Here is a 288,358-nt window from a genome sequence, read left to right as displayed (position 1 = left end):
CCCAGGGTCTTCAGACTTTCAGTAAATTCCGAGCATAGCCACTTGGTTTTGTCCACACCCATGGATCCTATGCTTGAAAACTGCCCAATCACTGGCCACATTTCTTGGTCTGGCCCTGCAGATGTGTTTTCTCTTAATAGCTATGACAGAAATAGTTACATAGTTAAATCAGGTTGAAAAAAATACCAAAGTCTATCAAGTTTAACCCCATCAAATGAAACCCAACATCCATAAATACACACACCAACACTGACCACTCCATACCCTCACATAAATTATATATACCCATATCTATACTTACAATAGATTTTAGTTCCACAGTAGCCTATGATATTATGCTTGTCCAAAAAATTATCCAAACCATCCTTAAAAGCATTAATCGAATCAGCCATCACAACAGCAACCTGAAGGGCATTCCACAACCTCACTGCCCTTGCTGAGAAGAAACACTGCTTTAAATGATAGTTCTTTTCCTCTAGTTTGAAGAGGTGGCCTCTGGTTCAGTGATCCACAAATAGGAAATATACAATTGCCACCAGCAAGAGCACATCATTTATGGCCAGTACTCAAAAGGGTACCAACCTCCCCAAAAAAAAAAAAATATATATATATTTTGCATAATCAAAGCAATTTGAATTGCAAGAAAGATTCCACTACACATTAAAAAATTACAGTGCAAAAAGCATTGCACACTTCTATTAATCAAAGATGCAAAGCATTGCGGGAGTCTTGCTTGAAGGGGAGCAGACTACTGATACATTGTTTCAATTGTAATCATAGTCAGAACCCACAGTAAAGCAAAAGCAAAGGTCAGAATTAAAAGATCACTACATATTTGTTTATAATGCAAGCTGTTTCTGTATATTTAAGTGCATTGCCAATTTAATTATGGATGCAAAACAGTGCAGAGTTAAAACCCAAAAAAACAAAATTAACACCATTGCACCAGTACCTTTCTTAAACGGAAATGACCCCATTTATCTTTGTCCTTTCCTTGGAATCTTCCTGGTGTTGATCCAATAAGGTACACCCTGCAATTGTAAGGTATGTTAGTTTTTAGTAATCAACTAAAAGTGTTAAAAAGATGCACAAATAAGATATACAGGTATGGAACATGTTATCCAGAATGCTTGGGATTTGGGGTTTTCTGTATAACGGATTGTTCTGTAATTTGGATCTTCATACCTTAAGTCTACTAGAAAATAAATCCAACAGGCTGGTTTTGCTTCCAATAAGGATTAATTATATTTTAGTTGGGATCAGGGACAAAGTACTGTTTTATTAATAGAGAGAAAAAGGAAATAATTTTTAAAAAATCAAATGGAGGTTATGGGAGACAACCTTTCGGTAATTCGGAGCTTTCAATATATCGGGTTTCCGGATAACAAATCCCATACCTGTTCTACCTCTATTACTTTAAGTACTTATATACCTATATTGCATTCACTCATAAATACACGTTCCCTGCACTTAATCTTTTTGGGTTTTTTTACAGTCAGAGTAGCACTACCTTCTCTATAGGCATAGATATGTCTGAAATTATCCTTTTGTGCTGGCAACAAAAAAATGCTCTACCTATTCATAATAAATGTTCAAATGCAAAGAATGACGCAGAAATAGTGCTTTGATAACTTGAAAATCATTTTATTGTACAGATACATCTTTCATATCTGCCTATAGAAAGAACAGGATAAAGCCATCACCCAACTTACTATTTTTTTTTTCTACAGCTTTTCTGCCACATTTTGTCCTTTGGCCTCTTACAAGACACACATATAAAATACAGGCAAGTTATGACTAATACTTGAAAATGTGTGCACTCAAGGACTTGTGCAGCAGTGTTTATAATGATTTATTATATAGCATGCAACCCACATCTAAGACTTGCACAAACCTGAACTGTTATCAAATAATATATTAGTCAACAAGTTGATGTATGATGATATTGTTGATCTATGCATGGTAGTGTATGGCATGCATAATCAATGTCAGCAGCCAGTTGAACAAAGTGAGAAAATTGATATTGGTTAGTTTCTGCCCACTACATCACTATCTTACATAGAATTTAAACAGTGATTACTACCTGCTTTATCACAAATTAAAGCCATTTAAAAACAACTCCTAGCAGCTAATAGTTGCAACTAATACAGCTGGCCAAAGACGCAAAGTTCCGAACGTACGGATGACCGTACGATCGGACTTCCCCATCTCCCGACCTGCCACTAAACATTCCAATCAAATAAAGTACAAAAGAACAGATCAGCCGATGTTCTGCCCCTGACAGCAATCGTACGAAAGTTACGTCCGACAAAAGCTAGTGACAGTCTATCACTGGATATCGTACGATCGGCAATACATGCAGAGATATTATTGGAGGCAGAGAGAAATCTTTTAACCTGTCCGATCAACCAAACGACCGATCTCCGCCGGACGAAAAATATCGGGACTCTCCACAAACGGCCTGAAAATCGTACGAATCCTGGATTTGTACGATCAGATCTTTGTGTCTATGGCCAGCTTAAGTCCGACTATCCAAATTCTAGGCTGGAAGTAAAATGGAGAAGGTCATAGCATATAACCCACCATCATTTTATGGATATTGTAAAGTGCTCGCTAATACACAAATAGTTACAATATGTAGAAGGGACAGGCAACATGCTGTACAAATGTATTTGTTAGGATACCGATAATTGCCATAAAAATATGACCTGGAGGGCCACAGCAACTCAGGTAAACATGAAAAGACACAAATACGTATAGTGTTTGTTAATACATGTTCCTCTAAAAGTGTTCCATTTACAGATACATGAGGTCAACCTGCCCTCCATTATTTAGAGATCACTTCTATTCAGCTAGTACACTGGTAAGTCGGGCAAAGAGGATATCTGAATAATTTGGGGGCTGTAATACCAAACAGTCAATAGGCACAGGTTTACCAGGTGAGTATGCCAGGCACAGAAGTGCTGATGTACTGTAATTTACATACCCTAAAGAGAAGGATGATAGTAAACAGTCTGAAGAAAGCAAATATGGGAAATCATGTTTACAAGCTGGTTATATACAGTAGATGAAAGTGTATCTTGAAATAAACTATTAGGGAAAGTCCCATATGTTTTAGAAAAAAAACTATATATTTTAAATACAGATAGGGAAGGTGTTGCACTTGGCTTTTCTACTTAGAGCACTTTCTTGCCTTATCAGATTAAAGCCAATGGACTTGAAGTAAGGCATGCAAATATGCAATATATTGCACAGTGTATCAAGTCTGCTAAGATCTTGCATGCTTTGAAAGCAATTATATGTTTGTAAAATAAACTCTGTTTCCATTGTCTTAGACCAGTGATCCCCAACCAGTAGCTCGTGAGCAACATGTTGCTCTCCAACCCCTTGGATGTTGCTCCCAGTGGCCTCAAAGCAGGAGATTATTTTTGAATTTGAGGCTTGGAGGCAAGTTTTGGTTGTATAAAAACCAGGTGCACTGCCAAACAAAGCCTAAATGTAGGTTTACAATCCACATGGGGCTACAAATGGCCGATCACAGCACTTATTTGGCACCCCAGGAATAGTTTTCATGATAGTGTTGCTCCTCAACTCCTTTAACTTCTCAATGTTGCTCACGGGTACAAAAGGTTGGGGATCCCTGTCTTAGACCAATTTTTCCTCTGGCATTCCACAAAATCAAGTCTACACCAATTAGTGACTGGTTTCAATGTACAAACCTTGTTTCTGAGAGATCGTGCTGCTTAATGATATCCATCCACTCTCTCAAGCTCGGAGAGTTGTAAGAGGCTAAATATGCTATAAGGTCAGAGCGAAAATTTGTAGAAGATTCACCTGCAGAAACCGAAGCTCCCTCAGGAAGTCGAGGATACAGAGGACTTAGCCAAATTCTTAAACAAAACAAAACAGCATTTTTAAAATAACTGTGCCACGTTTTAGTGTTTTTAAATGAGATACTGATATCAGAAAATAAACTTTTTTTATGTCTATCATAACATTATCCTTGAATGCTATGTATAATGTTGCCAAAAAAGTATTTGCCTAATGCATTTACACTACCTTTCTTACCCCCATGTTCCTCTATGAGGTGGGCTGCCATATTTGTGCAGCAGTAGTCCGTTAGCATTAGAAACTCTGACAGGTTGAGAAACAGTCAGGTTTAGGAACTTCAAGTAACACTTACAAAAGCAGGACAACCAGCAAAAAATTATCAAAATGACCTATAGGTAACTTTTAATGTATATTAATATTTTGAAAATAAAATTTTGTGTCATTATCACTTTAATTTAAAGTGTATAGTTTTTAACCATAAATAACTTATTTAGTAAAATTTAATTATTGGGCAGTCCTAACTAACTGCAATAACCATCATTCTAAGGCATACTAAATAAAGTGGAAACTCTTCTTATGTCACTTTACTTATATTACTTTTTCCTGGACTTTAATAATCATTGCTTTTTATTTGAGTTTTGTCCCAGCTGTCTGACCAGTCAGCAAAACGGACCAGAAGGTGGTGCAGTTGTTTTATATTAGCAATGTAAAAATTGCTAATATCTTGAAATCTAGAAGAAACAAATTATGTAAATTGCAAAAGTGCCTAGAAGAGCACTCTGAGCAATTTTACATTAATTTGTTTTGAGGGTTTCCTTTAAATATCAGAAACCATTCAGTGTGACAAATATGCAATAATAGGGAAAATCATCACTGTATATTAGGCAGTAAAAGATCATGTATCACGCAAAACTGCTGTATCATTCAACTATTTGCTACATATACACGAGTATCCCCACTTGCCAACTTTAGCAGTTGGACACAGTTTAAAAAAAAAATAGTACATACCCTTGTGTTTTCTGGTACCAGTCTTCACGAATAAGATTACTGGTGTGAATCACAACTCGTAGACCCTCTGTGTACAACAGCAACATCATTTTCCTTTACAAAAAAACAGCATTACAATGCAATTAAAAATAATGTTTTAAATAGCAAAGTTATGAGTCCCCTATATGTAGTTGGCTTTGGTTTACAGGAAGCCGCATCTTTTCCTTAAAGGGGATCTAAGCCAAAAGATGTATTGATTGTAAACTTACTTAAGAGCACTTTTAAAATTTAAGTTACTTTTCTATTTTAGTGTTTTTTTTGAGATATTTGATTTGTAGACTGCTAATAACAGGATTTTAGCTTGTCTGATTGTCAGGTCTCCAAGTATATAGACAATACCTAGAAAGTGTACAGACAGAGTTGCTGACACTCTGGGCCTTCAAAAATAGGTGTTGAACCAAACCTGGTATTAGCAGCCTAAATCTGACTAAAACTGCAATGATCTCTAAAAACACTAAGAATAGAAAATAAATTGGTGCTCAGGGGGCCACTCTGAGTAACCGGCTCATCTTTTTGTGATATGTCCATACAAACCCAATATAAACTCAATAAATTTTCAGCTATTTACATTAAAGTGTGAATTGTACCTGCAGTTACGCATTTATCTTGCCACTTGTAGGTAAACTCAAAAGCAGATTTAATTAAAGTAAAAATATTTGGTTGTATTTTGCAGATTTGCCTATTTCAACCTTATTAAAAAAAATAAAAACATATTACAACATTCACTATAACTGACTACATCCACTGATTTATTTCCTGTTTGCACTTTGTTTAAATTTCACCATCTCAGATGTAGCAAAAACTATTATATACGAAAATAACATACAAATTAAAAAATTTAAAAAATTTAATTAAAAATGTTTTCGTCCAGTGGAGATCGGTCATTTGGTTGATCGGACAGGTTAAAAGATTTCTGTCTGCCTCCAATAAAATTCATTCAAATTAATGGACTATAAAAATGACACAGCTGAACAAAAACACAGACAATAATTAATGTAGATCTTCATGTTAAATGTTATGCTGTTAATATTTTGTTCTATGTATAATTTTGGTTCTACCCAATTTCTCAAATTATGCTATTTTGTCCTGGTTGCAGCCTACTCCCTTCCAGATAGGGTATGGTTTCAGGTAAGGGACTTTTAAGAAATTTAAATGACAGTTAATTACTGTGATAACAGAAGTTACGATTATTCAGTTAAAACCTATTAAAGTGGTCATAAATGATCCAGAGAAATATCCATTGCAGTATCAAAGAGCAAGCAGGATGATCAATTTGGATGTCTGCACAGCTTAGTTTGTTTTGAAAATTGTTAGGAGGTTTATTCATGGAAGCCTGCTCCCATTAGAGAACCAACACTGCCAGCTTTCTTTCTAGTTATTATTGAACCTATAATCTCACTGTCGTTGTTTGTAGCTCCTTTTAGTGGTGTTCAGGTCGAGAAATTCTCAACCCGCACCGACCCTAACCCGCAACCTCCCAACCACATCCGGCCCGCTGTTCCCCCTCTATTTTATAGACCTGCGCCCCCCTGCAACGATGTCACAAAATGGGCAGGCGCGAGAAGCCGGCAGTGCTAAACCCGCGGGTCCTGGGCCAGCCCAGACATCACTAGCTCCTTGCCTAAATTGTTCCCTCCATGTCTTATGACACCTTCAGCATAGACTTACTATTAAATTCTAGCCTGATGTGTCCCCTTCTTTTCACCAGTTAGGGTGGTGGCAGATGGGGAGATTAGTCGCCCAGCAACAACTCTTCTTTACTTCAGACGACAACTCTCCCCAAATGCCTTCGCGCCAGCAAGAATATGAATCACCGGCGGCATGGCATAGGAATAGCTTCGGAGGAAACTTCAAGTGAATTCAGAAAACCGAATGGATTCATATGCCATTCTGACGGCGATTCATATTCTTGCCGGGTGGAAGCCATTTGGGGAGATTAGTCGCCCGCAGTAGAGAAGATTTGTCGCCGGGCCACTAATCTCCCCGTCTGCCACCACTCTTAGGGCAGAGACACAAGAGCAGATTCGGGGAGATTAGTCGCCCAGCTACAAATCTGCTCTTCTTCAGGGCGACTAATCTCCCCGAACTGCCTTTCCCTTGGCTAGAATGAAAAATCGGCAGCGGGATGGCACTCGCAGCAGTTCGTTTTCCGAAGTCGCCCGAAGTTGTCTCACAAGGAAACTTCGGGCGACTTCGGAAAACAAAGCGCTCCGAGTTCCATCCTGTCGACGATTTATATTCTAGCTGGCGGGAAGGCAGTTCGCGGAGATTAGTCGTCCGAAGAAGAGGAGATTTGTCACCGGGCGACTAATCTCCCAGAATCTGCCCATGTCTCTATGCCCTTAGGGCAATGGCACACAAGGAGATTAATAAACTTTGCTTCTACGGGTGACTAATCTCCTGAAGTCTCCAGTAAAAGCTTTCCTATAGACAATAACGTGAAAAGCTGGTGGTAAAACCCATGTGTCGCTTCAGTCTCCCAAAAACACATGAAGTTGCTACAAGAGGAAACTTTTGGGAGACAGAAGCGACAGATGGGTTTTAACACAAGTGATTCACATTTATTGCCTATGGGCAAGCTTTTACAGGAGATTAGTCGCCTGCAGAAGCAGAGATTTATCGTTAGCGATTAATCTTCTGGTGTGCCATTAGCCTTATCTAAAGAAGTGCACATGAGTCTGTGAAAGAACTAAACAAGTTAGCCAGCTTGTAAACAGAACAGTAATATGTATATATATATATATATGTGGCCCTGTCAGTGAACTCATGCACTCTCTGTAGCAGGTGAGTCACTTAGCAAGACATCTCTAAGCATGGATACACCAGGCTGGAATGTGATAATATCTGTGATCAAAGTAAATAAAAACCAGAGAGAGAGTGTTCCACTAAACAGAATTTGAGGTCTAGAGAACAAAAAAACTTCTTATTGTGCAAAGTGACATCTAGTAATAGGATAGGAAGACTGCGCTAAGCCTCTGCTATTCCTGAACGGCTGACAAGAAAGAGAAGGGAATTGCAAACATAAGCAGAATCTTAAGAAAAGTATAGATATATATTACATATACTGTATCTATAATATATATAACAAATTAATTTTAAACTGGTATAGGATTAAATATGAAATTTCAGTAATAGACCAGCTGGGATGCCAAAACAATGCAGTATAGGGGTGCAGTACTAAACAAGCAATGGTTAAGTGAGGTCTTAGTTCTTCCTTAAACACCCCCCCCCCCCCCGAAACATGCCTGGGCAGTTTGATGAACTCGGCAATAGTATTGTTCACTTTAACATACAAAGGCAGGAGACAAAAAAAGTTGAATTGTTCTTGGCAAGACAGAACTACAGAACAAAGGAATATAATTATCTAATATAGATGGAGAGTTACTCATACTGTATACACTCTGCATGCTAACAAATGGACTTCATCCATAAATGAAATATTTTTTTCAAGTCATAATACAATTCAGCTGATCCAACTGCACACAACTGCTAAGGCCAAAAGAAGTTTCACTATGCTTCAAACATCACAGCCTTGGGTAATAAGAATAACATTGCAACTCTATGTTGCTGCACAGTAATTGTTATAGTTGTAATATTAACTCCTAAATAAGTGTAAAGACAGAGTTTTTAAAGTGTCCCCTGGAAAATGATGATTACAACTAGTGATGGGCGAATTTATTCGGCAGGCAAGAATTTGCGGCAAATAGGCACGTTTCCCCGTCTGCGAATAAATTAGCAAAATTGACACGACAATTCACCAGTGAAAATTCGCCAATGTCAAAGGTTTTTTGAAGCCAGAGTTGGAAATTGTCAAGTGTGTCAATTTTGATGCCCACAAATTGACGCCGGTGTCAAAATTCATGCTTCGCTAATTTTGCGCCCGTTTCACTAATTTCAAGAATTTCATGATTCATTCAGCACATTCTGCATCACAGTACAGCGTTAATCAAAATGTAGCATCTTGCAAAATACTGTACTTAGCAGAACATAAATGTTCCCAGGACTGAATTATGTGGAACAAGAAATGCCAGAAATGACTGTGATAATTCAAAAACCAGAAACAGAATTACTTTATCAGAGTATACGCACAGATTGTAACAAGATGTTCCTCTTTTTTGTGTGGTTGCCAGGAAACAAGCTCTTGAAACTCAAACGAGGTAAAAGGGAAAACACATAGATCCATTCAGAAGCATACAGACTAGAGACCTGCTTGCATCACATGGGACTGCTAGCACTAATTTATACAAACACACACAGTGATGGGGTTAGAATTATTTAAAAGGGGGCAGCCGTTAATGCTACTCAAACAAGGGGTGTATCCTGTATAACTGCTAGTATAATTGTTGTTAACTTGCTAGTGTGCCACAGGTTGTGTTGCTGTTCTATTCCAACTTCCAGCACCTTGCCATGGATACAGAAATGAATGGGAGCTTCTATCAGCAGCGAAATTATGACTGAACTTTTTGGTTAAAGTTAAAATAAAAAACACAAAAAAAATAAAAGCAGTTTATGACACATTTATTTCATGTAAGCGTGCAGTCCTTAATTCACAGTAAAGCACTGCATGCTTTATATAAATAAAATAAATTATTTATATATAAATAAATGATGATGATGACACGGCTCTTGTTATTGATTTTCTGTAGTGCCTAGCCTGCTCTATTGTTTGGACAGATACACATAATAAATTCTTCAATGATTTCCAGATTTAGGCTGATGTGGAACTGGGCAGGTTTTACTGCATATTAACGGCTTTTACTTAAAGTGTGACCAGGAGAAAGGGCAAGTAAATTTTCTGCAATGTCACGCCATCCATCACAATATAGAGCATTTTAATCTCTCTGTTAATTGTAACTATGTGATCACAAGCTCTGAATTCACAAAGCAACGACAATGGCATCATATTTATCTTAAGGTAAATGTCTGCTTATCCTTTCCAAAGCAAAAGGACTGTTGTGCTTTCTGGTAATTTATTTTGGATTGTACAGTGGCAACTACATCAAGTACAGTGTCATCCAGCTCAAGTACAAAGAAAGGTGGTTTAAATTTTTCCCTTGTATTTTTTCACAGTTAAAAAAAACTTACGTGTGGTGGGTTCCATAGGCGATATCCAACTTGGCCTGGAGGAAGCAAAAGTATTATTAATCTGGAATACCAAGCTATGCAGCATCAGAGTCTGCCCTCTAGGGGAAATAAAATAAATCACAGCAACCCAATAGATGATACTTCATGTCCAATTCAATTCAACATTTAACATTTCTCTCTGATTAATCTGTAAGGAAGCAGAAGTGTATACTTTAGCTTTTTGCTTTAGATTTTTTAAAATGTGAGAGTTTAGCACAGAAAAAATCATCTGCTTTCTATTCATTCCTGTAAAAGTATATTTATTAATATGGTTCTAAACATCCCATAGGATTGAATAAAACGTGGGTGAGTTTTTCTGTGGTGAACTCTAATCTCTAAAAAGTGATCTTTTGTATAACTATATTTTACACATACTTTAATAACAGGTCTGTGGTATATAGCCTTTTTTATTCAATGAAGAAAAGTAAAAAAGAAAGACTGCAAATGAAAGCAGCAACAATGGGAAGTACCTATTGCTCCCTTTCCATATACCTATTTCTGCGTGCCCAACTGCTCCTAAGGACAGAAGGACAGTATACATGAAATTCCGCAAGAGGAACAAAGTACAATATTATTAGCTACCTGAGGAGCTGTAAGTTTCATACAACATATTATACCATGTATGTTTTTATTGTCTTGTGGCTTTTTTCTATTTACATTTTTGTCATTTACATTTTTCATCTTTGTTAACTTTGAGGAGGAAGCCCAAATAAAGTTTGTGACAAAGTTTTAATACATGTCAATGGCCAAATGACAGCGATCTAACAGACTAGCATAAGGCCAACATATTTCCATGGGGCACATCATGACTCCATACATATCCTATTGTGCTTTTCTGGTTGGAGCCAAACGGCATACAATATATTAGATATAAAAAATTCTTGTAAGTCATAAAATGCTAATGTTTAGCAGAGTGGGTAGACATAAGATTCTAGCATAGGTTAAAGCCAGTATATATATCTATTTTCCAAGTTTGATCATGTGCTTTGAGAGGGTTGAATCATTGGAGCTATATTGTGTCAATTCCCTCTGCATAATAAACATAATGAATGGAATTAAATTGTGGACTCTTTTTTATATATTTTTGATATCTTTGATATATTTCTGATACGTAGTTATTGTATATATCTGACACTGTACACACCTGAGACGGTCACTTTAAAAGGGTGAATGGGTGAGGTTCTTGGTTCTGTATGAAGGTATTTAATCCCATAAGGCTTTGCACTTTGTACACTTGAGAAAGGGCTTGGCCGGAAACATGTAGTGAACCACACTGCTTAGAAAATAACACTTGGGGGCACATTTACTATTGGTCGAATATCGAGGGTTAATTAACCCTCAATATTCGGCTGTTGAAGTAAAATCCTTCGACTTTGAATATCGAAGTCGAAGGATTTACCGCAATTCGTTTGTTCGAGCGATCGTAGGAAAATACTTTGAAACGAATGATTCAAAGGATTTTAATCCATCGATCGAACGATTTTCCTTCGATCCCAAATTGCCTAGAAAGCCTAACATTGGTGCTCAGTATGTTTTAGGTGGCGAAGTAGGTGGTCGAAATTTTTTTTAAAGAGACAGTACTTCGACTATCGAATGGTCGAATATTCAATCGATTTTTTGTTCGAATCGAAGTCGTAGTCGAAGGTTTAAGTAGCCAATTCGATGGTAGAAGTAGCCAAAAAAAAACTTCGAAATTTTAACTTTTTTTTATTCTAATCATTCACTCGAGCTTAGTAAATGTGCCCCTTGCAGTTTGTTAATACTGCTTTTCAGCCATTTCATTCTTCTATCTTGGAATTGTGTCTATATAAATTAAAATTAAATTAAAATGAAATACAAGATGAAGTCTGCCACTTGTGTAGAAGCTTTGGGACAAGAACATACCAAATCAACTATAAAACTTGAGCATATATCAAAAACAACCCCTTGCACAAATATTTGCTGTTTTGTTTGACTGTACATAATCCTGGTTATTAAAGTTGTGATTTCAGTAAAAGAAAATAAAAAAAAATACAAAACTTCTTTCAAAAATACCTGACACAGTCGGATGTGTTCGTAAGGATGAGCATCTTCATGTAGTTTGGTTTTTGATTCTCTCTTCTCGCCATGAACAATAAGCAGTGGCTTGTTTCTTTTCGCAAATAAAGAGCAATGATTTGTATTAGTAATTTACATCAACAAGGTCACAGCAAATGGCATCTGTATTATCAGCCAATAATTGTTAATGAGTAATATGCAGCCATGATAAAAAAATAAAAGTCCAGAGTTGGTAAGAAAACGACTCATCAAAATAATGACATATACTGTCAGACTAATATCAAGTCTTGTAACAACATAAGCAAAATGAAAGATAATGCATTAGACTGTCCACAATAATTGGGTGTTTTGCATAGCTACAACAGATGTCTAATAAAACAGCCAGAATCCAACTTCCTGCTTTTCAGCTCTATAACTCTGAGTTAGTCAGCGACTTGAAGGGGGGCCACATGGTACATTTCTGTTCAGTGAGTTTGCAATTGATACTCAGCATTCAGCTCAGATTCAAAAGCAACAGATATGACCCATGTAGCCCCCCCTCAAGTCTCTGATTGGTTACTGCCTGGTAACCAGGGTAACCAGTCAGTGTAAACCAAGAGAGCTGAAAAGCAGGAAGTAATGTTCTGGCTATTATGTTACACTTCCAGTCACTCCAGCCTTTATACATTACATTTTTGGCTAACTATATTAGAAACATTTTTTATTTTGCACAGCCTATTTACCCAGTTTTTATTTATACACTGAACAATTCCTTTAAGGCATTGGGCATATCTGCATGCAACCAATCAGATCCAATTTCAACTCCCTTATAAAATCTTTTAGACTAGTAATTTCTTTTAAATTGAGGCATGTGACTCATAAGGCTGTCCAAGCAACTTTTTTGCCACCACCTTGCCCAAGGGGGTAGCAGAGTCTGCAACTACCACAAATATGGCAAATTGTATAATGAGCATACTGCACCAAAAATCTGAAAAAAACATGCAAATTTGTTTTTTGTTATGCTGCAACAATCAGATCTTTCAAGTAACATATAAAATAAGTGTAATTTGAACATACGTTCAACCTGAAACAGATTACAATCCACCAAAAACATGCTGTACACAGAGCCTATAACATTATAAGAAATCACATTTTCACACAATCAAAAAAACTGCAGTAGATTAGAAATATTTAAAATAATGGATAGACCACAAAGATGAGGATTATATGGCCATATAAACATTTTAGGCTTATTGAAGATACAGTACAAACAGGGAAAGAGAAACCAAATAAACTCACCTAAATTCTTCAGGATATTGTTTCACCAACCACTCAATATCAAAACAATAGTTGAACTATTTCGAACAGAGAACAAAGAGACAAAGTCATGCACCTTAGTTAACTGTTCTGATAACATTTAACTAATATTAAAGTTAGCCAAAAGAAAGCTAAATTGTAGGTTTATAACACTGGCTTAATAAGAACAAGTTTTACCTTTATGTAAAAATTGCCACAAAGCTCCCTAAAATGCAACTCAATCACACACTCTGAGTTATCACTGTCATCTAATTCTCTGTATATCAGCACCTGAAATGCAATGCTTCCTTGTCAGTAGAGAATGCATGCCCCTTGTACTTTTCAGAAAAGGGCTCATCCTGACAAGCGGTGTTTCCCTTTGATGCCAGCTGTTAGAATGGTACTCACTGGGCATTCATACAAGTTTTACTGCACGTTTCTGTTCATTCCAAATGGATAGATACACAGATGATAATGCCAGAGATGGTTGAAATATGGCTATATGGTGAAGGACATTATTATAAGCAGTTTTTAAATAAAGGTTTAAATTTCCTTTTTGAGTTGACCAAAGCCACATGCAAAAAATATCAATGAATGGTGGTTTTCTAATTACAAGAGGCAATTTTTACACAGATCATTTAGCCTAGAAGAAACCCTGGGGACACAGAGCAAATTCATTAGCCAAGGATTATCTAAAAACTGCATGCACATTATTGTGCCACAACATATCAATCTAAAAAATTACTAGTTTAAAGGGTTGCCCCAGTGTTTGGCCAAATGAAGTCAGTGAAGTTATCTTGTTAGGGTCTACCACTTCATATGATACACTGCTGAGAGAAGTGAGAGAACCCAAACTGTGCTATATTCAAATGCACACTTGTTTGTAAAAAAACATTGTTTTAAAAATGTTAGAAGTAACCAAATGGGTAGTCAAAGCATTTAGTTTGTAGCTGCTATGATCTTCTGTTAAAATGTTTACAGTGTACCCTTTGGTCACATCTCCAAACTACACGAAGATCAGTATAATTTGGGAATCACTGTCTGCATCATTCCTGATTATTCTCTAATAGACTAATTACAATTATTTTTAAACAATTTTGATTGGTTTAAACAAAATTGTGTAGTTACAAATAAAAGTTAAATTATGCATGTCTTATTTATGATTTAATCCTGGTTCTGGCAGAAAAAAAACAATAAAGAAGAGGACAGAAGTTAGCAGAAGGAAACTCTCCAAAATCAACCCTATGTAGAACAGGAAAATTAGGACAACCGATGGGAGAAGAAAAGTTATTTCTAGTGAGTTATCCATGTGAAAAAATAAACCTTTCATATGATGAAAAAGCATTTTACAGATAGTAAAAAAGCCACTCACCTGTGCTGAGGATACAAGTGTCCCGAAAAGGGGAGATAAAATATCTGTAGGAACCAAAAATCATTGTTACAAAGGCAATAACAGAATTTAAAGATACTGGATTAACAAAATATATTAATGCAATTTCTAAAGATACACAGTTTTAGCTAGTGCTCTTTTCTAATCTGATTCAAGCAGGGTCAAGCACCCGATTTATTAAAATACGCAATGACCTGTTTTAACCATACAATAAACAATGCACTAATATTGTAATACAATCAAACACCATTTTACTTTTTCATAATACTGGAAAAAATGTGAAAGTGAAAAAGTAAACATTTTTTTTTTTACTCAAAGATTTTTACTTTTAAAAACAAAATCAAGAAAAATGCTGTTGCATTCACATCTGACCATTGATACATCTTCTTCTGTTAAGTAATATAACATTCACAAATGTTATGAAAAAGTAAACATTTAAAAAAGAATAGCATATGCTAGTTACAATGATGAACAAAAGATTTCAAAAGCCAACAACATGGACACAATTTTAATTTTACTATTAGACAACTATTATTAGACAACAGTGTTGGACTAAGATGCCATGGACCCACCTAACAACTTTACTTTAACTCCTCACCTCACTCAATCCCTTTATTGTCAAAGTCTCTTTTCTTTACATACTATAATATATCCTTCCATCCATTTCTCGTCTTTGTTCCCATACAGATAGAGGAAACGACCATGAAAGGAATAGGAGGGCCCACTGACAAGTTTTCCTGGCATCCTGGTGGGTCCAGTCTGGCATGGCCTTTACATCAAATACACTGATGTCTACCATTAAAGGGGTTGTTCATCTGCCAACACTTTTTTCAGCTCAGTTCAGTTGCTTTCAGAGAGCTCACCAGAAATAAAGACTTTTCCCAATTACTTTCTATTTTTTATATGACCGTTTTTCTAATACTAAAGTTTAAAGTTTAATTTTTCTAACTTGATACATTTAGTTGATACATTTCTTATATTTAGCTGTGCAGAACAGAATCCCTGAATTTCATTATAGGCAGCTGTTAGAATTGATACAATAGCTACTAATACTCCAGAGATGCTGCTAAGAAATGTTTTAACTAAATGTTGCAAAACTGTAACAGTTAAGAGTCTGCGCATGAATTAATGAGCTGACAGAATCAAACACCAGAGACACGAACAGAAAACTTTAAACTTAGATTTTGAAAAAAATTTAAATAAATTGAAAAAAAGTCTTTATTTCTGGGGAACAATCTGAAAACAATTGAACTAAAAAAAAGTGTTTGGAGGGTGAACAAACCCTTTAAATAAACTTATGGACAGTGGACAGTGTCGGACTGGGACACCAGGGGCCCACCCAAAAAACAGACCAGGGGCCCACTTTCAGTACTAATATTCTTCATCGCCTCACTCAACCTCTATTCTCCTAGTCTGTTTTCTTTATACTATAATCAATTATTCCATCTATTTAGCCTCTTTGTTCTCATAGAAATAGGGAATGGCCATGAAATAGGCCAAAAGTTTAGCAGCACGAGGGCCCACTGACACCTAGGCCCACCGGGAGTTTTCCTGGTATCCCGGTGGGCCAGTCTGACACTGCTTATGGATGACCACACAGTTATATACCAAATCTCACTATCAACACAACCAGTCAGAAACTGCCAGTGAAATGTGGTAAACAAGTATATAGGAAGTTTATTTAAATGAATGCCATGACATAACTTCCTTTATTTAAATAATGTTTTTTCATTTTCTAGCTTTCCTATCTCTGCTTCTCCTACTGTGCACTTTAAGGCTCAAATTGAATCTATGGATCTGAGATCGCAACAGGTGGTACTTTTTTTGTGAGTACTTACCTTTTATGTGAAGTGCCCCTGAGTTATATTTAGGTTTTATTCCAGTGACTTTAGTAAGGTAGAATCGGAAAGGCTCACCAGCCTGGAGCAGATCCCATATGTCCTGAGAATCACTTGGTGTCTTGTATTTTACTTGTGTTACCTCTGTGTGTCCTTGTATGTTTTGGGCTCTCACTGGTGCATCTATTGTGTCGGTTTTAATTTTCTTCTTTTGTTCAGACTGGGTAGGTTTTGACTCCTCATCACTACTCGATAAGCACCATCCTGAAACTTCACTTTCAGTTTTGATTTTCTTAGCAGGAATTGATTCCTGTTTAGACATCTCTTCAAATTTAACTGGGTTCACCTTTCTTTTGTGAGATGCTTTTCTGGCATCAGAGCAAGTGTAATGAGGGACAGAATCAAGACTCTGTCTACTACTTGATGGAGTAGATGGTATTGTGCTATCCTCTGCTTCATCCTCACTGCTAGATAAGGTCCATTTGCCATAATTACTCTGTTGGGAAGCTGAGGTTCTACCAGACACAAAGGAGAAAGGAAAGGTTTGTTAGACATTGAATTGCAAAGTATATTCCTGTTATGCCCCTTGGTTTTTATACTACCTATGTAAATACTGTAGTCTAACCAGATGTAATTACCTAAGGGCGATTTCATTTAATTTATTTCTAAAGGTATATTTGATGTCAGGAACTCTATAGAGAGGCCAATGATACGTGATGATAATGGGAGAATTTATAGAGAGGGCATAAAAGTGACAGCTGCAGTTTTGGTGAAGACAGATGCAGAGGGTGATATATTCAGAAAGAAAGGTAAAGAGAAGGCTGGAATATTCCCACAGTGGCCTATGTCAATTAACAAAGTGGCAAGCAATGTAAATGACGACATCCAAGCACTGGATTGTGGGTAAAAAACATTGACTTTACACACAGCACTTGTGCTTGCAAATGAGCCCTTATGTATGCCAATGCTACGAGGCAATGATAAGTGTTGTAAACAAATGCTGGAGTAATTTTAAGCCTAACTAGAGTAAAATCATTGAATTAAGCATGTTACATTTGTGTTCACAATTTCCAGGGTTTATGCATTCACCTAAAGAAACAGTAACACTTTTTGCTCAGTAAGAGACCTTAGTAAAACCGAAAATACTCCAAGCAGGTGACTGTTTTTTAGGTTTAGGGTTTTGTACTTTTTAATTCCATACAGGAAAATGCAAACAAAATAAATATTGTTTGTTGAAATCAAGGACAGAGCAGTCCAACGTCAGTAGGAGATTCCAATGTATTTGGTAACAAATTACCTTTGTCCAATACCATTCACTGTTGCAGCACCCTGTGCATGCCTGGATTTGTGGAAAGACCATCAAAGCCCGGGCCTAGGGTGGAAGGATTTTAGGGGGTGGCATGCTGTCCAACCACACCCACATTGGGATATGCAGCAGATATGATAGATTTTTAAATTTGATAGATTTTTAAATTTCCCATGTGCCAATCCTCATTGCTCTGGTCCAGATTATGAAAATTTGCACAAATAAAGGGGAGGGGACAGGGGCAATGAATGGCAGTTGGCCTAGGGAGCCCCTTATGTAAATCCAGCCCTGACCCTGTGTCTCAATCACTCACGGCTCATTCATCAACTTTGGGCAAATCTGAACCTGGGTAGCAACCCACATCAACCAATTTTTGCTTTGAAATGTTCTACCTGCAGCTGGCTGGGTTAGTGCAGAGACGTCCACCCCACCTGTTATGCTCTCGGCAGTGTCGGACTGGGATGCCAGGGGCCCACCAGAAAACTTTAGGCTGTGAGCCCAACATAAAACCTTAGACCATGGGGCCACTTTCCAAACTGTTATTCCTCCCCTCCCCACTCAACCTCTTTATTATCCTAGACTTTTATATTTATATACCTCCATTATTAGGTATTTTTTCCCATAAAGAAATAGGAAAAGACCATAAAATATGCTAAATGTTTAGAAGCAAGAGTGCCCTCTGACACCTGGGCCCACATGGTATCCTGGTGGGCCAGTACGACACTGGCTCTCAGTCACACCGAAATATACATAAGGTGCTATCCAATTTGTCATTGAATGCACACAGTGCTCCAAAACCTTTTCTTTTTTTAACACAAACTGTGCAGCAGCCAGAACCCCGTCATGCGATGCCATAATTATGTAATGTATAGTCGGTCTGCTGAACACTTCTGCACACTGCTTCTCAAAAACACGCAATACATCAGAGCCTCTTATTGCCTCGCATACCTTATTAAACCTCAAGCTACTTGTAGCAACCACGACACCTTAACCCGAACATAGACATATACTAAACCTTTCCCTCTGCCTGTGGCTGTGGCTGTGGCTGCCCATATAATACTGACTGGCATCTCAGCTACTCGGCACACACTGAGAAACCATTGCTTCAGATGCAACATACACACACTACAGAAACTTATCACCTGTCCATTCCGCGGCTCACTTGCACATGTGTAAAGGGAACGTGACGTCATTGACCCGCGCTGCTTCTGTTCGTCTTTCTAATTGGACGAGTGAAAATATGCGTCGTGATAAAAGCGCCTAAAGAGTTATAGCAACAAACATCTTTCACTTACTCGTCTCCGGCTGGGGAGCGCGATTAATTGGATTTTTCCAAATGTGAGAGTCAGGCCGCAGCACATAAAGCAGCAATGAGCTTTCGCCTTTCTGTTATAACAAACTACAATTATGAGCACAGCATACGGTGTAGCGATAGACTGGACATAAATGTTGTCTGGTTTAATCTTTAATTTGGGTTGAAAAATAACATTCCATTGCTTTACCATGGAATGCTAGAATTAAGCTCCCCATAGACGGCGATTCTTCTTGCCGAACGACCGATTTTAGGGAAGCACGACCAATCCTTAGAAATCATCGTGCGGTTAGTGGGATTCGAACGATCGTACTTCTTACGATTTTTTGATCTGTCAGGAAATTGATCGGCCAGGTCAAAAAATCTTTGTCGGTCCCAGTGCAATCTATCTATGTTTGCAGGGCCAAGCAGGCAGCTCCCCTTTGTTTTCCTGGCAAATTGGTCTTTTTAGTTGATGGTAAATTCGTACGATCGTTCTGAGAAGATCGTGGTCTCACGATTAGGATCTGATCTTTTAAAAATCTCAACATCTATGGCCAGCTTTAGGAAAACTTTCTAGGAAGACCTTAGAAAGTAACATACTAATTTCTTACCCAATGATTTAAATGTTTTGATCTGGCTTTTGTGGCAAGCAGCTTGTAGGCATTTGTTTGAAATACATTTAGGAAGGAAACTGACGTTGTGTTGTGTTGATCAAATACCTTGACGTTGATACCTCAACGAAACTGACGTTGCGTTGTGTTGATCAAATACCTTCCAACCCTTAAATCATCAAATGAGGAACAATCTAGATTATGGGTAGCGGCTAGTTCCTATCATAGGAAAGGACCTGACGTCACAGTCATGTGATCCTACCATGTGACTGCTCCACTGCGGCTTACCTATTCGTGAGCGGCAAATTCAAACATGGGAAAGTGGTAATGGGTTCTAGCGGGTGGCTGCCGACTCTTGAGAGGACCTGCAACTTAATCCCCGGGCCTCATCTAGAATATGCCGTACAGTTTTGGTCTCCAGCACACAAACAGGACATTATTGCATTAGAGAGGGTACAGAGAAGGTCAACTAAGCTGGTAAAAGGTATGGGAAATCTTAGCTATGAGGTAAGACTGGCCAAGTTGGGGATGTTCACACTGGAGAAGAGGCACTTAAATCGATACTGACACAATCCTTTCAAAATCATAGGTACGTGTCAGTATCAGGTGCTGCACCCGCAATAGTTCCTCTCAAAGCCACTGTGAACCTGCGTTGACCCGACTTTGACACTGCTAAAAGATCTTCTGTGATGTTTCAGTGACACTGGTCTGGGGGCGGCACAATCCTTCCATAGGCTAATTACAAATGAAAACAGAACTTCAGCCTATGGAAGGATCGCTCCGCCCCCAGCACAGCATCACAGAAGCAAGGCAGAAGATCCATTAGTAGTGTCAGAGGGTCGTCTGCTTTGAGGGGAACTATTCTGGGTGCAGTAACTACTTGATACTGACACGTTCCTATGATTTTTATAGGAACTTGTCAGTATCGCTTTAAGGGTGATATGATACTATTAAGTATAAAGATGGGCTGCAGCTCACCGTTTAGTTGCTTGGTTTGGTTATCCTGCGGGGTATCCTGTGTCAATCCCCCAATAGAGTCAATCAAAAGAAATCCAAGTGCAGGACAAATCCACAGCAGTTTTCTTTGACTGCAAACTCTTTTATTGGGAATTATTTGCACATTCCCAATAAAAGATTTTGCAGTCAAAGAAAACTGCTGTGGATTTGTCCTGCACTTGGATTTCTTTTGATTGATATGATACTATGTACTGTATAAATATATAAGGGTATCATATAATAGTCTCTGTAATGCTTTATTTACAAGTAGGTCTTTCCAGCTGACAGAAGAATGAGGTTCCGGCTAAATATTCAGAAGGGTTTTTTTACAATGAGAGCTATGAAGATGTGGAATTCTCTCCCTGAATCAGTTATACAGGCTGATAGATATAGCTTTAAGAAGGGGTTGGATGGCTTTTTATCAAGTGAGGGAATACAGGGTTATGGAAGATAGCTCATAGTACAAGTTGATCCAGGAACTAGTCCGATTGCCATTTTGGAGTCAGGAAGGAATTTTTTTCCCCTCTGAGGCAAATTGAAAGGCTTCGATCAAAAGGGTTTTTCGCCTTCCTCTGGATCAACTGGCAGTTAGGCAGGTTATATATAGACTTAAAAGGTTGAACTTGATGGACGTGTGTCTTTTTTCAGCCTAACTTACTATAGTATATTATACCATGCTACTGTATCAAAGATTTGTTGTCTGATCCTGCTACATGTTTATTTTTCAATGAAATTATAAATAAAATTACCTTTTTCAGTTAATTTTTAGAAGTTTAAAGGTAACTTTACCTACTTGGCTTGAAATAGACCCTGCACAATGTTACACTTGTCAAAGTCAGCCTTAGTTGATAGTACAGGTATGGGACCTGATATCCAGAATGCCTGGGACCTGCGATTTTCCAGATCATGGATCTTTTTTGTAATTTGGATCTTCATACCTTAAGTCTACTAGAAAATCATGTAAAAATTAAATAGCCAGACTAATGGCTTCCACTGATCACCTTTGTCCAGGCAAGGTACAGGGAAAACAGGCCATACCTACTTGCAAATTCAGGGATAGCAATATAAGTGAACCAGTACCATAGCTATCTAGTCATTTAGAGTAGCGTTTAAGGAAACAACATAAAAACACCAGATCATAGGCGGGATGTTATGTTACCCCCAAAGGGCTGCCTCTCTACCCTATGGATGGTGTCTTGGAGCAGCTTACAGAAATGTGAATCACAGTATTCATCCATTGGCAGCTCTAAAAAAACCTTGACAGACTTAGAATTTCAAGGATTTTGTATGGACCAATAAACTTAGGTCATAACTGGGCAGAGGGAACCTGGAATTGGATATTTTTAGTAGACTGCTAAACCCTTGTACCTAGGAGCAGTCCTATGGTGTATGTCAATGGCTCTGTTAGAGAAGGTCCTTAGACAGGATAGGAATTACCTAGAATTACCCTAGTTTCTATGACTTTACTGGACCTGTCAGGTATTTGCCTAATACAGATGTTTTCTGTACTGTTAGAGAAGGTCCTTAGACAGGATAGGAATTAACTTGTTCTTATATGAACTGACTACTTTGTATCACTTTACTGGACCTGTCGGGTAATTGCCTAATACAGATTGTTCTTGTACTGTTATAGAAGGTCCTTAGACAGGATAGGAATTAGCTTGTTCTTATATGAACTGACTAGTTTCTATCCCTTTACTGGACCTGTCAGGTATTTGCCTATTACAGATGGTTCCTGTACTGTTAGTGAATGTCCTTAGATAGGATAGGAATTAGCTTGTTCTTATATGAACTGACTAGTTTCTACCTGTCAGGTATTTGCCTAATACAGATGGTCCTTGTACTGTTAGAGAAGGTCCTTAGATAGGATATAAATTAGTTTTTTCTTATGTGAACTGACTAGTTTCTATCCCTTTACTGGACCTGTCAGGTAATTGCCTAATACAGATGGTTCCTGTACTGTTAGAAAAGGTCCTTAGACAGTATAGGAATTAGCTTGTTCTTATATGAACTGACTAGTTTCTATCCCTTTACTGGACCTGTCAGGCATTTGCCTAATACAGATGGTTCCTGTACTGTTAGAGAAGGTCATTAGACAGGATAGGAATTAGCTTGTTCTTATATTAACTGTCTAGTTTCCAATGGCTTAAGTACTGGGGGAGCAGGGGGTGTAATTGCACCAGGGTCCGCTCCCCCCTCGGGCCCACCGGAGATCACGCTGCAGTGCGGTAGTCCCGCCAAAAATCACGGTGGTAAGTAATCCGCAAATCTAGAGGGGTGGGGGAGGGGCCCGGGTGCACATCCTGCGCCCGGAAGACTCTAGCTACATTACTGCTAGTTTCTATCCCTTTACAGGACCTGTCAGGTTTTTGCCTAATTAAGATGGTCCCTGTACTGTTAGAGAAGGTCCTCAGACAGGATGGGAATTAGCTTGTTCTTATATGAACTAGTTTCTACCTGCCAGGTGTTTGCCTAATACAGATGGTCCCTGTACTGTTATAGAAGGTCCATAGACAGGATGAGAATTAGCTTGTATGAACTGAGTTTCTATCCCTTTACTGGACCTAATATGAAATAGCAGTAAAACAGTCTAACACAGATGATGGATTTCACACATATTATATATGAATAACTAAGTAATATCTCTAAAAATGGCAGAAATATGTCCTTTAATGAGTTTCAAATAGTTTTCTATTTATTTAACATACCATAAGGTTAATATATAGTGAGGGCCTTTATAGGGATGAGAAATAGCCAGCTCTATTTGAACAGACTAAAATCTATCCTTATTTGGGACCTTACTTTGAAGGTCCTTGTACTGGATGGCATTTAGCTTTGTCATTATAGACTGGATTAATTCCTATACTTTCCTGGTACCTCACCACTAGAGGCATTAGGTCCTTTCTAGCGATAGAAACTAGCTCACTGCCATATGAATCATCTATTTCCTATCCACTAGAGCAGTGATCCCCAACCAGTAGCTCGTGAGCAACATGTTGCTCTCCACCCCCTTGGATGCTGCTCTCAGGGTCCTCAAAGCAGATGCTTATCTTTGAATTCCAAGCTTGAAAGCAAGTTTTAATTGCATAAAAACTAAGTATAGTGGCAAGTAGGGATTGGCTGGCCACATAGGAGCTACCAAATATCCAATCACAGCCCTTATTTGACACCCCAAGGGACCTTTTCATGCTTGTGTTGCTCCCCAACTCTTTTTACATTTGAATGTGGCTCACAGTTAAAAAAGGTTGGGGACCCCGGCACTAGAAGGACAGTCCTTTCCAGGGAGAACTAGTCGCTACCCTTAGATTATGCACTTATGACTGGACACGTGCCTGATCCGCCCAGTTTTTTATAAAGCCCCACTCCTTTTTGGGACCTGGGAGGTCTGGATGTTTCAAATCAGGAGACTCTATACAGGGTTATTGTGAATGCATGCCTCTAGATAGCTCCTGAAACAACAAACTGGAGAACTGCTGAACAAAAAGCTGAGTAAATATTTTAAAAAAAACCAATTGCAAGTTGTCTCCGATTATTAATAGCTACTTAATACTAAAAGTGAATTTAAAGGTGCACCACCTTATTTCACTGATTGAGAATAGAGCTAACAACTAAACAGGTGCTAAGGGTTTTTTGCTTTTACAACAGGTGACAAACCACACTGCTTGATTTACCATATATAGTATGCATGCTTGAATATGCAATCAATGATGTATCCATAGTCAATAATCATGTATAAAGCTCTTCCTCAGGAGTGAGCCAGGTGACTTCTGTCTGGACTTGAAAGTGCCTGTATTTGCTGTTGAGCTATTGTGGGGAGTCCAGGGCTGTCATTAGAAATCACAGGCCCCTGTACAACAAAAGATCCCACCCACACCACAGTTAAAATACCACAAAGACATCAGCGCTAAGAACAGTAACCCCCCCCCCACACACAAGTTAGAAAAAGCTATTGATGGTCAGGGCCCCCTTATAAGTGTAAAAAAAAGGTTGTTTTAAAAAAAAATTGGGGGTCAGAGCCCCCCTACAAATTAAAAAAAAGAATTGGTGACCAGGGCCCCCTTATAGGTTAAAAAAACCATTGGTGCCAGGGTCTCCAATAAAAAATTTAAAAAAAAAAACTTTGGCATCAAAGTTTTTAAAGTAAAAATTGGTGCCAGGGCCATGCTTATATGTTAAAAAAATTGGGGCCCCAGAGAATATTTTTAAAAAAGACATTGGCGGCAGGTGGCCAGTGGTTTTAATTTTTTAAAAAACACATTGGTGTTCAGTAGAACTGAACTTGTGGACTTTAACTTCGGCTCCTTTCGTGACTTCGGGTCTTTTCGCTGCCGCTTCAGGACTTCAGTTTCGGCTCCTTTTGTGACTTCAGGTATTTTCACTGCTTCAAGATTTCAACTTCAACTCACTTTGTGACTTCGGGTCTTTTCGTACTTCAACTTCGTCTGCTTTCACAACTTTGGGTCTTTTCGTGGCTTCAGGACTTAACCTTCGGCACGGGTCTTTTCGCGGCTTCGGGACTTCGGCTGTTCGGCACTTTGGGTTTTCGGCTCGTCGGGACTTCAGGAGAGGCAGCACAGACAGGCCCCCTTTATGGCCTGGTACAGCAGTACCCTGTGTGCCCTGATGGCGACCCTGGGGGAGCCCCTCAGCTTTGTGCTAACTGCTAAGTATCAATAAATCACTTTTCTGTCACAACTCAGAAGGAGCAAGTTACTGGGCTTTTTACTGTAGTGTGTAGGATCCAAAACAGGGTGGCTTCCAACAGACAATAAGTAGAATACTAGTGCTTGAAGCTTATCCCAATGTGATGGCTTTCCAGTGATACTAATTAAAACAATGGTTTGCATAGAATTTAAAATACTCAAAAGTATATCGTACCTATCACAAATCTATATTGTGTTTCAATACTTGCACACGCTCAATTTAGAGCTGCAGTGATATAGTTAACGTCTGAAAATCTTCATGAAATAATATATACAGTCCTTTACAATTTACTGTATATCATGAGTGAGTTGCTGTTAGGGTTGCCATCTATTCTGGGGGGAAAATACTGGCTTTTCTATATTTTTATATTTCCTATCAGTAACACTGGCGTTAAGCATCGTTTTTATCCTCTGAACATACCAGTAACCAGTGCTTTAAAGGATGTTTAAGTTGCAAATGCATTTTAAAGTTAATCAGAAGGTTATGTCTGCACTATACTACTGAGTATTAAATATATTACACTAAATACCTATTTTTGAAAATGATTTGTATAACTTGAAATCTATCACCTGGGGTAAATGCTTATCTGGTATTATATGGAGGATTGCTACTACTCCACACACTTTATATAGACTTTATAACAGGATATTCACAGTAAATGTTCGCAACGTTTAACTTTTCCCATTAGTGGTTCTCTCTTTCGTGTGTGACTCTTGGCATGAATAAATCCGGGCCCAGCTTCTGTATAATTTACAGCAAGCGTTCGATTGTTCACTAAGCTTCACCGCCCGCAATTGTTTACTTGGGTTATTCGTGGTCACTTCCTGACCATCTAGCCAATAGTAATTCTCCCGCCCCTTAAGGTTACCAGGTATCCAATCAGAATTCTCTATCGTTTTCCGCGGATAGTTTAGATCTCCTGGTCGCCATGGCAGCGCTGTGAGAGAGTGCGCCGCGTCTAAATCTTAGGGAGCTGGCGCATGTGATAGGAGGTGCGATGTTTGCCACTGGAAGCCACCATCTCCGTTCCGAGCTGCAAGTCAACGATAATGACAGGAAAACATTTCTAAGAGTGAGTAATTGTGCCGAGGGAACCTGGTGTGAGTTCTCTTCCTTGGTGTCCCCAAACCAGGACCCCAGTGTGAGCACGTCGCTAATACCTACCCCCCCCCCACACACACTTCATTCCCTCGTATTCTTCAAAACCTCCTTGTAGGATGTAGCATTTCATACCCTTCACTATGCAGAACTTTAAATCTGCTGTGAAAGGTCTAATTATGTTTATACGCTGGGCCCTCGTGTATAGAGCTGTCATGTGACACATGGAGGAAAGTGGTCGCAAATTTCTTCTGTGTGCGTCTGATCTCCTCCAAACGCTTTCTCACGGGCGATAAAGTGAGTTGCCAGTAGTAAACCAAGGCCGGCCAAGGTAGTTAGGCACCCTAGACAAGGGCTTCAATCAGCCCCCCCATCATGCATTACCATTTCCCACCTTACCATTCCGTTTTTTAAATTAAGCTTACAACATATTAAATCACATTTTAACATATCTACAACAAGCCATGAATATTGTGCCAAAGCCGCCATCTGTACCTGTGCCAGCAGCCATTAGCCATCAATCTTGCCACAAGCCACCCATCCGTACTTGTGCCAGCTGCCATTGCCCATTAGCCATAAATATTGCTCCGAAGGGGGCCAAACCCCCCATCTGTACCTGTGCCAGCAGCTATTGCCCATTAGCCATCAACAACATTGCCCCCAAGGTCCAAGCGCCCCATCTGTACCTTTGCCAGCAGCCATTGCCCCTTAGCCATAAATATTACCCCCAAGACTGCCCCCATGATCTGTACATTTGCCAGCAGCCATTGCCTATTTATCCAGTATCAATATTGCCCCCAACCAAAGCCCCCCATCTGTACCTGTGCAAGTAGCCAGCAGCAAGGAAGCATCAAGAATCACAGTATTAAAAAGCCCAGCAGGTCTCCTGTGTCTTCAGCGCGAGCCGCAAATGATTCCAGCGCACAGGCTCTCTCTGCTGCCCATATGATGTCCAACGTATATGGAAGCGCTGGATCTACAGCGCTTGTGCGGCAGAGCATTATGGAAGACTCCAAGTGCACGTTAAGGGTGGGGAGTGCCTTCAATTTTGTTAACAGGCCAAAACAAAAGTGAGAGCAGGTAGTGGCAGGCGGTTTTCTGAAGGATACCGATGTTATTAAGGGATTACACATACCCATCGCTAAAAATAAAAATAACATTTCCCCTGAAAAGTCCCCCCCCAATGATTGCGCCCTAGTCAGCTGCCTACTCTGCCTACCCCTTGTTACGGCCCTGAGTAAAACATATACATCACTTCTTTTTTGTGGTGGATGTTCCATGTAGTTTGCACATCAGATTTATCTATCAGTCCCATTATATTTTAACCCATGTGACTTCATTCAACTTGTAAGATGTGTTTTGTCCGTCCTAAATCTACTTTGGAGTTTAGCCATTACTTCTGATTGTTTGTGCTTTTGGCATGATTGATTGAAACAATAGGAAGGTGGCAAAAATGCATGCTTTTATGTTCTCCTTTATTTTGGTTAGTGTGGTGGCACATGGGGAGATTAGACGCAAACGATAAATCTTCGCTACTGCAGACAACTAATCTCCCCAAAATGCCTTCCCGCTGGCAAAAATGCGAATCACCGGCAGGATGGAATAGGTGTTGCTTTGGTTTTCGAAGTCGCCCGAAGTAACCAAAGCGATATAAATGCTATCCCGCTGGTGATTAGTCGCCCACAATAATATTTATCGCTTGACGACTAATCTCTCACCACTCTTAGAGAGCACAGGAGATTGGCCCATGTATGGTTGTCAGTGGTGTTATAGAGGAAGCAGACCCCATGGTTCCACATAGCATTAAATTCCCCCCTCCCCACCACTCTATCGCTCCATATGTAATAAAAGTCACTAAGTTTGCTCGGTAGCTGTAACCCATAGCAACCAATGAGACATATTGCTTTTAAACAGGTGGTGACAAGTAAGTGCTACCTGCTGATTGGTTGCAATGGGTTACCGCTCCTGGGCAAACTTAGCACCTTTTATTACATAACCCTATCTCTATAAATTTTATGGCATGGGTAGCAGTTGTGGCAGGCCAGAGCAGTTATGCGCAACGGGCCCCCCAAATATTTTTTTGGCCGGGGGCCCAGCTTGCTCTTGGTATGGCTCTGATGGCCGTCTTAAGTATTTATAAGGAAACAAGATTGTTCTCCGAAATGTTTTTAGGCTTGGGCCCAATACAGAATGTGCTGTGGGCCAGAGTTGCACAACTCCATTGATCCAATATGTAATGTGTGCTGTCAACGCATACTGTCCTTGGAACCTCCTACTTCATTTTGTAGATTTGCTCCTTCTCTAACAAATCGTATATCCGTTTTCACTGATATGCTAATAATATTCAATATTTGTTATAAAAGGTTATGGATATCAAATATCATCATTATGGATTTGCATTTTTGATTGATACATGTTTGTAATCTAAAGGGATTCATTAACTAAACTTACATCTTTATATTTAATAACATTCTACTTTTTAGAATTAAAGTTGTTATTGATTTATATGGATTAAATTCAAGGTATCTTTGTTCACTGGCTAAATTGTAAGCTATTCTGTGTCTAATTCTCCCTTTGCAGGTGTTTCAGTTATGTGATGAAGGCGATAAGGGTTACCTTAGCAGAGAAGATCTTAAGGTGGCTGTGGTCATGTTGTTTGGTTATAAACCTTCCAAGGTAAACCTTTGTAATTCTTTAACTACTAATTTACATTCTTATTTAATTGTTTATGAACAAGGAGTTTCAGCACACATTGGCTTTAAAGTGTTCCAAGCTCCACTTTTATGAATTTGGAGTTACAGTAAGGGGGGGGGGGTCACCTTTAAGTTAACTTTTAGGGGCAGATTTACTAAGGCTCGAAGTGAATTTTCGAAGTTAAAAACTTTGAATTTCAAACTATTTTTTGGGTACTTCGACCATCAAATAGGCCTAAATTTGACTTTGATTCGAAGTGAAATGCTTTGACTATTCGACCATTCGATAAAGTACTGTCTCTTTAAAAAACTTCGACTTCGTCACCTTAAACCTGCCGAATTGCTATGTTAGCCAATGGGGACCTCCTAGAACATATCGCCAACATTTGGCTAAGTTTTTAGAAGTCGAATCGTACGATCATACGATTAAATCGTTAGAATTGATCGATTCGAAGTACAATTGGAGTACGATCAAAGTATGATCGTACGATGTTAAAAATTCTTCGACTTCGAATGTCGAAGAAACCTATTCCATGGTCGAATTCCGATGTTTTTTGCACTTCGAAATTCGACCCTTGATAAATCTGCCCCCTAGTGTATTATAGAATAGCCGGTTCTTAGCAACATTTCAACTGGTCTTCATTTCTTTTTATACTTTTTATTGTTTGCCTTTTTCTTTGAGGCTATAACTTTGTTTTTGTTTCTTCTTATTACATTGCTTGACAGGTTCTCCCCTACTCATATCCTGAAATTCTAAACTGGTGAACCACTGAAAAAACAGCACAGTCCATAATACACTAAAAAAACAAAAAAAACAAAAAGCAGGTATTTTTGCAGTGACCGTATCCCTTTAATTTAGGGATGCACCGAATCCAGGATTCAGTTCGGGATTTGGCCAGGATTCGGCCTTATTCAGCCTTGCGGAACCCGAATCTGAATCCTAATTAGCATATGCAAATTAGGGACGGGAGGGAAATCGTGTGACTTTTTGTCACAAAACAAGGAAGTAAAAAATGTTTTTCCCCTTCCCACCCCTAATTTGCATATGCAAATTAGGATTCGGTTTGGTATTCGGCCTTTCACGAAGGATTCAGGGTTTTGGCCGAATCCAAAATAGTGAATTAGGTGCATCCCTACTTTAATTATCTGAAGGGAAATCTTCAGTGTTTTTTCATCCTTTGTACCAGCAGATGTTGCTAAAGAGCTCTAATAATTTGCTAAGCAGCAAATGCATTCTGCTCATAAAGGAGTACAGCTGTGGAATCTATTATCATGTATGCTTGGCACCCGGGTTTTCTGAATGATAGGTTTTTCTGTATTGTAGTGACCCAAGTTTAAAGGCTACTGAAATATATAAACATTGCAAAAAGCTTGTTTTTGTCCTTTGAGGCTAAGTATTAGTATCCAGAGAGGAGACTCCATAGCTATATTTGTTTCATTTTCATTGCTTTTGATTTGCATCATAAAGGGGATGTTCTTACATCAACTTTTAGTTTCTCATAGAAGAACCCAGTGTATACGACCAGTGTATTGGTCTACTCTACATTTATGGATTTTGAATTATCAATCTTCCTATTGTGCCTCTGTACAGCCAGCATCTGAAAATGCTGTCTGGTTGTTGGTGACACAGGCAACAGAAAACAATTTACTCTGTTGCTATTTTTAGTTTTTTATTGCTGATTTTTCACTTTCTAATTTTGATTTCAATTTTCTTGTGATTTATAATATACAGTAAGTTCAACTCCTCCAAATGAAAACCCAGCATCCATACACACCCCCCTCCATGCTTCAGTTTTCTTGCTATTCTTATTTTTATTGCTGATTTCTTTTGAAATCTTTCATTTTGATTCCAAAACCACACTGCTTGCTAGGGTAATTTAACCCATAACAACCAGATAGTTTCAATTCCAACTTCAATTAGAGTTGCAGTACACAAATAGAATTATTAAAAAAAAAAAAACACTCAAAATTGGAATTTGCCTAAAAAGTGAATATACATTTTAAAATAAGTCAGTTCCGGTGTATTTTGTTGTATGAAGTTGAATAACACTATATTACTCACTATTACAACTTTGTTTTGTAGGTATCCTTAATCTTTTCTTTTTTTAATTTTAGCTAGAAGTTGATTCCATGTTGTCATCTTTCATGATAAACTCTCCAGGTAAATAAACAGTTTGAATTAAAATCTATTTTTGTACCATAAGGGTGATAGTGTACAGGGCTAGTTGTATCCCACAGAGCTGAGCCCTTCAAGTAAAAAAGGCAATTTCCCACTATTCAGTTGAATGCTGCTAATAACGTAATTTACTTGAGGCAATTCTAAGGTTAGCAAAGGGGATGGTATTTTCAAGATAACTCCCTGTGTGCCATTGCCCTTACATCTTTTCTTTGATTAGTAAATTGTCATCATTTCAGTCAGGTAAAGTGAATGCACATTTTCTAGCATGAACAGCTGATGTACAAGCTTAGGTTCTAAATAGCATAAATACAGTTGCCAGTATAAACCAATCAATGATAGGTTTTGAATAGTATACTACAGGGATCCCCAACTGTTTTTACTCGTGAGCCACAAGCAAATGTAAAAAAAAGTTGGAGAGCGACATAAGCATGCAAAAAGTTCCTGGGGGTGCCATGTTGCTTATGAGCCAATGGTGGGGATCAGTGGTCTACTACAAGTTAGAAAATAAAAGCAAAGATCAGAGTGGATGTTATGCAAGAACACTTATGCAAGTCCTATGACCTTTATGCTCTGTTATGATTTTTAAAAATTGTTATCATGGTTGGAGTAGTTTCCAGCATCTTTCTGGAGAAAGTAACAAGGGTTAACTTACCAAAGTTAACAGCCGTCCGGGTGCTCATGCCGCAGACCTTGAGCTTAGGCGAGGTAATGAACTTTTCTTGTATTCTCATACGAATTGGCACAAACCAGACATCACGTGGAAGTTGATGCAGTTAAAAAATTGTTTATTCAAGCAAAAAACATCTCAATATGTAGCCTTACGCATTTCATTTCTTGTGGGCACTTAGTCATAGGCTGCATCAGTTTCCATGTGATGCCCAGTTTGTGCCAGTCCGTATGAGAAGATAAGAAAGTTTTTAAACATTGTGTCAATTTTGATGATAGATTCCTTTTTTTTCCCTTCATCTTTTAAATCAGAAGGCATAACATCGGATTCCTTTTTGAAAATGATGGCTTTAAAGAAAGCAGCACAACTCAGCTTTGGCAACCAAAGGGAGATCTTTTCAGTGTTTGATGTTCATTGTAAGTGTTTATATTAATTTCTCAAATTCAGTTATTTTTAATATTTTAAAACAATAATAGTATATGTAAGATTTCATTTTATAACCCTCTGGCCAATCAATTTAGAATAGCTAATTTACATGTGGAAAACCCCTGTTCTTTTCCTGCTTGAGTGCTATTCTCATGTCTACCACTAGGTGGTAGCCACTAGTGGTAGACCTATGTCGTGGTATAATACATTGGGAACTTAGCTGTCTCAAAGCTGTTCCATCCTGAAGTGCTGGCTCCTTCTCAAAGCTCAGAATCAGGAACAAAGCACTGAGATGGCTGCCTCCACACCAATACAAAAAAATACATTTGTTGGTTCAAGAATAACATTTTAAATAGTTGAGTGAATTATTTGTAAACAGTGTAATTAAAAAATCATGACCAAATTCCTTTAATATTACACTATGGAAAGTCTTTTTCAGGAGATTTGTTGCTCGCAATAGCACAGATTTATTTTTCAGGTGACAATTCGTTACATGTGCCATAGCCCTTAAAGTGCCTGAGTTAGCCCCATGCTATCCTGAACGTATAAATATACATTACAGGAAGCCTTAACTATTGTGTTATGGCTATTTGCTTGTTAGATTTTATTTTCTGCCTTGGAATTTTAACAGGTCGTGGATTTCTAACTTTAGAAGATTTCAAAAGGGCTTTCAGACAAGTGGCCCCGCACTTATCAGAACGCACTGTTGTTGAAGCTTTTAGGTAAGGTTTTAAGACAATGGAAGTTGTTTTGTCACAGCAGATTCTTACATACTGAATAGGGGAAGTGTACAGTCATTTTGAGTTAGGATGGTTAAAATTAATACAATATTAGTCAGATTTGTTCCCTTAGCGAATAATTTTTTTTAGTCTTCTTTTGATTTTTTTTTATATCATATGGTCTGTTAAGCAAATCCTCTGCTATGGCTATTTATTGTGCCCCGGATTCAGTATGTCTACTAATGCTGCCTGGGAAATCTACAAGTAAATCTTTCCACTGTTCCTATAAAATGCCTAATATATACCTGTGCAGCCTTGCATGACTTTTATCTATATGGAATAATGGTAGCCATAATGAAAAAACCCATCATGAAAACAGAAGAAAAAAATAGCCATACAACATGATTCTTAATTCTTAAAGGAAAACTAAACTGAATATATAAATGAATATGAAATGAAATGAATATGGATAAAAATGCCATATTTTATACACTGAACTAGATTCAGCTTCTCAATAGCAGCAATGATCCAGGAGTTCAAACTTGTCACAGGGGGCCACCATCTTGGAATGTGTCTGCGACACTCTCAGCCCACTCGTGGGCTCCGAGCAGCTGTTGAGAAGCTAAGCTTAGGGTTCATTGCAAATCTTCAAGCAGAGGATGAGGTTGGTCTGTAATATAAGCTGATGCTACAGGGCTGATTATTAAATTCAGATTCTAGTAGTGCTGCCATGTAGTAATTATCTGCGTTAATTACTAATCAGTCTTATATTGTGACATTTATATTCTATGTGTCTATATTTTGAGTGGCCCCTAAGCTCAGTAAATGACAGCAACACAGAGCATGTGCAGGGAATCAGCAGAAAAGATGGGGGATAGTGGGGCACCTTCAGAGGCACAGATAAAGGGCTGTGGTTGTCTTGGGTTAGTGCAGAGGCCCAAAACATAATGTACAACATTTCTAGCCTACTTCTTTGGTTAAGCTTCAGTTCTCCTTTAAAGGAAAACTATACCCCCAAAATGAATACTTAAGCAACAGATAGATTATATCAAATTGAATGACATATTAAAGAATCTTACCAAACTGGAATATATATTTACATAAATATTGCCCTTTTACATCTCTTACCTTGAACCACCATTTCGTGACTCTATCTGTGCTGCCTCAGAGATCACCTGACCAGAAATACTACAACACTAACTGTAACAGGAAGAAGTGAGGAAGCAAAAGGCAGAACTCTGTCTGTTAATTGGCTCATGTGACCTTACATGTGGTTTGTATGTGTGCACAGTGAATCTTACGATCTCAGGGGGCGGCCCTTATTTTTTAAAATGGCAATTTTCTATTTATGATTACCCAATGGCACATACTACTAGAAAAGTATATTATTATGATAATGGTTCATTTACATGAAGCAGGGTTTTACACATGAGCTGTTTTACTCAGTTTCTTTTAATAGAGACCTACATTGTTTGGGGGGTATAGTTTTCCTTTAAGATGTGAGATCTGCACGGCAAAGATACAACAAAAGTCTCCTCACATATGGGATGGGTCAATTGTTCATTCAAATGATAGTTAAGACCATAAGATCATTCAGAGTGCCTATTGAATCTCTTATCTTAGAGGTTAGCTACTGACTTGGACCATCCTGTAAAACAGCACCACTTGTTCTTAGAAGAATTAATAATGTATTATTAAGTAATAATTAATTACAGGGATATTTTGGCCCAAACATGGCCCTTTTTCAAGAGAAACTAACAATCCGTAACCCACAATTTAATCCCTAATGCGCCACCTAGTGGACTATTCAAAAACAGCGATACAAAGTAGTGTATCCAATTACATAATCACCTGTGAAAACCCAAAAATTGGTCTCCTCATTTGACTGCATTTGACTCTCATTGAAGAGAATCTGGCACGTTTTATGGTAATCAATATGTACAATATAGACTTACATTTCCTATACCCAAGGAGAAAATTTGCCTTGTCTTACTTCTGATCTCTTGACAATATTATAAATAGTAGTGGCTTTATTTATTTAGATTGGGCGAGTTCTGTTTTGTATATATGTAATTCCTTTGTCCCGTCAGCCCAAATGATTTGGCAGTATAGAAGAGCTTTGGATTCCTTCCTTGTTTGTCAATTCACCATACATTGGCAAGATATGGTACCTTAGTACATCGCATTTTCAAACCTGCCTGATTCACAAACTGACAGGTATCCATAGTAAATATATTCTGGTTGAGATAGTTGGGCTGTTGTACATACAACATGCATACATATGATTTTAATGGTATGTGTATGGCCATCTTTACTTGTATTTACATAAAAGCTCAAAACAGATACTATTATAATTTTTAATAGCGACTTCATTGATTAAAGATTAGAGGAATACTGGACTTGATCACCATAATACAATAAATGGAACACTGTGTATTTAAAACCTTAGGAGGTACCATTTCTGTGGTTTATTATCATACGATTATTTTGGTGTATTATATCTTCGCAGCCCATCCTACTGACTTCTGCACCATGTTAGATAAACAGAAGGTCAAATGGCAGGTGTGCTTCCAATTATTTGAGTTCATTGTGCACTAATAATGACCTCATTGTTTTGTGCTTCTCTGCCATAATTAGAACCAGAAGCAAATTATCTGTGGGTACAGTAGTACAGCCAAGATATTGTGCTCTCTCTGCAAGTTAGATTTATGAACCTGTACTGCGGAGCAGAATGAATATAAAGCATTCATCTTCCCAGCGTTAGTTGCCATGGAAATCTCATACACAGTGCACTGTCATTTCACCTCTGCAGTAGATTTTTCTTCTCTTTCTTTGTTGTTTCTGGTTCTTAAGCAGCTGTCTTGCAATCTTTCATCACTAGACAATTAATCATTTGCACATTCATCTTTCTTATAACACATGTATAAATGTCTCCACATCTGCAAAAATGGGAAGTACTATGTGGCATTGAAGGTGCCCGAGCTGACCTTTTGCAATGTAGGGGTTAAAAAGCCAACAATTTGCCTAAATGCAGCTGTTTTTAGTAACCATTCCCATCATCCTTAGCCAGCAGAAAGGTCATCCTTTTACATGAAAACAATGACTTGGCAACAAGATTTGCAGTCAATGATCCTTTTCAAGATTGTATTTTATTTTCTGTCATTTATAGATATTGAAACTACTTATGTTAAACATTTGTAAATTCAGAGCTTATTTAGCAAGAATAAAAAGCCACAGTCCACCAGAGTGAGATTTTCCAACGTAATTTCTATGGGATTGTTGAGGTGTATGTATCGTATGGTGAGATAAATATGCCCTTAAAAATCCCATAAAAAGTTAAATAAAAGTGGCAGTTATATAAAATGGCAGAATTTCTGGTATGGTGAGTTATGGTAAACTTTAGTTTTACTCTTTCATAATTATGTCTCTTCATGGTAGCATAAATGTTGAGTAACTTATTATTAGACAGTCAAAAGCAAATTAAAAATTTTCATTTAAAGTGGACGTTACCCCTTTGGTTAGGAAACTATTTAGTGTGTACTGGGTAATATTAAATCTCATTAAAGTGATTGTGTCATGATTTTTTTATAGTATAGGTTTTATGACTATATTTCATTGTGAACATGGCAAATAATTAATTTAACCATTTAAAATGTACTTTTTTTTAGTTGTATTATCGATGTGTAGGCAGCCTTCTCAGGTTATTGTGCCTGGTCATGTGCTTTCAGAAAGAGCCAGCAGTTCACAAAAGAACTGCTTTTAGATATGTTTTTTCTCATACTCAGTGTAACTGGAGTCGTGGTGAGGTTTGGCTGTTTTACTATTGAGTGTTATTTTCATATCTATCATTAGGTGGGGCATGGGAAATTTGTTTAATTTTTTTAAAATTTTATTTAAGCAAAGAGGCTACCCCCTCCTTTGGGAGGCTGCTGGGGAATGGAGGGAGGTGATATCACTCCAGTTTGCAGTGCAGCAGTAAAGAGTGACTGACGTTGATCAGAGCACAAGTCACATGGCTGAGGACACCTGGGAAACTAAGTACATATTTAACCCCATGTCACATTTACAAAGTAAATATAATTAAATATAATAATAGATATTAATGCAATTTATGAAAAAAAAACAATAGCCTATCACATCCCTTATTTGGCACCTCAAGGAATGCATTCTTGCTTGTGTTGTCTCCAATAGTTTTCATATTTGGTTGTGGAAGAGTCCTGCAGCGAGTCGGGTACCCACAGGTTACCCGCAAAAACCTGCAGTACCCTGCGGGTAGAAGTTCCGAGTGCAGGAATAGACACTGTTCGGAGGGTTTGCGAGTCGGCCCGCGGGTCTTCTCAATAACCGTTTTTACTCCCTTTTTCTGACCACACCTACTTCCGATGATGTCACGTCCGGTTTACAATGACAGAACTTCCTGTTTTGCTCCTTTTTTTTCTGAGCACGCCTACTTCAGATGATGTTACTTCCGGTCTACAATGACAGCACTTCCTGATTCTTGATGGTCCCGGGCCCAGGTAGCTGATAAGGTACTTACGGGTCGGGTAGCAGGTCCAATCGAGTAAGAATGCAGGTCCTGGTTGCGGATTGCAGGTTGCGGATATGGGTCGGGTACGAGTTCCAAAAAATGGACCCGCGCAGGACTCTAGAGCAGGCATGTACAAAGTGCAGCGGGCCAAATGCGGCCTGTCTTCAAATTTACACTGGCACTCATCCTCCATCTTGAAATTTATAATAATGCGGCCCGCCAGCACAGTGCTATCAGGAATTACCTAGTCGTAATATTTCGGCACATTAGTGAAATGATCTGCCACTTGGTCTATACTGCTGCCTGTGTGCTGAAGGTGTTAGCAATAGACACATACAGGCATGTAGTGACGCACCGCTCTCACATACTTCTTTAGGGCTGAAGGTGTAATAGACATACTGAAGTGCCAGTAGAGTAAACTACATGCCAGTACGTGTCTATTGCTAACACCTTCAGCACACAGGCAGCAGTATAGACCAAGTGGCAGATCATTTCACTAATGTGCCCAAATATTACTGCTATGGCTAGGCGATTCCTTGTTTAAATTCATTTAATGATGTTAATGGTTCAAAGGATGTCAGGCTGAATGGTCAGTCCCCACACATTTTCACCTCACCAAATCTGGCCCTCGTTGCAAAAAGTTTGGACACCCCTGCTCTAGAGTGTGACTCACAGGGAAAAACATTGGTGACAGGCAGTTTTTTACACTGAAAACTCAAGAGTGCTAAAAAACACCCTTCACATGAATTGACAGGGTTTTCCATGCATGTGAATGACAGAAAGAGGTAAGAATTGTTTCTCTGACTACTGAAAGGAGAATGTTGGAAGAGATAGGCAGATCATTGGAAACATTTGGGGCAAATTTGTGACGTCATTTCGTTACTTCGCCAGTTTACCAACGGGTGCTGGCGTAAATTCACTAGCGAAGTGGACCTACTCTAGCCCTACTTTGCACCCTTACTCCAGGCGAAGATGCGCTTTGGCGAAGGGACGTAACTACGCTAATTCACTAACTTGCAACATTTTATCACTGTGTTACACTATTGGTTGCCTTTTTGTATCTTTTGTCTCCCTTGAGGACTTCATCTAAGACTAATATGTAACATCGCAAACAAAAGAAAAAGTTAGAGAAAGAAAATAAAAAGGACAGTGCGCGGGATTTATAATGTTTTATCATTATCCAGAAAACTCAGAATTACGGAATGGTTGTCTCCCATAGACTCCATTTTATCCAAATGATCAAAATTTTAAAAAAAATATTTAATTTTTCTCTATAATATTGAAACAGTACATTGTACTGTTTAAAGTATGAAGATCCAAATTAAAGAAAGATCCGTTATATGGAAAACCTCAGGTCCCGAGCATTCTGGATAATAGGTCCCTTTCCTGTATTGCCTTATACTGTAGTACTATTGTACATATAGCCCATACTTACGACAGCTTCAATTATTCACAATAAGAATTTATTGATTGGACAATCCCTTTCATTTTGCTGTTCTGAGAAAGTCAAGGCTATAAAGTACAGCAAGATTTCCTGGTGTGGTATTAGCCCAGCCAATTTGAATTGTTTTTAGACCCATTGAAGAGGAAAGACTTGTGTGCTTTATATTGAACATCATGGGGTAACATCCAAAGGGCTCCTAATTGTTGAGTAAGTGGGTTCAGAAAATTATACAGAAAGTATACTCAGGTTAGCTGTTCTGTCTTGTTATGTAACCTCAAACTATAACCAGTTGGCAGATCGTAAAAAGATTTTGAGTATTTTATACAGCAAGAATATTTGTTTATTTGTTTGCTTCTTTAGCCATTTGTTCTGTGTGAATTTTGCCTTGCACTGTCCCTTGTGTCATTTCCTTTAAGCACTTCATCTGAAGTAAAAAGTACCCGTTAGGGATCATAGAATCATCCGCTGATAATGTGTGAAGCAATAAACAGCAACACTTCATTTTCTCAGCTTTCTGACAAGTTAACAAAATATGATTTGGGGAGGAAAAAATCTCTGCCATATGGCATGAAAAATGTGTCAGCGGATGGACTGTGTATGAATCCTTCCTGGCAAAATCTTGGACGTGCTGTGTTTCTGCACCATGGAAAATTTACATCTTGACATTTTCTAAAGAGCCACTGATTTAATGAAAATAGTGTTTGCCTTAAATAACTCTAATGCTACTAATTATGTATTGGTATAACACTAGAATTAAATATGAAAATGCTCATTTAAATAATAAGAAAATCAATGTTCTCATTTAGTTATATAGCAACAGCAAGTCATGCAGTGCTTACCATTAATTTATTGCAAAGATGGATTGTACAGCAATGTTACAAACAGAGGTTACCAAATTACCAAATAAAAAATATTTGAGAGCCCTTCTCACAAGGGCTTACAATCAAGTATAACTTTATGTTATAGTTAGACACTGTCAGTTACTCTGGCTCTTTGCTGGATTTCAGACTATGTAGACCTTTGCCAGGTGCCTAGGTGTTCTACATGATTAAAAACAATTTTCCCTCATGATTTATAATTGGTCCCTGGGAGTGCAGTCAATTACTTAATGTGTACCCTTCTTCGAAAAGATGTATTGTAGAGCATTCTTATCCATAAGAGATATGGGTCTTCTTTTATTCAGTACACAGAAACAAACAAAATGAGAGCTGTAATTAATCTGACTTGCTGAACACTCAAAACAATGAACTAAAGTAGAAAGATAACTGCCAGAAGCTTCCCAGAGGAGATGCCTGAAGCACACACAAGTTCTGAATGGGAGAACAGCATTCTAGCATTCAGACCATGCTACTATTATTCACTGCTATTCAAGTAACATATTGGATGATCCACTGTCATTTTTCTGACATTCAAGGTACCTTGACAGTTCTTTGTATTGTATTGATACACGTGTACTGACACCTAGTTTTTACAAAATATTTCTTCCCTAAAAGAAAATTTGGTCCTGCCCTGAAAGGTAAACACACAAACACATTTTTACAACTTGTCATATGGAAAATGTCAGTTTGTGTTCACTGGCTTGTGTAAAGGCTTGTTTGTGAACACTGGTTCACTAGTGCAGTTGCCATTGACAACCAATCAGATCAGATCTTTTGTTTCATCAACTAGTAATAGACTGTTCAAAACCAAATGCTGATTGGCTGCTGTTAGCAGCAGAATTTAGTACCTATGCTTGTAGATCAGCCCCATAGTATTTATCTAGGAGAACCCTTCCCCCCCCCACAACATTCTTACACCTAGTGGCGTAACTAGATGTTACTGGGCCCCACAGCAAGTTTCGTTTAGGGCCCCAAACTTTACCCCCAAAATTAATACTTAAGCAACAGATGGTTTATATCATATTAAAGAATCTTACCAAACGGGAATATATATCTAACCCTTTAAAGGAGAACCAAACCCTTTTTATTAAAATCCCCTACATAGACCCACCTCCCTGCTTCCCCCAAGCCTAGGTGTTACCCTGGGTAAATGCCTCTAACTCTTTACTTACCCCTTGTTGCAGATTGAGGGCATCAGAGTTCACAGACGCCATCTTCTCTTCGGTAATCTTCAGGAAGAGAGCTGCGTGTTGGTGCAATCTGCCTGTCCCAAACAACTGCGCATGCCCCGAAAGCCGCCGAAGCGCTAGAAGAAGACGGCGCCTGTGAACTCTGATGCCCTGAATCTGCAACAAGGGGTAAATAAAGAGTTAAGGGCATTTACCCAGGATAACACCTAGGCTGGGGGGGTGCAGGGAGGGGGTCTTTGTTGGGTTGGGGGGTAGGAGATTTTAATAAAAAGGGTTTGGTTCTCCTTTAACTGTCAAGCACATAGGTACTATGTGCTGGCAGGAAAATGCTCTGACTGCCAAGCACATGGTACCTACGTGCAGGGCTCCCATTCTGCACTAGCGGCATTTGCAAGTGAGTCTGATGTGCCCCTCCAACCCCCTAGGCAACGAGCTGCCACCTTGGCCCTGTGACGAGATTGTCGCAGGGCCTGACTTACCTCCTCCTCGCAGGATGCGACCTCTAGTTTCCCCAGCGCTTCCCACTCACTTCATACTGCGCAGGCCCTGCAATCCATGACCCTCCAACGCTGCCAAGGACCCCCAGATCAGGTGCTCCTTTTTAGGTATAAAACTGCATTGGGAAAAGCACAGAGATGCACATCCATTCTACTTTCTTTTACCCATCACTCTACAGTGCAGGTCCAAGACAAGGACGCCTAGGAATAAGTTAAGATGGGCACACAGTGCTGCATGCATGAGCCAGTTCAGTTTTTTCCTGAAACAAGCACCAGCCAGTTAGTTCAGTAAGGTTTGCTTAACATTTTTAAATCCCTCAGAAAACTCTTTTTTGTGAAGTCATAAATGCCTTGTGAACTAAAGGCTGATGGTACCCTGCCTGAAACAGAGTTATCTTAAGTGAGATTAAACAGGTCGAGTTTAAGGAAAGCAGTAATGCATTTGTATAGAAGTATAAAAAGATTATATGTGGTTATGTTATACTGCAGCTACATATTTTAGTGTATATCTGAGAACATAACATCATAAAAAAAGAAAAAGTTGGGTGAAATGAATCAAATAGCTTAGTGAACATATTAAAGAACAAAATTATTCCAGAATATATAGTACTTATGGTACTAGCAGCACTATACAGATTTCATTGCAGTCTAAGTATCCGCTTTATTACCTTGGTGCCAGTTCATATTCATCTTTGCAGTTTCATTAAAGAAGCTAGAGAGAGAGGTCATTGAAATATTCTCAGCATTACAGGTGGAAAAAAAGTAAAATTTTAGTCATCTAAAGCTGGAATAGGTATACTGTATATGTTAATGGTTCGTTAAATGATACACCAATATGTATTTTGTCCTAGCTGATGATAATTACATTAAATTTTACATGGAACACTAGTAATATCTTAATGGCAACTGAGCAGGTAGATCGTGATGGAATGTAGAGGTAGCTGTAACCTTGATAACATTTTGCTCAATATAAACATGCATCTGCTATAACAAACCATATATACAAAGAGTACTGTATATACAGAGTCAAATGAAATGCAGTCACTTTATGCATTTTTAGAAAGTATCTAGATATCACCCATTTTGTTTGCTTTTAGCTTTTTTCTGAAAGACGCTATTCTCTAATCACATTTTATATATTGTATATACCTAAGAGAGGGAAAATGGTTTCTATAATTCTTTGTATAATTTACACTTAATCATAGTTATAAGTCTAAAGCACCTGGACTTGCTGAGTAATCTTGAAAATGTTTTCACCAGTTGTCAAAGAGGCTTCTTTAGTTTATCTTAATGATAGGGATTTCCCCAGCATTTTTAAGGTTGTGATTCCACTGAACTATTTTTGTAGGTGTTAGGTAAAAACTGTTTGCATTACCAAGACAGGATACTTTTTCATTCCAAACATGATTTTGAAATCTGATAGGGCTTAAGCTGTCCTTGGTATGCCAAATACACACGTGTTTTCTTGTGTTTCTTTACTTTGTGAACATTCAAGACCAGCTGTGCCTTACGCAACCACTCCATCCCTTTTATATCTCTGCTTGAGAACTTGCTTTCTTCTTTATGCCAACAAGGTTCCTTTATAAACCAAGTGTTAAATCTGTCGCTCAGTTGTAGTGTGGTCTTACCCCTTAACTACCAGGTACAAACGCTTAATTTGTTTTGGTCTCAAGGATACATTTGTTGCCCTGCTATTATCATTTTGAGTGTTCCAGTGCTGTCTTTCACAGAGATATCTAGTATGGGTAAATCTAAAAACAACTGTACTTGCTGAGTAATCATTTTCAATAATTACTCAGCAAGTCCAGTTGTTTTAGATTTACACATACTAGATATACTATGACCTGGATGAATGAAAATCTTCATAGTCATTTTCCCAGAGATATGAATCTATGAAATGTCTTTATTTTGACCACAGTATTACATAATCTTAAGACCCTATTCTGACTTCACCCACAGGAAATTGACCACAGTCTTCTATACGTTTTTGGAGTTGATATATCGAGAGTACCAAATCTTCCCTTTCAGCTCACTGTGGTGTTTTTTCAACATCTGTTTATGCTATTATATATGGGGACAGATGATTAGGCTTAGATGAAGTTAAAAAATTCAAATCAGAATTTCATGTTAAATATAAAAATGTGTAAATTATTTTTGATTTTGTATCTCTTATGGGGAGAGATACTGTAGGGTTGCAAGCAGCTTGCTTCATTAGATAATATAAGGAAATGAAGGCAGTAAGAGGACTGGTATTAGACCCAATAAGGCAAAGGCGACCATACAAGGAGTGAAGTTATATCATTTAACTGGGGAAAAATTTTTCAGGATATAAGGCAAAAGGCAAGTTGGTTGGAGCGGTATATTATAGTCAATTTTTTGTTGAGTACAAGTAACGGAACACATAGGTGACAGTAACAATAATGCAGTCTCATATTTTAGGCAATATATATGTTTTACGGTACACTTTAAGGGGGTTACTTATTAAGGATCGAGTTAAGGTTAAAAAAATGTTATTTTCAAAAAACTTGAATTTTTCAAGATTTATTATAAACCGGCCCTGGAAATAGCTCAAATCCAAAAATACACTGTATAAAATCTGTACAGGTCATGTAGGAGTCCCTTGACCCATCTAAAGATGTTAAAAAGCCTTGATGATGTTCAAGGTTTTTTTCGAGCATTTCGAGTTTTCCCCCGCCTAAAACTAGTCAAATAGTGTTTTCGTGTTCTTGCTGATTTGAGTTTTTTTGCATTCGAGTTTTTTCTTAAATTAGAAACCATTCGAGTTGTGAGTTCATTCAAGGTATATAAAACTCTAAAAATCGACCTTTTGATAAATAACCCCCTAAATGTCAATAAAGATATTGATGGAAAAAAGAATCAAGGCATAGTCTAGTAATCATTTTTGAAAAAACTTTTTTTGACCATGCCCATTTTACAAAAACACATCTTTTACCATTATTGGAATGGAGGCAAAGCAGGTTTAAAAAGAGATCTATTATCCCTGAAGCTGAAAATAGCTTCAATCCGAAAATACCTGTTGAGGTCATGTAGAAGTCAATGGCAGAGGTCCCTTGAACCATTTGAAGATGTTAATAGCCTTCATGATATTCAAGCTTTTTCCGGGGCTGAAGAAGCTGTTTTAGACAGCAAAACGCTTAGGGCAGCATAGGTGGACGGTGGGGGTCTAGCTCCGACTTGTTCCCCACGTAGACAGGTAGAATTACACACACGGGAGTGGGGGCGGCATGAGGAATTAGGTACTTACCTGGCAACAGCATCAATATTTTATTCTAGTGATACTGTATAGATCACTAGACTTCTCAGTCTCATGAATTTTTGAGTCTGTTAACCCTCCACCCACCACCTCTGGCGTTACCATTTTTAATTGGTGTTTTTAAAGGCCACAGTCCTGCACTGCATATACTCTTGAATTGCAGTGAGTTCGTCTGTATACTTTTTTAATTGTGGTGGGCATGGCCCAGTGGGTTTTCTTGTTTGCTTTTTTAACTTGATGTATTGAAGGTTAAGTTTTATGTGTAACTTCCTTAGTTTAACTGTGTTGGCCCAAGAGGGGCCTGCCTGAACTGGTTGGCAAGAAGGTGGAAGGTAGGGGGGACCTACTGTTACGTCCCTATCTTTCCATACTTCATTTTTCTTGTGTTTAGTATGCATTCAAATTAGTAAAATTACAAGGGTACCCACATTTATGCACAGCCAGTTATTTTGCATTTGATTTAATTTCATACAACTGAATACTGCTTCACTAAAGTACTCATGTGTTCATGGGAAATGAAAGACATACCATTGTTATCTTTTTTATTGAAAGTGAAGAGGGTTCCCAAACTTTTTCATATGACTATATGCGGAAATACAAGAAACAAGCTGTTCAATAAAGCTAAATAAGGGCAAATACAAGGCAGTCAAATGCAAAATAAACTCCCCCCATTACTTTGATACTGGAAAAGCAACACTTTAAAGATTGCAAAATTAAAGGTGCTCAAATATAATACCATCTTTAATGTGTCAGGTTATGGAAACTTTGAACACATTCCTCTGGGTTTTAGGGTCATGTTTTTTGATAATGAGAGTGAAAATCCCCTATAGAGGGGTTGTTCACCTTTGAGATAACTTTTAATATGATGTAGAGACTAGTGAGACAATTTGCAATTGGTTTAATTTTTTTTGAGTTATTTAGCTTTTTATTCAGCAGCTCTTTGTAATGATCACCGCTGGGAACCAGGGTGATCGAGGAGAGCCACTCCCTGGGGAGCGGATATGGGGGAAGCCCTGGGGTGTAGCCAAAGATGGTAGGAGGCATGGGCAGGGTTGAAACGATGATTTAATAGCAACAAAAGGGTAAACAAAGGCAAGAAGGGCAAGGTGAAGATAGGGTCAGGCCAAAGTCAAAACAGGGGTTCCACGGGATACGAGGTAATGGGGTACTCACACAGGAAACAAGGATTTCAGGAACAAGGTAATCAAAGTCCAAAGCGTTTAGGGCACAGGATCCAGGATACAACAGCACAGAAACATTTATGACTCAGCCCTGAGCAAAGCTCAGGGCGGGGTTAATAAAGGGCAGGTAATTGGGAATGGGGAACACATGAGGGTAAACGAGGTGGGTGGAGAATAGGGAGGAACAGAAGAACAAACTGTGAACAGGCAGATAGCATAAGTAACAACAAGAGTTCATGATGAGCCCCAAGAGCCCCTGGTGGCTCATCTGGCAAGGTGCCGTGTCCAGAACCCAGGAAACCAGGGATCGATCCTGGGCTTATCCTGACACTCTTAAATTTGCAATTTATGCAATCTGGCGTTTTCTTTATAGAAGGGGTGAGCGACGCCCATTTGAATGGTGCAAAGAGTCAGAAGAAGAAGAAGGCAAATAACAAAAAAAAAAAAAAATAATGAAAACCAATTGAAAAGTTGCTTAGATTTGGCCATTCTATAACATACTAAAAGTTGCTTTAAAGGTGAACCACCCCATTAAGTGTATTAGTTACAATTGTATCGAAGTGCAAGTATTGTATATTCTGGGCTCTGACCAAATATCTCTTTCTACTCATTAAGTTCATGAATCATTGCAACTTGTTCTGGTGGTTGGGGCTGAAAGATCAATGCAGGACATTTGAATAAAGATCCAGGACAGTAGGCTGAGCTGTCCAAAGCAAGACTGTCTGGGGGGTATGGTTAACTGAATGTGCATTGATAGGGAAGAGACATATAGGGGCAGATTTATCAAAACGTAAGATTAGAGTTTATGGCAAAAAACTTACATACCTATTTATTTCTAAAGTATACTGTATTTATCACTTTATATATTGGCTCTAATCTCACATTTTGATAAATCTGCCCCTTAGTCGCTGACACTCAAAAAGAGTGGCCTTCAAGAAGAGCTGTTCAGCTGAAACCTGTCTAGCAGTATAAAAATTGATGCTTAAAAGAAAATTTTTACCCCCAAAAGGAATACTTAAGCAACAGATAGTTTATATCAAATTACGTGACATATTAAAGAATCTTACCAAGCTGGAATATATATTTAAGTAAATCTTGCCCTTTTACATCTCTTGCCTTGATCCACCATTTTGTGATGGTCTGTGTGCTGCCTCAGAGATCACCTGACCAGAAATACTTCAACTCTAACTGTAACAGGAAGAAGTGTGGAAGCAAAAGACAAAACTCGGTCTGGTAATTGGCTTGTGACCTAACAAGTATGTTTTGTTTAGTTTGTTTGTGTGCACCGTGAATCCTACTATCCCAGGGGGCGGCCCTTATTTTTTAAAATGGCACATACTACTAAAAAAAAATATTATTATGAAGATGGTTTATTTACATAAAGCCGGGTTTTACAACTGAGCTGTTTTATGTAATATCTTTTTTATAAAGACCATTTTTATAGAAAACATTGTTCAGGGGGTAGAGTTTTCCTTTAAAGAGACAGTTTGTATAAAAAAAGACAAGAATGTGCCAGTATATTATACTCTTTTAAATATAGAAGGAACATGCTTTAAAAAGTCTGGATGATTTATTGAATATAAACCTCCTTTCCCAGGCTGTGCAGGGGAGCTGACAGGACTCCGCACACTGCTCTGTAGGATAGAAACCAATCAGTAGCTAGGCTGACCTGATAGGGAACTGAAGCCTGGCTTTGCTTGTTTGACTGCTTGGCTGTCCCCCCCTACTGTGCTTCTGACAGGGACCATTAGGACAAACCCACCCATCATGTGAAACATGGACAGGAACCTTTACAGATTTGTAGGGAGCTCCAAGAAAGGGGGCATTTTTGAAGATGATATTCATTTTTAGCCCCAAATAAACAAACTTTGTTTCAAGAGAAAGAAAAATGTCATTGAATCCTTAGGCATCACAGAGGCACAGTACTATACCTGCCAGGGTCTACTTGACCCTGAGCTGATAAAGCTCCATCTATTGAAACATATTCATTTTCTTTTTAAACTATAATTGTCAGATTTGTAATCTCAGTCCTACAATTTACAGGATTTTTTGGTGAAATGAATAAAAAGATGTTTGCTTGATACAGTATTTGCTTCCAGATCGTTTTAGTTTTACTTTGTATTTTTGTGTTAAGCTTCTTGAGATCAGATCTTAACAATCACTGTTCTTAAAGGATTAAATGATTAGCCTCTCTGCCCTATTATCTTCATCTATATAATCAAGTTTAAAATGTATGAGATACTTATCTGCTGAAGTGGTTTGGAATTACTTGATCCTCACTTATATCTTAGTATGTAAGGCAGCCTCAGTTCTGTGACACTTGGACACCTGTTCCATTTGTTCGCTTGCAACAGTATCCATTTGTTTAAATGTGAATGATACTTCAGAAGAGCTGAAATTTTCTCTGCAGTGAATTAAGCAGGCTTACAAATAAACCAGTTAAATATGGTACTTAATCACTGCACTGCCCTGTGAAACTATTTGGTTAATCCCTCAAGAAGTAATTAACACAGAGCAAGGTTTGGTAACAAACATTTATGTCAAGTTGTATGGGACTCCTTAAAAAAATTATTTAATAGTGATACAGTTTTGTGTTTATGGAAATGTATTTAGTGGAGCATTTTAGTGAGAAATTAATACCCCTCCCATCCCTCTGTGCTGTGACAGTTTTTGTTAGCCAGAGACCATTATTCAGAGGGATTATTTGTGCACTGATAATTTTATTATCCACCTTGCATGGGCCAAACATGGAGTAGCTTAAGTTTACAAGTTTTGCTTAACATAACTAAAAACATGGATTTTTCATGATTAAAACAATTAGCAAAAACTATGTTCAGTACAAGCCCTATTAATTGAGCTCATGTTGAACAATAGGGTACACTGCCCCTTTAAAAGTGACTGTTAACGCCAATCTGTGGTTTTAGAATAACCGCTCCTTAAGCAGTGAACGAGAAAATTGCCATTTAATCCACCTGCTGCTCAAACAGGAAAGGATTAACCTTCTGATAGGGGAATTTGTGAATTTATACAATTCATCTTTGCTATTGGATATATTAGAATACTTTGAAAATTAAATTAATTAACCCTTTGTGTTACAGTTGCAGATGTTTTGGGATCTGCTTAATCCTCCAATCTGAAAATATGTATTTGTTATTTTCCTCTTATAGTAATAGTAAAATATTTAGAACAATGACTGATTTTTTTTAACAACCTGAGCTTTCTAACTCACAATAATGTTTGCAAATACAGCTCGCATTCATTTCATGAATAAAAATGCATTCGGTAAAGTAGATGAATCATGGAAATAACCGTATTATTGTTACTTAATCTGTTATGAAAAATGGTGAATTCTGTCTTTCGATACTGTCTGGGAAAAGAGATTAATAGTTAATCCTTCTCAAGAGACGCTAAATACTGTATATTTCATTGATAGATTTTGCACTTAAATCAATGCAAACCATATTGAGTGTACTAATTATAAAATATTAAAAAAAAAATCAATATCTGCAAATTGAATCTTATTTTCTTTGGATCTATTTATTTAACTTTTTTTTTTAAAACTGTTGGCATAGCAGTTGACTCTTAGCCAATGTGTATATATTATTTGAATTAAAATTGAGAATGTCATGTGTTTTCTTACTTTATACATGTACCTCTTTATTAGGAATTACCATTGCACAGATGACTCTCTCTGTGCAACAATTTAGCTTGGGCCATATACTGTATTAGACTAGTGATGTGAGGTCTGACAAAAAAGTCAACCTTATCCCACCCAATCTGCCCTCCACCAACCTGGCAAGCCATCATTCTTTGCATACCTGCATCTGTCATCTCTGATGTCACTGAAGGGGACAGGGCAAAACAGATGGGGGGAAAGGGGAATAGGAGAACAATCACTGCAGGAGCCAAAAAAAAAAACCATTTTTTGCCATCCAGCACATCACTACAATGGATCCATCTGAGATACCCTATAAATTCACAGGAAGTCTTTTTGAAAGCCCCATATATATGACTTGAGAATATGGATGCACAGTTTTCTCATTAAAGATCAAATATTTAACTACATATAAGCTGTTCTTTGCTACAAAGTAATTATGCAGTTCTCTAAACACTCTTGCAAGTGAAATGAATATATGTATTTGAATCTAAATGGTTAGAGTGCTTAAAAGAATCTCATATAGAGTAGGCAAACCATATCAGTGAGAAAAATGCCTGATTAATCTCAAAAGAACCTAGACCTCTGCAGAGTAGGGATGCACCGAATCCAGGATTTGGTTTGGGATACGGCCTTTTTCAGTAGGATTCGACCGGCAGAACCCGAATCCTAATTTGATTTTTTGTCACAAAACAAGGAAGTAAAAAAAAAATATTCCTTGTTTTGGTTCAGTATTCAGCCGAATCTTTCATGAAGGATTCGGGAATTCGGCTGAATCCAAAATAGTGGATTCGGTGCATCCCTACTGCAGAGCCTAATATAATATATATTCAGTTAATTTCTGCCATTTCTTCCTTTAATCATACCTCTCATACTCTCTGGGCATCAGCTATGAATACTCATTCCGTAGCAATTGCACATGGGAATACGCTCTGCACCTTGTGATTGAGTAGAGCACCATAGGGTAGGCAGTACAGGGCTCCTTTTCATCCTGCACCCATCAAGGCTCTCTAACATGCACGTCTGAATAACTTTTGCCAGTGCACACATAATAGCACAGAGGGATTGGAGGAGGTTGTATACTGGTAATCTATCTACCTTGCAAGGACCAAACATGAAGTAGCTCCAATTTCCCTGGTTGCCCTGTTTAGTTAAAAAAATAACGAAAAACACAGTTTTTAATTTCATTTTAAATATGAAAAAAACCCATTACATTTGTGTAAACGTGTATTTACTGATCAGTTTCTTCTTGCCTCCAGAGAAGTGGATCAAGACTCTGATGGCTTGGTGTCTTACAAAGATTTTGAATTTGTCCTGAATTATGGTGAAGATGGCGAATAAATATATTCCAAGGATCCTTATCTCTGTCTTCTGTTTGGTAATCACTGCAGCAGTATTATAATTTTTATATATCATTATTATAAAATATCACTTTAAATATTACCATATTTACATAGACTGAAGACTGAAGCAAATATGTGATCTAATCTAATATAAACTTTTTGCAGATAGTGTTCTGGCTGGTATTGAATCCAGGATCCCCATCAGGAACCAATAAAATTCAGAATGCAATTCAGTAATGCTTAGACCTGAGTCACCATGCTTCCCACAAGATGTTTGTGTGCACTGTCTGAAAAAGGCAAATTTAAGTGACTACTAGCCTTTAAAAGGTTAAAAAAACCATAACATAATTAGCAGCTGGTTGCTAGGGTGATGTATACCCTAGCAACCAGTCAGTAGTAAAAGAGAGATATAAATAGGAGAGGGCCTGAATAAAAATATATATGTAAGTAAACAAAATGTAATATCACTAACATTGCAGTTTCAGACATCAACCAGTTATTGGCTGTCAGAGTCAGTGACCTGACCAACAACAACAGCATTTAAAATTGCAAATAGGTAGAAGAAGAAATTAAATATTTTAAAAATTTGTATTTGAGAAATTGAATTAAAGCAGGAGATTTGGTTTCAATTTCTGTGTTTTTCCACAATATGCAGCATCCCACTATTCTTCTACTACTGCCTGATATCCTGACCATTAGTGGACCATTTTAGTTTAAATTGTTAATGACCAATACAGCACACCTCTTTACAGCTTACAAAGTGATTATTGTAATACAATGTCAATTACTTGTTTCCATTCAAATCTATTTACCCACTTCTAACTATATTTTTTGTAAACATTCTGCTTTCTGCCACTAGGTTGACCTCTTCGAAAATCCTTGGAAAAGTACAATTCTGAAGGCAGTCATCTCAGCATTTTGGTATCTCTGCTTTTTAGAAAAATTACAATGCCCAGCCACATATTGCAGCCACAGATTGCCTCCATAGACATCATCTAGGGCTAGGCTATCACACAAGACAATTAGCAGCTTCCACTATGTGGAATAATTTTCTCTGGGGCAGTGAATCAATTATGCCCCTATAAGAAACCGTGTAACCCCTATGTGCCACAGACCTAAAGGGGCAGTGTACCCTACTACTCCATATTTTCTCCTTGTGCGGTAGATAATTTGTTTACCAGGGCACAATTATCCCCCTGCATAATTGACTTCTGCTAACAAAACAGTCACAACATAGGGGAAAGGGAGGAGGTTGTATAATGGTAATCTAATTCTGAACCTTGCAAGGACGAAACATGGATTAGCTTCAGTTTCCCTGTTTGCCCTGTTTAACTCAAAAGATAGCAAACCATTCTTAGTGATGAAAACATTAGGCAAAAGGTCCAGCACATGCCCTGTTCATTGCAATCATGATGAACCAATGGTTGTACTGCCCCTATAAATACACATTTTCAGGCCAAAAACCACCCCTTGTACAGTGACAGGCCAGTGTAATTAATGTCTAACTGCAGACACAGGCTGAATACGTTTGAGGTTTTTTTTTTTCTGTCGTGGAGTAAATAGCCAAAATTAGTCAGAATTAAACCACAAAGACATGAAATTGCTACATGCAGAGGCACATCCTCATTCATATGCATCCGCATGCTCATATTTAGTGTGACCTGCTGTCGAGGCACAAGCTGATTATACCATGGGCCCCAACATGACTGCCTATACTGGGAGTTGGCACCAGATGACAGCATCAGGCAAACCCTGTAGGATGGTGCCCCCAACAGTAAATAGTATTGTTTCTCTCAACCAGAGTGGCATGTAAAAGTCACAGCTCCAATGATGTTAACTATCAACATTAAATTGGCAAATAAATTAAATTTGCATGCAAAAACTGTTTTAATTTGTAAGAAGCTTTTGTTTTTTTGGAGAAAGCATTGCCTCCAGATATGGTTCACCTGTGAGCATTATTGCCTGTACTACTACTACAAATAGAATCCATTAGCATTAACACTAGTCTGGATAGAAATAAAGATTTAATATAATTGTGCATAACATGAGCCAATTAAATAGTATTTTATTAAAAAACATCACCCGTGTGTTCTATTTATGTTATAAAAATATATAAAAGATTTTTTTTTTACTCCTTACTTTATCAGGTCACAGCCAGCAAGGCCAGACCATTAAGGGGCAGATTTATCAAGGGTCGAATTTCGAAGTACAAAAAACGTCGAAATTCGACCATCGAATTAAAAAACTTCAAATTCGAATATCGAATTCAAAGTTTTTTCAGCAAATTTGGCAATCCTGCTGTCGAATAAAAATCGTTTGATCGAACGATTACATCCTTCGATCCGAAGGATTTCAGCGATCGAGCAAACGTTTTTTATTCGATGTGTAAAGACTTAGAAAATGGTTGTAGAAGGTCCCCATAGGCTAACATAGCACTTCGACAGGTTTAACTTGGCGAAGGATTGAAGTCGAAGTTTTTTTAAAGATGCAGTACTTTGATTATCGAATATTCGAACAATTTTTACTTTGAAGTAAATTCGAGGTCGTAGTATCCTATTCGATGGTCGAAGTATCCAAAAAATGACTTTGAATTTCGAATTTTTTTACTACGAAAATTCCCTCAAGTGATTACCACTAAGTTATTTTCTTCCATTACCAGGGTCAATTGGGAATAGCCTGGAGGCTCATAGTCTGTATCTCAAAGTATAATAGTGCAGCCCAGCAGCTGTCTTTTTTTTTTTATCTAGACTGGCTAGATAGACTAGACTAGCATTGAATACAATTACAAAGTGCCAAAAAATACTTCGACATTTGGCACCTTGGATTTGGTAAAATAAAACTGAGCTGAAAAAAATAGAATTCAGGAAATCCAAGCCAGCTTTGTTTATAGATCAGCAGTGCATCATATGCAAAAATTAAACTGCTGACCTCACTACTGTAACAAGGTGAAATGTGAAACCCCAGGAGCATTTAGAAAAAAAAAACACAAGAATAAAGCAGGTTTATAAACTGCAGCCTAGGCCTTCAGAGGTGAGATGTTGGGATTGGACCAGTACATGGCTTGCATTAATGGTATATGAAGTTCCATTAAAAGTACTATATTTTTTTATTTTTACTTTATTGGTTACTGTTAATTTCATCACCAATTCAAACAAAAATTATAGTACAGAGTTTATTCTGCACAGTGAATTCTCCGATCTCTTGAACATATTTTTTTTAGTATTTTATTTAAAGGAAAACGATACCCCCAAAATAAATACTTAAGCAACAGATAGTTTATATCAAATTAAGTGCCATATAAAAGAATCTTCCCAAACTGGTATATATATTTAAATAAATATTGCCCTTTTACATCTCTTGCCTTGAACCACCATTTCCTGTTGGTCTGTGTGCTGCCTCAGAGATCACCTGACCAGAAATACTACAACTGAAATGGGCAGATTTATTAAGGTTCAAGTTATTTTTCCACAAAATTCAAGTTTTAGAGTTGTATTTTTTTATATCAAAACTCACGTTTTCGGGTTAAATAAACAACTTCAAATCAATCAAGTTTTCTTAAAAGAAACTTGAATATTCAAGATTTATTATACTGCTCAAATCCAAAAATACACTACCTAAAACCTGTCGAGGTGCTGTAGAAGGTAATGGCAGAGGTCCCTTTAACCCAGGGGTAGGCAACCCGCAGCTCTGGAGCCTCATGTGGCTCTTCATCCTGCTTGCTGCGGCTCAGTCTTGCGGCTTTGCCTGTCACATTGTCTATACAGCCCTCGCAACTGCTGGCGACATCTTGAGTATATGACTGCGGTAAGCTAACAGTTAGCTTACCGCGGTCGCACACTCAGGAAGCCGCCAGCAAGTGCGAGGGCTGTATAGACAATGTGACAGGCAAAGCCGCAAGACCGAGCCACAGCAAGATGATTCATCATGGTCCTTACCGTGGTCACACACTCAAGAGAGGGAAGATCAGCATGGAGCTTCAGCAACAGAAGTCACATTAAACAGTGGGGAACACTATCATTTAATAGGGCTATTCAGTGTTTAATTTATTTCAAAGTAGGCCAACACATACACACTGCACTTCTGTTTGTTGTTTTCTGTTGTTGTAAAAAGTTTAAAAGCTGTGTTATGTTTTGCGGCTCCAGATTATTTTCCTTTAGTGGAAGAGGGGCAAAATGGCTCTTTTGATAGTAAACGTGGCTGACCCCTGCTTTAACCATTTGAAGAGGTTAACAGCCTGCTTGATGTTTGAGGTTTTTTTTCAGAGGGTTTTGGCCAAAAACTCAAAGGGGCAAATTTACTAAAGGGCGAAGTGGCTAACGCTAGCGAAAATTCGCCAGCATGACGTCATTTTACTAATGGGTGCTGGCGTAAATTCACTAGTGAAGTGGACCTACTCTAGCGCTACTTTGCACCCTTGCGCCAGGCGAAGTTGCGCTGTTGGCGAAGGGACCTAACTACGCTTATTCACTAAGTTGCGGATTTTCGTGAACGTTACCTCTTGCGCCAGACTTTACTTCGCCACCTCAGACCAGGAGAAGTGCAATAGAGTAGATAGGGATTGCTCCAAAAAAAGTTGACATTTTTTCTTTGCCACCTCAGACCAGGAGAAGTGCAATAGAGTAGATAGGGATTGCTCCAAAAAAAGTTGACATTTTTTCTAAGTGCCAAAAAACGCTGGCGTCTTTTACTTTTTTTAGGGTGATAGGCTAAGCGAATGTTTTTTTAGGGTACCCTCCTTCCCCCCTACATTTGATAACATGGCACCTAAACTATACTGTGGGCACATGTGTAGGGCATTAGAATACATTTATTAAGGTTCCCTGGCCTTGTGTAGTGTAATGTGTTTTCTGCTGCCATTGTACTTTAACTGCACTCTGTATGCAAATTTCCGATCGCTAGCGTAACTTCGAACCACTGATCGTAACACCGCTAGCGCAACTTCGCAAACGATCTGTAACTTGTGCGCAACTTCGGATCTTCGTGAATTTGCATAGCCCTGGCGAATCTACGCCTGGCGAAGGCAACACTGGCGCAAATTGGGAGGCAAGTAAATTTGCCCCAAATGATTAGAGTTTTTTCATAAGTAAGATACCATTCGAGTTTCAAGTTCATTCGAGGTAAAAAAACTGTAAAAGGAAAAAGACAGATATTGGTTTCTAGCTGTAGAGAAAGATCATGTCAAATGAGTTTGTTACTAATTTAACTATTGCCAAATGGAGCCTTATGGGAAATCAGCCATTACTTTCCAAATCTTGCCACTTTGTGACCACAACCCCACATTCAAAACCTTTCCTCCCCTTGTTTTATTGTGAATTGATGGATTCTGTTACTTGAAGTCCCTTTGCTTTCCTTAGTGGATGGCAGTCTTTCTGGAAAGTTTTTGCTAAGCCTCTATTGAGCTAATTTACTTTTCCCCCAGGACACAAGTGTTAGAGCACTAAGTGGAGGAAGAGCACACCTCTTAGTGCTTCTCTATTACACTCTGTACAAGATTTTGGATTAAAAATCTGGCGCAAAGAGCATCAAAAGACAAACCATGTCCTTGGCAGGCGGCAAGAATACTACTGGAATTTGCATGTAAAGGTCTGTGATTTCTATTCAGCTTTGTTACAATGCGTCAAACCAAGCAGATTCTTTAAAGGAGACATGTTGTATGAAAACCAAGAATGTGCCAATGAGATACTCCTTTTTCTTATTTAAGATTGAAATGTGCTTTAAAAAGTAGTGTTTTGGGTAAAGAAAAAATCTAAAACTCGGACGAATTTTACTGACACGAAAACTCGAATCGAATTTGACCAAATTCGCTTCGTGTTTTTTCTCTGAAAAAAATTGAATGTTAGGAAGGCTGCAAACATCTCCAAATTGGTCACTGGACCTCTCCCAATGACTTATATATGACCGAGTCGGCAGCATATTGGCCCGTGTGTGGAGCCCTCCCCCGACATTCTTCCCCGATCGATATCTGGCTGAGAAGTCAGCTAGATGTCGATCGGGCAGGGGTAAAAATACCATCAGATCGCGGGCCGCATCTGTTCATTGATGCAGTCCCGCAATCTGACCACACATATTGCCTAGGGCCAAATGATCGGAACAGCCTGATATCGCCCACCTCAAGGTCTCTATGTGTATGGCCACCTTAAGCTTAGGGATCATCATAAATTATCAAAACAGCACAAGTCAAATAATTTCTGCCATAGAAGCCGATACAGTAAGACTGATTAATAATCATAATATGCAGGCTGTGCTGGGTCTGCGGATACAAATCTCTACACGGTCGTGGCTGCTCTACAGGGAAACAAACAAAGCTGCCACAGTTCTGGGAAGTAAGGGTGGGGGGCCTCCCCCTGCCGTTTGAAAGTATGATCCTTTCCCTGCAGCAGTCAAAAGCAAGTAAAACAAAGGGGGAATTGCACTGCAAATGGTCAGGTTTCTTATAAAAAGTTTTTATTTAAAGTACACATTTTTTATTTAAAGTATATCGGGGATAGATTTCTATTTCATTAAAGGAAAACTATACCCCCAAAATGAATACTTAAGCAACAGATAGTTTATATCAAATTGAATGACATATTAAAGAATCTTACCAAACTGGAATATATATTTACATAAATATTGCCCTTTTACATCTCTTGCCTTGAACCACCATTTCGTGACTCTATCTGTGCTGCCTCAGAGATCACCTGACCAGAAATACTACAACACTAACTGTAACAGGAAGAAGTGTTGAAGCAAAAGGCAGAACTCTGTCTGTTAATTGGCTCATGTGACCTTACATGTGGTTTGTATGTGTGTACAGTGAATCATAGGATCCCAGGGGGCGGCCCTTATTTTTTAAAATGGCAATTTTCTATTTATGATTACCCAATGGCACATACTACTAAAAAAGTATATTATTATGATAATGATTCATTTACATGAAGCAGGGTTTTACACATGAGCTGTTTTACTCAGTATCTTTTAATAGAGACCTACATTGTTTGGGGGGTATAGTTTTCCTTTAAAGAAAGCAAAAATGGGGGTTTATCTGCCCCATAGTGTATTTACTGGGTCTTGAATCTCAGATCTTTGACAGCACTCAAGAAATTTTGAAAGCTGTCCTGGGCTGTAGGGAAGCAACTCCTTACCTCAGTACTATAAGTAGGAAGCAATGTGGCCTTAGATTGGAGATGCTGCCCAGAAACTTAATTAAGCCTAAAACAACACTTAGCAGTATAAAACTGCTAATATATTTTAAATGGCAAAAATCATGAATTTAATTGCAAACGTTTTGAGAAGACTAATCACAATTATTTGAACAAAGAAACTAAAATGAATAGCATATATAAAATATAGTGTAGTATGTCCAATAAAGATCTGTCACCTCAAGGATCTATGTGTGCCATAATGATACTCCAATGCAATGCTTAATAAAGTGCACAGTGCAAAAGGATTGTGAATAACCCCCAATGGTAACAAGATGAATAAAGGTTTCACCATTATTTTTTTTAAATCCCATTTAAAACATAGACATGTGAACAATAGGTGCAAAGGAATTTTGCTAAAGCCACATATTTCAACTTGATTGTTAACAAATATAAGATTGCTTTTTCACTTGACTTTATTTTACTGTCCTAGTGAAACCTGTTTATGAGAAATGCAATATAATAACATTCTGATACGTATAGATACGAATATCCATCAACCCAGCTCATGAAAATTTTCATCCAAAATGTGATGTACCTTAATGGAAATGGGGAGTGTGACCGCTCCAAATAAGCACATATGTCTGTAAAGAGAAGCTGGCAGCTTGTAGATAGCTGGGTGCTGGAGTCCTTCGGCGTCCCAGGCCGTACAAATTTGAAGGCAGAAAAAAGATGGTTCCGCACACCAGTAAATTTAAAACTCTAAAGTTTTATTCATCCATATGTAAAACAGGCATGTTACAGAACGTAGCTTGACGTGTTTCGGGTGTGTGCGCCCTTAATCGTAAGCGCTGGGGGAATGACATAATTTATAGACACTTTACAGCGACCTTTGTTGGTTGATTCTTGAATTACAGCTACCTTGCTCAAAAAGCAAAGCTACACCATATGCCTTTAACCCCAATGGGCAAAAACATGTTTAAAAAGTTATTAATAAGAACCTGTATACATAAAGAAAAAACTACAACAAAACAGAAAGAGAATAGGCGGATAACAGATTCAGTAATATTAAACAAAATAAGAGATGTCAAATCTTGTGTTGAGACCATGGAGACTACGTGTATTCAAAGTTAAAGGGATACGGTCATGGGAAAAAAATTTCTTTCAAAATAAATCGGTTAATAGTGCTGCTCCAGCAGAATTCTGCACTGAAATCCATTTCTCAAAAGAGCAAACAGATTTTTTTATATTCAATTTTGAAATCTGACATGGGGCTACACATATTGTCAATTTCCCAGCTGCCCCAAGTCATGTGAATTGTGCTCTGATAAACTTCAATCACTCTTTACTGCTGTACTGCGAGTTAGAGTGATATCACCCCCCTCCCTTTTTCCCCGCAGCAGCCAAACAAAAGAACAATGGGATGGTAACCAGATAGCAGCTCCCTAAAACAAGATAACAGCTGCCTGGTAGATCTAAGAACAACACTCAATAGTAAAAACCCATGTCCCACTGAGACACATTCAGTTACATTGAGAAGGAAAAACAGCAGCCTGCCAGAAAGCATTTCTCTCCTAAAGTGCAGGCACAAGTCACATGACATGGGGCAGCTCGGAAATTGACAAAATGTCTAGCCCCATGTTAGATTTCAAAATTGAATATAAAAAAATCTGTGTGCTCTTTTGAGAAATTGATTTCAGTGCAGAATTCTGCTGGAGTAGCACTATTAACTGATGCGTTTTGAAAAAAACATGTTTTCCAATGACAGGATCCCTTTAATATCCATTATGCTTCACGGGTATTTAATTTACTTAGCACACACCCCCCTTTCAGAGGGACATGTACCCTTTCAATAATTTTAACCCCTAGGTCTAAAGGACCCCTTGTGCTACAAGTACTACAGTGTCTGCCAATGGGGGATCTACTATTTCCCTTCTCTATGGCATTCAAGTGTTCCCTAATTCTCTCTTTGAGGGAGCGGACAGTTCCGACATATTGTTTTAGACATAAATTACATTCCAGTAAGTACACCACATGGTTACTACAGCAATTGTTATATATCTGGTACCTTAATGGAACACTCTGTTTCTGGAAGTAACTTTAGCACAACCACTATTTAACAGGATCTTGAGTTTTTTTAGGCAGAAATGTTAAAGGTTATTAACATTGCAGCAGTATTTTTAGGCATGCTTCTCCAACTAGGCGAATGCTACTACCTGCCTGAATGGGCAGTGCTGACTGTGGTGTGATGGAGGAGCAGTAATGGACCCAGGCTGTGTTTGATGCTAGGACATCCTGGACAATTCAGTGCTTTCTACATTGTTGCAACATCTTGGGGAAGGCTCTTCTGTTTTCAATAATGCCCCAGGCACAAAGGGAGGTTAATAGATAGATTTGTTGTGGGAAGAATTTGAAATGCTGACTGCAACCTGGCCCAAATTGCCCAAAACCAGTGCCCAACCTGACCCATTATTTTATGGCTAAATGGAAGCAAATTTATTAGCAATATTCCAACCCCGAGTAAAAGCCAGTCTGGAATTAGCCTTCGTTTTTGGTAGATTTTGCTATAGTAATATTTTTACTAAAAATATTTTTTACTAAAAATATTTTTTACTAAAATATACTAAATATATTTTACTTACTAAGCTCCGAATACCCGAATTACCCCGAAATCCGAAAAATTTGTGAATTTTTGTGTTATAAAAACCAAGAATTTTTCTGAATTTATTAAACCCAGAGGGCTAAAAAGCCCAAATATAAAAACACAGCATCTCAAACCTGTTGAGGTTGCATAAAAGTCAATGGGAATAGTCCCATTGATTTTTGGTTGTGTCGGGGGTTTTGGGAAATTTCACTATGTTTTCGGAGCTTTCGGGTGAAAACTCAGAAAAATTCTGAGCTTTCAGGGAAAATTCACAGAAAAATCGTGAAAATCTGAGCTTTTCCCGCAATGGTAATTTTCAGTAAAATGTAATAATAAATAAGTGTTAAAAACCCGAGCGGGTTAGATCGGAGTTTGTAGCAGCCGATATTGAGATAAATTCGGACCTTGATAAATAACCCCCTTAGACTTGGAATTTCAACTCTGGTTGCTATGGCTTCTTTAACCTAGCAACAAGGCAGCAATTTGGACATGGAAAATACACATGAGGACATGAAAAGAAAAAGAATTTAAACCAGAATAGCAAGAAAATATATTTGAAGTTAGATTATTTCTACAATTTTCATTATTTATTTTTCTTTTGTTAAAAGAACTGGAGCTGAATAACATTGTACTTACTATGAAAAAGAATTAGGGAATAGATTGACTCGGGGTATGTGATTTTTAGCAGCAACACATTCAATTTAGTCTCCTAAATCTGAAAGAAAATGTTTCTAACCACAGGGCCAATGAGAGGGAAATGTAATTACAGGCAGACAGTGCATCAGTTTCTGTTCTGATCATAACTTGTAATGTGGCAGGAAAGAGCTACAGAAGTGACAGCAGCCAAAAGGGTAATCACAGGGACAGTAATACAATTTATACTGAAGGATGCATGTGTTGGTGCAATCTGATATGTCTGTATCACTCAGTGGAAGTTGCTCTTTTATGATCTTTGGTCAGAAATTATTGTGCCTGGTAGTCCTCTTGGGATTGATAAAACACAAATATATCTGACATTGGCACTGTTGCAAGGTGCCTTTAAAATGTGTCTTAAGCAATTATTATTATTATTAAATGCTATAAAGTCAATTTTGACTGGTCCTGGTGACCATGTAGTGATATAGATAAATAATGTCGGAGCCTGTATTTGACTATTACCAATCTTATCTTTGTAGATAACAAGTTGTCTAATTCCTGGCAGTGTCATTCTCTGGCTACTAAAGTAACTAAAGTACTGTCTTGCATAAAAAAGGGCAGGGATGAAAACATAATTCGTCTTCTTTATAGGACCCTGGTAGGCCTCACCATGAGTATGCAGTGCAGTTTTGGCCGTCCAGTCCTTAAAGAAATTGAACCTTTTTTTACATCGACCATAAAATTGACTGCATGCTTCTTCTTTTTTTAATTTTGCCATAAAGTATTTGCCCAATGGTTTACATTACCTATCTGACTCCCTGTGATGACCTATGAGGGGGCTGCCATATTTGTGCAGCAGGAGTCCGTTAGCATTAGAAACTTTAACTGACAGGCTGAGATGGGACAGGTTGGCAAAACAGTCAGGTTTAGGAACTTCAAGTAACAATTACTTACAAAAACAAACCTCTCAGCAAAAAACTATCAGCATGACCTATAGGTAACTTTTTAACTTTTAATGCACATTCATATTTTAAAAAGTAGTTTTTTAGTGTCAGTATCACTTTAAGAGTGTCTTGGATGATTTCTTGGAGAAGCATAAGATCACAGGTTATTTTGATACTAAAATCTACAATGAGTATATATATTTGTATATGTAATTTATGTGAGTGTGTGTGTGTGTGTATGTATATGTATATATATATATATATATATATATATATATATATATATATATATGTGTGTGTGTGTGCACTGGATTTCATGTGGAGGGGTTGAACTTAAAGGACAAGGAAAGTCTAAAATAGAATAAGGCTAGAAATGCTGTATTTTGTATATTAAACATAAGCATGAACTTACTGCACCACAAGCCTAATCAAACAAATGATTTATGTTTTCAAAGCCACAGGGGGCTGTCATCTTGTAACTTTGTTAAAAATCTTTGCAAGACAAGACTACGCACATGCTCAGTGTGGTCTGGGCTGCTTAGGGGTCGTCATAAATGATCAAAACAGCACAAGTCAAATAAATATTTGCCAGAAGCCGATACAGCAAGACTGATTAATAATCAGAATATACAGACTGCACTGGGTCCTGTGTTATCATGTAATATAATGTGGATTTTATAGTTTTTGTATTGTTTAAAGGACATTAAACTCCCCCATAAAAATGTAATCAGTGAACGGCCTCTTTGAAATCTTTAGATAACTTCCACGCTGGTTGTTAAAAGGTTAATAGTAAGCATGTATGAACCTACCCACTCATGCATAATCCTGCTCACTCTTGCATAATCCTGCTCACTCTTGCATAATCCTGCTCACTCATGCATAATCCCGCTCACTCATGCATAATCCTGCTCACTCATGCATAATCCTGCTCACTCATGCATAATCCTGCTCACTCATGCATAATCCTGCTCACTCATGCATAATCCCGCTCACTCATGCATAATTCTGATCACTCATGCATAATCCCACTCACTCATGCATAATCCTGCTCACTCAAATACATAATACCACTCATACATTTAATCCCACTCACTCACATGCATAATTCCACTCACTCACATGCATAATTCTACTCACTCACATGCATAATCCCACTCATACATGTAGGAGTGAGTGGGATTACATGTATGAGTGGGATTATGCATATGAGTGAGTGGGATTGTGAGTATGAGTGGGATTATGCATATGAGTGAGTGGGGTTATGCATATAATTATGCATCCTTATGAATATGAGTGGGATTATGCATATGAGTGAGTGGAATTACAGGCTAATAGTGGGATACAGATACTACCTGACCCATTACAGAGACAATGATGCATTTTGTTTGGGGAATATGTGCCCAACCTAAAGACACGGTAAAGGTTTATAGGGTCCTTTAATATAAACTTTCTCCAACTCTCCATAACCAGTGGCTGCAGCAAAGTATCCTCCAAATGGAATCCCAGTTTATCTGTTTAAATCTGGCTCTATTATCTTTGCCCTTGCAGCTGGAGTTGGAAACAATAAAGGGGATGTAAAGGCAAAAATAAAATCCAATACAAATCTCTACACAGTCGTCGACTGCTCTACAGGGAAACAAACAAAGCTGTTTGAGTTCTGCATGGTTGAGTAGTAAGGTGGGGCTCCCCCTGCTGTTCATATGTAGGATTGTTTCCCTGCAGAGCAGTTAGGGACCGTTTGACAATTCCAATCCACGGCAGTAAATGAAGGAGGAATTTCATTGCATACAGTCAAGTTTCTTATAAAAACGTTACATTTTTTAATTAAAGTATATTGGAGATAGGCTTCTTTTTCATTAAAGAAAGTAAAAATGGGATTTTATTTTTTTGCCTTTCCTTGTCCTTTAATGAACTTTGTAACTATGTAATTTATGAGTAGGAATTTGTTGCACCTGTGCTGAGATGAAGCTCCCAGCATTCTTTCTGCCTATTGAAAACTGTGATTATCTATCTATTCTATTTTATCTAATCTATTTTAACTTGAGATGACAACCTTGACAAAAGCCTGCCATGATTTTGTAAATTTTGGATGTCTGTTCATTTTTCAATGGTAGGGTACATTCCTTTCCCTTGCTCTGTAATTGTTTGCTGTGTTGAAGGAGGTAATAGTGGACAGGGTGGCATTCTTAATCAAAGGTTGTGTAAATGACTTATTGTGTGTGTACATGCTCACATGATTACCCTGCTACATAGTTGCTGGTGTTCTTGTTTGTTATGTTTGGGTCAGGGGATTCACTATATGTGTGTGATTGACTGCATGCATCCTCCAGTGGTCAAAAAAAAGGAAAACAGGAGTTAATACACAATCAATACAAGCAAACAATGCCCAATAAATTGCCCTGTATTGTACGTTGCTATGGTAACTAAACGCTCTGCATTCAGGAGGAAAAGACAATGCAGCAGAAAAGCAAACTGCAATACATATATCTCGTGGGAGGATATTCCTCTATAAAGTGAAATAATACAACTATACTCTGAGCTTGTTTTCACATCAACTGGATGATTACAGAGCTACAATGCTATAGAATAAGTAATGTGTATATCTAAACTAATCTAGTAATTTGAGGTATGAACAGTTGTATACTGTTAACTCATGAAACTACTTTCAACATAAGAAGGTTTATTTACAAAGGCATTGCCCAATGTTTGACTACAGTGCATATTGCCCTGTCGTCTTCTCACCCAGCCCTGTCAAGTGCAGCTGTTTGTGCCTTTGGTATGGAGCACAAAGATTTGCACCAGACTGCTGCTGGCCATAGGAAAGGGGGCACAAGTCAGCAGGATACGTTTCCCCTTACACACCCCTTAATTACATGTTATGCATTCAATGCAAGGATTTTACATGCAACTTTTTCTAAACTTCACACTACACACTGGAGTCTATGGGTGTGTATTTGTGCCGAAAAATCTTGTCCATCAATATACTCTCTGTAGCTCCCTTTAGCCCCCCAGGGTGTAAAAACTATGCACACTGTAAAACTGGACGACCCTCACATTGCTTCAAGAGTGGAATCCCTAATCCTTCAAAACAGAAAACTCTGTAGACCTATAACTCCAAAGTATATTGGCAAGCATATGTAGATACTAGTTAAATATTCGTAGTGACGAATAAAGCGAGCAGATTGATGAATGTTGTTCAAATGCTTCTGTTAAATTAACATGGCATCCCAGTGTATAAGTATATTCTCTTCCTTATCTTGTCCTATTTATGTACATAGCATGATTGTGATAACCTGCCTGGAGTTGAACCAGGGACCTGGTGTCTCTGTTGTCTGCATTACCACTGCTCTATGTGAGCAGACAGCTAAGGCTCTGGTTCACTCTTATGGCTATGCTTGGTAATTGCTAGTAGCATGGTTTGTTTCATCTGTTGACAATCTGGCCACAGGTGATTTGTGTAATCACTTGACTGGTTATAAAAACCCCCTACTCTGCTCTAACCCATTGCCCAGTATAGGTCTATGTTCCATAGTTCCCGGGTGTTCGTCTTAGTTCCAGTATTCGTTTTTGATCTTTGCCTGTTCCTGACTTTGCATTCCTGCTGCCTGAACTGACCCCTGCCTGTGTTTGACTATTCTTTGGATCCTGATTTGGTGCTGCGCGTCAGATCTGTGTTTGACCTTGGCCTGTGACATTGACTACAATTCAGCTTCCTGATTTGGTACCGCATTGTCTGTTTACCGGCCTGTCCCTTGACCACGCTCCTTGTTCCCTGTCCTTCCTGTATACATTACGGTTCCCTTGCCTGCCCAGAGCTTCCACCTTGGTCCTCTTGCATTATGTCCTGGCGGCATCTGAATAGCAGAGGGCTCCTCCAAAAGCCAAAGGCACCAGCTATAGGCAAAAGTGTGAGCTGAGACCGCGACCTTGGGTTTGCTTTGGATTTTGGGATACTATACGTTGCAATGATTATATTTCTGTGTGCCATTCTATTTACCTATATGTGCAGGAATGACATGTAAATTCTTTTCAAGCTGCAGGAGGATTGCAATCATTCATTTATACAGTGCCACTTGAATGCACTCCACTTTGCTATAATATCATAGCCAAATTACTGCAGGAGGGACCCAGAAGCACTGTGTAATAGATGTTCCTGTGCACTCTCTACGTCTGTGTGAGCACTGCTTCCTTTAGGCAGACAATAGTTCTGCAGCTCTATAGGCAGAGCAGCAGCTATCAAGATCATGTCTGACCTGTAAGAGCAATGACAAATGCTGCAATGTGAATGTTTCAGCAGAGGTGATTCTCCGTATCCCTGTGGCAAGGTATTTTCTGACGTTTTGTAGCCGCAACAAAACCAGACGACAAAATGCATCATGTTTGATTGCTCCTCTTTTGGATAATAATAAAATTTCAGTAGTAGGGGCGTAACTACATAGGAAGCAGACCCGCGGCTGCATGGGCGCCCAGGAGGTATAGGGGGCCCTATGAGGCCCCAATTAAATAGCAATTTCAAGATATATTGGTAAAACAGGACAACCTCTGACCCCACAGCAAAAATGTATTTGCTGGGCCCACTAACATCTAGTTTCACCACTGTTCAGTAGTAGTGCCTAACACACATGAGGTTGGTACGGTAGCTACAGGGTAAGTGAAGAGCATTTCTCTGTCTGAGCAGTTGCGGAACTACCAGGGGAGCAGGGGGTGCGAACAGGCCAGGGCCCGCACCCCCTCAGGGCCCCCCGGCAGCTCACGGGCCACTGACAAATGTGGCCGTATGGAGGGGGCAGGGCCCGGCTGCGCGTCAGGCACCAGGGCCTGCCCCCCTCTGTGTCTGAGCATTGGTCTGTGTATCGCTTGTCCATGGAAATAATCTTTTTTGTGGGTTAATTCGATCATTAATATTGTGTCTTTTATTTGTAATGGTTTTTGCCTGCTGCATTAGTATTCATCCCTGTGTAATATTTGGGGGAAAAAAATCTTCACATGTATATTATTAACCAAGAGCTGCTGGTGCCAATAGACTCTCTCAATATGCTGTGTTATTTCTCTCACTTTATGGCACCTGTTACTGACATAACTTTGATTGGAAAAACTACAGTCATAATACCAACAGCATACTACGTCACTGGCTGTTATGAAGGGAAAATCCAAATATTGCCTGTCCCAACTCCCCCCCCCCATTTCTGCAATAAATATTTTTCTATCTGTAGCAGACTGATAGAAAATGATGGGATTTATAGTGCTGCAAGGATGGAAGTACACATAATTCTGCAATGCTCATTGCTTAGTTGAGAAATACTCACTTGGTTTTCACCCTGTTTTGAAGGTTAAAAATTTACAGTAATGTTCCCTTTTCTTTTTTGTATGTGATGTGTACAAAGAATGTGCATTTTATTCAACTGCAGATAGATGATAAACTGTACCCAAGAGCATCATTTTTCAATGCTGTTTTTTTCCACATTTTTATATACTGTATTATGCATTGTGCATTCAGTATATTATGTTGACTCAGCAATTTCATGTGAGTGCAGCTTAATGGCAATATTCAGGCTAAGCATCTTTAGACAGCCTTAGTTGTTGAGGGATGCAGGTATTTATAGATCTTCAACAACAACAAAACTCCACTCCTTATCATTTAGATGCATGATCACTGCCCATCTACTGTTAAAAGCACAGTATGGCCGCAAGTGCAGTTTTGCTTGTAGTTGCATTGAATAATGGTGCTTGAGTACAAAGCCGCTTCTTAAACTTCCACATAGTTTTGTTTGGTGCCATTGTACCCATCCTACCTCCTGTTGTGAATTGTGTATAAGTGTGCCTATTGACACAGGAGAACCCTGGAGCTCAGTGGTCTTCATTAACAGATGCAGTTAATTTGCACCTAAAGAATCAAACGCAGGCAAAAAACCTGGCAAGCTTTTCATTTTTGCCACAAAACCAGCTAGTGGGTAAAAAACACAGGATTTGTAAAACCAGATTAGTGTAAAAACAAGAGCAATTAGATTCAGAAAAGTGAGAAAAAAATAGGGATCTATTTATCATACTGTGTAAAAAGTGGAGTGAAGCATTGCCGGTGAAGTTACCCAGTGCAACCAATCAGCAATTAGATTTCAACATTTAGAAAACAAAAGTAAAGATCTGATTGGTTGCTATGAGCAACATCACCTATAATATCTTAAAAAAAAAATACCAGTCTATTAGCATTTAGCAAACAGTCATGATCTTCTGGTGTTAATTGTTCAGAATGAACAAATTGCAGCTTCCTTAAATCCTCCCATCTGTGTAGGAATTGGAAATTCAGAACAGAAGTAGTAACACTACAAGGAAGCCCATATAAAGCTTATGGTGTAGTAAATTAATCAAAAGAGTGCATACATCCAAAAAGTGCCAAATAGAAGGTAATGAAGGAACAATGTGATAAAACAACGTAGTTGTGTGTTTTTGTGGGAAACCCAGATGCAATAGAAAATTCAGTGGTTACTTTTCTCCGCCATCTGATTCAGTGAGCCAACCTACTCACCGGATTTCAGCAAAGAACAAGACAATAAAATGGCGTTGAGTGTAGAATCTGCTTCACTGCCTTCTCTCACCTAAACTTGTAGGATTATTCAGATGCTCATCCATGCCATCATAAATAAGATATATAAAGCCAAATATAGTGAAGTACTTTTTAACTACTATTTAATTTAACAATAAAAAGGCCACAATGGCTAGTCATAAGTGTCCAGTTGAATATAGCATATAAAAAGTAACAGCTTGTAGGGCTTGAAAATTCAACGCCTTTCGCATTGTTGAGTGCCACTCTTCCTCAGGGACCAAAAAAGTTAGTGCCCTCTCCGACCCAAATTCATCTTTAAAGGGCATTTTAGCAACCTTTGCTGGTTGTGTGCGCAACCTTTGCACTTCATCCGAAAGACAGAACTGCGCTCCCAGCACATGCACATTGGCAGAAAGAATGAATCAATGCTCTTTGCCATCTTATTGGCCAAAACATTTATCAGTACTGTTTGTCATCTCATTGGCCAAAACTATTATTTGTCATGACATGGGGGGCTGATTTATCAAGGGTCGAATTTCGAGGGTTAGTAAACCCTCAAATTCGACCCTCGAAGTTAAATCCTTTGACATCGAATTCAAAGGATTTAGCGTAAATCCCTCGATCGATCGATCGAAGTAAAAATCGGTCGTTCGAACGATAAAATCCTTCGAATCTAACGATTCGAATGATTTTAAGCGATCGATCGAAGGATTTTTCTTTGTTAAAAAAAACTTAGAAAAGTGCTGGGGAAGGTCCCCATAGGCTAACATTGCACCTCGGTAGGTTTAAACTGCCGAAGTATGTAGTCAAAGTATTTTTTAAAGAGACAGTACTTTGACTATCGAATGGTCGAATAGTCGAACGATTTTTAGTTCGAATCTAAGTCGAAGGTCGTAGTAGCCTATTCGATGGTCGAAGTACCCAAAAAAATACTTCGAAATTCGAATCCTTCACTCGAGCTTAGTAAATGTGCCCCATGAGGTATAATAAGTTACAAACCTGTAAAATCCATGGGTAAAAATATAAATACATATAAATAAAACATGAAATAGATGAGGCTGAATGCTGAAAAACTAAAAAGCTGCCAAGTCTAAATCAATATTGAGACCTACAGGTGTTAAGATGTTGAGTTTGAATAATCCAGAAGGTATCACTCTGTCTTAACTTTGTGAACTGCTCACCACCCTTTAACTTGGAAGCAATTTGTTCTAATCCCATGTAGAATAAACCCTTGGGATTACTATTGTGGCAATCATTGAAGTGTTGCGGTACTCTATGATTGGACTTTTTTGCGTGTTCTGATGCCCTCATGGTTCTACCCACATAAAACAAACCACAGTGGCAGATAAACAACATGTATGGAATGGCAGTTGAAGGAGTTTGTCACTGGTAGATTGTCAATTTTATTTTGTTTGGGTAACACAAACTGGCAGACACATATTTTATTACCACGCTTATATGTGCCATTTAAGCCTAGGTGTCCATCAGTCTTGTGACCCCTCCCTCATATTTTGAGGGGGGCCAAAAGGTTCTTTAAGGTTCTACCTCTTTTAAAAGAAACAAGGTTTTTTTTCTGTTATACTATCTAGCACTGGGTCTGCTCCTAAAACACAAATCTGTGTCCCTTGTGCAGTTTCTCTTTGCCCTTAAAAATGGCCCGTGGGGATATTTTTAATGCAATTTTAATGATGCCCACTGGAGGCATGAAGAAGTCCACTCCTATCGGTGGGTTTGCAAAACAATTTGCTTGACACTTTGCATTTTCATTAATCTCGACCATGAAGTTCATGTTGTGATCATTCTGATTAATTTTCAAAGCAATGGAACCCCGGTCACCATACCATGAAATGCATATTGTCTATATACCTGAGATAGGTGCCTAATTGGTCACTACGAAAATAACTTGAACCCCAAATGAACTGATCCTCCCATGTTGCCATATAGGGGTTATCGTACGATGGGGCAAATTACTACCCATCATCGTACCCCTCTTTTGCAGAAATGACCATCAAATATAAAATAATTATGATCTCAAATAAAATCAATACCAGGTATTGAAAACTTTTGTAGTTCTTCAGAAAATCACTTTCCTCACTTAATAAATGCTTAACTACCTCTGTCCTTATTGTGTGGAATGCATGTATATAAGGAGGATACTTCACAAGTACAAGTAAGTGTTGGTTACAATAAATTTCCTTCCATTCAATACCCGTAATCTCAGGAGTTGATTCTCTCACTAGCAATTTATCTGAATGTTGATTTTTACTTGCAAGGACTAGTATAGAAACAAAGGTCATATCTTTGTGAATGATGGATGTGTTAAATAAGGTAGATAGGATTGAACGTGAGACGTTCTGGGTTTTTAAACTCAACAGCTTAACACCTGTAGACCATACTGATTTGGAAATGGCAGCTTTGTTTTCAGCAATCAGCCGCATGTATTTTATGATCTGATTGTAGTTTTTAAGATTATATTTTTTTCATATATATTTATATTTTTTACCCATACAGGTTTCTAACTTATTATACCTTATAAGGCATGATTGGTAATAGTTTTGGCCAATGAGATGACAAATTACTGATAAATGTTTTGGCCAATGAGATGGCAAACGGCATTGATAAATTCTTTCCGCCAGTGGGCAATCACATTGGCAACCACGAAAGGTAGTGGAAATGCCATTTAAAGATGGATTCGGATAGGAAAGGGCACTAACTTTATTGGTTCCTGAGTTAGCATGGCGATTAACCATGCAAAACATGTTTAACTGAATCCTAATCCTAATTTGCATATGTAAATTAAGGGTGGGAAGGGAAATCACGTGACTTTTCATCACTAAACAAGGAAGTAAAACATTTTTCCCCACTTATTCCTTTCCCAGACCCAATTTGCATATGCAAATTATGATTTGGTTCAGTATTCGGCCAAATCATTTACAAAGGATTCTGGCATTCGCCCGAATGCCAAATAATGAATTTGGTGCATCCCTTAAATAAATCATTACTTGTATATTAGTAACTAAGAAATGCTAGTGCCCATAGAATTGTATTTGTTGCAGAGAGAAATGTATCCATGTGTTATTTATCTCACTTTATGGCTAGTTACTGACATAAATCCAACTGGAGGAGCTACTTACAAGGAGTTAAATTGTACAGCCATTAGCACCCCAAGCACTTGCTTAAATTTGTCACCAGTAGTCTGATGCTCTGCCTTCACACCAACGCTTTCGGCCTTGGGTTCACTCTGTTCATGTAAAAGCTCTTTGTCATTCTGTTACTAGATGTTAAATGATGACTGTCATTATTGCACTTGATGATGAGTGGTATCTCACTGTCATTGTGGCACTTTATAATGATCGAGAGCTCTGTCATTTTGCTACCTCATGGTAAATGAGAGCCATCAGCCATCCTGGCAATGGATTGTAAGAACACTTTTGTCATTCTGTTTGGCAACCACTCTCTATATAAAATTATTCCCTGGTTATACAGCAGTATATGTGGCATACCATCCAAAAAGAATATTAAAAAAAAAATCAATATCTCAAAAGTACTATTCACAAGAGATTGCATGACTGTGTTTATTATTATCTGAGCCAAAAGGGTTTTTCTTGTAATACAACTAAATTAATATATATCTATGAATGATAAATGAGATATATAAAATATTTTTTTTGGTCCTGTTTGTCAGGGCACACGGCTCCCTTTGACAGCTTTCATTAAAATGCAAGGGAAAAAATAAACTGAAAAATATTTAATGGTAGATGCTTATCTTTGGTGTTGAGAAGTTGTTTGCAATTTGCTCAATGAGTTATTGTCAAGGCCATTGGCAGTCTGGATAGGCTATGGCAGGAAGCAGGAATCAGGCCACAGGAAGGACAGTTAATTTAGAATACAAGCTTAACCATTTTTTATGACACACACTGGATGGACAAGGCAATATCAGTAGTATTTACAAGCTAGCAGGTGTCACATTCGGTATCCGAGAACCCAGAACAGACCCCAAGGTTCCGATCATGGCTCACACTTTGCTATACAAATGCCAGAACTTAAAGTGAGTGAAACAAGGAGAGAGTTCTGGGCAGGCATGGGAACAGAAACGTGTGCCAGGAGAAAGGGGGTTAGAGCAAAGCACAGTACAGAATCAGGATCCGGACAAGTAGTCGGTAAACAGGCAATGGTCGGTTCATGCAGCAGACGGGAATGGCCAAGGACAGGCAAGGGTCAAGGAACAATAAATCAAACCAGAATTGCACCAGGAACTATGTAACAATAGACCTGCATTGGGCAATGAAAAAAATCGGCAAGGCTTCATTAAACATTTGAATTTCACACCAAGCACGATGACGTCAGATGAGGAACATAGAACAAAGCACGTACGAACATGCCCACCGACTAAACAGAAGAATGCGGGTATCTCCAGAGGAGAGCAACTGGTGTCCTTACCGCCCCACTAGACCACCAGGTATCATTACAGCAACTCCTGCACAATCAAATAAACTTTTAGTGGGGTGCCTTAAATACTTGTAATTTTTTCTTATAATAATTTTGTGTCACTCACAGTGTAGTTATGGCACCCAATCTAGTACAAGCAAGCTTCATGATCCTTGAAGCACCAGGTTTGAAGTAAAAAACTAACTTGTGTTAAACTCGCTCTTAAAGGAAAACTATACCCCCAAAATGAACACTTAAGCAACAGATAGTTCATATCATATTAAGTGGCATATTAAAAAATCTTACCAAACTGGAATATATATTTAAGTATATATTGCCCTTTTACATCTCTAGCCTTGAGCCACCATTTCGTGATGGTCTGTGTTCTGTCTCAAAGATCCCCTGACCAGAAATACTTCAACTCTAACTGTAACAGGAAGAAGTGTGGAAGCAAAAGACACAACTCTGTCTGTTAATTGGCTCATGTGACCTAACATGTATGGTTTGTTGGTATGTTTGTGAGTACAGTGAATCCTACGATCCCAGGGGGTGGCCCTTATTTTTTAAAATGGCAATTTTCTATTTATGATTACCCAATGGCACATACTACTAGAAAAGTATATTATTATGAAAATGGTTTATTTACATGAAGCAGAGTTTTACATATGAGCTGTTTTATGCAATATCTTTTTATAGAGACCTACATTGTTTGGGGGGTATAGTTTTCCTTGAATAATAAACTTTTACTAGCTTTTTCTTCAGTAAGATGTCAGAGCAATAATGACTCACTATCAGTTATTATCTATCTGATTCTTCATGTTTATTAATGTCATAGGAAGTTACGGTATGTTATTGGGAAGATATATCATTTAAAAGATAAATTATTACAATAGTGAAATACTTTATCTCTATTAGAGTGCTTGCTTGGAGAAGTGTTTGTGGCATTGCTTTGTTTCCAGAAAATGGAATAAGGTGCTGGTCAATGAGCAGCTTAAACAGCATGCATATGACAGTAAACATATTTACTACAGTCAGCAGGTGCCTAGTTCCAGCCTTAGTTAGTTCTTCATGCTCCTGAGTATGTTTTAGTACAGGAAGCACCCTTTTTCTTGTGCAGAACAAGACAGGTAAAATCAATATGTGTTTTTCTTGATGGAGTTGCCCCAATAATGACCATAACCCTGGTATTAAAATTACTTTTAATTGGATTCCTGATTATGTGCCCACATATAGTATGTTATACAGCAAAAGGGTTAATGCAATCTTTCCTTCTAAAACACTTTCTAGAGCATCTAGTGGAAGTGCTTCCCTTTCCTGCACTTGCTTTCATTTTATTACACTGGTCTGACCTAAGTAGGTAAGTATTGATCCAATATAGAGGCAAATCTTTTTATCGTTAGCATTAAATTATAGATTGGATTTTCCAGCAGTATATTAGCCATCTTATAACATTTTCCACATAATGCTTTTTAATATAAGCTGCTTCTTGTTTCCTCAATTCTTTGAAACTACAGACAATTGGAGAAGAGACTGATTTACTATGAAAAGGCAGAAAATTGAATGACAATTCATAATCTTTTGTAGGATTAAATAGTAATTTATGTAGAGATGACCAATTTCAATTTTAGGGAAATATCCAAAGCAGAACAGAACAAGACACGCATCAATAATACTCTAAAAAGAATGCTCCATTTAGGGTAATGGCACATGGATAATTTAAACAGTCACTTTAATGACATTAATGAGTTGTGACGATCCTGTAATTACCAACTTATAAAACATGCTACCCATTTACTGTTATAATTTCCTTTGTGGACCAACCTGAAGTGATTTCCATTGATACCAGTGTAAATTACCTATGGCAGGTAAAGGATGCTTCAGTCATTTTTACATCAATCCTGTTGAATTAAGGGATCCATGGATGTGCACAATATTAGGGCTCCAACACTTTGCTTGTTGGGTTGTTAAATGGGCCCCTGTGTCAGCCTGCAGCTTTAAAGGGAAAAGCATTTAGGGGGTTAAAGGTGCCCTAGGAAGGGGCTCTGGTCATGTATCTCTTCTGCTTGACTACCCCTAGGTATTAAATATGCAATCCATTCATACCATAAAATATAAACACTCCAAAACTACAGCTACCTCAACTGTGTGTGATCTTCACCCCTGAAAGGTAGATATAAAGGTTGTTAGATATATTTCAACTTGTTTATTAATGACCTGGAGGTGGGCATTGAAAGTACTGTTTCTATTTTTGCAGATGATACTAAATTGTGCAGAACTATAGGTTCCATGCAGGATGCTGCCACTTTGCAGAGTGATTTGTCTAAGTTGGAAAACTGGGCAGCAAACTGGAAAATGAGGTTCAATGTTGATAAATGCAAGGTTATGCAATTTGGCAAAAATAATATAAATGCAAGTTATATACTAAATGGCAGTGTGTTGGGAGTTTCCTTAAATGAGAAGGATCTAGGGGTTTTTGTAGATAACAAGTTGTCTAATTCTGGGCAGTGTCATTCTGTGGCTACTAAAGCAAATAAAGTTCTGTCTTGCATTAAAAAGGGCATTAAATCAAGGGATGAAAACATAATTATGCCTCTTTATAGGTCCCTGGTAAGGCCTCATCTGGAGTAAGCAGTGCAGTTTTGGACTCCAGTCCTTAAGAGGGATATAAATGAGCTGGAGAGAGTGCAGAGACGTGCAACTAAACTGGTTAGGGGGATGGAAGACTTAAATTATGAGGGGAGACTGTCACGGTTGGGGTTGTTTTCTCTGGAAAAAAGGCACTTGCGAGGGGACATGATTACACTTTACAAGTACATTAGAGGACATTATAGACAAATAGCAGGGGACTTTTTTACCCATAAAGTGGATCACCGTACCAGAGGCCACCCCTTTACACTAGAAGAAAATAAATTTAATTTGAAGCAACGTAGGGGGTTCTTCACAGTCAGGACAGTGAGGTTGTGGAATGCACTGCCGGGTGATGTTGTGATGGCTGATTCAGTTAATGCCTTTAAGAATGGCTTGGATGATTTTTTGACAGACATAATATCAAAGGCTATTGTGATACTAAACTCTATACTTAGTATAGATATGGGTATATATAGTTTATGTGAAAGTAGGGAGGGGTGTGTGTATGGATGCTGGGTTTTCATTTGGAGGGGTTGAACTTGATGGACTTAGTCTTTTTTCAACCCAATTTAACTATGTAACTATGAAGATCTCAGATAATTTGGAATTGTGCAATTTCATAAAATGGGCAGGCCTGTGATTTTGGAATAAAGTAATTGCAAATTAAATCTTTGAAAACCAGTTGGCACATGTTTGCTGCATATGGTTTTACCATGTGGTAAATGTTTGTTGTTTTCAACTCTGATGAAAGGACAGTCCCTAAAACTTTTTCTAGAATTTTTCATAGAAGTTTGGTAACCTGAGATAACATTGCAGGTGGGGAACAAAGACACACAGGGTCATTGCAAAGCCTGATGTTTTCTCACAAAAAGTAGTAGTTGACCTCTTTCTGGATAATAGGATTAAATGCATTTTGTCATATTGTGTCTCAACCCATAAAGAATAAAGCTATAATCAAACAAATGGACAAACCTTCATGTTTTATGTACATATATATTATATATGTCTGGTATAACTGCTATATCTACCATTTTTCTATTTAATGGTTAACATTCAAGTATTACAATCCTCAAGCAGTGATATGTTATATGATCCTAATCCCAGAGACCTGCATTTTATAATGCTACAATTCATCTGACATTTGGTTGTACATAAATTAATATATGCAGCAGAAACTTGATTTATGGTAATTAGTTGTACTGTATAATGTTGTATAGTAACAAATAGTAAGAATCTGCTTTCAGTTAAATATTATTTAATTTTATATATACCCATCATTCTTGCCACAATTAATAAAGATGGCAGTTATCTACATAACAATTGCCCTTTAGTCAAATACAGAGGAAACCATATATAGGCAATTCCAATGATTGTTAGCACTAGCACATCAATGAGTGACATGTCAGAAAGTGTGCTATAAATGATAATGATGTTCTATATTTAGTCAAATGCATGTGCACAATAAATTACTACGAATACTAATAATTTGATTGAAGGTTCACTGCAAACCTCAAGGCTTAAACTAGCCACAGAGCTTGATGCATTATGGCTTCTGATAGGGACTCAAAGGGAGAATATATGACTTTAATGGATGGGACTGCTTACTATAGCTGAAAATCCAATCATTGCTCAAGACCTTGTGTAGACGCCAGTGATCATAATCAGCTCCCTCTTCTGAAAGAAGATGCATTCTGTTACCATTTTTGTTTTATAGAAAAATGCCATACAAAGACAGAACACTGCTATCTTACAGCCATAAACTACACAATGCAAGGTCTTAAATGATGAGTAAGACCAAAAAAATAAAAGTGCTTTTCTATGCATTTGAATATGATGTACTCACACACTTCAATGCTAGAAACTGTGTGTTTCCTTCCGAGGCTTGAATATACAGTAGTTTATATAAATAAATGACTGCATAGCCATTAGGAAAGCCATTAAGGTTTAAATAGGACTATAAGGCACACATTTACATAGGGATTAAGGGACATATTTATCAAGGGTCGAATTTCGAATTGAAAAAACTTCGAGATTCGAATTCAACAAGACCAATTGGGTCAAATAGGTCTGTTTTCGATCGAATGCGACCGAATTTGAATCCAATTAATCACGCATTCAATCAAATTCCACCAATTGACTCCAAATAGGTTCTGAGAGGCCCCTCATAGGCTAAAACAGCAATTCAGCAGGTTTTAGATGGCATTTTTTTCAAATTCAAATAGAATTTGGACTATTCTGTGTCGAAGTACACAAAAAATAGCTTGAAACTTTAATTTTTTTCATTCGAAAATTCACCTTGGCCTTTGATAAATCTGGCCCTAACTATATATATATATATATATATATATATATATATATATATGTATATATATATATATATATATATATATATATATATATATATATATATATATATATATATATATATATATATATATATATATATATATATATATATATATATATAAATATATAAAGTAGAATAAAGGCTGTTGCACAACAGGGTCTTGCAAAAAAAATGATTATTTATTTATTTCACGAATCGACGTTTCAACCCTCACTGGGGCCTTTGTCAAGATACTAAAAATTACAAACAATGAGCTTTAAATAGGCAAACTCACCCAGCCACGCCCAGACACCAACCCCCACCAAGTGAAAAAAAAGTCCAACAGATCAGGCATAGCCTTCCCAGCATGCTCGTTTGTCCCAAGTCAGAATCTAAAAAGTGAAAAAAACATATATATTTGTAGATAAAAAGCCATAAGTTACATTCCAATGAACGGGATAAGAACCATAAATATGTATCAAACATTAAAAATACTCCATTAGCGGCTATTTAAGAATGATACAAAAGAGCAATATTCGTTAAGGCCCCTTGGGGAAACTGTATTCAAAGTCTGTATCCAGAAAGTTTCTCTTTGTAACAATAATTTACTCCAATCTCCTCCTCTTCTAGGTTTAGTTACAATGTCAATGCCCATGAAGGGAAAAGTGGGAGGGCCACGTCCCTTTTCAAGATAATGATAATGTTTATACAAGGCAATGTCACTTCTGCCTGAGTGTGGATGCTGGAAGTCCGAACCAGTGATCATATTTCGGCATGTGGTACAACCTGAACATTTGTAGCAACCATTTTTTAAGGGGGCAAAAAGAGAGGGCTTCTTTTCATAGCAGCGTTGGGGGTCAGAGGGCATCAAAATTTCCCGGTATAATTTGTAACCTAATGAAGAACCACATTTAAAGACTTCCACATCCAAAAATTGGACTTGATCGCCCCCTTTGTTCAAAGTAAATTTTACAGGGGTTGGCAGTAAATTGAGTGTGTGTACCATATTCTCCAACGAGACTTCATCGCCATGCCATATTATAAATATATCGTCAATGTAGCGATAGTATACAATAAGATTACTCGTATATTGTGGTATAATGTGTGAGTTCTCATAAACGGAAATGAAGCAGTTGGCATAGGCCGGAGCCATTGCTGCACCCATAGCTGTGCCCTCCTTCTGCAGGTAGTACGTGTTCTCGAATTTGAAAAAGTTTAATTTCAATGTTAGTTCCAATAGGTTGCATATAAACGTAATTGGTGGACCATCATAATGTGAGGAGTTTTCTAAAAGGTCACAAACGGCTTTGATACCCTCGTCATGGGGAATTATGGTATATAAACTACTCACATCAAGACTTGCCAAAATCACTTCACCTTGGGGTAATGTTATTGTGGATATCAATTCCAAAAAGTTAGGGGTATCCCGCAGGTAGTATGGCAAAGCTTTTACTGAGTCCTGTAAAAGAAAATCTAAATATCGTCCAGAGGGGTAAAATAAGCTGTTAGTAGAAGATACGATGGGGCGTCCAGGAGGGTTGGTTAAATCTTTGTGTATTTTGGGTAAACAATATAATACAGGACAAATAGGGTATTCAGGTAACAAAAATTTATATAGATCATGATTGATCCAATTGGCCTCTAGGGCTTGTTGTAATGTTGCTCTTAATTGTAATTTAAAATTATCTGTAGGATCCCCTTTTAGTTTTAAATCAATCCATCAATTGTCGCAGTAGTTCAGATCTATAATCTATATAATTCATTACAACAATCCCCCCTCCTTTGTCGGCAGGGCGGATAATAATAGAGGGGGCTTTTTTTAGGGTTCCAATTGCTTGTCTTTCCTCTGCTGTTAAGTTAGGATGAGTTCTAATTATTTCTGGTGACAGCACCAGGGCAATAACCCAGATAAGTGAGTGCAGGAGGCATCCTACGATTTATTTATATATATATATATATATATATATATATATATATATATATATATATATATATATATATATATATATATATATATATATATATATATATATATATATATATATATATATATATACTAGTGCTGGAAGAATTTGAGCCAGAGAAGCATGGTAGAAATGTGTGATGGGGGTCACTCCTGCAGGTTTATCAGCAGGTTTTGGGCTGGCTCCAGTACACTAATCAGAATACATGTAAACATGTCTGCACATGAGCTGAAAGTAGTACTGGAAGGCTGAACCAGTACTACTTTTACAACCAGTGTCCCATCTTCTCCAAAACAAATGACATGTTGCAAAGAAAGATGGTGAACAGATAAGCCGAGTACAGTGAACAGAGCAATGGCTGGAAGTAGGTAGAAAAGTCAAGAATATAGGCCAAGGACTGCACCAACTGTAACCAATAACCAAAAGCAAGACTAAAGCTGGCCATAGATGTTGAGTTTTTTAAAAGATCCAATCCTCATCGCGAGACCACGATTATCTTGGAAGGCAGCCTTTAATTCAGAAGAGTTCTTAATATTTTTTTAAAGGATTGCAACTTCATTACATTATCCAAGTGGCATATAGGGATTTTCTTGAGCCCTGACACCTTCTTGCTCATGTCTCAAAAAATGTATATAACAGCCTACATATAGAGTTATTATATTATTGTATTATGTGTTGTCTTGGTTGCAATGTGAGGAACTGGTGAGGTATCAGGTGGGGTCTAATAAACTAGTAATGGATGGTAAGTAGAAAGATCTTTTACATGGCCCCTAGAAATGGATTAGATTGGGATCTAATCCTTCTTGTGATTGTCCTTAACTCTTAAATATTTTTTGTGTAAACAGGAAGCATTATTTTTTGCATTTCATTTTCCTAGTACAGGAATAGGATCCGTTATCCGGAAACCCGTTATCCAAAAAGCTCAAAATTACAGAAGGCCGTCTCCCATAGACTCCATTTTATCCAAATAATCCAATTTTTAAAAAAATATTTCCTTTTTTCTCTGTAGTAATAAAACAGTACCTTGTATATGACCCAATCTAAGATGTAATCCTTATTAGAAGCAAAACCAGCCTGTTGGGGGTATTTAATGTAGACTTAATGTATGGAAATCCAAATTACGGAAAGATCCGTTATCCGGAAAGCCCAGGTCCTGAGCATTCGGGATAACAGGTCCCATACCTGTACCTGGTTGCAAATTCATGCATTGGCATAAAATTACATATTTTTAATGTTAATCTTAAAAATATGTCTATAAATGATTGATTAGCTTACAAGTCTATTAGCCAGTGCATATATTTCATGTTGCCTGCTTAATCTAATTCATTGCATTAGCAATTTTCATTTATTTACATAAATAAACTAAAAAATCATATTGAGATAAGGAAGAATGACAGCAAACTGACCACTCTGGTTTGGGAATCACTTTTAATATGAAATTGATAAAATATGTAGCCAACTCAGCATTTGTCAACTTTAGATAAAAATCAATCAATGCTACCCATAACTTTACAACAGGCATTTGTCACATACCCATCTCACAAAGACTTCACTTCTCCAACACACAACAAATTAGAGGGAAATCACAGAGTGCAAAGTGAACTTCTGAAATGAATGCACATTTCCGTAGAGTCAGATTGTTTTTATCTATAAAACAGCACTTCGAGTAACATGTCTATGTTTTTGTTTCACAATTTGAAATATTATATATGTCCTTCTTTCAGCAAACGGGGGGGGGGGGTGTACAAGTTATTACTGCACCACTAGCTGTCTGAAAAATGTCTGCCCTGTTGCCGTTATATAGGAACATGTTAGGTACAGTGTAAACATGTCTTTTTACATAGCTGCAATATTGTAATTGACTTTTAAAGGGCTATGTCATGGTAGATATAGGGGCAGATTCATTAAGGGTCGAATTTCGAAGTTAAAAATACTTCGAAATTCGACCCTCGAATTGAAATCCTTCGACTTCGAATATCGAAGTCGAAGGATTTAGCGCTAATCCTGCGATCGATCGATCGAAGGATTTTTCGTTCGATCGAACGATTAAATCCTTCGAATCGAACGATTCGAACGATTTTAATCCAACGATCGAAGGAAAATCCTTCGATCAAAAAAAGGTTAGCAAACCTATGGGGACCTTCCCCATAGGCTAACATTGACTTCGGTAGGTTTTATCTGCCGAAGTAGGGGGTCGAAGTTTTTTTTAAAGGGAAAGTACTTAGACTATCGAATGGTCGAATAGTCGAACGATTTTTACTTCGATTCGTTCGATTTCGTTCGAATTCGAACGAATTTAACCAATTCGATGGTCGAAGTACCCAAAAAATACTTCGAAATTCGAATTTTTTTCATTCGAATCCTTCACTCGAAGTTAGTGAATCTGCCCCATAGTGTACATGTCAAAACATGTCACAACTCCCTGCATTCAGGTGGTACAGGTTTTCAGGTATCATATGTAGGGAAATGTACTGCACTTCCCATTCTTCTTTTGGCGATTTTACAATACTGTGCATGCTCCTAGATTTAATCAGTGCTGGGGATACTTAGGAAGAAGATAAAAACATGATGGAGCAGTACTCTAGAAGAAAGTTCCCAGGACTTGTGCGATTTTTATAAAGCAGCATCCTAGCCCAGATCAGAAATTTAGCAATTTGCCTCTTTGATGGAGTTTCCATCCATTCAGACTCAAGGAGGGCTCTCAAAGTCATGACCGCAGTGGGCACCAGAAGCCCTAGTCTGACCTTGATCAAGTTCATAATTATAGCCAAATAGATGGACCTGAGGATGATATTGCTAATGCCATACAGTGGTACTTGAGAATATGTGAACCCTTTTAAATTCTCAATATTTCTACACACAGATATGTAACTTTTGATCATTTGCCTCAATAAATAAATCATTTGTCTAATAAATTAAGAAGCATTATTTTCTTCACTCAGTTGCGTTTCTATTATTTTGTTTAAGACTTGCATTGCATGCAGATCATATGTTCAAAAATATTAAAAATTCAAAGAGTTCACAAGCATTTCAGCACCACTGTATGCTTATACCCCCTGTCGACTTTCCACCAATCCCTTTATTATAAAATTATAGTTGTCTTATTATTAAGGGTTATTCATGTTATGCCTCTTACTGAGCATCTGTATAGTTTATACTACATGTGCAGGCCTAGGCTACAAGGAGTTAATGTCAATTTATAATGTGGTTGCTTAGGCAGAAACCTGTAATACTGAAAGTGCCATAGTTGCATTAGTTCCTATTTTATGTATAATTTTATTTTACTGTCTTCGTGTCTGTTCCGAGAAGTATCTGCTTCACTCTAAAGCTTGTTTCAGGACACAGATGCATATTTTATTAAACACAATTTATAATATCTGATCAAACATAACTATATTCCTAGTATGCTGCTAGGAAAAAAAGCTCAATGTGTCTCAGACCATTTGCATAACTTCACCCTTTAGCTCTTTCATTCTCCTACTTTTGCCTTGAGGATACTTCTGGTTTACGGAATGTATAACCCTGAAATGCACGGACATAATGTTTGGAATAAACTGTCGTGCTATATCTCTAGCTCCCAATGAGTAGGGTCTACCTTAAAGGGGAACTATCGCGAAAATGTAATATTAGCTTCAGCATACTGAAATAAGAACATTTCTGAATACAATCAATTAGAAATTCTGCATTGTTTCTGAAATAATCAAGATTATCTTCACTATTGCTTTCACAGCATTCAGACGAATGATCCAATATATCGTATAGGGGGCTCCAGCAGGGCAGGATGAATTACTAGGACACTACAATAATCAGGCAGAACATTTCAAATTATAGTTAAATAAAAAATCAGTACAGGTGGCATCAGTTATCTAGAAACCCATTATCCAGAAAACTCCATTTTATCCAAATAATCCAAATTTTAATTAATAAAAATGCAATACTTTGTACTTAATTCTAACTAAGATATAATTAATCCTTATTGGAAGCAAAACCAGCCTATAGAGTTTATTTAATGTTTAAATGATTATCTAGTAGACTTAAGGAAGGATCCATTATACAAAAAACCCAAGGTCCCGAGCATTCTGGATAATAGGTCCCATACCTGTAGTTTCTCTCAGATTCCAAGATGGTGATTTTGTTTGTTCCTGGATCAATTTATTTCAGAGAATATACCATTATGCAGTTTAAAAGGAACATGAGTGTAGTTTTAGGATTTTAACATTTCCCCCATCTTTTCTATTTTCTTGGAAATGTGGGTTTTTGTCTTTCATGGTAGAATAGCTTGTTTGCAGAACTAGTATCTTGCCTTCTTTAGGTTCAGCAGTTTCTTCGCACTGTCCTAACACATACTGGTAGTTTAATTTGCTCCTACTGAAAATGACCCTAGTGTTTGTGAGCATGTGATAAGGGAATTATACTGTATGCTTCACTGGGGGTAGGACTGATTTTTTATTTGCTATACAGCCATGGATGTTGTTGGAGAAATCTTGAGCAGCTAATACATTTCCCATGGGTCTATTTATAATGCTGTGTAAAAAGTGAAGTGAAGCATTACTGATGATGTTGCTCATAACAACCAATCAGATTGTTGCTTTTGTTTTCTAACTGTTGAAATCTAATTGCTGATTGGTTGTTCTAGGCAACATCACTGTAATGCTTCTCTCCAAGCATGTGAATGTAGACATAATTTTCTCTTTAATTTATTACAAAAGTGTCAACTATTTACACAGGAAGGTCTTGGCAACAAGTAAGGTTTATGCGTTGAAGACCATTGTAATATCCAGGGAATAAGCAGAGTGTGTTTACAGTGCTAAGATAGACATAACTGCATGTGATGATTTCACATGGGAATTCAGTTTGTAGCTCCGCAATTCAAACACTCATAATCTCAGTGTTTGAATCAGGGTAACTATTGTACTACATTGATCTCTGTGCATGTTTCTGAAATTACTACTGGAGCACACAAGTTACACAAGACAGTATAATAGAGACATTTGAGTAAAATATAAACATAGTATCACAATTATATATCATGCACATAAATAAATGATTTATTGAGAATACAAAAAGACACCTAAAATGCAAGATAAAACTCAATTATTATTAACATATCGGTGTAATTGTTGTCACCATTATAACCCCTGTCAAGTGTGGGTTATAATGAGATGCTTACAATGAGATGCATAAGTGGAGTACACAAAATTTGAAGCAATTCCTGCATGGATTAATGCTATTTATTAAAGATACTCCAAGCAAGCTCATTATATTATTCATGCTTCTTGCACTTCTGCATAGTTGTAGAGTGCTAATATGACTGCCCAGCCTCCTCTGATGAATAGTGCTCAAGCACGCCTATTGATGATAGAGAACCTAAAATAACTGCTACCATTTATGTATAGATAATTCTAGGCTTCCCACAGCTTGTTGCATTAATAGCCACCACAGATTTGTGGCAAATGTATATACGGTACTGCCATTATGTGTGCAACATGCACCCAATTACAAAAACACACATGTGAATTACCACATCATCTGCAATAACAAGAAATCTGCAGCTGCTGCAATTCTAAGGTAAATGCTGAATTGTGTGTAACGAAATGCATCTTGTCCTGGTATGCTTTATTTATGGCATAGATTCTAGTTATACATACAAGTTTAGAGCCTGTATATCACAAAACAAAGCAGGATGTATTACTAGTGATGGACGAATTTGCGCTGTTTCGCTTCGGCAAAAAATCGGCGAATTTCGCAAAACGGCGATAAATTCGCGAAACGGCGAATTTTCGCGGGCATTTCGTGAATTTATTCGCTGGTGGCGAATCGCGCAAATTCGCTGCGAATTCGCGCCTGGCGAATAAATTCGCCCATCACTATGTATTACTTTACACCTAAACAACCCATTAAAGGGCAACTATCATGAAGATTGAATATAAGCTTCAGCATACTGAAATAAGAAACTTTCTAAATACAATCAATTAAAAATTCTGTACTGTTTCTGAAATAATCAAGTTTATCTGCAGTATCCCTCTCTCAGCATCTGTTTCTCTTCATTCTGTCTTCATGCAGCATTTGGGTGTCAGATATTCATTGACAGTTAGAGCCAATATATCTCACAGGGGGGCTCCCTTTCCTAGCAGATGTATTAGAGCTCATTGAAATAACTGATTCCAGTACAAACAAAATCTAACAAAATAACTGCATTTTGCACAAATTCTGCACGTAGAGAGACATGATGTCTGGTGATTTTAATACATCTCTCAGATGTATTACCGCACAGGAGTAGACACACTGAATTATTTTCATTGTGGCTGTACTCAAACTGACGCATGTAACCGCCGAACGCAGGTAAAACGCAACATGCTGCATCCCAACCTGCGTTCGGTGCTTAGATGCGTCTGTGTGAGTATATCCACATTGAAAAGAATTCAGTGCGTCTACTCCTGCGCTCTGAACTCATGAAACCGGAATGCAGGGGAGCGCAGCTAAAAACGCTCGTCTGTAAGAGCCCTTAATGTGCAAAATATAAACATATATACAATCTGAACCTTTAATGTGACAGAATAGAATACAGTACTAAAGCTTGTGTAAGATATAAAATTATAATAAAAAATAATAAATATGTGATGACCGTATCCCTATAAATCAGTTAGATCAGTTAACTACAAATGCATTCTTAAAAGCCATTATCCATAAAGCACCACATTAGGGATGGGTCATCTTCCCATAGACTCCATTTTGATGTAATTAATAATTTTTAAAAATAATTTCCCTTTTCTCTGTAACAGCGCCTTGCACTTGATCCCATCTAAGATATAATTCATGCTTACTGGAGGCAAAACAATTCTGTTTGGTTTAATTACTGTTCAAATTATTTTTTGTTAAGGAGCGGTGATCCAAATTAAGGACATATCTGTTATCTCAGCATTCTGGATAACAGGTCCCATACCTGTACTCGTATGTACATTCCATTGTAGGGTTATTGAAAAATCAGGAGAACTTGTAGAAAATCCAGGTACTTTGGCAGCAGTGATTGCTTTTCATTTAAATGCAATAATTGTAGTTACTTCTGAAATTAGTAACCTACCACAGATTTTTTTTAATGATCTGGTAACATTTTGTCCACTGGGATATCTGTAATCCTTACCTAGTCCTGGGGGGGGGGGCATTAATTTGTGTGCATATGTTTTGTAACACTTCTAATCTCTAAAGAGAGTTCACTAAGCAGTAGAGCTGATTTGGTGACTCCAGTGTATTATGCTCAGGTGTTGGCAGCAACAGAATTGTTCCAATTGATTCCTTAGCTTCTTAATTAATTCCCTTAATTGATGAGAGCTGGGTAATGTAGCAGCAAAAACAGCATCAGATTTCATAGACTCACGACTCTAATCATCTCCTGTTCTTTTTTGCATTGCCAACTGTTCAGTTGTAACATTGGAGATACTGTAGATTTACTGAAATTACTTGCATTTATAGCAATTGTCTGTGCAGGTCTTTCAAAAACAGGACCACATCATTGGCCCTTGGCTGATAGGATTTTTAAGACACATAAATGAAAAAGCGGATAAGCGCCTATGGCAAAAGAGAAGCCAAAAACAAAATATGGTGTTGTACGTTCAGGTTCCTCAGATAGCACCCTGTGTTAGGAAAAACACTCTATTGTGCAAGTTCCCCTATAATGAAACCTTTCGCTTCTCCAAACAGTGCACAAATGCTTATTCCGGAAACCTTCACCAATTTTGGCCAAAATGCCTACTTACAGGACGGTAGTTTTAGATATTGCGTGTAGTATTCAATCTCCCTTGCTTCACAGAATTTACCAGAACTAATCTCCCCAACTGCCTCCCTCCGGCTAGAATGTAAATCGCCAGCGGGATGGCACTCGGAGCGCTTCGTTTTCCGAGATTAGTCGCCTCGAAGAAGAGGGGATTTGTCGTCGGACAACTAATCTCCCCGAATCTGAGCGTGTGCCCTGACCCTTAGGCTTCAACAGAAGGATACAAAAATTCCCATAGCATAATACCGTTTATTTTTAAGAATAATACAACTTTCAAAACATTGCACATTTGGTTCCATGAGGTTAGTCACCTAAATATGTAAGTCTTTAGCAAGTTTCCAAATAGGATCCAGAAAGGGCAATTTTGCCGGTGTTTGTTTCTCCCTTGTGGCTCTTCCTGAAGCTCATTGTGACGTGTTTCGCTGAGCCAATTAGCTTCCTCAGAGGCATGGATCATGCTTAGTGTAGTTCCCTTATAAAGCCGATCACGTTTGTTTGCCATGTCAACTGTTCCGGCTTCGGTTACTTTACATTCCACTGATCTACTGGATAGCATATACTTCTTCCGGGTTGCTTCTACTTCAGACGAACGGGTTTTCATGGCTGATCTGTTTTTTCATTTGCCTTCTCTATTGCCATAGGTGCTGATCTGCTTTTTCATTTGTGTGACAGCCCGATATAAAACCGTCCAATCCTTGTGTAGATATCAGTCGGGAAGCTATTATTGTGACCGTTGACCCCATACTTAGACCAATAAACTGCTGAGTCTGATGGGGCTGAGTTAGCAGGCAATGATGGCCCATAGCAGGCTTTAATCTGCTCCTGGGTGAGAGGTGACTTACACCGAAACTGCAGAGCAGTTGTGACATCTCCTGCCTACCCAGTCCCCACTACAAAATACCACAAAAGGTCCTGGAGATGCAGAGCCCTTGGGGAAGCAGGTTGGCAGGGGGGCCTTGGGGTGATGCATCTTAAAATCCAGCCCTGCTGATTTCAACTGTATTTTTAACCCTAATTGGCAGACCATCTGTCACACTGTGCCTGCCTAGTAAATAATTGATATTATCACAGTATGGTAAGCTAACCAATGGCAGTACACATTATATTTGTTTGCCAATCCACTCACATTTCTCATTTTATCAGTGCAGTACCAAGAGTTATATCCGTAAATATAGGTATGTGCACTGCAAGTCTCAGTGATGTGGATGGCACTGGGGGCCTCTGCACTGGCTCTTAATATTAAAAAATGGTAGAGAGATTTTACTTAGGTATTTTCACTCATAACTCTGTTACTGTCCCATTTTTTAAAGGGGACCATCATGCTAAGAAATGATTACAAATTCTTTCCTATTGGGTTTGAGAAACAAACTAAACTTTACGTACACTGTACAAATTATTTAAGCAGGCATCATCTGAAAATCTTATGAATGTGCCAGAATGGGGGACCTGATGCCCGTGCACTGGCTACATGATTCAATGGTGAGGAGGGAGGGTGAATGAGAGGAGTACAGTGCAGAATGGAGTAGAGGTGAGGAAGGCAATATATGATTGACAGTTGAGATTTTAAAATACCCTTATTACAGGTATGGATGTTTTAATTTAAAAAAAGTTTAATGTTTAATGTAAAATCCTCATGTTTTACTCATATTTTAGGATGGCAATAAGCTAGTATTTATATATGAATGGTACAAGATGCAATTTTGAGTCATAAAAACAGTCAAGTTTGGTTTATTCATTGTTTTACTTGTTTATAAATAAAATGCTAGCAAGACTTTTTACATCTATTGTTATTTTAGGTATATGCAGAAACTGGGGAGGATTTAGCCTTTAGACTGAAACCAAGGTTCAGCAGACTTTTACTTCAATCAATTCTACTATGCAGAGAGGCACTAGATCCTTTATACTATGATCACAGGTAACAAGTTAGGGACCGGCATATGGGGTTTACCTTGACGTGGTATGGTGGCTTATCAACTTTATGATCATAACTTTGTAAGAAAAAAACCCTGTTTCGTAAACATATGCACTTGCATTTATACTGAACTATTTGTGAAACAGGGGACCAGGGAAGTGCATTGAAAAATAGCACTTCCCTTATACTTAAATATAAATCATACTGTCAGGGTACCTGTGCGGCGGGGTCGTCCACTGGCGAGGACGCCCGCCACACGTCCTCCTCTCTAAGCCGCGCCAGCGTGTCTTCGCCGGCTCCTCTCTAGGGCGCGCGCGGCGCGCCTCCTGGAGATTTAAATGACGTCAGGGCGCAAAGGCGCGAAATTCAAATAGTATTTAAAGCCCAGTTTGGCTGCTTGTAATTTGCCCGTGATAGGATTGTATTCCTGGTGCTCCTGAGCCTTGTGCTATTGTCTGATTCCGTCTGAATCTGTCTGATTCCTGTTTTGACCCCTGCCTGGCTATTTTGACTATTCTGAATTCTGAATCCTGACCTTGCCTGCTTACGACTACTCTACAGTTTAACCCTTCGATTGATCACCCGGTTTTGACCCTTTTGCCTGTTTGACGTTTCTTGTTATCTGCCTGCCTCGACCCAGCCTGTCTGACGATTCTCTTGCCTGCTCCATTTGTACCGTGACCTTCGGCCCAAAAGACTCTGCTACCTGCCGTGCCCCTCTGCTAGCCAGAACATCTCGCCTTGTACCCCTCGTTAAGTCCAGGTGGCACCCAAGTAAGCTGAGGGCTCCTCCCGAAGCCCAACGGTGGTCACACTACTGGTGAAGCCGAGCCGAGACCAGGGTATTTGGCACCTGTTCTGGTATTGGGTGCCGGCCATGACATTATCACTGGCCATGGAGGACGAAAGTCACGATGAAGCTGCTGCTGCTCCTCCAACTACCACCGAAGTGCTTCTTACTACACTGTTACAGCGCTTGGAAGATCATGAACAGAAGCAAAATTACCTCCTACAGGGTTTTCACAATCTAACCCGACAGCTGGAGGGTACGCAAGCTTCGCAGCAGCAATCTGTTCCTGTTCCAACACCTTCTGTGGGTTCCTCTGCCAATTGGGGTAACTCATCAAAACCCCATGAACCAAAAATTGTGTTCCCCGAAAGGTTCAGTGGGGATCGCACTAAATTTTTTGTTTTCAAAGAGGCATGTAAACTGTACCTTAGTTTCTTTCCTCATTCTTTCCAATCTGATGAGGAGAAAGTAAGGTTCATAATTACCCTGCTTTTGGGTGACCCCCAAATTTGGGCCCTCAGACTGCCTTCCTCAGACACTGCTCGTTATTCCCTAGACACTTTCTTTAACAGCATGGCCATTCTCTACGATGACCCGGATCGTGCATCGTCTGCCGATACCGCGATTCGTAAGTTGCGCTAAGGGAAAAGGAATGCGGAGGTGTATTGCACCGAGTTCCGCCGGTGGGCAGTGGAAACTGGGTGGAATGATTTGGCTCTAAGGAGTCAATTCCGTTTGGGGTTATCTGATTCTGTAAAAGATAGTTTGGTTAATTTTCCCCTACCTTCTAATCTGGACGACCTCATGTCCTTCGCCATTCAGGTAGATATAAGGCAAAGGGAGAGAAGGGGTGAGAGGAGTACAAGCTTCTCGGGGGTTACTAATTTAAGATCTAATGTGGTGACCCATGTAAAATCTCCTAACCCCTCTGTGCTTCTACCTCAGGAGGAGCCTATGCAATTAGGCATATTCCATCTAACTCCTGAGGAAAAGGCACGCAGGCGTACCCTGGGTCATTGCATGTACTATGGTGAAAAAGGGCATTTTCTGAACCAATGTTCTAAGAGGCCGGGAAACTCCGAAGCCTTAATGGAGAAGGGGAGCTTCATTTGGGTGCAGGAGTTTCCTCTCCCCAGTCAGCCTCCAAGGTTTTGTTACCGGTTAAACTAACCTGGCCTACAAGCTCTGTCAGGGTGTCTGCATTTGTGGACTCTGGGGCAGAGGGTAATTTTCTGGATACTGCTTTTGCAGCAAAATTCTGTATCCCTGTAGTTTCCCTAAGTGCCCCCATGAGAATAATGGCAGTGGACAGAAGACCCTTAGGGTCAGGTGTAATTTCCAGGGAGACGGTGATTCTTTCCATGTGTATTAATAATTTGCATTGTGAGGAGATAGCTTTTTACCTCATAGAAGGTGCTTCCTCTCCTCTTATTTTGGGGTTACCGTGGCTCCAGAGGCATAACCCTCTGATTGACTGGGTCTCAAGGGAAGTGGTTCAGTGGGGTACTATGTGTGATGGAGTATGTGTTCCCTCTGTAGTAGCAACTACATCGCTTGAAGGGTTACCTGCTGAATATGCAGAATTCGCTGATGTCTTCTCTAAAAAGGCAGCAGAAACCTTACCCCCACACCTGCAGTATGACTGCCCAATTGATCTGGTTCCTGGATCAACTCCTCCTCGTGGTAGAACCTATCCTCTTTCATTGCCCGAAGCCCAGGCAATGAAAGAGTATATAAAGGAAAATCTAGAAAGGGGTTTCATCAGACCTTCTAGTTCCCCTGCGGGGGCGGGCTTCTTTTTTGTTGGGAAAAAAGATGGTGGTCTTCGCCCCTGTATTGATTATAGGGGGATCAATAAGATCACCATAAAAAAACGCTACCCTCTCCCTTTAATTTCTGAACTCTTTGATCAGGTCAAAGATGCTAAAATCTTTTCCAAGCTTGATCTTAGGGGGGCTTATAACCTGATCCGTATTAGGGAGGGTGATGAGTGGAAGACTGAATTTAGCACCAGGGATGGCCACTACGAGTATCTCGTTATGCCTTTCGGCCTCTGTAATGCCCCCGCAGTGTTTCAGGAGTTTGTTAATGACATCTTCCGGGACCTGCTGGGGATCTTCGTAGTGGTCTACCTAGACGATATTCTGATTTTTTCCTCTAACATGAAGGAACATCAAAATCATATTCGTGAAGTCTTACGAAGGCTAAGGGGAAATAATCTTTATGCGAAACTAGAGAAATGTACTTTTGGGGTTTCTTCTGTTCAGTTTTTGAGGTTTAACATTTCCAGCAAGGGTCTAGAAATGGATCCAGGCAAGGTGAGAGCAGTTCTGGATTGGACCCAACCCCTTTCGTTACGTGCAACCCAAAGATTTCTTGGTTTTGCTAATTATTACCGTCAATTTATCAAAAATGTTTCCCTCATTGTGGCCCCCATCACTAATCTAACTAAAAAGGGCGCTGACCCCAGCATGTGGCCCCCTGAGACCGTTCAAGCGTTTGAATTCCTCAAAAAGGAATTCAGTTCTGCCCCAATCCTTCGTCACCCTGACACTGCGCTTCCTTTTATTGTGGAGGTTGACGCCTCTGAGGTGGGAGCTAGGGCAGTCCTTTCTCAAAGGCACCCGACTACCAACAAGTTACATCCCTGTGCTTTCTTCTCCAGGAAGTTTTCACCCGCAGAGGTGAATTATGATATAGGTAACAGGGAATTGTTGGCAGTCAAATGGGCCTTTGAGGAATGGCGGCATCTCCTGGAGGGTGCAAAACATCTGGTGACGGTCTATACTGACCACAAAAATCTATTGTATATAGAGTCTGCTAAACGCCTTAATCCAAGGCAGGCTAGGTGGGCTCTATTTTTCACAAGGTTTAATTTTTCTTTGACTTTCAGGCCTGGGACTAAAAACACCAAGGCGGATGCACTCTCTAGGAGTTTTGAATCCATCTCTTCTGACTCTAGTGAGTGTACTCCCATTATTCCCAGAGAAATGATCATAGCAACCCTTGAATCTGACCTTTCTTCTTTGTTGCTCCCTCTTCAGACATCTGCTCCTGCAGATACCCCTTCGGGGAGATGGTTTGTACCACAGGAGTTAAGGGAGCAAGTATTAAGGGAGGTGCATGATTCTAAAATGGCAGGGCATCCGGGCATTTTTAAGACTGTGTCCCTGTTATCCCGTCATGTTTGGTGGCCATCATTCAAACTGGATGCTAAAGCCTACGTTAATTCCTGCCCAGTCTGCCAAAGATCAAAGTCTTCTCGAAATTCTTCCCAGGGTCTGTTAATCCCCTTACCCATTCCAGTAAAACCTTGGTCCCATTTGTCAATGGACTTCATTGTTGATTTACCCCCTTCTCAGGGGAAAACGGTGATTTGGGTGGTGGTGGATAGGTTTAGCAAGATGAGCCATTTTGTTCCCCTTCCACACCTCCCTTCTGCTAAGACTTTGGCTGACCTATTTGTTACCCACATTTTTAAGTTTCATGGTTTTCCTGAAAATATTGTTTCCGACAGGGGGGTTCAATTAGTCTCTAAGTTTTGGCGTGCATTCTGTTCATTGGTTGAGATTGAGTTATCCTTTTCCTCTGCTTATCACCCCCAAACCAACGGTCAAACTGAGAGGGTAAACCAGTCCCTAGAACAGTACCTCAGGTGTTATGTGTCTGACAACCAGTCCGCATGGGCGGAACTGTTACCTTGGGCAGAATTTGCATACAATAATGCTACCCATTCTTCCTCTGGGGAATCTCCTTTCTTTTTTGTAAATGGGTTACATCCCAAAGCTTTTTCCTTTTCTGGGTCTGGTTCCCCTGTACCTTCTGCCAATTCTTCTATCGAACAATTCTCTAAGGTTTGGTCACAAGTACATGAATCCCTGTCAGCAGCTACTTCCGCTCAAAAAAAGGCTGCTGACAGATCACGTAGAGAGGCACCCCAGTATAAAGTGGGGGATCAGGTCTGGTTGTCTACAAAAAATATCAAGTTAAAGGTTCCCTCTCTCAAACTGGGACCCAGGTTTATCGGTCCCTATCCTATTTCTGAAATCATTAACCCATCTTCTGTCCGCCTGCAATTACCTGTTAATTTTAAGATTTCCAATTCATTTCATGTATCCCTCCTGAAACCTGCTCCTGTTATTCGTTCTTTGTCTGTACCTCCCCCAGTGTTGGTCGAAGGTCAGCCTGAGTTTGAGATCCAAGAGTTCCTCGATTCCCGCCTCGTACGAGGTAAGCTACAATACCTTATTAAGTGGAAGGGCTATGGCCCTGAGGAGAACTCTTGGGTCTCAGTAGGGGACATCAAGGCTGACAAACTTAGGAAGCAATTCCATCAAAAGTTTCCTGGGAAGCCTGGGGGTCCGGTGGCCCCCCTGGAGAGGGGGGTAATGTCAGGGTACCTGTGCGGCGGGGTCGTCCACCGGCGAGGACGCCCGCCACACGTCCTCCTCTCTAAGCCGCGCCAGCGTGTCTTCGCCAGCTCCTCTCTAGGGCACGCGCGACGCGCCTCCTGGAGATTTAAAGGCGCCTCCTGGAGATTTAAAGGCGCGAAATTCAAATAGTATTTAAAGCCCAGGGTGTCTGCTTGTAATTTGCCCATGATAGGATTGTATTCCTGGTGCTCCTGAGCCTTGTGCTATTGTCTGATTCCGTCTGAACCTGTCTGATTCCTGTTTTGACCCCTGCCTGGCTATTTTGACTATTCTGAATTCTGAATCCTGACCTTGCCTGCTTACGACTACTCTACAGTTTAACCCTTGATTGATCACCCGGTTTTGACCCTTTTGCCTGTTTGACGTTTCTTGTTATCTGCCTGCCTCGACCCAGCCTGTCTGCTAGCCAGAACATCTCGCCTTGTACCCCTCGTTAAGTCCAGGTGGCACCCAAGTAAGCTGAGGGCTCCTCCCGAAGCCCAACGGTGGTCACACTACTGGTGAAGCCGAGCCGAGACCAGGGTACTTGGCACCTGTTCTGGTATTGGGTGCCGGCTGTGACACATACTTTAACGTAGCCTTTTGAGTGCTTCCACAACCCCATATTATTGTATAGGCAGAAACTGGGACTTGTACCCCATAATTTGCTGAAACTGCACCTGGAAGAGTTGTGAAATGAAGATTGGATGAAACAATGCAAAAAAGGTTGGAATTGAACCATGACAGGAGAAAGTTACAGTGAATTTTATAACTTTGAAAATGACATTTCGTTTTGTACAAAACGTCGTTTATGCAGGTGTGATTCAGCCCCCTCTGTCGCCTGAGTGGCTTGCTGCTGCCAAACCCCCCCCCAACACCCTGCGCACTCACCTTTTTGCACTGAAGGGGGTCCAGGGCAGTCCAGGATGCTAGTGCAGAGCAGAGTTTGAAAACTGGAAATTCAGCTCTTTTATTCATTAGGAATTTTGCAGCCCCTGGTAACCAGAGGGGCACTGCCGTCTGAGGCAAGTTTCTCAATTTGCCCCATTGGAGCAGCACCCCTGCATTTATGCACCATTTATTTTTGTTATACAGGGCCTCCATCGGGGAGGGGTGATAGGGGGGAGCTGTTGTGATGGGCTCAGCGAATTTGCGAAAGTTATGCAAATTGAATACAAAGTTACAAAAAAACTGCCCTGACTTGCCAAAAAACTTAAAGGAGTGCATTTTGCACTTGGGGGTGCCAAATGTTAGGCACCCCCAAGTGATTGTATTGACTTTCCTGAAACCCTGGGCCTGTGCTCCTATGAGCAGAAAACTGCACCGGCCCGGGGTTATTCCAGTGAGCACCACGGAGAGATCTTCTTCCTGCTTCCTCTTTCTTCGCGTGGCTGCGTATGTGCAGTAGAACGAAAAGCCGAACTTTAACTAAAAAGTTGGCTATTTCGTTCGGAAATTTGAAGAAAGATGAAGCTGGAAGAGGATCGCTCTGTGGTGCTCGCTGGAATAAACCCAGGTCGGTGCAGTTTTCTGCTGATAGGAGCACCGGCCCAGGGTTTCAGGTACACAAAGACTTTCTTTCTCCTTTAAGTTTTTTGGCAAGTCAGGGCAGTTTTAGTGTAACTTTGTATTCAATTTGCATAACTTTCGCAAATTCACTGAGCCCATCACAACAACAACGTGGGGGTGCCTAACATTTGGCACTGCCAAGTGCAGGATGATTTTCCTTCTCCTTTAATGTAACCTACATAGAAGCTTGCATATCAAGCAATGGTAATGCAGATATACAAAGGCCCCCTAGACTTAATGAAATATATGCAATTTATACAAAAATGTATGTTGCTTTCAAAGAAACGTAGGTAACGTATGTATCAAGCAATGACAACATTGAGTAGAGAGACGGGCAGGCAGGTAGGTAGGTTTAACTGAGGACAAACTGTGCTGACCAGTAATAAATTAAAAAACAAGCTATTTGATTCCATTATATTCTGTCTGATTGTACTTATAATTTTCGTTTTACTCCATTTGCATTTTATTGCATTTGTTTAGATGCAGCATGTTGTATTTTTTTCTTGCCCATAGCAAGAGCATTGGGCCGTTAAACTTTGGGAACAGTGAGTTTGTATCATAGTAGCTGTGGTTGAAAGAAAATACATCCAATATGTTCAACCTTTATTTGTTCAAGCAAAATTTACCAGTACCTGTCAGTTGTTCATTTGTGTAGCACTCACAAGGTGCTTGGCCATGGTCATAGGGGTCCATATAAATAACGTATGGGGCCCCTAAAGTTTCTGATGCTTCCCTGTTATTACATGGAGATGTTCCCTGTTGTTATGGGGTAGCCTCACCATACAGGACAGCGTTCTTGTGCACATGCCCCAAACCATCAGCTCAAGGGAGTTCATAATATTGTTTCTTTAATAACAGCAGACTGACGCATACTAGTCCATCACAACATAAATGGGGGAGTTTCAAAACAATTTCATTTAAAGTAAAGTAATTTTTGAATGGTGGAATTGATGTTGCAGTGGTCTGGTTCACGGGTTAATGCTCTTTTTGTTAAAAAAAAAAAAAAAAAAAAAAAATATATATATATATATATATATATATATATATATATATATATATATATATATATAAATATACACACAAACCACAGGCTAAAGTAAAGTATATCTTCACAGATACACATATTTTGTTTCTGTGTTGAACATTGCCTTTGGTGAACTCAGGGCCGAATTTACATAGTGGGCACCCCTAGGCCCACTGCCGTTCATCACCCTGTCCCCTCCCCTTTATTCGTGCAAATTTTTATCATCTCGACTGGAGCAATGGGGATTTGTGCAAGGGAAATTTAAAAAATGATTGTTTCTCCAGTGCATCCCCAGTGTTTCTGAACCAATGTGGGTGTGGTTGGGCAGCATGCCGCCCCCTAAAAAACTTGCCACCCTAGGCCCGGGCCTAGGTGGCCTTTCCACAAATCCAGGCCTGGGTGAACTTGTGAATGTTGGCAAAGCGAGAGGATGAGCTCTCTGTTATACTTTCAGCTCTGCTGTTACACAGGGAGCACTAGGACCCAGGAGGTAGTGGAGTCGTTTGGCAGTGAGAGTGTGTGAGTTGCTACGCAGAGGCTGTTATGGCTGCACAGACTCGGCACAGGTCATGAACAGCAGGGAGCTGTAGGATGGCATGAATAACCGTGAGGATATAGGCAGCAGCTAATGCCCGAGAGAGGGCGGCACGGAAAGAAACAGAAGGTAAGTGTGTACGGGTGTCATTGGACAGGATTGCTAGGAAGGCGCAGCTGTGGGGAGTGGAGCTGGAAAACACATTGTAAACAAACCTTCAGTGACCTCAAGCGTGCAGCTAATCAGCCCAGCGACCAGTGTGTAGTAGGGACACACAGGGCACTAGAATGTCCGCTCTTTGGATTAGGACCTCCCCCTCAGATACTTTAGCATCTATTTGTGTCTTTCTCAACACGATTGTAAAGCACTTCCTGTGCACTTCATGCTCTTTCTGTAAACTAAAATCTATTTGTGGATGATAGTCATGCAGTAACAGCACAGCACCAAGTCTTAAAATGCTTTACATAGCACAGTAACAGCACAACAGCAAGGCTTACAGTACATAGAGCACAGTAACAGCACAACAGCTAGGCTCACCGGGTTCAGGTTCATCGAGCAGAGTAACAGTGCAGATTCTGCTCACAGGGTTGAAGTACATGAAAATTCGCCAGCATGACATCATTTCGTTACTTCACTGATTTACTAACGGGCGCCAGCGTAACTTCGCTACCGAAGGAGATAGACTCTAGCGGTAATTCACTCCCTTTCGCCTGGCAAAGTTGCGCTCTGGCGAATGGACGTAACTATGCAAATTCACTTAAAGGTATTGTTCAGTATAAAAATAAAAAACTGGGTAAATAGAAAGGCTGTGCAAAATAAAAAATTTTCTAATATAGTTAGTTAGCCAAAAATGTAATGTATAAAGGCTGGAGTGACTGGATGTCTAACATAATAGCCAGAACACTACTTCCTGCTTTGCAGCTCTCTTGGTTTCCTCTGATTTGTTACCAGGCAGTAACCAATCATTGACTTGAGGGGGGCACATGGATCATAACTGTTGCTTTTGAATCTGAGCTGCATTGTAAGGATCAATTGCAAACTCACTGAACATTTATGTCCCATGTGGCCCCCATACAAGTCGCTGACTTGACTAACTCAGAGTTAGAAAGCTGAAAAGTAGGAAGTTTTGTTCTGTTATGTTAGACATGCGCTCCCTCCAGTATTTATACATTACATTTTTGTCTAACTATATTAGAAACATTTTTTATTTATTTTATCTATTTACCCAGTTATTATTTTTACACTGAACTGTTCCTTTAAAGGCTTTTAGAATATACAATATGAAACACATAAACTTGGAATTAAACACAGTAGGGTTCAGTAGTTTAGGATGCACATAATTAACATTGCAACGTTGCAACCATTTTTTCCACCATACTGTAGTTTAGCCTTATCTGGGTGACACTTGTGTGTGGCTTATGTGATATTTTGCAACTGAGCACAAATGTCTATTATGTATGTGGATCTGGGAATACAAATAGAGTTTTATATAGTTTTATATAGTAGTGATATAGATAAACTGCATGCTTATGTTACACTGAACATCAATCATGACCCCTCTCCGATCTCTCTAGACTTCTGGGTCACCTTAATATTACCTTATTATTATATCACCTTATAATATCTTGTAAATGATATCCTTATAAACGGTGAGTTATGATGTCATCAGTTATAAACGGTGAGTTCTGATGTCATTTCTGTCACATGACTCACTGAAATTTGTGTATTGTAATAAATAAAGTACCCCCTGTTGCAAAATATGAGGATATTAGAAGTTACATGACAGTTCCATGACCCGTATATTTTATTTTTATATGGTCATGAAACTCCTCGGTAACTTATAATATCCTTATAATTTACAAGAGGGGGTACTTTATTCACTATATATTAATACAGTATTGGCCAAAGTCCATTGCAACACAGCCTATTTTGCCTGGCCCAAACACAGGGTCAAAACATCATTCTCCTGTGAGAATAAACTGAAAGTTTGAGCACTTGTGCTGTTCAGGCACTTATTGGCTGAAAACTTACTTGCATTGTATGTTTGGGAAATTTAAAAACATTTTAGGCATCACGCCCACCTGTATCTTAATGCCCAACTGATATAACATATAAATTGGAACACACGTCTGTAATACATTGTCTGGGGCAGGTGCTAGGTAGAGACTTTATCAGCATGTGCATTCCAGCCACACAGTATAAGCATGCCACTGCAAAAAGAGCTGCCAGACGTGTACAGGAAAAAAGTAAAATTATGCTGCAGTGTAGCACAATTACAGCTGTATTATAACATTATAAGACTACAAGGAGCAAAGCGGCTGGCATGTATTGTTCTACTTTATATATTATTGTACCCTCTTTTTATTGCAAAATATGTTGCCATTTGATATAATATGTTATACTATATCAGAAAATATGGTCAGATCAGATGTGAAAAAAAACACACTGTGACTCATTTAACAACACACTACAGTAACAGTCAAGGCGATTGTTCTGTGCACAGTTAACAAGACAAACATTCTGGTGGAATGATTTAATTCTATAATAGGAAGCAATTACTGTCCCATTTTGGACTTGATAAATATGGCCAGTAAGGAGTCGTATTTGGAGTGTGTCCACATTGAAAATTCACATAATAATTATGGGTTGGTCTACAAGACCTTTGAGCTGCTCTAAAATCCTTAAGGGTTAAACTGCAAATCCACCACACAGTTGAAATTGCAGTTGAAATGGTGACTATAAAACATAATTAGAATTTATTGAATTAACCATTGGCAAAAAACACATAAAGGTGTGTACCTTTATGTGTTTTTTGCCAATGGTTAATTCAATAAATTCTAATTATGTTTTATAGTCACCATTTCAACTGCAAGCTTGCAAAGCAGCAGCTCGTAAGGGGTTTCAAACAAGTTTCCTGTGTGTACAGAGCAAATGCACATCGATATTAGCTGCTGCAGCACTAAATTGCTTGTTTTCTGTTTACTGCTGAGCCTGTACATTATGATTTGAAACAGACACATGCTTTTTTTTAGTCTTGTTTGGGTCTGCTCGCAATAGCTGATCTATTAATCGTTATTCCTGATGTACATTAGAAAGAAATGCTTTCAAGCTAATCTATCAATGGGTTGATTAGCAAAGGATTGTATAAATGATATGTATACTTGTGTAAAGGAGTACATTCATAGGTTATACATAAAACAGTCTTGAACATAGAATATGCATTTACTGCATAAAGTTGCTAATATGTATTTAATATATAGTCAATATTTTTCTTAGTTGTTTGTGGTATATGTAGAACCAAACAAGCATCACAGGATCAGCTGAGGGGAACAGTTTAAGTAACATCTAATCTAAAAATGGCTGATGTGAGCGTGCACAGAAATGTAATTTAATAACAGTTACTTTTCGTAGGGGCAGATTTACTAAGCTCGAGTGAAGAATTCGAATGTAAAAAAATTGGAATTTCAAAAGTATTTTTTTGGGTACTTCGACCATCGAATGGGTTAAATTCGATCGAATTCTATTGAATCGAATGATTCAAACGATTCCAAGTAAAAATCGTTCGACCATTCGAAGTCGAAGTACTGTCTAATTAAAAAAAACTTCGACTTCATACTTCGCACTTTAATCCTACCCAGCTGCAATGTTAGCCTATGGGGACCTTCCCCAGCTTTTTTTGATCGTATAAATCGATCGATCGCTTAAAATCGGTCAAATAGTTCAATTTGAAGGATTTTATCTTTTGGTCGAACGATTTTTATTCGATCAAATGATCTAAGCATTTGCGCTAAATCCTTCGAATTCGAAGGATTTTACTTTGAGGGTCGAATTCGAGGGTTTATTAACCCACAGCACAGCTGACATCACAGCTTTGTGTTTTTTTCTAGTCTGAGTATGTTTCCTTCTGGTACACCAACTGTCATTTTGGTTGTTTTTAAATCTAAGCATTATTTAGAAATACTGATTAAAGGGGTCCCCCCTTTATACATTTTCCAGAGGTTTTATACATATTTGTAAATGTTAAGGCAACTGAAAGTATCTTTTTGACTGTTTATAGTCTCTACACTTCTGGCTCTGACTCCTGAAACAATGTTTCAAGCTAGCTGATTTTACAGATATGGATGAGACCTAACTACTCACAGTTTTTAAGAGTCAGACCTGGAGAACACTAATGGATAAATAGACTGTTTTGAAGCAATAACATGTACACAGCGCCGGATTTCAATGTGGGGCGCCCCTAGGCCGCGCGGTCCGACCAGGCGGCCGCGTGGTCCTAGCGCCCACCTCACCTCCCCTTCCCAGCGCGCCGGCGAAAAAACGCCGGCGCAGCTGCTGTAATTGAATGCGGCCGCACGCGTCCCCATAGTCTGGCTGGGCGGCATGCCGCCCCTATTTTTTTGCCGCCCTAGGCCCGGGCCTATGCGGACTTGCCGCAAATCCAGGCCTGCATGTACACTATTAAATATATTTTGGAAAGTTGCTTAGCATTACATCTTTCATTTGCACATATTTCAGCAAAAAACTTGGTGTTTGCTGCAAACAGTGTCAAAGCACAAATGCAAAAATTAATTAAGATGCTTCTTGGAGATTATCTGCATGGGCAGAATGAGTAGTGAAAACTTTTAATGTTCCATTTTCAATTATTAGAGGGTCCCAAATTATGGGACAAAGCCTAGTGAGATTTAGGGTAAATGCATATTTGCTGCCCTAGGTTTTCCTAGAATTATAGCAAGATGATGGATGACAATATTTTTATATGTTCTGTTGAGAAAGAATAGGCCTTCTTAACCTAATCTCTATGACACAGTTTGGGCAAGTTAGGCGAGATGGGTGGTGTTTTTTTCTTTAAATATTCAAGCTACTTTCACTGTTTTCAGGCTATTCATTAGTTTCCCTGAATGACATCAGTAAAGCTAAACTAGAAATGACTGTAAAAGAAAGGCCAACTGTAGACTGTTCAGGTTAGCTGTGCCTCTCACAATGAATTCTGGTCAGTCTTTGAACTCTAACAACAAACATCTTGAGTAACTGGACCAGTCGTTTGTCTGAATAACCGCATTGAACAATAACCGTCCAATCTAGGTGCCTTTCAGTAGAGCAAAATAGCCGTCTCTAAAGTCCGACTCTAAACTTAAACTTCAATTCCTATATATGTGAATGATTTGTGCTCCAAAATATACAGAAAGGTGTTTATGCAGCTATGTTACCAATATTTTATCTTTATTGCTAAATTCATCATTTATTTGTTTGTAGTCTAGGCATCAACACTGTAAAATCTTTCTTCTACTACTTGGAATATGTACATGCAAGGCATTTATATTTGTCTGTAAAATGTTTTCCATGCATGGGGGTTTTAAGCACTGTGAATGTGTGCAAAAGCAGGGCCTATACTTATAATGGGAATGGAGGTCAAGAGCATCGCAGGTGCAGGTAAAATACTGAATATATGTTCAAAGTATACAGAGGCAGCAATTTATTGTACATCCTTCAGAGCAGGGATACTGAATTGACAGGCTTTTTGGCTTTGTGAATGAGGGGAGAGCTTCCAGTATCAGCTGTTTGGGAGTCCTGAGAGTTCATGAAGCACAAGACTGTGACAACCCTGATGTCGATTTCTTATACTCTCCAGGGATACAAAGTGCTGATCACACATGTTATTTGAACTGAGTCATAAATTACGTAGTTTGCTTTGCGAAACATTTGTCAGTATAGTTATAGATAATCAATGGGATCACTTCTTTATCTTCTCTACTGAAGTAGAGGTCTACCCCTGGATTATAGTACAATCACAAGAAGCAATAGTAAGTCTTCTAGTGTCTTGTATTAAAGGGAACTCTCATCCCAAAATGTATCTTTTTAAAATATTTCTGTTTTGATTTCTATGTACAGTTATTAAAGCTATCCATATATAGTGTACAAACAATTTAAAATGTTTAAAGCTGTCATTGGAGATCATCATTTACTTGACCAGGCTTTCTCAATAAATTAATAATTGTTTATAATGTCTGTTAAATCTCTAAGTGGCTTCCCATTGACATTTCCATTGGAAGTTGCACAGATTCCCCCAGACCTGCAATTGTAAAAAAAAACACAGGTGATTGCTGCAGCTTGTTGGCATGATGAGAAAACCTAATGGCTTATTTATAGGTTCAGTGTGAAAAGTGCACAATGTATCACTTTCGCCCATAAAACCAGCATCATTGTGACCTTAAAGGGGAGGTTCATATGATGCATCTTGAGTTTTCGGTTGTTGCCATCAGTTGCTGTTAAAATGATTGTACCTGATTCTTTAGACCCAAGTTTGCAATGTCAATTTACACAGGCCACTGTGGGAACCCAAGGAGCTACTACCACCTTCAAAGGTTGGTTTAAACTTCAGGGTCTCCCTACATCAATAGGTGCATTGTGTGCATTTTGCAAGAGGAGGTGGCAAGTATGTAGCGGACTGTGCACAATCATGCAAAAGTACAAGAAGCAGCTTTAAACATAAGTACTTTTAAATAATTTCATTTTTCACACAACCACTGTGCTTAAAGGGGACCTGTCACATTAAAAAAATTCCAAATCCTATTTTATCACGTTAGTCAAGCAAAGTGAACTTTAATTACAATGTATAAATTATTTGAATCTTGTTTTCTTTGGTCTGGGACTTCATAATTATAGCAAGCAGGCTGGAGCCATTTTGTGGACACAGTTATTAAGGCAATCCTTGCATCATCTTATAATCTTGTTTGTGCACCAGAATGGGGGGACCTGATGTCCATCCTCATGCACTGGCTACACAATTAAATGGTAATGAGAGGGAAGTGCTGAATGGAAAGTGAAAGCCTTAGGCATAGAGGAGGGGCAGACAATATTTGATTGACAGCTGAGATTTTTAAATTAGTTTACAATAGCTATGAATGCTTTAATAAAAAATAAAGTTTGGATTTCATGTTTAATTTGAAAAGGACTTTTATTATACAGCTTTTTATGTCTGTGTGACAGGTCCCCTTTAAAGTTGCATGACCAGAACTGTCCTTTGCAGTCGTAAATGACCCTTTTGTATACCAGAATATAAATAAACCTTACACACTTGTTTAGGCAGAAGTATAAACTGACCTTTTTATATTTTGCCTACATAAGTAATTAGGTTTCCACTAAAGAAACTTTTAATAATGTTTTTCACACCAGTGACTGTATTACTGTGGTTAACCACATGCGGGTGTGGTAGTCTCAAGGCTCATAGGACAATGACCCATTTCAGCATTTGACACTGTGTCAACTTTTAATAGTTGTCTGTACTTCCTAGGCTTCTACCGCAGAAATTGCAACTGCCCTGACACTAATACTTGCAAGATAGATGTTCTTGCTGTGGGCTGGAAGTATTTATTAGATCACAAGTAATTCTGTGAGGGGCATGACTTGCATTTTGTTCCTGGTGCATCCAGCATATTCAACATCAACAGCTCTTGGCCAGTGACCTTTTGAGTAGGGATGCACCGAATCCACTTTTTTGGATTCGGCCGAACCCCCGAATCCTTCACGAAGGATTCGGCCGAATACCAAACCGAATCCGAACACTAATTTGCATATGCAATTAGGGGTGGGAAGGGGAAAACATTTTTTACTTCCTTGTTTTCTGACAAAAAGTCACGCAATTTCCCTCCCCGCCCCTAATTTGCATATGCAATTAGGGGTGGGAAGGGGAAAACATTTTTTACTTCCTTGTTTTCTGACAAAAAGTCACGCAATTTCCCTCCCCGCCCCTAATTTGCATATGCAAATTAGGATTCGGATTCGGTTCGGCCGGACAGAAGGATTCGGCTGAATCCGAATCCTGCTGAAAAAAGCCGAATCCCGAACCGAATCCTGGATTCGGTGCATCCCTACTATTGAGGATTGGTAAAGTAGATGTAAAGGAACAACTATAAAGGCTATTTCTTCATGCTGCAATTTATAAAACACCAAACCATCAAGACTAATATTGCAACTAGACCACAGAATCACTTCTCCAAGACTGAGATGAATGTGGCAATCTAACTGGCAATCTGTAGCTCTATGTTTTTAATGTATCAATATATAAATGCAAATCAATATAAAAACATGTATTTCAGTGTTAAGTTTTTTTAGTACCCTACTTGCAACAATAAGGACCTGCATCAGATGCGTAGCAGATACCTAATATATGTCACATAAATTGCCATTACAGAGGTTTGTAGCATTTAAAGAAATGTTAGAAGGTGAAAGTAATCTGTAACATGTTAAAGATCTTCCTGTTAGAATTAATGTTAAGGGATGGTTTACCTTTAAGTTAATTTTTAGTATACTATAAAATGGCCAATTCTAAACAACTTTTGAATTGGTCTTCATTATTTATTTTTTTATAGTTTTTGAATTATTTGCCTTCTTCTTCTGACTCTTTCCAGCTTTCAAATGGGGGTCACTGAACCCATCCATAAAAAATGCTCTACAAGGCTACACATTTATTGTTATTGCTACTTTTTATTACTCATCTTTCTACACAGACCCTCCCCTATTCATTTACCAGTCTCTTATTTAAATCAGTGCATGGTTACTAGGGTAATTTGGGCCCTAGCAACCTGATGGCTGAAACTGCAAACTGGAGAGCTGCTGAATAAAAAGCTAATTAAATAAAAAAAAATATAAAAAAAATGAAAACCAATTGCAAATTCTCTCAGAATATCACCCTTTACATCATACTAAAAGGTAATTTAAAGGTGAACAACCCCCTTAAAGGAGAAGGAAAGCTACGGAGGCATTTTATTGCCAATAGATTAGCTGCAATAGTACAAGCTAGAATGCTTTATTTATTCTGTAGAATGTTTTACCATACCTGAGTAAAAAGCTCTAGAAACTCTCTGTTTGGTTAGGATAGGAGCTGCAGCATTAACATGGTGTGACATCACTTCCTGCCTGAGTCTCTCCCTGCTCTGGGCTCAGATTACAGCAGAGAAGGGAGGGGGTGGGGGAAGAGGAGCAAACTGAGCATGCTCTTGCCCAGGGCAATGAGGTTTAAGCTGAAGGCAGGAAGTCTGATACAGAAGCCCATGTGTACACAATAGAAGGAAAGAAATGCTGTGTTTCTTTTGACAGAGGACTCAGAGCAACATTACTTTGGGGGTTTACTGGTATATTTAGATAGACCTTTCTGATAAGGCTTACTTAGTTTTAACCTTTCCTTCTCCTTTAAGCAGAATGAACAAGCCTTTATTAAAGGATATACCTGAGTCCTGTTTACTTAAAGGAGAACTAAAACTGTAAGGGGTTGTTGACCTTTCTGTCAACTTTTATAATGTTATAGAATGGCCAATCTAAGCAATTTGCCAATTGGTCTTCATTATTTATTTATTTATTTATTTTAATAATTTGCCTTCTTCTTCTGACTCTTTCCAGCTTTTCAAATGGGGGTCAATGACTCCATCTAAAAACAAATGGTATCTAAGGTTACAAATATTATTATTGCTACATTTTATTACTCGGTTTTTTATTAAGGCCAATCATATTCATATTCCAGTCTCGTATTCAAACCAATGCATAGTTGCTATGGTCATTTGCACCCTAGCAACCAGGTTGCTGAAACAGCAAACTGGAGAGCTGCTGAATATAAAGCTAAATAACTCAAAAACCACAAAAATTAAAACCAACTGTAAATTGTCTCAGAATATCACTCTACATCATACTAAAAGTTAACTCAAAGGTGAACAACTCCTTTAAAAAAGAAGTTTTGTAGAAATGTTGAACATTATGTGTTGGGGTTCTGTACCGAGCCAAGATAACCATAGACCTTTATCAGTAAATATCTTTGCATTCCAATATACCCCAATGTGTTCTTATAGGGATAGACTTACAAAATACTGTATATAAATGATAATTAATTAAATTAATTCAAATTCACATTACATGACAGCTCAGAAACCAGCGCAATTTGTACCAGAATGTAATAATCATCCCTGTAGTATCAGCTTATATGACAGGCGAATGTCAGTTTCTGCTTGATGATTTGCAACAATCACTAAGCCTAGCTTCTCAACATCTGCTCAGAGCACACTACATGTGAGTGTCATTGACACTCCTAAAAACATTCAAAGTTGTGACCCCCTCTGCACAACTTTGATTGCCTGGATCATTACTGCTATAGAGCAGTAAAAAATACAGCATTTCTAGCCATATTCATTTTTAGGGTTTATTTCTCCCTCTTTGTCTGAAAGATAGGGTCCGCATTCTGGAAGGGGGAAGCAATAGTCCTTTTTTACAGAAAAGCTCCCTTCTGTATTTTTTGGGATTTTTTTTATGGTTCAAACCACATTAGCTCAAAAAAAAAAAAAGATTACTAATCTGAAAACATTGCTGTATGAGACAATCAGACACGGGCCATATTTTTAAAGGGTGAAAACGGAGCTTGCCACATCTCAACATTTCTATGGGATATTTAGAGGTGTGTTTATAAAAGGAAGAATTTTCACTTTAACCATTGAAGTGTATGCCCCGAAAAATCCCATAGGAATGAATAGACAGTGGCATATCATCCCTCTGACAAACTGTGTTTCACTGTTGGAAAATTTGAGCCATAGTTCCATGAATATCTAGGATCCCCTAGTTCAGATAATACTAATACTGTAGTTTACATTTCATCAGTATGAAACAGTTTGTTGTTTTATAGGTAAGTGAAGAGATTGTGGCTATGAGTAAATTCTCTTTTGTGCTTGGTATTCTGCAGACATATACAGAAAGCCTTTTGTTTATATGTGTAAGCTTTTGTTTGATTTCAAAGTCAGTGAGCAGACTACTGAGCTAAAGTTGCTTTTTCATTGTTATTTGTAAGAAATACACCCTTGTTTTGCTTTTCATAGTTTTCATAGTTGTTTGTAAAAGAACAGGTGAAAATAGGTGTTTTCTAAGGAAATGTAAAATCGAATAGAAATATAAATGCCCTTGACTTGCTATTGATGTTGTTGCAAGCCTACATGTAGATATCAATAATCAATGTTAATTGGCTGCAAAATTTAGATACAGGAAGTGGCTGAGACTTAAAGACTTGTTTCCATGGGAACTAGGAGTCAACTATTAATGTAGATTGTGTACACATTTTGCACCTTACACGCTGCACTTGCTTCATAGATGAGGCTTGGTGTGTCAGTATGGTGATTGGATACATCTAGTTTGCCTTGCCTTATAGATGACTATTTTGGTGTTAAAGCCAATTTTACATCACCATACCTCAGCATTTAAAAAATAGCAAGAGAGACAAAAATAGGTGAAATTTTTTATGGCCACACCCATAAATACAATATCCATTTTACAAAATTTGGCAGGTAATGGAATGTGTAAACACATTTCTGGGGGGGTTTAGAGTCAGGTTTTAAGTGTTAGTACAGTTTTGCTAATGAAGGTGAATTGCCCTTTAAGCTGCAAGTCACAGTTTCTCCAAGAGACCTGCTTATCTTAAATTGTTACAATTGTGTATTTGCTTATCTTAAATAGTTACAAATGTATTTGTAAGTGCACATGCACGGTCATCTGGACTCTGCTAAAAGCTGCTTATTTAATTATATTTTAGAAACATCTTTTTCTGGCTGTTCAGTGAAGGAGATCAAAGGGAAACTCGGGACATTTCAATAACAATCCAGAACTACGGCTGAGCTGTTAAATCGGAACTGTCCTGCGAAAAACTGGACAGTAGGGAGGTATTCATCACATGATCTTGCATATGATAGTCCATATAGAGCATCTTTACAGTAGCCCTTTCCAATAGCTGTCACCTGAATTAGTATTATCATTATTATTATTATTGATATTATTATTACTACTATTAGTGTAATGAAAATACATGTATTATGAGACCACTGAGCGAGTGGGGGTGGGTTTGGGTGATCCAATTTTTTTTACCTTAGCAACAGTGTTACTATAAAATTTAAGTAACATTAGTCAGCCCATGGTGTAACAGGGTTAAAGCTAAGCCTGCATTTGAAACTGTTATGGTGAATCCAGGTTTTGCTTTGCATTCCTGTGCAGGAGGCACATCTGTATTGTAAGATAACTTACATATGTATACTAAATTGCATTTATTTATATAAAACATGTATAAATGTTAAATAACTACAGTTGCTAATGTATATTGTATAAACCAATTAAAATATGTGCTATCAGCACCAACCTGCAGAGATTTTAAAAACTGTGTTTCGCATAGTTTCCTTTATATGACACAAGATGTACACCATTCGCCATTAGGCTCACTCACATGTTTTTCTGTATTCATTTTTACAGCCTGGATGAGACTTTGTCATATTCAAGTGTTACACCTTCAGCAATGTGCACTGTGACCAAATATTCTCTATTTCCCATATTCATTTAGTAAGGAGAGCATTGACCATGCAGCTGGTTTTAATTTCTTTTCTGGTCTGAGAACAAGGGCAGAATAAACTAAGTGTGGATATATCTTTGTTTATACAGTGTTATTAATATACAGGAGTATTGTAAGTAACAAGTATTCTTGTGACTTTAAAGGGGTCACTTTTGAGTTACTTTTAGTATGATGTAAAGTGTGATAGTCTGAGACAAATTGCATTTGGTTTTTATTTGTGGTTTTTGAGTTATTTGGCTTTTTATTCAGTGGCTCTCCAGTTCGCAATTTCAGCAATCTAGTTGCTAGAGTCTAAATTACCCTAGCAACTATGTATTAATATGAATAAGAGACTGGAATATGAATACGAGAGGGCTTGAATAGAAATATGTGTAATAATAAATGTGTAGCTTTACAGAGCATTTGTTTATTGAATGAGGTCAGTGACCCCCATTTGAAAGCTGAAAAGAGTCAGAAGAAGAAGCAAAAACAATTAAAAAAATATAAATAATGATGGTCAGTTGAAAGGTTGTTTAGAATTCTCCATACTGTAACATACTAAAAGTTAACTGAAAGGTGAAACACCCCTTTAAATAATGCTCAATATTACATCCTGACTTCACATAGCAGGGCACAAATGCAGATTTATTCTGTATGGCAAACAGGGTCAGACTGGGCCGGCGGGACACTGGGGAAAAACCCAGTTGGCCCTGAGTCTCATGGGTCCCTCACCGTTCCAAATGCGCTCCCCCAATTGGCTGGCCCTAAAAGAAAAATATGTGAGGTATGGAGTGCTGGCGTGCGGCATATGTGCAGGGGGCCCCGAAGTTTGGAACCGGTGGGCCCCCAATGAGCCAGTCGACCCTGATGGCAAACAATCACATATTTACTTTAGTATAGGTTATACCAGGCTGGTCAAAGTGAAAGGTCCTTGATTTCTGTGGGTTACTGCACTTGTGCTTTTGGAAACACATGACTCAGCTTTGTGCCTGTATACCATAAAGATCAATATTAATATGATCCACTCTAAATTTAGTAAATATCCACAAGTACAAACTGAAGAAAGAAGAAGTTCATGAACTATTTTTGTTCTGATTTTGCAGTTGACATGTTGCTGGGCTAATTTGCCAATTTTGTCTGCACATGTAAAGCACTTACTCAATCCATCTGATTGCACTTTAGGGCAGGCATGTCCAAAGAGCGGCCCGTTTTCAAATTTACACTGGCCCTCAGCCTCCATCATGAAATTAATAATAATGAGCCCCCCCCCCCCAGCACAGTGCAATCTGGAATCCCATAGTAGTAATATTAAGGCACATTAGTGAAATGATCTGCCATGTAGAGACGCTCTGTTTTCGAACACTTCTTTAGGGCTGAAGGTGTCAATAGACGTACTGACGTGCCAATACAGTAAACTACGTTCCAGTATGTGTCTATTGCTGACACCTTCAACACACAGGCAGCAATATAGACCAAGTGGCAGATCATTTCACTAATGTGCCCAAATATTACTACTACGATTATTCGATTCCTGTAATTAAATGTTAATGGTTCAAAGAATGTCGGGCTGAATGGTCACATTTTCACCTAACCAAATCTGCCCCTCATTGCAAAAAGTTGAGGCACCCCTGCTTTAGGGTGTTATTAGCGCCCCAGTAGTGCCAGTCCAGCAGTTACCTTAATGGCATTACTAGTAACATGAAAAGACCCAGTCTTTTGCATTTATTATAAAATCTTAGTTAAAGGGATACTGTCATGGGAAAAAAAAAAATTTCAAAATGAATCAGTTAATAGTGCTGCTCCAGCAGAATTCTGCACTGAAATCCATTTCTCAAAAGAGCAAACAGATTTTTTTATATTCAATTTTAAAATCTGACTTGGGGCTAGACATTTTGTCAATTTTCCAGCTGCCCCTGGTCATGTGACTTGTGCCTGCTTTTCAGGAAAGTAATGCTTTCTGGTAGGCTGCTGTTTTTCCTTCTCAATGTAACTGAATGTGTCTCAGTGGGACATGCGTTTTTACTATTGAGTGTTGTTCTTAGATCTACCAGGCAGCTGTTATCTTGTGTTAGGGAGCTGCTATCTGGTTACCTTCCCATTGTTCTTTTGTTTGGCTGCTGGGGAGAAAAGGGAGGGGGTGATATCACTCCAACTTGCAGTACAGCAGTAAAGAGTGATTGAAGTTTATCAGAGCACAAGTCACATGACTGGGGGCAGCTGGGAAATTGACACTATGTCTAGCCACATGTCAAAATTGAATGTACAAAAATCTGTTTGCTGTTTTGAGAAATGGATTCCAGTGCAGAATTCTGCTGGAGCAGCACTATTAACTGATTCATTTTGAAAAAAACATTTTTTTCCCATGACAGTATCCCTTTAAGTCAATCTAGGAGATCGGTGTGTTAGCACTGCATATTCTGCTGTGTGTGGCATAAACTGTGAATGTCAATGCAGTACTTTAGTGTATCAGCACTCCTGAAAGCAGTGTCGTACGCAGAACAGGATCTGAGACAAAATTCTCCACTACTTCAGGATTTCCTGTTGTTGGGGTTTTTTTTCTGTAATCAAAAGGCCTGACGGGAAGGAAACAGTCAGTTGCTTGTTTTTATTACTAAAGGAAGTTAAAGGATTAGGCTTAGTTTTCACATGTTTTGCACTTGCATAATATTTCCTTACTGTGGCTTTGTTTGTTAACAAATTCTCACAGCAGTAAGAATGTAAGCATGGAGGAGCACACCCTAAACTTGTTTAGCAACTTGCCCGGGTGCTGGTAAATAAAGTGACATAGTACCACACTCAATTGGAATACTTGTGAAAAAATCAAGATTTATTAAAAAAAATCCAACTTTCGAACACCAATTGTGTTCTTTCTCAAGGATAACATAGATATATAGTGAATAAAGTACACCCTCTACTAAATTATAAGGATATTACAAGTTACAGAGGAGTTCCATGACTACATTCGGCCTTGTGCTTTTATACAGGTCATGGAACTCCGAGGTATCTTATAATATCCTCATATTTGCAACAGGGGATACTTTATTTATTATAATACACAAGTTTCATTGAGTCGTGACAGAAATGACACCACTACTCACCGTTTATAACTGATGACAACAGTACTCACCGTTTATAAGGATATAATTTACAAGATAGTCATGGCTTTTGTGTATTATATATATATATATATTAGGGATGCACCGAATCCAGGATTCGGTTCGGGATTCGGCCTTTTTCAGCAGGATTCGGATTCGGATGCACAAAGATACCGGCACTCTCGACAGCAGCGTTAAAGATGCCTGGGTGCAGAATCAGAGAAATCCAAATAGAGAACAAAAGATGAGCCGCACTCACAAAAATTGATTTATTGGTCATATATATTTTTAAATAATTCAATTTTTTATTTTTTAAGTTCTGTGAGTGCGGCTCATCTTTTGTTCTCTCTCTCTCTCTCTCTCTCTCTCTCTCTCTCTCTCTCTCTCTCTCTCTATATATATATTAGTGCTCGGTTATCTGATTTGTGCTGCTTTAGAGGAAACACTATGGTAGAGATGTGGGGCTTATGGTACTCCAATAAAACTATAGTTTATGCCATAGCATGCTTGAGTTGTACAACATGCTAATTTTCCAGCACAAATATTAGGTTAAATTATTTGTATTAGTCACTTCTCCTTTACACATGCTAAAAGATCATGTTTTAGTGGTTTGTGAGATTTTTTATACCTAAAATGAACTCACAACTCGAATATTTTCCGATTTAAGAAAAAAAACTTGAATGGAAAAGCCCAGTGAACAACCTGAAAACTCGAATTAAAGTGGTCCTGTCACCCGGACATAAAAAGCTGTATAATAAAAGTAGTTTTCAACTTAAACATGAAATCCAAATTCTTTTTTTATATTAGCATTCATAACCGGTGTAAACGCATTTTAAAAATCTGTCAATCAAATATTGCCTGCCCCTCCTCTATACCTTAGGCATAGAGGCGGGGCAGGCAATTACTTTCAGTTTCCATTCAGCACTTCCTAGATGTCACTGCTCTCCACACATTCCCCCTTTTCTCTCTACCATTTAATTGTGTAGCCAGGGCATGGGGATGGACATCAGGTCACCCATTCTGGTGCACAAACAAGATTTTGAGCTGATGCAAGACTTGTCTTAATAACAGTGTCCACACAGGAAACAAGATTTATATAAGTCACATAGTGTAATTGAAGTTTATTTAACATGATAAGCAAGGATTTGGAATTATTTTTTTTAGGTGACAGGTCCCCCGAATTGCTCTAAGCAATTTAGTTTTTTAGCAAAACTTACTGAAAAAAACTCGGACATCACATCTTCAAATGTTCAAGGGACCTCTGCCATTGACTTCTACCTGACCTCGACAGGTTTTAGTTGGAGTATTTTCAGATTCAAGCTATTTCTATCTTTAGGGTATAATAAATCTTGAAAATTATTATTTTTTTTGTAACCCTGAAAAATATCGAGATTTTGTTTATTTTTAACCCGAAAATTTTTTGAGTTTTGACTGAGAAAAGGTACTGGGTTACAATGTAGAAAAGAAGAATAATTAATAAGTACAATTATTAATAAGAATATACATACATTAAGTTTGTATGGTAAGAGGCACAGTAGGAAGGAGGTCCTCCCCCATAAAGCTTACAGTCTAATGTTCCACAAAGCATGTATGTGACAAAGTGCATAGTTATTACTAAACTGTAATTTATAAAGTAAGAATATGCACCAAAAACTGAGCCTATGAGAGCTGAAATTCTTATGTGCCGTTTAAGTATTAAAACCAAGGGCATTTACAATTATAAGGAATGAAAACCAGGAACAATCTCTAAACATTAGGTTTCCAGCCACTTGAACTTCATTTCTGATAAGTAACCCCCTTGGTGTTTTTCAGCAGAACATTTATGCCAGACACAAAACCAAAGTACCAATGGATTGGCTCAAGAACACAATGGTGGATGCCCTACAATCATAGCCCTACTGAAAATCTATTGCACTGCTTGAAGATTGAGGTGCACACACTAATCCCAGTTCTCGCCAAAATGTTGTGCAAACTGGTTATTTCACCCAAAACACTTTAAATAGTACACAGTAAAGGCTGGCTCACCAAAATATTGATGGGGATTAACTGCTTATGCAAACAGGGTTTTGTTTTTGCTTTTCCAAATATGTAATAAAGAATAGGCTTAATAAAAAGCTGCCCACAGAAATTGCAGAATGACTCATGTTTGTGCCTCTGCTGATCCCACCAACCAGATAAAACACTCTAGATGTAAAATTAGTGAGAACACCTATCAAATAAACTAATAACAACAGCAAATGTCTCTGCATTTAAAAAAAAATACTTTAAATTAATTCTACAAACGTCCCCTTTTAAGTAAGCATTTACATTTGCACGTCCAAGACTAATATGTCAAGGTATGTGAAAATTCAGTCAAGAACCCTTTAGTAAGGCATGCATTGTTAGTCAAGAAGCATGACTACTAAGGACAGAGACACACGTGGAGATTAGGGGAGATTAATCGCCTGGCGACAAATCGCCTCTTCTTTGGGCGATTAATCTCCCCGAACTGCCTTTCAGCCACCTAGAGTCTAAATCGCTGGCGGATTGGCACTCGGAGTGCTTCAATTTCCGAAGCCGTCCGAAGTTTCCTTGTGAGGCAACTTCGGAAAACGAAGCGCTCCGAGTGCCATCCTGCCGGCGATTCAGACTCTAGCCAACGGGGAGGCAGTTCGGGGAGAAGAAAAGGCGATTTATTAACGGGCGACTAAATCTCCCCAAATCTTCTTAAGGCAAGGACAAATTAAAGAGCCACTTTAACAATATGTGTAGGAATTAAATACAGGTATGGGACCTGTTATCCAGAATGCTTGAGTCCTGGGGATTTCCGGATAACAGATCTTTCCGTAGTTTGAATCTTCATACCTTAAGTCTACTAGAAAATCCTGTAAACATTAAATAAACCCAATAGGCTGGTTTTGCTTCCAATAAAGATTAATTATATCTTAGTTTGGATCAAGTACAGGGAACTGTGTTATTATTACATAGATTTTTTGGATAAAATGGGGTCTATGGAGCAAATTCACTAAAGGGCAAATTTTCACTAGCGACCAATTTGCCACACTCCGCACCACTTCGTCAGGCGCAAATTCGTTATCACTACACCAATTCACTAAAATGCAAAGTTGCATCTCAGCAGCTGAACGCTGGCAAATTTTCCTAGTGTTACTTCGGCTGGGGGAGCATTTCATAGGAATTTTCTCTAGCGTTTATTTCTGCCTAGCGAATCTTCGTTAGCAATAGGGCGGGTACCTAAAAGCCGTATAGACGTCTTTATTAATCATGTTGGTGCAAATGCTTGATGTTGCCACTTTTTCAAACACATGTCCAATGAGCCATAATAAAGACAGAAGAGATCCTCTAATGCACTAGACATAATATCACCCTTAAACAAATGTGGCAACCCCTCAAGTTAGTTAAAAAAAAAATCACACATAAATCTTTAATAGTTCGGACCAAGGCAATCCCACTTTAAAAAAAGAAAAGTCGCCAGCTTTTCTTACAACTTTAATGCATTTCCGGCATACAGGACATGATGTCACTGACATAAGATTGAGGAAAATGTAGCTTCGTTTTATCAGTTCGCCCTGGTCTGAGGTGGCGAAATAAATTCTGGCGAAAGAGGTAACGTTCCGTAAAATTCACACCTTATTTAATTTGCGGATAATGACTTGTTTGCCAGAGTGAAAAGTCGTCTGGCGATAGGGTGTGAACAAACGCTAGCGATGGTCTTGTTCGCTAGCAAATTGTCTTTTACGCCTGTTATTGAATTGACGATGTCCCTGCTGAGGAGATTACTGGCGAATTGTCGCAAGCGACGGCCACTTCTCCCTTTAGTGAACCTGCCCCTATGGGAGAACGGCATTCCGTAATTCGGAACTTTCTGGATAACGGATTTCCCGATAACCGGTTTCTAGATAACGAATCCCATACCTGTATATATATATAGTGATGCACCAAATCCAGAATTCAGTTTGGGATTCGGCTTTTTTTCAGAAGGGTTTGGAAGTGCCTGGCTGAACTAAATCCGAATCCTTAAAGGAACAGTAATACCAAAAAATGAAAGTATCTTAAAGCAATGATAATGTAATGTACTTTTGCGCTGCACTGGTAAAACGTGTGTATTTGTTTCCGAAACACAACTATAGTTTATATAAACAAGCTGCTGTGTAGCTATGGGGGCAGCCATTCAAGCACATGATACACAGTAGATAACAGATAAGTTCTGAATAATCTCATTGTACTCAACATATCTTATCTGTTATCTGCTGTGTAACCTGTGCCTTTTTTCCTTTTTCCAGCTTTGAATTGCTGTCCCTATGGCTATACAGCAGCTTGTTTATATAAACTATAGTAGTGTTTCTGAAGCAAATATACCAGTTGTACCAGCACAGCACAACAATACATTATAATTCCAGTACTTTAACGGAACAGTTCAGTGTAAAAATAAAATCTGGCTAAATAGATAGGCTGTGCAAAATAAAAAATGTTTCTATATAGTTAGTTAGCCAAAAATGTAATCTATAAAGGCTGGAGTGACTGAGTGTCTAACATAATAGCTTGAATCCAACTTCCTGCTTTTCAGCTCTCTAACTCTGAGTTAGTCAGTGACTTGAAGGGGGGCCACATGGTACATTTCTGTTCAGTGAGTTTGCAATTGATCCTCAGCATTCAGCTCAGATTCAAAAGCAACAGATATGACCCATGTGGCCCCCCCTCAAGTCACTGATTTGCTACTGCATGTTAACCAAGAGAGCTGAAAAGCAGGAAGTAGTGTTCTGGCTATTATGTTAGACATCCAGTCACTCCAGCCTTTATACATTACATTTTTGGCTAACTAAATTGTTACATTTTTTTTTTATTTTGTACAGCTATATTTACTCAGTTTTTATTTTTATACAATTTTATACAATTCCTTTAAAACACTTTAATGTTTTGGTGTTACTGTTCCTGTTTAAAACCAGAGAACGTGTCTTCGCACAGGAAATTGACATTTATTTTTTGTAACCCTTCCAGTTTTTACTCTGCTCAGGATTTGACAGAATCCTTCACGAAAGTGGATTTGGTGCATCCCTGGTATTTAAGTGAGTGCTGCACAAGAATAGCATTGTCTTGAATAAGTCAATAATAATTATTATTTTACTGACTTCTCTCACCACAAAAGAACATTTATTCCAGCTGTTGCAAAACTGTTGCCGGACTACAACTCCAAAAGTAGGATTGCCTATTCCTAGGATATGACTGCAAAAATATGGTTACATATTACTCACTGCTGGCTGTATTTCACTAAAATTCTTTGTTGCTCTTAGTCTTCTAAATATTGTAATTATACTTTTCGACAAAAAATGACGACAAAAATTGTTCAGCAGGAAGGAACAGTTAACAGGCATTTCATTGCACAAAATAGTGTTAGCTACTTAATTCATAATATTTTCTTAATGTAAAATGTGTACTTTAGCTGCCAAAATATAATTTTTCTGGAAAAATCAAAAGCCACAACCGAAAGAGCAGACAATTGGGCTCCCTAAGGGCATGCATTTGCAGGCATATGAAATTTCTGAAAGTGTTTGTACTGAACACGTTATCTGAAGAAGCTAAAATTATACATTATTACTTAATGTGCTTAGAATGCATTTAGCATGCACTTGATGAACACTGTGCTGAATTCCTGTGCATATACAGTATGAATGCATTGCCATGTATGATCAGAAATGTGTATGGAAAGTGCTTATTGGGAACAATGGCTGTATGAGCTGTAAAGCAAAAATATAGCTGACTATTTTCTCTATAGAACTCAGCACCAACTGAAGCAAGCAGTTATCTGTTAAACACATCGTTCCACAGCAAAAACAACCATTTGAGATATTGACCTATTATTTGGGCCTCGTTTATAACAGCAAACAAATGCTAAACAAAAATGGAAATCGTGCAGTGTTTTCCCCATCTTTGACCACCATAAGAAAAGGTAAACAATGCAAGCCATGCTAAAATGCTGGGGCAAAGCATGCACTTACTTGTAATAGCTCACATTATTATTATGGCCCAAAAGCTTTGCAAAGCTGTCACTTTATGTTAATCTATGCTGCCAAAACAATGCAATCCAGGGGAAAGAAGCTGTGCAATTTTTTTCCATATCTTTGGTCATTGTATATGATGCTGTAAATGTATTGTATTCACTATGAAGAACACTTTCTAACTAATATTTCCTTTCCAAGGGTATACCTAGGAGTGCTTGATGCCATTCTTCAAGTTCTAAAATTAGACCCAACCTGCAAGCTTAAAGGTGAGAGACAACTCTTGGTGGATACCAGATGCAGACTGCATATACAAGGGCCATGGCATACACACAGTGACATTGTTACGCCACTACCGGTAAGTGTGCATCAGACTCTAGTTTATTTGGTAGCCAAACTGCAAATCAGCTGTACCGTTTTAATCCCATACCACCTTTTGTTAAAGAATGAATTATTGCTCTCAGTCAATAGTAAAAATGTATCATTAGTATACTTTCTTAGAATAACTAATACTTAACAGTTGTATTTCAGGCAATTCCTTCAACTGTAAACCCATAGAATTATCTTCTATTATCATATTTAAGGGACCTCGCGGGAGTCACTCTAGAGCATGCAACGCTCAATACAAATGTTTCATAATACATGATATGCAATCAAAGTTACTTTTGGTTTGTTTCCTTGCTCTTTCTTTAATCGGTCAGTCCACTGGATTGAGACAGGACCGGCTCCATCTCTACTCTTTTCTCTCTGTCTCTTCATTCCGTTTTTTTTAAGTAAATACTTGATGTTATTACATAACTGTTATAACTACTTATTTTTCTTAAAATGTTAAAACTCAATAAAAAAACTATTGAAAGAAAAATGTATCATTAGTATCATAATAAAAAATCTTATTCATCCCATATCTTTTATTGACTTGTTACAGAGCTCATTGCTGCTTATAAAGGGGAACTATCAGGAAAATTAAAATTGAATATAAGCTTCATCAAGAAATAAGAAACTTTCTAAATATGATCAATTAAAAATTCAGTATTGTTTCTGAAATAATCAAGTCTATCTTCACTGCCCCTCTCTCAGCATCTGTTTCTCTTCATTCTGTCTTCATGCAGAAGTTGGGTGTGATCCAATATAACTTATAGAGGGGACTCTCTTTCCTAGCAGATATATTAGAGCTCACTCAAATAACTGATTCCAGTACAAACAAAATCTAACAAAATAACTGCCTTTTGCACAAATTCTGCATGTAGAGAGACATGATGTCTGGTGATTTTAATAGAGTGAGCTCTAATACATCTTCCTGGCAAAAGGAGCCCCTATAAGATATATTGGATCTAATTGTCATTGAATATCTGACATCCAACTGCTGCATGAAGAGAGAATGAAGAGAAACAGATACTGAGAGAGGGATAGTGAAGATAAACTTGATTATTTCAGAAACACTACAGAATTTTTAATTGTTTGTATTTAGAAAGTTTCTTATTTCAGTATGAGGAAGCTTATAATAATAAAAGTCACTGTAAGGGTTACAATCGCAGATTGGGTTGTGCATAAGGTGGTGTGGTGTTGGGTCGGTAGTGGGTCCAAGCAGGTAAAAATGCGGGACCAGGTCATGAGTCTGGATCAGGTCCGGGTTTCAAAAATTGGACCCATGCAGGACTTAACTTCGTACATGAACACATGCACATGTCGCGGGAGTCCAGCAGTTTTATGAGTGAGTGGGGAGGGAGGAAACTTATTTGTGGAACCAGGACCCATAAAGTCATTCCACTGCATTTATATTTGTTTTTTGGAAGTTGAGAAAGTGTTTATTCACTTTTTTTAGACATAATTGCAACTGATGAATGTGTATGTATAAAATGTATGAAGTGTATGTATAAAGGAGGGGGAATATTGTTACCCTACTAATTAGTAGATAGTTAGAAAACATAAAGCAATGAACAATCGAGCCAGCTTAATGAAAAATGTCCCATTGTTTGAATAGCAGTTACAGTATTGTGCATAGATAATATTGCTTGCCAAGCTTCTGCCGTGTTAGCAGTCCTTATGTAAGAAGAGAGCTGATGATGCTAGTTCAATGCCAGTTGAACTACAATAGTAAGTATTTGCAAAGCTTGTTATTGTTTTATTGTCATATTTAACTAGTGGGTGGGTCACTGATAGACCTTACAACTGCTTACATATGAATCTCTTGAGCTGGTGAAAGACCTATTATGATCACTGCCATTATTCTGGTTGGAAGGGAAACTAGTAGAAATATAAACTATGTAATTCAGTGCACTAATGAGGCTAATATATACAATACTTTGGCATGTGTTAGATATTCACATATACTGTGTGCTGTAAGTAATATAGCACATAGATACATGTTGCACTGTGTTGCTTTTCTTGTGGAGTGTAGAATGCAGTTTAGCTTTATGGCATAATCAAGGGTATTAACCACCTACCACCATCATTGGAGCCAGATCGGTCAAAAATGCATCTAAACATGTTCGCAGCTTGCTTCCATTTTGCTGCAAATAGTCAGATGTGGCTACATTGTGATGTACCATTAGATTCTAGTCTCTAGCCTCAGTAAAAGGACCTATAAAGAAACCAGAAAGGCCAGCGGCACAAGGGAGAGCAGTGGGATATCTCTGGAGGGAGTGGCCTATTTATCAAAATAGGGCTATATAAGAAGCTGTTCAAAGCAGAAACAACTTTTTTAGGGGTTTTAGGAAATATTGTCAAAAAGATTTCCTAACACATATAAGCACTTTTTAGTTTGATTGTTATACTTTAAAAATGTGCCTAGTGCAGGCCAAGAGAGCATACTTATTAATTTGCTGTATTTGCAACAAAACCATTCTAGTATATGAAATGTTCAGGTTTTCTAGTGATTGGGAATGCATACATATTTCATAATATTCTGAGAACCCTTTTACTTTTCAGTACTTTATAAAAGAGCAGGTACTAGCAGTTTTTATTTAATTTACTATTTGTGAGTTCTGCAAGCATTTTTTTTTATTTTGGAATACAGTAAATCCACCTAAAGATACCTGTTTTCTGCTAGTTCTGAAAATGATATTTATCAAAGTCTCCTAAAGTAACCCAATTGTATGTGTGCTTGGGGGTAAACAATTTCCTTTGTGGCTCTTTTTCTCAAGTCTGCACATTTACAGGAGTCCTAGATCATCTCATTAGCTTCACCAAATTGTGATCTGGTAAGCATCTAAACATCAGCTTGCTAAGCAGGTAGCCTGTGTTCCGTCTTTATTGCATGTTCCTTAGCAACCGGCAAATAACACATATTCATTATAAGAATTTTATTTCAGTGGGTGCGTAGTATATAATATAGGTTGCTAATTGCGAGAGATTACTCCATTACTATTTTTGCATTGCATTTAGCAAGTTGTGTGTATGCGTACATACATGTGCTGGGGGTGGTTGTAGGGAATGGTTGGGTCTGATTTTTCAAGCCAGTTGTCATGTTTGCTATCTCCCAACCCTGGCTTTTCTCCTTTTTGAATTGCTATGTAGATGCTTTAAAACTGGAAACAGAAACCATAGCAAAAATAACTGAAAGTATGGTAGTTACATACTGTAATTGTAACAGTCCTTCAAATAAGTCAGCTGGCCTTCAAGTTCATCTTCTTACTAATTAAAGGGATCCTGTCAATCGGAAAACATGTTTTTTTCAAAACGCATCAGTTAATAGTGCTACTCCAGCAGAATTCTGCACTGAAATCCATTTCTCAAAAGAGCAAACAGATTTTTTATATTCAATTTTGAAATCTGATATGGGGCTAGACATTTTGTCAATTTCCCAGCTGCCCCTGGTCATGTGACTTGTACCTGCACTTTAGGAAAGAAATGCTTTCTGGCAGGCTGCTGTTTTTCCTTCTCAATGTAACTGAATGTGTCTCAGTGAGACATGGGTTTTTACTATTGAGTGTTGTTCTTAGATCTACCAGGCAGCTGTTATCTTGTGTTAGGGAGCTGTTATCTGGTTACCATCCCATTGGACTAGTAGCAGGTTTTAAATACTTTCTTTTATTCCAGTTTACATCAGACATTGTGTATGTCATTCAAGTCTGTAGGAAAAATCAATGTAAAAAAAAAAATTTAACAGCATTTTTCACCAGACTGCTTCTTATTACATTGACATAGCTGACTATACCTGAAATCTATACACAGTTTAGAAATATCTGGCATTCAGTATCAATGTGTAGTGTTTTTGCTCAGTTATCTTACACATATTTATGGCTGTAAAAGTTGAGTTTAAGATGAAGGTCACCTTTACCTGCAGATTGACTGCTGAAACAGTACCAGGTTTTGTGATAGTTCTTGTGTTTTTCCTAGCAAGTTTAGACTTTTGCACTGCTTTATGATGAAAGTCTAATGCAACCACATAACTTGCATGATACTTAACGGGACACTTTTTAGGTGCTTAACATTGCCTTAACCACATGTCAAAATCATAATACAATACCAGTAGTGAAGTGAAAGGCTACTTTGTTGTTCACAAAGAAAGGGGGGAACCAGCCGTCCCTCAAGATGTTTATGAATTGCAAATCTCGGCATCCCATAATCAGCCAAAGACCACCTACTGCCCCTGCCTTGAAGGTATTATTAAAACCTTATGCAGGTACCTATTTTATGATACCAGGCTAGAAGGAGCTAAATGGCCCTTCTCAATAAAAAAATATTCAGTGAAAGCCTTCTTAAACATAATTCTGCCTTAAGACCAAACAAGTCTTTAGGCTGATTCCACATGGGGCTGATTCTTGGCCTGTGGTAAAAAACAGAGGCCGAGAATCAGCCCCTTTGCTGGCATCTGCCTTCTTCCTTGCCTGTACCCATAAGTACTACATTTTCCCGGTTCACATTCAGTGCTGAAATCTGCCGTCTGATCCTGAACCCTGATCCTGGCCAACACTGGGGTTCCTGTGCAGGCAAAGAAGAAGACTGATGCCAATGTAGGGACTGAATCAGCCTTGTGTGGCATTAACCTTACATATCTGCACATGTGTTGTTAGCAGATTAGTTTGTTTATCTTTATTTAAGCCAGAGTTGAGATTAGTTACTTTAATTGACCTGTCGGCTGAAAACCAATTTGGCTTTGTTTCTCTGCAGCCCAATGCCAGTAATTTCTCCTACATGGGAAATCTGGCATTTTACCAGAATATATCTGGTCTAACTAGCAACCACCTCCCCCATGATAGTGTGACTTTAATTACTCTGGATAGAATTGGAAAGTGTTTCCCCACCAGGGACTAGTGAAATAAACTGAGCAGCTGCTGCAGAAACTCCTTAAAATTAAAGCTGTCAGCCGTCATTTTAGCAACCAAACAGGGACATTAGCTCTGTTCCTTGTACCTGCAGTAGTGCTAGTTTCCAGCCCCATTATTTCTCCTCGCTATCTATTTTAAAGTTTAGTTTTAAAACTGGATCTAGTGCAAATGTGGGGGATCGTAGACAAATGAAGTGGAGAGGATTAAACAAGTGGGAGCAGCAATGCAAATGTGCAGAGCATTGCATAACCTCTCTCCTTCGTAACAAGGGGTAGGTAGCTTAGGTACATGCCTAGCGCCCCTTGGGACATGCCTCTTCTGCCTACCCCTAGTTCCAGCCCTGTCCAAAGGAGTGGATTTAATAGACACTAAGGAGGAGCTGTGACCCTTCTTAGTTACTGCCCAACAATAAATTGGCAGGGAGAATTTTTCATTTAGACAGATTTGGGAGAATGTAATGTTTTGTTAGCAGAAAAAAAAGTTTGCAAAGACCATTGCGAATGTTAGTGACCAAGATTGTCATTGCCTCCGTTTGACCGATTGCAGACCTCAACAACTTCCTCGCAAAGTTTGTGAACAGATGGCTTTTGCTAACATGCGCGTGTAATAAAATATCGCAATTGCTTTTTTTTTTGTGCCAATATATTTAACAAACCTCCAGAGCAGGTTTTAATGCTAACCTTTGTTTAACGATAATGAGCAATGTAATATTCACAAGCTAATGATTTTACATTGTGAGAAGCGTTGAACAGTCGCAAAAATGTGATTTAAATGGTTTGCGATTTTAATAACATTTCCCCTATTGACTGTTATACGATTAATCTGAGTATTAAAGGATGGCATGTCTGAATGGCAATTAAGGTGATTATTGGGTGGTATGTAGCAAGCCCAAACAGTCCTATTTCTAAAATGTTGAGCTGCACTTAGCATTTGATTGATGCATTTTAATTGTAAGCTTTAACATTAGCCTGCTATGCTTATCTGTTCTGTTAACTCATTAGCTGCCTGGAACTAATTCTTATTAAAGGGAAACTATTCCAAAAAGGCAAATTTAATATAGGCTTTTTATGGAAAAAAAATAACCCTTCGAAATACTGTATAATCAATTAAATTTTTTGCCCAATTTCTGGAATAAAAAGGCTAGACTCCATGGCAAAATAATGTATACTAACAGGCTGAATGCTAGTCTATCATGTCTTACCATACAAACCTAATACAAAGCTCCAATGCTAGACATGTTAGTCAATTGACACTTACCTGTAGGCACCAAAAGCTGGGTGGACATGGAACAAACCATATAGAAACAACACACTTATCCCCCTACCAGCATCACTGTGGATACAAAGGAAACTGTCACCTCCTAATGCATCACAATTCTCCCTGCTGGTCAGAACTGTCTTACAAATCTGGAGTTCTGTAAAACAGAAAACAAACTTTACCAACCTACCATTAACCATTGCTCCCCTCCAATACCTGGCAAAACATATACCTGAGCTATCCCTTGAAAATTGGATCAGAGCTGGTAGTCAAACAATTGGAGGCCTTATCCACAATGGTGAACTAAAGAGATTCACACCCTTTACAGCATACCCAACACTCAGTTTGATGCCACTTCCTGTTTACTAACAATTCTCTACAACCAACACATCCAACCAAATTTGAAACTAAATGTCTCAGAAACACACCTGCAAAAAAATGCATTACTTTGGCATACAATATATTCCTCTAAAACTTCCTAATACCACAACCCTCCATATTATCTACCTGCCAACAAGACCTGCAACTTACATTAGATCCGGAACTATGGAACAAACTCTATTTGCAAATTTTTAAATATTCTAAATGTCTCAAACACCAAGAACTGGCAATCAAACTACTATACAGATGGTTCTGGATCCAAACTGGATCCCGCTACCTACCCAAATGTCACAGATTGATTCTGGAGGAACTGCTGAGGAAAGACACCCTTTTTAAGCTATGGGACCTGTTATACTTGGGGTTTTCTGGGTAATGGATATTTCCGTATTTTGTATCTTCATACCTTTAGTCTATTAAAAAATCATGTAAATGTTAAATAAACCCAATAGGCTGGTTTTGCTTACAATAAGGATTAATATCATCATCTGAATAACGTACAAGGTACAGTTTTATTATTACAGATGAAAATAAAACACTTTTGAAAATTTGGACTATTAGGATAAAATGGAGTCTATGGGAGGCGGCCTTCCCGTTATTCAGAACTTTCTGGTTAACGGGTTTCCGGATAACAGATCCCATACCTGTACACACACGGCTAACATGCCTCTTGGCGCCACATCTTTGGACAACTATTACTTAGCTCATCAACCAGGTAAATATAAAAACACAGATTCTAACACCAGCAATAGCTCTTCTGGGTCTACTACCACTCACCCTAACTAAAAAAGACAGACACTTAAGTTTTTCTTACTGTAAAATGTTCAAACCATTAAAATGAAAATTTTAAAAATTGCCCCATTTCTAAAATTCTCAGGTTACTCTTCATTACTCCCCTCTCAGCAATCTGTCTCTCTTAATTCTGTCATGCAGAAGTCAGGGTCAGCTTTTGATTGGCAGGTAGGTCTAACAAAATTCAACAAAATAACTGACTTCAGTACTAGTTTTGCATATAGAGATAGTAAGTGAGCTAAAATACATCTTCTAGGCAAAGGGAACCCCCAAAGCATGTATTAGACCTAACCATCAAAATCTGACTCCTATTCTTGCATGAAGAGAGAACGAAGAGAGACAGATGCTGAGGGGAGATAGTGAAGAGTAACTTCACTATCAGTACAGAGTATTTAATTAATTCTATTTAAAAAGTTTCTTGTATGAGTGAGATGAAGCTTTTACATTTTCATTTTCGTACTAGTTCCCCTTTAAGCAAACCAAGTTAGAAAATGAAAACAAGTCAGCATTTACTGCTGGCAGGAATATGCTGGCTGAACATTATAAGCCACAGCAGAACTAATTAGAGCACTTTCTTTCTAAAATAAATTCTATTTTGTGCTTAATTTAATTATAGCAGTTTGCAGCCAATGTATATAGCTTGTGTTTATTCTCTCTGATATCTTGCCCTGTTACTCAACAGAAGTAGCAGCAATAATAGAAAGGGTAATGCAGTATAAGGACTGGTAATTGGTGCTACGCAGGAGGTCATACAGAGCCATTCACTGTGAACTTCGCTGGCCCTGGATTTATCTCTGGGACTATGTAGTGAGTGAAGATGCTTTGTAATGGCAAGCTCTTTATCATCTGTCTGTTAAATTTGTTATTTGCTTCTGCATTGAGCATACAGTGGATGATTCCAGGCTGCCTCCCTGTCTATTTATCCTGCAATCACTCAAGCCTCCTTTTTCAGTTTGTTGTTTTAAAGGCTTCCAAATGGTTTGATCAATTCTATCACACAGAGGAGCTTGCATGTCTGTTAGCATTTTTGGCTTCCTGGCACACAGCCCTACATAAAAACACTTGTGTTGCTAAGAATGGAAAGATACTTTCAGGCACAGCACTTTTTTATCTGTCAGGCATGTGGAAATGACACCCTTTAAGTTCTAAACTACCCTGTAGCTGCAATAATACTATATATTGTTTTTACCAAACCTGATGATTAATGACCCTTCCTGTCCATCTGCCTTCAGTTTTCATAAATATACTTTGAATGTAATTGGACTATGATCTAGAATGCAGCAACAGACAATCTATAGGTGCTATGAGATAATATACTGTATCTAATGTTGCATAAAGTTTGTTAATATATAAATAAGAGAGTAGCTTATTATGTGTATAGAGCATTCCTCATCCATTTAAGTGAGGATAACAAATGACACACCTACATCAAGTTTAACTTTGTCTAAATTAAACTTGGCCGAAGTTGATCAAGATGAAAGTAAAGAAACCCCATCTGAAGCCATTTATAATTTGCCTCAGGGAGAAAAAAATTCCTTGACTCCAAGATGGCAATAGGATCAGTCCCTACAGAGCCGCATTAACACTAAATGAGGCCCTAGGCAAGGTAGTGCTTTTGGGGCCATTCCACTGGGCCTGCATCAAAAGAAACAGAAAGAGAGAAATAATAATGTGCCTTATACAAATGTTTTGACCACGCTCACTACAAAAACATACCCTATCCCATGTTTGCAACGGCAACATTGTGTGCTCCAGAAGACAAACACAATGCTCCCCATTATTTCATGATATAGTGGCCCAAAGCATTCCACAACACACTGTAGCACCTGTTTTTCATGCCGGTAAGATCACTACAGAAATGGCCAATGAGCACTCCATTAACCCCAGTAAGATCATTATTTTGCAGTCAGATGAGATGACTAGAGTAGTAGACACTCAGCTCTGCTGTAGCCTTGGTTTTGCAGCCTGGCTGCCCTCACTCCCTCCAAAGCCCAGTCAGACAGTACCAGGCCCTTGACAATTATTTTGAAGCCAGATGAGAAAATCTTTTTTTTTTTGTTCAGCTCACCTGTAGTAATCTAGCAACATTAGACAGGCAGCCTTGGGGGAACAGACAGTGGCATTGTGGCAACAGGAAACTTGGACGGTTGGAGCACACTGCCATACCTGTCAACTGTTTAGTTTTTCGCTGGGGAGTCCCGATTTTGATAGCTCAGCCCGCAGTCCCAGATCCGTTACTGAAAGTTCCCCAGTTTCACTTTGATTTGCACTGACGCCAGAAAAATATACTTAAAAAAACTTAATTAAACAAGAAGCATTTTGGCAAAGAGCCCTGAATACTCAGCACCTGCACTTAGATACATTGTTACAATTTAAGATAAGCAAACATACATTTTATACAATTTAAGATAAGCAGGTCTCTTGGGAGAACTGAGACTTGCAACTTAAAGGGTAATACACTTTTATTAGCAAAACTGTAATAACACAGTAGTGGGTAACCTGGCCCTGAGTCCCTAGATCTACTTTTAATTTCAGTAACCCTGTGTTTTCTCTGGTGATAAACAGGAATCCAAGACATTTTTTAAGCTAATTGCTCCAGATCATTGTAAGATCATAATTCCTCAGTATTTGAGCCTCAGGAAATACAGGTATAGTATCTGTTATCAGTGGCATTTCTAGGGCAGGAGCCGCCTGAGCAGGGTCAGACTGGTGGGACACTGGAAAAAAACCTGATGGGCCCCGGTACTTTTGAGCCCCGCCGGCCCAGACCCACTTCTGCCCCCCCTCTAATCTCCCTTCCTGACGATGGTTGCGCTGCTGTGCTGAAAAAATGCACACGCGGGGGAGGGGGTGTTGTCGGCACAGAGTTTGCTGCTGGGGGGCCAAGAGGGATGGTGTGGCGGGCCCTTGAGGCTGCAGGCCTGGAACGCCATCTCCCATAGACTCCATTATAAGCAAATAACTCAAAACTTTAAAAATGTTTTTCTTTTTCTCTGTAGTAATAATACAGTACCTTGTATTTGACCCCAATCAACATGTACTGTAATTAATCCTTAATGGAGGCAAAACAATGCTATTGTGTTTATTTAATGTTTAATCTATTTTAAGGTATGGAGCTCCAAATTATGAAAATATCTCTTATCCAGAAAAACCTAGGTCCCTGCAATCCATTCTGGATAGCAGGTCCCATACCTGTACTACTTTGCAGGTTTTTACGTGCAAGCTAGGGTTATCAAAGTATAGCACATTCTTAACTGCCACCATTTCTTGGACTAAATAGCCTGCCAGTATTGTGCAAGATATGAGCAGTCATGTCATTCATGCCACTGATTCAGTACTGCTCCTGCCATGTGCAAGGTGCAAAAAGCCACTTAATTTTTAAGGCCTCAAGGAGTCCGTAGCCTACTTGTTTATGATACTGCAATTTTATTGCAGGACTGGAGACCACTTCTAACAAGGAATTAAAGGTACCTGGCAAACCATAATCCCACACACTAACCACTTTCCTACAAACTCCACTTGCCAGTTAATTCTTCAACTACAGAGTTATATTTGAATCATCATGGGGTAGAAAACATTGCATTAAAACTGCAAAAAATATACACAGCCATACTGCCTTATATCGAATCATAGACTCTACACTTCTGCATGACTGTATGAACCATCTCCCCCATGTCTGGTGTTTGGCACAACTTTCACCCAGCTCTGCCTGCTTTACTAACTTTGGCTATGCAAATGTTAATTGTGAAGAAAGGAAACTTGCACATATGTTTACTGAACTCCTGCAGTTCAGACCAGCAAGAGAGTATACATATATTGAACCATCAACCATCACAGAAGAGACCTTCTCAGCTTTGCAACCCAGCATGCAGAAGGCCACATAGGAGATTTTCACAGAAGATGTGTGTGGAGTTTGCTCTTTACTTTGCTGGCAAGGTGACTTCCATCTGGGCTGAAATTAAAACTGAGAACACTGCAGCCCTCCCAGCAGTGTTGATGTCAAATTATTGTTACATGGGAAAACATGTTTTTTTTTTCAAAATGCATCAGACTATAGTGCTGCTCCAGCAGACTGAAATCCTTTTTCAAAAGAGGCCACGCCGACACCTCCATATACTCACATGAGCTGTATATACCAATAACTATACTAATTGTAGATTTTAGTATCACAATATCCTATGATATTATGCTTGTTCAATAAAACAGAATCATCAACTTAACCTGGCAGGGCATTCCACAAGCTCACTGTACTCACTGTGAAGAACAACCTACGCTGCTGTGAAAGTTCTGTTCCCCAGACACATTCATAACATTCAGTAGTACTAATGCACAGAAAATAGTAAAAATAATCAAAGGATTCCCCCCATCCACTTGTGACCTTGTCCCAACCCAACAGTTCCACTGCTAGCAAATATGGACCACATAAAATAACATTCCACATAACAGCAACCCATAAAATAGATCAGTATTTTTTCCAGAAAAAGGTAAGGAAGCCATAATTAGACCTGAAAATTGTAATTGGCCAGACAATTTGGCAAACTACAGACCAATCTTAAGTCTTCCATTTCTAGAAACGGTTATAGAAAAGGGTGTCACCAACAGATTAAAGGCCAGGCTCTCAAAAAAAAAAAAAAAATTATAACGCATTCCAGTCTGGGTTCAAAAGGAAACAGAGTACAGAAACTGCAATGGTTCTTAATCTCTCTGCTGCATTTGATACTGTGTAGACCATAAGATCTTTAAGGGGTTGTTCACCTTTAAATTTACTTTTAGTATAATGTAGAGAGTGATATTCTGAGACAATTTGCAGCTGGTTTTAATCTTTAATCTTTTATTGTTTGTGGTTTTTGACTTATTTAGTGTTTTATTCAACAGCTCTTGAAGTTTTTTTGCTAGGGTCCAAATTACCCTAGCAACCATGCATTGATTTGAATAGGAGACTGGAATATGAGAGGGCCTGAATAGAAAGATGAGCAAGAAAATTAGCAATAACTATACATTTGTAGCCATACAGAGTATTTATTTTAAGATGGGGGTCAGTGACCGCCCATTTGAAACCTGGACAGAATCAGTAGAAAAAGGCAAATAATTCAAAAAAAATATATTAAAAAAAAATGTTTTAAAGTGTCTAAAAGGTATAGTACTCAACTAATTAAAAGGTCTAAAAGGTATTGTACTCAACTAATTGGAATCCTTTTTTTGCCAAGCAGTCACAACTCAAATTTGTTCTCATTACCTTATGGCAGGCATGTCCAAAGTCAGGCCCGGGGGCCAAATGCGGCCCGTTTTCAAATTTACACCGGGTCTCAGCCTCCATCATGAAATTAATAATACTGTGGCCCACCAGCACAGTGCAATCAGGTATTGCCTAGCAGTAGCAGTAATATTTGGGCACATTAGTCAAATGATCTGCCACTTGGTCTATACTGCTGCCTGAGTGCTGAAGGTGTTAGCAATAAACACATACTGGCACGTAGAGACACACCACTCTCGCACACTTCTTTAGGGCTGAAGGTGTCAATAGACGTACTGAAGTGCCAGTACAGTAAACTAAAGAAGTATGCGAGAGCAGCGCGTCACTATGTGCCAGTATGTGTCTGTTTAATGGTTCAAAGAAAGTCAGGCTGAATGGTCGGCCCCCACACATTTTCACCTCACCAAATCTGGCCCTTGTTGCAAAAAGTTTGGACACCCCTGCCTTATGGGGTTCAACAGGGCTCCGTCTTATCGTCAAAAAACAGTAGATGCTTAGCTGATCTGCAAGTATAGTAAAGGAGTGATTTTCGAGGGTATTTTAATAGTCAAAATTCAAATTTTTGGGTTAAAAAAAACTTGAATTTTTCAGGTTTGAAACTTGTCAAGGTGACGTAGAAGTCAATGGCAGAGGTCCCCTGTACCATTTGAAGATATTAATGACCTTCATGATGTTTGGATTTTTTGGTGGGTTTCCCTCGAAAACTCAATTAATTCAAGTGATTCTAGTTTTTTTCTGGGGAAAACTCAATTAATGAGAGTTTTCAGGTTGTTAACCCTGAATTCACTAAGTTGTTAGGTCATTCGAGATATAAAGAACCTCACAAAGCACTAAAATTTGACTTTTGATAAATAACCCCCTAATTGTGAGCATGAAATGGCAGAAATTGAACCCAGACAAGACAGATATACATGTGATTGAAGGGCAGAGATTAATAAGAGGGTGTCAGGAAGCACATCCAGCGTATTTAAAACTCGGGAGTATAAGTCTAGATTTCTCAACCAGACTCCGAGCCTGGTGTGATTCTAGATATTGATCTCTCCTTCAAACATAAGGTGTCATATACCATCAGATCAGCATTCTTCCATCTTAGGAACATTGCAAGAATAAAACATCTAGTTCCAGGGAAGGGTAGTTTAAATTGAACCAATATTTTTGTATCCTTAAAACTGGATTACAGTATTCCTGTATTATGGTCTTCCAGAAAAAGAACAGTGCCAACTACAGTTGGTATACTGTATAATTACTTACAGAGCAATGTTTCTAATGCCATAACACCAATTCTACAAGAGACACTAAAATTCTTTGGATCTCTCATGCAGCACCCACAATATGGAGATCTCTGCCAGCTATAGTCCAAGAGGCATCTTTATTATTAAAAGCTAAGTCGACACATATCTGTTCTGCTTTGAGTACAATAAGAAGCATCTCATCCAACAGTAATGTGTTAAGTAGCAAAAATGTTATTTATGCATGCCATATGCTAGCATAGTAAATATATAAATAAATGATAGTAATAGTAATATATGCCTTTATTATGTTTCTTTTTCCTGTTTTCAAACAATATGTATATATGTATAAAAATAATAGTAATGTTTAACTTAGATACATTAACATGGGTCTGGATGGAAGGTTGTTCCATTATTTGCTCTAAAATATATTAAACATATCTATACCTCATATCTAGAATATATATTTTCTGGTTTCTCTTTCAATAGAAAATTAATGTGAATTATAATGGATGACTTGAAGATATTAATTCCCATGAGAGAGTAAGCTGAATTTTCTCTCCCTCACCTTACTCTATTGAATGGTTTGGAACAGAGCTCGATTACAGAGAGTGCCAGCTAAGGATACTGTGGAGGTCATTTGCAAATGAGAAATTTACTGGAGCTGTAGGGTCACACAAGCTCACTAAGAAAAGCTAAGGTGTAATCATTCATTCTACGTCAATCTTCTTTCTGGTTTTGCTTAAGAAGAGCCCCTTTAAAAAGTTAAATTGTAATACAGGTATGGATACGTTATCTGGACACCCGTTATCCAGAAAGCTCAGAATTACGGAAAGGCTATCTCCCATAGACCATGTTATCCGTATAATCCAAATTTTTAAAAACTATTTCCTTTTTCTCTGTAATAATAAAACAGTACCTTGTACTTGATCCAAACAAAGATATAATTAATCCTTATTGGAAGCAAAACCAGCCTATTGGGTCTACATGATTTTCTAATAGACTTAAGCTATGAAGAACCGAATTACAGAAAGATCCGTTATCCGGAAAAAAAAGAAGTCCCGCACATTCTGGATAACAGGTCTCATACCTGTAGTATCATAATTTTATTTATATTACCCACTGAAAATATTCACAACTCTAGCTTATTCAGGATGAAACATATAACCTCATAGACAATAGTCTGTGATAGAGACCTGCATACAGCTCAGACCCAGATAAATATATCTGTTCCTTGTGACCTTAAAATACAAGAAAGTGGCTGACAGCCTATGAAAGGTAGTGCAGCACAGAGTAGGTGGTGGTCTGAATTTTGAAATGTTTCTTTTATACAGAGTTCTGAATATAAAAGGAAACTACTATTTCTGTATACTATAACTGTTGTAGACATTGATATCACGCTTTTTTTCCATATACGGATACATAAGGGGTGATTTAACTTTTAGCCAAATAGCCCCTTAGTGTATGATGCAACCCTGTGTAAAAAGAAAACAAACTATGGAAGTTTGCTCCATTTTTTGCAATTAGCACCCTGTCCTGTACTTGACGGGACTCATGTAGTCTCACTTCTGTGGCAGTAACATAGGGATTTCTAATTTTTCCAGTGCAGCGCAACAGTACATTATAATTTAATTACTTTAAAACATTTTCATTTTTTTGGTGTGAATATTCCTTAAACTGCAAAAACGCTACAATTTGTAGATGCAGGTGTGGGATCTATTATACAAAATCATGGGACTTGGGGGTTTCCAGATAAGTTTTTTTCCTCATCATTTTGTTCACCATACCGGATGTCTTCAGTTTCTGGATAAGAGATGCCATACCTGTATCTTCTTTTTACATAGCACTTTAAACACCAGGATCAGTTTTAGGGCTTCCTGCCGGCGTTTATTTTTAAGTGGTTCCAAAACTTCTACTCGCAGGGGCAAGGTAACCGAAGAAGAAATGGTTCAATAGAAAAATCCAACCTTCTAGTTAACACAAAATAAATGCTTTGCTTTCATTCTCACTGAGCAATCCAGCAGTCTTTCTCTCACACACAACACTGCTGCTCAGCATCAGGTGTACTAAATAGGCATAGGGCCTCTTGAAAAACCTGGCCCACGGATTTGGGAATCTGTCCCACCCTACTCTTGCAGATTCCCAGTAAGACCTGTCCCAGATCATCAATTACCAAAAACCTTGCAGAGAGACAAAGGGGCAAATTCACTAAGATGCGAAGTTGCACCAGGCGCAACTTCGCCGCACTTCGCCAGGCGTAGTTTCGCCAGCGGTTCGCAAATTCACTAAAATCCGAAGTTGCGCACAGGGGTAGCGTAAGGTTGCGGAGTTGCGCTAGCGTTGTTTCGCTATATAAAGCGAAGTTGCGCTAGCGAAGGCTAATTTGCATACGGCGCGAAATTCAAATTTCAATGGAGGAACACGTATCTGCACTACAAATGCCTAGAAAACCTTCAAATCTGGAAATAAAAATTTTATTTTACCCTACACATGTGCCCACTGTCTAGGTAAGTTGCCATGAGTCAGGAAATGTAGGGGGGAGGAAGGGGAGCCCCAAAACTTTTTTGATCTTTTTCAGCCTATCAGCCATCATGTAGAAAACACGCCAGCGTTTTTTGGGACTTTTTTATAAACAATCCCTATCTACTCTATTGCGCTTCGCCAGGTCTGAGGTGGCGAAGGAAGTCTAGCGTAAAAGGTAGCGTTCACTACACTGCGCAAGTTAGTGAATTTGCGTAGTCTCGTCGCTAGCGAAGATTCGCCTGGCGTAAGGTTGCGAAGTAACACTAGCGAAACTACGCCAGCGTTCGTTAGTGAATTTGCGCAGTAGCGAAAATGCCAAACGCTAGCGAATTAACGCTAGCGTTCGGCGCTTCGCGCCTTAGTGAATTTGCCCCAATGTGTTTCTCTGCTAACAGTACTACTGGTCTCACCCAGGGCCGCCATTAGAAATCACGGGGCCCCGTACAACAAATTTTCTGCCCACCCTCACGCCACACCCCATATCCCGCCCACATCACAGTTAAAAGACCACACAGACATCAGCTCCTAAAAAATTAACCCCCTCCCCACACACAAGTTATTAAAAGCTATTGATGGTCAGGGCCCCCTTATAAATTAAAAAAAATTGGGGCCCCAAAAAATTTTTTTTTAATTTTTTTTTTTAAAAAAACATTGGTGGCAGGGGCCCCCTTACAAGTTAAAAAAAAATTGGGGCCCCAAAATTTTTTTTTTTCAAAAAAACATTGGTGGCAGGGGCCTATAGAATATTAAAATAATACATTGGTGGCCAGGGGATTAAAAAAAAAAAAAAAACACAAACTGGTGTTCAGTAGAATTGAACTCAAGGCTTCAGGACTTCAACGTCTTTTCGCCGCTTCAGGACTTTAATTTCGGCTCCTTTTGTGACTTTGGGTCTTTTCGCCGCTTCAGGACTTCAATTTTGGCTGTTTTCGTGACTTCGGGTCTTTTTGCCGCTTCGGGACTTCGGCCTGATGGCGGCCCAGGTCTCACCTCAATAACAATGTCTGAGAATCCGTGGCCCAATATACATTCCATCGATCACTTTTCACCTTGTGTTTATCATTGCAAACATTTCAAGTAGGGATGCACCGAATTCACTCCGAACCCCCGAATCCTTCGCAAAAGATTCGGCTGAATACCGAATCCTAATTTGCGTATGCAAAATAGGGTTGGGAAGGGGAACATTTTTTACTTCCTTGTTTTGTGACAAAAAGTCATGCGATTTCCCTCCCCACCAGTAATTTGCAAATGCAAATTAGGATTTGGTTTGGCCGGGCAAAAGGATTTGGCCTAATCCAAATCCTGCTGAAAAAGGCCGAATCCTGAACAAAATCCTAGATTTGGTGCATTTCTAATTTTAAGATATTAAAATAAATTGTATGAAGTTACAAAGATGATGTGCCACATGGTAAGATGCACAGGCAAAAATAGATAGAGTTTAAGGTCTTCAGCTAATCATACACAGCCCCTCCACTCCCTCCAGTATAGGGCCCATTTATGGGCCTGCCAGTCTGAATTTGGTGACCTCTAAAGGCAGATGTGGAGAAATAGCTGATGTACTTCCGTCCTCTTCTCTGGTGTAAATTCACTTATAGGCATGGCATCAGCCCCTATGCACACACACAAAGTGGATTCCGGTTTGAAAAATATTAATATGTTAATATAATTTGACTAATATGATTATAGAAGGAAAAAGTAAAAAAATTACCTGCAGACAGTTGGCTGATATGTGAACATTTTAAAACAAACAACGTTTCCTGTTAACTTGCGGTGTCTCTGGAGTTTAATTTATATGTTTGTTTTTTTTTTTTACAACAAAACAGACTTTTAAAGAAAGCATTTTAAAAAAAATGTGCTTTAAATTGGAAGGAGGGAGAGACTGCAGAACAGTTCAGATCATATTAGGCTTTATTTATTAATCTTATAGATGCTAGATGCAAATAAAATGAGTCTTAAGTCCACAGAGAACTTGTTTGGGATTTGTGTAAGGTGCAAGGAGTTGTGGGTACAACACAGCCTTCTATTTAATGCCTTTAAGTCCAGTCCTCTTTAAATATGGGGGAGGGTACAAATTATAAAGAATATGGATTTTGTTCACTATGTAAATAAAAAAAGGATTGAGTATATTATAAAATATGACTGGAATAAAAATGTTCTTTTTCATGGTATGAGTCAATCCTAAAACTCATGGATTGGCCTTTTATAGATACTGACTGCTGTTTCTAACTAGGGATTGTCATGATTTTTATTGTGTAGTTTTTATTACTAAATTATACTGTGTGCAGTGCAAATAATTAATTCTAACATTGTTTATTCTTGAACCAATAAATGTATTTTTTAGTTGTAATGTTGGTGTGTAGGCAACCATCTCAGGTCATTATGCTTTATTATGTGCTTTCAGAAAGACCACGCTGGGCAGGCGCCCTAGGCAGGCCTGGCAGTCGCGACGCCTGTGTAATGTGCGTGCGTGCGCATGCGAGCGCAAATTCGTGCATGCACGAATTTACGCTCGCATGCGCATGCCCACAAAGCGCAAAAAAGACATTAAGTCAGGCAGAGAAGGGAACCGGACTTGGGGTAGGCAACAGAGGAGGTACATGCCTCCCAGCTTTGCGCCATAGGCACATGCCTACTCTGCCTACCCCTAGTTCCGGCCCTGGACTCAGCACTCCGCAATGGAACTGCTTTCAGATATGGAAAATCAATCTAACGGAAGGAGGCATGGCTTGGATATTTTTACTATTGAGTGCTTTTCTCATATGTACCACTAGGTGGGGTATGGAAGCATGTTTAGCAATGCATGTGTCAGGAAACTGTTAATTTGTTACCTTCCCATTGCACTGTTGATAGGCTGCTGGGGGGAAATGGAGGTGGGTGATACCACTCCAACTTACAGGGGAGCAGTAACGAGTGACTGACGTTTATCAGAGCACAAGTCACATGGCTGAGGACACCTGGAAACTAAGAATTTGTCTAGGCCCACATCAAGTTTCAAAATTAAATATTCAAAAAAGCTTTTAAATAAGAAATTTCAGTGCAGGGAGCACTGCTGAAGGATTGTTATTAACTGACGCAATAAAAAGAACAACATGTTTTCACTTGACAGAATCCCTTTAAAGAGCTGCTATACTGTCAATATTTTTATTTTGTATCTGTATTTGTCTAATGAAAATATTTACAGATGACTGTAAAATTGTATTGTATATGCCCTATAGTACTCTTTCTAGAAGCGTGTGATCTTGCAACCGAAAAGTGTTGAAAAAAGAACTTTCCACAGGAGGCATATCTCTCAAGGTTTTTTTATAGATACTAGTTACTAAATTAGTAACACTGTGCTAAATTGCAATAGGGCAGCTACCCATGGCAACCAATCAGATATTTGGTTTTAGTTTCATGTCTCTGCTCTGGTTCTAAGTATATGTAAAAATCCCTGCATAGAGAGGATTCCCAGATACAAGCACAAACGCTGACTAATCATTTCTTTTAGTAGTAATGCAAATTGTGTTCTTCCCAAAGTATACACATTTTTTTCAAATATAAGTGAAATTTTTTTTTGTTGTAACAACCATATTTTTAAATGTATTTGTTTGTAAATTAAAATCTGCTCATTTTCACAATTGCAAATTTAGATAAACGCGTGACCTGCAATTATGTTTCATTTGTTGTAGCTAGTGTGCTGTTGTACTCTGCTCTGAAGCAGACCTTCAATCATTGCTCATGCATACATAAAATATAGGACACAAATAATTAGGTCTTGTGGGTACCCAATGGAAGATAAAAGATTTCAGATGGATTGACTGTTGTGCTTAGATTAATGCTTGTTACATAATGGTAAAATGCAGCAGAGGTAGAACATCTATAGCGTTAAGCACTGTGTTAACGCACACATAATTTAATCAGTAGATGAACCCCAAAACCCATAATTAATGTCTACCTTCTCCCACAAATTTCCTATGAAATCAATACTTCCAGTCCCCGAAATCTACCTTGCTACAACATTGATGTGGGTGCACTAGGTGTGACACTATTTCCATTCATATTTCACTATTTCCATTCCATATTTCAATCCTTTTCTCTGTGCTTCAACAGAATGTTGCACTGAGATGTGTTTTTCAAAAGAGCAAACAGATTTTTTATATTTAATTTTAAAATCTGACATGGGGCTAGACATGTTTTTAGTTTCCCAGGTGCCCTCAGTCATGTGACTTGTGCTCTGCTAAACCTCAATCACTCTTTACTGCAATGCTGCATGTTGGAATGATATCACCCCCTCCAACGTAACCATAAAACAGCATCCTGAGACAAGACAGCTTCCTTAAAGATATCAAAATAGCACTTAAAGAGCACCTGTCATCCAGATATAAAAAGCTGTATAATAAAAGTCCTTTTCAAACATGAAACCAAAATTATTTTTATTAAAGCATCCATACTGTATCTGTTGTAAACATGTTTAAAAGTCTTGGTTGACAATCATGTTTTGCCTGCCCCTCCTCTATGTCTTAGGCATAGAGGCAGGGCAGGCAATTACTTCACTTTTTTACTGTCCATTTTAAAAGTGAGAATTTTTTTTTAAAATTCATTGCAAATCTTAAATCGTATTGCAATCTTATTGCAACATCTAATGAATCAGTGCCTACCAGTGGTGAAATATCAGTGAGAATGGGGGAAGACTGGCAAGCATAGGAAAAGAATATGCTGCTAAGAATTCCCCATTTTATAGGGAGTGATCAGTTCCTCACTAAAGCGTATTTTAAAACCCCTGAATCTTGTAAACATACATGTGGCTGCAGCCTTGCTACAGGGCTAGACAAATGATAGTAGGTTCCCCGGAATGCACTGCGTCTTTGTTTATTTTAGTAGTTTCCTTATGTTCTGCCAAGCTGCCAATGTCAGATATGAATGTTCCAGAAAGATAATGGCAAATAATATGTACTTTTTTCATTGGTTTTTCCCTTAAAGGACTATGGGAACTGCTGGTATATAGAACCATGGCCTTGAATTATATGCTGTTGTAGACTAATCAGAGACATATTTTGGGTTTAACCGTTTTTTGAATAAAAAAACGTATTGATACACTAACCTTTACTCAATAGCTTGTTAAAAGTTACATTCAGAACTTTAGTAAAACATGGAAGACATTTGGTTCTAATTTATGTGTGTAAGAACAACTCTATTCACAATAATTTCTTGGACCCTAGGGGAAAAAAAGATCACAGTGTAAAGGGTAAAGTCACAGTTGGACATGCAGTGGTTGAAGGATATCCTTCAGTAAACAAGCCTGGATTTAAGAAACGGTATTGATTGGCATTGTAGAATGAGGGTAGCTGGTGGAGTGTAAGCCCTAGGGCAGGAAGGTTTCTTTCCATGCCACTGCCTTTGCCCTTACATATGGGAACTGGTATAGGACTAACCATAAACACAAGTAAGAAAAATATAGTGGCAATACACTGTTATACCAAAGTAGCATGTGTGCAACAAACCTTGCAGTATATGGGAAATATTAATCCACATTAACATACAGGTATTTCTTTCCTGCAGTAATATTTCATGAGATTATAATAGATGAACACGGCAACTGCAGTGATCATGCAAGTAATTCATTATTAAAATCTTCATACATTTCATCTTCTTTAAAGACGCAGCTACCCTCAAAGGGACTTCCACCACTTGCTTCACCTTTTAGTTCTATTGAACTGTAATTTGCACAGTTAGTTTTATACAGGGATATAAATTAATCTTCTAGCAATTTTTCGAGTTGCGGTAAGCCTGGCATAAATTTCGCAAATCAAATACAATTGTCTGAGTCTGTGTCTAAGCATTTGTTGAATTTGCATGTATTTATATATATTCCAGTCAAATGATAAGCGTTTTTTTTTATCATTGCCTTGCCTCTTTTCATGTATAAATGTAAAGATGCACAGAAGGAATTTGCTAAGCACAGTAAATTATCCTCCTACGTTTGCAGTAGAAGTAAAAATAAAAGCAAGATTAACACTACTTAAAAGGCTTCACTTTCCTTTTCTATGAAATAAACAGAGGTGGAGATACTTTTGGGAATATCATGTGGACCAGAGCTAATATGGCTCTGTAGAAAGTGATTTCCAGTAAGCTGAGCAGCTGTCCCTTAAACTCTTCCCACCAGGCTTTCCTTAAATGTAATAGAAATGGAAATCTGTATTCTCATTTCATTCTACAAACCACACATTCCCAAAGCACCGTAATATAGACACCGTTATATTGCATTAGCCTCTATCCAGCATATCACCTGTTGGGTGAGATATGACAGAAACAGTTTGAATTAGCATATCATATTATCTTTATGGGATCAGAAATGACAGGTGTAGAGATCACCTAGATCTCTTAAAAAAGATGACTAATATTTAATTTATACTGAGGTGAAAAGCAAAGATCTGCTGATTTTAGAATCCATGCCATAATTTCTTCACAGCCGCCATACAGACTTATTATAACCAGTAGCTATGGGCATAATGATAGCCAGTTTTTTTTAAAGTTTTATTATCAACTATTTTGACTTGAGACTGTACAGGCTGTTTCAAATCCCATGGGAGCTTCTTATAACCTTGGGCTAGTCTCGTTCTGTCTGTGAAAACCTTGGGCAGTCAGTGAGCAGATAATAATAGATCTGAATGAGATGTATGAAGTTATGTAAATATCCAGATAAACGTTTTAGAGGACACACCACTACATAGTTAATTTTATAGAAGGATGACCTAGCCCTGCTATTTGGCAGCTAACGATAGTACCTTTTATTTTGGCAAATAATGATCAATGCTTTCATGAAATTGTACACATTGCTTGCTGCAGGGTAGCTTACAATATGTAGCTGTTTTGTGACTGTTTGAAGATTTGAGTTTTGCCAAAGACCTTGAAGTTGCTTGAAGAAACTCCATGCATGTTAAGTTTCTCTTAAGGATTTTAAAAGGGCTGCGACAAAACTACATAGGAAAACATAAAATATGCTAAAACTAGCATATCCCATACACAGATGCTAAAGGATTCAAAATATCATACAGGGTTTGATTGTAAGCGCTTGCAAGTAGGGCCCTCTGAGCCTAGTTTTACTTGGTGCATTGTTGTAAAAAATACAAATGTTTGTGATTAGTTAATGTATAGTGCTTAGTAACTTGCTATGCTTACCTAAATAAATGATGATTGGTTTGTGTATGCACAAAATGTTGTTTACATCCCTGGTCCTGTTGTTTACATTTTTGTTACATCAGAGATACAGGTCTCGGAAGTATGTGCAACTGATATTTGATTATTTAATTGCAGTAGAGCATTCAGAGCTAATCTCTGACTCAATGTTATTATATTATGCTACTAGTGCATGGCAACAAAGGAAAATATAATGTTTTACTTGTAGGGTTTACTTTCTATTATTTATCTTTAAGCACTTCAACGGACCATCTTATTTTACTCTGTACAGTGAGCTAATTTTATCTTTCTTTTGGTGTTTTAACATAAGTAAGTGCCATAGTGATTGGTTCTTAAATTTTGATTTCAATTTGAACCAATTGGACAACATGCAAAGACAGTAAAACTCTAGTAGACCTAGAGAGTTCAGTGCAAATTTTGACCCTAGGGGGGTTATTTATCAATGTCCGATTTTTTTCTCAACATTTTCTGCTACAATCTGCTTGGGTTTTTTTACACTTATTTATTATTACATTCTCCAGAAAATTTGCTTTGAAGGGAAAAAATAAATAAATCCGATTTTCACAATTTTTTCAGATTTTTCACCTGAAAACTCAGATATCATATGCTTTTTGCCCAAAAAACCCAAAAACTTCGGGTTATTGCACAAAACTCAGCGCACATCAAAAAATCATTGGGACTTCTCCCATTAACTTATATGCAACCTTGACAGGTCTGAGATGCTGGATCTTCTTATTCGGACTTTTTCATCCACAGGGTTTAATAAATTCTGAAACATTCAATTTTTTTTAAACGTCAGGTTTTATTAAAAAAAATCACAAATTTTTCAGGATTTTTGTATTTGTAGTTTAGTAAATAACCCCCTAGGTGTCCCCCTTTTTCTTTTCTACAACTCTCATCATTTTCAATTATTATTGCCTTGCTTCTGGACTCCCTAATCATACCTTAGTTTTGTAGTACTGACAACTGACTGGCTGACTTGATCATTTCTGCATGCTGCTCTGCACAGCATTAATGGGGTGCAATGTACTGTAGTGAGTTGTTGGCAAGGGAAATAAATATAAGAAAACTAAGTTGGAGTTGGAATCCACTGGCAAGGCAATAATAAATAAAAGCACTGAATTTTTTAGTTGAGTGTGCCTGAACATTGATAAAGGGTCCAGTTGGGCCCGAAAGGTTGCCCTATTGTGTATATGTATGGGCTAATAAAACACTGAAGATTTTTTCAATACTACCGGTGTGCTACTGGATTTCTTCCATTGGATGTGAAACTTGACCCAGCTTGCAGGCAAAGGTCCTCCAGTTTAGCACCTGGACCTACACAGGTGAATATAAGAGGGTAGAGCACTCCTAAATACTTGCTGTTGAACATTATATTTATGACTGTGGCCTTGTCCCCTACAGTCCCCCTGCCCATTTGAAACCATGTAGCCCAAAGCTTATGCCACCAGTTATATATCATCTCACTTTAAAAATCAGAACCAAATGTTAATGCTGGAAAGACTGACAAAACAAATAGTAGACTTATAAGATGAATGATTGCGCTCATATATGCTCTTAAACTCATATTGTATTTTTCCTAAAAACGTGGGTCCAAGTGACAAAAGTTGCCTCTTTGTGGCAATGTTTAGACTTGAGTCATACTGACTTGGTAAAATATCCCTTTATTGATCACATTGACTACAGCAGACATTGGGTCAGATTCAATCCAGTGAGAAAAATGTTTACAGTGAAAAGTCATGGACGAGATTCAAAAGTCAGTGGAGCAGGCCGAGGTCAAACCAGGAAATCCGACAATGAGCAAGGACACAGGATGCAGGTACAAGACTGAAGCAGGTACAGGATGGAAGCAAGAATAAGGCTGGCGTGGGAACAAGGGGGGCAAGATCACTAAACTAAACTTAAGGATCCAGCAATATTATGCAGGAAGGGACTAACTTAAATAAGCCTTTAATGATGAGAGGCTTTAAATAGGCCTTTAATTATGATGAGACTGGAGGAGGGCACAACAGTGATATGTCATCCACAAATATGAAATTTGTATGTATTTACCCCTTGTATTTATTATTTTTTATAAATGATCCCTTAAGCTGCCCTGGTCTTTGTGTCAGTCAAGTGATATTCATAATTTAGCTAGACCATTTTATGTGATTGTGCATGATGACAATAGTCTTTGTGAAACAAGCTTGCCTTGCCTACATTAATTCAGAGCCAGCATGCTTTCTGATGCATTACTCCTAATTCATTGCCCATGGAGATACTTTTGAAAGACTTTTCCCAGTACAGCGTTATGATCACTTCTTCCCTACACATTATCTAAGGAGGATTTCGTACTGCGTCCTTCCATACGCTTCTATTAACCTCATCTCTGAAAGGCTTAGAACTAAACAAACCACTAAGAATTCTGCTCCCCCCTAAGGCTAATATGCAAGTCTTTACCCACAGCTTGAACATTGTCATGTACTATTCATTCTGCACGGTTGTAAAACTGGTTAAAGTTCCAATTACATTTCTTTAGGGCATTGAGGCTTTTTAAAACAGGGTATTCAAATACAAAAGGGCATGTTATTAATAAGATTTTAAATCCTAAATCTAGGTCTGTAATTATCTGTGAGTGACCCAGAAGGAGAATGAATGCAGCAGAGGTGAATGAATTACAGCACAGTTGAATGACTTACAAAGAAATTATAGTATTAAGCTATTTTGCAGTGTTAGATAGATATAAAGTATCCTCACTGCCTATAGATTTCAGAAAGAAGAACCCCGTTATTTATTTACATTTCAATATGAGCCAATGTGGATGCTCGGAGGCTTATCTGAAATTGGTATGAGAACAAAAAGAGATCATGTAGAATTTTGAGCAATGTATTTTCTTCACTGATAGACATAGTATATTTCTGTGTTTGTTATGGGTAGTACTCATTGTCTTGTCTACATTATCTTGGCTTTCATGGGTAATATGTAGTACATTAGCTGTCACTCTACTGTATACTTATTTATCTTGGGCATTGCATCTTGATTGGGCTATTATGGACAGCATTTATTGTATTGGCCAGTGTGTATTACATTCGTTTTGACAGTTGAGGCTCATTTATAACAACTGGGCAAATTTGCACATGGGCAGTAACCCATGGCAACCAATAAAATGTTTGTTTCACTGATTGGTTGATATGGGTTACTGCCCTTGTGAAAATTTGCCAGTGTTTATAAAAGAACCCCAGTGTGTATTGTCTTGGCTGTTATGGGCAACGTTTAGGGGCAAATTTATTATGTGGTAAAAAAAAGTTGGAATAGTTCATCAGGCATCGCCTTGTAAAAAATGGTGTAAAAATTGCATCATTTTTTATCCGCATTTTCTTTGAGCAACTAAATTAAAGTACACCTTGATAAAGCCATTTATTTTACACAGATTTTTACACAGAATAATAAACAGGCCCCTTAATGTCTTTGCTCTCTTGTTTCTCTTGCAATCCTCTCAAAAATTGTTCAGGAAAAAGCATATAAAATAGTGTAGCTATTAAAGGGCCCACAGTTGCATTAATATGCGGAATAATCCTAACGTTCCTATAACTGGATGTAGGAGCTTTAAACTATTTTCCTAGCAACAAACAAATATGTAATGTATCCCATGTTTGACATCAGGGTAATATAATAAAGCCAAATTGACACAATAGTCAGAGCAAGACTAGTTCTGGTAATCAGCATTCTTATTGGCCAGGCATCGTGCAAGTTTTTGTTTTCTATGGGTTATCAAGTTTTTTATCAACTTCTTGTCACGTAAAGCAAATCCAAATCCTATGTGAGTAACTGGATTATGTTCAAGGCGCGTGATCTTCTACCTATAACAGAAACTTCCACAGGACAAAGCAAGAGAGCCAAATGTAAACTGCAGAGAAGGAGCCAATAATGATAGAACTGGACATAGTCGGACGGGCCGGATCAGAACCAGATAAACCACCAAATAATCGAGAGACAAACTTGTAATCAGAAATTGGCTGGGTCAGGAAAAACAGGAAGTCACAATGTACCAGAACAGGGCAGGAATCAGGTAATGACAGGAATCAAACACCAATGGACAAGCTGACTTGACCTACAATGAGCATTGAGTAAGCCCAGATCTTGGTATTATGGAGCACCTGTGGAACTCAGAAAACCTGAGAACTCACTCAGAACGCACTCAGAACACCTGTGGCCAGATTACCAATAGCTGAGAAGACCATGCCTAATTGGTGAGTAAAAACCATAACCAGAAGTCCATAACCAGGAGTCTATCTGTCTGCCATAACAAAGCAGAGGGATTGCAAAACGAAATGGCAAATTACAGGTTACTAGTTCAAATATAGGCAGGATGTTACACTCCTATAAAAAATTTGGGGGCAAAGGGTTGGCACAGCCAAATGTTGAACCCTAAAAGGTCAGACTATTTTTAATACATTGATTTGCCATGTTATGTTGCCAAGAGAAGATACAGACATTATTTTCATCTCTTCACACATCTTGGTGTGTTTAATGGGCACACCTGCTGCACCATCTCACTGCCACCAGCATCAGATTTGCTGCATGTTAAATGCACTTAAGGTGTCAAAAATTGTGAAGATGAATTGCTTGAGTATCTGTCACTTTTGTATTGAGCTTCTGTAAACATTTTCTGTGTATATCCATAACTAACAGTCTGTTTTGGCATTTATAGTTCAGATTTATATGAAAGGCATTTTATTTCTCATCACTTGTAAGATTTAAATTCTCTCTGCACATTCAATTATGTGTGTTTGTTTTGGAGTCCAGCTGTTCATGTACATTGTGATACATGGCATTTTCACTTTTATGGATAATTATATAAATTGGATTTGTATTGGCAATATTCCCCTTTGTTCAAGGTGAAGAACCAGAGAGGTTAGAGTGTGGTGGGATAAAAGTCTACCACTGTGCCTTAGATAGAGTAAAAGCATTCCAGAAACAGAAGTCACATAGGGGTATATTTATCAAAGAGTGAAGTTAGAGATCACCACAGTCCTCTAGAGTGAAATTCCGCCACTCTCCGTTCAAGTATTTATCAATGGGTGAAAGTGAAATTTCATCCTTTGATAAAAACGCCTTTAAAAATCCCATAGAAATGAATGGAGAGTGGTGGAATTCCACTCTAATGGACTGGTCAGGTTGGTCTTTTGTTGAGGACAGGGCCAATTCGGTTGTAAAAGTATATTGGTGATTGCTAGGAAGGACTGGCATTTGTACAGTTATGAATTTTTCAGAATATTGGACGAAACCCATTGCAGACCACAATATCTTTAAATTGTTAAAGGAACATCTGCCATTGACTTCTACCTAACCTGGCAGGTTTGAGATAGCGGATCTTCGCATTTAGACTTGTAGCTGCTTCATTATTTTCATTTTTTATATGTTTTTTGCGCAAAAAAACGTGGTTTAGTAAATAACTTCCTTAATGTTTTGAATGAGGCATCTTAGTTAGAAGTAATCTGACATTTGCTTTTTTTCAGTAAAAAAAATTATTTCCTTGTATGTGTATCAGGGGTATGCAGAAGGAAGTCAAAATAATGAGTTTTATTTGTTTTGTTTTATTGCTACCTTCTATTTGATAAAAATATAGTGTATTAAAAGGAAACATAAAGACTAACTGTAACTATACAGGCTGAACGTGTGCAGCAATTCATAAATAATGCATCTGAATCTGTGCACATACAAATCCACACATTATTTAAATTTCTGTAAATTGAGTGATTATTTTCAAATTACATCACATTTATATCAATTCTTATTTAAAGGAAGTAAAATAAACACGTTCATATGAAAACAAGTTTACTGGAGTACAGCTGCTGCGCTGTGAAAATAATGTTGTACCTTTAGGATATTCTTTGTAATTGTGTTATTTTTGCATGTTGTACCTTTCATATAAAACACTTATTTGGGAAAGTGATCATAGGGATATGATTACTGAAATAATTAGAAAAATTCTCAAATTTAATAATTTGCTGTCACTCTTAAGAATTGTGAGTGTTTGCAGCTGTGTTGTACAAATAAGTGAGCGAAACTTTGGAAAGGCAAAGCCAGTGCAACACTTGCATCTGGTACATAAGGGCCCTGCAAGGCCTTATCTATGCATAGTCAATATGCAATGGTCTATTTACCCTTAAAGCTCAATTCTGGTATCATACACCACTTGCTTTCATCCAGAGCATTCAATCCGTAAATCCATGTGTGGGTATAGATACCTTGAGGCGCAGAAATTCTGATGTTCAAAAAGTGCCTTTATTCACAAACACGACATGTTTCAAGCTTCACAGCTCTTTATCAAGTTCTCTTCTTAGCACTGCTCCTTTAAAAAAGCATGTTTATTAGAAAAAAATTAAAAACAAATAGGCTGTTTTTGATTTTGTAAAGGAGTAGTGCTGTGCACCATATGAACTTTATTGTAGTAGGGCTTGCAGAAAACGCCTTAGAACAGGGCTGTCCAATTTATGGCCCAAGACCCCCCCCTTTTGTGGCCCACCACTAACCTGCTGTGTTTGCTTACCATATGTAAATTTTAAATGGTATCACTTGAGACTAACTGGCTCGTGCATTGTTTAAATCTCAAATTCAGACTGTAATCCCCTGTATTGTTCACACCTGTGATCCCCTTGCATTGTTCACACTTGTGACACCTGTTCACATCTTAAAGCCCTGTACTGTTCACACCTGCAACTGCCCACATTGTTCACACTTTATACAAAATGTTAATGGAGCACCAGCACTGTGTCACTGTATGTAGTACATCTTATAGTGGTCCTGATGGGTTTCCCTGTCTCCTGCTCTGTTCTGCTTTCCCTATGCTCCCTGTGCGTGCCATACTCTGTCTGCCATATGCTCCTTGTGTGTGCCCCACTCTGCCTGTGTGTGACATACACTACCTGTGTGTGCCCTGCTCTGCCTGTGTGTGCCCTGCTCTGCCTGTGTGTGCCCCACTCTAAAACTTTAAAAACAGGGAGTGGTGAACACTGGCTTCCATTATCGGCCCTCCACCATGTAGGCCAGAAAAATTTCAGCCCTCAATAGCACAGAAATTGGACAGCTTCGCCTTAGAACATGCACCTCATTACAAAAATTACTATTCTGATTAGTGATGTGTGGGCTGGGCTGATACCCACGGGACCCGCGAGTTTACCCACAGGTTGGGTTCGGGCCGACCTCGCACTCCCATTTGCAGGCAGTGGGCCCGGCCGCCACCCGCAAATGGGGGTGCGAGGATGGCCTGAACCCGACGGACCCGTGGGTAAACCCGCGGGTCCACCTTACACTGCCGACTTCCGCTTTTATAGCTGTGCACCTGGGTCTATAAAAGTAACCCAGAAGGCGGGTGAAGGGAGGGCGGTTGCGGGTCGGGTGTGGGTTTTACACAACCCACATATAACTAATTCAGATGTGCTAGCAAATTATGTTGTTCAACACTTGTTGGGGGGGGTGTTACCACTTCCTTTCAAGATTGGCAAATGAGCAGTATTCAGATTATACTTTGCCAGTTGTTAAAGAGGGGGTGTGGCCAGTGCAAAGGTCTGCACCAAATGAGAATACAGCCCTGGGGCCCCTGAAGCTTCAATTACATTACATTTTACTGGTAAAGTTATTACCATATTACAAAAATGGACATATAAAATGGCAAATCAGTATTGCTTTGTGAAATGCAAATGTTCTTTCTTCAAGGGGAACTGACTTAGGTACAAATCCTGCATGTAGGGTGGGAATATTTCTGGTAATTTAATTTTAAAACAGTTTGCTCTAATACAGTACATCTTTTATGCAAAATGAGCCCCCCAAAGGCAGCATTGGACCTAACTGTCATTCAAAATCAGACTCCCAACTCCTGCATGAAGAGGGAATATAGGAATAGGAAGAGCTAAGATTAACTTGAAACAGGTCAGAATTGGTAATTGATTATATTTAGAAAATGTCTTATTTTAGTATGATGAAGCTTATCTTAAATTTAAATTTTTGCAATAGTTCCCTTTTAAATGTATCCTGCTTATAACTTTTACATATATTTAAATATAAACATAGTTTGTACTAAAAAAAAAAGTCCATCCTGCTGTAGCACTGACTAACATTTGGGGAAAAAAATTGCCAACTTTGTACCTCTCTCTCTAGCTCAATATATACACAAATGTGTATGCACACAGCCAGCAGTGTAGAGTGCAAATCATGCTCCTTAGTTCTTGCCTTAGTGCCTGCTAAAACTATAATATCTAGAATGATTACAAACAGGACCAGCCTAAAGTTACCCCCAGCTGCCTCCAGCCCAGAATTACCCGAAGAGCCGAAAAAAAAAGATAGAAATGTTTCTTTCCGCCACAAAGGCTGGAGGCAGTGCAATCCTTTCTTAGGCTGTGAACAGTACTCTAAGAATGGTGCCTCCTCCAGCCTAGGATGGGTAATGCGATGGATCCTGTACCCACTATGCCTCAGCATCTAAGCCATGACAGTGTGTCACTATAATAATTATGGGCTGAGCTGGGGTGGTTTGGGGGTACTTTTACAAGAAAGAAGTCTTGATCATTCTTACCTTTCAATTTTAGGAATGTGTTAATTCCATTGAATACTAATCTGTTTGTCTTTTTGTCCATGTTGGTATCTTCTGGAAAGCTATTAAAAACATCTCCAGTTTGCTTCATAACATGGAAAGATTCCTTTCTGATTATAAAGTTAACTTTTTTTTCTATTTATAGTCATCAAACTTTTCTTCAACTGCACATGTCTCACCGTATAAAAACTTTTTTGGACCTTCCTTTCCTTTTTTTGTAAACCTTAATTTCTTCTGTTCTCAAGGGCTGGTGAATAAAGCATCATGCATTTTATACATAGTTCTTTAGCACATCATCTCCAGGTGTAAACAGTTCCAATTGAGCCAGACTTTCTTTCATAAATGAGACTTTCCATATGCTTTATTGTTTTAATTGCTCTTCTCTTCACTTTCTCAACTGTAATGCCTTTTTTGAGTACAGAAGAGAAAAAACAGTGCTTTTTAAATAGAGAATGACCATCTTTCCCCTGTGACTCTATAGTTATTTTTAATACAAGAGATAATACCTTGCTTGCTCCTCCTACTGCTTACTAACATGGCTTTTTACAGTTCTATTTATTATCCACAATAACCCTAGGGTTTTTCATCAAAGAGTTGCTTAACTTAGTCATATTGAGAGTATTAGTAGCTTGCATGTTTGTAAACCTTACATTTATCAAAATGGAATCTCATATACCACTTCATGGCACAGTTTGTTAATATGCCACCTACCAGATAAACTGTCCTGCCCAGTTTTGTGTCATCAGCAAATACATTGCTATCAATGCTCTCCTCCAAGTGGACCCAATATAGAACTATGAGATATACCACTTAGAACAATAGTTCAATGTAGGGTTGCCACCTGTCTGGTTTTGATCCGGACAGCCCGTTTTTTTTTGAAGGGCTGCCCTGCAGTTATGTGCGGGCTGGCTCGATACCCACAGGTCGAGCGGGTTTGGGCTGACCTCACACTCCTCTTCACGGGTGGCGGACAGGTGCGGGTTTGAGCTCTTCTGAAATCTTTGAGCTCTGACTGGAGTCTTAGTCCAACATGGGCTCACTAGAGTGATTTCATGCCAAGCAAAGATGACACTGAGCTGCATTTCAATTTGTGCTCCAAAGAAATTAAAGAAGCCATTAGTAATTATGTGGATTAGTCTGATGTCAATTACGTAAAGAAAAATGCACACAAACACACCAGCAGAATTAACAACTGACCTGCAGAGTTTAAGGAGCCATTTGCTCCGCAGCACTGCGGCCAATTGCAAGTTCTAACTGATATTTTGTGTGGGTTCAATACAGCTGTTGTATTCTGTGGCTGTTACAACACAGAAATTTAGAAATCTATATTTATTAAGCAGCCCCCTTGTTCTTTAGAAGTGTTGATACCAACTGGGGTGACCTCCTCTGACTAAGGAACCAAAAGAACTCTAGCACACAGGTGGAATGCTTAACCGAGATGTCCACTGTGTTTAATTGTGCTCAGTTGTTTGGTATGGCACAATTAAACACAGGGGAAATCCCAGTTAAGCATTCAACCCACGCAAAAATTATTTAGAACTTCATTTTCCCCTGCAATTAACACCAGGATAAGCTTGTATACAACTAGATGAAATATTCTGATTTTAAAATGTAAAAAAAATGAAAACAGTGTTTTCTAGATGTTATTAAGCAAACATGAGTAACATGAACATAAATTGAGTACAAAAATGAATGAACTGGTTCAGCCAATTGGAAAAAAAAAAACAAAGTGATTTCTGTTGGAGTTCCCCAAGGCTCTGTCCTGGGACCATTACTATTCTCCCTCTATACTTCCTCCCTCGGCAAATTAATAAATTCTTATGGTTTCCACTACCACCTCTATGCTGACGATACTCAGATCTATCTCTCATCTCCTGATCTCAACCCAGAACTCCTAACTCGCGTCTCCTCCTGCCTGTCCGCTATCTCTACCTGGATGTCGCAACGCTACCTTAAATTAAACCTCTCTAAAACTGAAATGGTTCTCTTTCCTCCAACTAACACCAGCAGCATCCCCGAAGTATCCATCATAGTTAACAATTCCACTATCACCCCCTCTCCCCAGGCCCGGTGCCTTGGGGTTATCCTAGATTCTGCCCTGTCATTCACTCCTCATATCCAGTCACTTACTAAATCTTGTCACTTCCACCTAAGGAACATATCCAAAATACGATCATTTATCACCCAAGACGCTGCCAAAATTCTTATTCACTCTCTCATCATATCGCGTCTAGACTACTGTAACTCTCTTTTAATTGGCCTCCCCCTCCAGAGACTGTCACCTCTCCAGTCCATAATGAACACTGCTGCGAGGCTCATACACCTCCGCAACCGCTCCTCCTCTGCCTCGCCATTCTGTCAATCCCTGCACTGGCTTCCGTTACCTTTCAGAATCAAATTCAAATTAATGACACTGACTTTCAAAGCACTTCATAACTCTGCCCCACCCTACATCTCTGAACTCATCTCTATATACTCACCCACTCGCTTACTACGCTCCTCTACCGACCTACTACTCAACTCTTCTCTCATTACCTCCTCACATGCTCGCATTCAAGACTTTGCAAGGGCTGCACCCCTCCTCTGGAACGCTCTCCCACGGTCTGTCCGACTTTCTCCCAACCTTTCTGCTTTCAAGAAATCTCTGAAAACGCACTTCTTTCGAGAAGCCTACCCTCACTCTGCTTAACTACCAAACGCAACACCACATACAATACCACATTTCTCACCCACTTAATTCGATCTTGCCCACTCCCACACCTTGTGTATTACTCCCTTCCCTTTAGAATGTATGCCTATGCATAGGGCCTTCCTCACCTTTTTGTACCTGTATTGATTGTGATGTTTGTTACTCCATATATTCTATGTATGTAATTCATGTGATGTAGTTGTATAATCACATTTACTTTACAGTGCTACGCAATATGTTGGCGCTATATAAATACATGTTAATAATAATAATAATAATATTGTGATGAGTTGGGAAAATATATCTCCTAGTTCATTCCCAATTTTCTGTGCATGTCAGACACAGTAACCCTGTATATGCCCTTATATATTTAATTTTCTTACGTCACTTCTGGCAATTGCAATCCTGAAAAATGAGTTTGAAGCACAATAAGCCATATTTATCAAAATGAGATTGAAGTGAAGTGATTGCTTCTGATTTATCACTGGAAAATGCTCCAGGTGTTAAGGTAACATTGCTGGTATGTATGAAGTGATCAATCTTGACTTGGTAAATATGGCCCTATATGTCTAATAACTGAATCATATGTTATTCTGAGTATATGCTATATATGTTTGCCAAAGGTGCTGTTCAGAAATCTAGGCTAGAACTTAATTATAATAACTCATCTCAGAGACCTCCTTCTTTTAATAAGGTCTTTTTTCCCAATTTAAGTTCAGGGTCTTTAAAAAGCCAAACGTGATACAGGACAATTTTAACTCTAGTTTAATAACCCCTAAAAGTATTTGCATTCAGTTTGATTCAACTGTAAACAAGCCCTCACATTGATTAGAGCGGGTATTTTATATGGTTTTAGTGTTCCTTTCATTTATACAACTTTATTTGGAAAACTACTTCATACATCTACCACTGTGATGTTATATATACTTTTTGTCTGTGTGCCCCCTTTGTATTTTACAATACTGTAACCTGTTCTTTATACATAAACTATGACCACATTACACAATGGATTCCTCAGTGTCTGACGCACACTAGATTCACAGTATGATGTCTTCATGCTGCTCCACTCCCTGTCTGAGAATATGCTTCCCTCTGCTGTTTTCTGATTTTCTTATTATAGGTAAAACAGTCTATTCTGCCTTTTCATATTCCCCTTTGTCCTTCTATGTTGTCATATTTACTCACAGGGCTCTCATTCTGTATCATATCAGATAATGCTGTACACTCATTATATTCTTGTTATAATATGTTAATGTGCTTAAGAAATGTACCATACAAAGCTGGTGTACACAGATTCTCCATCGGTGTATATTCTATGAAGTTCAATACACTTAAAGGAACATTCTTACCTGTATTTTTATTTATTTTGTGTTTTAGACACAAAATAAAGTATCTCATCATATGTAGAATATGACATTAATGTAATATGACATGCTTTTGGATTTGGGTTTGGAGTATTGATGCACCGAATCCAGGATTCAGTTCGGGATTCGGACAGGATTCAGTCTTTTTCAACAGGATTTGGATTCGGACAAATCCTTGTGCCTGGCCGAACCCGAATCTGTATCCTAATTTGCATATTTAACATTAATGTGTGAAGGATTCAAATGTAGCTCCAAATACAGTTACAAACAAAAGTATAGTAAACACTATTTTTAGGTTTGACTATCTATTTTCTACAAATGTGTTAATGCTAAATAAAAAAAGATTAAAGGTGAACTCCACAAAAACATAACTTAAGCTTTTTGAAATGTAAACATAATTTCAAGCAACTTTGCAATATACGTAAATTAAAAAATATGTATACTTTTCATGATTTTTAGTGGTTTCTGACAGTTCCCTAAGCCTAGCCCCTGCTCTTCTGCTGATCTGTCTGACTACTATGCTGAGCTGGCTGACTACTGTTACTTTGAATCAACAGCCATCTGTCCCAGCCTGCATCCTCCAAACCCCACAATTCCCTGCACATGGGATTTCAATAAGGAACATCAAAGTGCAATGCATTGTGGGTCATGTAGTTCCTGCATGCTGTCTGTAAGCTGTGGAGAAGTTGTTACAATTTGTAACATCAGTATTTTAGTCCCTCCTTCCCTGCTCGATAGTGAGGTGTGGGCCGGCCCGATATCCAGGGGTTTTTTGAGTCGCGGGTGGGTGCTGGTTGAGCTCTTCTCTCCACTGCTTCGACCTTACAAATGCCGGCTTCTGACTTCCGGGTTGAACTGTTATAGACACGTGCCTGCTAGCCCCGCTCCTTTTGCAACATCATCGGCGGGTCAGCGCTGGCCTATAAAAGGAACCGGAAGTCGGGCTCAGGTGGAGGGAGGGAGGGCGGGTGCGGGTTGGGGAAAAACCCAAACCGCTCATCACTACTGCTAGGATTTCAAATGATGCAAAAGAAGCGAAGAACTGTTAACCAGCTGGATTGCAGCATAGAAAATGGCATTTATTTATACTTTATTCAAACAGGTAACTGTGATGGGTAAATTAGGGGTTTCTGTGTTATATGGGCCTCTTCCCCTTTAAGTAGTGTTAAAACATATCTAGATAATTATGTTCATGGCACAATTGACAGCACTTTTATTCCAGGTATGGGATCTGTTATCCAGATATTCAGGACCTGGGGTTTTCCTGATAACGGATCTTTTGGTAATTTGGATCTTTATATGCAATTCTATCATTAAGTCTACTAGAAAATCATGTAAACATTAAATAAACCCAATAGACTGAGGTTGCTTCCAATAAGAATTAATTATATCTTAGTTTGGATCAAGTACAATCTACTATTTTATTATTACAGAAAAAAACTGGAATGATTTTTAAAAATGTGCATAAAATGGAGTCTATGGGAGACAGCCTTTCCATAATTTGGAACTTTCTAGATAATGGGTTTCAGGATAACAGATCTCATAACTGTAGTACACACTACAGTGCAGATTTATTTATGGTTGAATTGAAAATTCAAATTCAAATTTTCGATTTTTTTTTTATATAGTCAAATTTGACTAGAGAATTATCCAAACTCAATCAAAGTTTTTTTTTAAATTCTAATTTGATTTTTGGGATTTATCATACTCTGGCCCTAAAAATTCAAAGTTGACTATTTGCCCCCTAAAGCTTGTCTGTTAAGTTATTGTTAGACCCCTGTTTGCTATAAATTATTGTAAAACTCTGTGTAACTTGTTATATAGTAAATTATGTTTGAGAGTAATATTGGGAAGTGAAAGCAATGTTAAAAAAGGACTGATCTCGCGCTGCAAAGAAGGATTGTCATTGGTGTGTATTTTTTGCACCTGTAATTAAGAAGATACATTAAAAGGGATAGAAGTGCATGGGACAACTATAAATGGTATTTTATGCCATGCCACAGGTTCTCTTTAAACCTCTGTATTCAGTTAGTGTGTGGCATTTAAGCTGCTATATGGTTGCTAAAATAACTGATTTTAACATCCAGCTTGTGCCTTGCATGATAGACTGCATTAATATTAAAATGTAAAATTCCGGCTTCCCAGTCTGTTGGCAGTTAGCTAGATTTCCCTGGGATAAAATCAACTATAATATTGTGGCATGTCATAATTCCACCAAGCATCAGAATTTCTGTATACACTTAAATAAATCCCCCTTTTATTAATGTGCAATAAATTTATTATTTTCACACAACTTCATATAAACCTGCCATACTGGTAAATGCAGCTTTTTATCAGGGCAACGTTATTCAGCAAAAGTGATTGCGCAGCAAATGTGCTCTTCTCACAGTTACTTAGGGACACCTCCATATTGTTCACAGCACCACCTCTGCCAGCTTGAGAACAGTGCAGTTTACAATCTTTCTGCCACTAGAAAGGGTTAATTATCCCGCAGACACTGGGTGCCCTGCGGTGCAGTTAATTCCTCTTGCGACGTCACCTAAAGTTGGCCAGCCAAGGAACAAGGAGGAGATTCCGGGGTGCATTTACCTGCACACACGCCACCAATCTGTTCTAGATGGGTTGGTTCAACATCCATATTTAGTACATCCACTGGTAATGTGAGAATTATTAAAGCAGCAATAGACAAAAAAAGAGGATAGATATGAATGTTGGTGTTCCCCTGGGGTTCATGGGTGATGGAATTAACACTCTATCCTCGCTGTGTTTGTTTCCATGGCAACAGCTACGTACAAGATCCAGAGAACTAGACTATCTTCACGACACAGTTGCAGAAACAGTAGCTTGCAGGTTTCTGATATCGCACCACTGGACAGGCAGCACCCACTGTACTGAGTAAGTGTAAAATTATTTCTCCTCTAGTTTGGGAAAATTCTCTGAATTGGAGTCATTGTGGGCACTGTAGGTTGTTTGCTTGCCTTTGTGATATGCAATTTGGCAGTGGCAGTCTAGAAGTTGCAGGTTTGGCGAGACTGCTGTGTGCTAAATATATCATTACATGCTGTGTTTAGCTCTCAACTCATGTGATAACAGCCTGGGAAAATGAACCCCTTGATTTCCATGCTACTGACAATGTTCTGGCACTCAAACAGAATCCCTAACCAGTCTGCTGAATAGGAGTTTAGTGGTAGCACGGTGCCAGGGAGGCTGGGAAGTGGGTGTTTTTTTTTAGGGTAAATAAACACTGTTCTTATCTTCTGTAAGAGAGGTTTTTGTATGAACAATGCGTGTTGTTGAAACTGAGAATATCTAGTGATACATGTGGATGTGATCTATGACTTTATCATATGCAGTATCATTGCATTGACATCTTCATGTCCTCTGATCCTCATAAACTACTGTATTACTGAGAATGCTCCTCTCCTGACATGCAAGTGCTGCACTTCCAGGCTCCACGTTAAACCTGTTGGTTGTATTTTGCATCTCTGCTGAAATCTTTCCTTGTCTCTGGAATGTCTGAGGATAACTGATATTATTTGTGGGGCAGCTGTGATGTAGGGAGGATATTAAGCTGGAATTCTAGTCCAGTCAACGTCAAGATCGGCTGATTCCCCTGTGTAAAATAATATGTGACCAGCTGTTCCCCTGCAAAGCGGGGAAATCCTCACACACAGGATTCTTCTGCCAGACAAGATTTGTATGTTATGGGAATACATTTGGCGCCTGGGTGGTGTGCCTCCCATTTATAGACTCATTGAAACCAATTCATAGAGGCAATCATCTAGGATCTATTCAATGAAAAATGTTTTAAGCCACACAAAACATCTGCATAGTGGGCTTTTCTCTCTGTAACATTTTTTTGGTATTCATCATGGAAGATCACTCCTTTTGTTCAGAGCCTAAACAGCATTTAACTCCTTTGCTGCGAAATTGCTGATTGCAGTCATCCTGTAGCCAAGTGGTTAAGCACCAGTTGCTGACTTGACTCCACTTAGCTTTGTGGCCATTGGATATCTACGATCAATGAACTATGAGGGTTTTCTTGATGGAGGTACATTGGCCAAACCATTGTAGAAACTATAACAGATTCCATGATGCTAATGGCACTGTCATTGTATAAACACTTTTAACAGTTCCAGTAGCTGGGATAAATAATAACAACTGAAGTGCTGGTATGATGCTCTAATGTGCAGGAATATAAAAAAAACTGCATTAAACAGGACTTGAAGAGTGATGAAGTATATTAAAATAAAGCACTATAAGATTTATTCCACATGCTTTTATTTGTCTGCTAATTTTGTTATTTTTCTGTGATAGAAGATTTGGTTCAAGTGCAATCGATTCCCCTATAACCTATAGTAGTCTGACTAACCCCTATCCTAGATATGTAAATAGATATGCAATACATACAACCTGACAGTGGTCTAACAAAACTGGAATTACGTGGCACAGAGGTACTTGGCAGCTATTGATGTACAATTTGCTATTTCTAGGGGGTTACTTTGTGGCTTGTGTTTATATTGTACTTGTACATGGGAGATCCTGGATACTGTGCAGCCTCACTTGGGCATCTCTTTTTGCAAGTTAGCTGTAGAATCCCATAGAAGACTCATCCCTGTTCTGCACAGGGAAATGCATCCCAACCTGCAAATCATTCCCCCTTTCTAAACAAAGAAACTGGCTTATCATGCCCCTTTTTTACTACAGGCAACTGGAAAAATAATTCATGTTGAGTGAAATTGCTTCTGTTAGACTACTAACAAATTATTTCTTGCAGATTATTTGCAAGTCTAATAAAGGTCCAATATTTGGTGTAAATGCTGACCCCCATTAGCTTGCAAATATTTGAACATTTCAAAATAAATATTGTTTTTTTATCTCACTATAATTCTTATCTCCCATAAAGTGTTTTGATTGGTTCTGGGATTGCGAACCTACAGTTTGAGAACATTTTGCAGTGGCTAGGTAAGCCCAGCTTGCAATACGGGAACCGCAAACCCATGAATGATTGGAAGTTAGGGCAACATTCATAAAGATTACTTATTTGCCGTCCTAAGTGCTGTGCAAGTTTAACATAATAATGGTTACAACAAGCTATTCTTGTATCTATAATATTCATTGCTTTCTATACATAGACCAATGCAACAACATATTCCATGGAGAATGGTTTTGCAGTGAGAAGTAGTACGGGATATTCCATTCATAAGTATAAATCCAAGTCATAAGAGAGAGAATATTTAGTACTCATAATAAGCTATGATGACCTCATACTTACTGTCTAGAAAAATATTTACCCATAAATTGTGACTCTTTTGTAATTGCAGTGTTATACCAGGGTCTTTATACAAGGCTGACATCGATTCTGCTTTTAAAATACAGAGTTTAAAAGTTTACATCTCATCAATCTATTCTGCCTCCATGTTTTAAAAAGCACTCTCAGCTTGTGTGTATATCGTGTATGCCTATATTGTTCCAACATCACTGACAGATGGGCCACATTATGGGATTAATAAGCACGGTACCCTATTAATTTCTTTAGGCATTATATAAATAAGAGTGATATCTAATTCAGGGGGTCAGTGCATCAGATAAGACCTTAGCAGTAAGAACAGGAATTCTTTCCAGAAGAAGGTTTATGAGAGCAAGATAGCTATCAAACAGGGATATCCAATTTGTATCCCTTTGCCTCACTGGCTGACAAGGTGTGCTGGGCGTTGTAGTGCAGCAAATACTGGAAGGCCACTGGTTATTTCCCCTACTATATAAACAGTGTTTACTCAGTGGAATGCTTGTATTTGACTGCCTCAGCTCATTGCTCTCAAGTTGAAGTGTATGGTTAAGCTATAAGGATCATTTTTGCACACTGGCTCCTACTACCTAACTGGGAATAAGAAAGGACAAAGAGAAATGTGGATTTTGTGAGTTTGATTAATTATCTTGCATGTACATATGGAAATAAATGAACAATGGGACATCAGGGAATAACCCTACTGCAGGAATGATAAATGAGCCCTTTTTGGAGATGACTATGTTCAGAAAAAGCATTGGTGTAAAAATGACTTTATGTTTATATGTGAAAAAAACCCACAATCATAATAACAATTAGTGCCCCATTATTCAGAAACGTACTGTATATGCACAGCACAGTCTAATGTGATGCCATTTTTTGAATTAGGTACAATGATTCCTATTGTTCTGGAGATCAGATGGAAGACACAAGCACAGAGAATTTCTCTTTTCCGCTGATTTAATCTCCAGCTTTCTTCAGAGTGGGTGATTTAATTTAAATGGAAATACTAAACTGTAATGTACTGCAAGTGGTGTAGAATGAGTGTCCTCTAAATGGGCCTTCAAGACTTTTCTCGAAAAATGTTGCAGTGTCTGTGTACCAGAAATGCAGTTTGTACTGCTGCTGTTTTAATTGGGGATTTGCTTTTTGGCCATATGCTCCATGGGCACAGAAAAACACAGACCAATGAGACCCTAATGGCCATTGTTGTTTTATATTAGGGGTCATTTTTTCTATTTCAGGAGCACAAATCCCAGAGCACTAAAGGGTGAAGGGCAGGCCCCTTAGTACTCAGTCATCAAGCAGTTGTGCCCTCGAGGATTATTGCACTCTGCAGCTAACAGCTAAAGAGGTTGTTCACGTTTAAGTGAACTTTTAGTAAAATGTAGAGAACGATATTCTGAGACAATTTCCAATTGGTCTTTTGAATTATTCACTTTTGCAGCTCTCTAGTTTGGAAATTCAGCAGCTATCTGATTGCTAGGGTCCAAATGACCTTAGCAATCAAAGTGGTTTGACTGGTACATGAATCAGAGAGGGCCTAAATAGAAAGATATGTAATAAAAAATTATTTTAATTTAAAAAAAATAATTAATAAAAAAATAATTGTAGCCTCGCAGAAAAATACTTTTTTTGGCTGCCGGGGTCAGTGACTCCCATTTGAAAGCTGAAGAGAGTTATAAGAAGAAAGCAAAAAATTAAAACAAAACTATAAGAAATAAAAAAATGAATGAATGAATAAAACAACTGAAAAATTGCTTAGAATTGGCCATTCTATAAGATACTATATCTGGTTGCTAGGGTTCAAATGACCTTAGCAATCAGGGAGTGGTTTGAATAGAACATGAATAGAAGAGGGCCTGAATAGAAAGATATGTAATAATAAATAACAATAAAATTGTAGCCTCACAGAAAAATACTTTTTTTAAAAGCTGAAAAGAGTTAGAGGAAGAAAGCAAATAATTAAAAAAAACTATAAGAAATAAAAGATGAAATCCAACTGAAAAATTGCTTAGAATTTGCCATACTATAACATACCAAAAAAAAACACCCCTTTAAGGGGAAACAGGCCAGCCCTGTCCATACCACCTGCTATAGGGAAGCGCCTGTGTGTCAGATTGTGTGTGTCAGATTGTGTGTGTCAGTGCAAAGTTCATTTCAGAGAGAGGCCGTGTAAAACTCAAAATGCAAAGTCACATGGAATACTTTTGTCTGCCGACAATTGTATCACCGTGAGGGCTTGCGCAGTACTACATCTATAGCCTGATTTGGCTCTTGCCTGGTGGGATTATTTAGCAAGATGGTTGAACCCTGAACAAATATGATTCTAGGAGACTGTCCACAGGGTCAGTAAGTTGCCAGCTCAGTTAAGAGCAGCCAAGTCGGCATGTATTACTGACCAGTGTGTAGTCCACTTCAGCTGCATAGACTGAAACAGTTATGTTTAGAAACTTGTTGATTCATCAAGTTTTTCTAGTACTGCCATAGTTAAAGGCTAGAAGTTAGTGATATTTTTCAGTTTGCATATTTAGATGGAGTGTTTGTGGAATACTGCCAAACAAAGCTGATAGTTATGCAAGATTTTCTTGCAGAAAGTGACTGGATTTCACAGTATAAATGCCATTTGATAGGTTTATTATGCACAGGGAATTCCATATGTGAGTAGATAAATGCAGTTCGCTCTTACATCCATATACATAATCCATTCATACATTCATCCATTATATAGCTCTAGGAACTGATAAGGGAACTTTCCGGGAAGTTCCTTTTCATACTAAGTCATCATCTTAATTTGCTGTAGTAGAACAGTTTTTAGAACGGACGAAAGACATTTCTTATGTAAAACCACATCCTGGTTTTTCCTAGGTTAGTCTAGACAGCTGTGAGTTACTTGCTAAATACACACAACTTAAAAATGGTTGAAGTGAAAAACTTGTTTTGGTCATAATCAGATGCACTGTGAATGTTTTAAAATAGCAAAAGGATTGTAAACCCAGGATCATAACAAAACACAGCAGACCCAGTGGCTGCAAGTAGGGCCAGCATTATGGGGGGCTGGTGGGAAGGTCAGATTGAGTTGAAAATTCAGTATGCCACATAAGCACAACATTTATTATCTTCCCAAGAGGTTGTAGGGATTGCAAAAAGATTTGTTATAGGACCCTGTAAGGTATAGTTATACCACAGGGCACATTTACTTAGGGTCGAATATCGAGGGTTAATTAACCCTCTATATTTGACCGTCAAAGTAAAATCCTTCGACTTCGAATATCGAAGTTGAAGGATTTACCGAATTTCTTTCGTTCGTACGATCGAAGGAAAAATCGTTTGATCGAACAATTAAATCCTTTGAACAAACGATTTCAAGGATTTTAATCCATTGATCGAACGATTTTCCTTCGATCAAAAAAAGCTAGGAAAGCCTGTGGGGACCTTCCCCATAGGCTAACATTGATGCTCAGTGGGTTTTAGGTGGCAAAGCAGGTGGTCTAAGTTTTTTTTAAAGAGACAGTACTTCGACTATCGAATGGTCGAATAGTCGAACGGTTTTTAGTTCGAATCAATCGATTCAAAGTCATAGTCGAAGGTCGAAGTAGCCAAAAAATACTTCAAAATTCAATGTATTTTTTTATTCTATTCCTTCACTCAAGCTAAGTAAATGTGCCCCCACTCGTATCCCATTTTGAATATGTGTTTTCTGGCCAAGAGATAAAGAATGTGATCATCTAACTGAATTAGCATCAGTACTCAGTATAAATTTGCAATTCATTTTATGTATTTTGTTTTGTATTATGGATTTTGTCTGTGCAAACAGTGATTGTCTATGTATTACTTACTGCTTTGTAGTTTAAACAGGCAATGTTTCTATTTACATTCCTGTTTGTACTGCTTTTCTAATGAACTTCTGGCATGTAAATGGCTATTACAAACTGTTCATGGAGGAAACATGTTCATGGAATCAAGAGGCTGTAAACAATTTGCCTTTTTTGTGCTGGTGCCCAATTGGCACATTCATCATAGTTTCTGTAGCAAAATCTGCCTTTATATGGAGGTTTCTTATAGTCAGCAGTGTGGGATATGCCTTAAAGGCAACTATCAGGACACCAAATCTGTTACTCCATCTATTAGAAGTGTATATGCCTTGCATTACCAGTTAAGGGGACTATAAATGGGAATTGCTTAGAACGTTCATTACCTGCTTATTTGCATTAATTCATATAATAAACGGGATAGTTCACCTCTAAGTTAACTTTTAGTATGTTATTGTATGATCAATTCTTTTTATTTTTTTCTTTTGTATAGTTTTGGAATGATTTGCTTTCCTGTTCTGACTCATTCCAGCTTTCAAAGGGGGTTCGCTGTCCCTGAATTTCATGGTTATTGTGATTTTATCATTCATCCTTTTTTCAGGCTGTCTCCTATTCATATTCCAGTCTCTGATTCACACCACTGCCTGGTTGCTAGGGTAATTTGGACCCTAGCAACCAGATAGCTGCTGAAATTCCAAACTGGAGAGCTGCTGAGCAAAATGGTAAATAATGCAAAAACCACAAATAGTACGAAATGAAGATCAATTGCAAATTGTCTCAGAATAGCACTCTCTACATGATAATAAAAGTAAATTAAAGGGGTTGTACACCTTTGAGTTAATTTTAAGTCTGATGTAGAGATTGATATTCCTAGACAATTTGCAATTGTTTTTCATTTTACTTGTGGTTTTTGAGTTATTTAGCTTTTTATTCAGCAGCTCTCCAGTTCGCAGTTTAAGCTAAATAGTTGCTAGGGTCTAAATTACCCTAGCCACCATACATAAATTTGAATAAAAGACTGGAACATGAAACGGTCAAGGCTTGACTACGAGTATTAAAAAGTAGCAATAACAATAAATGTGTATCCTTACAGAGCATTTAAAAGCTGGAAAGAGGAAGAAGGCAAATCATTTAAAAAACGTAAAAAAAATAATAATGACAATGCAGTCAGCAGTGGAGGTACAAAGAGAGAGTCGGCGACCCCCTTTGTTGATCGCTGCTCCGTCAACTACAATATCAGTTGTGTGGCGATTTCATAGATGCAAGCAAGTTACTTTTATTAGAAAAAAAGTATACAAATGTAAAGCACTATGCAACTTAAAGAAAGATGAACATGCCTATTAAGACATACTGTGCAGAGTGCAGTGCTCTAAGGTCAAGGGTCCTCTCCCTTTCCCTAGTTTGCTATAAACTGTTATGTGCCATAGAAAACATAGACATTCTTTATTATATAAACATACCTGCTCTGTCTCCAATAATCCCTTACTTAACAGAGAGTGAGTCTGCATGGGAATATAAAAGCTTATTAGCATGCACAGGGTACTTGTCTGACATTCTTGATGACTTCCTGGAGGGGCTATGAACACTTGTTGAGTAGACTGAGAATTCACGGTTCTCTTGATGAATGAGAATCCTCTGCCTGGATGTATTCTTCCAAGTCTGCACTAGTGTATCAAAGCATTTGTCATGATCTTTCCTACTAAAATGGTTTCATGTGCCTAATCTTACTTAGGGAATATCCCCAAGGTGTGCAAGAGTTGTAGAGATTTTATTTAGCTGTATCAATCAAATCGTGTTCAACGGATCAGCCACCCAAGGGTTTTGAAGTAGAAATGATTACATCAGGAAAATAGCAGTCTGAATGACCATAAAACTTTGCACACAGTATCAAGCACAATGATAAGATTTCCCAAAGAGTAATTTGTTTTCAGACAACGTAATCAGAAATATTTTTGGAGCAAAAATGTTTTTCAAACCAAACAGCCCTCCTTATAAACCACATGTTAGATAAATGGTACCTACATGAGTATTCTGATGATGGGCCACAAAGTCTATTAACTTGATTCTGTTCCCTGTTCATGGACCTTAATGGAGGCACAAGTGCAATTTTGCAGCAGTGTAGTCAGTCACCCATCGCAATCAGTCACAATTAGCTTTGATCAATCTGATGCATTTAGACTAATACATTTGCACAAATACTAATAATTTTCTGTACATTGTTGCGTGCATACAAAGTGCTAAATAAATAGAAATATATACAGTATACATATAATAAACAAGCTAAATAGTCTGCTAAATCAGTATTACATTTAGTGTAAGCAGCTGCACCCAAAATCATTAAAAGGTCAACTGTTGATTTTATCACAAAATTCTGTCCCATTTTCTTAGTATTTCTTAGTGTACATCAGCCATATGAAAGTAAAGAATGATGCTTTTGAAGTTATTCCCTGTAGCTCGGTGCTTTCTGATCTTGGCTGGCCCACTTACGGATATTAGGAGCACTGTGCATGCTCATTATTTTGTGGGCCACTGTAGGTGCTAATAGTAGATACCTGGAAATTTGACTCTACGAGATATGGCAACATAACTAACTTGTCCAGTCACAGAAGCTATCAATACGCATGGTATGATGATATCTGATGATAAATTATGTGCTAGGAAATGTTTAACCATGTGGCTCTTCATCAATCAGTGAAAAGGGGAATGGGCAGGATCATTAATAACTCTCAAGGGTTGCATTACTTATCTGATAAACAGGAAGTCTAGAATCCGTGAACTTGTTCTAAATTTGAAAGTGAAAAGTTAATCGATTTCCATTTTTACTAGAAGGGTGGTGGTTGTATCGATGAGGTTGGTATACTGTACTCCATTTGATAATGCTAAGGGAATGCAAAAATCTAAAGTTTAAAGCTACTAAGCAAATGTAAAGCTTTGATGAGTTTGCCATATGGAGTTCCTTGAGCTGTAAAAAGCCTCGCCTGTGCCATTATTTCAGATACAGTGTAACATAGAAATTATCTGTTTGATCTCCTTACTCATCACTTTTCCTCTAACCTGTGACTAAGCAGAACAGCCCTCTGGTCTGCCCTGTACTAAAAACCAAGGATGAGCTGAAGAATTCAATCTGGTATTTTACAAGGATCTGGATACTTCTGCTTACATATGTTTATACAGGACTGAAAGTTTGGGGTAAAGATGGAGACATCCACCACAGAACACCAAATTGAGAGTTATAAATTAAAATCAGATTTTGCCACTCCCATGAGATTTTGGTTTGTCATGTATTGGGGTGACAAGGGGGAGGGGAAGTAAATGACTGTTTTATGTACCCTTGTTTGTTATCTAAAGTTTTTTGCATATGATGCTGCATTTCAGTTGGTTACTTTTAGCACCTGGGTCATTTTCAGAGAAACAAATTTCCTTGGAAAGTTAATAAAAATTAGGGTTTGTCTACAAATAAGAGACCGTTTGCACCGTATGCTGCTAATATCTGCAATAAATTCCCTTGATTACATTTTCGAGATGATGCCAAATGCAAGGTAGATGTTTTGATGGCAGCTCCATACATATGTAAAACTGCAAATACAGTGTTGGACTGGGACACCAGAGGCCCACCCAAAACCCTTAGACCAGGGGCCCACCCAAAAACCTTTAGACCAGGGGCCTACTCTAAGTATTATTTTCTTCCTCTCCTGAATCAACCTCTATTCTCCTATTCTCTTTTCTTTACATACTATAATATGTTATTCCATCCATTTAGCCTCTTTATTCTCATAGAAATAGGGAATGACCATGAAATAGGCCAAATGTTTAGAAGCAGGAGGGCCCACTGACACCTGGGCCCACTGGGAGTTTTCCTGGTATCCCGGTGGGCCAGTCTGACACTGTGCAAATATGCAGAGGCTCTGTGCACACGAGAACCTATGCTCTTCTTTTCACTGACAGTTTAAAGGGAGAATATATAGGGGATGTTTATGAAGGGCTAGGCAGGAGTGCAGGAACTTAGATCTTTTGGCTCTTCACTCTGTGGCTTACATTGAATTAAAAGGGAATTAAAAGGTATTTGGTGCTTTGCTGACAGGTGTCAGGGGCCCTGCAGTTTACATGTTCAGTAAGCAGCTTGTAAGTACCTTGTATCCCCAGGTGCTCCTGGCCTGCACGTTCTGAATCATGTAGACTCTAAGGCCATGCCAGTGGACAAACACCATCCACCCTTCTATGTGCAGTGCTCCATAAAGAGAGAGACATACGTCTTTAGGCACTAAACACAGATTCCATAGGTGCAAAGAACAAATTACTTTTTTTAAACAGTTAACTTTTTATAAATGAGGTTAAGTAATTATCTGTTTTTGATTTTAAAGGAGATGCATTTATTAATATGAACATCGAAAAAAATATGTTTCTGTGCTCTCCCAGCTAAGCAGAACAAAGGCTTTCCTATTTTTATGGGATATTTCTTTACAACATTACTGTAGCTGAAACCCACTTTTTGCCTGTTTTGGCAGGCAAGAAATCTTGGATATCTGCAGCAAAAGAACAGTGCCATCATCTCTAATTGTTTGCTGCCAGAAAAACAACCAAAGTCTGAAGTGTAATCATTTCTGAATGCAATATTCCAAAGAAGTGACAGCCCCTTACTTTATTCACATAGATCATAAGGTATAGGGATCACTGAACATTCAACAGGAAAATAAAACAGAGGCATTGCACTAAGATCTAGGTTGGTAGGAGAGGATGTCATGTGATATATGAACTATTTTAGCTGTTCGTCAGTTTTTATTTATATTTTATCTCTATATTTTGCTCAGCTTTTGAGTGGACTGCAATTACAAAGTTGAGCCCTATGAATCTATTACAGGCTGCCTGGCATGGGCTGTTTGTTTTGTGTGCTGCTGGTATTTCCAGGTCTTGACAAAGCAGGAGGGACCAGCATATTTATTCACATCCATTGCTTTACAATGAAGGGGGAAACAAGTATGTTTAAGAGGATAATAGCTCTCCAAATAATTCATTGTACTTGACTGTGCATGGAGAAGAGCGGCTTTGAAATGATGAGCTTTTTCCTCTAAAGACCTAATCACTTGCACTCAGTGCTGTGAATCTGCTTCAATTGCTTTGCCCAGCTCACATAGAAGATGTTATAGCATGTATTGTTTTTATTATTACAATCACACCAATTACTTCTGAGTGTTTGTTTAACCTGTTAAGAGCTTGAATGCCCTCTGAGAGCATTTTTGCGAGTAGAAAGCTATTTGGAAACCAAAACAAAAAGTTTAATGGGTTTTGAAATATGTGTTATACTGAAATGGTAAATACAAGGTGTTAGTATTTTCTGTCAGTTTATTAAATAACAAATTCCTACAATGAAATGCTGTTCTCTATGTTATTGCTGTTTTAAAGGAGAAGGAAAGCTATCAGTGGGGTTGTCCAATGATTATAATTGCTTACCTGATCAGATCCACCATCAGAAATCCCTATATGATAAAATTTTCTGGACACAAGTAAAAAAACAATTGCAAGCCAAGGCCCCCTTCTCAAGTAAAAAACCCATTGGTGGCCAGCACCGCCCCTCAAGTTAAAAAAAACCCATTGGCTGCCAGGCAACCCCACAAGTAAAAAAATAGTTGCAAGCAAGGGCCCCCTACACAAGTAAAAACCCCATTGGTGGCCAGTCCCCCCCAAGTTAAAAAAAAAACCCATTGGCTGCCAGGCACCCCCACAAGTAAAAAAAACCAAATATTGGTGACAAGGGCTCCTCACACGGTAAAAAAAAAAAAAACATTGGTGGCCCGGACAATTGGTAAATATTGAGGGGCCAGGGATCCCATAAATCCCATATCCCAAGAAAATGTAGGACACTGGCTTGTTTGTTCTTGAACTACTCCTGTGTTACTATGGCCTTGTATTTGCAAGCATTGGACAATTCTACCTCAGGCTGGTGTGTCAGCTTGGGGAGCAGGAAGGAAACTAGAATCACTGGGCACCACAAGTCATTTTACCTTTTACTTTTCCTTAAATGGTGAAGTTCCTCAAAACTTCAGTAATTTAGCAAATGAGTTATCTTATGATATTTCCTGTATCATGCACCATCCATTCTTCCTTCTAACAGAACACCAAGATGCCCATTAGCTGCTAATGAAAAGCAGCAACACAGCATGATACTACTTCCGCCATACTGATTAATGATAATGATTTTAAAAATCACAGTAACGTTGGAGTGGCTTACAAACAGAAAGTTGGACCATAAAATTTAGGTGCCTAGAATAATTATTCATTATAATTTGACTTCCAAATGGTATTATAGCCCCATAAAATTGAACAGCTTGTTCTTAAATACTCTGTTGGAGATCTTCCAACAGAGGATCATTTAGCCATATTTGGTTCACCTACAGCAAAATAATAGTTTTTTGAAGATAATTAGTAAACATATATTTTCTATAATTTTATTCAACAAAAGCAACAACTGAATACAAAACAAAATCAGTCTGCTGCGTCTATACCTGTTCCTCCTTTTTACCTTCTTTCATTGTCTGTTTTGTTCTATAAACCTCCATAGATATAGAATTTGATTGCTTATAAAAATGATGTTCTAAATGTTCATTATACTCTTACAGCAAACTTTTATGCTTCTATCTATCTATAGGTAATAATGTTCAAGGTGGACAAGTCTTCCTGTGTTGGATGAGGCTTGTCCATCCAAAACTTTATTTCCTTTTGATTACACTCTATGGCCTAATAAATAGGTAAAGTACATTTCTGAATGCAAACTTTGCGTGTGCAGCTACTATCTTCCTTTCTTGCACTGGAGTTGCCAGTTATCTAGGGAGCTCTAGCACCACTACAAATCTGTTGACAACCATGAGTGCAGGAGCAACTTAATTTATATATTCTGACTTGACCTAAAAACAAGTCACGTTTGTTGAAACCTGTTGATCTTGGGTGAAACTTAATTCTAAAACATATCATTGCCATTAGCTCTTGATGTTTCTGTTTGCTGCAGGTATGAAGACTGACCCTTGGTACTAATAGAGTTAATGCCTGATGCCCTCTAACAGCTTTGGATCAACAGCGGACCTGCATCTTTTCTTTCTTTGGCCTGATTACAGGCACCAGGATCTTTCTCTTGTGATCTTAGCGACTAACTCCTATTGATCTCTGTAATGTTACTCCATGGCTTTTAGGTCATGTAAGAGATTGCTCGTTAGCTATTATGCTAAGCGTGTTTCTGAATCTCTTCTTCCTGCTACTGCCTTTGTTATTTTATCCATTCCTATTAATATGACATTGGGTATGCAAACTCATGCGATAAAGTGATTACAATAGGAGACTTTGCTTTTATTGTGCAAAATCGAGATTTATGAACTTAAAGACACAAAGATAAAGGTTCATACGATTGTCTGACCACGTATAGATTGTCCTTACATTTTTAGTACCATGGCGATCAGTCGTTTAGTCGTTCTGGCAGGTTAGAAAATTTCTGTCGGCTAGCAATAATATCTCTGCGTGTATTGCCTATTTTTGGGTGTCTGTCACTACTGTTTATCAGACATAACTTCTGTATGATTGCTGTCTGTGAATTCATGACCAGAACATTGTCTACTTTGCCCTTTTTACTATTTATTTAATCTGAATGGTTAGTTGCAGGTCAGAAGATTGCAACATTCAATCGTTTGATTCAACATGATGATGAAATCTGCATGAATATGGCCAGTTTAAAGCTTGCCTCACTTACGTATGCATAACGCCACAAAAACTGCCCTGAGTTGCCTAGAAACTTGTGTAACTTCTGAAAAACAGAACATACATATCAAGCCAAGACATTGCAGAGAAGTGTGACAGGGGGAAATTCCAATGGCCATGAACTTTTCAGCAGGGGAATGACTGGTTAGTGAGTCCCATAGCAACAACATTGGGTCCCTAAATTTTTCAGTCCCACGGTGCCCCCTGTAGTTTCTTCAGTTGAAGTTCCCTTTTAGTTACACCACTTCTTTTCAGTAAAATGATTGGTGAGTTTGGTGAGATTGGTGATTGTAGCACACACACATGGGGCATTGCCAAAAATATTGGTATATGCTTGTGTTCATGGGGCCTCATATAAATAACTTGTACAAGCCCCAAAGTTTCTGATGGACACCCTGTGTTCACATATGTCCTTATTAAAGTAGAGGGGATAGTAGGAGCAGATTGTGGTCTTCTTTTATCACCTATTTAGAGATGTTGCATTCCACTGTGGAATGCACAACCATCTTGGATTTTTTTTTTTGTAACAGGAGCCAGGCAGAGAGAGAGAGAGAGCCAAGCAGCAAGAAAGAAGAAAACTTTGCTTTTGGTTTTCTGATTTTCTGGTGTATCTGGAATTAATGAGGCCCTAATTGGCCATTTTTCATTGGCGTGTCTGGGGTTAGTGGCCTGTTATTTTCAATGTAGCTTTACAATATAAAAGTACTACTATTAAAATACTACTTATACACAAAAATATCATGTTTTCTAAAGTTATTTTAAAAAGTGAACAATATACTGTGTTTTTTTATTTTTGGATGTTATAAGGTTGTGGACAAAGTATCCCTTAAAATTTTCCTGCTGGTTGATCCCTTGGGTGCTCCTCTGTAGCTATTTTAGAAAGACATCTCATGGCCAGTTTCAGCTTCACTAATCAGTGTAATGTTTCTATGGCAATCCAAGGAATATTTATATAATTGGCGTGATCTGAAGATTTTTATCAGGAGCCTGCCTTTATGAAATCACAAAGGTATTGGAGAAATTCCATACATCATAGTGGCTGCATAATGGTTGATGTATCATTTCATTATGAGCAGATCTTTTTTTATTTTTTTTCTCCTCATTTGTTATAGAAGCAGTTCATTAATCGTTGATACATGCAAATATTTTTATAAGTGCATTTTCCTTTTTTACTGCCATGTAATAATAATTACATTTGTTTCACTACAACTCATAAAATACTGAATTAATATGATTTTGAGAATGTTTAATCATCCTAATCTACCCAAACATAAGATTGCAGAGAAAATGTACATACAGTATGCTTTGCCAGTGAATTGCATTGCACTAATTGAAAGATGTCCCAAATGAAATCCGCAAGCAATGTTTACGGAAGAGCTGCATCTTTTAAATAGGTTGATGTATATTAAAAACAGGTTGCTTTTTTATTACAGCATATTGTTTGGCATTAAAAGTTTGTTTATCTATTGTGTGTAAAACAGTTTAAGGTCAAAATACCTCTGTCCCCCATCACTGCTGGCTTCACATAAACATATACTATGGTAGATCTGACAATGGCAGGCTGTGGGTCACTGCTAGGTCTGCCGTAGGACGGGTATTTCCCATACATCTATGTGGGCAGCAGCAACAGGTGGGTAGTTTTTTTCACTGTTGCAGTTTCAGCTTCAGTGCAGCAGTAATTAAACTGCATCATGTGCCATTTCAGTACAGAAGAAATGGAATCTTAATTTCGTTCTTTTTTTAGATTTAAGACATTTTGAGTTGCTCTGTGTTTTAATATTCTGTGGTCTATGACTGATTTAACGTTTTTGTACCCAACTTATTCAGTTTGGCTTACTTATAACCAGGCTGAACACAAAATTGATCAGAAATGTGTTCAAGTCAAGAAATAGTTTTTAACGAAAACCTGTACAGAATTGTAGTAACTATTGCCAGTTTACATACCGGTAAATATGTTTTTTTTGTGTGTTTGTAAACGATCCTTTGTCTGTTGTCTTACAGCAGAGCAAGCAGGCATTATTTAGGGTGCCTTTGTGAAAAGCAAGATTAGGGTGTGTAGCAGCCGAGAGTAGGAAGTAAGTCCCACAGTTCTGCTTGCCAGACTGGTTATTGTGGCAGGACATGTGTCAGTGGTTCAAGGCTCACACCCTGTAGCTAGGAGAGAGCCAGGAGGAAAGTGTTGGAGCTGCCAGAACTTGCTGCTGTCTCTCTGGTCTGACAATGTTGATACTAGCTCACAAACAATATAGGATACGTTCAGAATGGACCTTAGGACTGTAGGGAAATGTCTGTTAGTGTATATATATATATATATATATATATATATATATATACAGTGGTGTGAAAAACTATTTGCCCCCTTCCTGATTTCTTATTCTTTTGCATGTTTGTCACACTTAAATGTTTCTGCTCATCAAAAACCATTAACTATTAGTCAAAGATAACATAATTGAACACAAAATGCAGTTTTTAAATGAAGGTTTACGTTATTAAGGGAGAAAAAAACCTCCAAATCTACATGGGCCTGTGTGAAAAAGTGATTGCCCCCCTTGTTAAAAAATAACTTAACTGTGGTTTATCACACCTGAGTTCAATTTCAAAGGTTATAAAGCCATTTCTAAAGCTTTGGGACTCCAGCGAACCACAGTGAGAGCCATTATCCACAAATGGCAAAAACATGGAACAGTGGTGAACCTTCCCAGGAGTGGCCGGCCGACCAAAATTACCCCAAGAGCGCAGAGACAACTCATCCGAGAGGCCACAAAAGACCCCAGGACAACATCTAAAGAACTGCAGGCCTCACTTGCCTCAATTAAGGTCAGTGTTCACGACTCCACCATAAGAAAGAGACTGGGCAAAAACAGCCTGCATGGCACATTTCCAAGGCGCAAACCACTTTTAAGCAAAAAGAACATTAAGGCTCGTCTCAATTTTGCTAAAAAACATCTCAATGATTGCCAAGACTTTTGGGAAAATACCTTGTGGACCGACGAGACAAAAGTTGAACTTTTTGGAAGGTGCGCGTCCCTTACATCTGGCGTAAAAGTAACACAGCATTTCAGAAAAAGAACATCATACCAACAGTAAAATATGGTGGTGGTAGTGTGATGGTCTGGGGTTGTTTTGCTGCTTCAGGACCTGGAAGACTTGCTGTGATAGATGGAACCATGAATTCTACTGTCTACCAAAAAATCCTGAAGGAGAATGTCCGGCCATCTGTTCGTCAACTCAAGCTGAAGCGATCTTGGGTGCTGCAGCAGGACAATGACCCAAAACACACCAGCAAATCCACCTCTGAATGGCTGAAGAAAAACAAAATGAAGACTTTGGAGTGGCCTAGTCAAAGTCCTGACCTGAATCCTATTGATATGTTGTGGCATGACCTTAAAAGGCGCTTCATGCTAGAAAACCCTCAAATAAAGCTGAATTACAACAATTCTGCAAAGATGAGTGGGCCAAAATTCCTCCAGAGCGCTGTAAAAGACTCGTTGCAAGTTATCGCAAACGCTTGATTGCAGTTATTGCTGCTAAGGGTGGCCCAACCAGTTATTAGGTTCAGGGGGCAATTACTTTTTCACACAGGTTTGGATTTCTTTTCTCACTAAATAATAAAAACCCTCATTTAAAAACTGCATTTTGTGTTTACTTGTGTTATCTTTGACTAATAGTTAAATGTGTTTGATGATCAGAAACATTTTGTGTGACAAACAAGCAAAAGAATAAGAAATCAGGAAGGGGGCAAATAGTTTTTCACACCACTGTGTATATATATATATATATATATATATATATATATATATATATATATATATATATATATATACTATAGAAAAAGAGGCTGCATTGTAGAATCAGTGGATTTAGTACTAGTTCAAATGTTATTCTTGGATCTCTACACACCTTTAGGGTGAAAACATAGTGCTGAAATTATGAAGTTTGTTGGAAAGAAATATTTTGCTTATGCTGGACAATGAGAAATAAGAGGTATGGGATCCGTTATCTGGAAACCTGTAATCCAGAAAGCCCCGAATTTCGGGAAGTCCATCTCCCATAGACTCCATTTTATCCACATAATCCACATTTTTAAAAATGATTTCCTTTTCTCAGTAATAATAAAACAGTACCTTGTCCTTGATCCCAACTAAGATACAATTAATCCTCATTGGAAGCAAATCCAGCCTATTGGGTTTATCTAATGTTTACATGATTTTCTAGTAGGCTTAAGGCATGGAGATCCAAATTACGGAAAGATCCGCTATCCAGAAAAGCCCAGGTCCCGAGCATTCTGGATAACAGGTCCCATACTTATAATGTATTTTCACTTTGTGGTGTTACTGACCCTTTATGCTGGCCACACATACAGATTTCCAGCCAATTCTGCAGCATACTTGACCAACCAAAACATAAGATGTCAAACTTTGGCAGTACTTCCGCCTAGTGGTCTGATCTATTAGCTTGTGTGCAGTATGTCAAATGCTGCAGTTTGCATTGCTACTTTGATTTTATGCACATTTTTAACACTGACTTGGAAATATTTTCAGTGATAGTATGCTCAATTGTGCTGTGTTAGGGATGAGCAATGTTACTGTCCTGTGTTGGCTAACAGTACAAACTGCCTGCTGGGAATTTCGCAGGTGCATAAAAGAGCCAGAGAAACGATGTGGTGACATCACAACAGAGTGAGCACGCGGGTCAAAGTCTGCACATGCGTCAAAGTGTTTTAGCAGCCATATTTGTGAAGTAGTCAGATTGAATATGGCAGTTGAAATCATCCTGATGGCATTGTACAAGCAAAACACTGGCAAAAAAAGTGTTTTACACAAAATTATTTACTTTAATTATGTTAGACAACACTAATATTATTAACACAACAGTCCTTCTGTCTAACTTTTTGTGTAAACGATCCAGTGTAAACTTTTTAAGAGAGCAGTGCAGTGTAGCATCTGGACTTGCTGCCAGGATAAGGCATGTAAACCCCCTGGCACAGTTGCTGTGTGTAAAACTGCTATTATCGTAAAAGCAAGAAGACAGAAAATAATTGTAAATTGCAAAAGTACTCCAAAGAACATTCTTAGCAATTTAATGGTGGTGGTTAGATCTTTTTTAACTTATATACATTGCTTCTGTAGGATAAGTAATTCCCAGAGCACTTGCTGTGTAGCTCAGATAAGAAAACATCTAAGATAAGCCAATGATCTTCACATTGTCATTAAGCAGGAAAGAAAGCTGCCTCCTTCTGTAGTCCTAAAGTGAAACAGACTGCACATTTGGAGATATTAAGCCACCACAGTATAATGTTCATGAGTAAAACTAGTAGCTGTGAAAGTGTAAAGTTTTTGCTCACTTTTACTTTATTCAGTCCCCATAATGGTTAATCCAGCCAAGGGATGAGTTTGTTTCAGACTTGGAAGGGGGCTGCTTACTTTTCCAGTTTCCCTGGAGGTTCTCTATTTGTTCAGGGTTATCAGGTGCCCCTTTCTTTAAAAGGGGGAGTCATCATGTGCTCTGTCTCTTTGGACCCCACTTGCTGTAGGTGGAGGCAGTGCTGGGGAGTTGGAGGTAGTCCTCATTAGATGGTATGGTAGTGGTGACATTGAGGGGGTTACTTATTAAACTCCGGTTGGTTGACTTTTGGGCCAAAACTCAAGTTTTTTTTTTTTTAACTTAAATTTTTCAAGATCTATTAAAGCCCGATGCAGCAAAAAGCCCAAATCCGAAAACCTGCCATCTCAGACCTGCCGAGGTTCTGTATAAGCCAATGGTAGAGGTCTCTATCCTAATTTGAAGTTTCTGTAGTCTGCGCTGGAATTAGCCTGAGAATCCCACCATTTTGTACTTTTTGGGCAAACATTAAAAAAAGTAGGCTTTTTCCCAAAAAAACAAGTGATTCAGTAAAAAATTAAAAACAATTCATACAATTTGGGTTTTCGGTTTTAATAAATAAGGTAAAATCGGGTATGGGAAATGAATAAGGTAAAATCGGGTATGGGAGTTTGGACGTGGTTTTTTAATTTACATAATGAGATAAATTCAGATTTTAGTAAATAACCCCTTGAAAGTGAAGTTTCTGTAATAGCTTACTCTAGGAGAGTTAGGAGTAGAGCTAGGAGAGTTAAGCTTAAGGTAGGTGGTAGAGCAGCCTGGGCTCCATCAAAGAAATGAGAAGGATTAGTAGCCCACATTGTTACCCATAGTGCTTATGCACGTCTACTTATGCAGTAATATTTATTTCTGGAATAAGGCACCACTGTAAACATCCTTCTAGTGCTGGGGACTAGTTCACCTATAAGTGAGTACTACTTCAGAATTGTAACTAATACTCTGATACTCTAATGCCTGTGCCCAATACCATCTGGGGAAGTACTACTAAAATACTGAAGTTTGATGGATTATGTGAAGTAAGATTCAAGAGAATTGTTTGAACCAGCAATACAGACTTTGGGGCCCCGCACATGTTTACATGAGGCCCCCATGAACACAAACAGCAGTTTCTACATTTTGGCCACACCTCTTGTGTTTGCTACTCAAACAATTACTTAGCAGGTAGGTAGGTTTTGCTTGGACAAAAGGTTGAACTATGATCGAAATCATTTTACTGAAAAGCAGATGGAAGCAGGGGTGCAACTATATAGCAGACAGAGCCTGCAACTGCTGGGGGCCCAGGAATTATAGCTGGCCCTGTGGAACTACAATATATGTTCATTGAAAATGATTTGCTCTGAGAATTTAGGGGCTAAATAACCATTCATTCCACTGCTGAAAAGTTAATGTAGGAGATGCTCATATCATTCAGTAAATAGATTCCAATATATACAGTTTGATGTGTGTAATTCAGTGTGGATAACCATTTTTCCGCCAATATAGTGAGGAGCCATCTAAGGGCTCTTACACACAGTCATTTTCCTCCTGTGCTCCCCTGCATTGTGCTTTCTTCCGTTCAACCGCAGGGGAGCACAGGAGTAGACGCACTCAATTATTGTGAAGGGGGCTGTATGCACCGAACGCAGGTAAAATAAGTTTGGCGCTTACATGCGTCTGTGTGAGTATAGCCCCCTTCACAATAATTGAGTGCGTCTACTCATGTGCTCTCCTGCGGCTGAACAGAAGAAAGTGCAAGGCAGGGGAGCGCAGGAGAAAACGGCCACGTGTAAGAGCCCTTAGAGAGCCCCATGTAATGCATGCTCGGGAGTTGCAGCTGCTCAAATCCAAGTTGGGTAAGAACGGTCAAAGGTCCTAGTTACCATGAAGCTCATCCTCATTCAAAATACGGGGGGAAACAGTTACAGGTGTAACATGTGTTTGTTTTCCAATGTTCTTACCCTCTCTTATAAATTTATTTTTGTTCAGATATTGCTGTTCCAATGATTATGTCACGATGTCTAAGTTTGGGTGAGTGGAAATCTCTGACTTGGCTGTAACCTTTCAGTTTGGAAAGCAGTCAGAAGTCAGACCCAGAGTTACTCACTACAGTTGCCCTATGATTCAGGCCAGCCAGAGGAAAGCCTAATCTGACAGTAAATACCACTGATCTGCTATTTGTGACAGTTTTTCTAATATTGAAGTATAAAGTTTCATTTCTTCTTTTGTCTTTCTGAAGCAACTCTGGGAGGGGGGGGGGCGCAGACTCTGTAAACTGTTTATAGAACATTACTTCATACATTTGTTATCATTGGCCCGCTGAGCAGAATCCCTGAGTTTAATTAAAGACAACTGTTATAATTGACACAATATTTTCTAATATCCCACAGATGCTGGGAAATGTATCAATTAAAAGTAGCAAAGTGTAACAATTCAGTATCAGCACCTGAATTACTGAGCTGCCAGACTGAAACACCACAGACAGTACCATTAAACTTTAAACTTCAATTTTGGGAAAATGGTAAAAAAAAGAGCATCGAAAGTAACTGAAAAAAGTCTTTATTTCTGGTGAACAACCTGAAAATGACTGAACTTTAAAAAGTGTTTGTCTACGAGGCACCAACCCCCTGGTTCTAGCCACAACGACCTCAACCTGACAATGAGACTGGCTACCTCCCAGAGTCTACCAAATAGGTAGTAATGGATATCCCCAACATCCATAGTAAGGGCAATCAACTGGTTTATCTTATTGTTTTTGTTGTTATTGTTTTCAGTTAAAAGAAATCTGTCCCGCACAACCACCTTATTCACGTTTAGCAGTGAACTTGGAAGTGTGAATACCGCTACCCCACTCTAAATGGTCCTAGATTGCACTTATCCCTAATCTTGTCGTATTTGTTTACACACCATACATTTTGGAAAATACACACACAATATCTTTTGTAATAGTAAAAAAGCTTTTATTGGCTTCTTATCCTTGCATATCTTGTAACATGTTTTGTCTTTGCTGATCCTTGCTGGAATGGCTATATGTAAGAGACTTCAATACGAACCTGTTCAGTGCAGGTATCAACCCTAGAGCTAGCTTAGTTTTAACCAGCAAATATACATTTTTTTTTAGTATCTATGTCTGACCTGGCTTACTTTTATAACATCTTTATATTAGCAAAGAGCTGTTCCTATAAAAACATATTTTTAACTTGCATTATCAGTTGAATGAGCCCAAAATGTGCAGGCATTCTATAACTATTCACAGTGTACAGTAAGTAGTCTGATAGCAGCCTGAAGTACGATTTTGTAACTAAATGCTAATTCCTGGTTGTACTATTAAAATCTGGCAGATTCTCTGATCTCCTGGGTCTTGTACTCTGCATATCCCTTAGAGAAGAATCACAAATGTTCTGTATTCTGCTCTTTTTTCTTCACCTCAATTCATTTGTTTTCATGATTTGCTTGATACACCTGGATAATTTCTAATATAATTTGGCTGCAGGCCAAATGTGCAATTATATCTCAGTTTTAATAGTCAAGAATGACATGGAATCAGCAGCTGTTGTTTTGTGTGATGTGTTTAACTTACTTTCCAAGGTTTCTCTACGATGAAATGAGGGCATCAGGGTATATAACTGAAGCTGAATTCTGACATATCTGCTGATTTGTGAGGGTATATAGGGAAGTATGGCACATTTTTTTTTACATTTTTGCTGGTGGCAATGCACTCAACTTAAAAAGCAGCACTTGCCAAATGAGCAAGAATGTTAGTCTGAGTGGAAGTCTAACCCTGATTTTTTTATGGGCTGGGTCTGTCTGATTTTAATAATGTAATAGTTCTCTGTATCATTGTGTTATATAACTAAACACTTGATCAATTCTTTCTATCTTGGTAACAATTATTAGAGAGAAGGTATACTGGGCCAGATTTAGGGTAAAGGCGCATGGGGAAATGAAGTGCTTCTTCCATCTGCAATAAAGTAAATCGCCAATGGGAAAACATACACGGCTCTTTGTTTTCTGAAGTCAGATTAGTCGATTAGGGTCGACCAAACAGTGTTTTAAATGTAAGACCAGAAGATGAGTATGAGAGGGCCTGAATAGAAAGATAAATATCAAATAGAACTGTAACCTCACAGAGCAATTGCTTGTTGCTGGCAGGGTTAGTGATCCTCATTTTCAAAGCTGGAAAGAGACAGAAGAATGCAAATATTGAAAAAGACTAAAAGGGTGTTGGTAGTATAAAGGGTTATTCTTAGGGTTAGGGTTATATCAAACACTCTACTAGAAGTCTTCTGCTGCAGTCCCCAATTCTACAGAACAGGCAACCCAAACAAAGTTGATGAAGCTCGATTGAAAATCCTTAGTACCAGTGTGCATTGTTGGCTTGCCAGTATTAACCTGTAGTATATATACGAGACCAGTTGCTGTTTATATGTTACAAAACAAATGTGTCTTGGGCCCTGTCACATGAGGGGCTGCATTGCCCAGTGGGAAGTCTCCTCTCCGGTGAGCAATGAATCCAACAATACCTGCCTTTTCACATTGCTTGGAATTAGTGCATGTAAAAACACATTACATGTTTGATCCTGGGTCATTGGCCGAAAATGTGGAAGGAAGCATTTTAAAGCTCGGATGACCACATTTAATGTGTTTTACATGCAACAATTCCAACTAATGGGAAGGGGCAGGTATTGTCAGACATGTCAGTGCTTGCTGGGAAGGAGATTTCCCAGCGGATGATGAAGTGCCCAATATCTTAGCACCCTAAGGCATCATGTGATCAAAGAACATAGAAGCCTGCTAAACACCTGGAATGTGATTCTCACTGAAATATCTCAGGTCAATAGTCTCAATGGCTATGGAGAGATAAAAAACTACAAAAATAAGTAGAACAATAAGGATAACAAAAGTTATGAGTGGTATTGCTCAAAGATTAAACCATGATGTTGCTCCTCAGTTATCTTAACCCTTAATATGTTTAATTATGCCAGGATTTGTATTCCAGCAACATTTGAGTATTGTTGAGGAGCAGGCTTTTCACCCCCTGTCCTAGATATGTTCTCTGGTCCTCCCACTGCAAGGAAAGCTAAACTCATACCTTCCAACTGTCTTGTTTTTCACGGGACAGTCCCAATTTTGACAGCTCAGAACGCAGTCTAATCTCCTGCACTGAAAAGCCAGAAAAATATACAAAATTTCTGAAATGTAATTAGACAAGATGCTTTTGGCAGAGAACCCAGAATACTCAGCACCTGCACTTAGATACATTTGTAACAATGTAAGATAAGCAAAGGTACAATTGTAACTATTTAAGATAAGAAGGTCTCTCGAGGAAACGGTCACTTGCAGCTTAAAGGGCAATTCACCATCAGTAGCAAAACTGTAATAACACAGCCATGATTTTGTAAAATGGATGTTGTATTTGGGGGTATGGTGATAAAATGGACAAGGTCAAAACATTTTTCACCACGCTACTCAGGGCAGGCCTTTTTGTTCCCATTTTTTAAATGTTGGGAGGTATGCTTAGTCGACTCTCAGAAACCAAAGGCAAGGCTCAGCTAAGCCCTAAATCCCACATGAGAGCACATAAACCAACAGTCAGAGGAGCAGCGGAGTAAGTACAGAGGAAGCAGACCCTGTGGCTGCAGGGGGCACAGGAGGTATAAGGGCCCCTAGAAGGCCCTAATGAATATATAATTTCAATAAATATTGGTAAAACAAGTCAACCTCTAGACATTTTGCAAATTTGCTGTGGGGCTAGTGATATATAGTTACTCCAAGGTCTGGACTTAGAATCAAAATAGGTCTTGGCATTTCAGGTACACAGAGGCCCAATCAGCCCACTAAATACTTTCTATGGCACATTATAGCAGCCCCTCTGGCATTTGCCAGAACCCACAGATTGTCAGTCCGGGCCTGGTTACGCCACTGTAGGGGAGCAAGAAGGAGGAAACATGGCTGTGCATTAGAGATGGTACATGCCCCTCATTGCCATGCAGTATGGATAAAACAATGGGCAGCGTATATTTAGTTTTACCAGCGTCTCAAAATGATGGCAAGACACACAAACAAGGAGAAACTGCTGGAGCATAAATGCTGCGATTCAGACTGGGCGCACAACACAGGGCTGTGCTAATGATAGTTATAGTGATTTATAGGCAACACACAGGCAATAGGAGCGTTCGCTGAACATGAGCCAGAGGCGACCTCCTCCTTCCGCCATGTCCAGTCATGAGGTAGAAGCTTTCAGTAACTGTCTACAAAAAGATTTTGTCCAAATCCTACTGTTATGCTAGTGCTCTGTGGGCGCCCATAGTGATGCAAGTGGCCCTGCCCCCAACGTGCACATCCCACAGCAGCTCGTATATCTATTCTGGACTGGGTGTGAATATGGGAGGATCCTGTGTGGGCTGCTGACTTGAGTAAAGTCTCCAAACAAAATGGCCATGAGATAAGGAAAGTGCCCTGCGTAGGACTGGGGTCAATGTTGTAGCAATGGACGGGCTTCTTTTTCCTCTCTGCCTTCTCGTCCAGCTCGGATCTGCGCGCTTGGACCTGGCCTTTTCCCAAGGGATCAGCGGAAGGACTTAGAGTCTCAGTGGAACGTTTGGAATCAGTGCTGAAGGGAGTTGTGCCACATAGGGATATACCTGTCCCTGGAGGAGTCTCAGGAGTTGCCCGCCACTTCCGGGATACTTGGCTTAGCGCTAATACCAGTGAGTAGCGTCTTCCTTGGCGACACTGTGGGGTTCATTATACTTAAGGGGGTATCGTCTATATATTGCGGCGGCCTGTCTGTGGCCACATTGCTACCATTGCCGTAAGCACAGACTGCGCCTGTTTAGACGTACTGTAGAATCAGGGCACAATTCCACCAATGTTGCGCTGACAATGGCAGGGGATGGATGGCAATGCCGAGCTAGTGCAGCTGCAGGGTAACCGCTCGTTGGCAGTGTTGTGAGTAGGCACGTGTATACTGACACTGTGGCACACGTGTATAATAAGCTTCACACTGGCACACACTAGCCGGGGCTCTTATGCACTGTTGGTACCTGGCAGCTCTGGAGGTGGAGCGTACTGGAACTGCTTTGTGCCTTTCACATTGTCAGAGACTGCAGCTCCTGTATAACGTTGCGCATCTGTAACAGCAGCGCTAATGCCCCTCATTGAGTCAGTGATACGCGTTATTGGTAAGCAGGGTATGAGGTACAGCGGCACTCCTCTATACGGTGTGTCATACACGACTGGCACTCCTCTATACGGTGTACATTGGCACTACTGTACCCTGAGAGGGGTGAGATACGACTGACATTCCTGTATAGGCTGCTCTCTGACCTTGTTGCTACTGTGCCGGGACACCCCAGTACTGACTCGTTTCCCTACGACTGAGACATAGCCACTAGCAGCACACACAGCAGCACATATATGTCAGCACACACAGCAGCATATAACTCAGCACACATATCTCTGCACATATATCTCTGCACATATATCTCTGCACTGTGCGGAGCCTGAAGCAAATGTGCTGGCGATGCTATTGGTAGTGGAGTGAGTGCGCAAGAGTTAGTAGCAAAGGCTGTGCTGGGAGTCGTGTGGCACATACGTTTCATAATAGAGCATTGAGTGGGGTCACAGCTGGCACATTGAGAGCATATTAGTGGCACGCTGTGTGCGCAGGCTTTCACTTTAGTATAGTCCGGTATGTAATGGTTTGTCTTTCCATCTATATGGGTTGTTTTGCAGTCAGAGAGAAGTCCTGGCTAATTAACCCGTTCAGTGCGTCTATTTGGGTTGTTTTGCCGTCAGAGAGAAGTCCTGGCTAATTAACCCGTTCAGTGCCGGGGCAGCATTGTCGCTCCCGCCCCTTCACCTTGGTTGCCTTCTCCCCCTGCGTGCGTGCGCCCCTCTCCTCCCCCAGTGTCTCTCCTCCCCTCGGATGACGCCCTGCCCACGTTTCTCCCCTCTGGGCATTTGTGGCTTTTTGTTTGCAGTGGAAACAATTTCTCGCTCTTTAGCTTCCCAGTCTGCCCCTCCTCCCTCTCCCCTCCCTACTGCTCCGGACTGGCACAAGACCACGTGTCCGGTGCCCGCGGACTGGCAAACTTTGTCGGATCATGACGGCGGCGAAGGGGTGAACTTTCCGATCCAGGTACGTTAATGTTGGTTTGCTGATCCTACGGGCAGGAAGTCATGTGGCCCAGCGGGGGGTCGCGTTTGGGAAGGGTTAATAATGGGCAAGTGATGGCTGACACGCTGGCTCTGTATCACGGTGTCACTCCCTGGCTATGGCAAGTGCCGAGCTGCTGCACAACATGCTGAGCTGAGTTGTCAATCACCGGTGCGCTTCCTCATGTTACAACTAAATATGGAAAGTTGTTTCATAAAGTCGCTACTGTATTCTGTCCTGCTCCCTGATGTGACAGCTGAGCTTTAATAGGGTGCAGCTCCCCCAACACAACACTCACTCTGTACTGAGGCGACGCTGGCTTTACAACTATCACGCTGAATATAAACAAGCCGAATGTATTCACTTTTGCACTGTGTACTCGACTTAAGAGTTGCCCAGCCTTCTGCACTAAAGCTGTCCAGGAAACTTATAGTTAACTGCATGGGATGTGGCATTTATGTAGTGAAACAACACCAGGAAGGCCACAAGTTGTCCATGCCTAATTTTAACTTGTAAGAAAAGTCTTGTTTCTCTTGGAGAAGTGGTGTAGAAAGATCTGGTTTGTTGTCTCCTAGCAACAAGGATTGACTTCACTCCCAGCCAATCCCAACAGCTGAGTCCCAGCGCTTCCTACAGTCAAACAGCATGTCGCAATATGAAGTTCATAGTGCAGCCCCCCCTGCTCCCTCTCAACTTGCCCTGCCCCAGCACACAGCCGCTTGCTAAACTGCCTGCCTTTAAAGCCTCTTTATTTACTGCTGATGAAGTGCTATGTTTGCACAAACTCCACCACTTTTTATCCTCCATAAAACAAGCTGAATAGGAGGGATGGCTCCCCCTGACTCGCTCTTTGTGTTTGGAAACCTGTAAACAGAGAGAACAGAGGAGGGGGAGGAGGACGTTTTGAGATGGCAGGGCAGCTGCTAATGTGACTGGGGCTCCTTAAACATTTACTCATCTGCTTTGAGCTAGTAATAACCCTGCAAGTGCTGAGGGGGATTTGCAGCCCTTCACAGGGTAGCTAAGGTGTTAATAAGATCAGTCATGCCATTTCCCCTTTGTTTTCAGTTCCTGCCTGTGAAATCAAATTATTACAGTTATACGGATACTTTTCATGATGATACTTTAGTACGTTCATTTTATTCTTTATTTTTTATGTATTGTTTTATTAAAACGGTCCGTATTTATTGTTTAACTTTAAAGCTAATTTAGTTGTGTAGGTTTATGGGCCAGTCTCAGGTTAATCTGCCTTTCTGCTGAAGTTAAACTATATCACCCGCCATCACTTAACATTCAGAAGTTGTCCTATATGCCAGACTCGGTAGTTCACCACACCTGGAGGGCTGTGGATTTGTCACACATGTCCTACATTCTTGCTACACAATCTGTTTCACAAGGCAATGCAAGAAACAAGCCTTCTTTATAGTTTAAAGTTGTGACTATTTAGGCATTGTTAATTCTTTTGTGTGTGATGTTTCTCAATGAAGAAAACAGTTAGATAGAACTTGCTACATAAGCTCAGCATATCGTTAAAGGGATACTGTCAAAAAATTTTTCAAAATGCATCGAGGGTAAGGCCACACGAGGAGATTCGGGGAGAACTTCAATGAGTCAACTTCGGGCGACTATAGAAAACGCATCGCCGCGCATTAGCAACTTTTCATTGTAGCCTATGGGAAAACACGCTGAGGCAGTTCGGGGAGATTATCGCTTAGAAGACGAGGCGATTAGTCGCCAGGCGACAAAATGTCCCCGAATCTCCTTGTGTGTACTAACCCTAATAGTGGTGCTCCAGCAGAATTCTGCACTGAAATCCGTTTCTCAAAAGAGCAAACAGATTTTTTTTTTCATATTTAATTTTGAAATCTGACATGGGGCTAAACATAGTCAGTTTCTCAGCTGCCCCCCAGTCATGTGACTTGTGTTCTGATAATCTTCAGTCACTCTTCACTGCTGTACTGCAAGTTGGAGTTATCTCATCCCCCCCCCCCCAGCAGCCTAACAACAGAACAATGGGAAGGTAACCAGATATCGGCTCCCTAACACAAGGTAACAGCTGCCCGGTCTATCTAAGAACAGCACTCAATTGTAAAATCCAGGTCCCACTGTGACACATTCAATTCAATTGAGTAGGAGAAACAACAGCCTGCCAGAAAGCAGTTCCATCCTAAAGTGCTGGCTCTTTCTGAAAGCACATGACCAGGCAAAATGACCTGAGATGGCTGCCTACACACCAATATTACAACTAAAATAAAATACACTTGCTGGTTCGGGGATGAAATTTCATATTGTATAGTGAATTATTTGCAGTGTAAACACTGTAATTTAGAAATAAAAACTACATCATAAAATCATGACAGAATCCCTTTAAGGTTGTTCTGGCTGCAGAGAGTGCCAATGTGAAAGTAAGTATGCATTTTCATTTTCATGTGGTGGTGAACTGTAGTTCTCACACTTTCCAGCCAGCTTTGAAGTATATATGTGTGTGTGTGTGTATATATATATATATATATATATATATATATATATATCTATATATATATATATATATATCTATATCTATATATCTATATATCACAGCAGCATACAGTAGTATTCAAGTATTGCATTACTCTGAGTAGTGTGTATACGCTGAATAAACAACTGAGTCTTGGCAAGCTTTGAGAACTGATGACTGTTGTGAACAGGAAACGTTAGAGAGGACACAATCTTTTTCCTGTGCTTAATTGTTTTCCAAATTATGATTTCCTTGCATAGCATTTGGAGAGAAGGGCAAGGTGATCTAAGAGGACAAATTTGTTGGTTACCTCTGTTGGAATGAAAATAAAAAGAAGGTGGTATAACAATGAGTGTTTGGCAGTCTCTTGCGGAGGTTACTGGCACATAAGCAAATTACAAATAGAATAGAGAGAATCATGTTGTTATAGCAACAGTGCAATTAAATTACTGTACTGTCAACCATAATAACATTTTACTGTTTAGAGGCTCCTGGGAACGAGAACTTCCGCTTGCAGACCAAGCAGTGTTCGATGGACGTACCAGCAGAGTAATGTGTCCCCTGTGCTACGGGCAGTACTTGTGCACATATCAAATCATCTATGGGAGTCCCAGGACAGATGGGTTCTCTGTGCAGTCTGATCATGATACTCCATAAAAACAAATATATGTGCCCCTGTGTGTCTTTGTGTGTGTATACAGGTAAAGTTGCTGTACCGTGTTAGCCAGTAAAAATGTTACAGAGCAACCCTTTTGAAAAAAGGAAAAAAAAATTATATTCCTTTTTCTTGGTCATTTGTCCTATGAGCTGAATGTTGTATATATAACAGAGAACACCACAGCTTCATTGTGATCAGCTTGAAAAAGGAACTAAAATGTTCTGAAAGCTTGGTATGATTATATTAGTTAGCCAATAAAGCATCGCCTTTATACCACTTTTGTTATTTTTTATTTCAAAAGGGTTGCCCTGTAATGTGTGAATATATACAGAGAGTAATAGCAATAATACCACAAAATGTTATATTTATTAGTTGTCAGAACCATAACACACTGCTTTCCTTAGTTCAGGATTTCTATTTAAAAAATCATGAAGAAAGGTATTTTCATTTGCACTATATAGTTGAGGTGCAAGTTAGGTGTATATGAGAAATTGTGTCCAAAAAAATAAATTAGTAGTCCTTGAGTTGCACATATTATAACATTTTAATGATTAATTTTTAGTCCTATGGCGCAAGGGTTTCTGGCGAGCGGTGTAACTACAGAACCTATGGTCACTGAGGTTCCCTGACTGTCGCCTGGTCTGCATTACCCCAGCCCCTTCTGCCACTTAATTTTTGCACCCATTGCAAGTGGGAGGGGAGAAATTGTGCATACACCTGGAGTGCAAGCCATTGTTCCAGCCACCCTGATTGGGGTGGGCATTAAAGTTACACTACTGGTTCTAATCTCTGCTGCTCTTCAACAAAGAACAGTGGTGGTTAGAGTGCCACTGCTGATATTGTTACTTATTTAGAACTGCTGTGTGTAGCAGATGAACAACTGATAGGCAGAACTCCACCATTCCTGCTGTATGTCATTCTATGTGCACATTGTCCTTAGAATTAGGCATTGATTTACATATATGGAATATCAGAAAAGCCAAATGCCACATTTCTGAGCAATAATTGCCTAACCACCTGCAGGGTCCAGGAGTTTACCATACAAGTCAAAGCTGGAGCACTTCCCACTGCTGCTGCATGCCTTCCGAGCTATAAGTATCCCCTTGTGCCACCTAATCTGCTGCTTTAAGTATTCATTTTTCATACTTCTTCTCAACCTCTAAGGGTCTGGCCACATGAGCAGATTCGGGGAGATTAGTTTCCCCAGCGACAAATAAATCTCCTCTTCTTCAGGGCGACAATCTCCCCGAACTTCCTACCCTCCACCGGCTAAAATTAAAATCGCCTGGGGGAAGGCACATGTGACGCTTCATTTTCCGAAGTTGCCTCACTAGGAAACTTTGGGCGTCTTCGGAAACTATAAGGATAAGTAAATTTTTTTTCTTATTAGATATGTGAGAAGATAAAGCTACCTTGCATTGCATTGTGTTGTTTATAGTAAAGGTGGCCATAGATGCACCAATAATATCGTACAAAACAAATTGTTGAACGATATTCGGTCCATGTATGGCAGGAAACAAGCTGATCGATCTCTGCAAAAGACTTGGATAAAGGTCGGCTCGTCGATGGGGCACCTTTTAAGCACCCGAACACCGGCCACTGTTAGTGCTGAATCTTCAGTTACAGGTAGAATTCTATTGTTTCTACATGTATATCTGATAATTCAGCTCTAACCTGTCTGTATTGAAAACAAATGATTGGTCACAGAAAAGATATGGCCACCTTAACACTAAATATCAAAAGGACAATATTTAAAATAAAGTCACTATTTAAATAAAACCAGGTACTTTGTGGTAGACTCACCAAAAGTAAATGGGGGAGGGGGGTCCAGGTGCACATGCCTCAGACCAGCAGCTTGTATTAGGTAGATCATAAAATATTTGAAGAACAGCAGGCTGGCACAAACTGGGCCATCAAGTTTTTTATTACATCGCATTCCTTTCAATTGGTAGCTAACAAAATTCATGGCCATTCTCTTGGAGAAGGATGGCATCTCAACATTAAGAGCCAGATTTATTAATAATAGACTTTGATTTTCTAAAGTTTTTTCTGATTAGAGAATATTTTTTAAAAAAAATCTCTTTGTGCGCTAATTTAAAAATAACCTAAAAACTCACAAACGTTGTGTAAATATACACAAATATATCGGACGAGATAAACAACCCAACATACATGTTCCAAAAATCATACAAATTTTAATAGCCAGCTTTAGTCTCTTAGTCACTTTAATGTTCAAACTGCATTAACAGTGGGGTAACTAGAAGTTAATAGGTCTCTCAGCAAAATCTTTTAGGGCCACCCCATTCACATAATGTTTTGCATACATGCCATTGGTCAGCTTCTTATAACTGATAGATCTTCTGCAGGCTCTAGATCTGTTGTATTTGCATGTACTGTGGCAAAAATGATCAGAACAATTGCCAGCCTTCTCGTGTATCTGTCAGTTTCAGACATCATAACATGCAATGTCTGGAGGTTACATTTAACCCCATTATGCCAGCGTGGCCTCCATCAGTTTGAAGTGGTCTGTTTATACTCGGCTGACAAATGAATAACTTCTCTGATATGCTATTTAGGTTATCATAGTGCATTTTTGTATGTTGGCTGTTCAGTCTGCCAGAAACCAAACATTACATTTTGAGATTTGAACCATTGTGGGAATATTTTCTCCTACAACATGGATTGCTTTCATCATTAAACAAACATTAAAGAAGTTGAACGAACAACTGCTGTAATGTAAACACTGCTAATAGAAACAATGTTTGCATGCATATTAACAAACTATTGTCCTTTATTTTTGTAACACTGGAATATTTCCAGTGTTTGCAGAGACTGTTGAACAGTCACATCAGTCATGTTGTACAAGGTCCAGTTTCCTCAAGAGCCATGTAACTTGCTTTTTTGGACTATGGGAGGAAACTGTAGTACCTGCAGGAAAACAATGCAAGTACATGGTGAGATAAATGGCAATAGTTATTATTATTCTTAAAAATCAGGCATGGTCTCTAGGCTGCTTGTGGTATCTGCTTCTATTGGCTTTCTTTAGCTACCATGGCACCATTTTGAGTGATGTCAGATTCCTATTGAGTGTGCTTCCATTAAAAAGTGCATAAGCATAGGTAGATTTTTCCTGCAAGATGCAGTACTGATAAACTAATGTTATCTTGGATGGTCTTAGAGAACACACTGTAATAACATTGTACATAAGCAGCCCTATATAAATAAAACTGTTCATACATCACTGGGCAGCTTACCCCAGTGCAGTATCCAATAGGAAACAATCCGCCGTCCACCAATCTGTCTGCTTAATTTAGAATAATGAAGGCAAATATCTGCCCAGTTTTAGAAAATGAGCCCTTCTGACTGTCTTTTTTTGCACTTATAATTTTTCGCTACCCGTTCTGGTTTTTCATAAAGCTATAAGTGTGCTCTTACATGCTTCTTATTTCCCCTTTATAATTGGATATTTACTGTCCATTGGATTCTCACAGTCAGATCAGTGATTTTTGGCAATATACTGGGGTTAAATTTGTATTCTTGTTCTATTGGCTTTCTTATTTAGTTTGGAAAGTGAACACATATGCCTTTTTGTCTTCCCATATTCATTACAGGGTAAGTATGTGTTCATGTTCTGTTGAATTATTTAATGGGAGGTAAGTGAGCTCTCGTGAGTTGTTGGCTTCCCATATTTATATTGATATGTGTGTGTCCATGCTCTTTTGGAATTTTGTACAGTAACTGTGTACTGGAGTACTTATGTTTCTTTGTTTTTATATGTATTTCTGAATGCATGAAAGTGTTTATTACCTATGTGTTCATTTTTGATTTTTTTTAAATGGTTTTAATAAAGCTAATTTTACATATATTTATTGTCTTACAGGAGTCTTTGCCTAAATGGGTCCAGTCATGCCTCCTAGTAAGAAGCCCGAGGGCACAGGAATAAGTGTTTCTAGCCAGTGTTACAGGAGTAACACATTATCCAACCCACTCCATGATGATGATGATGACTTGGACTTTCCACCACCTGCTGTGAAAATCAATAAAGAGAAAGGGGGAATGGAAGACGAGGAGCTTACAAATTTAAACTGGTTGCATGAGAGCAAGAACTTGCTTAAAAGTTTTGGGGACACTGTCTTACGAAGTGTCAGTCCTGTTCAGGACATTGATGATGACACCCCACCTTCACCTGCTCACTCAGACATGCCCTATGATGCTAAGCAGAACCCCAATTGCAAACCCCCATACTCTTTCAGTTGTCTCATATTTATGGCCGTTGAGGACTCTCCCACCAAGAGACTGCCAGTAAAGGATATATACAACTGGATCCTAGAACACTTTCCTTACTTTGCCAATGCTCCAACAGGCTGGAAGAACTCTGTCAGACATAATCTATCATTAAATAAATGTTTTAAGAAAGTGGATAAAGACAGAAGTCAGGTAAGCTGCTTTATACTGCTACTGTAATTGTACAATATAGAGAAAATGTCCAAGTTTAACTTACAGTACTTTCTTTAAGGAACCATTTTGAAGGTGTTGTTCACCAATCAAACACTTTTTTCAGTTCATTTATTTTCAGATTGTTCATCATACTTTTTTTAATTGCTTTTCATGTTTTTATTTTTTAACCATTTTTCCAAAATCTAAGTTTAAAGTATAATGGTACTGTCTGTGGTGTTGCAGTCTGTCAGCTCAGTAATTCAGGTGCAGAATCTAAACTGTTGAAATGTTGCAACATTTAATTGATACATTTCTCAGCAGCATCTCTGAAATATTAGCAACTATTGTATCAATTCCAACAGCTGCCTTTTAAGGGCAAGTCAACCCCCCAAACTAAAAATGTGCCAAATAAAAGATAGCATAATTCTAGGGAATTTGCAATATACATTCATGACACATTTTTTATTGCTATTAAAATCACTGTTTGTCCCTTTCTATTCTCTGCCCTGGTGGCTCAGACTGCTGATACAATGTAAGACAAGGCAGCTGATTAACAGACCTGTCTTTTCTGGGGAACGAAGACTTTTGCAACATTGTTTAAATAGTAATAGGTAACTTTTTATTTTGGGGTTGACTTGTCTTATTTGTCTTAATGAAACCTAGGGATTCTGTTCAGCAGGGCCAAAGATAAGAAATGTAACTATTAACTGTATCAATTCAGAACAGTTTACAGAGTCTGCGAACCCCTTCCAGAGCTGCTTTAGAAGGTGAAAAATTAAACTTTACACTTTAGTATTAGAAAAACGTTCACTCAGAAAATAGAAAGTAATTGGAAAATGTTTTTATTTCTGGTGAATTATCTGAAACCAACCTAACTGAAAAAAAGTGTTGGGTTTTTTCCCAGTGTCCTGTCAGCCCATCCAACCCTATACAACACCTTATTGTCACCTAAAACATCACACTCTCCTTCCGACAAATTATATAGCACGAATAATATCCTACTGGCATATACTATATGTTCAAATCTATGTCACATCACATTTAGGATCATACAGTTCCATAATACTTGTTTTATTGGCACACTGATTAATCTGGGGCCAGATGGGGTGTACAGGGCTTTTCAGGGAAATCACTATGAGGATCAAAATGCATTTTTTTTTTCTCTTGAAGCTGCTTGCCATTCTGCAGAGTAACATTAAAAGAAATGGCATACAATGTTGTCATGAAGTGATTATTGCTTGGGAACACTAACTTCCTCTTTAACAAATACACTACCATGGACAATTCCCTTTTATAATAGTGGGAAACATTGCTGGTGAGCAAAATGATTATTTGTTTATTAAGGTTTCTGATCCAAATGCCTTGTGTGCTAAATAACTAATAGTATACAAATGGTACACAAGGGATATTGATGCATTGGCTAGGCTTTTGTACCTTTGGCTCATTATCTATTTAGTTTATGACAAACAAAGGTTAAAGTTCCTTGACAGAGAGTGAATATTTCAGTATATACAAATAAAACCCTGGGCTAAGCAGTAAACAGCCTAGTTTATGCAGGTTCATAAGGAAGTATACACATCAGGTATTTGACCTAGTTTGTGCTTGTTATCTCGTGCTTAGGAAGGAATTTCCTTTCCATTCTTAAATTTTCCAGCAATCCCAAATCCCAAAGGCAGATAAACAACGGTGAAAGAAATGTTGCACTGAATCAGTTTTTCCACATATTGGTTATTCTTACACTGCAGATCTTTACAATATTTTTACCATACTGAGTCACATATGGACAGAAATGAACATGGAAAAATAAAACAGATTAAACTAAAATTGTCCAAATTGTCCACTTCACATCTCTGCTCAGTAAAATGCTGCATTTTGTCCTGGATATATTTAAAAGTGTAATGTTGTGTGCTGAGGAATAAGGGTAGATGGCAGGGTTGCCTATAGGTGAGTATGAAGTGACTTCATTTGTTTGTTGTGCGAGTCAGTTATTCTCCCTGCTAACCGCCTGTTTGTCCCTTTTGCCCATGAATTTTCAGGTCCGCTGCCATCTGGTCCTCGGCTGCAGAGAGAGAGGAATTTTTTTTGTATATGTGTTCCCATGGAAACATGCTCACAGTTGATATGGAAAGTAACCAGTTGCCATAGGAACAGAGTTAGTGATGTGGCAGTTGGTGCGTGCGTTCAGCTGCGAGTCGGTAACCCTTGTTGCAGTGCTGTTTATGGAATTGCAATAATGTTGTGCAATTCGCAGACCGACTAACGATAGCAAGAGGATTTTGGGAATGATTTAGACATGGAGATAAATATCTTAGTTTTGGCTGTTCCTGTTTTTGGGGGCTGGGCCAGAGAAATACTATTCCCATGCTAAGACAGCTGTTTTTTTAGTGCTGCTTGCTGAAAGTTTGCTTTAAGGTATTTCAGCTACATGGCTGACCGCTTTAAAGATTAATTTTGTGCTATAAAACCTTCAGTTCTTTCTGCATGCAGAATGTTGATTCCTGTTTGCTTGCCTGTGTGTTACTGCCTCATCCATAAAGGGATTTTACCTATTCCTTGGTTCTTTTTCACTTTATATTGACTTCTGGCAAATGTTGTTTCTTTTTGAAGATATACCCCCATTTTTTTGTGTAATCATTTGCACGCCTAAAGGGATTTACACTTATATATTGTATTTACTGCACAAGCAAGAACAGCTAACCCAAATATTTAGTGACATGGTTACACTATCTGGGTTTCTCTTGGTTAAACTTTTAGTTGCCTGTGGGTGCTAAAAGTAATCCCTTAAGATAGTTTGTTTGCCTTACATGAAAAATGTGTTGTCTTATACAGTGGTTAAAGTGTTCATTTTTTTATTTCTTCATATAAATTAAATGACTGGTAATGTATCTGTTAGATTAAGTTACATTGCGAGGGGCATATAGCCTGTATAGCTGTGCAAATACACATGGGCCTTTGTTCATGGAGCCATTTCGGATATTTATAATGAGGCATTCATATACCAGGAAGAAGTGTTTTAGTCCCATATTATGTTTACTCCTAATTTTTTAGTGCATTCACTGGACATTGTGGAGTGTCAGCTCCCATGCACAGATGGCAGTTTTAGGAAGCGCATGAATGACCAGGGACCTTTGAATTGTTTTTTTTTTTTTTTTTTTTACTTTTTTACATGAGTGCTGATTGTGTCTGCCCCTGTGCTTGGTTTATTTTGTGTCTTCCATCCCTATAACTGTATTGTGCAAGTGTGAAAATAAGCATATCTCCGAAGAAGCTCTAGAAGGGTTCATTGACTAACACTACTGCAATTCTGGTTATCAAATATGTGCCTTGAAGTTGTTTATATTTGTATTGAAGCCACCCTGAGGGTTGTAATAATTCCAGGGTTGCCTCTATTTCAGCAGTGTCAAATGACCCAATATCCATCCTGAGCATAATTCCATTTGATTTCTAAAAATGCAAAAGACAACTGCATCGAGCACAAATCTTCAAGCGACATAATGATTCTGAAATTGTGGGAAAAATCACTGTATGGGTAAAAAACACAGCGACTGCTGGTTGCATTTTATCAGTAGTTTATGAGAGCATGTTATTACTTGTATGCATGACTAAACATGCTCAGTGCATTCAGCTCCTTATTTTTTTGGCACGCATAAATACAGTGTTGAGAAATCAATTGTTTTCTATGGCATAAAAACATGTTCTGCTTCCATTGTTCTTTTTATTAAGGACATGCACCATTTTCAGCAGATGGTACTGAACAATTACACATCATCATTTATTTAGAAATCTTTTTGTCCAAGAGATGCACCAAGAGATAATGTTATTTTCTTTTTCTTTAGGGAATATATAAAGGGGGTAGGCTTTTTGTTTTAGTAATATTTGTTACTTTCTTAGCTTGACCTTTCTCCGTTTTAATACTCCTTCCAGTATTGCCATGCATTTGCAGTGTATTTGTAATGCTTTCTGGTTTTTATCATTTGCTCCTAGAGCATTTAGTACACAATCGGGGGAATGTAATAAAAGTCGGTAACGGAAAAACTCTTCGCAATGCGAAAAGTTATTCCTTTGTGCGAACAAATTTTGCTTTGCGTGTATTTGCGCGTAGAAAACAAACCATGGGGACTCTCTTGTTGATGATTAAACTTTACTTAATATTATCAGGTTTGATAACTGCCCAGTACGACATTTCCCTTATTATGTTGTTTCTTAGCTTCACCACACAAAATTAATTTAAGCTTGAATGTTTGGCCATGTGATGAAGCATATGTCTCCACCAGAATTAAGCAGTATACTGTTGGAAATGTGACCCTTAGGCTAGGGCCAGACAATAGCGCATTTCAGCCTGCATTTCTCTGCAGTCCGAGAATCGGCTCTTCCACTCCTGCTCTGCCTACACCCGGAAGCATTGTTTCTGCTGGGGTACAGGCAGATGCGGCAGATTTTGACAGAAAACACAGCATTTTGCATATTGAACCGAAATGCAACCGCAGTTATATAGACAAGGGGAGCAGCAGGGCAGAATCCTCATCCATAAGGATAGTCTGGCCCTTGCCTTAGGCCAGGGGTCCCCAACCTTTTTTACCCATAAGCCACATTCAAATATAAAAATAGTTGGGGAGCAACACAAACATGAAAAAGTCACTTGGAATGCCAAATAAGGGCTGTGATTGGCTATTTAGTAGCCCCTATGTGGACTGGCAGCCTACAGGAGGCTCTACTTGGCACTATACTTAGTTTTTATTCAATTAAAACTTGCTTTCACGTTTGGAATTCAAAAATAAGCACCTGCTTTGAGGACCCTGAGAGCAACATCCAAGGGGTTGGAGAGCAACATGTTGCTCACGAGCTACTGGTTGGGAATCTCTGCCTTAGGCTAATCAACCTATGTTGCTTTGCTCATTACCTGGTACATAGTGGCTTATTTTCCTTGAAATAAGATAATTACGGGGTTCCTTTGCAGACCCATTAGGAGAGGACTATATCCATGGGCCTATACTGTAATTGTCTGATTGGATTTTGGAACCTGTCTGATAGCTAACTGTCCCCAAGATGCTGCTTTAGAAGTGCAGTGCTGAGAAAACTAGATTTGTGTGAAGTGCTACCAATTTTCAACAATATGAATGAATCTGCACTACTGTGGCATACCTCCATAACTGTTGCATACGTATAACTGTTATCAAAAGTAGGATATATCCTATTCTCTGCCTTGGTGGTTCTGACTTTTGCAAAATTGTAGCAGATGCTATGAAAAGCATTAAAGGCTACTTTCGAGAGGTAAAAACAATAATGTAGAAAAGGACAAAAACATAGTTTACAAATAACTTTATAATGACTGAAAATCTACAACAAATATGTATTGGAAGGTTTCTTGGAATTACATTTTCTGTCATTAGGCAAAGTTTAAATCTGCTTTAAAGCAAACATTTTATTGTCTGCTGGAACAGAGTCTAGAGAAATCATTGCCTGTGTATTGCATACAACTAATACTTTATTTCTGACAGTCAGGGAGGGAGTTAAAGTTTCATAGAAAGTTAAAAACATTTATCTATAAATATATATTATTAACCTTGTCTTAGTATACAAAGCATTACAAGTGAAGCATTGTTCTATGTGTTATTATTTGAGTTATTATGTTTTGTTCGTCTACAATTAGGATAATAGTATTGATTTATATATATATATATATATAAAAAAAGCAACTTCTAGCTTGTTTGGATTTTCTATAGGAAGGAAGTCCTTCATGAAACCCCTCTGCCTGACACTGAGTTATGAGCTGACTGAGGTGCTGTTGGAATTGTACAGTAGTCAGCAGCATCTGAGGGCATCTGTTTTCTGAAGAATGTGTTTCTAACTGGAAATACTTGTTTTCAATTCCAGAACTAACATTGAAAAAAATTGTTAGAAAGTTGTTTTTGGGTCGGTTTGTTTTGATAATCATTACATTCAGCAGGAAATGTCTGTTCTGTTGGAATAAATAGTATGTTCTATGCCTTCTAGTATTTAGTGAGATTGCCGGCTTCCATTTGTTTACATTAATTTATATAGTAAAAAGTTACCTGATGTGCCCCAACTCTAGTTTTATATAAAGAAATTAAAATATAGAATTGTAATGTGTTAACTAAACTTATTTGGTTTCCTTCATGTGGATTTAGCCACACTGGTTTTATTTTTTATTACTACACACAAATAAAGTGGGCACACAGAAAGAAGGGCAGATGTAAAAACTGTATTTATTTTTACTTCGGGCATACAAGCTGCCTGGAGTGTGCCTAGTATAACTAAAAAAATCAGAGTATTGTGCTCTACTGTAGCACCTGTAGTCTTGGTGCTCACTTTTGCTTGCATGCAACATTGTGCAGCTAGATGCTAAAGCAGGAGCCAGAATGTTGTGCAAGCCTTTATTACAATCTGTCTCATTTACTATGAAGAACTTCGCTTCACTGTATCTGGGCAGCACCCATGTTTTTACTTATTCTGGTTAGTGACAAGGTTATGAGTAGATTCTTTTACCTTGTATCACTGTTTCACATACAAATGAAGGCCGTGAGCTCCCTTTAGAATGTGAAATGGAAGCATACAAGGACTGATTTAGAGATTTTCGTCAGTGGCACAACTAGGTATTCTGAAATACAGATGACTGTGTGCTCCATTTGATAAATACACTTCTAAATATTCCATAGGAATGAATAGAAAGTGGGTGAGTTTTCTGTTATGAGCTCTAATTTCACACTAACTAAATCTACCCTTTAGTGTTTAATATTTCCTCTAGACAAGTCCATAGGAAAAATAAAAACATGAAGTATGGTCCATTAATAACCTTAACCAGGAGGTTCACCTTATGCAGAACAACAGATAGATGTTTAAGAATGAAAGGCATGCAACAACAACAAAAATATGCATCTTTCTCCCCAGGCCATTTTAGATGGTTGTTTTCCCCTTGACCCGGCTCTGCTCAGGCTCCACCCCTCACATTGCACTGCAGAAGTGGACTTTTCATGTAGCCGACAGTAGGAATGTGTGCTGTGTTTACTGTAGTGCACAGTCCTATTGGCCTTTGTGAAAACAGTAATTTTTGAGTGAGGGGGGACAGTATTTATAAAATAAAAAAAATGAAAAATTCCCCCACTGCCAAATTTGTTTTCTTCTGGGGAGAACACTAACATGAATGGCCTATATTTGATTGTTGTGATGTGCGGTTGTTTTCATTCATTTCATAGACTTTGTGAAAGTCAATATTTGTCTTTTCCTGCAAATGTGCCTGGGGAAAAATATTCACTTACCTGAAATCCATTGGGAGGCTATATTAATTCTGATTGTTGCCTCAGTGGCAAAATGGTTTTGTTACTGTGTTAAATGGGATGTGTTGTGCTGTTTGTGTATTGATCTTTCTGTACCACATTGTTTGAATCTCATGTATTATATTTTAGTACAAAATAAATGAGTATTTATTTCATATCTCTTTATGGCATATTGGAGTCTCCATGACTTGTATTGTACTATATGTCCTGGCTTCCTTTTTATTTGTGACGGTGGTTTTAAGATTTTAAATGTATTCTATCACCTAAAAATAGTTTCCCCCATTTATGGGCTAATGTTAATCCCCACACTGGTGATGGGGGAAACAATAGTTAACTATATGCTCACATCATTACCCCTAAAGCTGTTCAAAGGAATAGAAACATACATTTAAACTGCAGATAGTGAAAAAAAGTTTAGGTGCTTTAGGTTGTCGGTACGAAGCTGACTTTCAGTTCAACGCTCAGAGGAATTCAAGCTGCTGCCGCCTTTTCCCCTTTCTTCTATGGAGTTCTTTGCATGTCAAATTAAAGCTGAAGATGTGAAAAAAGCCATGGGGAAGTAGGCCTTACCTATCATTATAGCTATTTTGGGGGGATATGTGCTTGGAGGACAAAGTGTTAAACATGCATAATATACAAAAACTTTTGCTTTATTAAAATGCCTTTAATCATATGGGCAAAGCGTTTCACATGCATAATATTCAAACACATTTCTTTTATTAAATATCTTTAATCAGATGTAAACATAAATGTGCTTTAAAAAGTACTCACAATGACAGATCCATTTTAGAAGAATTGAGCAAGCAACATGTAGCATCGGTGTGTATAGCATCAGTGTGTACATAATGTTCAGAGCAACACACACTTGAGTGAATTAAAAATCTAGACTCTAAGCCAGGGGTCCCCAACCTTTTTTACCAGTTCGTAACATTCAAATGTAAAATGAATTGGGGGAGCAACACAAGCATGAAAAAAGTTCCTAGAGATGCCAAATAAGAGCTGTGATTGGCTATTTAGTAGTCCTTGTGTGGACTGACAGTCGACAGGAGGCTCTGTTTGTCACTACACCTGGTTTTTATGCAACTAAAATTTGCTTCCAAGTCTGGAATTCAAAAATAACCAAGCAACTGGTTGGGGATCACTGCTCTAAACCCAACAGTTTGTTTGTAGCATTAGATAATGTTTTTCATTGGCATCACTAGTAATCGGGTCACTATAATGGTTCTTGAATATGCATTGTATATGTATTCCTATAAGTGCCCTGCTGCTATAAAAGTGCTGATGCTGTAGATTCATATTCACTAGTAACACTTGGGTAAACAGAACAAAATTGCTTATTTCTACCTGGGTTCAAAGAAGTATAACATGTCACATGTAATTATAAATAGCAGTGAAGTGGTTAAGTGAACAGTAACACCAAACAATTTGTGTATCAAACTAAATAAACTAGATAGAGTACTGTTGCTCTGCACTCATACAAGTTGTGTGTTTGCTTCAGAAAGACTACTATAGTTTCTATAAACAAGCTGCTGTGTAGCCATGAGGGCTGCCATTTCAGCTGGAAAAAAGGAGAAAAGACACAGGTTTCACAGCAGACAAACAGATAAGCTCTGTAAAATAGAATGGAGTTTTACCAGGCTTACCCGTTATCTGCTGTGTAACCTGTGTCTTTTCTTCTTTTTCAGCTTTGAAAGGCAGCCCCCGTGGCTACATATCAGCTTATTTATATAAACTATAGTAGTCTTTCTGAAGCAAACACACAACTTGTATCAATGTGGGGCATCACTACATTATATTGTACACTTTCATTCTTTGGTGTTACTGTCCCTTACACTTATTAGTGTAAGGAGATGAAATGGTTTCCAGGCCCCTGTGTGTCTGCCTTCTGGCATTAGTCTATTGTTTTGTTTTTTCAGATCACAGAGAGCAAATGTTGGTTACACATCCGTTTGCCTGTTTCTGCTAAATGGTTGGTTGTTATGGAAATGGGCCAGTTTGGGCGAAGCTCTCTCACAGAGAGTATGTGTGACAGCATTGAATTGTAAGGAAACAGTATTTCTCATGTATTTATTTGCTTTCACATTCTCTTTTCATTGTGTGATTATCAGATGAGTATGGGCAAGTACAGCATAGGCTTCTTACGTTCTAATACAAAAATCAGAGATTCTCGTCTGCTGCACTTATACAAGGTTATTGCAGATAGACTGGGAAGCAGGTAGTTGAGGGATATATTTCAGGCTTTCAAAAGGTGCTGGGAGTTGTTCTGTATAAACAGCCAGTGCAGTGTACTTGTTTATGCCTGGCTGAACCGTGTTAGTGAATTTACTGCCGCTGACAGATTACTTTGCTTGAGTCCCTGAAACATTCCACCACTGAGATTATCGAGCTGCTTTTCTTCTCTCATGAGTCACTTGTTGCCTTGGAGATAAATGAAACGCAGGTTCTTTCTGCTTTTCATTGGAGTCCTTGTCGGCTGCTGTTATTGGTGGAGTTAGGGGAAGCTGCACGCCAACTGTCATAAGGCGGAAATTAATCACCACAAAAGAGGCCTAAACTCTATTGATTCTCCTCGGCTCACCACTGTGCATGGAAACAGGAGGTGCAGGAGGTGGAGGGGGTGCTAGGAAATGCTAATTCATAACAGTAACCTAAGGAAAAGGATTCAAAAATAAACTATGCTTCCATAAACATGGATCTGTTGACTTAAAGCAGATGTATAAACCTTTGTGTTGCCGGCCAGTGGTACAACAGCTCAGTGCTGCCTAAAGTGACTGTTTGGAAAGTGCCATAATGCAGTATATGGGCAGTTTCTATGCAGTGTATATCAAACATCAAGAAATGGAATGAATGTAATGGCTCATAACTGGCAAGCTAAGCATTTGCATACTGCATCCATTACAAACACATTTGCAAGCCCTGAACCCTAATTTGCTTATTCATTAAAAGTGCAATTGCTGTGATCAAAAAAATGTGCCTTTTTCCATTTGCCAGTGCCATAAAGGCATTAAGTCCATGAACACCAGATTGATTTGTATGTTATTGCAATTTTCGTTTAGCTTTTCCTGCTGTTGGATACGCTCATTCAGTTATACAGCACTGCAAGGTAGAAATGAAACTTGTTTTGTTGCAGACTTTCATTTACAACAGAGAAAAGCAGATATCCATGAAACCTACTGCTTGTTTTATTGCACACGTGCCATGACCATTGAGGGAAAGTGCTGCCAGCCATCATGAGGGAAGGGTTAGAAGTTTATTAGGCTGTACTCCTGTGCTAATAATATTCAGATAAATCCTTATCTATGTGACTTATGTCCTCTGGGTCACTTGGAGTGTGCTGCCTCAGAGAATCAATATGCTGATCTGTTCACTCCCTCATACAAAGGGTGCTAGGCGGAAGCATTTGATAACTTTACTTTCTCAGCCCATGTCTATAGAAACATGTGTTACACCTATATCAGAAACGACAATCTATCTGGTGCAGTGTATTTCCTCTCTTGTAGTTTTCTATGCTGAAAATAAATATTGTGATTTCCACTGGCTAACGAGCACTATGGAATTTCTGCACAAGGTCAATAAAACAGCAGCTTGGCTTAACCTATCTGTAACACCTATGATATAATATACATGTGATGTGTGACTATAAAGGGAAAATAAACCAGAGTTTTGTTGGTGGAGTGTTGCAGAGTCTCTTTAGTTAGTCTATCATATGCTGGGTATTTATAAGTACTTCCCCCCCCCACATTAATGTTTATATCTAATTAAATACATTAAATTAAATTTGCAGATTTTATATGAGAACATCCATAAAAGATATTTTGAAATATGGGAAACTTAGGGCAATGGTACACAAGAAGATTTGTCACCTGCAGCAATACTGCGCTACTGAGGGCAACAAGTCTCATGTATATTCCTTCCCATTGTGAAAGCTTCAGCTTGCCCCAAATAAAACGCATTACTCCAGCTTAATCACTGGAAAATTCAATAGAAGGCAGTTTATCGTGATTAAGCTGGATCACTGCAAGCAATGTGTTTTACTTGTGGCAATCTGAAGGTTAGGCAAGGGGAATGCATTTTGAGGGAGATTTGTCGTTCACAGTATTGCAGATTTATTGCAGGTGGTAAATATCCCTGTGTCTCGGGGCTCTGAGGGTTTTCCTGGCACTGCCACATCTGTCTCAGGGAGTATGTTTCACATAGATTTCCAAGGGGAATACAGCAGCAGTTCACCACATATGCAATTAGCCTTATACGCAGACTGTGAAACAGCCCATCCGCTTGTGCTTCTTTCTGCACTGACAAGTACTTTGTTGGCATGCGTGCAGACACACCGAGTGGATTTTGGAGCAGAAATGCATATGTGCCAGACAGGGTTGAATATCCGCCTGGTGAAATATGCAGGAGAGTATCAGCCCCTAGGCTGGCACTCACCTCCTGTCCTGCCTGCACCCAGAGCAATAGTGTTGCCTAGGTGCAGCCACATGTTGCTGATTTCGGAGAAGAGACACAAGACTTTGCTTTCTTAAATCGAAATCAGCCATGTGTGTCTGCACCCAGGCTGATACAATTGTTCCAGCTGCAGCCAGGAGAGGATGCTAATGCCAACATAGGGGATGCTAATGCCAACATACGCTCTGGAACTCTTCAGGTACCTCCAGGGTGCATCCATATTGGAGATACCCATATTAGGTATGGAAGCATAATTGAATACACACATGTTAAAACTGTAAATATATTTTTTATTAAAATACAGGTAATTGGTAAAAAATATATTTACAATAATCAGCTTACACTTAGTTGGTAACGAAAGCATAAAATCTTAGACACTTGTTGCAATAATGCAAGCTAGAATGCTATATTTATTCTGTAGAATGTTTTACCATACCTGAGTAAAAAGCTGTAGAAGCTCTCTGCTTGTTTAGGATAGCAGCTGCATATTAGCTTGGTGTGACATCACTTCCTGCCTGAGTCTCTCCCTGCTCACTTATAGCTCTGGTCTCAGCAGAGAAGGGGGGGGAAGAGGAGCAAACTGAGCATGCTCTTGCCCAGGGCAAGGAGATTTAAGCTGAAGGGAGGAAATCTGATACAGAAGTCCATGTGTACACAATAGAAGGAAAGTAATGCTGTGTTTCTTTTGACAGGAGACTCCAAGCAGAACTACTTTGAGGGTTTACTTATTTAGGTGGACCTTTCTGATAAAGCTTACTTAGTTTTAACCTTTCCTTCTCCTTTAAGTGCTGTTTTGTTTTTGGATTATCACACCACCGACTAAACAGGCCCGGATTTATGGAGACGCCACCAAGGCCTGGGCCTATGGTGGCAGGATTTTAGGGGGAGGCATGCTGTCCAACCACACCCACATTGGTTCACTCTTTACTTGCAAGACCTTGTGGTGTGAGCTGGTTCTTGTCAGGACAAAGGGAATAAGGAAGGGTTTGACTAGCAACAAACAAAACATGAAAACAATATTTAAGGATGCACGTGACGGAAACCAGAACTTGGTTTTGGATTCTGCACTTTTTGTATGAATTTAGTACATTGTGATCATCAGCTTCTGGCCTAACCAAATATGAACTGTAAAGGGATTAGCTTGTATGTAAATACATTCTTACCACAATGTTTATATGCAAATTAATTATATTTAAAGCATTAACGTTATCAGAGTTGTCGTCTGCAAAGCCATTTAGTATTGACTGAGCTATCTGTTTTGATACCGACTGATAAATTGCTGTTATAAACATGCACCAAAGTTCATTTCTTTTTTAATCTTACTATCTTTCCTCAAAAATCAATAAAAACATTTTAATTACAAAAAAAAGTGTTGGTGTTGCATCTTTGTATTAATGTTTATCAGATAGGTGTGCCTCCATGATGTATTTTACAATGTAGCAAACTTCTAGTTTAGGGATTCACGGCATTGTATAATTGCATGGAGGCACCTGAACAGGTTAGATAGAGTCAGGCAAACAATTTGAGGCAAGAGAGATAAGGGGACTGCTGCTGCTGACATGCAGAATTTACAGGGTTAAATCTGTTGAAGAGAGATTGCTGCTAGTTTAAGCTGACTCATACAGCGTTAGTTGGCTTTCTAAGGCTACTAAACACTGTTATTTACCACAGTTACCATAAGTGCATGTCATTGCTTCCCATCAACTATAGTAAAAATAGTAATTAGCGGTGACTTATGGATCTCTGCACTAAAACACATGCTGTGGCTTTAAGAGCGAAGGTCAACCTGTCACCAAGGTGTGGGCTTTAACTAATGCGGAGTTCTGTAGGAAGTGGTAACAGACAGAAAGCCACGCTCTGGCCGCCAGTGTTTCAGTAGCGGAAATCAAAACTGCTTATGTGTCATTAATCCAATAGCTCAGGTGCTTCCAGGAGTCGTAGAGGCACTAATATGTCATTAATATTAGATAGAAATGCAGATACTGAACTAAGAATATATAATTTGTAAAATGCATTTAATTATGTTCTAATAATTACATATGATTTGCATTACATAACGAGCATATTATAATATTGAGATCGCTGCAAGTAAAACATATACTTGTGGCAATCCGGCGTTATCACTGGAAATTGCCTCTCTTTGCATTACCCTAAACCCCTGCATTGATTACACTCCAGATTCATATTGTAAACCCATGCAGTGTTCACACCTTGGTTCTTAATTGTATTATATTGTCTGTTTTGACTAAGGTAGAATACAAGCATTGATTAGCATTTTTTTGTTGTTGCAGAGCATTGGCAAAGGTTCTCTGTGGTGCATAGATCCTGAATATAGACAAAACCTGATACAAGCCTTGAAAAAGACCCCCTATCATCCCTACTCACATGTTTTCAACACCCCACCCACATCTCCTCAGGCATATCAAAGGTAAGTGCTTAATTTAGACTTCGGCATGAAGCATACAGCATATGTTTAATTGTTAAATATGTAAAAGTACAAACTTATATACTGCAGTGATGCCCAACCAGTAGCTCGTGTGCAAAATGTTGCTCCCCAACCCCTTGGATGTTGCTCCCAGTGGCCTCAAAGCAGGAGCTTATTTTTGAATTCCAGGCTTGGAGACAAGTTTTTGTTGCATAAAAACCAGATGTACTGCCAAACAGAGCCTATTATAGGCTGCCAAAATAGGTGCTACCAAATATCCATTCACAGACCTTATTTGGCACCCCAGGAACTTGTTTCATGCTTGTGTTGCTCCCCAACTCTTTTTACATTTGCTCACGGGTGAAAAAGGTTGGGGACCCCTGATATACTGCAAATGAATAGGTCCAGTTCACTTTAAATGAACCCAATACGATTGTTTTGCCACCAATATGGATTCATGCAGCTTAGTTGCACATTTACTGTTACAGAGAAATGGGAAAAAATGTAAAATTAAAATTATTTGCTATTGGAGATGGTCTTTCTGTAATTTGGAGCTTTCTGGATAACGGTTTCCTGGCAAAGGGATCCCATACTACCTCCAGAAAGCTGCTGCCTACACGATTGCATATTGTGTGGGGTTTGCCTACCCTACCATATACCCCATATATGTGTACGTAGCAATTCTATGTCCCACATTTAAAGAAGTTCATAGTAAATTTAAGGGTGCTGTTGTAGCTTGCTCTCTTGATTTGGTAATTTCACTTTGTCTTCACCAGCACTGAATATCTCATACATTAAATGCCATTTCTCTGGATTGATGCACAATTTCTTCGGCACACCGCTTACTTTTTCTTTTGGGTGCATTCAACTCCTCAGGCTATTTCCAAGCCAGTCTTCATACTCCCATTTCCCATAGGGAGGAAGCATACCAGAAATTTTGGCAATGCCTTTAAATCATTTGTTTTAGCAGGAAATTGCTGAAATAAATTATTTAAAGGCATTGCCGAAGTTTCTGGTATCCTGCCTCCCTATGGGAAATTGAGATTTCTCTGGATTGTACTAGGTATGCAAATAATCTTTATTTTTGAGATTCAATTAAATACCAAGTCTTTCATGCAGGATTTGTCAGAATCCAGAACTAAATCCTACACATATTAACTTTAGCATTGGAGAAAAAACATGCATTTTCCAAACGTCAAAAGTTGATGCTCACTCAAACAATGCAACAATTTTGATGATTTTCGCATTCTGTCCTGCTGAAAAATGCTCTGATTCGGGGGAAATCCCAAACAGAATACTGGATCCTTAGATTATACTTAAATGTGTTCCCCAATCTAGTTAAAACAATGGTCCCATTTGGACTGCCCATAACACATCAGTTATATATGTGTATGTGAAAGTGAGAGAGAGGCGTGTCTGTGTGAGCTACCTCTTTAGAAAGTTAAAGCCAGAGTGGAATAAAACTGTAACAAGAACTGAAGTGCAGGTGCTCAATGACATGGCTGGAGAGATTGAATGGGTTTTAATATAATTATTTGCTTATTGTGCCACTAGCTAACTTACCTTTTGCTGTAGTCTGTGCATGTGATGCCCCATTCATGGGCCTATCTGCAGTCTCCAGCAACTTCATAAAAGACAACCAGAAGAAGATAAATCAAAAGCCTTCTTCAGTAAAGTCACTTGGGTGCACATATCAGCAGGTTACACATAGTGTTCCTGTCCTGTTTGTAGCAAGTAAAATATAGACACTCCTTAGGTTTATGTTTCATGGTCTCCATGCTACCAAGCACCAGACCTGTTTTGTTGTGGTTACTCTCTATTTGTTGTGCAGTACTTCTGTCAGTCAGCCAGCAGAGCACAGTGCCTTTCTAATTGATAATAGCTTTTGTAAAATGTGGGTGTGTGTAGCTCAAAGAAAGATGAACTTGGGTCACGCACCATTAGATCTAGGCCACTGAGCAAAGACACAAGAAACACTGAAACTTTTCTTGTCCAAAAATTTCAAGCAAAATAATGTGGAATTCTTCATCTATGTGCATTAGGACATGCCTGATGCTCTGTATCTGAGCTTGTATTGCAATATCTTGTACCACTGTATCTGCTCAGGTGCTTACAATAAAATATATTACAAACTATAAAAACATCCCCCCCTCCCAATAAGAATGTACCGTATTGAGCAGATTTGACAAAAGGCATATCTGTTATTATTGCACATATAAGATAGTCTGGGTAGCTTGTCATCTGACTGTTGACTTGTATGGACAACAGAAAGTCTTTTCTATAGTTAGAAATTAATTTGTAGCACCTGCTAGCATATATAATGCATACACATTAGTTTAATTGAATATAACATATTCATCTCAGTGTGATCTTTTTTAAAGTGATATTGGCCAGTAAGGTAAAGTGGCATGCATGCAGATTACATATGGTTTTACCAATATATGGATGAATTGATGAGACGTAAGTAATTGGGAGGATGACCCTTTCTAAACAGAGTGACTGGGATTTGATGTTATCACAGAGCAGTATATGATACTACTCTGCACCCCTGCCCCCCCCCCCCCAAGTAAGTTCCACTATCCGTTTGATAATAATTAGCCAGGTTGACCGCAATTTAGAAAAAGGTCAGATCTGATTAATGGGGAATTTATAATAAACTAGATACTTGAATTACTCATAGTTTGAGGTGTGCCTTTGTGCTCCTGGTGCCTGTTTGCCTAGATGCCCCTGTCTTCAGTTTGTTAACCATTCTCTGTGAGGCAGATACCTCAAAGAGAATACATATCAAGATGGATACTGAGATGGAGATTGTATCCCATTTAATTAGCAGAAATGGCAGCAATGCCACTCACCCTGGAACAATGTGATGTATGAGATGTGATGTATGTTATAATGTGGGGATCACAACAATGGTAAATGAAGGCCATTGGGGTGAGCACCCCATTAACAATCTGATGCAGTCCTTAACCCAGAATGATTTTTAAACCTGACTAATCAATAGCTGCCCAATTTTTGGGCAGATCCTGATTGGGCAGTCCTATCAGGGGACCCCCATATGGGGGCCAATAAGCTGCCAGACCCAGTCAGCAGGTTTTATCAGCCTTTGCATGTCCACCTTTACGTAGTAACACAACAGCTAAATGAATTCATTAAAGTACCAGTAACATCAAAAAATGTAATTGTTTTAAAATAATAAAACATATAATGCTGTGTTTGCTTAAGAAACACTACTATTGTTTATATAAATAAGCTGCTGTGTAGCAATGGGGGCAGCTATTCACAGTCGAAAAGGCTCAGGTTACACAGCAGAAAGCAGATAAGCTCTGTACAACATAATGTTATCTGTTATCCACTATTTAACCTGTGCTATATATTCTTTTTTAATTTCCGCATTGCTACTCAGCAACTTGTTTATATGAACTATAGTTTCTAAAGCAAACACATAAGTTTTACCAGTTTTTACTTGATATTTTCATTACTTTAAAACACTTTCATTTTTTGGTGTTACTGTTCCTTTAATTAATGTTATACATGAAAACTTTATGCCTTATTCAAGCCATTTTGGCAGTGCAGATCTCCTGAAAGTGGTTGAACAAGTGTTTTCAGGCAGTTGTCATAAAGAGTAATGGAGGGTGATTTCAAGCATTTGGCTTCATATGTTTGGGCTACTAAAAACATAGTTGGCAAAACACCATTTCCCATTGCTCTTACAAGATTGAATGGGCTGGTCTTCATATTTAAGTTTTCCGCTGGAGTGTTTGGCATGATATTATTTAACTATATAGTGCCAATATATTCTGCAGAGCTTTACATAGATTATACATCATTCACACCAGTCCCCCTGCTCCAAAGGAACTGACAATCTATAGAGATATATGTATGTATGTGTATATACATATATATATATTTTTTTTTTTTGGAAGAACATTTAATGAAGTTTCCCTCCGTCTATTGATGAGCATTCCATCACATGCCCAGACAGTCAATATTTAGTGAGAGATGGGAGGAACAGCTTGGCTTTAGGGGAATACTGCTGAAAGTCTGCCCTAGCAAGGCGATTAGCGTGATGGTAACTATGGCAACTGGAGCGTCACTATAGCAACACATAGCGGAGACAGGTGCAGTTGGATTACAAGACTGTTAGTTGCCTGGCAAAAGGACAGGACATTTGCACGTATAACTACAGTTACCATGGCAACAAATAACCCCACATAGCGGCTACAGTTGGCTCCCAGATTTTTCTTCAGAGATGTGGTACCTGCTTTTGTCTGTATTTATTTATTTTTTAAATCAGCAATGGCATGAATTATCTGATATGACAACTTGAGGTCAGATAGCTTCTGGGGGAAAAGAGTGCACAAGAAAATTGTGGCGTGAAGTGCAGCTAAAAACCTCCCCCTGCCCGCAAATAACATTACAATAAAAGCAATGGCATTTTGCTATTTTTTTTAGGGCAGCAAAGATGTTACAGTGTGCAGAGCCACCATTACCTCCCCCACGTAGCCCATAAAGGGAAAGCATTTCATTCTGACATGTCTGATCATCAATCAGAACATTTTTGTTGGTCGTACAGCCCCAGGAAAACATCACTTGGAAAGATCTGTCACGGTGAAACAAATGTCTGGCTACATTTGCCTCCGAGAGCTGCAGAAATCTCCAGTGGTTAATGCATAGACTTGAGCTGGTGTGGCTAAAGAGCTGAACATTACCATGTGTGGCTTAGTGATTCCTGTAAGCCATCGACATCGTGCATTTTCCCAGTGCGTATCATTCGCTGCGCTCTTTATTTTGCATTGATAAGTATGGTAACCCATTACAGTGAGGTAGCAGGGGAAAAGCTTTACTGTTTTTTGTGAATGAGAGAAAATAAAGGAAAAGCTCACCTTATAGTTCATGATATTTTCAGACAATTCACAGACCCTAGTAACCTAGTATTCTGAGTATCAGAATTATGGGTAATAGCTAGTGATGAGCACATATTTTTTTGCCAGGCATGGATCTGCAGCAAAATTCCACATTTCACCACCTGCACATTTTTTTGCAAAACTGCAGAGACAAAAAAGTTAAAGCAAGAAAAAAACGTCCATTGACTTTAATGCATTTTGAGTGAGAAACAACTTGAGAAAAAATGCCCATTGACTTTAATGCATATAGACAAAAAGTTGTCAAAAGTCACTGCATGAAAAAATGCCCATCGTCTTTAATGCATTTGGAGTGAGTATAAAAGTTGTGTGCTCAAAAAAATTGTTGCGGGTAAAAAAATGTATCACCTATTAACATTTTGCAAATTTATCAGCAGTTATGCGAATTTTGCAAAACAGGACAGATTTGCTCATCACGAGTAATAGCACACACAGCATTTGCACCACCACAGTGTGTTCCATTACCCTAAGATGAAAGAGAGGAAATGAATAAAGTCATACAAACAATATTTTTTTGTTGTATTTACACAGAATAGAGGTAGAATAGTAGAGCAATTAATTAAAAAAAATATACAAAATATGAAACATGAGGAAATTTGCTTACTTCCAGCTCCAATTTACCAAAAGTTAATTTAACGTGAAGTTCTCTTTTAAATGGGTTGTTCACCTTTGAGTTAACATTTAGTATGATTTAGAGAGTGATATTCTGAGACAATTTGCATTTTTTTTACTTTTTATTATTTTTAGCTTTTTTATTCAGCAGCTCTCCAGTTTGCAATTTACACACAGGAAGATTCGGGGAGATTTAGTCGCCTGGGGACTAATCTCCTCTTCTTCAAGGCGACAGTCTCCCCGAACTGCCTTCCCCCTGCTAAAATGAAAAATCGCCTGCGGCAATGCACTTGCAGCGCTTCGATTTAGGGGATGCAAATGTTGTCCAATTGTTCAGGTGAAAGGAGGAACTTTGCTGTTGTCCCCTCCAGTGAGGAAAGATTCTTATGGCACTGCACGCGGTCAGTAATGGCCAGAGTACTGATGTGTTCAGTAACTTCAGTGTCTGGTGGAACTGGAGATGTGGCAACTGAACCTGAATTTAAATGTAAAGCGGGGCAATGTGCATGGGCACCCGAAACAAGTAAAACTTGGTGAATTCTGAACTCTATAGCATTATATTGCAATAATATTTTGCAATAACATTGCTTGTAGAAGAAGGTGGTGGCTATACATTGACTGTCCTTAGGGTGGTCCAACCAAAAGATTCATGGCCAATCAGTCAGATGTTGTGCTCTTTGGCCTGTCCTTGTGGATCGCCAGTGTTGTTTTGGTTTGTATCAGCTGCCGGGGCATAGAAGATGACATTGAGTAAATAAAAAGGAGCTTTGTCTTTAGCCACCTGCTTATCAACTAATTTAAAGTGTACCTTAAGGACAGCGTGGATTCTAATTTGCAGTGGACTGTGTTTTTGAAACCTGTTAATGGAATTTGGCAGAATATGGCAGAGGTGGAGGTATGTGCTTATTATAATAGCTGTCTGCTTATTTTGTATCTGATTATAGTGGCTTTAAAACTCATTTTAGATGTAATGGCATTCCTCTTCACTCGTCATTTAAACATTGATGTGCAAGATCAAAATAGCTGTTTTTATTGAGTACAACAGGATTCAGAGACAGGTTCTTTCACAGTCCTTCACATGGAGGGCAGACCGGTAAACCTTTATGGAATGTGTTGCTTAGTGTGAATAGAATTTCCTTGCCGCATTATTAAATAAAATAGAAATTGTCCTTTTAACAGACTAAGTGTGCCATGTTTGACTAGAAGTCTGAGATCATGAGATCTGAGATCTGAGATCATGTGCAATACCAGATTTCCCCTGAGGCTTCAGTACTGCCAGAACTGGCAAAGGGGAGACTGGGAGAAAAAGTTGATGGATGTGAGGTGTTCCACAAGTCGTACCAGTACTATAGTCTCTCACATGTTACTAGGGTTGCCACCTTTTCTGGAAAAAAATACAGGTATGGGATCCATTATCCGGAAACCCGTTATCTCCCATAGACTCCATTATAATAAAAGAATTCAAATTTTTGAAAACTAATTTTTTTTCTCTATAGTAATAAAACAGTAGCTTGTACTTGATCTAAACTAAGTTATAAATAATCCTTATTGGAAGCAAAACCAGCCTATTGGGTTTATTTAATGTTTAAATGATTTTCTAGTAGTCTTAAGGTGTGAAGATCCAAATTACAGAAAGACCCGTTATCCGGAAAGCTCCAGGTCCTGAGCATTCTGGATAATAGGTCCCATACCTGTACCTGCCTTCCTATATATTTATCTTTTTTCCCTATTAATAACATTGGGATCAACCACCATATTTACTGGCCAGGCCGGTAAAATACCGGCCTGGTGGCAACCCTACATGTTACCCTGTGTTGGTGATCTTCTTCTTCAAAAAATGCAACAGCCCAGGGTAACAGGTGAGCGACTATATTCACTTGGGATGCCCATAGCTTGCCATCCACCCAGTCATTTAACCTTTACTTTTCTGTTAACTTACTGTATTATAAATAGCTTGTCTCTTACCTGATCATTTCACCTCCATGGTCATCTCAATCCAAATTCTTCCCAACTTGACATTGCTGGCATCTTCAGCATGCTTCCCATTTAACATATAGGAAGCAGTTATTGGCATTTTGAACTCCATAATTCACTCCTTCTGTTACATGCCATACAACTTAGCGTTTCAGAGAGAACACACTTTTAATAAGCGTACATTTTCCATTCGTTTAAATATGAATGGAAACTTTCATATGTGGTGTTACTGACCGTTTAAAGGGGTTGTTCACCTTCCAAACACGTTTTTCAATTCAGTTGTTTTTAGATTGTTCCCCAGAAATAAAGACTTTTTTCAATTAATTTCCATTATATATATTTGTTTTTTCCAAAATCTAAGTTTAAAGTTGAATGTTTGTGTCTCTGGGGTTTCAGTCTGGCAGCTCAGTAATTCAGGTGCAGACTCTAAACTGTTACGATTTTGCAACATTTACAGTAGTTGATACATTTCTCAGCAGCATCTCTGGAGTATTAGCAACTATTGTATCAATTCTAACAGCTGCCTGTAATGAAACAGAGATTCTGCTCAGCAGGGACAAAGATAAGAAATGTATCAACTAAATGTATCAATTTAGAACAGTTTACAGGATCGGCGACCCCCCCTCCCAGAGCTGCTTCAGAAGGAGAGAAATTACACTTTACACAATACTAGAAAAACACATAGAAAATAGAAAGTCATTGGAAAAAGTCATCATTTCTCGTGATCTATCTGAAACCAACTAGTTGTTTGAAGGTGAACAACCCCTTTAAGAATTTGCAAACAACTTAAAGGTGGCCACAGAATCTCTGATTCATGTTGTTTTGCAACCAAGCCGTCCTCAAGCATAACGGGGCAGAGTAGATGGATACGGTATAAATGTCCACCTTTCTATTTTCATACATTTAAGCTGCACTGTCACACCTTGTTTTTAGTGAGAAAAAAAATATGGTGGGCTAAATTCCCCCAAACCACTAACTGTACCATTAGCATTACCAGGGAATCTTGAGACAGGCTGTACAGGGGGAATCATCAGTCACGGAATGGAAATGCTGCTGCTTTCTTTTCAGACTAGCTGTGGTGACTGTGTAGTGTGATTTCTTTCTCTGCCATATTGGCTTTTGTAGTCCAGGCCTTGAAGCCTATTTTTATCCAGTCAATAGAAGGTTAAAGGTCCAGGAGTTCGGTTGCAACAAAGTGAATGGAAAATGGATTTCTTTACTTACGTTCCATCTTGCTGTGTAATTTATCCTTCCAGTTTTGTTCATTCCTATTATGCACGGCTCTGTTTACATGGCACTATAATGGGAACGGAGGGCGGCTTCCCCGGCACACAGACAAACTAAACAGAGGGCGCAGACATGTCAGCAATGGGAACCAGCTTGCTGGCACCAATTAGTACTTCTGATTACTGCAAGAGGATTGCAATTTCAGGGCTAAACGAATGGACACTGGGCAAGAGCATTTGAAATGAGATTATGGAATTAAAAAACTCCTGGCTTTGTTCAGAGCATAATGCAGCAATTCTGCTCGAGGGAGTGAAACAATCCAGTTTGGAGGTTGGAGTGCCAGATCAGTGTCCTGTGGCTTTCTCCAAAAGCCCATGCCTGAGCTGGCCAACTACTGGGCAAAACAGTTAAGGAAACATAAAATACAAGGTAACAGTAATTGAAAATATTACTGTGCTAGGATCTGTAAGTAGCATATTATTAGATAAATATGTAATTATTTTCAGCTTTTTGAGTTCCCTAGGAACTAATTGGAGAGCAGGCTATCTCCTGCGATAAGCCAAATCACCGCAAGTAAAGTAATTTACTTTGGGCGATTAAAAGGTAAGAGAAAAGCAAGCCATTTTTGAGGAAGTTTATTGTGTGCGGTAGCAAATTTTTAATGCAGGTGACAAATCTCCCTGTGTGCTGTTACCCTTTAAATCGGGGCTCACACAGTACTTGGAACCCTTTGTCACCCAATCAATTACTGCACTACTAGAAACGTTGGTTTGCTGGTACTTAAAGGAACAGTAACATAAAAAAATTAAATAGTTTTGAAGAAATAAAAATATAATGCAGTGTTGCCCTGCTGTGTTTGCTTCAGAAACATTACTATTGTTTATATAAATAAGCTGCTGTGTAGCAATGGGGGCATTCAAAGGAGAAAATATTCAGGTTACACATCAGCTCTGTAGAACATAATGGTGTTATCTGTTATCCACTATTTAACCAGTGCCATATAGCCTTTTTTCAGTTTCCGTCATTGCTACAGCAGCTTGTTTATATGAACTATAGTAGTGTTTCTGAAGCAAACACACCAGTTTTACCAGTGCAGGGCAACATTATGTGATATTTTCATTACTTTACATCATTTTTTGGTGTTCCTGTTCCTTTAATGGCAACTTAAAGGAACAGTAACACCAAAAACTGTAAGTTTTTTAAAGGAATAGTTCAGTGTGAAAATAAAAACTGGGTAAATGGATAGGCTATGCAAAATAAAAAATGTTTCTAATATAGTTACCGGTAGTTAGCCAAAAATGTAATATTTAAAGGCTGGAGTGAACAGATGTCTAATAAAACAGCCAGAATCCAACTTCCTGCTTTTCAGCTCTATAACTCTGAGTTAGTCAGCGACTTGAAGGGGGGCCACATGGTATATTTCTGTTCAGTGAGTTTGTAATTGATCCTCAGCATTCAGCTCAGATTCAAAAGCAACAGATATGACCCATGTGGCCCACCCTCAAGTCTCTGATTGGTTACTGTCTGGTAGCCAGGGTAACCAGTCAGTGTAAACCAAGAGAGCTGAAAAGCAGGAAGTAGTGTTCTGACAGACTTGTTATACATCAAATCACTCCAGCCTTTATACATTACATTTTTGGCTAACTAACTATATTAGAAACATTTTTTTATTTTGCACAGCCTATCTATTTACCCAGTTTTTATTTTTACACTGAACAATTCCTTTAAAGTAATGAAAATATCATGTTGTGTTGCCCTGCACTGGTAAAACTGATCTGTTTGCTTCTGCTGTGTAGCAATGGCGGAAATTGAAAAATGGCTATATGGCACAGGTTAAATAGTGGATAACAGATAGCATTATGTTCTACAGAGCTTATCTGCTATCTGCTGTGTAACCTGAGCCTTTTCTCCTTTGAATAGCTGCCCGATGGCTACACAGCAGCTTATTTATATAAACAATAGTCGTGTTTCTGAAGCAAACACAGCAGTTGTACGAGTGCAAGGCAACACTGCATTATATTTTTATTACTTTAAAACAATTAAATTTTTTGATGTTACCGGTCCTTTAAGTGTTTTGACTTTGTATTTGCTAATAGTACACAAGGTGCTTTTTTTAGTCAGCTGACAAAAGACTGTGACCACCTATTGTGGCTCCTGTTCACTTCAATGGGAAACAGCAGGGCAGGGTTGAGTACTTTTGGGCCAGAAAACCAGATAAATCAGTTCTCTTAAGCAGGTGAGAAATCTGTTTGAGTCCCTGATAAATACTTGAGTAAATAAAAGCTGTATTGAGTGCTTGAATGCTCTGAAATGCAGTGGAACAATAGGTTTCCTGCAAAAAAATGAAACCTTAATACCTGTCACTACAATTAAATGATATAGTACTTGAGATTCCCCAGCTTCCAGCAAAGTCCCTATCTATATAATGTTTCTGTTGTCAGAGAAATGGTCCCGGGAGGAGAGGAGGAGGGGTAAAAGGATTGGTCACCCTTGTATTCCAGAGTTGCTGGTCTCCATAGAGATGCATACCGCTATTGTAACATGATGCAAACCATGTGCCTGACAAGCAGAAACAGCAGCTCCCACACCAATCACTGCTGGCAGCCCCTCTGCAATGGCAACGGATCTGTCTTTCTAACACATTCACTGCACAATGGAAATTCCCAGTAAGGTTTATGATACAGACTAGAGCTAATATGCTGACACCATAAAATGTACACCAAATAATTTGCAAGATTGGCTTCATTTACTGTAGATCAGTGCTGTCCAACTTCTGTGGTACAGAGGGCCGAAACGTTTCTGGCTTCATGGTGGAGGCCCAAAAATGGAACCCAGTGTTGACCACTCCCTATTTTTAAACCACACCCACTTTAAATCACACCCATGTTATGACAAGACCATGTCCACATTAATGGTGATGGCACACCAACAAACCAAATGGTTGGTGATCACTGCAGGGATATCACTCATCCCTCATATGTGAAAAAAATTAAGACCTATGCTTAAATCCATATACCTCATTCTCTACTGTGGATAACACAGTAACTCCCCAGCACATGATTAAACACGTTAATTAAACAATAATAATAATAATTAGGGTTTATGCTGCAACAGCACGGTGGCCCAGTGGTTAGTACTGCTGCCTTGTGGCGCTGAGGTCCTATGTTTTATTCCAGCCAGGCCAGGGAAAGATCTGCAAGGAGTTTGTATGTTCTCTAGTGGTTTTCCTAAAACATTACTTGTTTTGTCCAGGGATTAGCTGTGATGGAATAAAGGCTTGGGTGGTGCTGTTCATAAATTTCTATGCTTAATTGTTCAGATACTTTTCGTAAAATGAGCCTGTACACAGTATGTTGAGAGGAGATTGAACTGTTTGTCATTTTTACAAATAGAAACTTTACATTTTCACAGTAACACCTATAATATTACAAACTCCTAGACCCTTATGTATAAAGAATGCATTCACATGACCTTATATTGAGAGATTCTATCAGTAATACTGTTCTGTGTTATGAACTTCAGCTTATTCTTGCCAGCAGGTTTAATATGAATTCAATAATTTGTGAGAGTCAGTGAATCATTTTCATCTCTCCATCACATTTTCAACAGAGACTCTATTGTATGCACCAAATCTGTGATCACATTGCACTTTGACCTTATTTCCACTGGTATATTTCCCAAGCTTGCAACTCCCAGACGCGTCCCTATGAATGTATTCCTAATGTGAATGAGAGCTCATTGACTTTTTCCTTCTTGATATTTCATTTAATAATACTTTTCTAACTTATTAAGCACTAGAATATTTGCACTGAAGTTTAGACTTAAATCCCCAAAAGTTAAAAAAAAGCCCTACATTTGCCCAGGAGCAGTAACCCATAGCAACCAGTACGATTTTAAACATGTGACTGGTAAATTCTACCTGTGATTGGTTGCTATGGGTTACTGCTCCTGGGCAAATTTAGTGCCTTTTATTACATAACCCCCCAAAGTGATTTTAGTTCAAATCTGTCCAGTGCAGTGTAGTGTCCGTACCAGCGGTACACATATCTGTAGGAGGTAACCATATATCACTAGAAGCTTACATTTAAACAAACCGCTACAAGCATTCACCTTTAAATGAACGTCTTCCCAGGACAGATTTTGCTCCGAGCATTTCTCGATTTCAGAGCAGCCATTGTTGACTGTCACTAAGCAACTGGTAATTGTGGTATTAGCTGCTACTAAGACGTGGGCAGCAAATGTAAAAACAATTTGTTTTGACAGTAACATTGGGTATAATTTACTAAGCTTTTTTTGTTCCAAGTGGCCCCTCAAAAGTTTGGGTTGTATAAAAAGTGAGTATAAAATAATGTCCTTTAGTCTGTTTATCTGTACCTAAATATCTGTATGTAAAGGTATTTTTTAATGTTCTAACTCCAGCAAACATTTTAGGCCCTGAACACACATGTGGATATTAGCAGCGGTTTTGGCGTGATCCGCGCCGTGAACCGACCGCCGTGTAAATACGCTAGTGTATTTTGCCATTACCAAAGGTTGAAACAGCTAGTGTATTTACGTAGCAGATGGCTTTTAAAACAAAAAACAAAAAAAATGCGGCACAGAAAACACTGCAAATATCCGCTAGTGAACACATGGCCTGTTCTCAACTGAGCCAGGGCCATACATAGTGTGACCTGCAAGATTTAATATGAAATCATATCTTGTTCCAAAATAAACACCAAGAACATTTGGAGAAACACCACATATACGAGTGTCAATGTAATCTCATTAGGACAATCCCCAAGCCTGGAATTATATCATTAGTTTGTGATGGTATGTCTGTGGAATCCTTTTTTTTAAGGTTCATTATTGTTTATATCATATGGTGCAAGAATCGTACAAAACTAGTTCTGTGTTAGGGCCCATTCCATTCAAAGAAGCTTAGAGACCAAGACAGTTATACACCATTTTATTAGTATGAGATGTGATTTTGTGCACAAGTCTATAACAAAAGGACACGAAAACGTGAAACAATGCTTTATCTATTTCCCTTTGGATTCTTTGACTTTAAGTATATGTACTCATTTGTTTAATTCCTTGGTATGTCATGCAGCATTGTATATTCTTTTTTTATGCTTTTCTTGACATACTTCATATGTTGTAAACCATAATCTGTTGTGTTTATGAAAACTCAATAAAACATTGTTAAATAGAAAACGTGAAACATCCATTCCCTTTTAGTGAGATCTTGTAGTGTTGGCCAAAACGGGCTCCCAGGCCAACAATGTGATCACAAAGGTGGATACGTGTTTTCTCCACCAAAACGGACATGTGTGCCACTTCCCTAAATCTTGGGTTTGATTCAATAATCTTTCAAGAGAAAAAGTTACATCAGCCTGTTGTAATACTACCATCCTCCTAATAGCGTTTGCATATGTTTCCTTAAAGAATGACAGTTTTTGTGTAAATTTGGTGTCATTTGAATGAGTGGCATACTATTTGCTGCTCTTGCACTATATGATGTGTGTTTGGGTAGGTAAAATTGGTTTGCTAGTGGTATCTCCCCAGTTAACATGAAGGTTTGGTGGCACTGGCTGGAAACAGCACACGGGAATAGACTGCATGGTTTGTGCTGCTTTAGCATCTCCTGCTTTTTATTTTCTTTGAAGGCATGAAGATGAATGCGTGAAAGAGATGTAAACTGCTCTTTCGTGAATGACTCGCCAGCTAGAGAATAGTCCTTAAATCCAGTGAAGTGTCACTGAAGAGGCTGCTTTACACCGTTTCCTATTCTGATTTTTAAGAAGGTCGTAACACTCGTTACGTGGGGTGTGGGGGGGGGGTGTAAAGCATACTGTGTAAGAAAGGGGTACAGCAGTATTGTCTCTATCATTGTAATACATTTACAAAAATGTTATTGCCATTCAGTGGCTTAAGCTAAATGCATAATGTATCATGTAAAACCAAGTTCTTTCACAGAACTACAATTTCTGTAATTTCCAGTAACAAAGGCTACATTTGCTGTAAAGATCTCATTACAGAATGGCCATGATACCAGCTTTGGTCTCATATACTGGGTTAACAGTGCTGAAATCTCTCTAAAATATGATGCTTCTATCATCCAGATTAGCAGTTTTTCATGATATAATTAATACCTGTTACTCCTGCTAAACTCAATATTTAGTGCGGTGGCACTTTGTGCAATTTGATACCTTTTGTTTCATACCACCTTTTCTAGCTAGACTGTCCTCTTTTGAACAAGCAGAGCCCTCTTTACCATAAGTATCTGTTCATATTTGTAAATAATTTGTATGCATAAAGGGGCAGTTCACCTTTACCATAACTTTTGGAATGTAATAGAATATCCTTCTCTTAGCAACTTTTTAAAAACACTACTTTTTTTATTATTTGCCTCTTCTGCCTCTTTCCATCTTCAACTTCCAACCCTGGCAGACATAAACCTGTCAGGCACCATTTAGTTGTTTTTGTTACTTTTTCTATTCAGGCCCTCTCCTGGTCATGTCACAGTCTCTTGGGGCAATGGCGCACTAGGAGATTAATCGCCAGCAATAAATTTCTGCTTCTGTGGGTGATTAATCTCCTGTAAGAGCTTTCCCATAGGCATTAATGTAAATTGCTGGTGGTAAAAACCCAGTTGCTTTAGACTTCCAAAATTGTGTGAGGTTTCCTCTTGAGGCAACTTCAAGCGATATTGGGAGACTGAAGTGACACATGAGTTTTACCACCAGCATTTCACATTTTTGCCTATGGGAAAGCTCTTACAGGAGATTAGTCGCCTGCAGAAGCAGAGATTTATCGCTAGCGATTAATCTCCCAGTGCATCATTCAAACCACTGCCTGGTTGCTTTGGCAGATTGTACCCTACCAACCAGATGCTGAAATTGCAAACTGGAGAGCTGCTGAACCAATAGCTTATTCAAAAAACACAAAATAATAGCAAATTGTCTCATTTATAGTTGGACAACCCTTTTAAAGTATGTACCCCCTACTGTACAGTGCTGTGAAATATGTTGGTGCTGGAAAAAACTTGCTTGTCAGGAATTTTATTTCACATTGTTGCCTCTATTCTGTTTTTAACAGTCTTTCTGTTTGTCTGCAGCACATCAGTCCCAACCCTTTGGCCAGGAAGCACCTTCTTTAAGAAAAATGGAGCCTTACTTCAAGGTAAGATGATAAAACTCTCATGGGTCACTATCCAACTGTACAACAGGATTCCTGTATTATTTGGTTGTTAACCATTTGGTGGTCTTTTTTTCCCCATAATCCGAGAATAAACTTTCCTTTACTCATTCTTGGTTCTTTGCATGTGAGAAATACCTCTTGTTCAAGCAGTGTATTGTTTGTCTGCAATTAAGCACAATAGTATATTGGATGGCATTACAGAGCTGGGTAGAGCTGGGTTTCTAAGGTCAACCAGGGCCCTCTCTATATGGAGTTAGCATATTTTTGGGCAGTGGGATGAAAATAAAGCTCCATACAGGGACAATATGCAAATAGTTTAACTAACTTGATTAATTTGCCCCGTGATTCATTTTTGTGGTGTTTCAAAAAAAAGTTACATTTGGGCAGGAACTAAAGAACTATTGTAAGTAACTAAATAAGCGCTGGAAAACGATGTAAAGCAAGACACCCAGGAAATTAAAGGTATTTTCACCTTTTGTGCAACTAATAGGCTACATGTTAACAAGAACAATGACACTTAAAAAAATCCCAGGGTAACATTTTATACTTCCTTAAAATGCTCTATTTTCTGCTTTGCATCAACACAAACTTTCTGGCATTACTTAGTTGAAAAGGCCTAGGAGTTCAGGCGACTGTTCTGCTGAAGATAGAACATTTTCTTGTGTGTGTCACCTGCAGGAAATTGGCTCAGAAGATTCCAATAATCTGAAAAAGTTTCAGTACACCTTTCAGAAATCTCTTACTGATTTGTGTATTCTTTCCTGTACCAAAGTCATACCTCACACATTAGTGCCAAAAACACTGCAATGTCTGAATAGTTCATTATTGTATTGACTTTTAACTGTCCCTCAAAAATTAATACAATAATGCCATCTGCAGTGCACGGTGATCAGTGGTTTAAGTAGATATTCATGGGCACTGCAGAACAATCTTTATATCCTCTACACTTTCAGTATGGTTAGCTACATCATAACAGTATATTTAAATTGATCATCTGCCAGGACATCACAGCTCATGCACTCCTGGGTCCCCAAGCAGCCACTTGTTTTGCTTCTTCTGCTGTTACACTAAAACTTGTATATGTATATGCTGCACATATTGTATTCCAGGAACTAGTGGTACCCATATCTTAGCATCCCATTGATTCTAAGATTGCTACTAGTACAAAACTAGAATATGTTATCTAGGAATGTGTTATCCAGAAAGCTCTGCCATCTCCTAGACTCCATTTTAATCAAATAATTAAAATTTTAAAAATAACAGCCATTTTCTATAATAATAAAACATTACCTTGTGTGCACGGGGGACTCTAGTTTCTGATGCTCAGTTGACAATTTCCTATCTGGCAATTAACAGAAGCCTTGTCTTGCTTTAAAGGGGACCCGTCACCTGGAAAAAATATTTCAAATCCTATTTTATCACGTTAGTCAAGCAAAATGAACTTTAATTACACTATATATAAATTATTTGAATCTTGTTTCCTTCGGGAGGCAGGAGCCATTTTGTGGACACTGTTACTATGGCAAGCCTTACCTTATGTCGAAATCTTGTTTGTGCACCAGAATGGGGGACCTGATGTCCATCCATGGCTGATATAACAAAGATAGTGAAAGATAAGCAGGTTTAGTTGAAAGGCAATGTAAACCGACACATTGTACTTGTATAAAGTACAGAAATGAAACCTGAACCTCTAATGTAACCAAAATGATGGAACACTTAAAACTTGGGGAAAAAATGTCACCTACCATTCCAATAGTGCACAAGTTAATGCAGTAATGGCATGTTATGTTTTTATTTCTAACACAGGAATGGCTGTCCTCTGTTCTGATCTACTTGCTTGCCCATTAGTCATTCATTTCAGTTTTACTATCTATATGTTTGGTCAGATCATGTAATAGACTGGGTTGATCTGCTATGTGAACAATAGTGAGGTGCGGGCCGTCCAGATACCCGCGGGTTTACCCACTGGTCGGGCGGGTTCAGGTCGACCTCGCACTGCTCCTCGCTTCCGACTTCTGGGTTCCGGTTTTATAGTCTCACGTCTGCTCACCCCGCCCCTTTTGTGACGTCGTCGGTGCGGGTCTATAAAAGGACCCCGAAAGCGCGGGACCCGCACATCACTAGTGGACAACCTCTTGCACGTGTTCATCATAATATAGTTTTTATTGTTGCAATCCAAATGATTGTGCATCCGTCATTATCTGCACTTGATCTAACAACTTCTTCAAAGTCTAAGCTAAAGGAAAGAGTTTCCAACAATGGAGGGCTGCCCTTGGTTCATTGATGTTAAAGTGAATTAAAAATATTCACATATACCTGCTGATATAGGTGAATGCATATGAGAATGTAAGTAATAGTGCGTTTATGTACAGTCTGTATAGTAGAGGTGTCGTAAGTATGGGGCTGTCCTGCCCAAGGGGACACAGCCTGAAGGCCAGTAAAATTGAGATTTTGGTGGCAAATGCTAATTCTCTATAGAACTGAAACTCAATGTAAGTCTGGTTAATGTGTGATTTGGGGTGAGTACTTAATTGTTGACCTGGTTACCCCTAGAACTACTGGGGGGGGGGAGTCTAAAAAAACAGACCAGACGTGTAAAAAGAAAACCTGCCGTTAATCCACCCTGCAGCAAAGAAAAATAACTGAAACTGAGCATTATTTGTAAAGACATTTTGGATTATGTAATCTTAATCTGTCATTTTCATTATACTGTGTGGTGTTATAGTATATATAGCAGTTAAACTTCACATGCATGCAGCAGGTCACCCAGATTGGTGTACCGTTTTTCACATATTTGCCTTTATTGTTATTTACATTGTCCTGTGTTCTGAATTTTAGCAGGAGTAAAATAATAAACATGTTGGGGCTGTTGCTGTGCCAGCCCCTGTTTATCTGTTGATGCTGCTGGAAATTGTAAGAGAAGCAACAGCTGGAAAGCCACTGATTGACTATAGTTGTTACAGATTTCCAACACGCATTCAATAACCTGTTGCCCTCTAGCTACTGTATAACTCTACGCCTCCTACAATGCCAGAAATTGGCCATATTGAAATTTTTGAATATAACTGACAATGGTTTATACAGACTACAGTTTATGTGATTAGATTATGGATTTGTCTAATGTTGCTGCGCTTGCACTTTGTTGTGACCATGTTTCTGGTTAAATACTCACTACCTTCTTATCTTTGGAGTTGCAAAGCAGAATTATCTGAATTAGTTCCCAATTTATTTATCCAGTGCATCACTAATTGATTGGTTTGCAATATCCTGGTCCTGCATTTATTTCTACACTGACTGCTCTTTACAGATGGCTCCTCCTGGTTACAGGGCTCCCTGTTTGTTGTGTGTCAGTGCAGTAAAGGATGTGAGTGTTAGTGGCACAGGATGTAAGGAAGGAGCAAGATTAAACTCTCATGACTGAAGTTGTGTTCTGAGCATTCAAGTGCAAGCCTTTCTGCACCCGCCCTCTAACTAAACAGGGTAAAGTTTAATGGTGCACATTGGTTTCCTCAGCAACTAAAAGGTGTGGCTGGAAATTATAGGGTAAAAAAATATGCTGCTGTTTAAATTCTAGGTGTGTATACATATTATTATCTGCAATCTGATCCCTTGTGTGTACAACCACAATGCAATGCATTGTCATGACCCTTTAACCCTCTTGCTGCCATAGAGACTGGGATGCATAGCAATGTGGTGCGAGATAGAGAGAAGGTTATGGAAGTAGAGATTTCAGAACTATAACAGAGTTTCTATATAAACAAGTTTAAACAGCTATCTGGTTACTATGGCTACCTTAGAAAACAGACATTTGAATGTCAGAACAAAGTATGAACCTGAAAAGGACCTGAACAGAAAGATAAGCAATGGTAATAAGAAAATATACCAATCTAGTTTCCACATCACATTGCTTTCAGCTTGCAATCACTGACCCTAGCAACTAGATGAAGTTTCAAGAAGCAATATAAAGACTAATTACAAATTTGCTAGTTATAACATAGCTTATCTGCTGTGTAACTTGAGCCTTTTAACCTTTGAATGGCTGCCCAATTGCTACACAGCAGCTTATTTATATAAACAATAGTAGTGTTTCTGAAGCAAACACAGCAGTTTTACCAGTGCAGGGCAACATTGTATTATATTTTTATTACTTTAAAACATTTAATTTTTTGTTGTTACTGTTCCTTTAAGGGCTAGTAAATATTCTCATCATGCTAAACACACTATGATTAGTTAACACGTTAACTTTGTAAGGCCTAAGTCATGTGTATAAGAGTAATATTGAAGGGCAGAATTCTGTATATAAAATAAATGTGTGTAATTAGAAAGGTGCTAAGCAAACAGAAGTAGAGACAACTCAACTTTTGGTATACCACATGTTGACATTTTTGGTGCTGCTGACCCAAACCAGTTAAAAAGCATTTTGTTCATGTTCTGGTAAACGTACAGTGAAAAATAATTGCAATTTGTGCGGCTCAGCAAAGCATACAGCGTTGTGTTGTCAATACTATTTATATCTATAAATGGTCCAGAAAATGTGGGTGGATATTTACAGCCAATGGTCCCAGGCAGCTCATAGAGTCTAGTCTGTGCATATTTTCTGCTTCCATGAGATGTTCAAAAACATAGATGGATCATTTTAAATCTGTCTTAAAATGGTTTATGGCTCTTGAACAAAGGTGACTTTCAAAATAATATATTCCTTTCTAAATCTAGATGTTCCCAAACTTCCTACTACGCAAGTCTTTAGAATGGTTAATTACTTAGAGATAACTCAAAAAAAGGGCAATCCAGCTAATGAGTGGAACTAATTAAATGAACAGCTGGCGGTGTGTCACACAGGAACAGACTGCAAGTAGGACCTGCGGAGAAGAGAGTGCGTCCTCAGTCTGATTGGATCAGCATCACAATGATGCCGTTTTCCAGTGGGTGCCTGACAGTGTTCAGGGAATGCTCACAGACTGGATCATCCAACTGTATGATATACACCAATAACTCTGGACAATAAAGCTGGACACTTTCCTTGCTTGCCAGAATCTTACGCATATTCTTTTATTTTGAAATTGCCAGCTGTTATAGACTGATGAAAATGCTTTTTTATGAATTAATAATAATCATTTTAGCACATTGAAATTATATAAGTGGGATGATTTTGTTCTCCATCTATCCATTATACATTGAATTAAAAAAAAAAAAAAAGTTGAATGGGTTTAAAGTTGTCAATGTACTGTAAAAACCTGGCTCCGACTACATGTACAATTCAAACAATATAGCAATAGTCAGAACTCCAGTTCTGTCCCAGACATATGCACATGTAGTCACAATGAGCAATGGATGGCACACATACTCCTTTCAGTAGTAAGTACATTTACAAATAGTCAGTGGAAATGGAAAGTAGCATTTCCATTACATTTGTGTTGTGGTGTAGAACTGTATGTTTTTGGCATTTTTCTTTAATGTACTTTTATGCTAATGCTCCATTACAATTGACATATATAATGGTAACTGAAACGTTACCTTCTATCCATGATACCAGCATTTCAGCATATTGTATAAGGCATCCACCAGTCAGGCCATGAATAAGTGCCTCCAACATGTTCATACAGTATTTGTTTGCTGTTGTCTCTGGGAAAGTTGTATGTACATAACGGAACGTCTAGTTAGATGAGTGTATTCCAGACCTTTATGAGTTCAGGCTCCTCTATGGGATGCAATATTTAGTCAATACACCTTTATCTTAAAATAAGGTTAAGTAAATATGTTTGAGAATATTATTAATGCAAAAAGAGGGTGCTGTTAAAAATTGCCAAGTTTTCTAGTGGTCAAGTAACCATACAAACCAATAGCAGGTAGATTTTCTGTAGCTCAGCTGCTTGAAAACAAACATCTGATTAGTTGATACTAGACATGGACAAACTCTGCTCCTTTTATTATATTATGTATGTCACCTTAATTTTGTGCTAAATATTTTCATAATGTTTAGAGCAGAAAATAAGTAGTTCCCTTTCAGTCTTACCCGAACTGAAATCCAGGCTAGCCCCACGTTGCCTAGATTTTGTCCCTTTTTCGTCCTAAGGAATATCTATCTGGTGTTTTGCCAACAGGCTTTTCCAGCTGAAAGTGTCTATCCAACTCTTATACAATTACCTTCTAATCATCTGGAAGAACCAACATTTCTTCTTGCCTGTCAATTGCCACCAAAGCATTTGTCTGAAAGTGACTGAAAAGTGCCATTGTTGGTGTTTTCAGCTGGTGGAGGCAAGGGAGAGTTTCTTGGAATTTATTTTATGCATACCAAAGAACAAGCAGGCAAAATGCCTGAAATGTACCATGTGTGCTATAATCCTAATGGAGCCAGTTGGGTTATGTAATAAAAGGAACTACATTTTCTCTGGAACAGTAACCCATAGCAACCAATCAGCAGGTAGCATTGACTGCTCACCTGTTTAAAAGCAAATATCTTATTGAATGGTATGGGTTCCTGCTCTTTGGCAAACTAGCAGGACATTCAAAAGGTAAACTAATGTAAAGAAAACAAGATCACTGCACTTGCATTAGGAAAAAATTTGAAACAGCCAATTTACACTTCCATAAAGCAGTTCTTAATCATTTTAAATTATACACAGTCCGTTAAAGAATGGCTGGGATTGTCCCATCAAGTGAATGGCCAGATGTTTGCCTTTGCCGCTAACATGAAAAAAAAATGGCTTGGTTTTTAATCATGTATATTAACAAATGTTAAGTGCTTATCATTAATCTTCTGCAGCCATTCCCATCAGAAAGATATGAAATTATCCACTTGTGCCAATGGGGGGGGGGGGGGTGATACTAAAAATCCAGTTGAATATGTTACATGTAAAAGAGACTCTTATGTTTCGATACCTATTGACTTTGCAAACTCTCAGCAAGTAATTCCAATCCTAGCAGTATTTATACAATTATTTATGTTGCACTGACCTTGAAAATGAATTATATTTATGGATACAAGCTTGTCAACATTTATGTGCAAGTATTGTTTCTGACATTTACAATAACTGATATGGAGAATCCTTTCTTGGCCACTCTATTATTATACCACCTATTAAACAAGCCACATATGTATGGTGAAACGAATTGATAGATGTTGCATTTGTACTGACAGTTGCATTGCTGGACACATGAAGTAACTGAAGTTTAGAACGAAGTACTGATGCTCATTTATAAACACTGGGCAAATTTGCAACTGGGCAGTAACCCATGGCAACCAACCAAAGGTTTGCTTTCAGTGTTTAATCTGCAACTGGCTGCAAAAACCTGATCACTGATTGGTTGCTATGGATTACTGCCCAGGTGCAAATTTGCCCAGTGTTTATAAATGAGACCTAGTAGTGTGTGTGGCTAGACTTGCATTGCACACCCATTGCCAGAGGTCACAATAAATCAACAGCAGTCATCTGGCCCCTACTATTAATCGGCTGCTCTATGATGCTACTACCTGAAGAAGGAAAGGAACATTGTACCAAAGTTTAAAGCTATGTAAGACCTTAGTGCTGCACCTACTTGATAACTGATCTTTTTATATTTATTTTGCTGCCAAGATTTTTGTATTTTACTCACCTTTCTACTTTTTTTTTTTAAAATATTAATATATTTTTAAAAATACTGGAGTTTTCATCCTGTTTTCTAAGCTTTCATACAGTATCTCAGTCACTCTGCTAAATGATCCTTAAAGCAATACTGGCAGGTTCCTATGAAAACCAATAGGACGGTGTCAATATTACTAAAGTGTTGCTGCTTAATATTTCTGGGCAAAAGTCCCCCAAAGTGATGCTTAGTGATATGGCTAAAGGCTCCTCTCCAGTCACAGCAGTCACACTGGGCTGAGGCTATGTGAGTTCTTCTGGATCATTACAAATTTAAACTGTACTCCAGCCTATGGAAGGATTGTGCAGCCTCAGCGTGACTGACGACTACAGAGAAGCCTTTAGCCATATAGGTAAGTATCTCTGGCCTGGAGGAGGCTTTGAGGCACTTTTGACAAGAAATATTTAAGCGTTGCAACTCTTAAGTAATACTGCCACTTCATATGGATTCTCATAGTAACATGTCAGTATTGCTTTAAAGGTGTTTTGGATCATTATGGTCAGTTCAAAGATAGCTAAAATCTCAGCCACAAGGCTAAGGCTTTAAGGGTTCACTTTTAAGTTATAGAATTGCTTATAACAAGCAACTTTTCAATTTCCTTCAATATTTATTTTTTAAAGTTTTTTAATTATTTGACTTTTTCTTCTGACTCTTTCCGATTTTTAAATAGGGGTCACTGACCCCATCTAAAAAACAAATGCTCTGTAAGGCCATACATTTATTGTTATTTCTACTTGTTATTACTCCTTTTTTTTATTCAGGTCCTCTCATATTTCAGTCTCTTATTCAATTCAGTGCATGGTTGGTAGGGTAATTTGCATCCTAGCAACCAGATTGCTGAGACTGTAAACCAGAGAGCTGATGAATAAAACGCTAAATAACTCAAAAACTATAAATAATAAAAAATGAAAACCAATTGCAAATTGTCTCAGAAATCACCCTCTACTTTATACTAAAAGTTAACTCAAAGGCTTCAGTCTCCAACCTTACATGTTCCCCAACTTAGCTGTTCCCCTGTAGCACCAAAAGGATTGCAGTGGTGCAGGAGGGCACTATGATTTCCATTGCCAGCCTTGGTCTGTATGCACACTGGGCAGGATCATGGGTTGGCTGCCAATCACCGTCTGCCAATATTACCAAGGAAATTGACAATCAGAAACTGACCTAGAATTTTTTTGTTCACTTTTACCCTGTATTATTTTAGTGGTGAACTCTGTCTTCACTTTAAATTGATATTACAATCTTGGAACCTTTTTATGGACTGAAATATACGAAGTATGAGCCCAGGCAGTTCTTTGTCCTGACACTGCTTGTAATGTAATTTCCATTAGTGACAGAATAAAGAGAAGCATGTACTAGGGAGCATTTTGCTTGGCAGCACATAATAAATAAAGCCCCCCCCCCCCCATTTCTTAGCTCTCTTGCACAAAGGAATACTGTACTGTATTCAAAAGTTTTCTTGTACAAATGCCTCTTGTCACATGCAATCAGTGTTTTGCCATTTAGGCTGGGAGAAAGCAAAAGCTGCACTGTAGTAAAATCATTGTCCCAAGCGGGGAGAGCAGATTGTGTAGTAGGGAGGAAAAACATATTGTTTCTACTGTTCACCCTTCTAAGGGACGGTGTGCATCTTGTCTGTGTGTGCAGTGACCCATCAGAAAATGCAACCTAATGTAGCACTTCAAATACATGTTTGCCTCTAGTCTACCCTCTCCATTTCTAATGAAATAATTTTTGTCCTTTAAACCTCAAGAAATCAATACTTCTTTGAAGTCTTTTTTTCCTCCACTTGTCCGATGAAAATGTCCCTGTTTCGCCAAGTCTCATGATGTCACTGGCAATATATATACTGTATTAATAGAATAACGCACATTTATTTGGGTACTTACAGAATGTGCCATGCTCCTGTTTTACTACTTGTTCACCACTTTTTTGTGTGTAAATCAATATTTTGCAGTACTTAATATAAAAAAACAAAACAGACTCTCTGTCTTGCATTAGTGTATTAGAATCGTATGATTGGACAAAGGTCCATGAGTGCAGGGGAAAAAATAGGGTCACCAAACCTTTCTAATTGCTCACAGGTTAAAAACAAACACTTCTCAATAACTTATTTTCCCTGTGTTGAAAAGCTTGCCTTGTATAAAAGCCCAGCAAAATGAAAGTAGGGCTCTTTTGAAATAAAGTGTGTAGCAGACTAGTAGAATTTGTCATTGTACATGAAGAGGCAGATTTAACAAAATTCCAATAGTTGTCTATTATTGGCGCATCTCAGAAATGAGAAATGTTGCAGAATATTTGTTTCGTTCTTAGGTACTTTCATGAATTTTCTTGAGGAAGAAAAAAATTGTTTTGGTTTTTTAATAGGGATGGGTGAATTTGATCCGTTTCGTCAAAAATTGGTGTGATGTGCCCATTACTTTGAATGCATCTCTGCATCATTCAGCTCCTTAACTCCTTCTCCTTCTTGCATTTACCTTCCCCCTAGAGAGTCTCTGAATTATTTCTGGTAATTCTCATTTCTTCCCTTATTTTAGTTTGCTAATGTACTCACAATTAAACATCTTGGGATGTGATTAGAGATAGGCGAATTTGATCCATTTCATTTCGCCAAAAATTCGCCGCTGGCGCCCATTAAAGGCAAAAAAATTGACGCACGTTTTTGGGGTTTTTTTGACGCACAAGTCTATGGGCATCATTTTTTAGGCGAAACAAGGCGAAAACATTCGCCAATCCCTAGATGTGATTTAAAGCCAGTGGCACACAAGATTTGTTGCTTGTGGGAACTACCCACTGGTGACATCTCCTGAAAATAATTTGCTATCCGAATCCATCAGAATTGCTGCATGTTCATGCTTAATTTGCTGTAACAATAGCTATGCTCCAGCACCACGACCCTTGATTTTGTACCATTCCCAGTACTTACAGGAAAAGGCCAGTCAAACTTGCTGTTATTTAAAGGGATTCTGCTGAGCACTTTATTTGTCATATTGTCCCATAAAGTTTGGACAGGCTGTTGGAAAGCCCACAAACATGGCTAGTTGGCCTCAAAGTTAAAGTTCTTGTGGGGGCAGGAACTGGATGAAAGCAGATGATCTGCATTAGCTAAGCCAGCCTTGTAGGGGTCTTAAGTATTTCCATATCTTTTCAGTCTAATAATTGAAGGAAGAATATAAGCAAGTTGTATAACAAAGACAGTGTTTGCTTGTGTCTCCCTGTACGGCTGCAGGCTGCCTACGAGGCTGACAGCTGAATGAAGCACAAAGGCTTATTTGCTATGGTGTTGTCATGACAACAATGCAAATAAATGTAAAGACGAGCCCCCTCCCCAGCGTCCCTTTGTTTATTCTCTGCACAAGGCGCTAACCTGAGGTCTCCTTTTTTCCTTTGGATTTAATGGAAAAGAACAAGCAGAAGAGAAGTCTATAATGTAGCTGGCTTATTTAAATATTGTAATGACCCCTGTTTAACTGTAAACCCTCTTCTGTTGCAAAAACTAAAAGCAAGTAGCAATGGTGCCACTACCGTCAGTGATTTAACTGTTTATTGACAGGAGCATGGCTAGTTGTAATGTAAGCTAAATACACCTCCCCCATTGTAAATGAGCTGTAACCTTTCAGCAAATGGGTCACTATATCTGCCCTACTTGCTGCTACATTAGAGTGGTGGCCACAGGTCCTGGGTCAGAAGAGAAAACAGCCGACAGCTACTGCATGGAATTCTACTAACAACATTCTGTGAGGCGACTCATCAGGGATGTTTATTTTACTCTGATTAAAGTACAAAACTCCTCTGTTTCACATTGCCCTCCCTGTTATACACGTTCATTTTATTCATTCTGTAGTTTGTCCTTGACTGGTATCTGTATCCCAATGTACAGTACAAAGTTGCTTCCCAAGGGACAGATACCAGGGTTTATAATTAAAGAGGAAGCAGCCCCTGTGTTTGTTTTCAATATATTTTTATGAAAAAAAATCTTTACATAAACATTCCTATAGTTTTTTTTTTTGCTGTGGGTCCCAGTATATTCCACTAGCTCCACGGAAATCTGATGTACAGTCTGTGGCAGCAAATGCATTTTAAAATAATGTGTTGGGCTCCCTGAATTGTGTCTAAATAGGGAGAAAATGTGCATTTTCATGAACAGGAAAAATACGTTATGGATCCTACCCTGAGCGGTTTCCTTTGGGAAAAAAAATGAAGTTAATAAATGAGATGAGCAGCACACAGCCAGAATTATACAATGTGGAAGGAATGTTTTATTTCCAGACCTCATGCTTGGTGAAATGTGAGCACTGCTCTAATAGCACCAGATTTTAACTCTGCTCATGCTCTGTGCTTTTTAACCTGCATTTCCCCCTTTATTCTGTGGCACTGTAAGTAATTATCAGGTGACACTGAAGGCTTCTGTGTGTTTTGGCCAGCACCCCACATCATCCTAAAAGGGAAATCCTTTGGATGAATTCCTTTGCATTTTGTTGTTTCCTTTAAAACTACATGCACCTTGTGCCAAAAGCACATTTACACTTTTAGGAGAACTAAAGCTAAACAAAGAAGTAGCATATTAAAAGCTACACCTTTGGGTTAAAAATATGTGTAACAAGATTTAGGAATACCCCTGAGTTTGCACACATGTATAAAAAAATTGTGTAGTATGATGGCTCTACTGCACATGGCAATGAGTGGGAAAATCTATTGGGGAGTCTTACATTCTCTATAGCAGCAACTGTTTTGTAACATAAATTCATTTATTTTATTTCACTTTTTTATTTTAGTTTTATAAACAATAAATTGGCACAAACTGCCTATGCCACTCATACTACTGCTGAACTGAAACTCCCAGCATCCTCAATTTGTTTGTAGCTGCACTAAGTGCCATCTCCCCACTGGGCTGAGCTTTGTGTGAGACATAGAATTCCCAGTTGCACTAGCAAGACTGCTGCTTAATAAGTCTTAATCCAATATGTATACAGATCATTTCTGGGATATGATTCTGATTGTCAAGTGTTTTTTTTTTTGTTGGAAATCTGTTTTGATCTCCTTTTGTTTGTGTGTTTTGGACTTTGTGTTGTGCTGGGTCCTGACAGAGGGTAACATTACTTGTCTTCAGCTTTTTTTGTCTGCCCCTTGCATTTGTACACACCCATTTTACTTTTTGTTAAGTAACAGACAACATGGCTGTAGTGGAAAGGGTAATGGCACAGAGGGAAGTTTTGGATGTGCACCACTTTTTCAGTAGTCCATAAATATGTTTGTGCCATGTGATCCATACAATTTCAAAATACTACTAGAATGGTTAAAAAAAGGAAAAATTAATGTGAGTAGAGACATTCTTTTAGTATGTTATAATATGACTATTTTTTTTTTTATTTATAGTTTTTTAATTAAATTATTTGCCTTTCTCTTCTGACTCTTTCCCGCTTTGACATCAGGTTAACTGACCCCATCTAAAAACAACTTTTCTGTAAGGCTACAAATGTATTGTTATTGCTCATTTCTATTACTCATTACTCATCTTTCTATTCAGACCTCTCCTATTCATATTCCAGCCTCTTATTCTCATCAATCAATACATGGTTGCTAGGGTAAATCAGACCCTAGCAACCAGGTTGCTGAAATTGCAAACTAAACTGCTGAATGAAAAGCAATAACTCAAAAATCACAAATAATACAAAATGAAAAATAATTGCAAATTGTCTCAGAATATCACTCTCTACATCATACCAAAAGATAACTCAAAGGTGAACAACCCCTTTAAGGGCTCATCATATTCTTAATGAATTATCTTTACACTATTAGACATGTATTTGTATGACAGTGTGTGAATAGAAATCCAGTCTGTGGGATTTATTCTGTTATCATTCACATGGGCTGCAGAAAAGACCTATCTTTCTAATAGGGATGAATGCCACAGACCCTCTTCGTTGCATTATACAAATGGAAATGAGGCAACTTGCATGTAGCAAAATGAAAAATGCACTTTTGGTTTCTGCGAAATGTGATTCTCCCTCATTGAAACCCAAAACAAAGCGGTATGAAGCCATTAGCAGTAAATTGAATTTTCTGGTGTGTGATTTAGTAGAAGTAGTGACAAGTGAAAACGTTGATGTCATTGTGTTTAATATGCCGGGGTGTGATGTTTGTGTGTGTGTGTTGCAGTTACACACTTCATTCCTTGGACTGGGCCCAGTCTTCTCTGTGTCACACAGACTCATTGCTCCCGTAGTCAGTGTGGCTCTAGGGCAGATGGGATGCAGTTATTGGGGCAGATGTTCTTTTCAGTCGATTCAGCGGTTGGCCTTGACTGTTTACCGTTGTCATGGTGATCTTGGTTTCCATGGCAGCATTGCTGCGACCTAAACGTGTGCCGTGGGGTTATGGCTGCAAGAGGGATGGTATTTTTCTCTGTGTGCAGCTTGCCATCTGTCAAGTGATAGGGATGACATTGCTCCTTCTTCTGTAAGAGATTAGTGACAATGCCACGGACCCTTTTTGGAAATAGACAGTGGATTTCTCCCATGCACATTCTTGCTTTTCCTCTGTCTCGCAAGCGCCTGGAATTGCTGGTCTGTCTGACGGTTAAAGGAGACTCTTTTGCACAGCTTCTGTCAAATCAGAAAACCCTTTTGTATCTCGTGTCGTTCTTTCTCAGAAGCCCATAAGGCCCTACCCAAATCCACACAAATCACTTTAACTTGTCTGCAGGTGCTCTATACATTGTGGTGGTGATGGCTCTGCTCACTCTCTCTTTCAATCTGCCCCTCAGAAAATTTAGCTAAACCGGTGAAATGACATCAATTGTAAATAATGTATCTATTGGTTGATTTTTCCAGATCCCGACATTGATGCTGCTTCTGCCATGATGCTATTGAATTCTGCCCATGAGTTACAAGCAGGTTGTGAGTAGATGCTTCTATATAGTAAAGTAGAAATCAATGTAACAAACCCAAAGAAAAATCCTCATCTTAATGAAATTGCAGTCAGTCTGGACTCCCTGCTGCAGCCTCAGACACTGCACTGGCAGCCCGTAGCTCTTTTTTATTAATCAATAACATGCAACAATGTTAGATCTAAAGCATTCCTACATCCTCAGAATGTCTGCACAAATCCGTTTTCTTTAGTCTTGCATTTTGCATTAATCTACAGTGGGTTTATCAGTGCAGAACATATCTATTTAACCTACCCTTTAAGGTCCACTATGTGATCAGGCCCCCATTACTTTATAACAAGGTTACAGATATATACAAATATTGCTGCATCAGCTAATGCGTGTTTATTCTAACAATATACAGGGTCGCCAATAACCACTCTCTAAATCTCTCTCTCTAAATTGACCTTCATTCTATCTACAAGGGCAAATAGGTAGTCTCGATAGATTTCACCCAAACTGAACTTTGACCCCAGCCCATTATAGCAGGGCCACCCCCATAGTTTAGGAGACTCTGCCTTTGACTCAGTTAAGCAAAATGCCTCTGTCTGCTAACATTTTCTAAATATGGAGCCCTCCTCAGAGCTGTTATTTAAGATGTATTTATAGCCCCTGATACACATTTTGTGACAACATACGAACCACTTGTTTAATTTCCCTACATAATGAGGCAGACAGTGCAGTAAGAGCACAGCCATCTAATAATACATGATGTAAACCATAATTCAGAGCTAAAAGCAGATGATTTTCAGATAGGGAAGGGAATCCCACATCACCAAGAATGACTCATACACCTATTTAAATCAAATGAAGCACAGAACATTTTGCCCAGTAATCACGTCTTTTTTTCTAATCCAATACCTGCATTAATTATCTTTCATTTATTTTTGAAACGTAAATTACATTTCAGCCACTTAAGTCTTAAGATAACAATACAAGACAAAATTGCCAGACCATCCTGGCAACCTAATTTAACAGTGTTCGAGGCCCCCACACCTTTGTATGAAACAATGAATCTGCAATGTGACTGCATTAGGATTTATTGGTCTATATGATAAAGGTCTGTCTGGCCCAAATACATATCATCAGCAATTTGACTTGTACAGGTAACCCCCCCCCCCCAATTAATTCTTCCCATAGACTTCAATGGGAAGGGCCACATGTTGCCTGCAAAAATGTCAACATTGTTTGTTTATGAGTGATTATCATGCGTGTGCAGCATTTTCCACAGTGAAGAGTGATCAGTGGTGGGATTTGATTAATTCCTTGTTTGCTGTAGTACTGCATAGTTCTGTATGAGAAGAAATGAATTAAATGTCTTTAGTGAAAAAAGTATGGTAAGCAATAGAGCAGCATTTTTCCACAAATGCAGATTTAGTTAATAGTGTTGACATCTTAACAGCGCTAGGGCAAAGTACTTCCTTTAGCAGCCTATAAAAAGATACAACCCCCTCAGGAAGCATAGGGCAGGTAGAGTATGGCACACACCGGAAGCATAGGGCAGGCAGCGTATGGCACACACAGGGAGCATAGGGCAGGCAGAGTATGACACGAAAAGGGAGCATAGGGCAGGCAGAGTACAGCACACAGGGAGCATAGGGCAGGCAGAGTACAGCACACAGGGAGCATAGGGCAGGTAGAGTACAGCACACACAGGGAGCATAGGGAAGGCAGAGTATGGCGCACACACAAGGAGCATAGGGCAGACAGAGTATGGCACACACAAGGAGCATAGGGCAGGCAGAGTATGGCACACAGGGAGCATAGGGCAGGCAGAGTACAGCACACAGGGAGCATAGGGCAGGTAGAGTACAGCACACACAGGGAGCATAGGGAAGGCAGAGTATGGCGCACACACAAGGAGCATAGGGCAGACAGAGTATGCAACACACAAGGAGCATAGGGAAGGCAGAGTATGGCGCACACACAAGGAGCATAGGGCAGACAGAGTATGGCACACACAAGGAGCATAGGGCAGGCAGAGTATGGCACACAGGGAGCATAGGGCAGGCAGAGTACAGCACACAGGGAGCATAGGGCAGGTAGAGTACAGCACACACGGAGCATAGGGAAGGCAGAGTATGGCGCACACACAAGGAGCATAGGGCAGACAGAGTATGGCACACACAAGGAGCATAGGGCAGGCAGAGTATGGCACACACAGGGAGCATAGGGCAGGCAGAATACAGTAGGAGACAGGGAGACCTATCAGGACTCTAAGATGAACAGTTTATACATTGCTACATACAGTGACACATTGCTGGTGCCCCTCCAGCAGTTTGTATGAATGTAAACAGGTGAACAATGTGGGCACTTTCAGTGCATGCTATGTTAATTTCTTTAAAATGCTTTAATTTTTTTGGTGTTACTGTTTCAATATACGAATATATTTTCCATGTTAATTGAAAAGAAGTTAAGTACACAACATACAAGTCATTTTATCACAGCTCTAAAATATAAACCACATCATTTGGCAATTCTAAAACAAAATCAAAGTTAAACTACATAAACTAAAAACACTTTTACTTTGTAATTAATAAGGTTTGTTGCATATAGTCAAGTTAACTGTAGCAAAGGCATCCAAAAGTAGATGCGCACTTTTACATTTTCCATACCCGGGCTGACTTTAATGCAGTCTGACTAATCTACCTGCAGCCAAACTGAGAGCAGATAGTACTGACATCTTTCATTTGTTTCCTCCAGTAACCTAGTCTTGTCCCTGCTATGTGTTGCAGCTCTGTTTAGCACTGTAGAGTATGTTGATAAATAAAAAGTAGTAATGATAATACAACCAAATCCATCATTTTATTGTTTGGCTATTTCAGTACAGGATAGGCTGTTGGCATGCTACATAACTAATATCATTTCAATCCTTACTTTGCAGAGGCCTAGAATTAATGCACCTCTCTGTCAGCCAGATCCTAGATCACTGGCATCTATATATTTGTGTATATGGAGATACAATTGTGCTCTCTGCACTAGAGGAGCCAAATTGTCCAGTTTAATAACTGGAAATTTGGCTTTTTTATTACTTGCAGTGGCTTTTTGGCATCCCTGGTAACTTGTGAGCTGCTGCCACCTGAGGTGAGTATCTCAACCTGCCTCATGTCAGCAGTGCCTCTGCTTCCACACCATCAACTATTATTATTATCCTTTTTATATGACACGGACACCTTCACACAGCACAAAGATTGTTTCTCTGTTCCTGACCCAGTGGAGCTTATACAGACACGGCAGAACATTCACTCTCCTTAATTTTTCTTTCTTGGTCCATTCCTTGTCTAAACCACGAGTATGCCTGAAACTTGATTTTTCTTTTACAATTTGTTACAAAAAAAAAAGACTTTTAAATTTGTTTCATCTTTAAAATTGCCGATTTCTGATCTACCTAAGTGCATCGTTACCTATATCTGAGTAAACACTTTCACCAGGTGTTGTTCCTCCTGGAACTTGCTACTGTATGTACAAGTCAGCACCCATCACTCGGGCCCCAGTCAACTGCTAAAGAGAAAGGTGTGCATTGCATTCTGCTTTCTTCAGTATCACATCCTTGTTTTACATTGTATTTACATGGTTATAACAGTGTATATTTAGATGGAGACCGTGTGCTTTATATAAGACCTATACAAGACACAGAATATTATGCTGCACAGATTTGCACTCTTCTGAATATACAACCTGGTGACTTGTTCTTCTGCCTTTACAGCTCCTAATTGTCTCTGTTCTTGTGAGACATTTCTGGATTGCAGAGCAGAATAAAGCTGGGTTTTGGGTGGATCAGGGTTGTGACTGAGCACGAGTTAAAATGTAACAACCTTTTAATCTGGAATGGTAGGAGATATTATTAATGTGACAACTTGCTTATCTTGAGCTTTGTGGGCATATGGTCTGGGCCACACACTATGGCTGGAGAAATAAGGCCTCATTTATAACTTATGGACACAGTCGTGTGTACGGACACCATTCATTAAAAGTTCTTGATCCTAAATGCTCTTCATGGTTTGTGCTATTGCACCCACACTGTGTGTTCTGGTGAATCATATGAAAGTGCTCCTATTCATGCAGGGTTCCCACTGCAGACTATGGTATCTAGTGTGGAAGACCCGTGTCCCTTTAATGCCGAAACCCTGGATATAAGACAATCTCCACTTAAAAATGTTCATCTGGTTTGTCAAACTGTGTAATTGCACATGCTTTAACACATTGGACACAGTTGTGCAGGGCACAGAAACATATGTGACTGCAATTGCCCTGGAATGGTTGGGAAAATGTTGCATTGTGGGTAAAACTACATTTTGCACTTTATATCTGTAAATGAGACCTGTGGAGGTCTATTTATCAAGTCTAATTTCTGTGGTTTTAGAAACTCACTTTCTCTAAAACCACAAATGTCATAAATTTTTTTAAAAAAACGGAATGAAAAAAATACAAACGGGAAAAGATGTGAAAACCGCACCTTTTTTATGTTGTCGCACAATAAAAAGTCAGCGTAAAACACCCGAAAATCTTGAATCAATGAAAGAACTTCCAGTTGTAAAAGGGACATCTGCAATTGACTTCTACATGTTCACATCTACGGTTTTAGCTGGAGTATTCTGATTCAGAACGGTCACACTTTTTTTCACCATGATTTATTTTTTGTTGTTGTATTTTTAGCATCAAAAAGCCAGATCTGAAAACGTTGCGGCTTAATAAATTGGCCTCATTAAGTGTAGGAGGTTTGCCCACATCATAGTTGAGCTGAAGGAGGTAGTAGCAAGTTCAGGAATTGTATTTAGTATGCACTGAATCAAGAATAGGGTTCAGGATTTGGCTGAATCCCAGCTGGATTTACCAAGTCCCAAAGCTGGCCATATAATTACAAATCATTGGGCAAGGTCCCCATTGAACCTGATGTGCCCACCTTGAGCAATATTGGGCTGATCATTCGGTCCTCAGGCCAAACAATCAGATCACACCAGTGGGGATGCAATTTTCCACCAGATATTGGTTGGAGAGGCCATTGGAGTGTCACATACACATGCCAATAAGCTAACAACTTGGTCCAAATCGTCCGCATTCTCTCATGTACGGCCACTTTAGTGTTCAGCTGAATCTGCACCTTAAAGTCATGTTATTTTAAAGTGCTTGCAATTAAACATTACAACCTCCCCAATATTTGAATTTGCAAATTAGGGTTTTGATTTAGCTGAATATTATGTGGAGGATCTAGAAATGATGGTGTTTGCATGGAGTAGAACTGTGAACAGAAAGTAATGGTGTCTGTGTTCAGGAATGCTTTGCATATTCGCTACAGTTTGCCAGTGTTCCCACATTGCACGTTTTCCATTTTTGTGTTCACTCTGATGACTTGCATTACGTATGCATTTTAGAAAGCAAAAACCCAAACCTTGCAGCTAATCCTACACTGCTTTATTATATTTGTGTGAGATCTGTACTGAGAGGGACATCAGTGATACAGACCTAGAATATAGATACCTCTAGTGAATTCCTTTGGTGGGAATGTACTGCTAGTAAATTATTCACAAACAGCTGTCACATAAATGAGAATTGTCAGAAATGGTTACAATATTATGATTATCTTATGCATGTTTAGCTTAAACATGACACAGATTCTCATTTGTGTTCCAATTAGTCCTTGATACAAGGTAAACTTGCTGCACCTTAAACATTCCAGTCTCTTTGGTTGGTGTGATAAAAAAAAGGCCAGGATACAAAACTAACTTTTTCCATTCAGGGGTAAAAATTAAAACTCATGAACACTTGAATGTAACAGGGACACATCCTTTACTATGTATTGAGTTCTATAGGGAAGCTATAGATGTGTGTTGTAAACTGGAACCCGTTGCTGGGGGCTTACACTCTTCATGTGCCATAGTGTTGATATTTAAAGCTGCATGTACAGTAGCCCTATGACTATAATCATGGTTTTCCTCCAGATATGAGAAGTTTTGCTCTTGTGTTTGCGATGGCTATAAATGTTTTCCTTTTATTTTTCAGTTTCTCCGGGTGTGATACAAAATGGAGCCAGAGTGTTGAACAGAGGAATCTTCCCAGGTGTCCGACCTTTGCCAATTAATCCTATTGGAGCAATGGCTGCCTCAGTCAGGTAAGTGTGCACTGCTGAACACACACACATGTTGCATCAATATCACATCAGTGCTGGGCTTCTTGCATTCCTCTAAATCCTGTGTAGTGAATCCATTTCCCTGCTGGCCTGTCTGATTGTATATGTAGCCAACATGCTAATGTTTTAACAGTACCACTGATGGAATCCTTTAACAAGACAAACTGTCACATATCAACAGCAATATTTAACCCTGTGTCAGCAATGGCTGCAAACACATTAGGATTTTGTCCCACACCTGTTTATATGAATATTTCTACTACAGCATCACTTTTATGTTGTTAAAAAGTTGAGGTGTCATTTTCAAAGTAAAACTGATAGTTACAAGACAGTCTTCCTTGTTCTGGACACAACACAATGTGCAGATGTTGTATGAGATGGCCTCACCTTACAGACGTGTAGGGCCCTTGTGCTGCTATGTAATAATCATTCACTACATACACCAAATTAATCTAGTTACAGGATTGCTCCTCACGTGGCCCTGGTGGTTGGTTCACCATCAAAACACTTTTTTCCATTCAGTTTTCAGCTTTAGATGTTCACCAGAAATAAAGACTTTTTTTCAGTTGCTTTCCATCTTTTATTTCTTACCATTTTTCTATAATGTAAGTTTAAAGTTAAATGTCCCTCTCTGTGATGTTTCAGTCTGGCAGCTCAGTTATCCATGTGCAGATTCCAAACAACTACAATTTGCTGTAGTAGTTAATACATTTCTGAGCAGCATCTGTGGAATATTGTGGAATAACAGGTCCCTTTAATAAATCTGATGCTCAGCAGGGACAAGGATAAGAAATGTATCAACTAAATGTATTATTTAGTATAGAGTTGGTGCCCTCCTCCCCACCCCCTCAGATCTGCTTCAGAAAGAAGGTGGAAAAATAAACTTTACACTTTAATATTAGAAAAACAGTCACATATAGGAAATGGAAAGTAACTGAAAAAGTCTTTATTTCAGGTGAACTGTCTGAAACAAAAGGAACTGGAAAAAGTTATGGAAGGTGAACAACCCTATAAACAGAGCTAGCTGAAATACACCAAGGCAGCTGTGAATATGTAGAGGACAAAAAAACCATTCTGTCTGGTATAGGCCAAAGTGATCATGTACAACTGTGCTGTCCAACTTCTGTGGTATCAAGGGCCAACATTTTACTGGCCTATGTGGTGGAGGGCCAATAATGGAAGTTAGTGTTGGCCACTCCCCATTTTAAACCACACCCATGTTACCACAAGAACTTTTAAGATCATATCCACATTAATGGTGGTAGCACACCAAAAAAAACAAATGGTTGGTGCTCACTGCAGGGGAAATCCCTCATCACTCTTATGTGAAAAATTGAAGTCAAGTTAAAAACATACCCTTAAATCCATATGCCTCACCCTCCCCTGTGGATAATACAACAACCCCCCAACACATGATTAAACACCTTAGGGGCCCTTAACAACAATTTCCAAATGCTAACAAACCCCAAGAACAAACCCCTAACAGGCTTACATCCCACAGGTAGCGTAGGGCAAGCAGAGAATGGAACACACAAGCAGCACTGGGCAAGCAGAGAATGGCACACACAGGGAAAGCTCTCAGTCTAATATGTACTACATGCAGTGACACAGTGCTGGTGTGGCATTAGCATTTTGTATAAAGTGTGAACAGGTGAATAATATGGGCAGTTTCAGTCTGGGTCTCAGGTGTGAACAGTACAGGACTTTAGGATGTGAACAAATAAGTGTGAACAATGCAGGGGGATCACAGGTGTGAACAATACAGGGGATTAGAGTCTGAATTTGAGGTTTAAACAAGGCAGGGGCCAGTTAATCTCTGTAGTGATACCTTTGAAAGTTTACATATAGTAAGCAGACACAGCATGTGGGGGGCCACAGAAGGGGGGGTCGCGAGCCGCCAGTTGGACAGCCCTGATTTACAACTTCTTCCTACACAGCACAATGATCCATCACATACAGGCATTGTCAGTCACGGCCGAGGCTTCACACGTGTCTTACACTGTACTTGGAACTGATGATTTTTACTAGAATACTGTCTAGATTCTGTAAGTGGGATATTATTATGACTCAATAGTCTTTGTAAAGGGTAAATAGGCTTACATTAATAAACACACAATTCAATACCTTGCTTTATTGTAAATGCATATGCTATGACTTGTTATTTCAGTTGTGATCAAGCTTTAAAGGGGCACTATCATCATAACTGGCTTTCAATATTTAGTGGTTATGTGTCTGAAATATCTGTTGGTGCATTGTCCTAGGCTTTAATAATACTAGGGAATTAAGCTTTACTTACGGTAATGTTGGCTAACTGTGGGGTCCAGATATTTCTGAATGTTCAATCAGGTCCAATCCTTTAAAGGGGGTGGTTCACCTTTAAGTTAACTTTAAGTATGTTATAGAATGACCAATTCTAAGCAACCTTTCAATTAGTTTTCATTTTGTATAGTTTTTTAATTGTCTTTTTCTTTTGACTCTTTCCAGCTGACCCCCATCTAAAAAATGCTCTGTAAGGCTACACTTTTATTGTTATTGCTACTTTTTATTAATCATCTTTCAATTCAGGCCCTATCCTATTCATATTCCAGTCTCTTATTCAAATCAATGCACGGTTGCTAGGGTAATTTGGATGCTAGCAAACAGACTGCTGAAATTGCAAACTGGAGAGCTGCTGAATAAAAAGCAAAATAACTCAAAAAACATAAATAATGAAAAGCAGCTGCAAATTGTCTCAGAATATTGCTCTCCGCATCATACTAAGAGTTAATTTAAAGGTGAACAACCCCTTTAATAATGAGTTCAGGATTCTTCCATAGTAGGTACATTCAGGAGAATAAGAATTCTGGCTCATCTGTAGTGTAAAGGATAGTTGCTGTTGTAGAATTCCAAAGTGTAGGTGTGGCTACAAAAGAGGTTCTGCTGCAAAAGGTGCCTTTATTCACAAACACGACATGTTTCAAACTTGCTTGCTCTTTATCAAGTGTATGTTGGCCAAAATAGTGTACAACATTTAAACATAATAAGCCCCTCCCACCATACATATGATTGGTCACTGCAGCCACTGCTGAGAGGAGTTGCAGCCTGACTGCATAAGTTCCACAAGTCCAATAACACCCAGGTGATGACATCAAAGTCCAACTCTTCATTCACTGTGAAGAACTGCTCCCTCTTCAGGAGAAAAGTGAAGTAACCACAACTCTAATAAAGTCTTTTAACTCTGTGTAGTTTTTCTTTCTTTATAGTGAGAGCTGTAACAAAGTCAATAAAATCAATAAAACCTATTTATACGTAACACCTCTGCACTGCCTATTCTAAGCCTGCTAGAGTCAACCTTATTCGAAACAAAGTATACATTTGAACTCGTGTCACATTTTACTTCAACATAATTGTTTTAAGAACTTGCTGCCACATTTTAACTATAACTAAAAATTGTTACAAAAATATCTTACCGTACAGGAAAATCATTTCAAATTGAAAGGCAGCTCTATCTGTTAGGGGAATGAGAGCAAAGTTAGTAAAGTTACTAAATGAAGCACACCATATTCCATTGGTCGTTCAAGCCTAATGGTTCTAGCGCATTGAGTTTTTTGATCCATATGGCTTCTTTTTGGAGGAGTAGTTTTTTTATCACCTTCTCTTTGGGGTTCCTGAACCACCTCTAAAACCAGCCACTTCAATTGTGTCATATTGTGTTTATTTAGGTTAAAATGGCATGAGACAGTAGTATCGGTGTAGGTGTTAAGCTTGTAGTTTTAAAAGGGATACTGTCATGGGAAATAGTTAATAGTGCTGCTCCAGCAGAATTCTGCACTGAAATCCATATCTCAAAAGAGCAAACAGATTTTTTTATATTCAATTTTGAAATCTGACATGGGGCTAGACATGGTGCTCTGATAAACTTCAATCACTCTTTACTGCTGTACTGCAAGTTGGAGTGATATCACACCCCTCCCTTTTTCCCCCCAGCAGCCAAACAAAAGAACAATTGGAAGGTAACCAGATAGCAGGTCCCTAAAGCTGGCCATAGACGCAAAGATCTGATCGTATGAATCGAGGATTCGTACGATTTTCGGACCGTGTGTGGAGAGTCCCGACATTTTTCGTCCGGCAGAGATCGGTCGTTTGGTCGATCGGACAGGTTAGAAAATTCCTGTCGCCTGCCGATCGTAAGATTTTCAGTGGGAGACTGTCACTAGCTTTGGTTGGACATAGATATCGTACGATTGCTGTCAGGGGCAGAACATTGCTGATCTGTTCTTTAACTAATCTGACTGGTAAGACTTTGATCTGAATGGTTAGTGACGGGTCGGGAGATGGGAAAGTCTGATCGTACGATGATTCGTACGATTGGATCTTTGCATCTATGGCCTGCTTAACACAAGATAACAGCTGCCTGGTAGATCTAAGAACAGCACTCAATAGTAAAACCCATGTTTTGCTGAGACACAGTTACATTGAGAAGGAAAAACAGCAGGCACAAGTCATATGACTGGCGGCAGCTGGGAAATTGACAAAATGTCTAGACCTATGTCAGATTTCAAAATTGAATATAAAAAAAAACTGTTTGCTCTTTTGAGAAATGGATTTCAGTGCAGAATTCTGCTGGAACAGCACTATTAACTGATTCATTTTGAGAAAAAAAAACATGTTTTCCGATGACAGGTTCCCTTTAATATCACCTCTGTGTTCTTTTATCCTGGCTTTGATTTGTCTTGCAGTTTGTCCTACATACACTTTCCGGCAGGGGCATTTTAACATGTGCACGGCCCCCATAGTATTACAAGTAGCGTAGTGTTTGAGTTGGATACTGTTACCTTTTGTGGGGTGTTGTACAACTTCCCCTTTGAGAATTGATGGGCAACAAACACAACTCAGAAAGTTCCTATGTATGGTTTGCTTTTAAATATTTTTTCCATTCTTGTAGGCGCTATAGCTTCCGCAGGACTAAGTATGTCTCGTAATATAGAGCCTCTTTTATAACTGAACAACGGGGGATGCGAGCAAATTTTCCCTAAAATCTTATAATTGTGCAGTATTGGCCAGAATCTTTTAATGATTCTCTCAATTGGTTTACTTTGTTTGGCAAACTTGCTAACAAAAGGGATTCTCTTTTGATGAGTTTTACTGGAAGTCTCCGTAGTGAATTTGATAGTGGAGTGTTTAGTATTAGCCTCAGCGGCCAATTTGTGAATCTTTACCACATCCCCCTTCCAGACAACCAAAATATAGTCCACATACCGTAGATACAGTGTAATCTGGTCACTGTACTTGTGCTTAAGAAAAAATTCCTTCTCCAGCGTGTGGACGAACAGGTTTGCAAATGAATGGCTACCGCCGCCCCCATTGATGTACCCTGGCGCTGCCAGTAGTACTCCCCCTTAAACCTAAAGTAATTCCTTTTGAGGACTATATTGAGGCAGTCCAAAAGGAAGTAGATTAGGTTGTTGGGTAAGTTAGTCTCAAGTAAAGCCTCTTCTACACAAGTAAGTCCTTGATCTTGTGGTATAGAGGTGTACAGGCTAACAATATCAATACTGCACAGGGTACAATCCATATTCAATGATGGTAATGTATTTAACCGATTTAATAAATCATTAGTATCCTTTAAACAAACTGGAATGTTTTGTACCAAAGGTTGTAAATATGAATCGACAAATTTTGAGAGTGGCTCCAAGACTGACCCTACTCCTGAGACAATTGGACGCCCTGGAGGGTTTAATAGGGACTTGTGGATTTTTGGTAATAGGTACAAAAGAGGGGTACGTGGATGTTCAGTCATCAAGTACTCCATGGTATTCTTAGTGATGGTGTTATTCTTACACCTGTCATTCACCAACAAAAAGATTTTCCTCATTATTTCAGATACAGGGTCATGTACAATTACTTGATAATGCCCAGGTGTAGTAAGTTGTCTCATCACCTCCAATCTGTACCCGTTTTTATCCATAACTACAGTAGCGCCACCTTTATCTGCTTTTTAGATAAAGATATTATCATTATTTTTTAAGGATTTTAGTGCCAATCTCTCGTTATAGGATAAATTTGGTACAGATTTACCAGGGTGATCCCACAATTTTTTTTACTTCATTAGTCACCACCATTTCAAATGCAGTCAAACTTTTGGAAGTTTGTGATCAAACTTTTGGAAATCAATTTCCCATTCAACAAACTCACTATAATAAGTAGGTATAAAGCCTAGACCGTGATCAAGTAGGGTCAACTCAGCAGGGGACAAATTGTAGGCAGAAATGTTCACAACATTAGTCTCTTTAGTTACCTGTGTGATCTCAGTCTGCTTGTGTATTGTTCCCTCTGAATAGGGGCTCGGGATTTTTCTTCTGGGTTTGAGGCTGGTGTGTTTCCTGGTATAAAAAACCGGCCCCGATTAAGTCGCTGCTGCTGGAGAAGTCTCCCGAATCCCCTTATAGAGTGAGGGCTGTTCTGGCTGGCGTCTATTGCTTCCTGTTGGGCCGCGTTTCCACTGCCCGTCGCCACTATGTCGAGAAGGAGAGAACCGTGCCACTCTCTGCTTCTTTCGGTCCCCTCTCCAGGTATAGACTTGGTTCCTGCGGTAATCCTCGGTGTTACGGTCAAATTTGGCCTGTTTCCGCTCCACAATGTGTTCCCGGTGGCGTCTCAACACTTCCTCGTGTTCCCGCAAGATGGCCACTGCTTGCTCCGCCCCTCATTCTCGCGTGATTTCGTCTTTAAATTCACCGATTCTCTTCCGTACTGTCACCAATTTAGCATGTAGGCGCTCAATGGTCAAAATTATCAGGTCAAGGCTGCATTTATTGCAAATCTCCTGCCATCTTTGTGTCAACACAGAATCATCAACACATAAATTAGGTTTCAAATCGACTCTTCGTCCACGAGGGATCCGTCTTTGTCTAGCATATTGTGCCAAAGAAATCACGTGTAGGTTCAAACTTAACTCTTTCCTTTGAAGGTTCAATAAGTCTCTTTTAGTATCTGTAACGGTTGTTGCGCCGCTTAGGGGGGATATCTCCCTCCTCTATTTCTCCCAGGATACGTTGAATTTCAGCGTCACTCTAGGCAAAGGAAATGGCACCACTTTGATCAGTAGCTTGATCAGGATCATTCATTTTTACCTAGACCAGGTAAATAGGGACGTACCAGGGTTGGATGGTTTCACAATTAGTAAAAAGAGGTGACAGGTACTTTACCCTTGGTTGAGTATTTCGAATATCCTAGCACTTTGCTTCCATCCAAAGCCAATCAATGCAGAATTCCAAAGTGTAGGTGTGGCTACAAAATAGCACAGAGGTTCTGCTGCAAAAGGTGCCTTTATTCACAAACACAACATGTTTCGAGCTTGCTTGCTCTTTATCAAGTGTATGTTGGCCAAAACAGTGTACAACATGTAAAACATAATAAGCCCCTCCCACCATACATATGATTGGTCACTGCAGCCACTGCTGAGAGGAGTTGCAGCCTGACTGCATAAGTTCCACAAGTCCAATAACACCCAGGTGATGACATCAAAGTCCAACTCTTCATTCACTGTGAAGAACTGCTCCCTCTTCAGGAGAAAAGTGAAGTAACCACAACTCTAATAAAGTCTTTTAACTCTGTGTAGTTTTTCTTTCTTTATAGTGAGAGCTGTAACAAAGTCAATAAAATCAATAAAATCTATTTACACGTAACACCTCTGCACTGCCTATTCTAAGCCTGCTAGAGTCAACCTTATTCGAAACAAAGTATACATTTTTGAACTCGTGTCACATTTTACTTCAACACAATTGTTTTAAGAACTTGCTGCCACATTTTAACTGTAACTTAAAATTGTTACAAAAATATCTTACCATACAGGAGAATCATTTCAAATTGAAAGGCAGCTCTATCTGTTAGGGGAATGAGAGCAAAGTTAGTAAAGTTACTAAAGGAAGCACACCATATTCCATTGGTCATTCAAGCCTAATGGTTCTAGCGCATTGAGTTTTTTGATCCATATGGCTTCTTTTTGGAGAGTAGTTTCTTTTTATCACCTCCTCTTTGGGGTTCCTGAACTACCTCTAAAACCAGCCACTTCAATTGTGTCAAATTTTGTTTATTTTGGTTAAAATGGCGTGAGACAGTAGTATCGGTGTAGGTGTTAGGCTTGTAGTTTTAAATATCACCTCTATGTTCTTTTATCCTGGCTTTGATTTGTCTTGCAGTTTGTCCTACATACACTTTCCCACAGGGGCATTTTAACATGTACACGACCCCCGTAGTATTACAAGTAGCGTAGTGTTTGAGTTGGATACTGTTACCTTTTTTGGGGTGTTGTACAACTTCCCCTTTGATAATTGATGGGCAACAAACACAACTCAGACACGGGAAAGTTCCTATGTTTGGTTTGCTTTTAAATATTTTTTCCATTCTTGTAGGCACTATAGCTTCCGCAGGACTACGTATGTCTCGTAATGTAGAGCCTCTTTTATAACTGAACAACGGGGGATGCTAAGATACACTTGATAAAGAGCAAGCAAGCTTGAAACATGTTGTGTTTGTGAATAAAGGCACCTTTTGCAGCAGAACCTCTGCGCTATTTTTTATCCACACCTACACTTTGGAATTCTGCATTGATTGGCTTTCGATAGAAGCAAGGTGCTAGGATACTCAAAATACTCAACCAAGGGTAAAGTACCAGTCACCTCTTTTTACTGGTTGATGTTGTAGGATACCCTTCCCAGTAACTGTCAAAACATTATTTTACCTGTATACATAAAGTAATACAAGTAGTAGGCAGTCTCACACACTAAATATTTGGTGCACAAAACTATCAGATTTATCCCAAATCCAAAAAACTAACTTAACTTTCTAAGCAAAGCAACATCAAGACTTTGTGGACTAACTTAATTTTCTGCCGACTGTAGCCAGATGGGCAAACAACAGAAAGCACTGTTGTTTCAAGTTCATTATATTAGCAGTGTAAAAAACAATAAAAACATCTTGAAAAAGTGATTAAAAATAATGTGGATTGCAAGCATGATCAGAAGAGTAATTTTATATGAAATTGTTTAGTGGGTTTACATTTAATCCTGGCTGATATCAGTCCCAGCTCATCCTGTAATCGGCCTCATTCACCTTCCATCAATGACTTTGGAATGTCAGTTACTAACAAGTAGAAATCCATGCAGGCAGGGAAGACACAGGAACATGGCGTTCTCTAAATGATAAAAGAACGGTCTATAATCTAACATTTGTCTTTATTAATTAACTATAAGTTCATTTCATATGTGTTGATTAAACCCAATTTAAATATTACAGTATTAGACTGTGGGAGATGGCCTTCCTGTAATGTAACCACAAAACAACCTCTAGGTAATGGGGAGACGAGATCTGAGCTTTAATATCCCAAGTGAAAATGAGGGGGTGGCTTTCTGTAGGATTTGTCTCTACAGTGTCCCGTGGAATGAAAAACCAATTGAGTATTGTATAGATAAAATTGTAAGGTGTCTGCCCAACAGGTGTATCAGTCTTTTGGGGCTTGTGTGTGGCACGCTGCACTGCCCCCTATTCTGACTCATGTCTTGTTTAACCCTTGCATTATAAGGACTTGTACAGAGGAGGAAGGGGGTTAATGTTTTGGAAAGTTCCACCCATTTTAATAACTCACATTTTGTATACAAGGCTTAGCCCCATGGCAACAGAATAAATTGTTTGGAATAAAATATTTATGAGTCTTGTTGACGCCCATCTGAAGGATATTGCTCTGTGTAACAGATCAGAAACCTGGAGCAAAAGCTCATTTCTGTTGTTTGTCCAGACTGCTCTAGGAAACTGCCCATCATTAACCTTGTCTCTACCAGAGGCTCCTCTAACTGACCAAACTCAGATGTGTGACTATTTACACACAGCTTTTGGCAACTTGCTTTTGACTCACACTAGGCAAATGTGCAGAAGTAACATACAAATATCCAGGTTTACAACTTACAATTTCTCATTTGATCTGTATTCCAGACCAATTTTGGATTATTTGGATAAAAAGAAGTCTATGGGAGATGGCCTTTCTGTAATTCAGAGCTTTCTGGATAACGGATCCCATACCCGTATATGTTTGGGTATTTAAATATAATGTTGAACAGAGGTCATTATATAGAAAAACACGTGAAATGCACCAGAATAAAATACATATGGTGTCACTTGTAGCTTGACTGCACCAACAATGCCATTGACTGCTGTTGCATGAATTTTATGTATTTGTATACATATGGATGTGTATGTAGCCTTATAGTACATCATATTTACATTTATATAAAACCATTTTCTTTTTTTGTGTTAATGACTGTTTAATAAATATACTGGTAGGATTTGCCTTCATATAAAAGTAAAGCTGACACTATTCGTGTCTGTCACATATAAGCCCATGTATAGGGGTTGCTATACTCAGCAATAAACATGTATGGTACTACTAAAACATATAGTATTCAATTAAGGGGACATTTATCCAAAATCATGTGGCAGTGTTTAATTAATATGTATAAGCTAGGAGTATTCTCCCTTGTGATGAACTCAACTAACTTAAATTTCCATAAATGTGACTGTATTTAAGAAAGATGGGTTAAAGGGGTTGTTAACTTTTAGTATGATGTAAAAAGTGAAATTCTGTGACCATTTGCAATTGGTTTTAATTTTTCATTAGTTGTTAGAATTGCCCATTCTATAACGTACTAAAAGTTAAAGGGGAACTATTGCAAAAATGAAAATTTAGTTTTTTAAATATACCATTTCTGAAATAATCAAGTTAATCTTCACTATCCCTCTTTCAGCATCTGTTTCTCTTCATGTCTTCATGCAGCAGTTGGGTGTCAGATAATCATTGACAGTTAGATCCAATATATCTTATAGGGGGCTCATTTTGCCTAGAAGATGTATTAGAGCTCACTCTCAATCCTTTCTCTCTACATGCAGGGCAGTTATTTTGTTAGATTTTGTTTGTACTGGAATCAGTTATTTGAGTGAGCTACAATAATCTGCCAGGCAAATAAGCCCCCCTATTAGATAAATTGGATGTAACTGTCAATGAATATCTGACACCCAACTGAAGACAGAATGAAGAGAAGCAGATGTTGATAAGAGGAATAGTGAAGATCAACTTGATTATTTCAGAAACAGTACAGAATATCTAATTGATTGTATTTAGATTTCTTATTTCAGTATTTTTTTTTCAGTAATTTTTATTTTTGCGATAGTTCCCCCTTTAACTAAAAGATGAAAAAAATCTTTAATCTTGGTAAAGAAATTACACACCAATGTTCATGTAAGTCTCAATCCCAGTATTCTATGTCATTTGAGGAGTCTGACATTTTGCCATTAATTTCGATGTTATTTTGGTAGATCTGATCTTGACAAATGAAACTTCTGAACAATTCAAGTTTGTTAGAAATATGGAAAGTCAGGATTGTGAAACCTCAAATCAGTGACATTGATGAGTAAAATCAAAGTGGAAACCAAATTGGCCGCATTAAACGGGAATCTTGACCTTTGATAAATGTGTCCGTATGTAGGAATTGCTAACATGGGGTTATTAAAAGGAGACGATTTGATGTTTCCATTTAATTGAGACCTGTTTTTTATTATAATGTAGCTATTTGTCCTCCCAGATCTTCATATTGTATTATTTCAGATCTAACCATTAACATGTTTCTTTTGGCTCTGTTTTTGTAGAAATGGGATTGCAAATTGCCGAACGAGAATGGAGAGTGAGCCGTCGTGTGGATCTCCCTTAGTTAGCAGTGATCCCAAAGATGACCACAACTACAGCAGCGCCAAATCTGCTAACAAGAGGAGCTCATCGCCCAGTGACTCCATCTCATCCTCCTCTGCCGACGATCACTACGAATTTGCAGCCAAAGTCTGCAGAGAAGGCAGTGATATCAGCTTCCAGAGCCACGAGAGCTTCAGCGAGACAGAGGAAGAGGACAAGAAACAGATAAAGAAAGAGTTGAAGGAGCCCCTTGTTGAGAGTGGCTACTCTTCCCAACACAAGAAAAAGCAGCATTTACTAAAACTTCGGAGGATCCCCAGTGATGCCCTTCCTCTGAAAAAGAGACGCACAGAAAAACCACCTGAGAGTGATGATGAAGAGATGAAAGAGGCAGCTGGGTCTCTCTTGCATTTGGCAGGAATTCGCTCTTGTTTGAATAACATCACCAATCGGACGGCAAAGGGACAGAAAGAGCAAAAGGACAAAGAGACCACAAAAAATTAGTGCAAATCATAGATCTGTTTGGATTTTAAAATCATTTCTTTCAGCACGTCAGGTGAATTCTAATGATTTTGTGGCAATAGCAACATTTTTCCCCTTTATTTTTATTTTGGTGTTTCTTTTGGACCCTTGAAATGTTTATTTTTTAAAGGAGATTGAAGCCATAGAACTCAGCTAACTAACATTTTCCGACGACAAAATAAAAAAAACAAAAAAAAGTTTCCAAAAGCCAAAATCACCTTCACTCTCAACCGCTCTCCAGGAAGGAATAAATGGTTTATCCGGTCTCAGTGGCAACCACCTGTGTAAGAAGGGAACTGGCTGGTTTTAGGACGGGGGGCATACCTCAGATATTCCTGGCTGTCGTAGCCTGTCGGCCACCATCTCTTACAAAACAGACAGAAACAAATGAAACCCTGTGCCATATATATGTGCTGAATAAGCCCACAAATGAATCACTTTTGCCACTGTATGATACATATTTCTGTGTAGAACTGAATAATCTTGCCAGTTGGTGTTTATAAAACTAGTGAACTTTGCCTTCTACTCCCCCTTTCTTTGCTGGTGAAGGTTGGCAGAATGCTATGTAAACCACACTTGCAGAGAAAAGCTTTCCAGTCATTGGGCAGGGGGATGCCATACACTTGAATATTGGCTATACTGTGCTAAAATCCCATAATATATCACTTAGATGTCAGATTTACCATTGGCTCCTCCAAAACAGCAAATTAAAAAGAAAACAAATGCTACAGAAACTGCCAGAAGTATTATGCTGACAAGGGGCATACTAACGCACACAAGCACTGCCCTCCGATATGTGTTACCACGGAAACCGGAATTCCTTTGGATGGAAATTCAAACTACAGTTTCAGACGCAACCATTAGCCAGCAGCAAATCCGAAATTCTTATCCACAGGTGCATGGATTCCTAGTCAGAAATTGCAACCTTTTTTTTTCCAAATTGACAACAAAAAGTTATTGTAAGGTAAATAATGTATTTAGCATGAAGCATGAATTATTTTCATATAAATAGAAAAAATAGAGAAAAAGGCAATGCCTCTAATTTGTAGGCCATGGGCCTGGACATTTTTATTTTTCCTTTTTGTTTTTTTTTGAAGCAGGTTTTTAAGGTCTAACCTTCTTCAGGGACAAACAGTTGACTGTTGGGGAACTCACTCTCTCTCTCTCTCTCTGCAATATATTGATACATACAAATGTCATTCTCTGGTAGGGCTTGGATGGTTGAACTAAACTGCCTTGTCTGCACATTCAGCCCTCCCCCTACTGTATTTTTCTGTTTATATAAACAAAAACGTATGTCTTTCTCCTTTTATGTGTATTTGTTAAACAAGATGCAATAATGTAAACAATTGGAGTAGTGAGCGTGAATGAGAGAATACAGGGACGGTTATTGGATAACAGTGTCACACACAAAAGTGCTCCTGGGTATAGTGCACTGGGTAAAACACGAGCTCTATTACAGTCATGCCAACCCTGAGTGATAATTAATAATCGGCGTTATTTTAGATAGAGTGCGCATTACCATTGCCCAAGTATACAACTTCTACATGATTTTAAAGGGAAAATCCTAATATCGAGTAGATTGTAACAACCAAACTCAATTGGAGAGGTTTTTAATTTTTTAACATTTTCCAGTATGTTTTGCCTCTAATTTCAATATTACAGATACCATAATGTATATACTATTTCTGACTTTTAAAAGGGGTTGTTAAACTTTGAGTTAACTTCTAATATAGAGAGTAATCCAACAAAGCATTCTGCATTTGGCTTTCATTTTTTATTATTTGGGATATTTGCTGAAATTGCAAACTTGAAAGCTGCTGAATAAAAAGCAAAATAACTCGCTCATTGCTAGGGTATAAATTACCCTAGCAACCATGCGTTGATTTAAATAAGAGACTGGAATATGAATAGGAGAGGGTCTGAAAGATGAGTAATAAAAGTAACATGTCTACAAATGCGTTTTTTAGATAGGGTCAGTGAACCCCATTTAAAAGCTTGATCAACTATAAAAAAGAATACATAATGATGACCAGTTATAAAGTTTCTTAGAATTGTCCATTCTAGAACATACTAAAAGTTAACTTAAAGGTGAACCATGCCTTTAACATTCTATGTTCCACTGACACTAAAACTAGCCCTTCTCCCAACTCAGCCATTCTATATTGTATTAGCACCTTACTGGGCTGTGTATGGGGCCACAAACCACTGCCAGATATTGACTAGAAGAGCTGCAAATGTCCAGCAGGCAACCTACAAAAAACTTAGGATAAAACAGCACTGACCATGGGAAACTCCTATGTATGGATGCTGTTCATACATTTATCATGATTCCTGTCAGTGCCATTAAACTAGTCATGATAAATCCTACAACACAGAATCAGAATCACCCTTTAACTTCTGGTCCAACCTACAGCTCTATAGGTACTGGGAGATTCTAGGAGCACTAGTTTAACCTCATTCATTGCATGATTTACCATATTAATATGTATGAGACTCAATCACTGCCAATAGAAAGTGTTTTACTGAAAGGGATATTAATAACAATTTAGACATTAGAAGCATGCATGTAGCATACAAGTGACACATACACAGAATTATGACATATTTGTTTACATCCAGATATCACTGCCTGCTATGAACTTGGTGCTTCTTTTGCAATAAACAGAGACTTAGGGGTGCCAACAAAACACACATAAACAAGGCAGCCCACTAAAATCTGCCCCACAAGGAAACCCTTTAATAAAGGTGGTTGTTAGCAATCTTACATATACCTCACAGCTAAGGTCTCTATGCACATTTAGTCAGACCGATTGCTCTTGAAGGCAACCAGGGATTGTGACTTTATTGAAACTGGTTGTGGAATCCCCTCAGATTACATCAGGGGAGGAAGAACATTTTGGAAAGGCTATGAGTAGCATGCTTTCCATTGGAATTCATATAATCATACAGTGATATGTGCCTCCATTATTCTCTAAATTCCTACAATAGTAAAAGTGGAAGCTGCTCTAGTGGGAATGAATGCAATCCTTAGCCCAGCCATCGCTTACAAAACAAATGTCTGCAGGGGTTCAATAGATTCTCATTAAAAGGAACACATTTGCCACCCAACCAGCCAGTGCTAATGTTCTTTTCCAATCCAGATTCTTAGCCACAAACTAGGAGCACAATTATGTTCATGACTCTATAGATTCTTGTTCCTTTGCTAAACAAACCAATCCCCTTGTCCGTCTCTCTGGCTCTCTCCTACCAAAGAGCACTGGCCAGTCTTAAAACACATAATTTCACAGATTGTATTCCATTTTCTTAAACAGTTCTTTAATTGCATATTCTCCGGACTGTAAAAACACACAAATGTAATGTGTACTTGCCATGATCAGTGAGGATTGGTAGCGCCTGTATTTGAGAGGGAAGTCGTTGTTTTCTGATCAGCCACACTCACTACTTCAAATTGTCCTGCTATAAAATGTTGAGGAGAAAATAATGTGTGTATGTGTGTATGAAAAAGAATACATTTTTCACTTGTAGATCTTTTTATTTTAAGGATTCTGTAACATTTCTAAAATATTTTATTTTGTTGAAAAAAAAATAGTTATAAAGCAATCAAAAGGGCCGCTTTGTTGTGCCAGTTGGAAGTGTCTGTGGCAACGTAAGGCTCAGTTTAAACTCTACAGGCTTTGATCTGATTCTAGTTTGGTACCAAAGGAAGAAAAAAAGGTGCACTCTGAGAATCTTATGGGTTCATACAAACTGTTCAAGAAGATGCAGAGTTTTAATGCAAGATTCAGATTTGGCCTTGATATCCTAATCTTATCACAGATGTCAGAGAAGCCATGAGATTCTCATAGGAATGTACTGTTCCCTTTTAGCAAACAAGGACGGATCCAACTGTAGGTGTGGAGCTAGAAAAACTGACTGAAATCTGCTCTGTGTACATTAAGTCCAACTGGTAACAATCCTGCCTTGCTGGGGTACACTGTAGCACTCTGCACAGCAACACACCAGCAATAGTAGGACAACAAGGTCCAAAAAAAAAAAAAATCAAACCTTAAATGGCCAAGATGAGGAATAAGTACAACTGAGAAGATACTGCCATTCTTTAATCTGTACTTATTATGTGCAACTGCCAATGTTCTGAACCTAAAGAACTGTCATCAATGGAGGAGTTCTGTTTACCAAGCAAGCAGGCAGAAAGTGAGAGCAATCAGCCGGTTATTAGCAGATAAAGGAAAATGATGATTTTAAAACATACTTTGCATTTCACATTTTCTTGATGTGTAATCATATTGCCAAAGAAAACCTATTTCATCGATTATTGTAAATAACACTTTCCCAAAATCTACCATAACGTTTCTGTGATGTATTGTCTTCCAGTTGCAATAAAATTTACTGAGTTGCATCAATTGACATTATTGGCGAGTTTAATTGCGGTGATGTTCATTATGACATCAGAACGTTTGGTGTAAGAGAAATAAGTGCCAAAAAAATAGATAAGCGACTATTTGCCAATAATAGCCCTCTTTTACAGCCAGAAAGATTATACCTCTTACAACCTCACTTCATTTTCTTAAAAAAAGCAACATTGCAAGAGCTTTTTTAAATTCTCATAAGCGAAGAAAGTATGAGACATAAGACATGAGGATGGGCAAGATCAGTAGTCAGTAATATAAAAGATGTGGCATTAAGCACTATAGTTAGCAGGGGGCAATGCAATATGTAGTGTATACTGCTGTGATGCTAAGCTATGAAATATACACATGATTTGTAAAGGCCCATATCCCCCGAGGCTAGACGATACAAAATATGTGCATATTTCTGACCTCTTCATCAAAAACCCACAGCAGCACAAAAGTGGATATTTATAGCAAAGCAGAAAAATAAGCAATATTTATATTATAGGGCCAAAAGGACCCTAAGCAATAAGCTCGATGAGAAAACCATCCATTGCGATGAACGAACAAGTGAACAAATAGATAACCCGCATTTATAGGTTTATGTGCAGCTGCTACAGTCCTGAAAATATAACTGTACTCTTATTTTATTTCGCCCCACTGTAAACAACTACGAACCATAAATCTGTTAGTTTGATCATTTCCAGAAATCCTCTTCAGCCCAAATGTTCTAACAGTGAGTGTCTGGCATGTCCTTAATAAAATGATACCACATTTATAGGGTACCAACAATATGTGTTTTCTAGAGAGCACGAGAAACAAATACCTTATGGTTTCCATTGGTTGAACACAGTCCAAATGCATTTTGCGTTGTAAAATCACTAATGCCAGAAAACCATATAAATTTTCGGAATTTATATTTTTAAAAAATTTGTATCTTTAATGAAAAAAAACCCACCAAGACTGTTTTATATTTTAAATTGCAAAGCTTTTATTAAGAAATTACTTGCCAATTCTCTGCATGCGCTCCTCTTCAGCGACAGGGTGACGATCCATTGTGCGGCGCTCAATTGCTCCTCCCTGGCTATCTTCTATAGAAGGCAAGGAGGAGAAATTGAGCACCGCACAATGGATCGTCGCCCTGTCACCGTTTCTGAAGAGGAGCGCATGCAGAGAATTGGGAAGTAATTTCTTAATAAAAGCTTTGCGATATAAAAGTTAAAACTGTCTTGGTGTTTTTTATTCGTTGAAAAGAAACACATTTAAAAAAAAATTATTAAAATGAGTAAATATACTATACTGTCTACCAAAGTTTAGATCTTTGACTTTGTAATGTTTCTAAAAATCAAATCAAAACTAATTTACTGCTGCAAATCTTTGCTAATATTAGCATAGGCAATATGCATAGTATTACAAAAATGTGTGGCATATATAAAAAGCTATATATATATATATATATATATATATATATATATATATATATATATATATATATATATATATATATATATAAATTTCACATAGAGCCGCACACCAATTTCTTCTTCATAAATCAAGTGATATTTATTTGCATAGATTTGTTTTCTATGCAAATAAATATCACTTGATTTATGAAGAAGAAATTGGTGTGCGGCTCTATGTGAAATTTGTACATAATATTTGAACCAGCACCCACAATTGCAAAATCCGGATCCGAGTGCGGCTGCCTGCAGAAATATATATATATATATATATATATATATATATATATATATATATATATATATATATATATATATATATATATATATATATATATATATATATAATATATATATATATATATATATATATATTATATATATATATATATATATATATATATTACACAAAAGCCATGAATATCCTGTAAATTATATCCTTATAAACGGTGAGTAGTGATGTAATTTCTGTCACATGACTCACTAAAATTTGTGTATTATAATTAATAAAGTACCCCCAGTTGTAAAATATGAGGATATTATAAGTTACCTCGGAGTTCCATGACCTGTATAAAAACACTCGGCCTTCGGCCTCGTGTTTTTATATGGTCATGAAACTCCTCGGTAACTTATAATATCCTTATATTTTACAAGAGGGGGTACTTTATTCACTATATATATATCATAGCCGACAATCTGATCTGGTGTATTTCTATAGACCTTTTTAATAAATCTTATTTAACCTCCTTTAATACATGATTAACTTGCTGCAATCAAGTTCTTGCTTCACCCAGCACCCTTAGGCAGCCTTTGGCTTTAGGGGTTCATAGAATTGTGGAGCAGTGCAGCGCTCTCCTGTTGGTCATACATTTTAAGTGATTGATACAGACCACCCAGCCCACATACATTTTATAGATTTCATTTTAGGATTATACATTCAATAAATAGGATACAATAAAAGGACTATTTTTGCACCAACATGCTGTAAAATAAATGGTGTATTTACAGTGCTGTGTATTTCCCCTTTTGGGTGATTTTACGATGTGTCTTGTGATTTCTGAAATTAACCAACTAGTTTAGTGGACTGGCTTGGCTGGTAAACTTGTATGAACACACTGGCATCCTATTGGACACTTGTGGTTGTCTGTCATAGTTACTATACCATTAAAGACTCAGCAGTCCAAAGAACTGCCATCCAAAGGTATTCATACTGACCCTAAAACTGCAGTTCTAATCAACTTCCAAACACATCAGTTTAGACCATTTTAGATAAACTATCAGAAATAAAGACTTTGAATACTAACGTTTAAAGTTTCATTTTCATTTCTCCCTGGGCCAGCTTTTGGGAGGGGTCACCGATTCTGTAATCTGTTCTGATTTGATACATTAGTTGATATATAACTTATCTTTGGTCCTGCTGAGCAGAATCCGATTAAAGGGTTAGTTCGCCTTTAAATTACTACTGAGTCACCATGTTGCTCTACTGTGTTGGTGCACTTTCTAAATGTCTAGCCGTATACAACCAAAGTGTATAAACAATGCACAATGTCTATAAAATGGTACAGGATTTTTAATGCACTGAACATTGGCTTCATTATCAACACATTAAAAAACAAGTGTGTGGGTATGTGTGTGAAAATGATTTATTTATAAGCAACTGCTCCATTCTGGATGCTTTTCAATCACATAAAGAGTTTCCCTTTAATAACGAGCTACAAGGAAGCGATCGTTCTAGTAAGCTCGTATTAAATTCTGCTTATGAAGTGCTAGGACATGTAAAACTATACTGTAAAATTCCCAGATCAAGCAAGAAGATTAATATGAAATAAGGGACCTGCTGTTGTGATAACACGTCCCAGGAAATCCAATGTGTTTTTGCAAAATTGCAAAATGTTTGTTATTTATTTGGATAAAGTCTGCTGCAAAAATACGTTCCATCTGTGACTCCTCTGCTGGCAGCAACACAGCAGAAAATCCTGCAGCAATTTAATTAGAAAAAAAGCTGTTAATCAGTGAGCACGCGGTGACACAACATGTTGGGAAGAAGCAGCACATACAGAGAATGTGCCCATGTAACACACAGTCTGCCTTTGCCTTCCTTTCTTACTATAGACAATTGGTGTAACAGAGGCATATGTGAGGGTGCAGAAGGCTAAACATTTTATACTTTACTGAGTAGAGATAGATGGAACAACGCACACACACGTTACTTATATATTAAACCAGAAGATCTGGCACAGTTCACAATATCTAGTAGTAGGCAAGGGGGTAATTAGAGAACAAGGAATCCTAGCAAAAAGAAAAAAATTATACATTTTAACTTTTCAAAGTAGAAATTCTGATTCTGACTTTTAAGTTTGAATAATGCGATGTAAAGTTAAAATGTAACTTTTGAAGTCAGAATTAGATTTTTTTTTTTACCAGCTTAGTTGCCCTTCTCTGTACCCTCTCTAATACAATAATGTCCTGTTTGTGTGATGGAGACCAAAACTGTTCAGCATATTCTAGATGGGGCCTTACCAGTGCTCTATACAGTGGAAGAATGAACTCCCACCTGTCAATGCCCCTTTTAATACAGCTCAAGACCGTATTTGCCCTTGATGATACTGACTGGCATTGCTTGCTACAGCCAAGTTTTTGTATGAAAAAGTTTGGGAACCCCTCTCAGCCTGCACAATAAATTACTCCACTTTCAAAAAAAAAAAGATAACAGTGGTATGTCTTTCATTTCCCAGGACTGGGGTGTTTTCTGAACAAAGATTTTTAGTGAGCCAGTATTCAGTTGTATGAAATGAAATCAAATGTAAAAAAACTGGCTATGCAAAAATTTTGCTAATTTTGCTAATTTGAATCAATGTAACTGCTCAATACTGATTGAAGGCAACACCAAATTGGTAGGATTAGCTCGTTAAGCCTTGAACTTCATAGGCAGGTGTGTCCAATCATGAGTATATTTAAGGTGGCCAATTGCAAGTTGTGCTTCTGTTTGACTCTCCTCTGAAGAGTGATAGAATGGGATCCGCAAAGCAACTCTCAAAAGATCTGAAAACAAAGATTGTTCAGTATCATGGTTTAGGGGAAGGCTACAAAAAGCTATCTCAGAGGTTCAAACTGTCAGTTTCAACTGTAAGAAATGTAATCAGGAAATGGAAGGCCACAGACACAGATACTGTAAAACCCAGGTCTGGCAGGCCAAGAAAAATACAGGAGCAGCATATGCAGAGGATTGTGAGAATGGTTACAGACAACTCAAAGATCACCTCCAAAGATCTGCAAGAACATCTTGCTGCAGATTGTGTATCTATACATCGTTCTACAATTCACCACAATTTGCACAAAGAACATCTGTATGGCAGGGTGATGAGAAAGAAACCCTTTCTGCACTCACGCCACAAACAGAGTCGCTTGTTGTATGCAAAAGCTTATTTAGACAAGCCACAGTCATTTTGGAACAAAGGGGTTGTTTACCTTTGAGGTAACTTTTCCCGTATAATGTTGAGAGTAATATTCGGAGACAATTTGCAATTGTTTTTATTTTTTATAATTTGTGGTTTTTGACTTATTTCACTTTTTATTCAGCAGCTTTTCAGTTTGCAAGATCAGAAATCTGGTTGCTAGGGTACAAATTACCCTAACAACTATACATTGATTAAATAAGAGACTGGAATATGAATAGGAAGGGCTTGTGTAAAACTGAACTAAGCTCTCTTAGAACCCAAGGGTGTATTCCATCTGGCCCTGGCGCCTTGTTCACATTCATTTTAAAGCTTTATGAGCCATATCCTTAGTCAGCCACTGACTAGATTGAGCTGAGCCAATAGTGCAGCTATGAGGTTTTTCAAACGCAAAACACTGAAAAAAAAACCCAAAATCATGAAGGCAAAAAAATCTTCAAATGGTTTTGCTTCGGGGCATAATACATCTTGAAATATTTGAGTTTTTACTGAAATTACGCTTAAAAAAACTTGAATTTTTCAGGAAAACACAACTCAACATTTAATAAATAACCCCCTTAATACTGGTACCAGCATGAGAACCCTAGCACCAGGCAAGCAGCAGACCGTTCGGCATGAAGGGTTCTTACGGCAGATTACCCTATCCACCTTTAATTGAATCCCCTATAACTAAAACCTGCCTTTCCTTTGCACTCCCCCCACCACCCGTATTAGAGACACTGCCTCCCAGGGTGCTCCAGCCTGCTCCATACACGCCAGTTCAGAGCTTTCCTCCCCAGCATCTTCACCAAAAATGGCAAATCTGTTGCTTTGGACAAGCTGTGGACCAGACCCCCTACACTTCTGTCGCCTACTTCCCCTCCTGACTGTCACAAACCTTTCTCCCTCATTAGCCTCAACTGCCCCTTCTCCACCCACCACTACATGGACCACTGCCAGTGGTTGCTCTGTGAACCACCTTTCCTGCTGTCCTCAGTGCTGCAAGTTCACCCCTTAGAGTCTGCAGTTCAGATTCCAAGATGAAAACCCACTTGCATCTGTCACATGTAAATACTGCATGGAACTGCTGCTCCAACATCACTTACATGTGATAAGACACACTGTGATACTGGCAAACCCTCTGGAACTCATATTTACACTGGGTACTTACGATCTCCAAAAATGCCTTTTTAAATTTTAAAAGCCTTTAGGTTTTTAACACTGCTAAACACTTAACTCACATGCCAAACTTAGATCACATGCAACACTTGCTTATCAGTACTGGGTAGTGGCTAATTTGTAAGTAAATGTATATGTTCAATGTAGATAATGCTCCTGACAGCATACAAAGCTCTCTCTACTTGCCAGTGTTTACCAGTTACTAAAAGCAAAGCAATACAACATTACACAGTTGCTCCAAGTAAATGGTCATTGTCATACAGCTAGAGGTTCAGCCAGCACAAGGATCATCTGAAGAAGTCTCCTACACAGAGTATGAAGTTGTCCTAGACAACATGTCAGATGAAAAGAGATCTCAAAATAAACTTTTTTACTTGCTGTACAAGTGAGTTCTCCTGTGGCATCTGTCAGTGACATGACATGCAGAGCAACAAGATCAAAACGACTTTGCATTAACACAAAGGCAGGACAGACAGTAAGTATATTTTATGTTTTTACAAGGATTTTTAACTTTCCTACCTACAATCCTGCTAGCTGGTCTATAGAGCACCAGTGAGTGAAAGAACCTGAATACTTATTCAGAACAATTGTCTCTACAGGCAAGTATTCCTCTACACAATGTTTCCAAGCCAGCACACACCCCTAGGAAAATTTATCAAACTTAAAAAAAAAAAAAAAATCACCCATCCCATCTAAAGACATTCCACTAATTAATGGGAACAAGAAAGTCCACATCAGAATTCTATTGGTTATGAACCCTCTGGTTCTACATGTTACCACTACACACCGTGCCCAGGTAACATAAGAGAAAAGTGTAAACAAACAAAAAATGATGTAGAGTATTAATCTGACAATATCAGACAGCAATACAATAATTATTGAACACAAGTGACAGTATGTCCATCATATACATTACAAATATAAAAAAACAATGGATTAAAAAATATAAAAACCCAGACTTGTGGCACCTTTTAGATGTAGCGCATCTTGCAAGTGAAGTTCAAAAACATTACCTGAAAAAAAAAGTGTTTTAGAAGTGTAATTTTAAATGGGTTCACCACTTGATAAATAGACTTGTAAAAATCCCATAGGAATTAGATAATCGCTGAGTTTTTCTATGGTAGAATAATCTCACGATTTGGGCTATCTGCCCATAGCTGAATATCTGCACAAAATGTTCATTTATTACAAAAAACTTGACGAAATATAACAGGGAATCAGAAGTACTTCGCAAATTAGAAACCATTGTATCAATTAGTTTGTAATCTTCTGTAATGAATAATTCATTTAAAATTATCAAAGGTGCCTTCAAACTACACAAGGTTATTAATTCACAGCAAAGTGCTGGCAGTAAGATTGTTCCAGCTGGAACAATGAGTTATGAGCTTTACACTGCCTAGCACAGGGCAATCCAATGGAAGTGCTGAACTACAACAGGCAAGGGTGTTTGGAACGGTGCGATAAAAGAGCAGCATGTTAGGCATTCTTAGGCATTCAGAAGTGCAACGTCAGATTTTCTCACCAGAACAGTAACTTGAGTTCACTGGCCCACACCAAAATCTTTACAAATAAGAAGTATGCAATGTTTTGTGACAGCCTTTCATGTACATCCCTGTTTCTTAAACTTAGGCCTCCAGATATTCCTGGACTACAACTCACAATACGTGACATATAATTACACTTGGTATGTTGTAGTCCAACAACATCTGGGGGACTTAGGTTAAGATACAGTATTTCAAGATAACAGTCAAATCTATTCAACCAAAAAGCATTTGCAGTGGTCACCATCTTTAGCAGTTTACAAACTAGCCTTGGAATTAAGAGGAAGGCAGATGTCCCAGTCCAGCAAACAGATAGCCACAGGTACAATCATTTCAATTTTAGAATAATTACAATTTGCTTTATAACAAGCAATAAGCACAATTTGCTGCTTTTCACACCACTGGTCTTTTTACTACCGACTATTTCCCGCTTAGTATCGCTGGATGTCACTGTTGTTGCCCTAACAGTGTAAAACTGATCAGATGCTTGAAAATTAATTTGTAGCAGTTAATTTTTACTGTAAAGCTCCTAAGCCCTCATTCTGCAATTTAAATTCAGCTAGCAGAACCTAAAAGCCCATGTAATTAATATATTTGCAACAAGACGTCACAACTGTGAATCTATGTCATGTTTTGCTTGATTGATGGCAATTAGCAGTGGCGTAACTAGATATTATTGAGCCCCACAGCAAATTAATTTTAGGATCCTAAACTTATTCAGAGACTGCCTTTTTTTACCAATAAATGTTGAAATTGGCCATTATTTGACCTTCTGTGCCCCCTGCAGCTGCAGGATCTGCTTCCTCTATTGTTATGCCCCTGGTAATTAGTAATTATGTTTTTATCTCTGAAGAAATATCCCATCATGGTATTGCCAGTGCAATGTTGTGCCATCCATTCCTGTGAGAATGTTAAATATTCATTGTAATATACAGGTACATTAGCATCTTAGCACTGGGTGGAGTAATAAGAAAGGTTATGGACACGGGAAGGGGAAGTGAAGTGGGGGGGCAGAGAGGGGGGGGGAGAGAACAGCTAGTAATAAAGCCGAGTACCACCCTGCAGTCTGGTATCTCTGTGTTTTTTTTAGTTAGGCAACACCCTGCACTGGGTTATCGCAGCCAGAATTGAAAGTTCATCTTCAAAACTCTATTAAAATATTACACAAAAAATTATCAGCAATGCTAGGTCTAGCTCAAATTACACAGCTATAGTGGACATAGGTAAAAATGGCAGATCTCTGATTTTAAACCTGATCTGGTGCTAGCAGTGGAATATCAGTGGCACCAACTTAACTATACATCTAGAATATTACAAAATAGATTCTTAAAAATATTAAAGATACATTCACTAAATTCTAGTGAGGAAACTTTGGGCAACTTCAGAAGGTTGACACATTGTATATATGTTTTCCCACTGATGATTTACATTAATGCTGTGGGAACGCATTTGCAGGAGATTTGTCACCCATGGAAGAGTACATTTATCACGGGCAATCTCCTAATGTGCCATCAACAATCTGCTACCAAAACTGCTTTTAAAAAAAATACCATTACTGGAAGGGATGGTGGTTGCTTTTTCAGTGACCATGAGGTCCAAACCTCATAAAACTGTAGCTTCAAGAAATAAATTAAATATATCCAACCCTTCAATAAAGGCTCTATGAATATTCATGGAGGTCCATTGCAGATTAAAATGCTCTGCTCGTAAGGACACAGAGAAGCAATAAATTTACACTGGTAAAAAGAATCATTGAGAGGCTGAGAATGTACTGAAGACAGAGTTACTAAGACAAGACTCTCAGGAAGCAAAGTAGCCACTTCTCAAAACACTAGTCAAGCCCACCTTATAAATTTTGTTAATGGCCATGAAGTCTATAGCATTTCACTGATTACTCTAATGAGGAATACAAAGGCATCTCCTATCCATATAATTAAATATATACAAATAAATAAGCAGAAAAAAACTATACAAATATGCAACATCGGTGGCAATGTGCACTAAATATAAACACTGTTTGATAGGATATTTCTCCCTAAAACCAGTGGGTTTGCTTGGATAGCTAGAAAAAAAAATGTGGCACTAAAACGAAATGCTTGCTTGAATCATGATAAAGACGAAACTGAGTAGCTCTGATCTGGCTACAAGGAGTTAACAAGCTCTGCCTAACTCATCAGGTTATACTAAGGCCCCTGTATTTTATTTATTTCTGGTTTGTAACAATCCACTCAAGCCCTCAATATATTTCATGATGACCCATTGGTTTTCAATTTTGCTTTTCCGTGTTACTTGCATTAGGATATTTGTCGGTGTTCTCGATTTGTGATTTAAAAACAATTCCAACCCTGCAAGCAATTATTTCCTGCATCCGTACTGTTTGAAATGGGATTGATACAACAGGAGAACCCTGTGTCACCAGTTATTCAGGAGATGTTCGTCCTATGCCTTAAATTACTCTAAAGCATGGTAGAGGGTCAGAAGCCTTTATCATATACATCGAAATTATATTTCTGCATCCTTAATCTGTTTTGCCCTGAATAAGTGCCATTTTCGGCACTCAATTACATAGCATCCATTTACTAAGTGCAACAGAAGGTAATAATGAAGTGTCAGAAAACAGGTGAGTGGTTTACTAAATTGCGATCACTTCTATCATTGTGGGTTGTTCAATGCATATATTATGTTTCCATCACCATCCGAAAAGTAGCCTTATGTAAAAAAAGAAAGAAAAAAAACCCACCAGAATAAGGGAGTCCTTTCAGGAAGAATGATACTTGTAAATGTATTATTAATTCAATCAGTGAATTAATATCATGTGAAAATAATTCATTATGGATATTTATACAGACCATAGTTTCATGTAATACTACATAATTTCTAATAACAGCAATTTAATACAAACTACTCATTAGTGTGGTTTGCAAGGGTGCTAACAAAAAGATTTATAGCAGATCATGTAGATAGCTAATAAGCACCAAAAAACTTGTATGAAATATCTGCTGTGTTAATTCAGTTGCAAACAAATGTATCCTTGATTGTTTTGACCTTAACCCTACAGCCTCATAGTAATAAAGCAATTCAAAGTATGAGAACTGAAAGGACTATAAAGGTTCCTACTGTTATGAGTAAAATACATCAGGTTGCCAAAATAAATAACCCATAGCATCTGCTAGCAAGTAACTGCTTAAAATCTAGCTAGTCTGATTAATTGTTTGATCACAATTAGGGACTGCATTCTGAATGGTGGCAGCAAGAGGTGACTGTCTCATCTTGCACTGCTGCCTTCAAGTTAAAGGACTTTTCCATGTCCAAATATATTAATTATTGACAATATAAAAGCTACCCAGATACATTTAACTACCTACAACCATTTTTAATTATGTATTCACTTTCTGGCTTGCAAATTGCTTTCGGTTACCCTTGGCAGCTCTCAATAATCCACATATAAAACTTATTTAAATTTCAAATATGTTTGTTCTAGGATTTAAGTTCATGGAGACATAGAGGTTCTGGTTGATAATTTTTTTATACTATTTATTGAAAAACGATGACTGCTTGCCTAAACAGGCTTACAGAACGAACCTTGAAAGTGCAAGATGTAAAGCCTCTGTGGTTGGCTTCATATTTAAACATAATATGAAAACACATAATATGAAACACGGTCCTTTTTTACATGAACTTGTTCAGTTGGGTTCAGTAAACAAACCTGCATAAACATGATTTCAGCTTCAAAATTATAATCTCTCTCTATATACATATATATTTTCCAGACATTTACAATTCCACATTTTAAAGAGAAACCCAGTCTCTTGTTACTTATATGAACCTGCACCACCCCTTCACTCTAAACTAGAGCCCGCCGGGTTTGTTTTTTCAGATGGCCATTTAGGGAACAATAATGGAATGAGAAGGGTGACTAACCTGTAACCCTGTTTAACCTAAGCCGACCCACACCAGCTTTCTGAAACCGAAAGAAAACCTACCCGGCAGTTCCTGGATTAAACTGAAATAAAACTTTCTATATACAATCAATTAAAAATTCTCTACAGTTTCTGAAATAATCAAGTTTACTTTCACTATCTCTCTCAGTATCTGTTTCTCCTCATTCTCTCTTAATGCAGGAGTTGGGTGTCAGATAATCATTGACAGATAGATCCAATATATCATATAGGCAGGCTCATTTTGCCTAGAATATGTATTAGAGCTCCCTCTTTTAAAATCACCAGACATCATGTCTCTCTACATGCAGAATTTGTGCCAATGTCAGTAATTTTGTTAGATTTTGTTTGTACTGGGATCAGTTATTGAGAGAGGGATATAAACTTAATTATTTCAGAAACGGTACAGAATTTTTAATTGATTATATATAGAAAGTTTCTTATTTCAGTATGAAGAAGCTTATATTAAATTTCAATTTTCACGATAGTTCCCCTTTAAACAAAGTGTCTACTGGAAGTGATACCACTTGAACCGGAAGTGATGTCACAGTGCAATCATTTTTACATTGTAAAAGGTAGGTTTTAAACGACAAACATGTGGAGCTAATAACAGCTAGTTAAATATATGGACACCGCAGGTTTGGGAAGGCATACACATATGTAGCAAAACACTGAAGCCAGAGGGACACTTATGTAACAGAGTATCCACCCTATGCTTCAAAGCAAACCAGTTCGGTGTCTTGTGCAAACAATGTATCAGCTGTTTAAAAGGTAACATTTAATCCACTTATTCTAAAAAGTTGAGAAGCGCTCCAAGACCACACACCCACTGCTGTATAAACCTCTCAGCAGTGCTGGACATCTGTCCATAAAAAAAAAGTAATTAAAAACTGCAGATGGTGGACCAGTGGGGTAAGTGAACGCCTAAATGCGAAACCCTATGGGGTCAAACATCCATTATACTAGAAATTAGCATCACCCGCTCCCACCCTTCCGTTTTCAGCCCCAGTATGCCAAGCCCCAGTATGCCAATGCTGCCTAACTACGTAGGGACAGGGTGGAAGCTAGACTTCCCACCATCCACCAATGCTGCCCAACACGTTTCGCCGACTAGATCGGCTTCTTTAGGGGCATTAGTGATTTTTTAGAATAAGTGGATTAAATGTTACGTTTAAAACACCTGATACATTGTTTGCACAAGACACCGAACTGGTTTGCTTTGAAGCATAGGGTGGATACTCTGTTACATAAGTCTCCCTCTCGCTTCAGTGTTTTGCTACAAAAGGTAGGTTTTCCCTTATTGTTCCATAAATGGCCACCCCATTGCAGCGGGTCGGGTACCCGCAGGTTACCCACACGGTTGGGACATCAAGTAGACTCCTTTTAAGTCCCAACAGATTTGCGGGTATCCTGCAGGCACCCATGGGTACCCAAGCCGATGCAGGACTCTAAATGTTGTCAAGAAACAGAAAAAGAGTATTGTAAGAGGCTTGAAAAAGGAAGGTTGTTGCATTCCAAAAGGAAAAGGGTCCTTACTAAAGCTACAGTAAGGCATATAGTTATCATACCACCAAATTGTCCTGTATTTCATAGGACAGTCCCAATTTGACAACTTAGCCAGCAGTCCTGGTTCTTACTGAAATGTCCGGAGTTTCTCTTTGATCTCCTGCACTGAACAGCCAGAATGTTTCTGAAATGTATATTAAATAAGAGGCTTTGGCAGAGTCCAGAATACGCAGCACCTGCACTTTGATACATTTGTAACTATTTAAAATAAGCAAAGATATAATTGTAACTATTTAAGATAAGCAGATCTCTTGGGGAAACTGTGACTTGCACCTCGCCTTCATTAGCAAAACTGTAATAACACATAAAACCACCAGAAATGTGTTCAAACTTTACATAACTTGTTGCATTTTGTAAAATGGATGTTGTATTCAGGGGGTGTGGCCATAAAATGTTTCTGGTCACAAAAAATGCATCTTTTTTGTCCCTGTTTTTATTTTTCAAATGTTGGGAGGTATGAGTCATGCATCTGAAACCATATGTTTATACGTGTTGATAAAAGTAGAACAGAAGTACATACATCTGTTTTATTTATTTTTTTACATAGTTCAAAGTGTAAAAGCCAAACTTTCAGAAGTTTTAAAACAATTGTCAAGCCATGCATAAAAAATTAGGAAGAAACCAGCGCATGCCTGGGTAAAAACCTGTGCAGCTATAACTAACTACGCCAGATGTGACACAAATTTCCCAGTTTGGCCCAGGCCAATACACCCGATTCTAAAGCAGTCATTACATTATAATAATAATTATGATGACCCAATTTAAAACCTATATCGAATAGATAAGAGTTAGATCTCTTAGGGCTCTTACACATGGGTAACACTGTGCAGGTGGGTAGAATGTCAGTTAGATAATTTACCAGTTTAGACTCTTCGATTATAAAATTCCTAATTAAGTATAAAAACTGCGGTAAGATTATGTATGATACTGGTAGCAATTTTATATGAAACAAACCCGAATTTAAAAAAAGGAACTATTTCTTTACAATACCACTAAACCCTTTTGTTTCTCATAATTCTTGTTGATGGGGAAGTGTGGGAAGCCTGTAGCCTTCTAGATATTGTTTAACTCCAACAATAACAAACAAGGAAAAGTTCTCCTCACCACTAATTTTTAAAACCATAAGGCGGGGGTGCAATGAGGGTGTGACCACAAAATACATATAGACAAATACAAGAGTCCTCTGCACTCAACCCATTATCAGTATATTTAAGAAAGGCTTAAATATATTGATAATGGATTGAACGCAGAGGACCTCTTGTATTTAACTCCAACAATGCCAGACAGCTAAATGGAGTTTGAAGTTTCTGGGATAGGGTTACGATCTTTTCTGGAAACAAAAATACCAGCCGTCATATATTTTCTATATATTTCTTTGCTATTAATAAGATTAGCATCGAGCATCTTTTTTAAACCATTGGCCAGGTGGCAACCCTATGCTGGAAGATATAGTTCAACACCTGGTAGAGCAGTTTGTTCATGACTGAACAAAAACTTTAGGTTAAACGTGATGGACGGATGGATGGATGTTCAGTGTAAAAATAAAAACTGGGTAAATAGATAGGCTGTGCAATATAAAAAATGTTTCTAATATAGTTAGTTAGACAAAAATGAAATGTATAAAGGCTGGAGTGACTGGATGTCTAACATAATAGCCAGAACACTACTTCCTGCTTTTCAGCTTATAACTCTGTGTTAGTCGGCGACTTGAAGGGGGGCCACACGGGACATATCTGTTCAGTGAGTTTGTAATTGACCCTCAGCATTCAGCTAAGATTCAAAAGCAACAGATATGACCCAATCAATTCTTTGATTGGTTACTGCCTGGTAACCAGGGTAACCAGTCAGTGTAAACCAAGAGAGCTGAAAAGCAGGAAGTAGTGTTCTGGCTATTATGTTACACATCCAGTCACTCCAGCCTTTATACATTACATTTTTGTCTAACTAACTATATTAGAAACATTTTTTTTTTTACACAGCCTATTTACTCAGTTTTTATTTTTACACTGAACTGTTCCTTTAAATAACATCTTATACACATGCAGAGCTATGATGAAAATACAGCTGTTTAAAATAATGCATGGGCAGCCAATAGTAAACAAGGGCAGGGCAAACTAACACTATGACCTCAGGAAGTCGCACATATACAGCCTGTCTTCTGCAGCCCCTGTCTTTAACTTTATCCTAGACACAAATGAAATAATTATCATTGTGGCCTATTCAGCATACCCGCTAAAGGACCAAAATGTAAGGGCAAATAGTTATGGCAGACGCACTACATATCCTGCCAAGGCCTCAAAGCCCCAGGTGGGCTCAGGTTATATAAACTGAGCGCAGTAACAAAACTGTAACCAAAAGCACGCACCTGCTCATCATCGGACAGCCCTCAAGGAGCAAAAGAACTACGTCACCGCCCAACTCCTCCCCTTCCTCCTACAGTACAGCGCGCGTAAGGCTCTGACAACAAAGCACTTGTTCCGTTGCATTGTGGGATTGGACAGTCCAAATAAAATGCCTCTAGCGAGGTTATAACCAATTAGAGAAGGCTATGCGAACGCGCAGGTCTGTGAAGGAAGATGGATGCGAACTGCACAGTGGGATAATGCCACTCAACTCTTTAGTGTATATTAAACAGAGCCAAACGTCCCTCCTCACTCAGTAGTTGCCTATTATTGCACCAAACTGGTTTACATGATGAAATGACTTAGAATTCCATTATACATCACTCACTGTACAATAGTTTTTAATTGTAGTTAGAGTTATGTATGTAAGTGCGTCTGAGAGAGGGGTTTGTCCACTTTGCTGTAAGTGCTCGCTGTATTTGACCTACCTGGTTGCTAGAAATGATGATTGATCCCAATGTTATTAATAGGGAAGAAATATAAATATTCAATATAACATCCATTTTATGTTTTTTAGGGAACCAGGGGAAAAAATGTAACATCCTGGAAACTCAGGAAAATGTCAATATGGATTATATATTGGTAGGACCTCTGAAGAACAGTGTAAAATGTGGCAGGAGATGTAAACAGTGTCGGTCCAGGGCCCACCAGGTTGCCCAGTCAGATTGTCAGGGCCCCCTTAACCCTAGCCTCAATCCAGGCCCGGACTGGCAATCTGTGGTTTCTGGCAAATGTCAGAGGGGCTGCTGTAAGTTGCCATAGACAGTCACTATATTTTGGGCTGGTGGGGGGCTATTTGGGCTGCTGTGTGACCTGTTTGGGCCTCTGTGTACCTGAAATTCCAGGGCTTATTTTGAATCTCAGTCCAGACCTGCCTCAATCAGCCTTCAACAGCCCCTGCCCTTTGCATACCTTTCTTTCTTCAAGTCGAATGGGGTCAGGAGGGGAGGTCGACAGAGCCCACTGAGTTTTTTCTCCGGTGTCCCACAGGTAGGGTAACCTGGCCGTTAAAAATGTTGCATGATTGCAATGTTAAGTATAGGGAAAAAACATAGGAAGGCCGGTATTTTTTTCTAGAAAAGCTGGCAACCCTACCCACAGGCCCAGTCTGACCCTGTATGCAAAACTGAGGGATCACTGTATAGGTAAGCCTGTATTTATTTCTAGAAAATGTGGCATCCCTACCTCCAGGTTTCAAACAAAAATAAAAAAAAAACAGTACTTGGGGTTTTTATGTTTTATATAAATATAGTTTGATACTGTATTGTTAGTACTGCTGGTTTAATTTTGTAAAACAAAGTTGCAGAATTGACCGTTGGTACAAGATTACAGGTTTCATTGGTACCATAACTGATTTCATTTCTTTAGCTTCTCTAAAAATGTGGCCATCGTTTGAGTCAGTAGATAAGGTTACCTCATCGGAGAATCTGTTCAGGATAACCAAAGCCAATGTATGACTGTGCTTAAAAATAGAATATATTGTTACTCTCTGCTTGGAAACAATCATTCCAAAGCATATGCTTATGAATAAAGAACCCCACCTCATGTGTAGCAGTCAGGCAAATAAGAAGTTAGGCAATACTGAAGGAAATGCCATGGTTAAACACTGTCGTGAATGAAGTAATGTGTTGCCCAATATCAGCTACATGGGTTTGCTGCCAAATACCAGTGCCAAGCCAGCGCTAATTAACTCATTTTCTACCTATTCAGCCCAATAACATCCATTGTTCAAACCTTAGTAGTTCTGATAAGAGAAGCTTATTTTCTATCACTAGGCAACAGTGCAAATGCTGTGCAGATTTCTTGCCAGACTGAGCAGTGTGATAGGGATCAGAGTCTGTACTTGCTGTTTGCATTCTCAAGTCAAGGATAATTGTTGCTCTCCATTAATGTTCATTAGGCAGCTGAACGTCTGGACTCTATCCAGTTGTGTTGTGCTACAATGGTATTCAGGATGTGTTATGCTTCCACCAGCTAAAGTAAAATCTTTGCAGTAAAACTCCTAGGCTGTCTCCTATTGCAGTTATAATGGTGCTAAGGTAACCATTCTGGTGGGGGGGGATAGCAAATTAGGATTGACGTTAGGGAGTTATTCTACTATGGTCAAAATAAGCAAGATTAAGCAGGCATATATCTTGGTTTACTATGTCTATTCTTTTAATTGACATATATATATATATATATATATATATATATATATATATATATATATATATATATATATATATATATATATATATATATATATATATAAAGTGTTAATGAATATTGTTTATTCACCCTTATTTCTGGGCACCCAGTCGTCAGGAAGATGACTTGTCTATACACTGAAACACATTCACATTTCCAGTTCACTTATGGATTATGGTCAGTTAAACTCCTGCAGTTCCATGCAGTAGGACACATTAAAAAACACATTGCAGGGGAATGCACTTACTGCACATGTAAAAGCTCTAAATCTCAGAATTAATTTGCATATGCCTTTTTCTTTTTGTTTTTTTGTTATTTGTGCCCCTGAGGAAGACCAATATGGTCAAAAGGCATTGGGCTCACTTTTTATTATTGTAATTTTTGTATATTTTTCTTTTTTTCTTATGTAATAAATATATTATTTAATTTCTTTACACTGAGTGTACAATCCTTTTCTGATTTTCTTAATTTGCATTGATGGCATTGATTGCATTATATATTATGTTCATGTGCACTTTCATATCTAGCATACATCAGTTTATTCATTTCAGTCCTGCTCTAACCACTGATAAAATCACATACAGTAGAGCCTCCATTTTATGTTTTTCAGGGGATCAGGAACAAAATAGTGTAAAATCCTGGAAGATGTGTCATTCTATTTAGAATATATTTGATACAGGATACAAATGTCTGAATTGTCATTCTGCATCCAACACAGAACAGAAATGCACCCCTTGGCACTGTAGCACTTCCAGTGTCCCCCATGCAGTAATAATTACGCTTATGTGCATTATAGGTATATAGTAGAACCCCCATTTATCACTTTTCAGGGGATCAGAAAAACATGGTGTAAAATCCAGGAAAATGTAAAATAAGGGAAATGCATGATATATTGCTGGAACCACATGAACACAGTGTAAAATGTTTTTTTTAATTATGATTTAAAAAAATGCCTTTGTGATATCGGTTCTATGCTAATGCCACGCAGGGTTGTGAATCAGCCCCTCCACTCGCATCAGCCTTTTCTAGTGACTACACCTGTAGTCAGTGTATCAGCCCCATGTAGCAGCAGCCTTAAAGGAGAAGGAAAGGTTAAAACCAAGTAAGCTTTAGCAGAAAGATCTATATAAATACACCAGTAAACCCTAAAGGTAATGCTGCTCTGTGTCCTCTGTCAAAGGCAACACAGCACTTCTTTCCTCTATTGTGTATACTTGGGCTTCTGTATCAGACTTCTTTCAGCTTAACCCTCCAGGGCATGGGCTTGAGCATGCTCAGTTTGCTCCTCTCTCCTTTTCCCCCACTCCTCTCCCTGCTGTAATCGGAGCCCAGAGCTAGCGAGCAGGGAGAGACTCATGCAGGAAGTGATGTCATACCAAGCTAATATGGTAGCTGCTATCCTAAACAACCAGATAGAACTTCTAGAGCTGTTTGGTAAAGCATTCTACCGGTTAAATGTAGTGTTCTAGCTTGCACTATTGGCAATAAAATGCCTCTATAGCTTTCCTTCTTCTTTAAGGCAGTGACTGATGAACAATCTCTGCAATACATTGTGTAAATGTGTTAGCACTATATAAATAATAATATTGCATCTGAATTGTTTCTTTATCTTACACTGTAGTATGAATGGTTTTAAAACTCAGATGCCAAATGTCCTCTTCTAATACAGAGCCATGTCAATACAGTATGTAGTTTCCGAACTCTTCCGCTCTCATAATACAGCACAAGCACTATTTAAGTGCATATATGTACTCATCAATTAAGTTTGAATAGTAAAAAAGTCACAAAAGACCTTGACTGGATCTAGGTTTAAAATCTCCATAACTGTGATAGCAAGATAGTTACTATATGACTGCTTGCTACAATTTTACCTTAGTAAGTTTCAATTGTTGTTTGTAGATGTGCTACACTGTTGCAATACATTTTGTTGTTTCCCTTGTAGCAACTGGTCTATGCACCCACTGGATAGACTGATATTTTAAGCTTGAATTTAGAAAAGATCTTTTTGGGACTTTTCACTATTGAGACTTAATTGTCATTTTTGGACATCAAAAATGTATTTTCACTATGTTTTGTGGTTAATTGCTTTACATCTTGTTTATTATGTTCATTTTTGTCTTTACATTCTTTTTTGCAAACTGATCTGCATGCTTGGTAAAGGTGCATGTCCCCGAAATGTTGCATTTCATGAATAAACGATGCAGGGCCCATCCTGCCTGTAATCAGTTTGTTGTCTTGGTGTTCCATTTGCATTATTCTGCCTGAAGCATTCCATTAAAATCAGGCTACATCGGTGCATAACTTACGTCACCAAACACTGCAATATTTGATTTAGGGAAGCCCTGTCTGATTAACAAAAACACAATCCTCTGTTTAAACTGCTTGGGATTTATAGTGGTGTAGTAATGTACCAGTGCCACTCAGTGGTGAGCAGCCTGCAGTTCAGGGGAAATACATTTCATGTGAATTAAAGACAAACTAAGCCAAGAAATGAAACATAATTATTTAGTTGTTTTAGGTGGGAATAAAACAACATGTCCACCAATTTAAACACCCACAGATCTTTACTATGTGCTGTACCTTGCACTTCCTTCAGTCACGCATGAACACACTCACTTGTTAGTACCTGGAGGAGCACTAGAGACTTGGCACACAGGAAGATTAAACAACTGTCAAATCTACTGCACATCCATTCCCAAGTACTCCTGGATCAAATGCAGAACACAGTTAGAAAGCATCTAACCCTGAAATAGTCCAACCTGAGATCTGAGCTTCTGTGTCCTTCCAACATATCTAGCCAGAGATCTTGCACAGGTCCTGTGGCCAGAAAAAGGAAATTGCATCCTGATTTCATGCACATCATTTTGATTTCTGAATCAATTTTTTTCTACTTTTAACAACAAAACACTAAACTAGGTTTTCCTGTTCTAAAGGTATACGTTGCACCCAGGCATGGACTGGCATTCAAAATAGACCCTGGCATTTCAAGTACAGAAGCCCAAATGCCAGAGGGGCTGCTGTAAGATGCCATAGAGAGTAAATATATTACAATTTTGGTGTATGATGTTAGCAGACAGTTCATCTTCCGGATAGTGAGACATCACTATAAATATTATCCTAGGAAGTATCAGCATAGACTTACAGAAAGCAGATACAGGTATGGGATCGGTTAGCCGGAATGGCACTATCCAGAAAGCTCTGAATTATGGGAAGGCCATCTCCCAGACTTCATTTTAATCAAACAATTCACATTTTCTTTTAAAAAAAATGTCCTTTTCTCTGTTATACTAAAACAGCGGCTTGTACTTGATCCAAACTAGGATATAATGAATTCTTATTGGAGGCAAAACAATCCTATTGGGTTTAATTCATGTTATTAAGATTTTTTAGTAGACAAGGTATGGAGATCCAAATTATGGGAAGATCGTGTATCCAGAAAACCCCAAGCATTCTAGATAACAGGTTCTATATCTGTACTAAGAAATTATGCAATGATTTATACAGAGGTAAGATTGTTCAAGTGTGGAATATCGGGATCACCAGCTTCACTCCAGTAAGTTGACATTTTGGAGCCGAAATTTCTGGATTTCAGAATGCAGACAACTCCATCACAAGATCTGAGAGTTCCCAAGTCCACTCTGTGACTGCCCTGGAACTAGCTCAAACTCAAATCTCTGAATCTGTTTACTTAGAATTATCTCTGCCTCCAGATGGACAGGATACAAGAAAATAATAAAAATTCCAACACTGAGATATAGCACCAACTATAATTTTAAATGGTCAAGTGCTGAAAGTCCATTAGGAACCTAGACTGTGTCTGTTTGTCATGCCTGGGATAGATAGCTACCATTTTTATAAAAATCCCAAAAGAGCCTTACCCAAACTGGGCAAAAGATGATTTGGGGACTTGTCTGACCAGGACATGTTAGGGAGTGGCTAATTTTCAGTTCTTAGCATTTAATATATTGCATTATAAAATCATATTTGCTCTTTTCTGCACTAATTTGTAAGGCAGTTACTGAAGTACACTGAACATTTACCCTTCTGTGCAGCTTCTGCATCTTGTGTGAAAAGCCCTGTAGTCCAGGTTATATCCAAGCAAAATATACCTCCACAGTCCACCAATGCAAACGGCACCATATTTTGTGTGCTAAGGGAATACAGCTCTGCGGTGGGTTGAGTGAGGCAGATCTGGAGCCAGGGATACATTATTTCCAATGCATTCCTTCCACAGACTGATGCTTTGCATTGAATGTAGAGTAGTGTACGATGACAGAATGCCACTAGGGTTGCCACCCAAACCTAAAAAAATACTGGCTTTCCTATATATTTATCTTTTTTTCCCTATTAATAACATTGGAATCAGCCATCATTTTTACCGGCCAGGCCCTAAATGCCACATTGCACCCAGGGTTAGAGGTAATATACTCAGTAAATCAGCTTCAGTTGTGGGAATGTCAGTTCTTTCTTTTGCTTTTTATGGCACAGCCTGATTTTTCTTGCGTTTAATGGCTCATCCAATATTTTGGACTGTTGCAATCTAGGGCCAAACAGTTGGATTAGCCCGACATTGCCCAATTTTGGTGAGCATGTTGGGGGGGGGAAAGATCTCGCTTGGCAACCTTGCCAAACAAGCGGATCTTCTAATGTATGGCCAACTTTTTTTCTGTAAGGATTTGTTGGTGAAGAAGGTCTTATTAGTGGAATGTTACCCCACACTGCCACCCACAGGCCACTAAGTCTTTCTCACCTTATGCGGGTCATTGTGTATCCTGTATTTAGTTAAGTTAAATAAGTAAGGAAAGGAACAGTAACACCAAAAAATGAAAGTGTTTAAAAGTTATGAAAATATCATGTACTGTTGCCCTGCACTGGTAAAACTGACCAGTTTGCTTCAGAAACACTACTATAGTTTATATAAACAAGGCTATATGGCACAGGCTAAATAGTGGATAACCGATAACACTATGTTCTACAGCTGTTCTATATCTGCTATCTGCTGTGCAACCCGAGCCCTTACTCCTTTGAATGGCTGCCCCAATTGCTACACAGAGACTTATACAAACAATATTAGTATTCCTGAAGCAAACACAGCAGTTTTATCAGTGCAGGGCAACCCTACATTGTATTTTTATTAATTTAAAACAGTTTAATTTTTTGATATTACTGTTCATTGAAGAGGATTTGTATACTTTCCAATAACATCTGAATAACATCTAGGAGGACTCAAAAGCTTGAGTCCTCCTAGAAAGGGCAGTGTCAATGTTTGCAATCTTCTGCTGTTGTTAATACCACTGAATGCCATATTTTTATGCTGGCAGGTTGACACGTTTATATGTTTGCCAAAAGTATACATAGCCTTTTTATGAATTATTACTAGCAAAATGCCCTGCTCATTAACCTCCCAATAAGGCTACCTTTGACCAATTCTGGCTCAGTTTTGTGCCAACAAGTCATTTGTTGGACAGAAGATATGTCCAGTCATTCTGACTCTTCCATATCTTTCATTTTGTGAATGTGAATATGTGTTCTCTCTAATTACAGGTTAACACTCTGTATTATAAGGCACTGTGTGCCCAGGTATAGTTGCCCATAGCAATTAATAAGATGTGACTAGCCAATGCTACCTGCTGATTGGTTGCTATAGATGATTAAACTAGTAGCACAATGTGCACCTTTATTGCATTCACTCTTCTATTCATACAAAGTTCCTCTAGGTACCTGCTATCAAGTGCAGATCAGTGAGCAAAGTGCAATTTCAAACACAATCACAATGTTTTATCCCCCCACCAACAGCATGTGTGCCAGCTGACATATTAAAATTACCACTGACATGGAGTCCCTGAACAAGTAAATATTTTAGATTCCCTACAATGATGCACCTCTATATTAAGAACACTACCAGCACCATGTTCTATTCCAGTTTCTAAGCACATCAGATATTCTTTTTATGTTTTAAATAGAATTCCGTTGGTACATCTAAGTCATGTCCTGTTGTCTGGCTTTGCAGACTGGGTTCCCCATGAGGAAGGTCCCATGGACAGTAACATCTGTTTCTTCTGCTTCAGTGACCGAGTCCCATATCTACAAGGCCAATTGCAGTAGAGTTGTCATAATAAACATGGAATGGCAACATGGTGTATAATATCTCATCTATCCCCCAAGAATATGGAGAAAAGAAAGGAAAACACAAAGTCAGCTGTTGGATTTAAAGTGATTTACAAGCTACTGGAGAAAAGCACAAGCTATAGCTATTTCTGTGCATATAAAATATATATACTGGTTCTACTGTACTTCTAGAGACCCATCTATACTTTACATTTATAAACTATGTATACCAATATCAATACTAACTATATTCTTAGTGTCACACCAGCCTTGGATCTAATGCTTGGTCAATAAATCACAGAAGCCCCTTTTAAAGCCATTAAAGGAACAGTTCAGTGTGAAAATAAAAACTTTGTAAATCGATAGGCTGTGCACAATAAAAATTTTTATAATATAGTTAGTTAGGAAAAAATGTAATGTATAAAGAGCTGAAAAGCAGTAAGTAGTGTTCTGGCTATTATGTTACACATCCAGTCACTCCAGCCTTTAAACATTACATTTTTGGCTAACTAACTATATTAGAAACATTTTTTAATTTGCACAGCCTATCTATTTACACTAAACAATTCCATTAACAGAATCAGCCATCACAACATCACCTGGCAGCACAACCTCACTGTCCTCAGTGTGAAGAACCACATATGCCATTTCAAATTAGTTCTGTTCCTCTAGTATAAAGCCTCTGATAGGTTAATCTTTTCTATGGGAGAAACAATTCCCTGTCTATTCTCCTCAGAAAGCAGCATCAACCATGAGAGTTTACTTTAATTGAATGTCTCTGCACTCTCTCCAGGTCCTTTATTTCCTACATAAAGGGGTTGTTCACCTTTGCATTAACCTATAGTATGATGTAGAGAGTGAAATTCTGAGGCTATTTGCAATTGTTTTTCATTTTTTATTATTTGTGGTTTTCAAGTTATTTAGATTTTTATGTAGCAGCTTTTCAATATGGTTGCTATGGTTCAAATTATCCTTCCAAGAGACTGGAATATGAATAGGAGAGGTCTGTATAAAAAGATGAGTAGTAAAAAGTAGCAATAACAATACATCTGAAGCCTTACATAGCATTTGATTTTTAGATGGGGTCAGTAACCCCCATTTGAAAGCTGGAAAGAGTCAGAAGAAAAAGACAAATAATTGAAAAAAATATAAAACAACAAAGAAGACCAATTGAAACATTGCTTAGAATTGGCTATTCTATAACATACTAAAAGTTAACTTAAAGCTGAACAACTGCTTTAAGGACTGGACCCCAAAACTGCACTGAATACTCAAGGTGAGGCCCTACCAGAGACCTAAAAAGAGACAAAGATATGCTTTCATCTATTGAGTTAATACCCTTTTTTTATGCAAGACAGTACTTTATTAGCAGTAGTAGTTATTAAATAACAAAGCCTAGACACAGCTTGTTATCCACAAAAATCCCCAGATCCTTCTCAAATAAGGATACTCCCCAACACACCACCATTTAGTGTTTAGCTTGAGTTTATGCTATGGATATTTATTATGTTATTCTGTCTAATTATTATGCTAATTATCAGAGAAAATAAAATCTGTAAAAAAAATAGAAACAGCATATCATTAGGACTGTATGGGTCATGTGCTGTACCTTTGCAATACTCAGTCTAGACAATAGATTAAGTACCTGTACTGATATGGGTTAGAGCAGTGATCCCCAACCAGTAGCTCGCGAGCAACATGTTGCTCTCCAACCCCTTGGATGTTGCTCCCAGTGGCATCAAAGCAGGTGCTTATTTTTGAATTCCTGGCTTGGAGGCAGGTTTTGGTTGTATAAAACCAGTTGTACTGGCAAACAGAGCCTGAGTGTGGGTTGACAATCCGCATAGGGGCTACTAAATGGCCAATCACAGCCCCTATTTGGCACCCCAGGAACATTATTCATGCTAGTGTTGCTCCCCAACTCCTTTTACTTCTGAATGTTGCTCACGGGTTCTAAAGGTTGGGGATCCCTGGGTTAGAGCATCTAATTTCCTCCAGCTATATAGATTGCACTCACACTAGCTGCACAATTTGTTATTTCAACTGTCTGCTTGACCGCAAGCAGATCACAATGAGCTACCCTGGAAATTTACACAATAAGCTTGTTATCACGGTTTTCAACCGAACTGTTTCTCACCGGCACTTGTGAGAATTTTTTGCTAAAATGACACCGGCACTTCTCTGGTGACTCCATGTACAATTGTATAAATTACACTGGCACTCACGGCATTATTCCTGGTGTTTTTGTAAAAGCCTAAACTGCCTGCAGAGAATTTCCTGAAATGGCTTGTTCAGTTACAAAGCTTGTTCAAGTGGGTCCAAAGAGGGACTGATGCAGGTGGGCCAGTCAGGGGACATGAGTATGGGTTGGGCACTGGATCGTTTGCAAACATAACACTTGATACAAAGATACTATTTACTTTAAATACATATTCATCGTATTGAATTTAAAACAATTTTAGCAACTTTTATTTGTTGTCATTCCGACTATTTTTCCTCTTTCTAAAGAGGAAAAACATGCAGCTAAAACCAGATTGGTTGTGATGCTACACTTTTGTTATAGCCCCATCTTTATGATCCAACAGTATGGGGTTAAAAATTGGTGACATAAAATTGGAAAGAGACCCCAAGCTCAACATTTTCTCCAAGTGAAACCTGCATAAATTCTAGCTGATCTAGAGGAATCAATCTGAAATTAAGATGAAAGTTGACGTTTGATCACATTTAAGTGTAATGCAAAATCACTATTACACATTTGCTTGAGGAGAAAATAAAAGTTAATCTATATTTTATGAATA

At 38.5% G+C, this 288,358-nt stretch overlaps 3 protein-coding genes across 15 annotated transcripts in view; 2 read left to right on the top strand and 1 right to left on the bottom strand.

The window, feature by feature from the left end:
- The window catches only part of tdp1.L (tyrosyl-DNA phosphodiesterase 1 L homeolog), a 52,623-nt gene extending 33,522 nt beyond the window's left edge, over positions 1–19,101 (bottom strand). For 2 of the 5 annotated variants that reach the window (XM_018229013.2, XM_018229016.2), the window contains exons 1-10: positions 18,991–19,101; positions 16,543–17,057; positions 14,687–14,730; positions 13,318–13,373; positions 12,037–12,133; positions 9,964–9,998; positions 4,840–4,932; positions 3,720–3,890; positions 953–1,031; positions 1–140 (exon numbers count right to left, since the gene is read on the bottom strand). The exon at positions 1–140 is cut by the window's left edge and continues 46 nt beyond it. In XM_018229013.2, the coding sequence (XP_018084502.1) occupies positions 1–140; positions 953–1,031; positions 3,720–3,890; positions 4,840–4,932; positions 9,964–9,998; positions 12,037–12,133; positions 13,318–13,373; positions 14,687–14,730; positions 16,543–17,057; positions 18,991–18,998 (1,238 nt within the window). In that variant the 5' untranslated portion in view covers positions 18,999–19,101. 5 annotated transcript variants of the gene reach the window in all.
- A 7,246-nt stretch (positions 19,102–26,347) lies between these two features.
- Positions 26,348–53,306, top strand: efcab11.L (EF-hand calcium binding domain 11 L homeolog). 2 transcript variants are annotated; one of them, XM_018230411.2, is made up of 7 exons: positions 26,348–26,525; positions 29,132–29,227; positions 31,360–31,405; positions 32,405–32,506; positions 33,148–33,238; positions 51,142–51,260; positions 52,085–53,306. In XM_018230411.2, exons 1-6 carry the CDS (start codon positions 26,451–26,453, stop codon positions 51,221–51,223), a joined length of 492 nt encoding a protein of 163 aa, XP_018085900.1. In that variant the 5' UTR covers positions 26,348–26,450; the 3' UTR covers positions 51,224–51,260; positions 52,085–53,306. The 2 variants fall into 2 exon arrangements, with proteins under 2 accessions (XP_018085900.1, XP_018085899.1); XM_018230410.2 differs by having other exon boundaries at positions 26,353–26,525; positions 32,402–32,506.
- Positions 53,307–98,465: 45,159 nt separating this feature from the next.
- Positions 98,466–261,754, top strand: foxn3.L (forkhead box N3 L homeolog). Of its 8 annotated transcripts, XM_041571876.1 has the most exons (9): positions 98,466–98,599; positions 110,031–110,157; positions 120,103–120,259; positions 193,799–194,355; positions 208,388–208,524; positions 224,356–224,420; positions 238,892–238,957; positions 244,987–245,095; positions 256,790–261,754. In XM_041571876.1, the coding sequence occupies exons 4-9, from the start codon at positions 193,813–193,815 to the stop codon at positions 257,331–257,333; spliced, it is 1,464 nt and encodes a 487-aa protein (XP_041427810.1). In that variant the 5' UTR covers positions 98,466–98,599; positions 110,031–110,157; positions 120,103–120,259; positions 193,799–193,812; the 3' UTR covers positions 257,334–261,754.
- Positions 261,755–288,358: the final 26,604 nt, after the last annotated feature.

The sequence above is a fragment of the Xenopus laevis genome, chromosome 8L (genome assembly GCF_017654675.1).
Source record: "Xenopus laevis strain J_2021 chromosome 8L, Xenopus_laevis_v10.1, whole genome shotgun sequence".
NCBI classification, from domain to species: Eukaryota; Metazoa; Chordata; class Amphibia; order Anura; family Pipidae; genus Xenopus; species Xenopus laevis.
This window is presented reverse-complemented; position numbering and strand designations above follow the sequence as displayed.

Bases quoted from the DNA above. Each gene is read 5' to 3' on its own strand.
- efcab11.L (XM_018230410.2), top strand. From the start codon at position 26,451: ATGTTTGCCACTGGAAGCCACCATCTCCGTTCCGAGCTGCAAGTCAAC. The intron at 29,228-31,359 runs GTAAACCTTTGT...TTTTAATTTTAG, and splicing joins TTGGTTATAAACCTTCCAAG to CTAGAAGTTGATTCCATGTT. The intron at 31,406-32,401 runs GTAAATAAACAG...CTTTTAAATCAG, and splicing joins TTTCATGATAAACTCTCCAG to AAGGCATAACATCGGATTCC.
- foxn3.L (XM_041571875.1), top strand. From the start codon at position 193,813: ATGGGTCCAGTCATGCCTCCTAGTAAGAAGCCCGAGGGCACAGGAATA. The intron at 238,958-244,986 runs GTGAGTAGATGC...TTTATTTTTCAG, and splicing joins CCATGAGTTACAAGCAGGTT to TTTCTCCGGGTGTGATACAA. The intron at 245,096-256,789 runs GTAAGTGTGCAC...CTGTTTTTGTAG, and splicing joins GCAATGGCTGCCTCAGTCAG to AAATGGGATTGCAAATTGCC.